Here is a 278642-nt window from a genome sequence, read left to right as displayed (position 1 = left end):
GGCCCCAGTCTCAAGTCTTTTGCAGACTCTAGCAGGTTTGCAGGTTGCCCTATATTTGTCTCCATCCATCTTCCCATCAACTCTGACCAGCTTCCCTGTCCCTCCTAAATAAGAGCATTCCCACAACATGATGCTGCCACGTTTCACAGTGGGGATGGTGTGTTCAGGGTGATCTGCAGTGTTAGTTTTCTGCCACCCATAGCGTTTTGCTTTTAGGCCAAAAGTTAAATTTTGGTCTCATCTGACCGAAACACCTTCTTCCACATGTTTGCTTTGTCCCTCACATGGCTTCTCGCAAACAGGACTTCTTATGGCTTTCTTTCAACAATGGCTTTCTTCTTGCCACTCTTCCATAAAGGCCAGATTTGTGGAGTGCATGACCAATACTGCGTACACACGATCGGACATTCCAACAACAAAATCCATGGATTTTTTTCTGACGGATGTTGGCTCAAACTTGTCTTGCATACACGCGGTCACACAAATCTTGTTGGAAATTCCGAACGTCAAGAACGCGGTGATGTACAACACGTACGACAGCACTAGAAAAGGGAAGTTCAATAGCCAGTGCGCCACCCTTTGGGCTCCTTCTGCTAATCTTGTTTATCTCATGTTAGTAGAAGTTTGGTGAGAGACGATTTGCGTCTTTCAGCATTGTGCTTTTCAGATCGTTACTGCTCTTCAGTTTGTGCTTTTGGGTTCATATCTGGTTTTCAGTGCTTGTAGTCAGTTCGCATTTGTTTCTCAGTGCGTATTTTATAGTATGTATTTGATTATCAGTGCATTCTTGTTCGCTCGCTCTTTTAAGGCCTTTCTGATTTTCAGTGCTTTCTGTTAGTTTGTTCTGACCAGCCGATCATTTTGAAGCCATGTTGCGGTTACGTACTCCTCGTAGAGTTTGTGCTATGCAGGGGCTTGGTGTTGGGGTTCAATGATGTTTTTGAGTCTTTTTTTTCCACATCATTGATGTCTTCCTTGATCTTCTGTAAATCACGATTGCACACCATGATCTCCCCGATGAGGACATGTGCACTTGTGAAGTGAGTTTCTTCTTCCAAAACATCCACATCACCTAAAATTTAAAAACGCACCATGTATTATAAATATGCAGGCATCCATCTATTACCTGAAGCTGGGGTCTCAGACACCTGTTGTGGTCACTATTTCGCCTACTTCATAAACCTCTCCTTCCTCCACATCCTCTGGTTGTTTCGGTGGTATTTCCCCTTTTTTAGGAGGTTGAGGGTCCCTGGTGTCCTCGGATGTCCCGAGTCTTTTCTCCCCAATGTGAATTAAAAAAAAAAAAAAGTATACTTGGCACACACATTTGAGGGCAGAAATAGGAATATGAAACATCGCTTGGAAGTGTTGTGTACAATTGTCTTTTTGGGCAGAGTTCCAAGCTGAAGACCTATGTGTCCCTTTTTAAAGCTGGAGTACTTGCCTGTTTTGTTCAAATTTCACACATGGAGAGACCCTTAGTATCCACTGGAGCACCTGTGGGACACCCTAAAAAGTTTGTTCTGGTGTCCCACACTAGTGCTCCTGCGTCCAGATGTTTGAACAGCTGCTGAGTGTCCTCTCCTTTTACACTGAATCAAGTTTACATTTCATTCTAGTTACAAACCCATCTAGACAATATCATAAACTTTTAATACAAATAGGCCTGAACAAATGTAGTTAACCTGCATCTGCCAAAAACATTGTATTAGTGGGCGAACGTGCAATGTTTACTACAAACGATTAATGTGCCCACGAACCTGAAAGTTGCCATTTTAAACTGTACAACAGTAAAGAAAAGCACATGGAGCAGCATGCAAGTAATAATAATAGGAACACACGACAAAAACGTACTTTTTAGAAGCAGTTTCCTGATCTTTCTGTACTGATCGTGCTCCCTCAATTTCAGGTCTGACCAGCGCTTCCTCAATTGATCATTAGATTGTCGTACTCCAAAATTCCAGTGCAGACTCTTCACAACTTCAGTCATGATCTTGGCTTTTCTCACATTTGTGTTTGGGTAAGGTCCATGCTTCCCATCATAGTCTGCCTTCTTCAAGATGTCCACCATCTCTACAAAGGACATATCTGAGGCCTTAAATCTCCGGGATTGTGACGTTCGTGGCTCCGGGCTTTTGTCGTCGCTGCTGTATGCATGCACTTGCTCTTTCTCTGCCATGTGCTCTCCCACTGCGCCGAAAGACAAGGGGCGGAGAATAGACTAGAATGTCAGGGGCGGGTGGAGTTTCATGCATGCGCAGTGTATATAAAGCGTAACACGCGTGCGTCGTAGGTACGATCTGTGAGCGAAGAAAGGAGTATCGGATGCGCCAATCGTTCTAACGAAGGTACAATTTGAACTTGGTGTATCAGTGGTCTATACTGCTTATAGATTGAGGCCTTTATTGGGACAGAATTGGAAGAGTTTAGCCTGACATTAGGGTTTGTCTTGTTTTGTGTCTTGCAGAGAAAATGGATCCATTCAATGATAGGGAATTTATACCAATATTCATTGACATGTTCAGGGAGCTGCCCTGTCTGTGGCAAGTAAACCACACGTTTTTTAATAAGCTTAGGAAGAGGAAGGCAGCGCTGGAGAAACTGCTTGAATTTGTGAAGCTGATGATCCCTACGGCAGACATCCCCTATTTGAAGGCCAAAATTGGTGGCATGAGGAGTACTTATCTTAGGGAGCGAAAGGAGGTCCAGGATTCCATGAGATCAGGAGCAGCAGATGACGTTTATGTACCCAGGCTGTGGTACTATGACATACTGCATTTTCTGTCAGACCAGAGTGAAATAAGGCTTCCTTCCACCTCAGCTGAGGCTTCCGACATCCAACCTGTGCCTTCCAGGCAGGAAGATATGGAGGAGCCCTGCTTGAGCCAGGTAGAGCATTGTTCAACATATTTCTTGTCTTAAAATGAATTATGTTAACTAGATGTTATTATTGATCACTAATTTCTGATTTAACAAAGTTGTTTACATATCAATAGACAGTAGTGACTAAAAAGTATTGGGACAAGAATGAAAAATGCTGGAGTCAGAATGATAGTCTTTTCTATTTGTTAACATTCAATTTGCAACAGTCATGAGCACAAAATTGTGTGTGATTGATGAACAAAAAAATAAAACTATGTCCCTTTTTCATACACAGGAAAGCCTCAGCCAGGAGGAGGCTGTGGCAAGTGGCAGCCAGGAGGTCGACCATCGTCCTCCTCCTCCACCTCCTGCCACAACTACACCAGAGCCACAGCCTGGAAGGAAGTGTCTAAGGAAGACAAGAGTGTGATGGCCTGGGTTCAGTCTGGTCTGACAAAAAAACGCAGGCTGTTGTAAGACCACAGCCTGGGGACATATATGTCATCTGCCGCTGTGCCTGATCTCTTGGACTCCTGGACCAGATTGTGCTCCCCATTATATGGACTCCTTAGGCCACCAATTGTGGCTGTAAAATAGTTTTGGTGTGTGCCCTGAGGTACAAAGGCTTCGCCAATTTCACCAGTTTCTCTAGTGTTGCCTTCCTCTTTATTTTGTTATGACCCATAATAAATGGCTATTTTTTTCACAAATAACTTCAAATAACTTGTGTTTAACTTCAAAGGACAGTTTGTTTGTGAGTAGGCAGGTACGTTTCTAAAATAAAATGTCAAATTAACAAGGGACACCAACCAACCTCCTTGAGGTTAAAAAATACAAGGTAATAATGGTGTTGTGGTAACACACAAAACGAAAAAAAAAATTATGGAGATCACTAGAAAAAAAAAAAACAGGAGATCTTGATAAAAAAAATAAAAATAAATTCACTATAAAAACAAATGCAAAACTTTATAATGGAGATCTGACGAAAAAAAATAAATATTATTCATGAGATCACAAGAAATAATAAAGAAATCAGTTTGTGAGAACTCTGTGTGAATATCAGCAGCAAAACAACTTAATTATTCTAGCATTATAAAGAAGAAGAGAATGCGCTGCATTAGAAGTTTTAAAAATTTGCAGCGTGACGAATGTGCTTTCTCCATTACGAACGCTAGTTTTACCAGACCGAGTGCTTCCGTCTCATACTTGATTCTGAGCATGTGTGGAACTTTGTGCGTCGGAATCGCGTACACACGATTGGAATTTACGAGAACGGATTTTGTTGTCGGAAAATTTGAGAGCCAGATCTCAAATTTTGTGTGTTGGAAATTCCGATGGAAAATGTCCAATGGAGCCTACACACGGTCGGATTTTCTGATAACAAGTTCCCATCGAACATTTTCAGTCAGAAAATCTGACAGTGTGTACACTACATAATAGTTTCTCCCACCTGAGCTGTGGATCTCTGCAGCTCCTCCAGAGTTAGACCCCATACACACTAGATTTTCTGCAGATTTTTGTCTTCAGATTTACCAAAACCATATAATACGAGGTCAAACCTTTAAGAGTTTTGATTTGTATGCAATCAGGCAGGCCCTGTTTGCTGTTTGTTCACTAAGGTTCTCTAACAAACCTCTGAAGGCTTCACAGAACTGCTGTATTTATACTGAGATTAAATTACACACAGGTGGACTCTATTTACTAATTAGGGGACTTCTGAAGACAGTTGGTTCCACTAGATTTTAGTTAGGGGTATCAGAGTAAAGGGGGCTGAATACAAATGCACACCACACTTTTCAGATATTTTTTTGTAAACTAAATTGAAAATCATTAATCATTTTCCTCCCACTTTACAATTATGTGCCATTTTGTGTTGGTCTATCACATAAAATCACAATAAAATACATTTATGTTTTTGGTTGTAACATGACAAAATGTGGTATGAAAAATTTTTCAAGGCACCGTATGCCAACAACAATCGGTATGATTTATGGCATTAGAATAAGTCCTTGATGTAAACATTGATGCAAATCCTAAAAGAAATTGCAAGGATTTGCAGTGGTGGATTTCATTGGTACTTATTCCTTACTACTAGTGCAGCTGTATATGCAAAGAGAGTAATTTTTAGTACTTGGAAATCTCTGATGGCAAGGAGGTAAACATAGTGGTTTCCGGCTTAAATCCTTAACTGTCATTGAAGTTGGCATACACTGGCTGACTAAATCAAGTCTTGTCTTCAAGGCTCTTGAAGATATCTGTGGCCGACAATTACTAAATGATATACCTCATATTGTCTACTACTGCCATAGTGATGCTATTGAGACATTCCATAGTAGTGTTCGCAAATACAGGGGCAAGCATTATCATTTTCATATTTCAGTAGGGTCAAGGACAAAGCTTGCCATTCTCTCTCACGATAATAATGTTGGATGTCCACAGGCTGAAGATCATAAGTGTTGAAGTTGTTGGAACAAAACATCCCAAGAACATCCACAATCCCAAAAAAAGATGGACTGTTAGAAAAATTTGTGAGCCAGTAAACAATGAACATTTTGTGCACATTATGAATACTAATGTGAGTATTGCTTTAGGAAATTTTGTTAATGAAGAAGTACAGCCAAAACTTGTTTGGCTGTACTTCTCCTGTGGATCACAGGAGTGCAGATTGTATTGCACTCCTGTGACCCGTTTTTTGCAGACAGCAAGCTGAAAACTGCCGTCGGCTGATATTACAGAGCCAGTCCAAGCTTGCGACAATGTAGTCGGAATCCACCCCACATGCCTGGACTGGCAACCAGCTCAGCCTCTCAGCAAGCGGTTGAGAGCCTGAGCTGGCCACCAGGGCCGGGTTAAGTACATCATGGGCCTGGTGCTGAGGATTTTGGTGGGGCTTTTTATATAAATAAAAAATGCAAACAATTTTTTCTTATAACAAATTAAATGGAGAGAGGGGTGATGGGTAAGGGAGGGAGGATGAGCATGCACATGCATGGGAGTGACAGCAACGCAGCCCATCCAAGGCAAGTGACCGATGGCACAGAACCCGGAAGGAAGACCGGGTGAGGATGGAAGCACCTGGGACCCGCCGGATTGATCACAGCACAGCGCTGGAGGGCTCAGTCTGACAGGTGAATATACCCTAATGTGCTGGTATTCTGTGCATACTGTGCATTATGGCATAACCTACCTCAGGGCCTCTAAAAAGTAGTAATGTTAGCGAAGTTTACTACCCCTACTGACCAGGTGGCCCTTGGGCAGTGCCCAAGTGCATAGTTGCCAACATTTGAAAATATTTTCAGGTACACTTTTCTTTTTACCAGTGGTATATTTAGAGTAGCTGACATCCCCTATGTTCCTCTATACATCACAATAGTAATCACAAAATTAAATGAGTACTAATAATGGACAGAACAAATATGAGGACTGAGAAGATTTCCTATAGTTGAACTATCAAAAGTGTGCCCAGTCTAGAGCTGGTAACATTGAGGATATTCAATATCATTTTAAAGGACTGTTTTTGTGGGTAAGAGGCATGGAGAGAAGTATGGATGGTATAAAAGTGGGAAGTATGTGCGGGTGAGGAATGTGTAGGGTATAACAGTGGGCAATATGTACAGGAGAGGAGTGTGGAGGGTATGGCAGTGGGCACCATGTACAGGAGAGGAGTGTGGGGGTATGGCAGTGGGCACCCTGTACAGGAGAGGAATGTGGGGGTTTTACATTGGGCAGTATGCACAGTAGAGGAGTGTGGAGGGTTGACAGTGGGCACTATATACAGGAAAAGAAGTGTGGAGGGTATGACAGTGAGCAGTATGTACAGGAGATGAGTGTGGAGGATATGACAGTGAGCAATATGTACAGGAGAGGAATGTGGAGGCTATGACAGTGGGCACTATGTATAGAAGAGATGTGTATGACAGTCAGGGCTGCCATCAGGGGGGTACAGCCATCACAACTGTGAGGGGCCCCCCCCGGGCCAGAAGAAGGCAGGATGGGTGAAGGGGGGAGCCGTGCTGTGCATTACAGAAATGTTTTCACAGTTTCTGCTGTTCTCGTGTCATTGAGCTCAGACATTGAGCGCTTTATTGCCACCTCTGGCTACTATGTGCATCCCTCATGTGTTCACGTGTGTGTGGGGGCTGATACAGTATATACAGGTGTATCTGTGGGTGGGGGGCTGGCATATATACAGGTGTGTGTGTGTGGGGGGGGGGCTGACGACATATATACAGGGGTGTGTGTGTGGGGGGGGAGGGGGGGCGCTGACATATATACAAGTGTGTGTGGGGGGGCTGAGTGTGGATTCGGGCAAGCCCTGGGGAATGTTGGTGGTCAGGCTTCCTGATGGCTGCCCTGATGACAATGGGCAGTATGTACAGGAGAGGATTGTGTGGGGTATGAGAGGGGGCACTCTGTATACGAGAGAAGTGTATGACAGAGCTCCTGCTGGGCCTGTGCGCTTACATCTTTGCACATTCTTTATTAAGTTTTGTGTCTCTTTGCACACGTGAATGTCCGGTATGCAACGACATCACCATGGCACACAATGGTTGACAAAAATCTTGCATGAGTAGCGTATTTATGATTCGAGTCACATTTTTGATGACAGGGGGACACAGTTGGCTTTTATTTTATAAAAACCCTGCTGTCAGCGGTTTTTACACATCTGATTTAAATACCCCAGTAAATTATTCTGGATCCTTAATTTGAACAAATAAATCATTTTTTTACATAGGTAATGAAATCCAAACTTTTGCTTATTTTTTTGCAGATCATCTGTTACAAATTATCTTTTTTTGGAGACAATACTTCTGCATATATTGGTAATTGTATCAAACTTGTATATTTAATTATAGGTGGAAGTTTGTGAGCATAGTGATTAAAAAGGGATCTACATCTGGTGACATTGTGTGTTGTTTTTTTTTTTTTTTTTCCTTCTTTCTTTCTTAAAGGACTTGTCAAAAACTGTGTTTTTATTTACTTTTTGGTGAATAAGTAGGGGTACAATGTACCCCATACTCATTCTCATTGGGGGGCAGAATCTGGGGGTGGGGGGTGGGCGGGATTCTGATAGGTCAAATCCCACACCCCCACAACCACTGGGCCAGGATTTTGGGAGAGGACATCGTTAGAGGCTTAAGCCTCATACACACGAAATAATTTTTGTCCGGGAATTGTGTGATGACAGACTGCCTAAAATCCGACCGTTAGTACGCTCCATCAGACAATTGTCCAACTTTCCATCAACAAATGTTGGATGGCAGGCTAGTAAATTTTCGGCGGACAATGGTCTGTTGTCAGATTTTCCTATCGTGTGTACACAAGTCCGTCACACAAAAGTCCAAAGTACAAACATGCATGCTCGGAACCAATGCTCACCAAACATGACATTAGCAGAAGGTGCCCAAAGGGTGGCGCTCAAGAGCTGAAACTCCACATAGTACGTCACTACGTTCATGTTTGTTGGCCGACAATTGTGTACCGTTTGTATGCAAGACAAGTTCATGGCACATGCCCTTCGGACAAAAGTCTAGCGCTTTGTCTGCGGAAAATCCCATCATGTGTAGGAGGCTAAAGGATCAGAGGGACTCATTAGTCAAAAAATGCCCTGCCTCTCCACTGCAGTAGCAACTGTAAACAACTCAGCCCCTCAGCTGCACACTTGAACTGCTCACAGTGACAACCCCAAAATAAAGGGCCAAAGTACCTAACATATACCCTTAATCCTACCACAATAGTACACATGTAATACTGTATGTGTGTGTGTGGGGGGGTATATTTTATATATATATATATACCCCCACACACACATATATCTCACAAAAGTGAGTACACTCCTCACATTTTTGTAAATATTTTATTATATCTTTTCATGTGATAACACTGAAGAAATGACACTTTGCTAATGTAAAGTAGTGAGTGTACAGCTTATATAACAGTGTAAATTTGCTGCCCCCTCAAAATAACTCAACACAGCCATTAATGTCTAAACTGCTGGCAACAAAAGTGAGTACACCCTAAGGAAAAATGTCCAAATTGGGCCCAATTAGCCATTTTCCCCTCCTCAGTGTCATGTGACTTATTAGTGTTACAAGGTCTCAGGTGTGAATGGGGAGCAGGTGTGTTAAATTTGGCGTTATCACTCTCACGCTCTCATACTGGTCACTGGAAGTTCAACATGGCACCTGCTGGCAAAGAACTCTAAGGATATGAAAAAAAAGAATCGTTGTTCTACATAAAGATGGCCTAGGGCTATAAGAAGATTGCCAAGACCCTGAAACTGAGCTGCAGCACGGTGCCCAAGACCATACAGCGGTTTAACAGGACAGGTTCCACTCAAAACAGGCCTTGCCATGCTCGACCAAAGAAGTTGAGTGCACGTGCGCAGCGTCATATCCAGAAGTTGTCTTTGGGAAATAGACGTATGAGTGCTGCCAGCATTGCTGCAGAGGTTGAAGGGGGGGGATCAGCCTGTCAGTGCTCAGACCATAAGCCACACTCTGCATAAAATTGTCATCCCAGAAGGAAGCCTCTTGTAAAGATAATGCACAAGAAAGCCCACAAACAGTTTTCTGAAGGCAAGCAGACTAATGACATGGATTACTGGAACCATGTCCTGTGGTCTGATGAGACCAAGCTAAACATTTGGTTCAGATGGTGTCAAGCATGTATGGCAGCAACTAGGTGAGGAGTACAAAGAGAAGTGTGTCTTGCCTACAGTCATGCATGGTGGGAGTGTCATGGTCTGGGGCTGCATGAGTGCTGCCGACACTGGGGAGCTACAGTTCATTGAGGGAACCATGAATGCCAACATGTACTGTGACATACTGAAGCAGAGCATGATCCCCTCCCTTCAGAGACTGGGCCGCAGGGCAGTATTCCAACATGATAATGACCCCAAACACACCTCCAAGATGACCACTGCCTTGCTAAAGAAGCTGAGTGTAAAGGTGATGGACTGGCCAAGCATGTCTCCAGACCTAAACCCTATTAAGCATCTGTGGGGCATCCTCAAACAGAAGGTGGAGGAGCGCAAGGTCTCTAACATCCACCAGCTCTGTGATGTCATGGAGGAGTGGAAGAGGACTCCAGTGGCAACTTGTGAAGCTTTGGTAAACTCCATGCTGAAGAGGGTTAAGACAGTGCTGGAAAATAATGGTGGCCACACAAAATATTGACACTTTGGGCCCAATTTGGACATTTTCACTTAGGGGTGTACTCACTTTTGTTGCCATCGGTTTAGACATTAATGGCTGTGTGTTGAGTTGTGTAAAAAAAAAAAAGAACTAATTACAGAACTAATTACAGACACGTCTCAAAAGTATTTTCATTTAACATTCCAACCTTCTGGCTTTAGGAAACCGTTAAAAAAATTTAAATAGAAAAACTGTAGTCCGTTGCAACTGTTTTTGCTGATCAAGCAGAGGAAAAAAGAATATGGAATCACTCAACTCTGAGGAAAATATTATGGAATCAACATGTACTTTGCAGTTCTAAAACAAATAGCTGCATCAGATTACATCCTCAAAATGATTGTGGAAATTTGCATGTTTTCTTCAGGCAGTTGTCTTCATACATTTTATTGGAATGGCACCAAAAGTTCCAGCATCATCACCGTGCTCAATGCAGATTGATGATTCATCACTAAATCTCACTTTCATCCAGTCATCCACAGTTCATGATTGCTTTTCTTTAGTTTAGCCCACTTAAACCTTGTTTTTTTCTGTTTAGGTGTTAATGATGGTTTTCGTTAGTACAAATCAAGTGGGAAGGTTGTTAAAGGGAAGCGTACTGGTAGACCAAGGAAGACATCAAAATGTCAAGTTAGAAAACAGAAAATGTACAACAAAACAAATGAACAAATGTTCAGAAACTGGAGTCAATGTCTGTGATCGAACTGTAAGACATTGCCTAAAGGAAATGGGATTTACATACAGAAAAGCCAAATGAAAACCATCATTAACATCATGAATCACCAATCTGCATTGGGCAGGGTGATGATGCTGGAACTTTTGTTTGGTGCCGTTCCAATGAAATGTATGAAGACGACTGCTTGAAGAGAACATGCTAATTTCCACAATAATTGATGATATGGGGTTGCATGCCAGGTAAAGTGATGACAGTCATTAGATCTTCAATAAATGCACAAGTTCATTTTGAGATTTTGGACACTTCTCTTATTCCATCAGTTGAAAAGATGTTTGGTGATGATGACATCATTTTTCAGGATGTAATCTGATGCAGATATTTGTTTTAGAACTTCAAACTGGAAAAAAATGAATGAATGAATTAAAAAAAAAAACAAAACCCTAAAGTTAGCCTAATTTTTTTGTATAATGTAAAAGATGAGGTTACGCTGAGTAAATAGATACCTAACATGTCACGCTTTAAAATTGCACGCACTCGTGGAATGGCGCCAAACTTCACTACTTAAAAATCTCTATAGGCAATGCTTTAAATTTTTTTACCGGTTACCTGTTTAGAGTTAGAGGAGATCTTGGACAAGAATTGTTGCTCTCGCTCTAACGTTCGCGAAGATACCTCACATGGGTGGATTGAATGCCTTTTACATATGTGGGCACAACTTACGTATGCGCTCGCTTCTGAGAGCTCGCATGCGGGGATGCTTTAAATTTTTTATTGTTTATTTTATTTTTTTTTTTCTGGTACAATTTTTTTATTGATCATATCATGGCACATGAAAATACACATTGAGAACATGTTTTGTAAGAAGAACTATCAAACAACAATGACCCACTGGCCGAGGCCGGGGTCAACTTAGGGTGACAAAGCTCAATTGTACTGGCTTTGGGGTGTGGAGCAGTCCACGACTTTTGAAAGACAAAACTTGGACTCATACGAACAACCAAAAGTAAAACAAAAAGGGAAAAGGGGGTAGGCCAAATGGCAAGGAGTGAAACAAGAGATGGAAAAGGAAGACAGAGAAGGAAAAGGAGGTGCAGAATAGGAAAGAAAAAGGTTCCCCCAGGCAGAGGAGGTCAGTTAGAGAGGCCCAGGCTAGTCGGGTGCAAAGTTGGAAGAGCGTAGGACTACCACGGGCCCCACACCTTGAGAAACTTATCATGGGAGTCGTGGAGGATACTAGACATCTTCTCATTAATCATGAGAGTCATTAAGATGCTCTTTACCTCTGCAAACGAGACAGCCGGCTTCTTTCAAGCCCTTACTATTGCACGCTTCGCAACGATAAACAAATAAGTGGCCAGTTTCTGCTGATAGGAAAAAAGGCCTGGGATCAGGCAGGGGAGTAAGGCCAACTTGGCATCTCTGCGGGTAGACAAATGGAAGAGTATGCACAGAAGACCGAATACCGAAGGAGCATTTCGCAATATTAGACCAGGCTTTGCTCCAGTCCGCCAAATCGATGGGGGATAACTCCTGCTCCCATTTGGAGACATAAGATAGGGAGGTTTGGGTCCCCCTTGAGTTAAGAGAGGAATAAATTTAGGATATGGTACCGGGGGATCAAGGAGAATGTTGGCATGTATGTTCAAAGGCTGTGTCCTGGTATGGAAAAGTGTCATGGCATCTGAGTGAGAATATCCAGTGTTGCAATTGAAGATAGCGGAAGAATTCCACTGGGGGAGCTTCATGAGTCTCTGGGAGTGAAGCCCACGAGGGGAAGGTATGGATTCCAAGAAAATGCCGGACCTGAGTGAATCCATGGGCTGGCCACCAGGAAAAGACATGAGGTTGTTCTAAGCCGGTGGGGGAGGGGGGGGGACATGGGGTTATTCAGGAGAGGGAGGAGCAGAAGCTTCAAACTATGGACCATTAGAGGGCTGAGAGAGGGGGGATGCAATTTAGGAGGAAGCCATAAGAGGACAGAGATGGGGACTGGTGCACAGTTGGGGATTTCCTCTCAGCCTGTGGACATATAAAGGTAAGACGGGAGACTCTGGGACGCTTGTTAGCCCAAATGAAGGAGAGGAGCCTTTTCTGAAGAAGACACAAGAAGAATGCGGGGACCCGAGCCTGTAGGGTCCAGAAAAAAATACAAGATCTTCGTAAGGACTGTTATCTTGACGGCATGAATGCGGCCAATCCAAGACAAGGTGGGGAACTGCCAAGAGGTCATGAGCGCGTGATGGAACGTAACAAAAGGTAGAAGTTGGCTGAAAAGAGAGAGGTGTAAGAGGGAGTCAGCTTAATACCCAAATATTCCAAAGCGGAGCCGGCCCAGCAATACGGAAAGGTGGATTGGAAATACGTAACCAGGGCACCTGGAAGGGAAATATTCAGTGAAGTGGTTTTGTGTGGGTAATTTGGAGCCCTGAGATGGTAGCAAAACGGGTCAAGAGGGAATGTAGGTTGGGTAAGGAGACAATCGAGTTGGTAAGGGTCAAAAGAGCGTCGTACGCTAACATATTTACCTTATAGCAGTCGCCTGCATATGGAATCCCATTAATATTTGGGTCAGCTCTAAGGGCTATGGCCAGAAGTTCAAGGACAAGAATAAAGAGAACAGGAGACAGGGGGCAGCCCTGCCTAGTTCCTCTGGAGATGGGGAATTAGGGCGATAGGCAGCCCGCATAACGGACTGCGGCCGAGAGGGAAGAGTAGAGTGCGGCCAGCCAGGTGAGAACTGAGTCTCCGAAACCCCATCGTTGAAGCACATAGCGCAGGTAGTCCTACGAGAGGGAGTCAAAAGCCTTGTATATGTCAAGTGAGAGGAGAAATCCTGGAATTTTGCGGTGATGTAACAGAGTAATCAAGTGAACCACCTTCCAAACATTGTCCTCTGCCTGACGACCAGGCACAAAGCCTACCTGGTCTCTGTGAATCAGGGAATGCAGGTATTTATTAATGCGGGTACATAAGATCTTGCCCAATAGCTTCATGTCCTCATTCAGCAGGGAGATGGGGCGGGAGGCTTGGGGTTCATAGGCTTCCTTAGAGATTTTCGGAATCCTGGATATATGCACTTGCAAGGAGTCAGAAGAAGGCAGCACTCCCTGTTTCATGCTATTAAAGTAGGCTGTCAAGTGGGAGAGCTGGAGGGACGAAAGGCCAGAGAAGCCGTCTGGGCCCGGGACCTTTGAAAGCCGAATGCCTTTGATGGCCTGGGCTACCTCCTGCGCAAAAATGTCTGCATTGAGGGCTGTGCGGGCTGCAGTAGAGGGTTGGGGGGGGGGCGGTAGATGGAGGTCACGGAAGAAGGCATCTGCTAAATCTAGGTGGAAGGGGGGTTTACTGTTCAGTTTGTTGCTTGATCATTCCGCCTGGTTTTGTCTTTATTAAAGTGTTGGCCCCGTCTTCGCTCTGCTTCACTGTTAGGGTATCTACATTGTATACTATCTGGACAACTTGCTATTATAAGACCACTCTGTTCGGGCACTCACTGCCAATGTGCAACATCCACTGCAGAGCTTTAAATAGAGCCTCAAATTTCAGAAGTCTGTGTTGGATCCAACTCACCACCTGCATTAGTTAGGTTTTGGTCTTTCTTCCTCCGGAAAAGATTCTGTTCCGTCGCTTTCTAGCGTGGACGCTTCAATCTAGCAGGCTGTTGCAATTAAGCAGTCAGGCTGTGTTGTTATCCAAAGGCAGACTATACCTGGCATTGTAAATTTCTAGCTTGACATTGGAGTCAGGACAGTCATTTCTTCTGATGGCTTGTGAAATGACCTCTACAAATGGCAGCCTGTTTGGCTGGGGAAGGAGGGAATCCCTAAGATGCTGATCATCCAGGGAACCTTTCAGAGTTCAGTCAGACAATGCCATGGCCTACATCAACTATCAAGGGGTACCAGTAGCCACATCGCTCAAGAGAAGCGTACATGACTCTGGATTAGACAGAACAGCACATTCTGGCCCTGACTGCCATACAACAGCCAAACCAGGGGAAGGGGCCCCCTTTACCCAGGGTTTTTTCAAGACCTCTGTCGCAACGTGGGGGTGTTGGATATGGACCTCCTAAGGTCCAGGTTCTACACAAAACTGGACAAATTTGGCCCCATCTTTAGGGATTCCTGGGCCTTCCCCATGAGATGCTATGGCGACTCTTTGGGATCCCTACTTGATCTACACCTTTTTCCTCCAGTCAGGGTCCTTCTTCAACTGCTCCACAGTTTCGATTCCGGTGATCCTTATGGTTCCAAATTGGCCCAGATGAATGGGCCAATTTGGTCCTCCATCCTGCTTTCTTGTCGCTAGCCTTGATCGTTTGGCTGGTAAAGCTCAGGTACTAAAGGAAAGGGGTTCATCAGATTTGGTCATTCCTTTGTTTCTCCATACTTAGAAGTTGCAATCTTACAAGGTCTACCATGGCACCTGTGAAGGGAATCATTTTGGGCGGGGGCCGTGGAACTGTCATATACCAGATAAGACCAGAACTGTGTGGACTGCACCAGAGTGAACCAGACATGAATAGGTAAAAGTAAGTTTATTAAGGTAAATGCATATACATGTGAACACACCACCAATACAGAGTGAACAAACCAAATAACCAAACAGTGATAATACACAACCAGCATATGTAGCAAAAGGGAGTACCAGAATCGTAGTCAAGCCAGGCCAGGGTCATAAACTGGAAATCAGTAGCTGGGAAGGGAACAAAAAACGGGACAAGAGAGGATGGATGGATCACAGGAGGGACGGGTCCGGTACAAGGCTCAGGTTCCAGGGTTCAGGTAACAGACAGGAAACAGGATCAACAAATTCCAGGAATCAGGCTTCAGGTTCAGGAATCAGGATCAGAGTAACAGGCTGCAGGTCAGGGCTCAAGGACAATACCAGGGCAACATGAGTGTGCACTTGCCGGGTATTTATACTGCAGCTGCTAATTAAGGTCAGGTGACACCTGTCTGCAGAGGGGAATACCTGCTCCATACTGCCAGGATTCCTCCGCTGGTGGACGTCAGTACTGTGGCCCAAAGGTGACAGAATACCAGCAGGAAAAAGCTCTTCTGACAGCTCCAAACTGCCAGGGGACACCTGCTGGTGGACCTCAGTACTGCACGCCAAATGATCAATATTACCAGCGGAGGAGACCTTTCCTGACAGTACCCCCCCTCGAAGGAGCGACCTCTGGACGCTCCAAGTAGCCGTTGCTGGGGAAAGTCCATGGTGTCCAGCCGGGCAGCGGGCACGTCAGGCTGGGTAGCGGGCATGAACACATTAGGCTGGGCAGCGGGCAGGAACACATCAGGCTGGGCAGCGGGCAGGAACACATCAGGCTGGGCAGCGGGCAGGACCACATCAGGCTGGGCAGCGGGCAGGAACACATCAGGCTGGGCAGCGGGCAGGAACACATCAGGCTGGGCAGCGGGCAGGAACACACCAGGCTGGGCAGCGGACAGGAACACACCAGGCTGGGCAGCGGACAGGAACACACCAGGCTGGGCAGCGGACAGGAACACACCAGGCTGGGCAGCAGGCACAGGCACTTCAAGCTGGGCAGCAGGCACAGGCACTTCAAGCTGGGCAGCAGGCACGGGCACTTCAAGCTGGGCAGCAGGCACGGGCACTTCAAGCTGGGCAGCAGGCACATCAGGCGGTGCAGCAGGCGCGGGCACTTCAAGCTGGGCAGCAGGCACGGGCACATCAAGCTGGGCAGCAGGCATGGGCACTTCAAGCTGGGCAGCAAGCATGGGCACTTCAAGCTGGGCACTTCAAGCTGGGCAGCACACATGGGCACTACAAGCTGGGCAGCAAGCACATCAAGCGGGGCAGCAGGCACAGGCACTTCAAGCTGGGCAGCAGGCACTTCAAGCTGGGCAGCAGGCATGGGCACTACAAGCTGGGCAGCAGGCACATCAGGCTGGGCAGCAGGCATGGGCACTTCAAGCTGGGCAGCAGGCACATCAGGCGGTGCAGCAGGCGCGGGCACTTCAAGCTGGGCAGCAGGCACGGGCACATCAAGCTGGGCAGCAGGCATGGGCACTTCAAGCTGGGCAGCAAGCATGGGCACTTCAAGCTGGGCACTACAAGCTGGGCAGCACACATGGGCACTACAAGCTGGGCAGCAAGCACATCAAGCGGGGCAGCAGGCACAGGCACTTCAAGCTGGGCAGCAGGCACTTCAAGCTGGGCAGCAGGCATGGGCACTACAAGCTGGGCAGCAGGCACATCAGGCTGGGCAGCAGGCATGGGCACTTCAAGCTGGGCAAGCATGGGCACTTCAAGCTGGGCAGCAGGCGCAGGCACCTTAAGCTGGGCAGCAGGCACATCAGGCTGGGCAGCAGGCACGGGCACTTCAAGCTGGGCAGCAGGCACAGGCACTTCAAGCTGGGCAGCAGGCAGAGGCACAGGCACATCAAGCTGGGCAACAGGCATGGGCACAGGCTGGGCAGCAAGCTCCGGGTCATCAGGCTGGGCAGCAAGCTTTGGGTCATCAGGCTGGGCAGCAAGCTTTGGGTCATCAGGCTGAGCAGCAGACAGTGGCACATCAGGCTGGAAAGCGGGCACATCAGGCTGGAAGGCAGGAACATCAGGCTGCAGAACTGGCACATCAGGCTGGAGAGCGGGTACTGGCACCTCCGGCTGGAACACTGGCACCTCAGGCTGGAACACCGGCCGCTCAGGCTGGAACACAGGCACCTCAGGCTGGAACACTGGCACCTCAGGCTGGAAGGCAGGTACCAGGACATTTACCTATGAGGATTCCAGGAGTGACCAGACCATAGGATGCTGATAGAGGCCTGTTAACCCCCGGGCTCTTGTGAGTTCGAACCCCTTGTGGGGGTGAGTGGAGCACGAGGTGTTAAATTGCATGGTGAATGGTGCACTCATCAAATCTGCTGCACACACTCTACTTATCCACTTAGAGACTCTGTGTCCATTATATTATATCTTGCTTTGCTCGAGTCATCATTTCATTGTACATAGCAGAGACATTTTATTAACTTGTCAGTTGTTATATGCTTGACTAAGAGGAGCGCCGCTCTGATGCCTTTAATTGTTTCTCTTTTTGAGTTATAATTCTACATCTTTTTTTGTATTTGTACCTATGTTAAGTGGCTGCTGAGAGATATCTCATTTTATGTTATCTTCATATCTCACAGATACTAACCCTTTTCTGTGATTCATACCTGATATTACATAGCGCTGAGATTGGAGTGTGGTAGGGCGAGTTCCTTCTTTTTGTTACTATAACTAACTATAGAGGGGATCCCAAAATCCAATACCTCCAATCACATTTTTGGAGGCCTTGAAATGTTAAGACAGTAGCAGCTACAACAAAAATGACCTCATTTTGAAAAGCGGGCACATAAAGAAAATTAAAATTTTTGGCAGGTTTTTGGAAAATTATTATTAATTTTATTTCTTTTATGTAAAGTTGTCCTTTTAGGAAGATAGGTCTGTAATCTGTCACTGGCTGTAATCTGGCAGGGGGCACTGTGATTTGAACATTGCTGGTTATGATGCACAGCCAGCTCTCCCTCTTTCACAACAACTCTGAGTGTGTGAGACAAGAACAGTAAAGCTGGCTGTTCATCATAGCCAGTGTTTACACTTGAAACCACTGTGATTTTTTCATAGTGATCACAAGGTACAAAGCCACTCTGATTGGCTCTGTACCTTTTGCCTGTGATCTGCACTGTTCAATCACAGAACTTTAGGTGGGCACAGGAATGCAGTTCTGAGAGGACATACAGGCATGTCCACTTGGAACAAAAAGTATGCAGACCAACCATTTCAATTACAGCAGCCAGTCCTAAAGTGGTTTAACCACCATGCCATAGCCGTCTGACGGCTACAGCGCGGCTCGATAACTCTGGGAGGACGTACATTGACATCCTCCCAGAATCCCGCTCCCGCGTGCCCCCGGGAATATCCATGATATCACGGTAAATGGGCGTTGACAGCGGCCGTTACCACGTGATCGCTCCGTCAAATGACGGAGCGATCATTTGCAAACAAACCGGTGTCACATCCGGTTCCTCCCTCCCCTCTCTGTACCTATCTGTACAGTGTGAGCGGAGAGTGGAGAGATCGGTGGCAGCAGCACTTTGGGCTGGATGTGTACTGCCCGCAGCGCTGATATGTGCCCATTCCAGCCTCATCCATCCATCCTCAGCCATCTATACTCTGCATACTCATCCATCCATCCATCCTCAGCAATACTCATCCATCCATCCCATCCATCCCCATCCATACTAAGCCGTACCCAGCCATCCCATCCATACTCAGCTGTACCCATCTGTACCCAGCCATACTCAGTCATCCCATCCATACTCAGCCATCCCCATCCACGGCTCATCCATCCCCATTCATGCTCATCCATGCCACTACAGTGCCTCACAAAAGTGTAATAGGTAGTCAAATTAGATTTGAAACGTATGCCCCTAGAACACCTTACGGTGCTCCCTGCATGTTGGGCCTCTCTATGTGGCCAGGCTGTGGAAAAGTCTCACACATGTTGTATCGCCGTACTCAGGAGGAGCAGGAGAATCTATTTTGGGGTGTAATTTTTGGTATGTATATGCTATGTGTTAGAAATATTGTATAAATGGACAACGTTGTGTAAAAGAAGAATGTGTTTTCATTTTCTTTACACATTTTCCAAAAACTTGTAGAAAAAAATGATATGTTCAAAAGACTCATTATGCCTCATAATGAGCCTTCAAAAGTGTAAGAGGTAGTCAAGAAATTATATGTGTAATTTATGCTCCAAGAACGCCTGATGGTGCTCCCTGCATGTTGCGCCTTTGTATGTGGCCACGCTGTGTAAAAGTCTCACACATGCAGTATCGCCATACTCAGGAGGAATTGTAGAATGTGTTTTGGGGTGTAATTTGTGCTATGCATATGCTGTGTGAGAAATAACCTGCTAATGTAACAATTTTGTGAAAAAAAAAAAAAATCTGATTTTGCAAAGAATTGTGGGAAAAAATGACAACTTCAAAAAACTCACCATGCCTCTTACTAAATACCTTGGAATGTCTACTTTCCAAAAAGGGGTCATTTGTACTTTCCTGACACAGCATGACAGCATATAAGTATGGGTAGGCTCCGCCCCCTGCCCTATTACAGGACCGGTTATATTATAAGATTAGGTCTCCTCCCTGCCTGCAACATTCTCTTTTTTTTCCTCACTGCTAACAGCCAGTTATGCTACTGCTGAGCAGGATTTTTATTTTTCCCTCACCTTGTCAGACACTTCTGACCAAGCTGCACAGGTTCAAGCCTCTCCTGTGTTGAAGATCCCCGCTGTACAGGCAGACATGAATGCCTATATGGGGGAGACCTCACCCCGCAAGGATCTTGGAGAGGTCTAGGAGAGCCATCAGAAAACAGCAAACAAACGTGCAGTGGGCTGCCCATTCTCAAAATGGCGGAATCACTACTTCTGGGACTAGCAGCCTCATTGAGTGGAGCAAGATGACGGAAACACAACTTCCGGTAAGCTGGATGTCAGAATACAAGGTATAACTTCCAAGTGCACTAAGATGGCGGCGGAAGTACTTCCGGTATCGGAAATGACTCTAGGAGTGTCTCAGGAAGCCGCAGAAGGGGCTCACCCACCCCAGCACTTAAATAGTTCTAAAGGAGTGGAGAACAGTGCGCAACCGGTGAGGACACAAGTGCATCAGCATGAACTTGTCAGGCGCCACAGATATCGATCTGAGGACACAGGTAGGAGACATGATAATCAAAAGTTTTCTTATTTCCAATGTTGGGACAAGTGACTGAATTTCAGAGTCAAAAGATGAGCTCTCCTAGGGACCAGCCACGTATCCTAAGGTGAGGGCAGGTAGGTATATGTGTCTGTATGACATCCTAAAAAAGAGTGGACACACTGACAGGCTGTAATCTGTTTCAGCCCTCATCAGCCACAACACTGCTCCAAGAGCAGAGAGACACACCAGCAACATGCCTCAAGCTCTGAGAGTTCGGCTACACACTCTAAAGCCTGCGAACAAAGCCGGCACAGAGTAGAATATACACATCAGGAACAAGAGTCTAGAGATGATCTCTGTGTAAGATGTGGACTAAGAGCCTTTACAGGAAAAACTTTATGTAAAGCTTGCCTACTAGAAGCGGCAACAGATAAAGAGGCCGAAAAGACTGGAATGATCCGCATGATCAAACAAATGATCAAGGAGTCTCTACAAGACTTAACGACCACAACAATAAGCCTGGGGAGAGTGGTGTGAGTCTGACGGCAGCCCAGAGACCAAGAGATCCTTCCCCAGGATCCGTTGTATGAGGTCCCTTGGAGAAGGGACACAAGTACCCCCCGGTAAAATGGGACTTTATGGGCGAACAAGAAGAAAATCATATATAAAAAATGTCATTTATTTAGAAAAATATTAAAAAGGCATGTATCAGAAACATGGTCATGGTTGATACAGCACATATGGTATAAAACAAAATTTCACATACAAATACATTATTACAAATTCAAGAATGAATATGAAATTCCTCTATTGGCCTAACATGTTTCGGGAGAGTATCCCTTCTTCACAGGCATTTATTAAAGAGGCTATAAATATATTCTGAAAAGAAGCAAGAGTTTTTGTCAGAAAGTTTTTCAGGCAGCATCGACATTTGCAGTATATGAACATGTCCAGCATACGTACCAGTGTTGAATGTTAAAAAATGTATATAGATTTTATTTAGAAAAATAATTTATAAAGTTTGTTACTGTCTATCCATCAATTTGATCAATCCTAACCGAGCTCGGAACAGCTCCCACAAGGGTCCCCAAAAGGATGACCACCGCAGCACGACCACAAGGAAAAACCCTAAAGAATAATGAAGTATTTAATTTAATGTGTGTCCCCAGGGTCCAGTTCTGGAGAGGAATCCCAGCAAGAGGACAGCATTATAGGATTCAGATACTCCTCAGTACTGCCTTTGGTAAAGGAAGTTAGAGAAAATTAGAGTGGGAGGAAGAAGTAACGCAACCCACTAAAACAAGGAGGTACTATCCCCAGTTGAAAAAAACAAGTCTCCTGTTCCCTCTTATAGAAGAGGTGAAAGACATTATTAAAGAAGTGTGGGAGAAGGTGGACAAGAAGGTTTCCTCAGTCAATGGCAAAAACAATCAGTCCAACAAAGGATTCGACTAACCTTGGAGATGAGAAGGTCCCTAGCATGGTGGAGAAATCCGGCAAATCTCCACAAATACCATCAACTAGTACCAGATCCCCTGCAAGTGATAACATCAGATGCCTCAGCATCGGGATGGGGTGCACACTACAATGGGCTCTTAGCCCAAGGCAGGTGGAAACACAGAGAGAGGTCTCCAATGTGATAGAGTTGAGGGCAGCCCTCTGTGCACTGAAAACATTTCACACACAGGTTCAAGGGACAAGCGTGGTCGTCCAGATGGACAACAGGACAGCAGTCACTTATGTGAAAAGACAGGGCAGAATGCGAAGTCGGTCGCCACTCATCGAGGTAATACCAATAATGGAATGGGCACAACAACATCTAGCCCATCTCTCAGTGATCTATATCCCAGCCCCGCAAAACTTTATCGAGGACACCTTGAGCAAGAGAACCCTAGACACCAACGAGTGGTCCCTGAATCAATCAGTCTTCCATTGGATATGCAGACACTGGGGCTACCCAGACCTGGATCTGATGGCAACTACAGCCAACACAAAGTGCAGGCGTTTTCTTGCCAGGGCAAGGTTCCAGGAAGCGGAAGCAACAGATGCCCTCAACACCAAATGGGTTTGCAGGCTAGCTTATGTATATTGTAAAACAAAAGTAAAGATCAGCTTTTAACATAGTCAGATGTCAGTATAAACGTACAAATTAACATTTCTCTTGATTACACGATCTGTGGGGTAGAAATGGAATCTAACAGTGAGTGAGTCTTATGGAGTAACCATCTCAATACCCATGCATAGTAGTTTCCTGAGAGTGGCCCTTTTCGGTCTATCAGATCGTGTAATTATCATGACCCGACAGATAATAAAATGAAACAGAATAATAAAAATGAAAAAAGAAAAATAAGAAGGAAAACTCTCCACTGACCAGGGATAGAAACATCCTTTGAAGATAAGTGGAGTCCAGCAAAGGGTTACTACCATAATACGATGTAGACCATGATATACAACATATCTGACCAGACCTTCCCTTAGCCAGAGGGATGTAAGGAGATGGATAAAACACAGAGAGGGATGAGGGGGACTAGGGGAGAGCGGGAGAAAAAGAGCGGAAAGGCAGAAATGGGGGAGAAACATAGGTAGAAAAAAAAGGGGGGAGGGAAGGAGGGAGAAGGGCAAAGAGGAAGAACGTCGGTGCGGCCCCCCCGCCAGGCGGGGCCCCTATACCAGGGCATGTTCAAGCTATGTTACCTCTCGGAGGTAAGCTTCGGAATAGATAAAGTGTTGCCAGGGAGGCCAAGTCTCCCGAAAGGCCTCCTCCCTACCGTGCAAGGTAGCCGTAAGGTCTTCCATGTATCGCAGTTCGTTGACCCTGGCATACCACTGGATTTTCGTTGGTGGGGTTTCTGATCTCCAAAATAGAGGGATACAGGCCTTAGCAGCATTTAGTAACTGAATAGTGAGGGAGGCTTTATACTTCTTGATTGGTCGTCTAGAGAGGTGCAGCAGACATGCCCCAGGATCCCCCTCCAAAGTGGCACCTGTCAGATGCTCGATCGTACGTGTCACCTCCTGCCAATAAGGTTTAATCCTGGAACAGTCCCAAAAAATGTGGAACATTGTTCCTTCGCCCGACCCACAGCGCCAACACAGACTTGGAACCTGCGGAAAAAACCGATGTAGGGTGGGATGGCACTCTGTACCATCTAGTCACAATTTTGTAACATGTCTCCTGAACCCTTGTGTCCAGAGAGGATTTTTGGGCAAAATGTAGAATCTTTTCCCTTTGTGATTCATCAAAGCAAACTCCCAAGTCGGTTTCCCACTTAGCGAGGAAGGGGGGGACAAACCCCTCTGCCGGAGCAATCAGAGATGAGTAAATCAAGGATAGAGAGTGGCGTATGGGTTCTCTGCGATGACATATACGTTCCAACTCCGTAAGCGGGCGTGGAGGACCCAGAGTCCGAGCGCATCGGCGTAGAAAGTTACGGAGTTGGAGTCCACTCAAAAAGTCCAATGGTGGGTTAATGTCTTCCAACCCTGCAGCTGCACCAAGCTGGCCATTTGAACCCAGAAAGTCGTGAAGGTGAGGCCATCTATTTTCATCTGACAGGGACCTATAAATTGGACCCTGGCAGCTTGGTGGAAAGTCTGGGTTGCCTAGAATCTGTACCATGGGAGAGGGAATGGGGGATACCAAGGTTTTACGAAAGGTTTCTCTGGGAACATGCAATGTGCTTCCTAGGGTTGGATGGTCGGTAAGGGTCTTAGGGATCGGAGTGGCAAGTCATGGCCAACTCTTGGCTGTACCTCCGGAGTCTTCTAACTCCATTGTAACCCATTGTTTGGCCTCTGCATGACAGTACCAGTCTATCAGTCTGGTGAGATGTGCTGCCCTGTAGTATGCTTTCATGTCCGGGAGTCCCAACCCTCCCCTGCGTTTTGCCATATAGAGTAGTTGCAATTTAATGCGTGGCTGCTTGTGGGACCAGACAAATTCCCGAAATAATGCATCAATTTGCTTGAAGAAAGAGGGTGGGAGACGGATGGGGAGAGTTTGCAACAAATAGAGCACCCTCGGGAGTGCTGTCATCTTGATAGCATTACAGCGTCCAAACCAAGTTAAAGTGAGGGAGTGCCAATGCTGTAAATCGGTTTTAAGTCTGTTAAGTAGAGGGGCAAAGTTTGCTTGGAAGAGGTTGACAGGGTCTGGGGTGATGGCCACTCCCAGGTAGGGGATGGTATCGGATGCCCAGTGGAACTGGTATTCCAAGCGTAGTTGTCGGATAACGTGCGGACCCAATGTAATATTGAGCCTGGAGGATTTAGACATATTTATTTTGAATAGGAAAAGAGCCCCATATTCCTGCAAGGAGTGAAGCAGAGCGGGGAGCGAGGCAATAAGGTCTGCCAAGAAGAAAAGGTCATCCGCAAAAGCGGCGACCTTGTGTGCCCCTGAGGTTTTGCGGAAGCCCTTAATATGCGGGTTTGCCCGTATCTTACATAGCAGAGGTTCCAGGGTAAGTATAAAGATTAAGGGGAATAAAGGACAGCCCTGCCGGGTACCATTCCGGATATTGAAATAACCCGACCTAGTTTCATTAACCTTAACCGCAGCTGTGGGGTTGGAGTAGTATCCAACTGAGCATTGACGCACGGAGACCAATATGCTCTAGAGTAGCCCTCACAAACGTCCAATCCACCCCGTCGAAAGCCTTCTCCGCGTCTGTTGACAGCAGGAGAAGGGGTCGCTGTGAAGTCCTCGCGGCATGTATAAGATTAAGCACCCTAATGGTATTGTCACGGGGTTCTCGTTGGGGAACAAAGCCTGCTTGGTCTTTGTGGATTAGGCTTGGTATGTGTGGGAGCAGTCTGTTCGCCAAAATCTTGGCAAACAGTTTCAAGTCGGTGTTCAGTAAAGCTATCGGTCGGTAGTTCCCACAGCGAAGCAGGTCCTTTCCCTCCTTGGGGATGAGAGATATGTATGCTCTGAGGGAATCTATAGGGAAGGAATTGCCTTTCGTAATCGAATTAAGTGCAGCTACTAGTGGTTTAGAGAGCGTCTCAAAAAAGGTTGTGTAATAGATTGGAGTAAGGCCATCCGGGCCTGGGGCTTTCTTTGGTTTGGAGCTTGCCAATGCAACCCCCAACTCCACCGTAATGGGGTCCTCCAATTCCTCCAAAATATCGACCGATAGGGATGGCATGCCAGAAGAGGCTAGGTATGAGTAAGGGGTGGATCCCCCCGTAGAATTAGGATCATCAAGAGGGGGCTTGTCTAAGTTGTAGAGACCACTGTAGAACGAGCGAAATTCCTCGGCCATGTCAGATGAAGTAAACACTTTCCGACCCGAAGGAGACAGGATGTGGGAAATGTAGGTTTTGGTGCGAGGGCCTCGTAATGCTCTGGCTAAGAGGGAACCAGGTTTATTGGAGAATTCGTACATCGTGCGTCGTGACCAAGCCAACTTCTCTTTTGTTTTATGTAATAGAAGCGAGCGAAGCTCTTCGCGTGCTTTAAGTAACTCCTGATAGACGGAGCGGGCTAGGCTGGCCTTATGTGAACACTCTAAGGTCTTAATCTGGAGAAGAAGCTCCTCAGTTCTGCAAATTCTCTCTCTCTTAAGACGTGCCCCAATGCTTATTAAGATGCCCCTGATAACTGGCTTATGCGCCTCCCACACCATTAGGGGATTGGGGACCGAGGCTTCATTTAAGGAAAAGTATTCCTGTAGTTTGGCCTGAACCTCAGCGTGAGTCTCCGGAGATTGTAGCAGCGACTCGTTTAATCTCCACGAAGGTGGGGATTTAGTCATTGGTCCCAATTGAAGCGTCAGGTGTATTGGAGCATGGTCTGAAAAGGAAATTACATCTATGGAGGAGTCTACTACCCTTGTCAGGTCCTTATGGGTCAGAAGCAAATAGTCTAGTCGTGAGTACGAGTGATGGACTTGTGAGAAGTAGGAGTAGTCTCTATCTTTGGGGTGTAAAAGGCGCCACGGATCTACTAGACGTAAGGAGTGGAGGTCTGATTTCATCCGTTTAAGGCGGGCATATGAAAGATGGGAGGCACCCTGTGAGGTGTCCAAAAGGGGGTCCATCGCAAAGTTCATATTGCCCCCAAAGATGAGCATCCCTTCTGAGAACTCTAGCAGTTTGGGTATTAACCCGCATAGGAATTGTGCATGGTCTGTATTAGGGAAGTAAACGTTGGCAAAGGTGACCTGCACGTCGAACACCTTTCCCTTAATCAGAAGAAAGCGGCCCTGGGGGTCAGCCCGCTGCGCCCCAAACGTCCATGGTACAGATTTTGCCACCAATATGCTTACCCCCTTAGATTTGGAAATGGGTGAGATACTGTGGTATGCCGTCGGGAACAAACTGTTAGCCAGTTTAGGGATACGGTCACCATGGAAATGGGTTTCCTGTAGAAAGGCAATTTGAGTTTTATTTCTGCGTAAGTCAGCTAGGAGCTGAGAACGCTTTTCCGGCGGGACGTTAAGGCCACGTACATTAAGGGAGGTCACCTTTAGGAGTCCCATTATGGCACCTGCAACTCTGAGAACTGTTAATAAGGCGAGGAGGACAATCACTTTTAGTCCACGTCCCCGCCCAGCTGAAGGGCAACAACACCGAGAGAGAGAGGGGAATGGGGGGGAGGGAAACAGGACGAGAAAGAGGGGGAGAGAAGAGGGATTTGGGGAGGAAGAAGAGAGGGGAAGAGGGTGGGAGAAAACTAAGTTAGTAATAAAATTACTCTGTGGTCTCCCGGCTGATACACAAAAATAAAAAAAGTATAGCAACCGGGAGGCCGCCCTAAATGGGGGTGGTCAAAGCAGCGAGGAGCGTTACGTATCAGTTATTTATATAACCTATAATAACAAAGATTACAGGGAAATTTTTGGTGGAGAGGAGATGCACTGGGTGGAAACCTTCAGAATCAAGTAAACTGAATAGAACATAATAACCATCTTAAATAAAATAAGATATAAAACAAAACTAGGCAAAAAACCCAAGAGCGCCACTGTGTTTCAGGTAAGTATGTGCAACCTGGCAAGGCTCAGTTCTCTATGATCATCTGGCGTTGATGCACTGCAGAGGTGACTTAAGGACAGAGGGGCCCTCACGTCAGCTCGCCCTTCTCTGAGGCCGGTCCAAGTAGGGTCCTCAAAATCCCATCTGTCAATGCATCAAGACCGTATTTGTCAAAGGAGAAGCATGGAAACATGCATCCCAACCTCAGCACCACCACACACGTCAAATACATAAGGAGAGAATGCATGAAACCAACCATGGCTCGAGGATACATTTTACATAATGTGTCCCCCCTCCCCCCAGCAATGCCCAAAAATTAAACCACAAAAAGAAAAAATTCCCGAGAAACAATAAAAATGGCAACTGGGAAACATTTTGGGGTCTTGCAGATCAATAAGAGATGGTGAAGGACCCATAAAACAAGTCTCCTAGGCATAGATTGTGCGAGAGCTGTATTGTTCCTGGGAGGATCACCAAAGTAGGGGGAAGGTGGAGGGCGCTTGTTAACAGGGGATGCTGAGAGTCTTACCGGAATCTGTTAATGGAAGAGCATTTAGTCCTCGGAGGAGGTCGGATGTACTCTTGTGGCTTCTCGGTTTGGGGGACGAGATCTTGAGCGCCTGACCCTCTGTTGTCTGGGGGGAGCTGGGCCTTGTGTATTCTGTGAGAGCAAATAGTCAAACCAGTTAGGCACATCAATCACAGGTCTGGTGATGAAATGGAATAGGGCAGGGAGTTGGTCCGGTGTACGGAGGTAGAATTCCGCTCCCTGTTTCTTGACTATGAGATGGAAGGGGGGACCCCATTGGTAGGTGGCATCAGCCTCATGGATTACTTCCAATAAGGGTCGCATTAGTCCGCGCATGACACGAGTTTGTCTTGAGATGTCCGGGAAAATCCTGATGGGAGCCCCATCAAAATCTATCGGGCCCCTTTCCCATGCTAGGCATAGGATGTCCTCCTTGATGGTAAAAAAATGCACCCTGCATAAAACATTACGGGGAAAATCCGGATCGGATAATGACCTCTGTGTGGAGGGGGGGGCTCTGGGGCCTGGGATGCGATGCACCCTGTCCAGTTCCAGGTCTTCGGTCGGTGGTTTGCCCAGAACCTGGTTTAGGATGGCGACGACCGTGGATCGGAGGTCAGGGCCCATAGTGGCCTCCGGGATCCCCCTGAGGCGCAAATTGTTCCGTCTGCTCCTATTTTCACCATCGTCAAGATGCAGCTGGACATCAACAAGATGGCGGCGGAAGGCCTTGCGCTCTGACTCCAGTGTTGTGATGCGAGCTTCTGTGGTTGTTTGGGAGGCCTCAATAGTGGTTACCCTCTCCTCTACAGTGTCCACTTGCTGCTTTAAATCATGTAGTTCTCTGGTAAGGGCATTGACAATAGAGGTGGCCATAGCGTTTAAGTCCTGTTTGGTAGGGAGGCCTGCCACTATGCCCTCAACTAGGCCGCTTAGGTCCCCTGTGTTGTCTAAGGGCAGCGGAGTATCTGTAGGCATGAGAGCCGGGGACAGTATAGGTGAGGGTGCCCTGTGCTGTAGAGGGGGAAAGTCTTCCTCCGATGCGGAGGTTGTTGCTTGTGTGCCCTTCTTACTTGTGGCTGCAGCGCTCGCCGAGCTGACTCGTGGCGGCGCCATCTTGCTCCGACCGGCAGGAGAGGAAATCTGTTGTTGCCTCAGAAAATAGTGGGATATTTCGGGTCCCCTCCGTTCCTCAGTGGCCGGTGGGCGTTTGCGGCCCCCTGGCATGTGAGGATGGCTTGGCTGCTCGGTGCTACGTGTGATTCACGGCCCGTTCCAGTGCAGAGCTCCCGGCGACGCGTCCTCACGCTTCCATAGCTAAGCCACGCCCCTAGCTTATGTATTCCCTCTGATTGCACTAATCTTCAGGCTACTCAACAGAATAAAAACACACTCAGGGATGGTGATAGCAAAAATTCCAATGTGGTCACGCAGACCATGGTTCCATTGCTGCAGTCTTTAGCTGTGGAATCTCCGATACCCCTTCCAAACATACTGGACCTGCTACAACAAGGTCAAGTGGTACATGCAGACCCAAGAGTTTTACACTTAGCAGCCTGGAAGCTGAAAGGAAAAGGCTAAAAGAAACAGGGTGTTCAGCAGCTGTGGTGGAAACACTGTTGAAAGTAAGAACAGCTACCACTAACCAGACCTACTCTCGAATATGGGAAAAGTTCATATCCTTCGCGGAAGAACAAGAGTTCGATCCCCGAGCACCATCAGAACCCCAGGTTCTAAGCTTCCTCCAAACAGGTCTGGACAAAGGCTTTAGTGTTGGTACACTCAGGGTACAAATCTCAGCCCTGACAGCATTCTCAGGAGTGAAGTGGGCATCAAGGTGCCTAATCCGTCAGTAAGGCATGTACGAGAATTCGTCCCGCAGAACGATCATATGTCCCACCATGGGATCTCCAAATAGTTTTGGACTTTTTGTCACAGGCCCTCTGAGTTAGGGCAGACTACATCTCTATGGAGCATCTCTTTACAAACAGTGTTTCTTACAGCAATCACCTCAGGCAGGAGGGCGTCAGCCTTAGGCTATAAGCCACCATACTGTTGCCACCTGGCAGACAGAGATTACGAACACTACCGCACTACAGGCCTAAAGTTAATACCGCATTCCATAGGAATCAGGAAATAGTACTCCCAACCTTCCAGGCAGAAGCATTAGAGACACCACACAGTCTGGACATCGGGTCCATCTTAAAGATCTACATAGAGATGACAGCAGCCTTTTAGGAAGACAGAAAATCTGTTCATCATCCCAGAAGGGAGAAGAAAAGGGCTGGCAGCGTCTGCAAGGACACTGGCATCGTGGCTAGTGAAAGTCATACGGAGAGCTTATACTGCAAAAAACCTAGAACCCCCAGCTTAGGGCTCACTCCACACGAGGGATGGTGGCCTCATGGGCAAATTTCCGAGGCGTCATCCCTGAACTAATCTGTAGGGCAGCAACCTGGGCAAACTTCAATACTTTTCTGAACCACTATAAAGTGGACCCTGCAGCTTTAACTACAGTACAGTTTGGCCGCTTGGTATTGGAGCAATTGACATAAATAAAATATATAAATGTGTATATAGAATAAATAGTACAGCATTACCCACCCATCTGTCTGGTGATTTTTTTTACATCCCATATGTATATGCTGTAATGCTGTGTCAGGAATGAGGAAAATTTTATACTTACCGAACGGTAATTTTCCTTTCCTGATGCAAGCATGACAGCATATAGGTCCCTCCAGCATAATGAAAGAAACAAAAGGCCTCACAGTGATACTAAATTATGAGAATGTTGCAGGCAGGGAGGAGACCTAATCTTATAATATAACCGGTCCTGTGATAGGGCAGGGGGCGGAGCCTACCCATACGTATATGTTGTCATGCTTGCATCAGGAAAGGAAATTACCGTTAGGTAAGTATAACACTTTCCTCATTCTTGGCTTGTTAGGGTCTCAAGAAATGAGATAGGCCCCGCCAGTGCATCAGGTGTAATCAATTTTCAGAGATTGGCACCATAGCTTGTGGACTCTATAACATTCAAAAAAGACCAAATAATACACACCGATTTGGGTTATTTTTACCAAAGATATGTAGCAGTATAAATTTTCGCCAAAATATATGAAGAAAAATTACTAATTTGCAAAATTTTATAACAGAAACTAGGAAAAATGCATTTTTTCGGTATTTTTTCTTTTATAGCGCAAAAAAAAAAAAAAACCCAGCGGTGATTAAATACCACCAAAAGAAAACTATTTGTGTGAAAAAAAAGGACAGAAATTTCATATGGGTACAGTGTTGCATGGCTCAGTAATTGTCATTCAAAATGTGAGAGCACCGAAAGCTGAAAATTGGTCTGGTTAGGAAGGGGGTTTTAAGTGTCCAGTGGGTAGGTGGTTAAAGACTTTTTTTTCCAAGTTGCAATGAGTCATATTGTGGTGGTGGTGCTGCTGTATTTAGGCCAAGCTGAATGTGAAAGGTAAAAAAAATACACATACAAAATATGTGATGCCAGAATATGGTGCCATGCTATTGACTGTGTCCATTGAAATCATATTGCTCGGTTGACACCACATACAGCTTAAAGGCTAGGTTCACCTTTATTAAAAAAAAAAAAAATGGAAGTGCATTCGATTTCATTAGTATCTCTGTATGGGCTGTCAGTCGGAAATTCAGTGGACTATGAATGCAATGACAGACAGGGTTTGTAGTTCATTCAGTCACAGATCCCTGTAAATGGATGACATGTTTATGTGGGTGGAGCCCTGTACAGCGAGGCCAATTTTAAATGACAGTGGCTGCGGTGGACAAGAACCCCTGCAAGCTGTCACAGGGGTAGGGGGCAGCATTTGCACCATGTTACATCCTAAATACAGATGTAACATGGTGCAAAAGGTGAGCTTAGCCTTTAAAGGCATCTTCAAAGCTTGTCAGTTAAAGGATTGTTTTTCCATGTGGATCTCAAAGTCACATTAAAAGAACCTTTTCCGCTTGTACAGTATTATTGCTTTGTTAAATGGCTCCCATTGCAATGCCAAGCTCTCCATCCCCTTTTTCGATAGTTTGTCCATTATCCCCAAAAATGGCCATAATTTAATAACCGGATTTGCCCCTTTTGACTTCAGTGGGATGTACCGAAAAGTTTGGTTTCACCAAATCTAGAACCAGATTTTACCACTCATCACTGTTCCTAACAGGGGCACCAAAATCACATCTTCCCCATTAATTTCAGTGAAAGTTAGGCAGCCTGCCAGCCTTTTGATATAAACACACGGATGTTTTTAAGCCCCATGCACACAGTAGTTTTGCAAACTTTCCTAGAAGTCTTTCCTCTTGGCAGCAGTGTTTTGGCAGAAAAAAAAGGGTCTAAAGTTTTTATAAGCTTTTAGGCGCGTTTACAGACATTAAGCACTTGGGTGTTCATTTAATTGGCCAGAATAATAATTTATTCTGGTCACTGAAATGAATGCCCAAGTGCTAAACGCGCCTAGTGTTACTGCGCGTTTAGACACATTTACAAGCATCCAGCGTCTTTTCTGACAAAACTCTGCTGCTCCTGGACACACTGGCAGTGTTTTGTTTTTTTTTCTGCCAATAAAAAACCCTTGCCACTAAATTCTGCTAAAATGTTGTGTGCATGGACACATAGGCCAACATGCAGAGGAGTTTAGGGCAGGAAAAAAAAAAAAAAAGAAGAAAAAGCAAGACACCCCTATAAGCAGCTGCAAAAGTGTCCAGTGTTCATAAGCCCTAAAGTGATTTAAAAAACAAAATAACAATCATGTTATTCTTACTTGCTCTGTGAAATGGTTTTGCACGGAGCAGCCCAAATCCTCCCCTTCTGGGGTCCCCCATTTGTGCTCTCCACTCTTCCTCCCTGCTGTGTACCCCCCTCCCCATAGCAAGCCACTTGCTATGGGGTCACTCATGCGGCTCATTCCTGCGGCTCATTCCATTTCTGTGTGCACAGCGCAGGATCGAGATTGGGCTCAGGTAACTATAAAGGGGGGGGCTGCTGCACAAAAGTTTTTTTTTTTACTTAACACCTAATGCATAAAGGTAAAAAAAAATGTTACCTCTAGAACCACATTAAGCTGAAACATAACTGACTGAAACCAGACATTGTTTGGAATATGTAAATACTTCAAATAAAACATTATATAACATTTTGTAAGTTTGCTTAAAACACACTTTTTTTTATTTTACACTTTGTCTCTCCTGTAGTAAAACGTATCGATGGGAATAGGCCCTTAATCTTAGATTTTATCTAGCATAAAACGTAACATAAAATGGCACAGCTATTCAGTATTTTACTTAGAATAGTGTATTACTGTAATCCATATGATAAAACAAGCAGAAATCACATAGGTATTGCACAAATATACCATAATGTTTGTGTATGGCATTAGTCTTTCATCCACTACTACTTGATCAGTGATACTAAGAATCTATATACATCCACTTTTCTAATACTGAAAAACAAAATACCCCCATTAATATAAAAGTAAATATGACTTCCAAGTATAATCATAAAATCATTGTACAAAGCAAATTCACATAATTAAAACACCAATGACAAATTACCAGGTAATAGAATTATCATCAATCACTCTTAGCAGCAAAATATTTAAACACTATTTCATTTTACAAAATCCTTTGATGTGATATTCACAAATTATGTCTGGAAATATACAATATGCACAAATCGTGTCTCATACAAAGGATTTCTATCCCATATAAAATAAAACACTGTTTTATAATATATAGCTATAAAAATTGCCCCAAGAGGACTGTATGAAATTAAACTTTACTCTTGTTTATTTTCTGCAGAGAATCCTTGCAAGTCACTAGATGATTCTTGGAAAAATGAAGGTGTTGACCATAACCAAATAAACTGACTATACTAATATGACCAATATATAATAAACTGGCCAAAGTCTTAAGCGTGGTAGTTAAAATGATGGAATTAGAAAGCTATGGTCTCAACTTTCTGTAGAACAGTGAGGTGTACTCAAGTTCTTACATATGGATCAAGCTTCCATAAACATGACTTAATGTAGCAACGTTCAATATAAACTATTTTACCTGAATAAAGTTGGTCATCTAGCCATGGAAACTATAACTTATTGAAAAAAAAAAAAAAATTCACCAGTTTCCAAGCATTATGTGAATTAGTTTGAGCATTTTTGTAATGAGAAGTGTATTGCATTCTATTCTAATAAAAGTAATAAAAAAAGCCTAAAATTACATTATTAGCCTGTCTCGTACAAAGGTCTGATGGTTGGTGGCTCTCCAGATGATAAGCATATTTCCAGTGTGTGCTTTTTTTTTTTTTTTTGGCAGCATCTCTACTTTTCAAAATATACACACACAAGCTCTTGTAAAACCACATTTTCTAACAGAATCACATTTTTTTTCTCCCAGCCTTTTCACAGATTTTCATTTTTTTGAAAATGTCCATTTGTAACACCAAAAACATGTGGGGAAAATTAATGAAAGAAGATACTATTACAAAGTGTTTAACCACCAGCTTAAAAAACAAAAACAAAACTCAATAAGAGAAACCATTACCAATCAACAAGTTGTCAACTCCTACATCTTCAACACTGTGTGGTTGTTTGGGGATGGACACTAAAATTCTTTCAGATATATTCCAACTTTTTAAAAACGTGTATAGGAAGGTAGCACAGATTTATAACAACATGATAGTAGTAAATACATTGTCTAGAGTTGGTCACGTCTAATATTGGTATTAATACCGTCTAGAGCATCGGTTCTCAACCTGGGGGTCGCGACCCCCTGGGGGGTCGATTGCCGATTCTCCAGGGGGTCGCGGATGCTGGCCGAGATGCTGCCTGAGATGCTGGCCGAGACGGACCCGAAGTTACTGCCGGAGTCCGTCCGTCTCGGCCAGCGAGATGTCACTTCCTGCACAGGAGAGACTGCACGGAAGTGACGTTCCGTCGCCGCCATCTTGGTACTCTCGTCCACAGTAATGCTTAGACTTAGAAGTCGGCAAGCGGACATCTTGTTACACCCACCGAAGTCCGCTTGCTGTGGATGAGTGTACCAAGAGGGAGGCAACGACACATCTGAAGAAGAACACCTGTGTCACTGTGACATCTGGTAAGTCAGACACACAGGAGAAGCTGACAAGATAACATTTTTTTCATTATGTTACTTAACATTTATATATATATAAACGTATATATATATATATATATATATATATATATATATATATATATATATATATATATATATATATATATATAAATGTCCCAGTTGGTTCCTCAAAAGTGTTTATTCCGTGCCAGTGCTAGATACATGTTTGGGTGCTATACACTTTGTGTATCTAGCACTGGCACGGAATAACCACTTTTGAGGAACCAACCGGGACGTTTATATATAAATAAGTGGTGGGGGCGCAAACAAACTGAAAAAATCTGAAAATAAAAACCCCCATTAAAACGCTGCAACTGTGCCTTTAAATGCAGCCACTGTGCCCATCAATTGTCGCCACTGTGCCATCAAACGCAGCCACTGTGCCCTTTAATTGTTGCCACTGTGCCAAACACAGCCACTGTGCAGCCACTGTGCCCATTGTCGCCACTGTGCCATCAATTGTCGCCACTGTGCCAAACGTCGCCACTGTGCAGCCACTGTGCCCATTGTCGCCACTGTGCCATCAATTGTCGCCACTGTGCCAGCAAACATCGCCACTGTGCCCATCAATTGTCGCCACTGTGCCCATCAATTGTCGCCACTGTGCCAGCAAACGCCGCCACTGTGCCATCAAATGCAGCCACTGTACTCATCAATTGTCGCCACTGTGCCAGCAAACGCAGCCACTGTGCCCATCAATTGTCGCCACTGTGCCCATCAATTGTCGCCACTGTGCCAGCAAACGCCGCCACTGTGCCATCAAATGCAGCCACTGTGTCCATCAATTGTCGCTACTGTGCCAGCAAACGTCGCCACTGTGCAGCCACTGTGCCCATCAATTGTCGCCACTGGGCCCATCAATTGTCGCCACTCTGCCAGCAAACGCCGCCACTGTGCCATCAAATGCAGCCACTGTGCTCATCAATTGTCGCCACTGTGCCATTAAACGCAGGAACTGTGCCCTTTAATTGTTGCCACTGTGCCAAACGCAGCCACTGTGCCCATCAATTGTCGCCACTGTGCCAGCAAACGTTGCCGCTGTGCAGCCACTGTGCCCATCAATTGTCGCCACTGTGCCATCAAACACAGCCACTGTGCCCATCAATTGTCACCACTGCCAGCAACACCGCCACTGTGCCATCAAATGCAGCCATTGTGCCCATCAATTGTCACCACTGCCAGCAACACCGCCACTGTGCCATCAAATGCAGCCATTGTGCCCATCAATTGTCACCACTGCCAGCAACACCGCCACTGTGCCATCAAATGCAGCCATTGTGCCCATCAATTGTCACCACTGTGCCAGCAAACGCCGCCACTGTGCCATCAAATGCAGCCACTGTGCTCGTCAATTGTCACCACTGTGCCATCAAACGCAGCCACTGTGCCAGCAAACGCAGCCACTGTGCCCTTTAATTGTTGCCACTGTGCCAAACGCAGCCACTGTGCCCATCAATTGTCGCCACTGTGCCAGCAAACGTCCCACTGTGCAGCCACTGTGCCCATCAATTGTCAGCACTGTGCCAGCAAATGCCGCCACTGTGCCAGCAAACGCGACCAACGAAAATAATTTTACTGTTAGGGGTCCCCACAACTTGGGAAATTTTATCAAGGGGTCACGGCACTAGAAAGGTTGAGAACCACTGGTCTAGAGTGAGAAAAATATTACTAGTAACATGACATGGAAAGGAGTATTAACTATAAGGACAGGACTTTAATCATGTTTAGTTTTTGATTAACCACTAAAATGTACTACATGCCTTAAATACTCTGGATTTATAATAAAAAAGAACAGAAACCTACAAAAACACCAATAAGTTGAAATCTGGTTGATGTGGGTTACTTTCTATATCATCATTGCGGTTTCCTGCCTTTAAAAAAAAAACAAAAAAAAACTGATGTCCACAAGTAAACCAGTATACATTGGCTTAAAAAACGTTTCATACTTGTAAATAGTATTTTAAAAATATATACAGGTTTCACATATTGTTAGACTTTTGTCCTCTACAGCTCCAGGAATTATTTTGTTTCCTCTACTTCACGGATATTTTATGTGATTAGCTTATGTAACAAAAACAACAGGGAATATCTGTTTAGGTCAAGTATAACAGGATCTCGTTCTATTACTACCCTTACAGAGGGCTTGGCTAATGGATCAGTTCATGCCAGAAGTCGCAAGAAAAAAAATATCTGGTTCATGAAGGGAAAGTGCTTTTCTTCTGTCGTAGGAAGTAAATCACCTCCATAAGAATAAAATCTTTTAGGACTCAAAAGCACCTGACATCTATAGTACATACAACTACAAGAATTAGCGATGAGTGGTATTCCTTTGGTCATTTAGAAAGAATTATACAGAGATGGCTATATCTTAAGTTCATGAAGGAAAGAGATGGCATACACAACTTCTGTCAAGAGGAACAGTTATCAATATTGAATGTTCTTCTCTAAGGCTGTCAGAAACATGAAGATCTTCAAGTACGATTAATTATGGCTTTCAATAGTACCTTGATATCAGCATCTATTTTTATGCAAACTTCCATAATTAATGTTCCCAGTTACAAAACTCTGAGCCTGTAGATTTTATCAGTTATGATACTGCGTGGCAAAAAAGTGGGGTGTGTCAAGACACCTCATACAAATTGACTGTCCTCTTGATCCTCACATCCACTCATACATTGATGTGTCCTGTGGCATTTTCAGAATATTGATGAAGACATTCTCCAAAGGTGTCCATGCAACTAAGAATTACAAATAGAGGTAAGTCCAGTTCACATATGAAGCATGGGAATTACATGATGGTCAGAACTGTGCCATTCACATGCATGTTTCACTACTGGGGTGTTTCTGGATGTCATTCTCTGTGTAGATAAGTTGATAGGATTTTTCACTCCCCTCTAGAACAGAGTTTCCTAGCTCAGCATCTTGCTTTTGCAGCTCATGTCTAGAAAGATGTTCAACAATGCCAGCTCCTAAAGAATCTCCTAAGACATTGGTGGTTGTGCGGAGGCGATCCCTAGAAAATATAATAGAAATAAGATTTATGGAAGTACAGTGTACACACCAAATTAAATCTGTTACCTTTTTCTAGCATAAACCACCGATCCCACTTTTTTAATATATGTTTTTTATGCATTAGCGTATACACTGATCAGCCATAACATTATGGTCACCCACCGAATATCGAATAGGTCCTCCTTTTGCTACCAAAACAGCCCTGACCCATCAAAGCATGGACTCCACTAGACCCCTGAAGGTATACTGTAGCATCTGGCACCAAACCATCGGTAGCATCACACTGTCCCTGTCATATTGCCTTCTTCACAAACTGCTTCCTGGTGTCACAGCTTCCTCAGGTAAGCAATGCACATGCACCCGGCCATCCATATGTTGTAAAAGAAAATGCGATTCATCAGACCAGGCCACCTTCTTCCATTGCTCCACGGTTCAACTTGGATGCTTACGTGCCTATTGTAGGCACTTTTGTTTTGTGGACACACTGACTGATCTATGTCTACACAGCTTCATACACACCAAAGTGTGATGGACTGTGTTCTGACACCTTTCTCTCAGAACCAGTGGTTTTCTTTTCTTGGACCACTTTTGGCAGGTCCTGACCACTGCAGACTGGAAACAGCTGCTCTGACCCAGCTGTCTAGTCATTACAATTTGGCCCTTGTTAAAGTCATTTAAAACCTTACGCTTGGCATTTTTCTGCCTTTAACACAACTTCAGGGACAACATGTTCACTTGCTGCCTAATATATCCCACCCACCTTTAGGTACCCTTATAATCAACGGTATTCACTTTACCTGTCAGTGGTCATAATGTTATGGCCGATCGGTGTATAATTGAACAAACTTATTTGTTAGACTGAATCTCCACAACTTCCAAATACGTTCTAGTGCATGACTTCTTTGTATTATTTTGGAAAAACCTAATAAATCTTTTGCAAAACAAATATAAATACATTCTAGAATACATAATGACCTACCCTTGAAACCTCAGCCCAAAATGGCACCTTTGACATCTCTATTACAGATCCTCTATTGTTTGATAAAATTGTTAAGGCATTGGATTCCAAAGAGCTTATTTCCAAGATCTATGCACAACTCCTATTGAGAATTTTGTTTAAATTTCCTGCCCCCTGTAGACAAAAATGGGAATGGGACCTAGGATCTATCCCTAATAGCATCTGGGAAGAGATCCTGCGGGTGGTCCCCTCCGTCTCACTCTCTCCCTTGCACAGGCTTACACAATTATTTATCATACATAGAGCATACCAAACTTCAGATTTCCTTCATAGCATAGGTGTCCATCCTAATTCTTGTTGTAAATGCAATCAACCTCAGGGAAACCTAATGCATCTCCTGTGGCCCTGCCCAAAACTCAAATGATACTAGTTCGGGATTATTATGACCCTCAATGTGATGGTGGCCTCACTCAGTGTTGACCCCAAAACCTGCATCCTAGGTAGCTTTAATTCATCTTCCCTAGATGAATATGAAAAATACACCCTATGCAAGGCTACTATAACTAAAAGACAGATTTTAGGACCTGCACAGTCCTGAAACATTGCATTTCTATGTTATCATACAAGGATAAAGAGCTTTGCACTTTGAAACAAGTTTGTTGCTGTGCTGGTGACATCTCTTATCCATTTTGTGTACCGTGACCAGTTGGATGTTGTTGCAGCACCCTTTTAACTACAAGGCTGATTCCTGTATGGTGTGCCAAAGGAAAATACTATATGGCCTAGTAGGTCAGATGCATTGGGTGGTCTAAAATGTTGAGTTGTAATTGCATGAAGTGACCCTGGGTTACATCACTGCCTTGGGGAGGATGCCATCAAGCCCAAGACCCCCATGCAGACATGAAAATGGAACAAAAGGACACAGGCATGAAAGTAGAGGGATAGAGGTTTGTAGAGGTTTGTTCCTGGGAAGGATCCAGTGTCAGGCCTGGGCACTCTAAACAGTGGGCTAAAGGAGGGCAGCGCCAGACCTAGCTGATTCTATGGAGAAATTTTGAACCTGTATTAACAAGTTGAGTTTTAAGATCGAGAATTGACTACTTATCCCTTCCGTTTTGTTTGGAAACTGTAAACAGGTTTGAGTAGAAACCTTGAAACCATTCCTTCCTCGGGACTGGGGCAATGACTTCCTGTGAAAGGAGCTACTGACAGCAGTAAGAAGATCCACCTGTCTTCACGGGGACAGTGGCAAACGTAAGAGCTTAAAAAAAGGAGGAAGTTTTCGAATGCAGGTATAGTAATAAACCTTGAACCACTTTAAATGTTATTCCACTATGTCTATAGGTTTTAATAAAGTAAAAGGATGCTTTGTACTGTATGTATATGCCATTTTCTAACCAAAAGGATACATTTACTTTTTTCTCTTTACACACTTTCATACTTCTTTTAATGGTTTAGAACAAAAGATAATTCTGTTTTTCACTTTCCTTTCTCTACAAGTTGCCAGTCTGATTTATACCACAATAGGTTACTTGTAACTGCACTGCTGAACTGGACTGTTTCCTGCACGTGTTAATGTTTTACTGTAGCAAGTTAATGCTAACCTTTTTTTTTTTAATGAAAATACTTCAAACTAACAGCGCGTTATACAGCCCCCACCCCTTCGGATACCTAAAGGCCCATTCACACCAGAAATATGTCTACTATGCATTTTTTTTCATGCACAATTGCATGCATTTGATGCATGCTTTTATATGCAGCTGACATGCATTTTTTCATCTGCATTTGTCTTGTGAGGGTACTTACTTCTTTAGCTGGGCTTTTATTGGCACTGTGATGCATTGAGGTGCATTTGTGCACGTTTACATGTATTTGTGTGCTTTTTTGTGGTGCAGAAAAATGCAGCTTGCTGTACTTTTTTTTCACTGCACTGTATAAGGCCCCTTTCACATGGGCGGATAGAATTCAGCTTTTCGCTGCGGATAGGTCAAGTTATCTACCGCAGCTAAACTCAGACAATGCAACGGTCTTGTTACATGGGGTTTGGTGCGGTTAGAAAAAATTAATATGACTGCGTCCAGGACCGATTTATTGCAGCTATCTGCACATAACTGCAGGTAATTGCAGTGTACTATTTCTCGTGCAGATAGCAGCGGCAACAAGGAAAGAAAAGCAACAGGAAGCACATCAGAAATGGCAAGAATGTTCCAACGCAGCATGTAAACGCACGTAAACTCAGCTAATCGCAATATACAGCTGCAAGTGAATGCTGTGCCAGGATTCCCTGAATTTCAAAATAACAAAACATGTGCTTTTAACAGCGGCAGAACGGGGCCTAATGGTATGAACTGTGCCCATAGAATTACCTAGATTTTGGGCTGTCTATGCAGTTGGATTGCAGTAAAAAAGGCACCCAACTGCATCTGGTGTAAATGGACCCTCAATATTTTTTTAGACAATGTCCTCTGTTCCCTGGGACACCCTCAAAACTTAGAGAAATATGACTTTCATACCTCATCTTTTTTTCACCAGTGGCTACACTGGCTCCTCCTTCTGCCTCCAAGTCAGCCTATCTAAAACTGAAATAAACGGGGCGTGGCTTGGCTCGCGATGAGGATTGCAGCTTAGCTGAGAAGCTCTGTCAGATACTCGGCCCCAGCCTGTCTTCCTGCTCATAAATTCAGAGGATGCACAAGCAGAGCAGACACCCTCACCACACATGCTCTCGTCGCTCTATGGCTGCAAGCGCAGGGAGAAACATCTCTGATATATTTAAGAACCAGACTGCTGTCTTGAGAGTCACAGCGGGAGGCAAGATGGTGCTGGCTCATGCGGATGGGGATCTCAGTGAGGACTCACAGTCGGCAGCGGAAGAGAACGGTAGGAGAAGCATACGTTCTGATCACCCCTTTACATACAAGGACATGTCAGGCTTTGCAGCTGACATTAAAGCCTCATTTTCCATGGCCATCACAGATCTTAAAACTAGCCTCCTAGTCTTGCAGGAAAAGATGGCCACCGCAGAGACAGCAGGGAAACAAAGAGACACTAAAATTAACAGGCTGGATAAAGTCGCCTCCTCTCATGCTCGCCATTTTATTGAAATGAATAGGCATCTGGAGGACCTGGACAATAGAGGAAGACGCAATAATATTAGAGTCCGCAGCATTCCAGAATCTGTTATGGCCGATCAAATCCCCTCAGTCCAGCAAAGAGTCTTTAACAGTCTCTTAGAAAAACCGGAGGACACTGATATTGAGTTTGTCAGGGCACACAGAGCTCTGAGAGCAAGGGGCCCAGACACCCTGACCCCTAGAGACATTATTTGTTGTTTGCAAAACTTTGCTCTCAAAGAGGAGATAATGTTCAAAGCCCGCAGGAATGATCAAATAGTGTTCAATGGAGAATGCATCAAATTATTTCAAGATCTCTCCTAGATCACCTTGAAAAATCGCAGGGCCCTGCGACCTTTATTAGACAAATTGCGGGAGAAAGACATACGGTACACGTGGCGTTTCCCTTTTGCTTTGTTGATCACGTACGACGGCAGGCAGCACACGCTCCGCAGATGACCTCCCTGACTTCTGCACTGCCCTCCAAATTGGATAGATTGATCTACCGGACTGGTACCAGGAGTTCACCCTGCCACCCCAAGAACGGAGCCTGCCTCGCTCCCCTCTGGCAACACCGGAGAAACACCATTCCAAAAAACAGAAACAACACTGTCACGATACACAGTCGGTGGGTACACCCCGCAGCCATCCACATTTCTCTCGGAACGTGCTGGAGGATTGAGAGTAGTATCCCCATGCTTATTCAAACTTGTTCGTGGTAACAATGGTTTAAAACTGAAATAATCCACTCGACTCCAAAGTCTCTTGTGTGCATTGGGTAACTTCCAAATCTCAGGTATCCTTGACTTGGCTCCATTTCAGGGCTCTATAAAAAACACACTGCTGTCCTTAAGATCCATTTCTTTGTTGCAGTAGACTACAATTAGATTGTTGTTATGCACTGAGCTATGCATTTAGTGTATAAGGGAAAACTAGTATTGTATCCACATGTTAAGTACTGAAATATTGGTAATCTCATAACTCGTCCTCTGCTATAAAAATATCCAGGGAGAGACCCATTAGCCTACACCTGTTTAAAAGCAGGGTGGTTGCAATAAACCCATAGAAGCTGTGTTCTACTGTTATAATAAACCCATATAAGTTCTTCTACTAACATGTGTTCCTTGCGTGCACTACCTATTTAATTGATGTTCATTTACAGATCTGAAGTGACTTCAATTAGCAACAAGATTATTTGATCTTGCAAATAGCCTTAGGCTGCCAATGTGTTTTTTGTTTTTTGTTTTGCTATTAAGTGGTTTCTTAAAAACAAAGAGATTATTGACTGGAAGTTTTCCTGCCAGGCTTCGTGTTTCCCCAAATTGCCTACATGTAAAACAATATAATTTAAAAACATTTTACAAAGATGCATAGTTTTATTGATACATTACGGGTTCCCTTGACTGCATAGATTATTTTCTGGGAAAGGCGATTTTAGACTTTAACCCTGTTGCCAGGTCCGTCGTGCGTACCCCAACAGCAGGGGGGTTTTACACACATTGTGTGTATATCTGACAAGCAGACTCCAGCGATGCCGCTCAATTGCTTCCACACAGTCCCAGTAACGGCTTGCCCATCTGCAGGCCGGAGACCAACATAACGGGTGCTGCCAGGAAGAGGGGAGGGAGAAGAGTGGACACACACCTGCTCTCCTACCCTCCTTGTTGCTGACCCGGAAAGCATAATCTTTTACGTCTCTGCTAGGTCAGCCTCTCGGTGTCCCCGGACAGCTTGGCCGGAAAACAATTTAATGCAATGTGATATGCATTGCATTACATTCAGTGGAGAATAGGGGAGACATCAATGGTCTTTTCGCCAAAACTTTTTGTCCCCTGTGATGAAAAAAAGTTATGTAAAACATTTTTCCCAAGTCATCTTCCAGTACAGCTACCAGAGAGAGAAGCTCCTCCCACCTAGCACAGAAAACACATGATCCACATTATTTAAAGTATGCACCACACAGATGGGGTTTCCCCTGGTCTTCATTGAATGGATCAAGGTCCTGTACCGTGATAATTTACAATATTTTGTTGCGCTAGGGGACGACAGCTATGGATAGGGGTGAGCAATATACAAAGGGATAGTAAGTTATACAAAAAAAAAAAAAAAATTAAAGAATAGCTAATTAAAAGATATCAATTTAAATAACAGTCATGTGTGAGTTACAATACATTTATATGATAAAAATAATGATAATAGAAAATAAAAAATGAAATATAAAAAAATGATAAAAAAAGTCCTGGGATGGTGCTGGGTTGATGAACAAAAGTCCAGGCATAAAAACTGGGATGAAATGAGTGAAGGGGGGGGGGGGGAGGGGGGAATGCAGAGCATAGGTCTATGACCTCAGGGGGAGAGATGCAGATACAAACACAGGAGGCAGCTTGCTTGAAGGGCAGAATTCACCTTTGGAGGGAGATAAAAAGGAAGAAAAGCAGCGCCGACCTAAGTGTAGTACTGTAGCATAAACATTTATTACAGGTTAAAATGCACTCACTCAGAGTAAGGTAGATACAGGCACATCAAGTAAAAAATCCATCCGGGAAGCTGTGTGGTGGGCAGCAGGGCTCCACAGGGGGCGATCCTGAATGATGGAGTGTGTTACACTTGTCTCCTTGTCCCGTCTGACGGCGCAGGTGGTAACCAGTGTCACAGGCTGGGTTGAGACAGGCACAGCGTGGATCGTCTGTTAAGTTGTATTTCCCGGGTATCAGTGACGCTGGGGGCGTGCACGCGTTCGGAGCATGAGTGCTCCTTCATCAGGCATCAGGTACCGTGACCCCACCTCAGCCATTAAACTGGGAGGGGGCCTGTCGCAATCCTTCCATCTTTCCAGGGGCACGCGGCAGGGCTGCCCTCTCTCTCCGGCCTTGTTTGCCATCGCGATGAAGCCACTTGCAGAAGCCCTTCGCACCTCTCCCCAAGTTAGGGGGCAGAGGGTTGGCTGGCTGGAGGAGAGGGTCGCCCTGTACGCAGATGATCTCCTACTTTTCCTAAATGATGCAGGTCCATCGCTTGAGGGAGCCCTACAGATCCTCAACTCCTTTTCCTCTGTCACGGGCCTCAGGGTCAACTGGACAAAATCCCTCCTGTTCCCCATAGACCCTGCGGCCCGTGCCACAGCTCCTACTAACATTCCCCTTCAGTAGGTCGAGACTTTTAAATACCTGGGGGTGGTGGTCTCCAGACAGGCCTCTGACTACTTAGTCCTAAACCTGTCCCCGGTAGTTCAGGAGACACGGCAACGGCTGAGGGCATGGGAATCATTGCCACTTTCACTGATGGGACGTATAAATTTGTTTAAAATGAAAATATTACCCAAATTCTCATATTTATTCCGCCACTCTCCACAGTGGGTTCCCAAATCCTTTTTCATACGTCTACATTGCCTCCTTGCCTCTTTTCTCTGGGGATCCCAATCCCCCAGATACAGCTGGACCACACTGATACGCCCGACCTCTCAGGGTGGCTTGGCATGTCCGGATCTATATAAGTACTATTTAGCCACCCAGCTAGTAACGGCCACCTGGTGGCTCAATCTGGACATCTCCAATCCAGCTACTCAGGTCGAGATGGCAGTGCTTTGATCAACTGAGGCGCTCAAATTTTTACTCTTTCGAGGCCCCCAGGCCCCCTATCCACTGACACCCTCCATGCGCACCACACTGCGTGCATGGGGGGCAGGTCTCAAACTTGAAAAATACCCTAAACAGGTAGTTTCACCCAATGCCCCCCTTTGGCTAAACCCAACCCTAAAGCACATCTACAAATTGCCTGAACCACATGCCTGGACCAAATTTAACATCAAAACGGTGACGCAGATTGTCTCCAACCAATCCCTAGTCCCTCTTTCCAAACTGAACTCTGACTTTAACTTACCACGGTCCTATTTTTTTCGATACCTTAAACTCTCCCATGCCTTCAGTTGCCAATTCTCCAACTCACCTCCTCAACTGATTCAATCTTCACTAGAAGACCTACTTAGATCAGATTGTGCAAAAAAAAACACCTCTCAATTGTATTCGCATTTCATTATCACCTCTCTTCCGACTTTGGAGAAGCTGAGGTCTAAATGGTCCCATGACATTCCTAATTTTAATAACGATGACTGGGATGACATATGGGATTTCCCTTTTAACTCCTTGGTTTCTCTGAGAGACCGCCTGGTCCAATTCAAGATAGTTCACCGGGCATATTTCACACCCCATAGAATGCACAAAATGAACCCCAACTCCCCCCCATGAGTGTTGGAGATGTGGTGGAATTCCTGGTGACTTCACCCATATCTTCTGGACCTGCCCGGCAATTGCAGATTACTGGAAGGAGGTATTAGACTTTATCACGCAAATCACCTCTGTGCCACTACAACTATCAATGGCAATTTGCTTGCTAGGACTGATAGAATAATTAATTCCTACGGTGGCGGGACGCACACTAGTGGGACTGCTACTGTTTTATGCACGCAAAGCCATAGCCCTTAGCTGGCACAAACCAACCCCCCCCCTCCCTCCCTATGGAAAAAACAGCTTACCTCTATATAAAGACACATACGCTAACAGAGGCTGCCCCAATAAATATGACAAAGTCTGGTCTAAATGGCTGACAGACCCCTCCACTGCTTCAGAGGTCTCTTAATAGAATCCGCGCAAAATAGCTCTCAAGTGGATGCCAGCTGTGAACAATGAGCCCATCAGGGGTCATCTCATCATATACAAATGTGAATTACATTACCTAGTGACCCAGTGGACTGTGCTGTTATACATATCACCACATTCCGTGCTTTATGCTTGTTATTGATGTATGATGCAACAAAAGTAAAATTCCCACAAAGACCACATTGACATCATGTAAGACCAATGTATGTATAAATGTTGTTTTTCTTTTTTTGTAGTTGTTCTTATTGCAAATTAATAAAAAGATATTTGAAAAAAAAAAAAAAAAAAAAAAAGTATGCACCACAGTACACCCTGTTCCAAATTATTATGCAAATTCTATTTCAGTGTCACAAAGATTAAACATTTTGTTTTTCAGCTTAACTCATGGATGGCATTGTGTCTCAGGGCTCTTTTGATCACTGAAAACAATCTCGGACACCTGTGATAATTAGATTGCCAGGTGAGCCCAATTAAAGGAAAAACTACTAAAGGAGGGTGTTCCACATTATTAAGCAGAGCACCATTTTCAAGCAATATGGGGAAGAAAAAGGATCTCTCTGCTGCCGAAAAGAGTGAAATAGTTCAATGCCTTGGACGAGGTATGAAAATATTAGATATTTCACAAAAACGTAAGCGTGATCATCGCACTATTAAGAGATTTGTGGCTGCACAGACGGGTTTCGTGCAGGTAAAGGCACATTGAGGAAGATTTCTGCCAGATCCATGCATCGGATCAAGAGAGCAGCTGCTAAAACACCATTACATAGCAGCAAACAGATATTTGAAGCTGCTGGTGCCTCTGGAGTCCCACGGACATCAAGGTGTAGAGTCCTCCAGAGTCTTGCAACTGTGCATAAACCTTCCACCACCAACCAATGCTCACAAGCAGAAACGGCTGCATTGGGCAGAAAAATACATGAAGACTAATTTTCCTTGTCAAAAGAAGTTTATTGAGTATACAATGTTATAAAGATACATAAAGTAAGTTTACAAGGATCTATAAAGTAAGCTCATTGTTTTACAGTAGGGTTTATATAGGTAAATATCATGAAATTTCAAATATTAAACACTGGGTTCACATAAACCTAAATTAAAGATATATATATCATTTCCTTAGTTACTTTTGTAGGTATTTAAATGATTTATACCTACTATACATATTGTTTACAAGTAGAGTGTATATAGGTCAAATAAATTCTGATAATGAGCTTTAATTGTAAGGTGGAGAAAAGGAAAGAGAAAGAAGAAAAAGGGTTGAAAGGTAGAGGTATGGTCCACAAAGTTGTCCCGCTCGTCAGTTTATTATTCTTTTTAGTTCTCTTTGAAGCCTTAGAATGGGTGTCTCTGTAAGTCATTTAATCTGTTACCATGGCAACAGGACAGAGTCATTGAAGTTTGACAGGAACTGTTGTTTTATCCAAGGATGCCAAAGTTTTTCAAATTTTGGAATTTGATTTTGATCGATGGCTACCATCTTAGCATGGGACGTTGTATTATTCATTCTGTGAATTGTTTCTGCTAGTACCAATGTAGGAGATTTCCATGCCTTGGCCACTGTTTGTTTTGCAGCCGTTATTAGTTGGATCATAAGTTTGAATTGAGAGAGTGTTAACCATTCCGGTTTTAGATTAAGTAAAGTTAAATATGGATCTGGTTGTATTATTTTTTAAAATATTTTAGATGCAATCACGAAGACTTCCTTCCAGAAGGTTTGGATTACTGGGCATGTCCACCATATGTGTAAATATGTTCCTATTTCTGGGCATCCTCGAAAACAAAGAGCTGAGGTATTAGGTGAATATTTTGCCACTCTAGCGGGTACAAGGTACCAGCGAGTTAGGACTTTATAATTTGTCTCCAGTGCTAAGATGTTGGGTGAAGATGACTTAGATGTGAGCCATATGTTAGACCAGTCCGTGTCTTCTAAAGTTCGTCCCAGGTCCTCCTCCCACCTCTGAACGTAAGAGGGTCTATTAAGATTTGCTACTCCATATAATTGATTATAAAGTGATGAAATTGTACCTTTAGTAAATGGATCTTTTGTACAGATTGATTCAAAAATGGATAATTGGGATAATGGTGTATCCCCCTTTAGGAATGGTGTATAGAAATTTTTGATTTGGAGATATCTAAATATCTCAGAGTTTGGTAGATCATATTTTTCTCTAAGCGATGGGAATGAAAGGAATGATTTAGATGCTATGAAGTCATTTAGTGTCTGAATGCCTGATGTTGTCCAAGCTTTAAAAGAATTTGGGTAGATCCATGCCGGATAAAAGGCCGGATTTCTGATAAAAGAAAGGAGAGGATTGTGTGGAGATTGTAACTGATATTTGGTTTTTAGTTTATCCCAGAGAGATAAGAAGTGTTTAGTTATGGGATTATGAATTTTAAAGCGGTCTTTAGGATCAAGCCATAATAAATTTGATATTAATAGAGGGTCATTTTCTGAAGCCTCTATAAATACCCATAATGGGATTTCCTGTTTTGCATGGTATTTGGACAGACTGGCCAAATGTGCTGCTCTGTAATAGTTAGTAAAATTAGGGTATCCCAGGCCTCCTTTATTTTTGGGAAGATGTAGTGTGTGTATAGGTATACGTGGTTTAGAAGAGCCCCATATAAACGAAGTTGCTCTTTTTTGTACTATTCTCAAAAAATAGGAAGGAATTGGAATAGGGAGGACTCTGAATAGATAAAGCAATTTGGGTAGAATAGTCATTTTGATTGCATTAATCTTCCCTATCCAGGATAAAGGAAGTTGCGACCATTGTTTTATTAGATTTGTGATCTGTCTTAATACAGGAGGATAATTGGTTGAGAATAAGTCAGAATGAGATGCTGTTAAATTAATTCCAAGATATGGGATTGATTTTTCTGCCCATGTGAATGGGAGTGCAGCCCTAGCCGGGATCAATTCCATGTTTGTGAGTGAAATATTAAGCACTAGGCATTTCTTAGGATTAATCATAAGGCCGGATAGGGCTGCAAATCCATCAAGAGCTGGTATTAAGTTAGGACCAGAGACCTGTGGTGATGATAGAAAAAGTAATATATCGTCTGCAAATATACATAATTTGTGTGTAATACCTCCTACTTCAATGCCAGTTATAGTTTGGTTTGTTCTGATGTATTGGGCCATGGGTTCGAGTATAAGGGCAAATAATAAGGGAGATAATGGGCAACCCTATCGGGTACCTCTTTCGATATTAAAGGCTTCAGATTTGTATCCAGCATATTTTATATAGGCTTTGGGTTTATTATATAATGCTTTGATCCATGTTAAAAAGTGGGGTCCAAAACCCCATTTTTGTAATGAATATTGCATATATTGCCAGGATACTGTGTCAAATGCCCTCTTAATATCGAGAGATAGAAAACAAAGGGATTTTCCGTTTCTTTAGCAATATGTGCCAATAACACTGCCCTGCGTATATTATCGCCTGCCTGTCTATTTGGCATGAAGCCTACTTGATCTCTATGTATTAATTTTCCTATAATGCTATTGAGGCGTTTTGCTATTATTTTTGCTAATAATTTAATATCGAGGTTTAACAGAGAGATAGGCCGATAATTCACACAGGAAGTATCATCAGAAAGGGGTTTTGGGATCATACAAACAATTGCCATTAGTGTTTCTTGCCGAAAAGAATGTCCATCTAGAAGTTTGTTAAAAGTTTCAGTGAGAATGGGAGAGAGTATTTCTGAGAATGTTTTATAGTATAAAGCCGAGTAGCCTTCTGGGCCTGGTCTTTTGTTAAGTTTTAGGTCTTTTATGGCGTTAGCAACTTCATCTATAGTTATAGGCTCATCCAAACTGCTTTTTTGATTCTGAGATAACTCAGGTAAGGTTATTTTTGAGAAGAAGGATTCAGCCTCTGTAGGATTAAATTCATTGTTTGTCTTGTATAAAGTTGCGAGATGTGAGTGAAATTTATGGACTATTTTAACTGGATTACAAGTGTAAACATTTTTTGATAATTTCAAACGTATTGGTTTGAAAGATTTGTTAGTTGAATTTAATGCCCGAGCCAAATATGTACCTGGTTTGTTTGTATTCATGTAGAAATTGTGTTTGGAGCGTTTGAGGGATTTATCAACTGACTCAGTGAGAAATAGATCGTATTCCAATCTAGATTTTTCCAGATGAGATTTTGTACTCTGAGATGGATTATCTTGAAATGATATGTAGGCTGCATTAAAATTGAGTTCTATTTTTTTTGCTAGATTTTTGCGTTCCCGTTTAAATAGTGCCATTTGTCTTTGTATTGTACCACGCAAGACAGGCTTATGAGCTTCCCACAGTGTTATTGGGGAGATGTCTGTTGTATTATTAATTGATATGTATTCCTTTAAAGCTTGTTCAATGGCCATCTGATGTAGTGGGTGTTTGAGCATTATGTCCGGTAAGTACCACGTTGGGTCATGCGCTTTTGGTATGGCTGAGGCTATAGTAGTGTATACTGCATTATGGTCAGACCACGGAATCGGAATTATATCTGATGCAATAATTTCTGGTATCATTCCTATTGTTAGAAAAATATGATCTATTCTGGTGAAGGTTTGATGAGGGTGCGAGAAATAAGTGAATTTCTTTTTCATTGGGTTACTTTCTCTCCACGAATCTACCATATTGTATTTGGAAAGAAGTTGAGAAAAAGGTAATCTAGAGGTTATTTTGGATGGTGTAAAAGGTGATTTATCTAGAAATGGGAGGAGGACCTGGTTCGAATCCCCACACATTATCACTGTTCCTATTTTGTGTGTATTAATCACTTGTAATATATGTGAGAGGAATGGTGTAGGTTGTTTGTTAGGAGCGTAGTAGGAAATCACCGTGATTGCTGTATCCATTATATAACCCATGAGTATCAGGTATCTACCTTCTGGGTCTTTAATTTCTGATGATAAGGTGAATGGTGTGGATCGGTGAAATGCAATTAGAGTTCCCCTTTGCTTGGTACAGGCAGAAGCCGTGTAAATTTGTTGATAAAAAGGAGAAATATATTTTGGAGTAGAATCTTTGGTGAAGTGTGTTTCTTGGAGGCATACTATGTGAGCCTTCTTGTTATGGAAAGTACGGAAGGCTTTGGTCCTTTTTTGAGGGACATTTATTCCCTGAACATTCAGGGAAAGTATATTCAGTGGTGCCATGGCAATAGATCAAATAGTTTTGACTTACTTTTTGTTATGCAGAGCTGACTGCGCAGATCAACCTGTGTGGACTGAAGAGATGAATAGATAGAAAAGAAACCAGTGAATTCTGGAGTAAAGAGTAAACAAAAAACATATGAGATTAGATGATACATTGTATAAATTATTTTTTGCAAGTAATCACAATTTACCCGTGAAAGAGAATAAATATCTCTCTCAGGGGAATAAGTGCCTTCGTCACACCCCCACATAATATGGTTGGGAGAATGAGGAGGGCTAATGGGGGTACACGGATCTTCCGCTTACAGGAGAGAAGTGCTATGTCAAAAGACATCAAAATGATGTTTAATTAATTGGAGTGCAGAATATAGTTTTTGTTGAAATGATTTATTCCAGGGTGGTTGTATATGGTTAGTCTTGCCCTAGGCTAAATAATTCAGTTAGAAAGGTACTGTTAATAACTTTCGTACTGATGAAGATAGTTTGAATTATTTTGGGATTTTAACCCTTTTAGAGTAAACAATTACATATTTTATTCATATGTAACTGTTTAGATATGTTAACTCATAAAATTGAGGTTGTATTGCTTCAGATTAGAATAAACAAAAACATAATTCTAGGAACTAGTTAGGTAATAATATATTTGTTTTAAGAAAAGAAAGAAAAAGCTTCCATTACTTCTGGATTATTGAACATATTTGTCCTAAAAAGTAATAAATCTATTGTTATTACCTGATAATATATAACTGAACAAGAATTTCCTTATTTCACTTATATATTCTAAGGCTATATGAATCAGAAGTAATAAGAAATATAACTGGAATGTAACATGATCCCACACAGTGTGTGACTATCAGAATGCAGTTACATTCAGTTATAAATATAGTTTTTTTTATAGAGAGCCATCTCTTAGTATAATAAATGAAGAGATATCAGGAATTAGGATGTCAGTCCATTGAATCTTCTTGGTCCATGGATGATGTGGCATAACGGCCTCTTTTGTGAGAATGATGATTCCCATTTTGTTCTGAAATTTTCTGGGTGCTGCCTGAAGGTGAAGATGATGCCATTCTTCTGCGTGTGGGGGTGTTGCTGCTTGTGGGTTTTGTCAGATTTAATTTTAAAAGGGTTTGTTGTAGTTCATCTGCTGATCTGCTTCTGTAAATTGTACCTTGGTAGTTAAATCTGACTGAAAAGGGGAAGCCCCATTGATACATAATGTTGTGGCGTTGCAGTTCCATTAGTTGGGGTTTCATGGATCGTCTTTTAGTAATAGTAAGTTGGGATAGGTCAGCAAAAATTTGATAATTGTGTCCTTGAAAATTAAGTTCCTTTTTTTCTGTTGCAGCAATTAGTATTTGTTCTTTCGTTCTGTAATAATGAAATTTTGTGATTATATCACGTGGGGGTCCATCTTTCTTTTTGGCTGTGAGGGCTCTGTGTACTCTGTCCAGTTCTAAACGTTCAATAGGGATATCTGGCTTTAGTTCTTGTAATAGAGCAGTAATAGTAGATTGCAGGTCTGTCACAGTTTCAGGTATTCCCCTTATGCGCAAGTTTGAACGTCTGGCTCTATTTTCGTAATCTTCGAGCTTAGTTTGAAGTATTAAATTCTCTTTTTTTAATTGTTCCAATTCTGTTATATTTTCTTGGGTTGTAATTTCAATTTCATCCATTTTTATTTCTAAGGCTGCGGTGCGGTTTCCCAGCTCTCTTATTTCTTTGGTTAGGCTTTTTGTTATTTGGTCTGAGGTTTGTTTTAAAGCCTTATGAAGCATCTTTTCAAACTGTAATAATATTACTGGGGATGCTGAGGAGGCTTGTGGAGAAGTTTGTGAGAGGATTTGTTCTGTATCTGACTCAAATGGAGAGTCTTGCTGTGACATTTTCTGTCTGTGAGAGCGCCCTGATGCTGTATCTTGTGAGGTGACTGGAGCTGCTTCAGCTGCAGTGAGTGCCTGTGAGCTCTTTGTGAGGTGATTTTTATTTCTGCCACGGTTTCCTCCCAGTAGCATATTTCCTGCCCAAACTTTCACAGTTTGTTCCCTGGGGCAAAAAGGTTCAAATGGATACCTTTAGAGCCTGCAGGCTCCGCTTTGTCCTTCTCTTCTCTCCTCAGCGGTGTGGAGCTCTAACAATGCATGTCTGCTCCGCTAGGCTCCGCCTCCTGCCCCCCTGAAGAGTCCTGTTCACTGATGAGTGCTGTGCAACCATGGATGGTCCAGATGGATGGAGTAGTGGATGGTTGGTGGATGGCCACCCTGTTCCAACAAGGCTGCAACGTCAGCAAGGCGGTGGTGGAGTCATGTTTTTGGCCGGAATCATGGGAAGAGAGCTGGTCGGCCCCTTTAGGGTCCCCGAAGGTGTAAAAATGATCTCTGTAAAGTATGTGGAGTTCCTGACTGACCACTTCCTTCCATGGTACAGAAGGAAGAACTATGCTTTCTGTAATAAAATCATCTTCATGCATGACAATGCACCAGCTCATGCTGCAAAGAATACCTCTGCATCAATGGCTGCTATGGGGATAAAAGGAGAGAAAGTCATGGTGTGGCCTCCATCCTCCCCTGACCTCAATCCTATTGAGAACCTTTGGCGCATCCTCAAGCAAAAGATCTATGAGGGTGGGAGGCAGTTTACATCCAAACAGCAGCTCTGGGAGGCTATTCTGACATCTTGCAAACAAATTCAAGCAGAAACTGTCCAAAACCTCACAAGTTCAATGGATGCAAGACTTGTGAAGCTGCTATCAAATAAGGGGTCGTATGTTAAAATGTAACGTGACCGGTTAAAATGTTTAAAAAGTTAAAATGTTGTTCAAAGTTTGACTGAAATAGCTTTTGATTTCAGGAAATATGCTGCAAACACAACAAATGTCAATTTTCAGTTCTTTACAACCTATAAAGTGTTTTAAAACTTACTGTGCGTAATAATTTGGAACAGTGCATTGTAAGTTTTTTATTTTGAAAAAAAAAAACTGTTATCATTAGGAGGTTTGTTCAATAAAATTTGAATTGTACTCTTAATAGTTGATAACATGAGAAATATGCTGACTGTTGTTTACATCAATTATTTAGGTAAATGATTAAATAATTAGGTAAAATAATTTGGAACAGGGTGTATACCCTCAGTTCTTGTGTTTCCTCTGGCCAGGCAGGAGCACGCTTCACGCTGTGAATTTTTTTCCTGCAGGCCTTCGTGCTAGGTGGCAGGGGCCTCCCTGCTGCGGCATCCTACAAAACCCGGGGAGGCCATCAGTATAGGGTTTTTCATTTTTCTGCCTAAAGATATGAAAAGGGCCTCCCTCCCCTTCTTTTTGTGAGCCACCTGGTCCAGCTACCAAACCTTCATTTAGGCATTACCGGTTGGATCTGCTGTCTAGCATGGATCAGTCCTTCGGGAGAAAGGTGCTGCAGGCCATAGCCCCCCCCCCCCCAAAGCAGGTAGTTCCTTTTTGGTCCTCTCTCGTAGTCGTCCTGGAAGATGACTTGGGAAAACAGTTATTACCTGTTAACTTACTTTCCAGGACAGCGCCTATTCCCACCCTGAGATGTATGTTTTTTTAATGTGTACATGTTATGAGTATTACTGTTACATTTGCATATATTGTCATATGTTATAACTGAGGGTATACTGTGGTGCATGCTTTAAATGATGTGGATCATGTGTTTCCTGTGCTAGGTGGCAGGAGCCTCTCGTAGCCATCCTGGAAAATTCCTGGAAAGTAAGTTAACGGGTAATAACTTTTTTTTAAATTGCAAAAAAATAAAGTTACACGTGTAGCGCTGGTAGATTTTTAATCTACCGCTTATATGTAAATTTAGTGGGTCATCTGTTCTGTACATAGTTCAGACTTAATCTATGGCTAAATTAGCTTCTGTTCCTGCCTTGGTTGCGTGCAGTTCCACCCCGTCGCCTGTAGATGTCGGTGTCACTACAGACCGAAGCTGGAAAGCAACAGACTGATGTGTATTGAGTGCTCTTCTTTCTCAGAAATAACTCGGCAGAGGTTGTCAAATGCGGTGCATTCTGGGAAGGGGTATTTAAGGGACAGACGCCATATTTCTTGGTCATTTTCTTTCCACCTGCTGGCCCTCCTGGCCAACAGGTATGCGCTAGGAGTCCTACCTCGTGGTCCTCCGGGCCGGAGGACTGCGTTGCTGCAGCGTGTGGGTGGGCCCAGAGGTCTGTCTGGGGCCTACTACAACTGCTGCGGAGATGGTCCTGTGCTGTCTGTCCTACGGGAAGAAGCTAGACAATTGAGAAGAATCCAGGGGAGGACCCGTCATGGAAGGATCATGCGGAGCGCTGGTCTAGAGAGGGGCCTGGTGACTCAATTGGAGAACGCATCTTAAGTTAACCTACCACATAGTACTGCCGGGTCGGCTTAAAGGTTCTGGTACTGTGTTGCTGTCCATCGAAAACTACTACATCCTGTGGCAGAGGATCGTACAGTTTTGTTCTATTCAAGTCTGTGGCAGAGACTTTCTGTTCGTGCTGCACTCCGGTTGCTAGGTCAGTGAGAGAGGTCTATCTAGGCGGGCAAAGATTTAATCCTGAACTGAAGATACATTTATCCCTGAGATTTCAATTCCTTAGTGCTACACCGAGAAAAGGTATTTGAACTTCCCTGCAACTCTTCTTGTACCTCTTTCCTGCTACTTCTTCCAGTTATCTCCCATTAAAGCATTTGAAAAATACTAAAGTGACTGGTGCCTACATTGTTAGATAATAAGCTCAATGTGGACTCTAAGTCTGGTATTGGTGAAACTACAGGTAAAAAGGTGACGGAAACAGCCCGCTTTAAATCAGCAGCTCCACCGTGAGTTATTGCTACACACAGAAGCACATAAAATCCCTTCAAAATGTTTTTGAGCCCCCCCACATATATGCACGTATGAATGCCTATGTATGAAAAAGCCAATTGAGATACATGTTACATATCGCTGCGCATGCCGGACTGAGAGCAATATTTCCAGCACCAGACCTTCATCTATAGAGGGCTTTTAATGTGTCATCTATGGAAAATATAGGGTACTGAAGTTTATCACCATTTCATGGGCGCACACAAATTTAAGGTTTGACATATTGAGTATCTATTTACTTTGTGCAACCTCATCTTTTTTTTTTTTTTGTAAATTCTTTATTTACGAAAACATAGGATATCAACATTCAACATACATTGGTACAAAAGACATAACAGTTTTGTTCGTGTTATAGGAACGTCTCGACTGGTCGGACCATGTAAATCTAACAATAAGGCTTTATTATTCTGGGTAGCCAAATTCTAGGTTAAGAAGCTCATTGTGTCTCATGTGAGATTAAATGTATTTTTAGATAATTACTGTGTAGGAAAGCACGACCTATGGGTCGTCAATGCTGTTAAAAAGTAAGGAGAAAATTAGACAAAGTTAGAATAAAGAAAAAGTAAAGAAGAGAGAAGAGAGGAAAAAAAATAGAGGGGGGGGGGGATGAAGGGGATGGGGTGGGAGGGAAGGTATAGGGAGAAAAGTGATGGGGGGGGGGGAGGCCTCCTCCAGCCTTACCATCGGTTTTTACCGTGTTCCTCACGAGTAGACCAGTCTCTAGAATTTTATGCCACCAGCCTTGCAAACTCCTCGGAGCAGAAAAATTCGAGCCAATAGAACCACTTCTTGAGGAAATGCTCCTCTCGGTTGCCATAAGGTCCTCCATGTTGTATACATCAGCTATCCTCTTCAACCACATTGCCGCTCCCAGGGGCTCTGTCCGCTTCCAGAGCAGGGGAATACAACTTTTTGCTACCGTGACCAGCAGGGGCAGGATTGATTTCCTGTATGACTTGCTCAGTATTTCATGGTGGTGTATTAAGAAGAACTCAGGACTCCTGGGCAGCTCTCAATCTGTGAACTTCTGTGTGATGCGATGGACCTCATTCCAGAAAGGTGTCAGGAGCCTACAAGACCAGAAGATGTGGAGAAGAGTGCCTGCCTCCTCCCCACACCTCCAGCACAGCTCTGAACTCTGCGGGAACATCCGGTGCAACCTAACTGGGGTATAGTACCATTGTGACAGCACTTTAAACCCTGCCTCCTGTTGATTGGCACATATCAATGTTTTATACGTGAAGAGAATCATTCTCTCCACCTGTCTCTCGGATAGCACTATACCCAGGTCTCGTTCCCACTTGGCTAAATAAGGAGGTCTGTACCCCTGGGGGGGTGTGATTAGAAGTTGGTACGATAATGAGATAGCATGACGCACTGGCTCTTGTTCTGAGCAAAGAGTCTCAAAAGAAGTCAAGATTCTTAAAAAAGGCGCCGGAGAGGGCTGAGATTTAATGAAGTGAGCTAATTGGAGCTTGTGCCAGAAGGAGAGGCTTACCAATAGATGGTCATTCATGATGTCTTCCCTTGACATCCACTTTCCATTCTTGGTGAAGTGGCGAAGTTGACTTCTGTCGCTCCCCTTCAGCTCTTGAAGTATGGGGTCGCTCAATCCAGGGCTAAAGTCAGGATTCCCAATTACCGGAGTAAGTGGTGAGGGGGTGGGCGCTATCGGATGCTCACCAAAGATTTTTTGGGCCATTCGCCACGTCTCTCCTACCGTGGGATATTTAGTTACACGTTCAGGAAGATTTTTCTGGCACCAAGGCAGTCCATCCAGGTCCATCCCTGACAGGAGCCGCTCTATTTGGATCCATTGTTTTAATGTCCCGTGGCGACACCAATCAACGATTTTCATCAAGTGGCATGCCGCGTGATACAGGGTCACATCCGGGAGAGCCATTTCTCCTAGCATTTTTGGTAAGCGTAAAATCGACTGGGCCAGTCGCGGAGGTTTCCGGGCCCAGACGAACATGACCAATGCTCGGTTAGCTGCTCTCAGAAAGGCATTTGGGATCCTAATAGGGAGGGTCTGAAGATGATACAATATTTGAGGCATAATGTTCATCTTTATTATACTACATCGTTCAAACCAGGAGAACATGCCCGTCTGCCACGTCTGTAAATCTTTTTTGATATCCATCAAAAGGGGGGGGGGAAAGTTTAGGGAAAAGAAATCCTCTATCTTGCTAGTCAGGCGGATGCCCAAATATTTAATGGAGGAATTTGACCATTTAAAGGAAAAGTCTGCTCGTAGCATGGTTATATTTAAAGCTTCCGATTTCTGGAAATTGATTTTAAAAAAAGACAGCGTACCATATTTATGCAATTCTGACAGCAGGTTTGGTATAGAAACCAATGGGTTAGATATGAAAAAAAGTAGGTCATCGGCAAAAGCTGCTATTTTAGGGGCCAGGGAATCACTTAGATGTATTCCCAATATGTTAGGATTGTCTCTCACCGTACGGAGGAATGGTTCCAGGGACAAGATAAATATCAATGGGGATAAGGGGCAGCCCTGCCGTGCCCCATTGGTTATACCAAAGGGGGAGGAAAGCTGGCCATTTACTTTACGTCTACCAGCTGGAAAGCATATAGGTTTTTCTTTAAGCGTTTGAGTGCCGCATAAGAGATCTGGGAAGCATGTCTGGACGTGTCTAAGGATGGGTCCATGGAAAAATTTAGGTCACCTCCAAGGATCACTGCCCCCTCCGCAAAATCCTGCAATTTAGTCAAAGTAGACTCAAGGAATCCAATCTGCCCAGTGTTGGGGAGGTACAGGTTCACCAGGGTCACCAAAGAGCTACCCAGCATTTCTTTCACAAACAGAGCTCTCCCCTCACCATCGCTCCACTGGTCACGCAGCGTCGTGGATCGTATCAGCACGCTAACCCCTTTAGACTTGGAGTCGGAGGAGCACCCATGATAAGCAACCGGGAAGCAGCGGTCATGGAGTCTCGGTATTCTATCAGCTCGAAAATGGGTCTCCTGGAGGAAGCATATGTGGGCTTTTGCATGTCTCAAGTTTGATAGCACCATCGAACGTTTCTCCGGGGTGTTAAGTCCCTTCACATTAATGGACATGAGCCTGATAGGTTCTTTCGGGCTCATAGCCTAAGCCGGGCTGGAGGAAGGGGGAGGAGAGAAGAAGAAAAAAAAAAAAAGGGGGGGGAAGGGGTATGCAAGGGGTGGTAGACGAGAGGGAGAAGAAAAAAAGTGTAAAAGGATATAGAAGGGGGGATAGAAAGGGGATACGGGATAGTAAGGTGAAAAGTGAGATAATGGGTCACTGATATATCAGGGAACCCGTATAGCTAAAACACCTACGGCGTTTGAGAGACTAAGTCTCAGTACACCCTTAGAGCTCCCGCTCAGAGCCCCAGGGGGGTGTAATCCTATTTGGGGTAGTGACTAAACACAACGGGGTCAGGAGCTCCCTATCCAGACGCAAACCTGAAAAATACAAGCACAGGCAACCTAAACCAAAAACAATAAGAACTGTAATGCAAATTAGTAATTGCAAACTGGGATATTCGTGGAGGATCCACTTCCCCCGCCAGACCCCCATCTCGCGGACAGATGATCAAGTTCTGGGGGCGGAATCTCAAAAGGAACCCCCAGGATCTGTCCAAAAAATGGGCGCGCAGCAGGTGGGAGCGGGCTCCCATTAGAGCAACGGTGGAGCAAGTTACTACAGCAACAAGCAAAGCTTCGGGTAATTCAGCATTTTAGGGACCAGAAGAGCAGTTAAACATTATTTCTGCTCGCCCTCCAGAGCTCCCTCTTCTTACAGCCAAATTGGCGATGACTTCATGGTGTACAGCCCAGTACCAGCTGCCTCCTTAAGACGCGCTCCATCCCTCTGGGCGGGTTCCCATTGGGGGGGCTCGTTTACTCTGGCAATGGGAGCGCATAGACCACCCCGATTACAGGGTAGCCTCCTGCACCCCATCAACAGCGCTCTGGGAGCTAAAGCACCAGGCTGCCCAGCCATACTGAGATAACATGCATTAGTTACATTGCCAGGACAATCCCAACATCCCCCCGCCCCCATCCACCCCCCACCCGCATCATCCCTAAAGACACAATGTGCTAACAACATGCTGCAAACATATTCCTCAGTTCCCCGACTAGACTATATCTCCTCCCAATTGCTGGATCACAGTCTGTGGGTGGGTTGCCTTGCATCGCGTACTATAGGCTCCAGGTTAGTTACAAGAGTTCAGAATACAAGCTAGACATATGCAGGTAGGCAGCCATAGGTGATATCCACCTAATCTCTTTCGAGGTCCACACACCCTAGAATGTCAAGCATGGTAATACACCTGGGGGGGGGGGGGCTCCCGTTAACAAGTCCTGGAACGAAGGGGGTAAAACCCTTCCTATTGAGGCATTGTGTCTGCTTCCGGGGATGGGGGCAGTCCATTGTGCATTTTACTCTGTACTGTCAATGAGCAACATGGAGGGAACGGGGGGTGGAGGGGGGGAAAACCCATGGGCCTGAAAGTGACTCGAGGGGGATCGGTCAGCCGGGGGGGAAGGGGGCTTTCTGGAGGGCATATAACAGTCCCTTGGCGCATTCAACCCGAGCTCCTTGTCACTTACGTGTGTGCGTCTTTAGGACTCACGGCTCCGGATCTCCCCTTCCCAGAGGAGTGGGCTCTCTCTGCCTGCGCCTGGAGGATCGACGGGGGAGACCAGACGGGACGCTCTGTGGGGCCAGACGGAGATCTCCGCTTGGTAGGGGACTCAGCCAATCCCTCAACGGAAACGGTTCCATACCTAGGAAAGCAAATAAATCCGGGAGCTTGGCATGGCGCCGTAAAGTAAAGGAAGCGTTCCCTTTCCGAATGGTCAGCTGGATAGGAAATCCCCATCTGTATGTTAGATCCGCTCAACACAGTCTCTCCAGCAAGGGCTTTAGCATCGCTCTCCTCAAGAGGGTCGCTCGGGACACATCTGGATATATTGTGATTTGTGCCCCATCGAAGTCCACAGGACCCTTGAGCCATGCCGCATGCAAGATCTGATCTTTGTGGGTATATCTGTGCAGGCGACAGAGAATATCACGGGGTCGGTCTACATCTGCATGCCTGGGGCCGAGTGCCCTGTGCACCCTGTCGAATTCCAGGGAGGCTGGGAGGTCTCCGTCCAAGATTGTCTGTATGATTGCTCGTACCGTTTCAGTTAGATTTTCCTGGCCCATCGCTTCAGGTATTCCCCGGAGCCGTGGGTTTTGGTGCCTGCTCCGGTTCTCTAAATCCTCGGCATGCAGCTGCACTTCTGCTAGTTGGTCCTGCTGCTTCTGTTGCGTTCTCTCCAACTGTGCCAGTCATGTCTCCAGTGCCCCCACCGAGGCTTCCTGTCTGGTCAGCCGCTCGTCTATTTCTTGAACCTCTGTGCGGATCTCCTGGAGGTCATGGCGTCACATTCCTCAACCCGTAGCACTAGCGCCTCCATGTCCGCCTTAGTGGGTAGAGCTTCCATGTCAGCCTTGGTGGGGAGAGCTCTCAACAGCGCTCGTATGTCTGCGTCTTCACCCATTAGCTGCATAGAAAGACCAGCTCCCGACTGGCTGCCAAGTGAGGGGTTCAAAAGAGCCGGTATCCCCGTCAAGGGCTGTGAGCTTGTTCTCTGGGAGGACGCCATACCTCCTGGGGAAGAAGATATTGTTCGGGCCTCGCCACGTGGACTCACGCTGTGGGCCTCCGGGTCTGTCCTGAGCTTTGCCTTGAGGTATCGATCTATCTGGGCCGCCGGGGATGTCTTAGCAGATCCCTTGTGTTTGCTTTTCTTTCTATAGCTCATGGCCGAATAGCAAAAGGCCGATAAAATAGCATAACAGCCGCTATTGTTGGGTCTGGAGTCGGGAGCTCAGGCACCACTCAACTTTACTCAGCCATGTCCAGGCCATGCCCCCCCGCAACCTCATCTTTTATATTTTACCAAAACATTGGGTAATTTATTGCATTTCTGTTCCTTTACAACTAACTTTAGTGTATTTTTTACTGAAAACTTTGCAGTAATACCGTGACATAAAAAATTGGAACTACCACAATTTTTTTATGTAATCCTAAGGCCTACATTTTTTTTTATGCATGCGTGTAAAAAATGCAAATGCGGCTCTGTCAGCGAAAGGGTTAAAGCCCAGTTATAGGGCTGCTTGGAGGTGGTGTTAAGGGGTTAAGAAATGCTACCCTCTTACACATCCACAGTGCTTTCGAGAACAAGGTACAGGCATAACAGAAAAGGAATATGGGGAACGCATTGGGAGATGTTGTGGAGAACACCTGAGAAAACATAATATCTAGATGACCTTCTAATGAAAAGAAAATTCTGATCACTACAGGATTTTGAGAAGTCTTCTGGTTGGCCACAGTTAGGGATAAAGTGTACCAAAACAAAAACCAAGTAGATATCTCAACTAGGAATGATGGTGGTTGCAAAAGGAGGAAGCGGATTGTTTATGCAGGGCAGACAGACAAAAAAAAAGGAACATTTCCTTTTGTTCTCTTTGATTTTTTTATATTTTTTATGAATGTCTAATAATCCATATTGATACCGGATAATCACCCAACAAGGTTTATACCAGATTATGAGGGTTTTACTATGCCAATGTAAAATAACAAAATATTTGTTGACTCCTCTTCATCAGTGATTTTGATGTGTTACCAAAACATCAGTAAACCAAAAAAGAGTTTGATCTCTTCTGCCTAATAGTTTCTGGTGCCAAGCTAGTTAACAATCCAGTATAATGTCACCCCACTGATAAGACACTTACAGGAACCAGTCCACAGCGATAATGAGCGTTATATCCTCTGTGGGAAGTCCCACTGATGTCAACACAATAACCATAGTAACCAGGCCAGCCTGAGGGATACCTGCTGCTCCTATGCTGGCAGCAGTAGCTGTGATGCTGTGAGGAGAAAAATAAGAGAACATCAGATAACTCACAGACTATAAAGACAGACAATCATCTATAATGTTTTGTAAGTGTAGAAAGTACTCGGTCCCTTTAACCAATTTTTATATTTAAAGGGGAACAGTGTATTATGAGTAGGGCCTATTTTTCAGCAATAAGCAGACCTGAACACATCAATTTAATAGTTTTGTAGAACAAATTTATTCAATGCATTCTGTGTACGATAACTGTCACAAATGTTTGTGCTCCCAACCGAACTGTCAAGCCATCAAATGGCTGGTACCATAACTGATCACATGTGCAGCACCATCGCAACTGCAGATTAAACAGAGGCTAAGATGGCAGCTATCTTGGCTGTAAAGAGTAGGAGGGTTTAGTTCCACTTTAATTACTTGCCTACTGAGCACTTTTACCCCCTTCCTGCCCAGGCCATTTTTCAGCTTTCAGTGCTGTTGCACTTTGAATGATATTCGCATGGTCGTGCAAAGCTGTACCCAAACAACATTTTTATAAATTTTTTTTAAACAGATAAATATATAACAAATATTTTTTTTTTTACATAATTTTGGGACCATTGAAATTTATACAGCGATCAGAGCTAAAAATAGCCATTGATTACTATATAAATGACATTGGCAAGAAAGGGGTTAACGCTAGGGGCGATCAAGGGGTTAACTGTGTTCCCTGGGTGTGTTCTAACTGTAGGGGGGATGGGACTGACTAGGGGAGGAGAGAGATCAGTGTTCATACTTAGTATGAACACACAATCTCTCTCCTCTTCCCTGAGAGAACCGGGATTTGTGTGTTTGCACCCACAGATCCTGGTTCTTGCTCTGTCACAAACGAACGCGGGTGCCCGTGCGTGCGCCTGCTGTCAGTTCTTAAAGGAGCGACGTACAGCTATGGCGATTTGCCCAGCCGAGCCAACCTGCCGCAGTATAACTGTGTCGGCTGGTCGGCTAGTGGTTAAAATGAGCACTTTTGATTTTTCACGTTCGCATCCCATAGACTTTAACGGTGTTCGCACAAATGTTTTGCCTGTTCGCATGTCCTGCTGCAAACCGAACCTGGGGGTGTTTGACTCATCCCTAATTAGCAGGTAATATTTATTGAAATAATGCACATATGTAATACAGGAAGACAAAAGTCTGTACAATTCAGATTCGATATATAAGGGTTAACAGTAAGATGTACAAGACATGATAGAAACAATCTCAGAAGGCATTCAACCACTTCCATACCTGGCCTATTCTGGCTCTCCTACATGTAAAAATCATAATTTTTTTTGCTAGAAAATTACTCAGAGCCCACAAACATTACATATTTTTTTTTAGCAGACACCCTAGGGAATAAAATGGTGGTCGTTGCAACTTTTTATCTCGCACGTTTTTTGTGCAACAATTTTTCAAACGCGTTTTTTTTGGAAAAAAAAAAAAAACAGTTTCATGATTTAAAAAAAATAACAAAACAGTAAAGTTAGCCCAATTTTTTTGTACAATGTGAAAGATGATGTTACGCTGAGTAAATAGATATCCAACATGTCACGCTTTAAAATTGCGCACACTCATGGAATGACGCCAAACTTCGGTACTTAAAAATCTCCATAGGCGATGCTTTAAAATTTTTTACAGGTTACATGTTTAGAGTTACAGAGGAGGTATAGTGCTAGAATTGTTCCTCACACTCTAAAGCATGCGGTGATACCTCACGTTTGGTTTTAAAGACGTTTACATATGTTGGAGGGACTAACGCGTGCGTTCGCTTCTGAGCGCGAGCTACCAGGGACAGGGGCGTTTTAAATGATTTTTTTTAATATTTTATTTTCTTTTACATTTTTATTATCACTTTTATTCCTATTACAAGGAATGTAAACATCCCTTGTAATAGGAATCGTTTGTGACAGGTCCTCTTTATGGAGAGATGCGGGGTCAATAAGATCCCACATCTCTCCTTCAGGCTGGAAAGCATGAGATCATAAAAAAAAAAAAATCCATGATCTCATGCTTACAAGCCGTGATCGTGGCTTTGTTTACATCCGCGGCCCGGATGTGACATCATAACGTCGCACCCGGGCCTCTGACGGTCATAGAGATGACTGGTGACCATTTTGTCACCGGAAATCTCTATGGTCGTCATCCAGCGGCGGACGATTCTTTCTCTGGGTCCCCGACGGCAGGGGAGAGCCTGGAGAAGCACCAGATGGAGGCGGGAGGGGGGATGTCCCCTCCCGTCGCCTGTAAGAATGATCTAGCGGTGGAATTGCCGCTACGATCATTCCTATGGTGCACAGAATCGCCGGCTGAAAACAAGGATATCTGAATGATGCCTGTAGCTGCAGGCATTATTCAGATATTCCCACTGAAAGTCAAGGACGTTCTTGGGCTGGAAGTGGTTAAAGGAGTATGTGAATCGCTGTCCAATCAACTTTGCTCCATTTGGCTGAATCTGGGCTGACAGTATATCTTTAAACACTGCAGAATTCATCCGGCTGCTTCTGTAACATCATCAATAAACACCAATGACCCAGTGCCACTGGAAGCCATGCATGCCCATGCCATCACACTGCCTCCTCCATGATTTAGAGATGAGGTTTTGTGCTTTGGATCATGAGCTGTTCCAAGCTTTCTCCACTCTTCCCGTCATTCTGCTACAGATTAATCTTAGTTTCATCCATCCAAAGAATGCTTTTCCAGAACTGGTCTGGCTTTTTTAGATGGTTTTTGGCAAAGTCTAATCTGGCTTTTCTATGATTCAGTCTTATGAATGGTTTGCACGTTGTGGTGAACCCTCTGTATTTGCTATCCTGAAGTCTTCTCATGGTTGTAGACTTTGACAAGGATACGCTCCCACCTCCTGGAGAGTGACCTTAACTTGTCTGGATGTTGTAAATGGTTTTTTCTTTACCATAGAGAGGATCCTGTGATCATCCACCACTGTTGTCTTCTGTGAATGTCCAGGCCTTTTTATGTTGCTGAGCTCACCAGTGGGTTCTTCTTTCCTCAGAATGTACCAAACTGTTGATTTGGCCACTCCTAATGTTGCTGCTATCTCTCTGATGGATTTGTTTAGTTTTTGAAGCCTTACAATGGCCTGTTTTACTTGCATGGACAGCTCCATTATAAACAGTATCTCACAAAAGTGAGTACACCCCTCACATTTTTGTAAATATTTTATTATATCTTTTCATGTGACAACACTGAAGAAATTACACTTTGCTACAATGTAAAGTAGTGAGTGTACAGCTTGTAAAACAGTGTAAATTTGCTGTCCACTCAAAATAACTCAACACAAAGCCATTAATGTATAACACTGCCCTCTGTACAATCTCTCCTTTCTCTCATTGGTGTAAAGTATACCCCATACTGATTTTGGCGGTTAGTACTACCAAATACAATCTGTTCAGGAGAATCAGCAAATTCACAGCTCTGCACTCTGTACATAGCGCACCCCTGAACCCTGCACTCTGTACGTGGCGCACCCCTGAACCCTGCACTCTGTACGTGGCGCACCCCTGAACCCTGCACTCTGTACGTGGCGCACCCCTGAACCCTGCACTCTGTACGTGGCGCACCCCTGAACCCTGCACTCTGTACGTGGCGCACCCCTGAACCCTGCACTCTGTACGTGGCGCACTCCTGAACCCTGCACTCTGTACGTGGCGCACTCCTGAACCCTGCACTCTGTACGTGGCGCACTCCTGAACCCTGCACTCTGTACGTGGCGCACTCCTGAACCCTGCACTCTGTACGTGGCGCACTCCTGAACCCTGCACTCTGTACGTGGCACACTCCTGAACCCTGCACTCTGTACGTGGCGCACTCCTGAACCCTGCACTCTGTACGTGGCGCACTCCTGAACCCTGCACTCTGTACGTGGCGCATTCCTGAACCCTGCACTCTGTACTTGGCGTACTCCTGAACTCTTCACTCTGTACTTAGCATACCCCTGAACCCTGCACTCTGTAGGTAACACATTTCTAAACCACGCACTCTGTACGTAGCGGACTCCTGAACCATGCACTCTGTACACAGTGCATTCCTGAACTCTGCACGTAGCGCACTCCTGAAAACTGCACTATGTACATAGCGCACTCCTGAACACTGCATTTAGCGCACTTCTGAATGCTCTGAACTATGTAGCACACTTCTGAACTCTGCACTCTATGCATAGCATACTCCTGAACCCCACATTCTGTGCATAGCATACTCCGGAACCCTGTTGTTATTGTGAAATGCTGAAGGCTAATTATTGTGCAATGCTGATGGTTAATTACTGTGCCATACTGAGGGTTAAGTACCGAACTATCCTCTGGTTAACTACTGTGCCTTGCTAAGGGTTTAAAACTGTGTCCTACCAAGGGTTAATTATTGTGGATGCTGGGAGTTAATTTTGCTGTTCTGGGGGTTATTGCTGAACTTTAAACAAGCTGGGGTTTATAATTTCTGGCCCCAGCTGGACTTATTTTATTCACATAGTCTCTTCAGTTTACCTCAGGTCTAATTTGGTCTATACAAAGGGAGAAAATGTCACACTAGAATTTAAAGAAACACCCACTTTTGGCCACTCCCACTTTTTTGGACACACCCACAGCTGTGCAGGAGGTTACATTTGCACCCCCACATGTACTTTCAGCACCAACACGGGACCCCCAAAATAATGTGTCTGGAGCTGCCCCTGTTCCTCCTTTTATCTGTGATGATTGTACATTGTACATATATGTTTTGTATATGAGTTTGCTGTATGTTGCTTTAAAAAAATTAAATAAATTCTTTGTGAAATAAAGCATAGTCTATGAAAAATATAGAGTACCGAAGATTGCATTTCACAGGTGCAGACAATTTTTTAAGTTTGACATTTTGGGTATCTATTTTCTTGGCACAACCACAACTTTTATATTATGTCTAAAAAAATGGGTAATAATGTATTGCATTTTTGTGACCTAAAATTAACTTTAGTATATTTATTATTGACATTTTGAGTTTCCTAAATTGTTGCACTAATATCCTGTGTCATAGAAAAAGGTGTCTTTCAGAATAAAAAAAAATTAAACAAAAAAAAAATTTGCAAAAACATCTCTGGCAGCGAAAAGGTTAATATTACAGCTCAAATGGACATTTTGCTTGTTCCTCATTTTAAGATTGAGAAAGAACACCAGGAAAAAAGGCATGAATCACTTTATAAAACCACATTTGGTATTTGAAGTTTTGAGACATAGCTTAAAACTGTTCAAACACTAAACATATTACACAAAATATAGCTACAGCAATATGAATATATAATATGAACATTCCACCATAATTACCTGATTGTGATTATCTGGCCAAAGTTCAGTTCATAATTATTTACTTGTGCAATAAATATAGCAGCTAGTGCCTCATATAGGGCTGTACCATCCATATTAATCGTGGCGCCCACTGGCAGCACAAATCGAGTGACACGCTTGTCCACACCGTTGTTCTCCTCCAAACATCTGAAAGTGATGGGCAGAGTAGCAGAGCTAATTTAAAAAAAAAAAAAAAAAAATTATTTTTCTCTTAATCATTTTAATGACTACTGTCTTAGGACCATTGCACACAGGGTCATCTAAATTCTAAGAGTCCCACCTGGCACTTTAGTGAAACCAGGATGGACAGGTGGTTGGATGGGGCTGGATGCTGCACCTGTCCCTCTGGGGCACACTAAGGCTGGATTCACACCTATGCATTTTTAGTGCTTTTTGCATTTTGCAGATTTGCACTACAGAACATGTTCCATAGGAAACCATGTTAAATGGACTGTAGTGCAAATCTGCAAAATGCAAAAAGCACTAAAAAAGCATAGGTGTGAATCAAGCCTAAGGCATTATGCTACTACAGAAAGTACTATAGGCTGTAGATTAGCCTGGCATTCAGCGTTTTCAGAAGCTCAGGAATGCAGCTGTCAGATTTTTCTCATGAGGACAGGTTTACCCTAAAGTGAACTTGTCTTGACCTAAAACAATTCTAAGATGACAACAGTGCCGAAGGGTTGGCAACTTGTGATGCCTGCAAATATCTTTGTTAGCCTTCAAATCGATCATTGTCAAGCCCCCTCTTGGATCCTAGGCCCAAACAGTACATGCAACATTTGCTTTTGTTGAAGTTGACATTAAGTCCTGCCTCCTGAAAATCAATAGTCACATAGCAGAGCCTTTACCGCCCACTGAAGTTTTGGTTATCGACAAAGGTTGGGACTTTTTTAAAGTATCTTGTTTTTTTTATAAATTTTACATAGAAAGTATATTTTTTCAACAAAAATCAGTAATGCCGAAAATGAATGTGACAAGCTGTTTCATTTTTGCGTGGCTATAGTATGTGCACTGCCTTGAGCACCTTTGAGGTTCAGGCAGGCGGTTTGGGGGCAATAAAACTGTTACTCAACCACCTGGTTTTACCACCCCCTAGCTGCATCTATTAACAAAGGCTAACACAATGCTTTTCCATAAATTCAAAGGGAGCCGACTGTTCCCTGGATCAATCCTCGGGTCCCAACAATAACATCGCCCTGCTAACCCTAAGGCCACTTTCACACTGAGGCACTTTACAGGCGTTTTAGCGCTAAAAATAGCTCCTGCAAAGCGCCGCTCCTGTCACTCCAGTATGAAAGCCCAAGTGCTTTCACACTGGAGCGGTGCGCTTGCAGGACGCTAAAAAAAGTCTTGCAAGCAGCATCTTCATTGAAATGAATGGGCAGCGCTGCCGAAGTGCCTGCAAAGCGCTTCGGCAGCGGCGCTACATGGGCAGTATTAACCCCTTCTTCGGTCGCTAGCGGGGGTTAAAAGCGCCCCGCTAGCGGCCGAAAAGTGCCGCTAAAACGACGGTGAAGCACTGCCAAAAGTAGCGGCGCTTTACCGCCGATGCTCTCACCATCCCAGTGTGAAAGTAGCCTAAGGTTATGCTAACAACTTATGCACACATTTTTTCTACTGTGTGCGTCACAATGTAGCATTGAAAAGGGAATTATGCTCTCCTATAGTATAACGCATATGTTTACTTTGTGCTTTAGCATTCTACTACGTATTGGTTTTGGGGCCAAATTATGGGGTACACAAATTACGTAAATGCTGTTTTAGGAAAAAAAAAAATTGCAGTAAAATTAATTTTTATTATTTATTCCCAAATAAAACCAAGGAAATAAACTATATCTGACACTGACTTTTTGACTTGACTATGTATTAGGGCATACTACAAATGCTAATATATATTCAAGGAAACCGAAACATCACCAAAAATGTAAATAAAACTTTCTGGGTCTCAAGGGGGGTTAAGGAAAGAGACTGGGCACTCAAGTGGTTAAGTTAGATCCAAGGATATTTCACAGGAATCAATTTGTAAACTATATCACAGGTTCTTTCAGGCACAACACTTTGCCTGCATTTGAGCACTGTTACCTTAGAAACATTTTAGACCAGTTTAATTTTAAGGGCCAGTTCACACCATAGAAATGCAATCCGGATGCGTTACAGGTCCTTTTCTGCATCCTTTGACACATATATATCTATCTATACCTATATCTCTTAATACTGATTTTGTTGCTGGATATTGGTGGGCAGTACATGGGTATTATTTTTGGTTGCCAAAGTACTAATGGGATTCATATGAATAGAATCAATTTTAAAGTGTTACTAAACTCAGTAATATGAAAATAGTTCATCCGTCCCCCCCCACAGTGCCCACAGATTATAAATCTTCTTTTTACATTAAAATACTGCCACTATATACCTTTTTGGATGATCTGTATACCACGGTTACATGATAAACATCAGAGTTTCTCCAGTGCTGATAGTTCAGGTAGGAGGAGATTTCCACTGCAGCCTGTATAAACGCTCACATGTGTGATGTCAATATCATGTGATCTGGCTTTCTCTTAAACAAGTAACTGTTCTCTCCAGCATAAAAGTCACAACTGAGCATGTGCAGGTCGGCTACTCTGCCTGTGTTAGCTGGCCTTCCCCAGATAGACAGAGCAGGAGGGGGAGGATCTATGCATACAGGATAAAACAGCCTTTTTACACAATAGATTAACCCGTTAGGTTCCAAAGTGAGTATAACAAGCATGCTATGCTGCATATACAGACTGAATTTACTGTTGTGGGTTTAGTAACACTTTAAGGTTTTTTTCTAATTTATAGGAAATATGGACATTTCTTATGGACATCCGTTTTTCTTACACATTTGCCTGCTGTTTCTTACCTTGATGATGTCCCCAGGGCAGTGACGAGAGCTTGAAGAAGGCCACCAATAAATGGCCATGGGTTCCTTCTTGTAACAATGAAGAACAACAATGGGAGTACAATCAAAGCATGTATGAGGAGTCCTATTATAACAGTTATGGTGTACATGCCTAGCTGTCCTCCCATAACCAGCAAATCATCCATTTCCAGGATCTTTCCTGAGATCAAGAACATGATACCAATTGGAGCATACCTAGAAAGATAGGTAGGTTACGGGTATGGTCATGACAGAGAGGAGAGCAAAGCTGCTATATATACCTGTTATTGTCAGTATTGAGTGATCTTTTTCTTACCATATGATAATTGCCACTAGTCTCATAATAGCCTCATTAAGGCAATCAAAGAACTCCTTGAGAGCCCTTCCTTTTTCCTTCATGTTTCCAATTACAAGTCCAAAGCATATGGAGAAGACCACCAAACCCAAGGCATTTACTCCATTTGCTGAGCCTGCCACAGGCACTAACTCTTCCAGGTCTATCATCTGCTGCAGTTGTCCAATGGCACGGGTCACATTGTCTACAATGCCACTGATGTTAATAGCTTCTGGGGTCTGCACATTGTCTACAATGCCACTGATGTTAATAGCTTCTGGGGTCTGCTCCGTCACTGCTGTCATGTTTGCATCAGATGGGACAGGCACTTTGTAAACCCTTGTGCTGTACTGTGTTTTGTACTAAAACAAAAAACAAATAACATTTATAAACCAACACTATGTACAATTATTTTTTACCAATTTTTAAACAGTTTGCACCATTTAATATTTAAGAGGCTGCACCATAATTTACCAGTTAACTTTTGCTTGTAACTTGTAGAAAAAAAAAGGATAGTTAGTTGTCTATGTATAGATAGTTCTGGTCACGTGTAGGCATGTTTTTCTGTTTTTGTAATGTCTGCATATTGTTAAATCAATAAACCGAATTTTCCAAAGATGATCGTGTATACCCACCTTTCCCATTGCTCCCACCACCACAAATGCCACGCTGTTTGGTAGAAATGATCCTCCAGGTGCTGCTGGGAAACCAGCATTTTAAGGAGTGTTGATGTCCTGGGTCCCCCACAGATCACATTGGTTCCTCTTAGTGGCCTCCATCTTACCTTCTGTAGTAATGCAGAGGTCAGCAGGAGGAACCAGTGAGCGATTTGGGGGACCTAGGAGATCAACAAGTTTATAGAACCACATGCCTGAAAGTGTTGGTTTGCCAATGGAGTTTGCAGGGCCATTTCTACTGAAAAGAGCGGTGTTTAGTAGTGTGGGCACCAAGAAAGGTGGGTGTACACGCTCTTCTTTTACAGGTAACAAAGTTTTATTGTTTTTTTTGTAACAGGTTAGCTTTAAATACTTGCACTTCCACTGGTCCATATTAAGGTAATTAGTTATCTCCCTAGGTGCAGGTGTTCTACAATGATCAGTACATGGGCACACTAAATATATCTCAAACAAGTGATAAAATAACTACAGGACTCTCTGCAGTCTTTCCTGTACTATAAGAAAATAGTGTTCATAATCAAGAAACCAAATTTGCAAAAGAGTAACTTTATGTTCCACAGCAATACCAGGATAATGTTTTGGTAAATGTCACAGCTTGGCAAGCAGTGTCTAATAACGTGGAGCCATTAAACTATCTTCATTAGCTATTAGATAGCTATTTAGCTATCTAACTAGCCTGGATTGCCTTCAATCATAAGTGGCCAGGGCATTCCCTGCCCTGCAGCCCTACAGATACAAGTTTCTTGTATACACGCAGCTGTGGAGCGGGAAATGCCCTAGCCGCAGATGATTTGCCCAGTATAGGTGACAGCTTTATGGCAAGTTTACTCAGGTGGGTTTGGACTAGGATCTGAACATGCCTGAACTAATGCCAAATTGTATCAGAATTTCTTTTAAAATATTAAAGTATAACTAAAGGCAAACTTTTTTTAGATTTAGGTAGAGTGTAGATGGATAAGAAACACCTATTAGATTTTTATTGCTGTCGGTGTCCCTAATAGGGCTGATTCACCCTCTCCATTTGTCCTGTTTCCCATTATCATTTAGCTTAAAAGAAAATTCCAAATTTTGAGCTTTCCCCAGAAAAGTAATCGAGGGGAAACCTTTCTATGGGGACATTAGTTCTGGTGACCTAGGGAGCCCCAAGGGATTCTCTTAATTTGCAGGGATTTCCTCTCACTTCCTGTTTTGGCTATGGGACAGGAAGAGAAGGAAAATCTCCCCAATGGGACACAGATAGCAAGGTTTTGCATTAAGTACTACGTTAAGCTCAAAAGATGTTTGGTGATGTACACTAGATAAGAAATTTACTTTTGTAAACTTAGTTCTAATGTCTAATACCTGCTATAAGGACCTGACAAGAAGTGTGAACCCTTCCACGCTCTATCCAAAACTTTTAATTTTACAATGAACTTTAAATTGCTCTTTTTACAAGACAATCACTATCCAACAATACAATAAGATAACTGCTGCCGCATAGTAGAAATCACACGTTCATATCCTTTTAACACAGCCACAGACAAACTCCAACCCTGTCTGCTTGCGCAATGACATTCAGCATCAATAATGTGGTCTATACAAAACAAATCCAATATCTAAAAGATTTTATACACTGTATTCAGCTTTTAAAAATAATTTAGTAATCACTATCCTATACATCATTTTTACTCTATATTTTTATGATGGATTTAAATATTTGGTTTTAAAAAAGTGCTTGTTTCCTATAATCATCAGCTCCACTTTCCTGATTCACACTATCCCTTTGAATGGAGAACATTTGACCTGGAGAGAGAATAGCCTAGTAACCTTTAATTGTGCCGGCATTTGCACAGAACCAATGTACATGCAGTTTTGAAAGGCGAATAGCTCTGAAATTTTTGTATAAAATACACCCCAAAGATTTGTCCATTTTCATTTGCCAGCATTCTTAAATTGCCTGATTTCCCACACATTAGACACATCTACAAAAAATAAATAAATTCATAAATAAAATCAACTGGCAATACTCTTGATTTGATCACTGCACTCACACTCTTTTTCAAACAACTAGAGTTAAACATCTTGGCTGACTAGGTTTCTAGGTTCTAGGTTCTAGGTTTGGCTGACTAGGTTTGACAGTTATTTAGGGCATTCCTTGGCAACTGCTTTAGGAAACAGTTAAATAAATAGGTTAAGTTCCACTTTAACTAGACCAAAACTGGTGTCTCACTATGGCCTAATGAAAGTGGAAGATGCTCATAAGGAAGTCTTAAACAACAGTCAAGAAACAGAAAAAAAACAATGTTACTTGGATATAATATATGTTCTATTCAAAGATTTCAAATGAACCTGCTATGCAATATTAAAAAAATAATCTGCTGTTACTCCTTGTAGGCTACAAAAGTAAAATCTAGTTCCCATTATACAGACATTTCAAGGAAAACTATCCCTGAATCTCTAAGAATAAAATGCCATGGCAAAAGCCATTACACTAAAAGGCTTGTGACAGTTCTCAGACATACTGGAGCTTGTGGTGGAGGCATTGACCAGCTGTCATTAGCTCACTGAAAATGCTAAATAGGCTATTTACATCAGAAAATGATAAAGAACTGTATAATGACTTCTGCTTACAAGACAGCTACTTCAAGGGCATGTAAAAAAAAAAATAGAAGGGATTTTACAACTGACACTCAATATAACACATACAGTATTAAAACATTGTGGGGAAAAGTTATTGTGGATCATTCTTGTATCAAACATACTCCATCTGTACTGTTTTTTTGTATTTTATTTTTAATTTTTAATCAATGTCCTTATGATGATTATCTACAACATTTCGTTGTGATTGGGGTCGGAACTCAGGAATGATTGCAAAATATGCAATTTCTCCTGTTAAGGCTAGCTGTTGTTGGTTTTGTCTGCAGATTTGGATTATTACTATTTGTCATGACCAATTTTATTTTGAATTCTAGAAAATGAATGGAATTATCTAGCTAAATCTAGCTATTACATTTTATTTGCTTATTCTTTAGTGACTGCAATCAAACCAGGCCCTGAAGCCATCTCGAGAAAACTTCCTCTTTTACAGATTATCAAGTCCCATAGTGCTGGCTTTATTCATTTTGATTTTTTTTTTTTTTTTTCGCACATTGGAGTTTACACTTATACTTGCCCAAATCATTTCATGACCATTTGTGCATTACTAAAAATGTGGCAGTGATTAATGGCCATTGAGCCGTTCATGGATAATCATAGCTACGGACTAGCCCATGCAGGTGAGCATAGAACATGACAGAAGCAGAATGGATACATGCATTGACCATGATGTGGGACAGAACAGAGGCTGTGAATGTATTTTAGGAACATGCTTTTGCAGAGTATATGGCATCTTAATTATCAAATAGCCCTCTGTTTATCATAGTTTGTTTAGAATGTAGTCAATGTTTACAAAAAGGAAAAATATGGAATAAATGGATTAAATATTTTGCTCCAAGGCTCCCATTAACATACTTTTGAGATTGCAAAGTTCAAAATATACAACCATATATATATATTTTTTATGTTTCATTTGTACTGGTATTAAGTATTTATTAAAGAAAATACAACTTTTCTTATAATACACACATTTTGCATGTTGCATTCATTTATAAGTATTCATACATCAGGGTGTGACTGATCATTTTCCTTAAGAAGTATCCTGTATGAATTAAGATGACACATTGCTGACCATGATGTAACTGAATTACATACTGTATGACAAGTGAGCTATTTTTATTTAGTACGTGTACACACAAAGATGATGCAAGGAGTACCTTTTGCAGTATTCCCAGGGATTAAAAGTCAATCAAAGGTATCTTTGGCTTTTCAAAATCAGATTCTTTGTTTGAATACCTAACCTTCGTTACACTGATTTCTAGATGTGAATATCATAATGGTTGCTGCACTTTTTTTCTTTTTTTCAGTGACATTTATTATTTAAATCAATCTGACCAATTAAAATGCAAGGCTTTTGCTTACGTGTGGACTTTTCCCATGTTTCCCATGCGTTCCACACTTAACCCTGTCTAAAAACCAAGGGTCTTCTTTAAAAAGTTCTTACTGCATTTAATCCTATTTAGAAACCAAGGACTTATTTAAAACCTAAATGATTTTCCTTTTTACTTTGTAAAAATCATTAGGTCAAACTAGAAAATTTTCAGCGCTTTAATGCAATAAAACTCTGCACAATGTTGCAAGAGAACCAAACCCCATAATGCATAACAAAGTAAAAAGGGATTTCATTGTCATATTATACTATGCCCAAGCAGTTTATTCTCACATATGACATGTAGTTTAATTATTATTCACATCTATGCACCAGAATGGAAAGATCCACAAAGGGTCGAATACGAGGCAAAAAGAAATGAATACAGAGATTATATTTAAAAAAGGTATTTTATAGAGTCCTTGGATTCCATTTAAAGTTGAAGCAGGAGCGGATTGTCCCTGTAAAAACCATTAAAGGGAAAACTCCTGGCATGCAGGAAAATGCTCGTTTCCTCTGCAGTCAGCAGAGAAATGTAATGTCATCTCCAGGATTCTAACCTAGACTTATGCTTTACGGCAAAGCTGTCCAACTGTTACTGGAGAATAAAAAATTTGAAGTGCACATATCTTGGAGGCAGTAATATGTTTGTGGTCTGACAGGGACCAGAGTGTAGTGCAATGACATCATAGACATGGGTGAAAGTACAAGTACTTCTGTTAGGATTTCAGGGCTAATGCATCCCTTTCACCAAAGTATGTAGATGCTACATATGTACACTATATAGAGATTTCAAGTGTAAAGAAGTAAACGAATAAATGACTAAAACAGATAATACCTTTATTCAAATATCTGTATATAACAGATACTGAGAGCTTGTCTGGCGGCTTTCAATATGTTAACTGCTCATTCAGTCTAGGGTTGCAGAAATAAGTACAACTTCTTACTCCTTATTCCTTTCTTATTCCGATTTCCAGCAGGGTCCCTCCAGCGGTGCAATTGATCCCACTAAGCCTCATCTCTAAGGCCCCATACACACTATTAGATTTTCTGCAGATTTTTGTCTTCAGATTTACCAAAACCATATAATCTGAAGTCAAACCTTAAGGAGTTTCAATTTGTATGCAGTCAGGCAGGCCCTTGCACTACATGTTTTGGAAAATCTGAAGACAAAAATCTGCAGAAAATCTAATAGTGTGTATGGGGGTACGTCTACCGCTGCCACATACAATTTTGGATTAGCCTAGGTTCACACTGCTGCAGGATTGAAATCACGCGAGTTCAGCTGAACTCGCACAATTTCATACCCACATGTCAGTCCGAATTTGGGGGTGATTTCAGAGACATCTGTGCAGGTTTCCTATTGAAATCGCACCCAAAGTCGCGAAAAGTAGTACAGTAACTACTTTTGGGAATCGGTGTGGTGCTGCAAAGTCGGTGTCGAACCGATTCGGAAGGTTCTATTGCTGACATTAGCTGTCGATTTGGCATGCGATTTGACATGTCAAATTGCATGCCAAATTGCATCAATAGCCCTGCCCCGGTGCGCTGGAGGGAGCAGTTGCAGCCAGCCAGAGCTGGGGTAAGTTAAGCAATGCAGACTCTTCCGCTTCACCTAGATCTAACAGGTATTAAACCCTTGCATTGCAGAAGGGACCCCGATGCATGGGTAGAATTTGTCTAATTCCTGAAGTTAGGCTTTAATATGTTCAAATAAATATCTAAAAAAAATAGGATTTTTATAACAGCTTACCTGTAAAATCCTTTTTTTCTTAGGTACATCACGGGACACAGAGTCTCAGTAATTACTGATGGGTTATAGGGTATCACTAGGTGATTGGACACTGGCACACCCTAGACAGGAAGTTTAACCCCCTATATAACCCCTCTCTTACTGGGAGTGCCTCAGTTTTGTAGCAAAGCAATATAAGTGTTATTAGAAGAGGGGCGGGACCGCTGTGTCCCATGATGCACCTCAAAAGAAAAGGATTTTACAGGTAAGCTGTTATAAAAATCCTATTTTTTTTCTCGTACATCACGGGACACAGAGCCTCATTAATTACTGATGGGATGTCCCAGAGCAATGCCATCTGAGGGGAGGGGAACAACAACAAAGTAGGGTGTAATCAGACCTGAGGACCTCGTACCGCTGCCTGCAGCACACTACGCCCAAAGACGATATCCTCATGCCTTCTTACATCCACCTGATAAAATCTGGTGAATGTATGGACTGAAGACCAGGTTGTGGTCTTAAAGATTTGAGCCATAGAGGCCTGGTGATGCACTGCCCACGAAGCATAATAGCCCTAGTGGAGTGCGCCTTGATTTGAAAAGGCGGAATTTTCTGTTTTAAACCATAAGCTTGAACAATAACTTGCCGAATACATTTAGAAATGGTAGATTTCTATGCTCCTGTCCTCTATTAGGACCTTCTGGCAATACCAACAAAACATCCATTTTGCGAATTTGAGCAGTCGCTTCCAGATAGGCTTTGACTGCTCTCACTATATCCAAAGAATGTAGTGACCTTTCTTCCGTAGAACAGGGATCTGGAAAAAAGGAAGGCAGAACAATATCTTGACATATTGGTTCAAAAGGCTATTTCTGTAAAAGTGACAGAACCAAATTCAAGTCCCAGGGGTTTAGGGGCTCCTTAACCAGAGGATTAAGGCAAGTTACCCCCTGTATAAAGCTTCGGACCAAATAATGCGAAGCAAGCGGCCATTGAAGCAATACTGACAAGGCCGAGACCTGGCCCTTGATGCCGTGATTCGGCTGACCAATTTTTCAACCATAATATTCTACGCATATGCACCAACCCAAGCGTAAGGTGAGAGCTCTGAAAGATAGAATCTCTGATTGCATCAACTGCAAAACACAAAGCCGCTGGTAGGTTTTGGCTTGCTGTTCAGGTAAAACTTTGGGGACCTGTTTAACATGGTCTCTCAAGTATTGACAAACTCCGATTGCTGCCACTGCAGGTTGAGCCACTGAACCTGCCAAGGAGAAAACATTTTTTAACAGGAATTCCAATTTCTTATCAGTTGGATCCCTACGCATCTAAGCGTTGTCAACAGGACAAGTCAGACTTTTATTTACGGAGGAAATGGAGGCATCAATTGCAGTATACCCCACATCTTTGTAAATTTTTCCTCCATAGGATAAAGTGTTGAAAACTTTTTGGGAGGAAAAAAAATTTTATCTGGGTGATCCCACTCAGAATAAATAAGCTTTTCCAGTAAACTATGAGCAGGAAAGGCATGTGTAGTTTGAGGAGGCTTCAGTAAACCCAAACAAGAAAAGGGTTCTTCAGCTGACTCAAATACGGGTAACTTAAATGTGGAGCGGACCAATCCTGCAAGAATTTGCATCAGCAACTTCTCCTCCTGAGACGCTGAAGAGGGCCCTTCTCCACTTTATTCCTCAGAAGAGGAGTCATCAGTTACCTTCCGATCCTCTCCTTTTTCCCCAGAGTTCCTCTGTTTGAGGGTCCTGGGTGGCAGAGGGGGGCCTAGTGCATTTTCTTTCACTGAGTGAAGATGCGAGTAAGGCCACTAGTCTTTCCTCTAATCCATTAATGGTTGAGGAAAAAACCTCCCGAGTAATGTATACAGGGGCTGAAGTGCCAGAAGCAGTTGCAGCCCCTGACCCCGACGGCTCACCCTGGCCAGCTTCCCCAGGTCCTTCAGGGGGGAAGGTGCTGCAGAAGGGGGGTCCTCAGAGCCTGAGGGAGATCCCCTAGAGCCCCTATTTTTTGGGGTATTTGTACCTCTTCTGCCCATAGTGCAAAACAACAAAGGCAGAGGCACTACCAGAATGCACTGACTGCTGAGCAATGTAGTTCAGCAACTGCTACCAAGTCTCAGTCTGGTGCTCAAGTAAATGTTGCCTGGGAATGCTTGTGTCTCCCACCTGACATGCGCCCGTCTGCTCTGTGTCCCTCCATAGGCCGTGTGCATCTGAAAAAAAGTGCACTTTATAGCCTGTGTGCAGCCTGCAATGTGGGGGTCTAACCACGCCGACGTCGGGTTAATGCTCCGCCCCCCTCCCCCGCCCGCCCCTCCCCCCGTCTTTTCAAAAAAGACCAATTTCCTGCGCGAGCCGAGGCTCCAATCCTCGTAACCAGCATGGTGGGGAGGCTGGGGAGGAGGAGAGAGGAGGGCCGGGGATGGGAAGCTGCTGTAATGGCGGTAGCGGCGGGCAGTGCAGCATATTACCACTTCCCTATGCCTTACCTAAGCCATGGGGGAGAATCCCTGCATGAGAAAACCCCCCCCACATCCTACCTGGAGCATGGCTTGGAGGAGCGTACAGCGTGGACACCGAGACAAGACAGATCAGGCATGAAAAGGTATGTGCTCTTGACAGCCCCCAGTGGCGACTATAGGCATACATTTACTTAAAGGAGAAACCTATTAGAACTAGAAAAATTCTTAAGGAGTCTCCCTTACCTTATCCAGCTGCAGGGTTCTGTGTAACAGATCCAATTTTCACCTCTCACGGTGGGCTCCGTTTAGAGAAAAACCTTCAGAGACTGGGACCCCCTATGTATAGGTTGATCCGCAGTTCTGGGCCTGTAAAGCACCCCGCCAGGGATATGGCTGAAAAAAACAAATACTGGATCCCGGGGTCCAGCTCTCTAAAAAGAGAATTGTTACAGGTAAAACCTTGTTTCTTCAGACACGAGGCCTGGGTACTATCAAATTTGGCCTGGTTAAAGACACTTTGAATGGATCCAGTTTCATGGCTTGCCCCAGTATAGGATATTCCAGTGGAGCTCAGCACAGCACATCTTTACTTGTGACCAACACCTAAGACACTGGCGAAAAAACTGAGGCACTCCCAGTAAGGGAGGGGTTATATAGGGGGTTGAACTTCCTGTCTAGGGTGTGCCAGTGTCCAATCACCTAGTGATACCCTATAACCCATCAGTAATTACTGAGGCTCTGTGTCCCGTGATGTACGAGAAAGAAAATTGAATGAATGCTATTTGCTGGTACTTAAGTTTATAATACACATGGTGTGCAAACAAGAAAACACTCATAGGAGTTGATTTATTAAAACTGGAGATGGCAATATCTGGTGCAGCTGTGCATGGTAGCCAATCACCTTCTTATGCCGCGTACACACGATCGGGATTTTGGTCGGAAAAAGATATGATGGCTTTTCCTACGGGATTCCGCTCAAGCTTGCCTTGCATACACATGGTCACACAAAAGTTCTCTAAACTTTCGACCGTCAAGAACGCGGTGACGTACAACACTACGACGAGCCGAGAAAATGAAGTTTAATGCTTCCGAGCATGCGTCGAATTGTTTCTGAGCATGCATGATTTTTTTTTCGCGTCTGAATTGCATACAGACGATCGCTTTTATAGATAGGAACTTTTTCCGACCGAAAAATAGAGAACCTGCTCTCAATCTTTTGCTGTCTGGAATTCCGCCAGCAAAAGTCCGATGGAGCATACACACGGTCGCATTTTCCGACCAAAAGCTCATGTCGGTCTTTTGCTGGCGGCATTTCCGATCGTGTGTATGAGGCATAACTTCAGCTTGTTCAATTAGGCTTTGACAAAAAAAAAAACCTGGAAGTCGACTGGTTTCTGTGCAGAGCTGCACCAGATTTTTCACTCTCCAGTTTTAGTAAATCAACCCCATAGTGCCTCAGACTATTAAACTACATTTTATACTGAATTTGAAAAGAAAACAGCTATTTTTCAGTGTTTAATTTTCTTAACCACTTCACGACCGCTCACTGTATATATACGTCATTTTTTTAAAGATGGATATCTCGGTAACGGCAGCAGCTGCTGCCACAACCGAGATATCCATCTTTACAGCGAGCGGTTCTGTACACGATAATGGTGGTCTCAGCGGCGGGTACGCCGCGAGATCACCGTTATCGGCGGCGGGAGAGGTGCCACCCCCCCTCCCGCCGCTCTCCCGCACCCTCCGCCGCTTACCGGAGCCGTCGGTAACGGCGGAGGAGATCGGGACCTGTCACCGCTGAGGTACTGAGACGAGTGAGGCCAAAATGGCCCCCACCCGTCTCTATACCATGTGACGGCCAGAGCGACGTCATTACGACGGCTCCGCCCACTTCTCTTAAAGGCACAATTTTTTTTGTGTCATATTTTTAAACAACTTTTTTTTTTTTTTTTGCATTTTAGTCTATATATGAGATCTGAGGACTTTTTGACCCCAGATCTCATATTTAAGAGGACCTGTCATGCTTTTTTCTATTACAAGGGATGTTTAAATTTTTTTTAAAACAGTGAAAAAATAAATAAAATAAAGTAAAATAAATAATAAAAAAAAAAAAAAAAAAAAATTTAAAGCGCCTTGTCCCGACGAGCTCGCGCACAGAAGCGAACGCATACGTGAGTAGCGCCCGCATATGAAAACGGTGGTCAAACCACACATGTGAGGTATCGCCGCGACCGGTAGAGCGAGAGCAATAATTCTAGCCCTAGACCTCCTCTGTAACTCCAAACATGCAACCTGTAGAATTTTTTTAAACGTCGCCTATGGAGATTTTTAAGGGTGAAAGTTTGACGCTATTCCACGAGCGGGCGCAATTTTGAAGCATGACATGTTGGGTATCAATTTACTTGGCGTAACATTATCTTTCACAATATAAAAAAAAATTGGGCTAACTTTACTGTTGTCTTATTTTTTTATTCAAAAAAGTGATTTTTTTCCAAAAAAAGTGCGCTTATAAGACCGCTGCGCAAATACGGTGCAAAAAAAAGTATTGCAATGACCGCTATTTTATTCTCTAGGGTGTTAGAAAAAAAACAATATATAATGTTTGGGGGTTCTAAGTAATTTTCTAGCAAAAAAACCTGTTTTAAACATGTAAACACCTAAAATCCAAAACGAGGTTGGTCTTTAAGTGGTTAAAAGTCAGCAGCTACAAAAAATTGTATCTGCTGACTTTTATTAAACACACACTCACCTGTCCCACGGTCCAGCGATGCAGCCGCTGAAGACTTAGTTCCCTCCCTTTCTTCTCCACGGTGCCGACATTGCAAGTGTGGGCACTCGGCTGTGACACCTTGCGGCTTCACAGCTGAGTGCTCACTGCACATGTGCGAGCACAATGGCCGAGCAAACTTCAGGGACCTGTGACATGTCCCAGAAAATTGCAAGGAGGGAGGGGGAGAGGAGGAGCTGGGTATCTGTCAAAACTAGGTACCCCCCGAAAAATGGCATGCCAAATGTGGCATATCAGGGGGTCAGGAATCCTTAAAGCGGAAGTTCCACTTTTGGGAGGAACTCCGCTTTAAGTTGTTGTCAAACCAGAGTAATGAGAAAGGGAGAACCTTCACTTGAAAGGCTGTAGGTTAAGTACATAACAAAAAGTATATTTTAAAACAATTAAAAACTGCCAATGAAGTTGTATTAGGTGGTGCAAATGATGATGATACCGAAGGTAAATCAGTCTTGGCATATCACTGCCAGAAATAGAATGTGGCTGGGGGCTTCTTAACCACTTGACGACCGCCTCACGCCGATGTACGTCGGCAAGGTGGCACGGACAGGCAAAATCACGTACATATACATGATTTGCCTTCTGCGGGTGGGGGGTCCGATCGGACCCCCCCACCCGGTGCCCGAGGCGGTCGTCTTTTGTCCCCCGGCGTTCGGAGGTGAGGGGGAGGCCATCCGTTCGTGGCCCCACCCTCGCGATCGCCGCCGGCCAATGGGAACATTCCTTTGCTGCTGTATGCTAAACAGCAGCAAAGGAAATGATGTCATCTCTCCTCGGCTCGGTAATTTCCGTTCCGGCCCGAGGAGAGAAGACAGGTATGTGAGTGCACAAACACTACACACACAGTAGAACATGCCAGGCACACAAAACACCCCGATCCCCCCCCCCCGATCGCCCCCCGATCCCCCCCCAATCACCCCCCCCCCCCCCGTCACAAACTGACACCAGCAGTTTTTTTTTTTTTTTTTTTCTGATTACTGCATTGGTGTCAGTTTGTGACAGTTACAGTGTTGGAACAGTGAGTGGTAGCCCCCTGTAGGTCTAGGATACCCCCCTAACCCCCCCTAATAAAGTTTTAACCCCTTGATCACCCCCTGTCACCAGTGTCGCTAAGCGATCATTTTTCTGATCGCTGTATTAGTGTCGCTGGTGACGATAGTTAGGGACCTAAATATTTAGGTTCGCCGTCAGTTTTATAGCGTCGGGGACCCCCATATACTACCGAATAAATGTTTTAACCCCTTGATGGCCCCCTAGTTAACCCTTTCACCACTGATCACCGTATAACTGTTACGGGTGACGCTGGTTAGTTTGTTTATTTTTTATAGTGTCAGGGCACCCGCCGTTTATTACCGAATAAAGGTTTAGCCCCCTGATCGCCCGGCGGTGATATGCGTCGCCCCAGGCAGCGTCAGATTAGCGCCTGTACCGCTAACACCCACGTACGCAGCATACGCCTCCCTTAGTGGTATAGTATCTGTACGGATCAATATCTGATCCGATCAGATCTATACTAGCGTCCCCAGCAGTTTAGGGTTCCCAAAAACGCAGTGTTAGCGGGATCAGCCCAGATACCTGCTAGCACCTGCGTTTTGCCCCTCCGCCCAGCCCACCCAAGTGCAGTATCGATCGATCACTGTCACTTACAAAACACTAAACACATAACTGCAGCGTTCGCAGAGTCAGGCCTGCTCCCTGCGATCGCTAACAGTTTTTTTGGTAGCATTTTGGTGAACTGGCAAGCACCAGCCCCAGGCAGCGTCAGGTTAGCGCCAGTAGCGCTAACACCCACGCACGCACCGTACAGCTCCCTTAGTGGTATAGTATCTGAACGGATCAATATCTGGTCCGATCAGATTTATACTAGCGTCCCCAGCAGTTTAGGGTTCCCAAAAACGCAGTGTTAGCGGGATCAGCCCAGATACCTGCTAGCACCTGCGTTTTGCCCCTCCGCCCGGCCCAGCCCAGCCCACCCAAGTGCAGTATCGATCGATCACTGACACTTACAAAACACTAAATGCATAACTGCAGCGTTCGCAGAGTCAGGCCTGATCCCTGCGATCGCTAACAGTTTTTTTGGTAGTATTTTGGTGAACTGGCAAGCACCAGCCCCAAGCAGCGTCAGATTAGCGCCAGTACCGCTAACACCCACGCACGCAGCATACGCCTCCTTTAGTGGTATAGTATCTGAACGGATCAATATCTGATCCGATCAGATCTATACTGGCGTCCCCAGCAGTTTAGGGTTCCCAAAAATGCAGTGTTAGCGGGATCAGCCCAGATACCTGCTAGCACCTGCATTTTGCCCCTCCGCCCGGCCCAGCCCACCCAAGTGCAGTATCGATCGATCACTGTCACTTACAAAACACTTAACGCATAACTGCAGCGTTTGCAGAGTCAGGCCTGATCCCTGCGATCGCTAACAGTTTTTTTGGTAGCGTTTTGGTGAACTGGCAAGCACCAGTGGCCTAGTACACCCCGGTCATAGTCAAACCAGCACTGCAGTAACACTTGGTGACGTGGCGAGTCCCATAAGTGCAGTTCAAGCTGGTGAGGTGGCAAGCACAAGTAGTGTCCCGCTGCCACCAAAAAGACAAACACAGGCCCGTCGTGCCCATAATGCCCTTCCTGCTGCATTCGCCAATCCTAATTGGGAACCCACCACTTCTGCAGCGCCCGTACTTCCCCCATTCACATCCCCAACCAAATGCAGTCGGCTGCATGAGAGGCATTTTCTTTATGTCCTCCCGAGTACCCCTACCCAACGAACCCCCCCCCAAAAAAGATGTTGTGTCTGCAGCAAGCGCGGATATAGGCGTGACACCCGCTATTATTGTCCCTCCTGTCCTGACAATCCTGGTCTTTGCATTGGTGAATGTTTTGAACGCTACCATACACTAGTTGAGTATTAGTGTAGGGTACAGCATTGCACAGACTAGGCACACTTTCACAGGGTCTCCCAAGATGCCATCGCATTTTGAGAGACCCGAACCTGGAACCGGTTACCGTTATAAAAGTTAGTTACAAAAAAAGTGTAAAAAAAAAAAAAAATATATAAAATAAAAAAAAATAGTTGTCGTTTCATTGTTCTCTCTCTCTCTATTCTCTCTCTCTATTGTTCTGCTCTTTTTTACTGTATTCTATTCTGCAATGTTTTATTGTTATTATGTTTTATCATGTTTGCTTTTCAGGTATGCAATTTTTTATACTTTACCGTTTACTGTGCTTTATTGTTAACCATTTTTTTGTCTTCAGGTACGCCATTCACGACTTTGAATGGTTATACCAGAATGATGCCTGCAGGTTTAGGTATCATCTTGGTATCATTCTTTTCAGCCAGCGGTCGGCTTTCATGTAAAAGCAATCCTAGCGGCTAATTAGCCTCTAGACTGCTTTTACAAGCCGTGGGAGGGAATGCCCCCCCCCCACCGTCTTCCGTGTTTTTCTCTGGCTCTCCTGTCTCAACAGGGAACCTGAGAATGCAGCCGGTGATTCAGCCAGCTGACCATAGAGCTGATCAGAGACCAGAGTGGCTCCAAACATCTCTATGGCCTAAGAAACCGGAAGCTACGAGCATTTTATGACTTAGATTTCGCCGGATGTAAATAGCGCCATTGGGAAATTGGGGAAGCATTTTATCACACCGATCTTGGTGTTGTCAGATGCTTTGAGGGCAGAGGAGAGATCTAGGGTCTAATAGACCCCAATTTTTTCAAAAAAGAGTACCTGTCACTACCTATTGCTATCATAGGGGATATTTACATTCCCCGAGATAACAATAAAAATGATTAAAAAAAAAAAAAATGAAAGGAACAGTTTAAAAATAAGATAAAAAAGCAAAAAAAAATAAAGAAAAAAAAAAAAAAAAGCACCCCTGTCGCCCCCTGCTCTCGCGCTAAGGCGAACGCAAGCGGCGGTCTGTCGTCAAACGTAAACAGCAATTGCACCATGCATGTGAGGTATCGCCGCGAAGGTCAGATCGAGGGCAGTAATTTTTGCAGTAGACCTCCTCTGTAAATCTAAAGTGGTAACCTGTAAAGGCTTTTAAAGGCTTTTAAAAATGTATTTATTTTGTTGCCACTGCACGTTTGTGCGCAATTTTAAAGCATGTCATGTTTGGTATCCATGTACTCGGCCTAAGATCATCTTTTTTATTTCATCAAACATTTGGGCAATATAGTGTGTTTTAGTGCATTAAAATTTTAAAAAGTGTGTTTTTTCCCCAAAAAATGCGTTTGAAAAATCGCTGCGCAAATACTGTGTGAAAAAAAAAAAATGAAACACCCACCATTTTAATCTGTAGGGCATTTGCTTTAAAAAAAAATATATAATGTTTGGGGGTTCAAAGTAATATTTTTGCAAAAAAAAATAACTTTTTCATGTAAACAATGAGTGTCAGAAAGGGCTTTGTCTTCAAGTGGTTAGAAGAGTGGGTGATGTGTGACATAAGCTTCTAAATGTTGTGCATTAAATGCCAGGACAGTTCAAAACCCCCCCAAATGACCCCATTTTGGAAAGTAGACACCCCAAGCTATTTGCTGAGAGGCATGTCGAGTCCATGGAATATTTTATATTGCGACACAAGTTGCGGGAAAGAGACAAATTTTTTTTTTGCACAAAGTTGTCACTAAATGATATATTGCTCAAACATGCCATGGGAATATGTGAAATTACACCCCAAAATACATTCTGCTGCTTCTCCTGAGTACGGGGATACCACATGTGTGAGACTTTTTGGGAGCCTAGCCGCGTACGGGACCCCGAAAACCAAGCACCGCCTTCAGGCTTTCTAAGGGCGTGAATTTTTGATTTCACTCTTCACTGCCTATCACAGTTTCGGAGGCCATGGAAAGCCCAGGTGGCACAAACCCCCCCCAAATGACCCCATTTTGGAAAGTAGACACCCAAAGCTATTTGCTGAGAGGTATAGTGAGTATTTTGCAGACCTCACTTTTTGTCACAAAGTTTTGAAAATTAAAAAAAGAAAAAAAAAATGTTTTCTCTTGTCTTTCTTAATTTTCAAAAACAAATGAGAGCTGCAAAATACTCACCATGCCTCTCAGCAAATAGCTTGGGGTGTCTACTTTCCAAAATGGGCTCATTTGGGGGGGGTTTGTGCCACCTGGGCATTCCATGACCTCCGAAACTGTGATAGGCAGTGAAGAGTGAAATCAAAAATTTACACCCTTAGAAATCCTGAAGGCAGTGATTGGTTTTCGGGGCCCCGTACGCGGCTAAGCTCCCAAAAAGTCCCACACATGTAGTATCCCTATACTCAGGAGAAGCAGCTGAATGTATTTTGGGGTGCAATTCCACATAGGCCCATGGCCTGTGTGAGCAATATATCATTTAGTGACAACTTTTTGTAAATATTTTTTTTTTTTTGTCATTATTCAATCACTTGGGACAAAAAAAATAAATATTCAATGGGTTAAACATGCCTCTCAGCAATTTCCTTGGGGTGTCTACTTTCCAAAATGGGGTCATTTGGGGGGGTTTTGTACTGCCCTGCCATTTTAGCACCTCAAGAAATGACATAGGCAGTCATAAACTAAAAGCTGTGTAAATTACAGAAAATGTACCCTAGTTTGTAGACGCTATAACTTTTGCGCAAACCAATAAATATACGCTTATTGACATTTTTTTTACCAAAGACATGTGGCCGAATACATTTTGGCCTAAATGTATGACTAAAATTTAGTTTATTGGATTTTTTTTATAACAAAAAGTAGAAAATATCATTTTTTTTTCAAAATTTTTGGTCTTTTTCCGTTTATAGCGCAAAAAATAAAAACTGCAGAGGTGATCAAATACCATCAAAAGAAAGCTCTATTTGTGGGAAGAAAAGGACGCAAATTTCGTTTGGGTACAGCATTGCATGACCGCGCAATTAGCAGTTAAAGCGACGCAGTGCCAAATTGGAAAAAGACCTCTGGTCCTTAGGCAGCATAATGGTCCGGGGCTCAAGTGGTTAAACAAGATTAAAAAGCTCCCAACCAATAGATAACAATGTCAGTTTCAAAGAAGGAAAATACTTTGTGCACTGGTCCAAACAATTTGGTGGAGGGGGGATTATGGTGTGGGGTTGTTTTTCAGGGGTTGGGCTTGGCCCCTTAGTTCCAGCAAATGGAACTCTTAAGGCTTCAGCATACCAAGACATTTTGGACAATTTAATGCTCCCAACTTTGTGGGAACATTTTGGGGATGGCCCCTTCCTGTTTCAACATGACCGCACACCAGTGCACAAAGCAAGGTCCATAAAGACATAGATGAGCGAGTTTGGGGTGAAGGAACTTGAGTGGCCTGCATAAAGTCCTGACCTCAACCCGATAGAACACCTTTAGGATGATCTAGCGAGGAGACTGCGAGCCAGGCCTTCTCGTCCACATCAGTGACTCACCTCACAAATGCGCTTCTGGAAGAATGGTCAAACATTCCCATAGACACACTGTTAAACCTTGTGGACAGCCTTCCCAGAAGAGTTAAAGCTGGTATAGCTGCAAAGGGTGGGCCATCTCAATACTGAACCCTACGAATTAAAACTGGGATGACATTAAAGTTCATGTGCATGTAAAGGCAGGCATCCTAATACTTTTGGTAATATAATGTATATACTATGCGTGTGTGTGTATATATATATATATATATATATATATATATATATATATATATATATATATATATATATATATATATATATATATATATATATATATATATATATATAGACATGCACTCACACAGTACTTTTTAATATCTGTATGGTCCCAATGAAGGGACAAATTCTGAAGCCAAGTTAAAGATGTATCGAAAAGACTTTCAACTGTATACTTTATATTCTTGGTCCTGATACAGGTTTGTCTAACACCACAAAGGTCCTGCTACCTCTAAGAAGGTGTTCTCAGTTGTTTCTTCTATAGGTATCCTATATTAAGAAAGGTTCATCTAAGGACACATTCGGTCTTTGAGCAAGTTCTATGCATATGACATTACTGACAGCTTTAGGATACCTAGAGGATTATCACCTATTCAAGAACTTTCTTCTCTGGAAATCACTCTGACACTACTCTGATTATTTTGTATCCCCAGCTGAAGTTATCCTGCCTTATCACATTTTAACACATTCTGCTGTATTTCTGAGCCATAGTGAGAGGAACATAAAACATATACTAAAGGCCACCATAAAAATCAAAAGTTGGTTGCATGTGCAGTCAAGAGAAGTCCACCAGGTCCTAAACACAACTGATCATATTTTGGGACTGTTTGTGCTTTGGCCTTAGGAGGGAGATTGGGGAGGTGAACTGCAGACAGATCCAGATATCAAAGATAGAAGAGTAATAATAATGTTTTCTGAACTGTCCAACTGCTTTTTTCCCTGGGAATTCTCTGCATGTGGTGTTTGCTAGTATGCCAGAGACTTGACTTTCTCCTGATCTGCATGTTTACATCCTATGTTATCCAATGCATATGGGCACTTTCAACCAATCCTCACCTAACACTGGCTTTGTGATCATTCTATCTAGTTACGGAGGATAAAAGCCTGTAACAACAACAGCTGGCTCTTTACCTGACTTTTTAAAATCTGAAGGTTTGAAAACAGGTACTCACATAGAGCTACACTACAGACTGAAAAGATGCAGTAGTGGAAAGTACTGCAGGTGTCAGATACACCTATTACAGTGTTCAAATGTGTAATGCTAAACAAATACTAAAGAATGGTGAATTTAAATATTTTAGTCAACTACTTTTTTATAGGCTATGATGTTGTCTTTAAGCCTAAGTTTAGTCTTTTTTAAAAAAAAAATCAGCACAAGGAAAAACACTAATGCCCCATACACACGTTCGGATTTTCCAACAACAAATGTTGGATATGAACTTGTTGGAGGAAAGTCTGACCGTGTGTATGCTCCATCGAACATTGGTTGTGGGACTTTCTGCCAAATGTTGGCTAGCTTGTGCTCAAATTTTCCGCCAACAAATGTTTGTTGTCGGACTTTTATCGTGTGTACACAAGTCCGTCGGACAAAAGTCCATGCATGCTCGGAAACAAGTACGAGACGGAGATAAAACTAGCGTTCGTAATGGAGATATTACGTATGTCTTGTAGGTCACTACGTTCGTAATTGTTGGCCAACATTTGTGTGACCACTTGTATGCAAGACAAATTGGAGCCAACATCCTTCGAACAAAAATCCACGGTTTTGTTGTCGGAAAGTCAAATCGTGTGTACGGGGCCTTACATTCAACGAGAATGGTCCCTTGTGCTGTGCTGGCTGCTCTCTTAGTTGAAATTTGATGACCTCTGCTCCCCCCCCCCTTTTACCCCCACAGCTGTAATCTTATACTGCTGTGGGGATTAATGTGAGCGCTAGACCCATAACAGGCACTTATCAAGAGTACCAACTATGTTCGCCCTTTCCGCCTCCTCCATTCATAGAATCTATATTATAGCTTCCTATATTGAAAAACAATATATTAATGGGCGATGAAGAATCTTAAGCTGGCCATACAATTTTCTTATTCAGTTTCTTTAGATTTACCTTCAACTGTGTAGTGGAAGGGCCTGCCTGATTGCATACAAATTGAAAGTGTTTAGGTTTGACCTCGTATTATATGGTTTTAGTAAATCTAAAGGAAAGTTGTAAAAGATAATTGTATAATGTATGGCTAGCCTAACAGCAGATCTAACCCTTTCTCACACCATTCACCTAAACATATTTGAAGATGATACCATACATAGGTTTTGTACTTGGAAATAATACTATATTTCAATGAAACTGGTCTACAAATACAACTCAAAGCAGATGTAAACCCCGCACCAAAGGTGGTGCTATGAAGTTATAAAGCAATGCTAACTGTGTAACTAATATGTAAAATAAATGTCACCAAATACCTTTTTTTGGAGTGGTTTTGTGACAGTCACATGACCGCTCTCTTCTTTTTCTTATCAGTAGAGCAAAGGCTGTGGGAGGAGACAAGCTTTAGGGACCAGTTTGTCACTTCCGCTAATGATGGGCAAGCTTTTCAGCGGTGACAGTGGATGTACAAGCAGGAACTTTGCTCTGCTGTATTGGAAGCAGTTCAGTGAGCATTGTCACCATAAAGAAAGAAGTGCTATTCTTACAGTAATAACTGTCAGGATCACCAGCAATATTGATTACATAGCATAAAAAATAAAAAAAATTGTGTGAAACACATATTGAACTTTGAGTAAATATGATATTTTTTAGGAATAACTACTAAGCAAGTGAGCAGTAAAAGGCTTACAGGACACATCTTGAACCCTTACCTGTTTGAAGCAGGCTTCTATCAGATTAGGAGGGAACATATTCCTTTAGAGAAGAAAAAACATTTGAGTTCTAAAAAAATGTTAGGGTCGCTGCATATATCACAAACTTCATATATTTGAGTTATAAAAACAAAAAACAAAATCTGCTCTTTCAACAGCATATTTAGTCTCTATGTAAACCTATAAATGCAGGCAAAGAATACAAATGGACTTATATTGTGACCCAACATACAAGCATCAAGTTTATGGCAGCTTGGTAGTAAGAAAGCGGCATATATACTGAATATATGATTGGATTCTCTCAGTAATAAATTTAGTGCTACCCCCGTAGGAGCCGCTTGAGTATTACACCTAATTGGCAGACAGGTCCAAGGTATTTTCTGCAGCCAGGCACACATACAATTATGCCCTGTACACGCGACCGGTTTTGCCGTCGGAATAAACTCTGAAGGTTTTTACGACGGAATTCCGCTCAAGCTGTCTTGCATACACACGGTCACACCAAAGTCCAACCGTCCAGAACGATGTGACGTACAACATGTACGAAGGGACTAGAAAAAGAAAGTTCAATAGCCAGTAGCCAATGGCTTCCGTCTCGTACTTGCTTCAGAGCATGCGTTGTTTTTGGTACGTCGGAACAGCATACAGACGAGCGGGTTTCCCGATAGTAATTAGTTCCGTCGGAAAAATTTAGAACATGTTCTCTATCTAAGTCCGTCAGAATTTTCGACGGAAAAAGTCCGATGGGGCATACACACGGTCGGAATATACGATGAAAAGCTCCCATCGGACTTTTTCTGACGGACTTTCCACTTGTGTGTACACGGCATAATGCTCGATGTAGTCAATGGCCAGTCTAGGGGTGTTTTTGTAGATTTATTTTGTAGGAACTTAGATAGGGTCGAGAATTTTTGTAGCATACTCTGGAATAAAACTATACACAACTCGAGGACTCTAGCTGATCTAGAATTGAGTAGCAGGTTAAGTCCCTTGCTGGGAGCAGATGGCAGACTTCTCCTATGTAGCTATGTAGAAATCAATAGCATGGGCAAAGTCTTTTGTAAGGCAGGACAGGTAGACAGAGCTCTTCAGATACAAGCCAGTTACGGCAGACGGCCCGGCAGTTCAAAAGCTGTAGAACTGAGCAAAGTCCCATGCAGCAATCACAATTGGGCAAGCTCTTCAGATTACTAGCCAACGATCCCTTTAGTTGGACCCTTGGCTGACTGTACTAACACAGAGGGCCAGCCAAAAAGAACAGGCCCCTAGACCATTGGTCTGTACTCACTGGAGTTGCAAACAGATCCTCAGGCACGGTTCCTTTTTAGTCAGCTCGTGTGAAGCACCAGGGTCACTCCTTAATTTATAAGTGCCAGGTGGCACCCCTGGCAAGTGCCAGGGGTGGCACGCCTTCCCCACCCCTGGCTGGTGCACTCCACCATCTGGGAAGGGAAGGAAGCAGAGATCACTTGTTCTCTGTATATATAGGCCAATCCCAGCATGCTCAGGGGCACCTCCCCTGTAATTGGCTGGGACTGCTACATATTCATGCTGCCTAATTGCCTAACTCCCACCCATGTTCCAGAAAGCTCTACTGGTTTCTAGAAAGCGGGAGGAGTCCAGGCAAACTTCAACAGCACCAGAACACAGGAGCAGCCCTAAATAATAAATTGCAGCATTCTGTTAAGCAGACCTGCTGGAAATAGATTTGCCTCTAGCAGCACCGTTAGACAGAGGAACAAACTACACTAATCTAACTATTTACAATCTAGCACCTAAAATAAGGAGGGTGCTACATAAATATGTACAGCAGAGGGAATCCAAGGCTTCAGTATATAAAAGTCCATCTAATTTAACCATTCAGTCACTAAAACTGTAACAGCAGCCAGGAGGTAACCGCTAATATAAAGTCAGCATTTTTGTAAATTCTATTCTTAAAACGGCTGTATACCCAAGCCCCTTCACCTCTCACAGGCAACCCTGTATCCTCTTTGATTCCCTGCAATCAGCCACCCAGATAGCAAGCAATTGAGCTGCAAGTTTGAAAATGACTTGCTAAGCTATTGCTAGACTTGCCAGGCTTCACAAGTTTGTTGCACAATTGCAGCAAGTCCGCATTCCATGACTCCAGATCAACTTTCTTTGCAAACATTCTGCAAGTCTGCTGCAAGTTTTGGTTCAGTTATGTTGTGTAATAGTCATTCCACCACAGGGGCCATTGTGACTTGCAGAGCTCTTGCTGTAGACTAACCACTGAACTTTGCTCTTGCTAGAGACTTGCCACAAATTGGAAAAGTGTCTACTAGAACTTGTGCTTCAAGTGCCCTGCAAGTGTACAACTTGCAGCAAGTTAACAAGACTTACAATTCAACACTGTCACAAATTTGTGACAAGTTATCCTTGCTATCTGGGCAGGTGTCAAGGCCTTGGAGTCTACTCTTTCTTTAATGCAATCCACCATCCAAACAACGGGCCACACACTGAAGACTTTCAACTCCAGCCAGGGTCCAGCCAAGGTTTATTACAATCACAGCATATCTCTCACTGTGCTGTCATTGCAATAAACGTTGGCTGGTGTTGAATGTCTTTGGTGTGTGGCCCATTATTATAGTGTGTTTTAGTGTTAAGGGTCAAGCATATACAGTATCTCACAAAAGTGAGTACACCCCTCACATTTTTGTAAATATTTTATTATATCTTTGACAACAGTGACAACACTGAAGAAATGACACTTTGCTACAATGTAAAGTAGTGAGTGTACAGCTTGTATAACAGTGTAAATTTGCTGTCCCCTCAAAATAACTCAACACACAGCCATTAATGTCTAAACCAATGGCAACAAAAGTGAGTACACCCCTAAGTGAAAACGTCTAAATTGGGCCCAATTAGCCATTTTCCCTCCCCCGATGTCATGTGACTCGTTAGTGTTACAAGGTCTCAGGTGTGAATGGGGATCAGGTGCGTTAAATTTGGTGTTATCGCTGTCACTCTCATATACTGGTCACTGGAAGTTCAACATGGAACCTCATGTTAAAGAACTGTCTGAGGATCTGAAAAAAATAATTGTTGCTCTACATAAAGATGGCCTAGGCTATAAGAAGATTGACAAGACCCTGAAACTGAGCTGCAGCATGGTGACCAAGACCATACAGTTGTTTAACAGGACAGGTTCCACTCAGAACAGGCCTCACCATGGTCGACCAAAGAAGTTGAGTGCACGTGCTCAGCATCATATCCAGAGGTTGGGAAATAGACATATGAGTGCTGCCGGCATTGCTGCAGAGGATGAAGGGGTGGGGGCTCAGCCTGTCAGTGCTCATATCTCTATCTGCAACATTGTTGAAATCTCCTAGCCACATTGCAGGGACGGTAGGGTATTGGGATATAAAGGATATTCCTTCCATTAACACAGTAAATTGAAAGGGAGGAGGTATATAAATTGCCAGGAGCAGGAGCTCCAAACCATTTATTCTGCTATGCAAAAATAAAAACCTACCCTGAGGATCAGATCTAAAAGTCAGCAATGTGAAATGTGCAGTTTTAGCCACCAACACTGCGACTCATCTGGAGTTGGCAGTGTGTGGGGCCTGATACAGCCAGCCCACCCAAGATTTCTTAAGTGTAAGCATAAGTTGACCCTTAAGGTGAGTCTCCACCAGTACCATAACCTCTGCTCGTTGTGCCTTAAGATATGATAGCACTGCATTTCTCTTAGGCTTGGCTCTAATACCTTGTACGTTCCATGTAATACATTTCAGTTTGGACATATTAAAAGTAAACATCGGTCAACGTCCCCTACACCCAGAGCCAGTACGCCAGGTCCGCCTCCCTCCACAATATGAGGAGGGCACGTGACTCCGCCCACAGGGTCCAGAGCAGCAGGGACAGAATATTCAAGTATAAGCCACTGATATATTAGCATCATGTAAACAGGTAGGGTCCCAATATAATTTTTGTGAGACATGTCATCATTCAAATACCAGCAAGTGATGCTCTTCTGTACATTAACGAACAAACAAAACTTAAAGCAACCATAAAACTTTGGTGAGCTATGAACCAGTACACCAACATGTCCGGTCAGGCAACCCGCCAGGTATCCACCAGGCACTGTTCTCCGGGACCGGACAGGTCGGGGAAACATTACTTGTGCTATATAGCAAACGTTACAGTTAGCATTGAAAATAGCGGGGCCCGCAAGGGCTCCCCTATCTAGGGGGACGGTTAGCTGCTGTAGCGCAAACAATAGTGCAAGGACTGAGATCCCCGGTTCCGGACCTGCAGGATAAACATCCATGGGGGGAACTGAAGGATATAGAAACTCAAGTCCATGTCCCAGGCGCCAGGTTGGGTGGTAGCTTGCCATGCAGGTCTAGAATCAGGGGATAGTATTTGTGCATGTCACCGAAAAAAAGAGTGTGGGGGGGGGGGGGGGACTGGGAAAGGACAAAACTGTATAAGCAAAAAGATTGAGGTGGAAGGTATTGGAGGAGAGGCCCGGTGTCGATGTGAGGGAAAGCCAGAGCAATAAATGGCAGTCTAGTGAGTCACAGATAACTCCGGGCATAATGAGCTAGCTACAGTACCTTCCAGAGGGAGCAAATCTTCATGCCCAGAGAAACCGCCAGCACGGGTCTTCCTCCACTGCACAAGCCTCCAGAGACAGGTGGTCACAGCATTAGGTGGAGCCCGATCCGGAGCCGCTCTGTTTTCCAGCCAAGCAAGAATGGCTTCAGGCGTATCGAAAAAATGTGCTCTATTCTCGCCGACAACATGAAGCCTGGCCGGAAAAAGCATGGCGTAGGAGTAATGGCGGATCCTCAATTGCCGCTTGGCTTCGGCAAAGTGAGCCTTTCTCTTCTGGACTTCCGCGGAGAAGTCCGGAAAGACTTTAATTTTGCCGTTCTTAAATGGTATATTGCCCTTCTGTCTGGTAAGACGGAGAACAGCATCCCGGTCACGGAAATTAAGCATTTTAGCTATGAAGGTTCGGGGGGGGGGGCGCCTTGAGGAGGAGGCTTAGCAACCACCCGTGGGCCCTCTCCACCACAAAGGACGTGGAAAATTCAGCACGACCGAACGATGTGATGAGCAGGTTCTCCAGAAAAGAGGGGGGGTCAGAGCCCTCGGCACCCTCAGGCAGACCCACAAACTGGAGGTTACACATTCGGAGGCGGTTTTCCATATCATCTTGCTTAGATAAAACCGCATTAAGCTGGTGTTGTAATCGTTCGGTAGTAACCTGCAGCGGCAGGACCTCAACCTCCACTCGACTGATGCGGCTCTCCGTCTCCTTGACCCGGTCCCTAAGCTTCTGCAGATCTTGGCAGATTAGTGAGACATCAATCTTTACTTCCTCAATCTTGCATGTAAGTGTGCTTTTACAGTCCGAAATAGCCTCCAGCACTCTCGCAGTGTCTTCCGCAGCTGAGTCCACAGGGGAAGAGGAGCCGGTGCCATTTTCCTCCGAGGCCTCCTTCTCCGCGTGGCGATATATAGCCAGTTTTGCGGCTGTATCGGTAACTTTTTTCGGCGGTGACATGATTGCCGTGGGTATACAGTAGTGGTATACCCGTTTATCAGTAATAATGAGTAAAATTATCCCCAGGATTTGATATAGCGGATATTGGGCAAGCGGAGCTAACGTTTAGCACTCCTCACACCATGCCGTTCCAGGCCACGCCCCCCGCCTGTCAGTGTTCAGACCATACGCCGCACACTGCATCAACTGGTCTGCATGGTTGTTGTCCCAGAAGGAAGCCTCTTCTAAAGATTATGCACAAGAAAGCCCGCAAAAAATTTGCTGAAGACAAGAAGACTAAGCACATGGATTACTGGAACCATGTCATGTGGTCTGATGAGACCAGGATAAACGTATTTGGTTCAGATAATGTCAAGCATGTGTGGCAGCAACCAGGTGAGGAGTACAAAGACAAGTGTGTCTTGCCTACAGTCAAGCATGGTGGTGGGAGTGCCATGGTCTGGGGCTGCATGAGTGCTGCCGGAACTGGGAAGCTACAGTTCGTTGAGGGAACCATGAATGTACTGTGACATACTGAAGCAGAGCATGATTACCTCCTTTCGGAGACTGGGCCGCAGGGCAGTATTCCAACATGATAACGACCCCAAAGACACCTCCAAGATGACCACTGCCTTGCTAAAGAAGCTGAGGGAAAAGGTGATGGTCTGGCCAAGCATGTCTCCAGACCTAAAACCTATTGAGCATCTGCGGGGCATCCTCAAACGGAAGGTGGAGGAGCGCAAGGTCTCTAACATCCACCAGCTCCGTGATGTTGTCATGGAGGAGTGGAAGAGGACTCCAGTGGCAACCTGTGAAGCTCTGGTGAACTCCATGCCCAAGAAGGCTAAGGCAATGCTGGAAAATAATGGTGGCCACACAAAATATTGACACTATGGGCCCAATTTAGGGGTGTACTCACTTTTGTTGCCAGCGGTTTAGACATTAATGGCTGTGTGTTGAGTTATTTTGAGGGGACAGGAAATATACACTGTTATACAAACTGTACAATCACTACTTTACATTGTAGCAAAGTGTAATTTCTTCAGTGTTGTCACATTAAAAGATATAATAAAATATTTACAAAAATGTGGGTGGTGTACTCACTTTTGTGAGATACTGTATACTATTTAGCATTATACACCCTCTACAGCATCTAATAAGGATGTAATAAATGATCTCAGATTGTGAGTTGTACCAAGGTACTCAACTTTGAGCTTTAATGCATTCATGTGGTAAAGTTACTGCTAGGGGTCCAAACCCAAGAAATAAAAGAGACAGTGACATTTGTACACAGTCTAGTCTTGATTATCTTTCATGAATTTATACTATTACTATGCCACTCAAATATTGGAAGTAGTCAAATATTTCAAGTGGTACTAAAGGACAAATTAAAAAATTACATAGAGGACGCAGTCTGTCAATAGCATTAACAAAGCAGTCTTTGTCGCGCAACCCCCCCCAACCCCCCCCCCCGTTGAATTTCCCCTGTAACTTTTTTCCTTAGCCTGTTGATCCTGCAATTATATTCATCTTCCAGGTGAGACTCCTCCCCCCCATAAAAAACAATGCAACCACTACATCTAAGGGTTGGTGAGTTGCAATGAAAAAAAAATAGTTTTTGGGTTTGTATACTGTTTATTGCAATATTTTTAGGTTATCACAAGCAGGCAGTTGAAGACATAACATAAACAAGGGTGCCAAGGTATTTACTAGAATTTCTAATTACACTGGTTTATAGGTTACACTACTAAATACACAAAGGGGGTTATTTACTAAAACTGGAGTATGCACAATCTGGTGCAGCTCTGCATAGAAACCAATCAGTTTCCAGGTTTTACTGTCAAAGCCTAATTGAACAAGCTGAAGTTAGAAGCCGATTGGCTACCATCCACAGCTGCACCAAATTCTGAGTGCGCCAGTTTTAGTAAATCTCCCCCACTGTCTTACAGGAACAAGGTTTGCCATGTTATAGTGAAATTAAATCATAACTCAAATATTGTGGGAGCACAGATTTACTTTTTTTGCCTTTTATCAGTAATTTGTATCTTTTACAGTTAATGGTGTTCTGCTAGGCATGGACTGGGTATTCAGTGATAGCTCTTATAAAATCTTATACTTCTTATGCCTCCCATGTTGACCCAAAATAATGCACACTAGAAACTCCAAATGTAAAAAATGTTGGTTTATGTGGGAATTATTTAAAAAATAAGACAACTTGTTTTCACACATTAAATCTATATTTGGCTGCGTGTTTGATATAGTAGGGTAAAGTGTGAGATAAACAAGTATATTGTGGTTATTTTGTTAAAAAAAAAAAAAAAAAAGTGTAATAATGAGAAAAAAAAAGTTTTTGTACAATAATCCTACTCAGTTAAATTCAATCAATGATTCTTTAATTTCCTTGCCATGCAATCAATTACATTTAATTATTTTAGTTACATGCTATATTTATCCAGATATAATTTTACCTGATTAGATCCAAGATGGCATCTGTAGCTTGCACCCTTTCAATTCTCCCATGGGATTCCATATTTTCCTTTGTGCCTTTGCCAGGATGAATGATCATCACCATAACAATTCCGATAAACACAGCAATGAATGTAGTTACAGTGTAATACACCACAGCCCGCATGCCCATCTTGCCTGAAGCTTTGCTATCCAGAGATGCCATCCCTAAAAAAGTGAAAAAAAGTTAACTTTCAAGAAACTGCAAAGCAAAATAAATAATACATTTGGCAGGCACATAGCAAAACAAATAAAAGAGTAATGGCCCGGAGCTAAGTAGCACTGGGAGGAGGGCCAGCATGACTGGGGTGGGGCAGTGAGGCGGAGGCATTGGTTTAGGAGGCAGGACAGTGGGGGGAGTTTAGAGTTAACTTGGGGGGTGGAGTTAGGAGTCGTGGTCAGTGGGAAGAAGAAACGGACAGGATAGGCAATTTCTCCAGCGTGCACCCTGTTAGGCAGAGAAGATAGCATGGGAGACTTAGAGACTTTATTCGAACGGCTTCGGGAAGAGACGGCGGCAAGAGGCACTGGCTGGCTGCAGGCCACGGTTTCCAGCTTGCTCCAGGGCCCCAGCCAGGCCCCTGCCGGCGCGCCCGCCAGCCTCCCTCCTCCGGGGAGGCCATGTGCTAGGAGGTCCAGACCTCCTGAGCGTTTTAGCCCTCCGATGGATAGTGTCTGGGATCGGATTAGCAGCCCTGCACAGGATCTTCCGACGCCACCTGCCAAGAAGAAGCCTGCTGCGGATGGTGCGGCGGTCGGTATGAATCCCCGCCCTCGGCGGACTCAAGGAGGGAGCCTTTCAACTGGGCCCGCTCATGCCCCCCCTGCTGTGGATGCCAGATGTGTGACGGCCACCTCTCTGGGCTCTCTGCCCGATCGGAGGATGGCTCGGCGAGGGAGAAATGCCTCAGCGGGTGACGGCTTTTTGCCAGGAATGGCCAGGGCCTGTAATCCTGAGGGGAGAGGGAGGAGGAGACCGGCGGCAGATACATCGTGGGGACCCTGGCAGTGTGCGGTCCAGATCGGCGGCCAGGCGGGCTTCTCCGGCCTGGCCTGAAGCTAAGCATGGCAGACAGGTGGAGCAGGAGGTGTGGCCTGGTACGGCGCGCAGTGAGGACGTCACTGCAGGGCGCTTGGCAGCGGCGAGGAATCCTACGATGCGGCCTACTGATGCTGCTCAAGGGGAGGCCGGGAGTTCCCAAGACAGTCTGTCGGACGGAGAGTTGGATGATCGGGATGCAAGCATGATCCAGGAGGCGGCGCGTGGAGCAGGAAATACGGCTGGATGTCCGGTGCGGCAGTGGCAGCCAGGTGAGAACCTTCCTGTCCTATCTTTTTCCTCTCCTGTCCTTAGCAAGGGGGCTTCTGGGTGCGGGGATGGGTGTACAGGGGTACCAGTGGGGCAAGGGGTTGGTTCAGGTGGGGTAGGTCAAAATACTGGTTCCTGTCACTTGGAGCACCGGGGGAGCAAGATGTGGGGGTGGTGCAAACATTGTTGGCGGGATTGCGGGAGGTGTTGGCGCACTGTGAGGCCGGTACACGGACGGTAGTGGACGCCTCCCCGGTGGCGGTGTGGGCTGCAGCTCACACTTCCACTGCTCAGGGATCTGCGTTGGTGGTGCTGGGCCCTGTAGTGTCGGCTGGAGTTGCGGGGTTGGTAGGAGGCCCAAATACTGCTGGTGTAGGGGTGGCCAATCCTGTGGCCCCGCCTGCGTCGCCAATGGTGGTGGCGGGTACAACGGCGGCGGCTGAGGATGCCGCGTCACTTGGAAAAGGAGGTGAAAGAGCGCATTTGTAAAGGTGAGTATGTTGAAATTTTCTCTTTGTTGCCCTTGGAGAAGTTTAACTTGGACAAAGTTAAACCTGACGAGAGCAAGAAAGAAGAGGAGGAGAAGCGGCGCTACAGATTGATCCAGCGCACGTTTGCAAATTGGTTGCAGGCGTTTGTGATTTTGGCGAGCGTGCTTGGGGAAAAGGCGCCTGAAAACTGCTCGCCGCTTTTTTGCTACCTTGATTCTATTGGGGAGGCGCAAAGGGTGTATGGGGGGACTGCTTGGTTGCGCTATGATGAGCAGTTCCGGCAGAGAAAGGCGGTCCGCCCTTCTTTACGGTGGGACCATAAGGACATTAGTCTTTGGGTGAAGCTAATGTCCTCTCCGAGAAGTTCTTTGCCTCCCTTTCAGGGTGGAGCCGGGGGTTCGTGCTTTGCAGGACAACTGGCCGGTAGTTGCATGGGTTTCTGCTGGCAATTTAATGCAGGCACCTGTAAATTCGGAGCCAAGTGTTGATTCCGACAAGAGTGTTCCACATGTGGGGGTCTGCAGTCACAGTCTTGGTGCTTTAAACAGGGACGTGGAAAAGGTGGGGATGTTGGAAAAAGGGAAGACACCGGTGATGGTAAAAAAGATGGTCCCCTTTCTAAGGCGCTATCCTAATCGGAAAGCGGCCAAGTTATTGGAGTTAGGGTTTACGGATGGATTCAAATTGAATAGTTGACTCCAGGTGGTTCCACCTATGGCGGAAAATTTGAAGTCGGCTAGAGCACGCTGGCATTGTTACGGAAAAATTGTTCAAAGAAGTTTCGTTGGGTCGTATGGCTGGCCCATTTGAGTTGCCGCCGGTACACGATTTGGTTACATCCCCTTTGGGTGTGGTTCCTAAGAAAGAGCCGAACAAGTTTCGGCTCATTTATCTATTGTCCCACCCGCGTGGGGGATCCGTTAATGATTCCATTGACCCGGGCCTCTGCACCGTGTCTTATACGTCTTTTGATACGGCGGTCGCCTGGGTACAGCGTTTGGGAAAAGGGGCCTTGTTGGCAAAAACGGATATAGAGGCTGCTTTTCGCCTCTTGCCAGTTCATCCTGATTACTGCCATTTGTTGGGATGTCGGTGGCAGGGTAAATATTTCGTTGACAGATGTTTGCCCATGGGGTGTGCTATTTCCTGTTCCTTGTTCGAGCAATTTAGTTTTTTTCTGGAATGGGCGGTGAGGGATGTTTCAGGCTTGTCATCCGTCGTCCATTATTTGGATGATTTTTTGTGTATAGGGCCTGCGGAGAGCATGGTATGTGCATCTCTGTTGGCTACAATTCAACAACTTTTTGAAAATTTTGGGGTGCCGTTGGCTGCGGATAAGACAGAGGGTCCGGCTACTGAGTTGTGTTTCTTGGGGATCGTTATAGATACCATGGCTATAGCGTGCCGTTTGCCCTTGGACAAACTGGAGGGTTTGAGGCAGGAGGTGGCTGGGGCTTTACGGGTGCGGAAGATTCAACTTCGAGCCTTGCAAACCCTGCTGGGCAAATGAAATTTTGCCTGCCGCATCATGCCCATGAGGTGTGTTTTCTGCAGGTGTCTGGCGGCGGCCACGGCCGGTGTCCGGGCTCCGCATCATTATATTCGACTAGGGCTGGATCACAAGGAGGATTTGAAGGTTTGGGACTCTTTCTTGGCAACCTATAATGGCCGCTCTCTTTGGTTGGAAAGGGTTGTTTCAAACTGTGACGTTGGAGTTGTTCATGGACGCAGCCGGTTCTGGGGCTTTTTACCAAGGTAAGTGGAGCGCCGGGGAGTGGACAGTGGCCTGGAGGGAGGATGGATTAGTACGCCATCTGGCGGCATTGGAATTATTCCCCATAGTGCTGGCGGTGGAGCTATGGGGGGAAGAATTTCGGAATCGCCGCGTGCGGTTTCATTGTGATAATCTGGGGGTGGTACAGGCCATCAATAATAATACTGCGTCTTCCCCCCCGTGGTGCGTTTACGGCGGCATCTGGTTTTGACTTGTTTGTGTATTAACTGTTTTGTGACTGCTGTGCATGTTCCGGGAATTGATAATTCAGTGGCTGATGCGTTGTCTCGTTTCCAGTGGGACAGATTTCGTCAACTGGCACCGGAAGCGGATGTGCACGGGATTCCTTGCCCCGAAAGGTTATGGAGCATCGTGTTGCCACTGCCCAATTTTTGATACGTAGATCGGTTTCTGCAGCTACTGCGCAAGCAGTAAGGTTTGGCTGGAATGGGATGCTTTGGTGCGGGAAGTAGGTGAATGTGCTTATGATGAAGGTACAGTACATTTGCTACTTTACTTTATAGGAAGGAATTTTGAGAGCAGGGTATCGGCTTCTTACATGTCATGTAAGTTGGCTGGGCTGGCCTTTATGTTCCAGTTGGCAAGTCAACGAGATGCTACTAAGGCTTTCATGGTCCGGCGTGCTATGCGTGGATATTGCGCTGGTCGATCGGCAGCCGATACAAGACGCCCAGTTTCTTTTAAGGTTTTGGGGGATGTGGTGGAACAGTTGGTAAATGTTTGTGCATCTCAGTTTGAATGGGTTTTGTTTCGGGCCGTGTTTATATTTTTTTGGGGGCTTTTCGGGTGGGCGAGATGGTGAGTAAGAATAAAAAAGGGGATGGTGGTTTGGATGTTCATGATGTGTGGGTACAAGGGGATGCTCTAGGGGTGTTCCTAAGGAGGTCTAAGACAGATCAATTGGGCAAGGGGGCTTGGGTGGAGTTGAGGTCAGTCCGGGGTTTTCCTATATGTCTGGTGGCGGCTGTGGGGGAATATTGCAAAATTAGGCCTGCAGGCGGGGGGGTTTTCTTCCGTCATGAGGATGGGACAGCTGTGTCACGTTTTCAATTTCAAGCGGTGTTCAAAAAATGTTTGGGGGCAGCGGGCTTGAAGGCGGAAAATTATTCTTCTCACTCGTTCCACATCGGAGCGGCCACTGAGGCGGTCCGGTGGGGTTTGGATGATAAGGTGGTTCAGCATATTGGACGTTGGGAATCTGAGAGGTTTAAATTATACGTTCGCCCAACTTTGTTGTATGCATAATATTAAAAAAAAAAAAAGTTACATTATTTCGGGGGGGGGGGGGGATTACTGTTGTGTAAAAATATGTTACCAAGGGTAGTGCCGCTTCCTATAGGGTAATAAATGGGAGGGGTGGTTACCCAGATGATTTCTATCAGTAGATCCCTAATGGAGGTAGCTGGTACCTACCAGGGAGAAAAAACCTTTAATTATCGTGAGGGTATGTATGTCTGTACCTACACACACATATATCCCCATACACCCGTGTATATCAGCAGGTATAAATGAATAAATAGATGAGCAATGTCTTCAGAGGGTCTGGCCTGAGGCCCCTAATAATGTGGTAAATTTACACCATATGCCACCACTAGGTGAAAATATCAATATCATATATACATACTACTGATCTAAAATAATTAAACCATCAAAATAAACCTTTGCTCATCGTGCAGAAAAAACATGTGTAAGTATGAGTAAAAGACATTACATAATATCGAATTAGTGCAAATAAACGTAGTAAAATCACTTATGTCCAAAGAAACAATTATATCCAAATTGGGATTACTGTTGTGGTCCCTCTCTTTCTACCTTTCTTCGGATTCGTGTTAGGCGTTCAAGTGGGTCATTTGTTGTGTGACGGGGTGATGTGTTTTTTTTTTTAACAGAGAAGTTTTTATTTAAAAAAAAAAACAAAAAACAACAAGACAGTACAAACACAGCGAGTATTATACAGAGGGTCTGACAACAGGTGGTTAGTTACATGACATTAGTATTGCATGTGGATGAGTTATTCAGCTCCATCAAGATAATATACAGGATATATAAGGTTTTTATTATAGATATACAGTATTATGAGGCGAGTACTACATTAGGGATGGTCCTGTAGAGATTATAATTATAATTAGATGGGAGCAGGCGAGTTGAACTGGTCTACTGGGGGCAGAGAGGGGCTGGCGGGGGAAGAAACCCCACCCTTGGTCAAAATTGGGCAGGATATAACCCTGAAAACGAGGAGGAGGGGGCAACCCTGATTTCTCTCGCGGATAGGAGTGGGACTCCAGTAAGAAATTCCCCATGAGTCAATCACCTCCAGTCGGGGCTCAGCCACATGCATCAACCCAATTTGACCATATTTTATCATATTTCTGTGGACAATTCCCACTCTCATAGGTGATACGTATAGTGGTAACACATTATTTATCGTTTTTTTCCATGCTTCCCTCGATGGGGCTCCCCTTTGTTTCCATCTAAGGAGTATTTCTCTTCTAGCATAGAATAACGAGTAGGTTAGGCATAGTTTAATATAGCGATCTCCTTCTATACCTTCCAGATGATTCAATAATAGGGTTAGAGGGTCTAGTGGTATCGTAACTCCACAAACCGTTCCTAACGTGTCCGCCACCGAACTCCAGAAGGGGCGAAGTTTGGGACAGGACCAGACCATATGAAAGAAGGTGCCGGTTTCTAGGTTACATCTAGTTCAATTGGGAGGATAGATTTTCGCTAGCCTTTGTGGCGTATAGTAAGCCCTGTGTATGAATTTTAATTGAATAAATCTATCCTTAGCTGCAATCATAGATGGTATAAATGTAGTTAGACATTCCTCCTTTCCCAAGGAGGGGATATCAACCTGCCATTTGGCCATCGAACTATTATTCTTAACCACATGGGCTACTGTTAGGTAGAGGTATAGGGAGGAAAGAGGTTTGTCCAGCATCCCCGAGGTCAGGAGGCGTTCGATTGAATCAGGCTCAAGCGTCATCTGGGAGGGGAATTGGCCCTTAGGGCATGTTGTAACTGCCAGTATCTAAATAGGAAAGTTCTTGGTAGGTTATGAGCTATTTGTAATTCGCGGAACAAGATTATGACACCCCGTGGCATGACCTGTCTTAATGTGCTGATACCCCTCTTGGCCCAGGTTTCCGGATCTGGGATAGGAAAGAGATGAGGGAGCATGGGATTAGCCCAAAGTGGCGTATGGGGGGAAATGTATGACTGTTTTAGGAGGGAGGCCCTGGAGGATTTCCATACCTGAATTGTGGTTTTCATAAGACCTGTCACTGCAGGATCAGCCTTCGGCCCCCTGTATGGTAAATTAGACAGTGCTGCATATGACCCTAGGAGGGCCGCCTCCAGAGTGACTGCTGGATTCTGCCGAGGTTGTGAGAACCACCGCCTCACCGTCACTAGGACGGCCGCCCAATAATACATCAGGAAATTAGGCAGTGCCAGTCCACCTCCAGACAGCGGGAGGTAAAGTATGTTCTTTGCTACCCTTGGGGGTTTCCCTGCCCATATGAAGGAGATCACTACACTTTCCAGTCGGCAAAAGAAGGACCTGGAGATAGGGGTCAGGGTGTTTCTGAAATAGTAGAGGAATTTTGGTAAATAAATTATTTTTAAGAGGTTGGCTCTTCCTACCGGGGTCAAGGGGAGAGATCTCCCGGTGGAGCACCGCTGTTGTAGTTGAGACAGCAGAGGGTATACATTTTTTTCCCAAATAGCCTACCAGTTCATTTCCTATTCTCACTTCCAGGTAAGTAAACTCGTCCACCCATTTCAAAGGGGTTCCTGTATCTGGGGCATTGATTGGCAGAGGGGGAAGAGGACCGATTTATTCCAATTTATTTGGATGCCCGAAAAACGGCCAAATTTGTCAAATACAGCCAGGGCTGCTCTTAGGGAGTCAGAGGCGTCTGCTAAATATAGGATCGAATTGTCAGCATATAAAGAGATCTTCTCTATCACTGGGCCCACCTGTATTCCTTTAATTGATTCATCCGCTCTAAAAAGGATGGCTAGAGGCTCAAGCGCTAAGGCGAACAAGGCCGGGGAGAGCGAGCATCCTTGTCTCGTACTTCTCCCCAGCATAAACACCCCTGAAAGGACCCCCATTAGTGCGCATATGGGATCTGGGTTGGGCATAGAGCAGTTGGAGCCAGTTCAGGAATTTAGGCCCGAATCCAAATTTGGAAAGAACCGCCCAAAGGTAGCCCCACTCGACCGAATTGAAAGCCTTCTCAGCGTCGAGTGAGGCTACAACAATTTATCAGAAGACAACGGTTTATCAGAAGAGGCAACTGCTATATGTGTGTGCAGCCGGCGGATATTTATGTCTGTTCCCCTCCCAGGCATGAATCCTGTCTGGTCTGGATGTATTAGGGCCGTAATTACTGTATTTAGTCTATTAGCGAGAATTTTAGAAAGAATTTTTGTGTCCACATTAAGTAGGGAAATGAGGTGGTAGAAAGAGCATAGAGTTGGGTCCTTTCCTGGCTTGGGGATAACTACTATTACTGCCTCATGCATTGGGTCAGGAAGGTGGCCCTCTTCGAAGGACTTAGCTAATAAGGATTGAAGTCTAGGGGCCAGTTGCTCTGCATACATTTTATAAAATTCCACCGGGAAACCATCCGGTCCCGGTGTCTTACCTGTTTGCATCATTTTAAGTGCCTTCTGGATTTCTTCAATTTTGATAGGGGCATCTAATCAAGTTGGGGTGAGGGTCGGTATATCAATATCTTCAAGATAGGCTAGCAAATCCTCTGTGTCATAGGCAACTTGGGAGCTATATAGTGTTTGGTAGTATGAGGCGAATTCACGGTTGATGCCTTTAGGCGTGGAGATGAAGGAGCCATCAGTAGCCTGAATCTGACCTATGGCCATACCCACTGATTGCTCCTTGGAGAGCCAGGCCAGCAGGTGTCCAGTCCTCTCCCCCTGTTCAAATATACTCTGCGTTTGATGGAGTCTCTTCTGTGTCAGAGTTGTCTTCAACAGAAGAACCTCTCCCAGAAGGGATTGTAGTATGGCGTAAGTCTGTGGGTCTGGGGATCTAACATATAAAGCCTCTTGCCTCTGTGCTTCTACTTCAAGGGTTGTGAGATCTTTTCTACGTATCCGACGAACTTGCCCAATAATGGTCTGATACTGTCCCCTGGAGTAAGCCTTAAAAGCGTCCCAGACTGAGGAGGCCGAGGCTGAGTCAGGATTTATCTTTCAATATGCCTCTAGCTCATCCTTGTATTTTGGTCCCACGTCCGCATCCGAGACCCAGTATTTAGACAATCGCCAGAGCTTATCTGATAGGGCCATTGAGACATCTAGTTCCAAGAGAACTGGAGCATGGTCCGAAATACCCTGGGGAAGGATTGTGATATCCCCAAACCTAGGTAGAACTGATCCTCCCGCATAGACCAGTTCAATGCAGGAGAAGGTTCTGTGAGAGGCGGAGTGGCATGTGTATGCTCTAGCCTGGGGGTATTTTCATCTCCAAATATCATATAGAACGTAGGTGTCTGCCCAGTCTGCAAGCCCCTGTCGGGTCGTACCAGAAGGAAGAAGTCTATCTAGTCCTGCATCAGGAACCAGATTAAAGTCTCCTAGTATTAGTACATTTTAAGTGGAAAATTCAGCTATTTTGGCAGTTATTTGGTTCAATACTTGAAGGGAGGCCGGGGGAGGGAGGTATAGGCCTACAATTACACATGGCACATTGTATAATAATGCATGTATCACCACATACCTACCCTCCGGGTCTAGAGCCAAATCGAGGAATCTGAAGGGAAGAGTTTTTAGAATTAAAATGCTTACCCCTCTTGAAAATGTAGAGTGGGTGGAGTGGTAGTGGTACCCCACCCACGTTTTTTTTAAACTAAAGGTCTTTTTCCCCACTAGGTGGGTCTCCTGGAACACACATACGTGGGGTTGGTAGGCTTTAACAAATTGGAATACCAGGGAACGTTTAATAGGAGAATTTAGGCCTCTCGTGTTCCAGAAAAGTATCTTAAGGGAGGACATTTATACTGTCCAGAAATGATGTAGGATGATGGGTGTGGGTCAGACTTCTCCCATCAGAGCTTCTAGGCCCGGAAGGGGACACAGGAGACATTAGCCACCATATAGTATTAGTCAAAGCAATCACCAGCAGTACTGTCATAAACCATAAAAACGGTAATTCAGGGTCTGCAACGGCAGTCCAACATAACCAACTATCCCCTCCCCCCACCCCACCCATCCCCCAATCCAGCAGGAGGGCTTCCATCCCCAAACATAGGTCGGCCTTCCAGCCTAACATGAGGGCCATGTGCAAGAGGCGCTTAGCCACCCACTTCAGACTTGGCTGAAAAAGAACCAAACATTCTGCAGTCCGGCAAGGATATAGAGTGTAGATCTCCCGGGTCCCCGGGGGCACATGCTTCAGAACACGGGGGTACATAACATATCCATCAACCCTGAAACCGTGAAAATTATTGGCTTATTACAGTTGTATGTCCTGTCCCTTCTGTGAGTGACATATCCAAGTATTTGTGGAGAGAGTAATCTCGTTTTCCATCACCCTTGTTTCTCACCCCTTGGTACAGCTGAGGGGGGAAAAGGGGGGAAGCAGAAAAGAAGGGGTATTCCTTCCAATCATCTCTGTTGCAGCGAGGTGTCTCCAGGGAGGAACAAGATAGGAGAACTGTTGTACGAAACACTAGGAGAGTGTATCCCCAAGAATTACTACCTTCCGCAAGTTATTCAGTTTCTTTAAGGAGTTAACATCATGGGGAAAGGTATGCCTATGCTGGCTGTAAGGACTCCTAGGCAGTGTAATAGTGGGAATAAACACCTCCCATCCCCTCGCTCTGAAATGCCGCTCCGCAGCCCAACCAGGGAAGGAGAGGAGTACTCCCCACGCCATCTTGAGACTTCTCCCGCCCGGGATCCCCCGGGTAGGAACATATAAGGAGAACAAAAAATTCACTTGGGGACAGCCATTACACAAAGGGGTGGGCTACGCACGCCAGCGACTATCAGTTCACAACCCCTTATAGTTCAGCGGTGTTTCTGCTACACTCAACAGTGGTGATCAACAAGGGCAATGTCACAGTTCAGGAGGGTATACATGGGTGTCCAGAAGAACACTGGGCCAATGCGTAAAGGACGGCATACCTGAGAGGATCTAGTTGGGGAGTGTGTCAGCCCATGCCGCAGCCTCTCTGGGTGAGGTGAAAAACTGAATCCTCTCCCCGTCCTGTACTCTCAGCTTGGCTGGGAAGAGCATACTGTACTTTACTCCCTTCTGACGTAGCAGGCCTCTGACATGATCAAAAGCTTCCCGTTGGCGCTGGGTCTCCACCGTGTAGTCCGGGAATATGAGGAGCTTTGCGTTCTCAAATTTAAGATCTCCTTGTTGTCTAGCCGCCCGCAGCACTATGTCACGGTCTCAGTAATGTAACAGTTTAAATATGAAAGTGCGCGGGGGGGGCTCCCTGAGGATACAATGGGCCCTTTCGATAGGGGAGTGGGGAGAGAACTTAGCTCTGGGCAGTAAGGATGGTAGCAGCCCCTCCATGAATTTGACCGGATCGTTACCTTCAGCGCCTTCAGGGAGGCCGAGAACTCGCAGGTTATTACACCTGTTCCGGATCTCGGCATCTTCGCTCTTATTTCCAGGTTTTTAACTTTTAATTTTAGGGCCTGAATGTCTGTATGGTGTTCCCTCTGAACGTCCTCCGTCTCAGAGACCCGTCTTTCTACCTCCGTAACTCGGTCGAGGAATTTGCCCATGTCCCTACGGATAAGAGCCTTTTCAGTCTGTACATTGTCAATTTTTGTGGTTAGTGTGGCCTGGCATGTTGTGATCGCCAGCATTAGGGCATCAAAAGCCACCGAGCCAGCCTGAATGACTCCGTCAGGCGGGGTTCTGTCTGGGTCTCCATGTGATAAACCTCGTGTACTTTAGGCCGCAGCGCGGGATGGGTACTCACAGGGGTCACGGTGTCCTTCTTTTGTCCGGATCTTCTGCCCACTGGCATCGCCCGATCTCCCCGCAGAGACTGTGCTGAAGGATGGCTATGTTTTAGTCCTCTAACACCAGGATAGTGGCAGGATAAAGAGCTGGAGACGGGAGCTCAGCTAACACACGTCTGCTCCCAGTGCCATCTTGGACACGCCCCGGTGATGTGTTTTTTACTTGCCCCCTATCCCTCTTTTTTATCTTTCTTTTATTTCAGATTCAGCAACCTGCTTGGTGTGGATACTTGGGCACTCATATGTGTATTGTGGTGCCAGGAGGGCGGATGTCAGGAAGGATGGCAGGTGTTGGGTTTGTCTGGGAAGGAAGGGATAGTGTGTTGGATTGGATTCCCGGGCATGCTGTGGTCCAGGGCGGTACCTGAGATGCAAAAGTTCGCTCAATTGGACCGCCCCCCCCCTGATGTAGTTCTGCTACATGTGGGGGGTAGGTAATGACCTGGGTTTGCGGTGTGCAAGGGAATTGATCAGGGATATCAAATTTGATTTGTTGCGGCTGCAATCGTTCTTCCCTGATACTATTTTTATCTGGTCTGATATCGTCGCCAGAACGGCGTGGCGTTTGGCTCGCTCTGTCGCAGGTTTGAACAGAGCCCGGATTAAAGTGAACAAAGTGGTGGCTACGTTTTTCGTACGGAACGGGGGTTTGGCGGTTCGACACCGGGATTTGGAGGAGGAAACATGGCGTTTTTTACACTCTGATGGTGTGCACCTGAATGCTATAGGTATTGACCTATGGCAGGTGGGTTTGCAGGATGGTGTGCAGTGGGCGTTTCGGGTTTGGAGGGCGTCACGCACGTAAGGTGTCACGCGTGTGTGCTGTGGCAGTAGGTCTATGGGGTCTTTGAAGGCGGTGCTGAAAAATAACGGAGGTTTGGGAGGGAATTGGGCCAATATGGAGGTATGGGCGACCTTTCCCTCAAAATGGTAACAATGGTGTGTAGTAGGTTGTATCTGGAAGGAAGTAGCTGGTTGTCCCTGAGCTTGCGTAATACACGGCGTGGGGCCTTTCATGGGTGTACCGATACAACTAGTTGGTTGGAATTTATATTTTGCCTTCAAAGACCTCTAGATCAGGAAAGTTTGATAAGGAGGTGTATTTGGTTAATGTTATTAAAAATGTATTATATGCATTAAGTTATTTGTTTGGAAAAATTTTGTAAATTTTATTTTGTTGTAATAAAAAGGCTGCTATGGCCATTCGACTCCAAAAGTATTGTGTCGTCTGGTCATTTGCTAGTAAAGGGGTGGTAGGGAGTGGATTGTTATCTATCGGAGCCTCACGTATATGGCACATCCCTTAGTCAAGTAATGGCCCGGAGCTAAGTAGCACTGGGAGGAGGGCCAGCATGACTGGGGTGGGGCAGTGAGGCGGAGGCATTGGTTTAGGAGGCAGGACAGTGGGGGAAGTTTAGAGTTAACTTGGGGGGTGAAGTTAGGAGTGGTGGTCAGTGGGAAGAAGAAAACGGACAGGATAGGCGATTTCCCACCCTCCTTCCCTTATTTATGGTTATGGTGCCGGATAGATAATGGGTTTGGTGTGGTTTAATTTGGTACTTGGTGCAGTATGGGTCTTTTGGGTGCATAAGAGTGGTTTCCTTGTTTGATGTCATAGCAGCGGTAGGTCTATGGGGTCTTTGAAGGCGGTGCTGAAAAATAATGGAGGTTTAGGAGGGGGTTGGGCCCATATGGAGGTATGGGCGACCTTTCCCTCAAAATGGTAACAATGGTGTGTAGTAGGTTGTATCTGGAAGGAAGTAGCTGGTTGTCCCTGAGCTTGCGTACTACACGGCGTGGGGCCTTTCATGGGTGTACCGATACAACTAGTTGGTTGGAATTTAAATTTTGCCTTCAAAGACCTCTAGATCAGGAAAGTTTGATAAGGATGTGTATTTGGTTAATGTTATTAAAAATATATTTTTTGCTAGAAAATTACTTAGAACCCCAAACATTATATATTTTCTTTTTTTATTCTAACACCCTAGAGAATAAAATGGCGGTCGATTCAATACTTTCTGTCACACCTTATTCGCGCAGCGGTCTTACAAGCACACTTTTTTGGGAAAAAATACATTTTTTTGCATTAAAAAATAAGACAACAGTAAAGTTAGCCCAATGTTTTTTTTTTTATATTGTGAAAGATAATGTTACACCGAGTAAATTTATACCAAACATGTCACGCTTCAAAATTGCGCCCGCTCATGGAATAGCGACAAACTTAAAAATCTCCATAGGCGATGTTTAAAAAATTCTACAGGTTGTATGTTTTTTGAGTTACAGAGGAGGTCTAGGGCTAGAATTATTGCTCTCACTCTAACGATTGTGGCGATACCTCACATGTGTGGTTTGAACACCATTTTCATATGCAGGTGTTACTCACGTAAGCGTTCGCTTCTGCATTTGCTTTCTTTTTACACTGTTCTTTTAAAAAATGTAAACATACCTTGTAATAGAAAAAAAAGCATGACAGGACCTCTTAAATATGATCTCATATTTACAATAAAATGCAAGAAAAAAAGAAAAAAAAATGTTGTTAAAAAAAATAAAATAAAAAGTCCCTTTAAGAGCTATGGGCGGAAGTGACATTTTGACGTTGCTTCCGCCCTGCAATGGCATGAAGCTGGATGGGGGCCATCTTCCCCTCACTCAGCTCCATACCACACACAGAAAAGGACCCGATCGCCTCTGCCGCTGATGGCACCGGAGAGCGCGGCGGGAGGGATGGAGCCCTCTCCCGCCACCAATAAAAGTGATCTTGTTACGAATTCGCTGCAGAGTCCACTTTTATCTGAAACTGGACCACTCACCGAAGAATAGGATACTGGGGTTATGGGCAGCTAGCTGCTGCCATAACAACGATACTCCTCTTCAAAGTGACGACGTATATTGGTGTAAGCCGGTCCAGAAGTGCTTAATTTATAGGTAGTGTGATGGGAGTCACTTTGGGCGGGGGGCCCGTGGAACCCAGAATCCCTTGGAGAGGTTGGGAAATCCTTGTTTCAGCTCCTCATGCACCTCCTATGTCTAAGTCACCCTGTGTCTTTTAGGGGCACAGGGTGACTGAGAAAAATGGTGGACAGCTGTTTAATGGACAATGAAAAGGTGGTTACCTAAAATGGAACAGTAATATTTATCCACAATATCTCCCAGGATATATATAAAAACTATTCCTGGTTTATTTGATTCTGAAATTAACATGTTAATTGAAAGAGCTGATCACAGGCCTCTAGAACTGTGTGCAAATGGGAGAAAAACTGCACAAGGAGAAGACAGCTGAGTTAAGCAAGCTGGTCTGGGCAGAGATGCGGCTGGATAGAAGCTACAGAGCCCTGCCAGAACACTCCAGTCAGCGCTTTAAGCCATTGGCTAAGAGCGCTGATTGGCAACCGATCAGGTCTTTTTCTGTCATGCCCCTACGAAAGGCTGTCAAACCGACTGCAGTACACATGGGCCGAGTGTCGGACGGTTTCTATTAAACCGGCCGATGCCGTCCGACATTCGGCTCGTGTGTGTACTGGGCTTAACAGTGGTTTTCAAACCTCTCCAAGCTAAGTATACATTGAATTATATGCCTCTGCTCTGTAAACTGACAGGACCAAAAGAATTGGAAAACAATCTTATTGATAGGAAATGGGTTCACTTATGACTCTCTTTACCAACAAGCCTTTAATATTTTAATTGCTACCTATCGCTACCTGTCTCTGTCTCCACCATCTTTCATTTACAGAAAACAATCTCTGATTTAATACAATAAACAGCTTAGAATTCTGAGTAATGCTCAGTTTTGCCTAAAATAGTCTAAAGATAGTGGCACAACTTCCCTCTATACTAGAAGCGATGTACAACAATTTATTAGCACAATGACCCAAGACCCCCATATAATCCAACCCTCCCCAAAAAATATTCCTCTTAAAACCAAATAAACTATGTAGGGCAAAAATGCACCTCGTATGACCGAGGGTGCATCTGTGCATCAAATGCTCGGGTTAAAATATCCCTGAAATTGGGTGGCTGAGCCAAGTAGGGAACGGGGGCGTCTGTCCCAGCATTTAGATGTTTACGTGTTTCGTTCCTATACACCCGGAACTTCGTCAGAACAGGTTCTAAAGTGTGGTTCTTATTCTGTGCATCTTTCCATTACGGGATAGTGTGATATATGTTACATGTGTTTTACACAGACACACACTGCACCATTTTAGGAAAGAGCTGCAGGGATCCCATTTTTTTAGCTGGCTTTGAGCCATTATTTAGAAATTAAGGGGTATTCTTGGCATTGGGGAGGGTGGGCTTGTGGAGTTTTTTTTGCAATTTTTTGACCCTCGGTCATACAAAGGGTATTTTTGCCCTACATAATGTGTTCGGTTTTAAGAGGAATATTTTTTTGGGAAGGGTTGGATTATATGGGGGGTCTTGGGTCACTGTGCTAATAAATTGTTGTACATCACTTCTTTAGCAATAAATTATTTTTGTAGATTAGCTCTTTAGGGTGTGTAGAGGTCTTTGTGTTTTTTATTTGTTGGTTTAGTATAATACTGATTACACCCCCCGATATTTGTTAGGGTGAGCTCTACATATTATATATATATATATATATATATATATATATATATATTTTTTTTTTTTATTACGTAGGATTCCCACTTGTTCCATATTTGTTGCATTCCCTCTATACTATGCTGTATATATTTATGTTGTCCCACTTTCATCACTATGCTCCACCCTGGAAGAGCTTTTAATAACAACATACTATTGGAACACCCTTCTGAGGGACATGCTAGTCATTTTGTCAGGGATTTCATACAGCAGAAGCTCATTCTTATGCACATGTACAGGATCGTGGAAGCTAGCACAGAAGCTAGGAATAGAATGCGCACGCAGATGAGCATCGGTGCATACATGCATACACACCTACAGATCATGGTGCCCAGCAGCCCATTAAAACTGAGAGACTGTCTGGCCTCAGTGCTGGATTGTCTTCAGCTCTGGTTCCTGTGTTCCTAGTTCTTGAAAGTCTGCTAACCTTGTTCCTGACCCAGCTACGTCTGAAACCTCTCTTGGATCACCCTTGCCTGTTATGTCTGCAGCTCGATTGTGTTACCGACCTTGGCTTGGATTTCTTCTGCCTTTATTTGCCTCCTGACTTAGTACATGGTGTTGTTTGAAAACCCTGACTTTCCTCCTATTTAAAAACAAAAACCTAATTTTAAATGGACTTAGAAGGGTTAGGCTATTGTCCCAAAACAATTTATCGTTGACTCCATTTTCAGAATCCTTTCACTTAAATTCAGTGTTCCACCTTAGACTATTCACCAAACCAGCTACTACCCTTTTTTGAAACAAATATCCAAGTGGTAAGAATGTATGCCACAGGCCAGGCTCATCCAATGTCCATGCCTGCCAAGATCCATATTACCTATAGATGGAAAAAACTTTACATCTATAGGCTTGAAGCCATTATAAACTAAGTAAATAATGTGATAATCTATGAAAAATAAATGTAATCAGAGCATACACAGTAGACCAATTTGGCAAGATCTGCCAGCCATGGGTCAGTTATATGGGCTCTGCTGTCCATCATTCTCTATTATTGTAACAGACAAGCAGGTTGACTCTTTAGGTTTTTTCCTAATAAAATATTGATCTACTGGGCTGTTATTATTGGAACATTGTTATCATCATGTAGTTACATCATAAACATTCAGTATTTTCTAACCGTTCAGGTCTCTAAACAAATCAAAATTACAGATCCCTGCAATAGAAAGGGTAATATACTTACCTCTCTAGAGGTCCAGGTCTACTTTCTTTCCTACATTTTGTGCTGCAGCCTCCATCAGTCTCTTGCGAAATGGACACTTACAGGAGTGTCAGGTGTATAAAATGGCTGTGTCCCCCATGGTTCATGGTTTTTACTTCCTCCAACCCCTACATTATTACTGTATAATTTATCACAAGTGTGAACATTTTTGTTTGCCAGTTTACTATAAATGTCCTAACTAAAAAAATGCTACATTTAATAAATCAACATTTTTTTTCTGGTTACATTTTGGTAATTCAACACCTTACCGGTCACCAAACTGGACACGATTAGAGGCAGCACTAGCATCTGCAGCATCCTCATCAACAGCTCTCCAGGAAAGGAAAAATATTTGACCTGTCGATAGGACATCTTATAGGGCCTCAAGGCAAATGCCAACCCAATGCCTAGAAAATGATAGCACATTGAATTAGACTAACATGTCCAGGAAGTTTGTGTGAATAAGATTATAACTGTTGTTTTCTAATATGCTGCATCATGACACAACTAAAAGCATACTTCAAATCATGATTCATTTCTTGGTGTAAGAGTCAAAGATGGCCACAAGCTATATTAGGGAAAATTACCCTAAACCCAAATTCTGCATCATGCAGCTATTCAAAGCAAATAATAGTTTGTTAGAGAGGGGACCCCCTTGTGCACTTTGGTGGTCGCAAATGTAAGAACAGGGCAACATTTAAACAATAAATTTGTTGGTTGGTTTTGTGAGATTTCTTGAATGGCACCAACGATGCCAAGGATTGTTATTTTAATCCTTTTATATACTGTACACTAACTTTATGATCAGTGACAGGTTAAGCAAATAACTTTGATTATCTCGTTACAATGGCGACTAAAATTTTATGGGATATATTAGGTGGCAAGTAAACAAATTGTCCATGAAGTTGATGTGTTGAAAGCAGAAAAAAATGGACATCGCAGTTTGTTGTGTATGGGGTTGTGTAGCTGCAGACTGGTCAGGGTGCCCACGCTGACCCGTGTCCACAGCCATAAGTGCCTACAATGGGCACATAAGCATCATAAATGGACCATGAAGCAAGGGAAGAAGGTAGCCTGGTCTGATGAATCACATTTTCTTTAACATAATTTGGATAGGTGAGTATGCGTGCGCTACTTACCTGGAGAAGAGATGGACCTATTATGGGAAGAAGACAAGCTGCTAGAGGCACTATGATGCTTTGGGCAACATTCTGCTGGGAAACCTTGCATCCTGCCATTCATGCAGATGTTACTTTGACATGTACCACCTACCTAAACATGGCTGTTCACCAAGTACACCCCTTAAGGAAAACCTTATTCCCTGATGGCAGTCACAGTGGATAATGCATCCTGCTTGAGAAACACAACAATGAGTTTGAGGTGTTGACTTGGCCTCCAAATTCTACAGATCTCAATCCAATCGAGCATCTGTAGGATGTGCTGGAAAAACAAGTCAGATCCATGGAGACCCCACCTTGCAACTTACAGGACTTAAAGTGGTTGTTAAGCCACTATATTATATTTATCTCTTCTGTTATATAGCGACACGTGTCCCAGTGCCTGTGCTGTATAAAAATAATGCCGATCTCTATCTTATATCGGAGATTATCCTGGCACTCAAGTGATGCCTCGGCTCTCTCCTCTCCTTGGCTGACAGCTATAGCGGATGGGGCCGAGAACTCCCGCTGACATCAGCCGGGAGGAGAGGAGCAGAGAGACGAGTGGTCATGTGAGTGCCGGGAGACGCTCTGATATAAGGTAGAAATCAGCATAGTTTTTATACAGCCCAGGCACTGGGATACATTAATTTATATAAGAGATGGGATCGTACAAATATAATATTGGTTTTTATGGCAGTCAGTGTCTCTGGCTGACAGGCAGGGAGGGGAGGGGGAAGAGGATCGGGGAGAGCAGAGCTGCGGATGACGGAGGAACGTAAACTACTGTTGTCCGGGCTCAGCAGCCATGATAACACGTGGTCAGTTTACAAGGGGGGGGGGCAATACCAGGCAGGATCAGACAGTTTTTTTTAGGTTATACGGGGGGCCAAATTACACAGCACAAGCACTATGCTGTTATCCATGCTTTAAGGGAACAAGATCTATTTTTTTAGGGTAACAAACACTTTAAAGTGTTAGTTCACCTTTACAGAAAATCTGTAAAGGTGATCTAACCCTTTCAAGGATCTGCTACTGATGGCTTGGTACTAGGGTTGCACCGATACCAGTTTTGTAAGTCTGAGTACAAGTACCGATACTTTTCCTCAAATACAGGAAGGGAGGGGGTGGGGGAGGGGGTATTTGGGAACCCTACAGCTGCCAATCACTGCATTACAACACACAGCAGACCCCCCCCTCCAAGAAGTTCAGCAGCAGCTGAGAGACTTAGGTAAGTCATCAGAGGTGGGGAGGGGGAAGCAAAGCCCAGCTCAGTGCAGGACACACTACTCACCAGGCAGATTAGTCACTTGGCAGCCGCCCGCAGAGGAGCCCAGGGAGGAGAAGCACATCACCCGGAGGACACAAAAAACTGAGCTAAGACGGAGGGGCATGGCCAGCAGGGGAGGGGGCAGGCCCACTGCAGGGAAGGGAAATCCCCACTGATAGCTGAAACGTCATCAGTTGTTAAGGATGTGGCGGCCCTGTTCCTTAACAACCGATTGCCCGCATTCTTTTGTACAGGAAATCCCCGGGTTACAAACAAGATAGGGTCTGTAGGTTTGTTCTTAAGTTGAATTTGTATGCAAGTTGGAACAGGTACGTTTTTTAAGTGTAGCTCCAGCCAAAAAACTATTTTTAAGCTTTTGGATAGCATAGGGAAAGGTTAATACCACTGTAACATTTGTTTTGCTGTCTGTGCCTCTGTTCAGAAGATTTCACCTGACTTTCTGTCCCAAGAACAATTGGATTTTGAAAATTTTGGTTTGTTGTGGAAATGATTGGTGATACAGCTTCAGTGGAGATTGAATTTCCCTTCCTAGGGGTAGATTTCCTCTCACTACTTGTCTCCCTCCATTTGTAAGTAGGAGTCATTTGTAAGTCGGATGTTTGTAACTTGGGGACCACCTGTATACATTTCATCTGTCAGCAGGTGAATCCCACCGACAGATGAAAGAACCGAACCTGAAGGTATCGGTTTCAGGTATCGGCGCATTTGCACGAGTACCGATACTCGTGTAAATGCTTAGTATCGGCACTGATACCAGTATCAGTATCGGTGGAACCCTACTTAGTACCAAATACCACAGCATACCTTCAGAGGTTAAGTGGTGACCATGCCTTAATGGCTCAGGGCTGTTTTGGCAGTAAAAAGGGGGCCTACTCAAAGTTGGGTGGTCTTGAAGTTATGGCTTTCAGTTCACTGAAAGAATAGTGTCTTTTCTTCTAGCACAATTTGCATAAGTGAAAATCAAATTTAATACTAGATCTCTTGTACATACTCTGTTGAATACAACAGAATCTGGGAGGAGGTTCTACTGGAAAGTGAGTTAAAACATATTATTACACGGATTATTGGATATAACATACACTTTCTTTAGACATGATCTTTATACAAAGAATATAGATTACAGTAAAAAGAAGTACAAAATACTGTACCCAGCACTACGGCTATGACGGTGAGTATTACAAAGGCATTCCGGTAGAGGAAACCACGGATGCTTCCCACTGTCACTTTACGCATTTGCTTCCCAGCTCGCGATGCCTTCTTCTGTATTGCATGTTGCCAGCTGTGTACATGAACTTCAGATTTTTCACCTTTGGCGGTATCATCTTTAAGAAACAAGCTGTCTGCGTTTCCATCTTTTTCACTCATTCTGAGCTAATAACTCCGGAAGTTACACTGAAAAAAAAGATCAAAATTGTTACATCCATTTTATTGGACCAATAGTGTTCTGCTGTTCCTTGCAATGTATTAAATTGGCAAGTGGAAGTAGTACATTATCCAAAGGGGACAGGTGAGCCACTTGGCATAAAGGGTGTCTGGATGCCCTTGCCTCTCTTCTTTACAAACATTAAAAAAAAAAAAAAAAAAAAAAACACACTGAGTCGTTGCAAGCATGTATGTTAATGGAATAATAAATGATTGTTTAGTGGACAGTTCATGCCTGCCTGCACACCCTACTGCCATCTATTGTCAAAATAATTTGTAGAACGAGATTTATCTATGTAACATATACAATATCCATAGGATTCCAAATAAAAAAAAACCTTTTTAGACATATAAGGTGTGCTGTACAGCAATAAGACTAGTATAATATCAAATCCCACTGCCTCAAATAAGATGTCTATTACAACGAAACGTACGTCAGGCAAGGCATAGGAAATAACGGTGACTGATTGTTTGAAATGCTTGTTTTATCCTCGCTGCTGTAAGTAGAATTTTAATAAATATTTGGTCATTTACACTGGATGTTGCGCAAGGAGTCTTTCCTCTTCTTGTGCAATGCTTCATATACGGTCTGAGTACTGCAAAGGAGAAGTTTTTGTGCTGCTTTCTACCAATACCATTAGAGAGTGGAGTGAGGGGTGAAGCTCATTAAGGCGAATACTTACCTATATTAGGTCTATTACTCTGGTAAGAGACTATATTTTTGGGTTTGAAGGGGGTGCACTGGGTGATTGCCACTGGAAGATTATAGGAGTCATTCATCTGGCACATTTGGATTATCACCATGTGGACATTTTTTTGGATTGTTTATACAATTTTTTTTGCACTTTATTTTCATGCATGATTGCACTTTATTCATATTCTGTCACAGAATTTCACCTATGATACATGATAAAGAACAAAAAGGTTGCACTGACCAACGCTAAGCAGCAGTGGTAAACTGTGTCTGTGGCAAGCTTACATGGTAAATTTAGGCTCACAATACAATCAGTGACACACAAATAGTTCAACACAACACACACTTAAGCAGCTCATAGATGAGTCATTTTTTCTATTTTTATTAACTCTATGTGGAGTTATTGTATTCTGCTAGTGGGGAAAATCCGACAGTTGTACAGAAGTCGATAGGTAAATCAACTTTTGTATAACCAGGCTTCCCATACATGGATCAAAATGTGGCCGGTCCCTGGTAAACCAGCAGAATTTGAATCCATGTATGGCTGGCTTTAGCTTGCACTTATTACACATGCACTAGTATGAAGACCTGAGGTGTCCTGACCGTCAGATGTCAATGCATCTCTGTTCACCTCCATGATGCACAATGGTTTCAGTAGGACATTTTTATTTGCTGATGTGTGGATATGTGCCAATATGTAACACAGTGGGGCTGATTTACTATAGCACGAATATGCAAATGTGTGAATATCCGCAAAATAGCTATATCAAGTAATTAGCGTGAAAATGGAATTCACTATAGCGCTCTGGAAAAAATACTCACAAAATCAAATTCACTATAGGTCACAGACAACAGAGACCGTCCAAATCATTAGTCGTGCTAGAAACATTGGAATTTCACAAGCAAATAATGCTTAGAGCATGATATGAAAGCCTAACTCAGTGGTCCCTAACCTTTTTGGCACCAGGGACTGGCTGCGTAGAGGCATACGGGGTAAGTGATTTTTCGCTGGCAATTTATCAGAGCAATAGCTGGTGTTGGCTCTTCAATCATCCCGGCACCATGGTTGTTGTGGTGTCAGGATGATTGAAGCACATTATTTCTATTATTAGATTGTAATATAGAATGAAAAAGTTCAACTCACCATAATGCAGAATCAGTGGGAGCCCTGAGCATGTCACTTGCCACGCTGCCTGCCACCAGCTGAGGAATGTCACTTGCCATGCTGCCTGCCACCAGATGAATGCCACTTGCCATGCTGCCTGCCACCAGATTAATGCCAATTGCCATGCTGCCTGCCACCAGATGAATGCCAATTGCCATGCTGCCTGCCACCGGATGAGGAATCTCATTTGCCACATTACTTGCCTGACACCAGATGAGTGTCACTTGCCACGCTGCCTGCCATCAGATGAATGTCACTTGCCAAGCTGCCTGCCTCCAGATGAGGAATCTCATTTGCCACATTACTTGCCTGACACCAGATGAGTGTCACTTGCCACGCTGCCTGCCACCAGATGAATGTCACTTGCCAAGCTGCCTGCCTCCAGATGAGGAATGCCACTTGCCACGCTGCCTGCCACCAGATGAATGCCACTTGCCACGCTGCCTGCCACCAGATGAGGAATGCCACGCCGCCTGCCACCAGATGAATGTCACTTGCCACGCTGCCTGCCACCAGATGAGGAATGCCACGTGCCACGCTGCCCGCCACCAGATGAATGCCACTTACCACGCTGCCTGCCACCAGATGAGGAATACCACTTGTCACTCTGCCTGCCACAAGATGAGGAATGTCACTTGCCACATTACTTGCCTGACACCAGATGAGAAATGCCTCTTGCCACGTCGCCTGCCACCAGGTGAATGTCACTTGCCACGCTGCCTGCCACCAGATCAGGAATGTCACTTGCCACACTGCCTGCCACCAGATGAATGTCACTTGCCACGCTGCCTGCCTCCAGAAGAGGAATGCCACTTGCCTTGCTGCCTGCCACCAGATGAATGCCACTTGCCACGCTGCCTGTCACCAGATGAATGCCACTTGCCACGCTGCCTGTCACCAGATGAGGGATGCAACTTGCAAAGCTGCCTGCCAATGCCACCAGATGTGGACTGTCACTGCATTGGTGGCACTGGTTCATTTAGCACAGAGGCAGGCCTCTGTGCAGTGGTCATTCTTAAGTAAGGGCATGGGAGCGGTGATGCGGGGCGGGCGGTGAGAGATGATGTCATCTCTCTGCTCCCTGCCGCACCTCCGACACCAGCACTGTGAAGGCGGAAGAGCTGTGATGTGGGGCGGGCGCAAAGAGATGTCATCTCTGCTTTCAAGCTCCTCTCATCTGCCTGCCTCTGTGATCCACCGGGCTCTCTCACCCACCCGCCTCTGTGATCCACCGGGCTCTCTCACCCTTCTGCCTCTGTGATCCACCGGGCTCTCTCACCCTTCTGCCTCTGTGATCCACTGGGCTCTCTCACCCGCCCGCCTTGCTCTCCCATGCCGCTCGCTGCATCCGCGGCCCGGCTGCAAAGACGCTACGGCCCAGGGGTTGGAGACCCCTGGCCTAAATGGTTCTTTAACCACTTCAATACAGGGAATTTTCACCCCCTTCCTGCCCAGGCCAATTTTCAGCACTGTCGCTTTTTGAATGACAATTGCGCGGTCATGCAACACTATATCCAAATGACATTTTTATCGTTTCTTTTCCCACAAATAGAGCTTTCTTTTGGTGGTATTTGATCACCTCTGCAGTTTTTATTTCTTGTGCTATAAACAAAAGAAGAGTGACATATTTTTTACTTTTTGCTATAATAAATATCCCAATTTTTTTTTTTTTTTAAACTAATTTTTCCCTCAGTTTAGGCCGATATGTATTCTTCTACATATTTTTGGTAAAAAAAAAAAAATCGCAATAAGCATATACTGATTGGTTTGCGCAAAAGTTATAGTGTCTACAAAATAAGGGATAGATTTATGGCTTTTTTTTTTTTTTAACTAGCAATGGCGGCGATCTGTGATTTTTATTGTGACTGTGACAATGTGGCGGGCATATCGGACACTTCTGGACCATTCACATTTATACATTTAAACCATTGAATATAATTGTACAATTGTTACTTCCACAAAAAAATACATTTTAATTTTGAGATGAACTGTTTATTTTTCTAAAATAAATTGTCCTTGCTCAGTTTTTATGTTCCTTTTTCTTAATTTTTTTTAAGAATGCTAGTAATGTGTAATGTTTTCATGTTTTGGTAAAATATATTTTTCACAAAAATCTAATCTGAAACTCCCACAGGTGTCTTCACAAACAATACCATTGCTGATGGAAAATTTTAAATGAGTCACAGTTTTGTCTGTTGTTTAGTATTGCCAAATGATTATAATTTTACTCTATAAAATGTGATAAGTGTACCATCAGAAATCAAAATGTCATTCCCAAAATTCAGAGGGTAACATCACTATTCTACACTCACACACCAAGAACCACCAAATATCACAGAATAAATCAACAAACATAACTCCTGACTGATGTAATTTCACCACCTATAGGTATATGTCCAAAGAAATGCAATATTTGTGTATTTATGTGTAGGAGGGTTTAAAATTAAGCACTAATTGCAGCCTCTTACCAAGCAAAAAGCAACAAAATCAGAGTTGGCTCAGCATGCTGACAGTCTGTTCTCCCTATGTTGTTAAACATAACTCCTGACTCATGTCCTTACCCAAATTATGTCTAAATGTAGTATTTATGTGGAGGAGGGTTCCACCATCATTGCAAATCGTGTCATTTGTTTTCCATGGGCAAGGGCAATAATCGGCCTTAAGATTTCCCCACCAGCACTAATTGCAGCCTCTTACCAAGCAAAAAGCAACAAAATTAGAGATGATTCTCTAGCAGCATGCTGACAGTAATCAGCCATACCCAGCCTTCAAAACAGATGGCATATGCCAGAAACAGGTTGTCCAATGGTCCTCTAGCCTTCCACAGTACATCTGCATTGATTAACTTATTGCACCCCTGGGACTTAGGACTGTTTGACATCACAGAGACGTACCCTACAATTATGTGGCAGCACAGTGGCTAATTGGTTAGCATTTCTGCTTAGCAGCACGTTGTTCGAATCCCAAATTTGCTGCTACCTGGCTAGAGGCTTGTATGTTCTTCCTCTGTTGTGGGTTTTAATTTTTTTTTCACCAGTGATTACATTTTTGATGAGTTTCACATAACGGCATCCCAAGAAATTACATTATAAATCAAGTAAGTGTGTGTTTGCACTAAATCTATACCTGTGTGTTTTGGGGCAGATATGGATGTACAAGTCTGGTATGATCCTGCACACATATTTTTGTATTTTTGGGGCATGGTTTCCAAATTGTGTCTTTGTCCAGTCTGACCATGTGTGATTTTGTATAATTTTGTCTGGTTTTGCTTATGATCATGCAATTTTACTTTTTAGGGGTTTGGGGCGAGGAGTTCTGATCACCAAAAAGGTTTGTCGTGGTTTTATCAGCTTGATTTGTATCCCTGCTTTTCTACCTTGTAGATTGTAAGCAGGGCCCTTCTAACTATATTGTCAAATGCTGGACCATCATTTCCATGCCTTTTATTTTTTTTTTTGCCCCAATACATTAATGTGCCAAATGTTTATACTAATGTTGAAATAAAAAGTTGAACTTTTTTTGCTTTATGTTTGACTTTTTACATATTTTATAAGTGCAAACTATTCATACCCCGTTAAATCTGTATTAAATCTAGTTGGATACAAAAGTATTTGATCCTGCACACATGCAAGTCCTTGAGTAGAAAGTGTAATGGGGGGTGGGGGGGGGAGAAAAAACAAAATTAAAATTAAAAATAAAAAAATCCCTGCTCCAATGCTGAATTTCAGGGCTCTATTAATTCTTTTGTGGACTAAGTAAACCATAAAATATGTCAACTAAATGTGAATTCTCTCCAAGCACCAAATTAACCACTAGCTCACCAGCTCACGCAGATATACTGCGGCAGGTCGGCTCTCCTGCGCGAATTGACGTACCTGTACATCGGTCTATGCAAAGAGTATAGTGGGCGCGCAGACTCGATGTCCGCTGGCAACCTGCGATTGCAGTGAGGAGAGGCAGAACAGGGAATTGCTATGTAAACAAGGCGTTTCCCCATTCTGCCTAGTGACATGACTGTGATCTACTGTTCCCAGTGATCGGGAACAGTGATCTCTGTCATGTTCCTGGCAGCCCATCCCCCCTACAGTTAGAACACACCCAGGGAACACACATAACCCCTTGATCGCCCCTAGCATCAACCCCTTCCCTACCAGTGTCATTTTTACATTGATCAGTGCCATTTTTATAGCGCTGATCAATGTAATAATGTCATAGGTCACCAAAAAGTGTCATTCAGGGTCAGATTTGTCTGCTGCAATGTTGCAGTCCTGCTAAAAATCGCAGATCGCTGCCATTATCAGAAAAAACAATAAAAAAATAAAAGTCCCTAAATCTATCCCATAGTTTGTAGACGCGATAACTTTTGCGCAAGCCAATCAATATACGCCTTTTTTTAATCAAAAATACGTAGAAGAATATATATCGGCCTAAACTTATCAATAAATTTGTTTTATTATATTTATTTTTGATAGGTATTATAGCAGAAAGTAAAAAAAATATATATATTTTTTTAATTGTCGTTTTTTTTTGTTTATAAACGCAAAAAAAAAAACGCAGAGGTGATCAAATACCACCAAAAGAAAGCTCTATTTGTGGGTAAAAAAAAGGCATTAATTTTGTTTGGGTACAATGTCGCATGACTGCGCAATTGTCAGTTAAAGCAATGCAGTGCCGTATCGCAAAAAAAAGGCTTGGTCATTAAGGGGGCAAATCCTTCCAGGGCTGAAGTGGTTAAACCCCCCAATTTTTTTTAAAAATTGGCGTGGGGTCCCCCTCCAAAATCCATACCAAGTCCTTTGTGTCTGGCATAGATTTTAAGGGAACTCCACACCAAAATAAAAAAAATGGCGTGGGGTCCCCCTCAAAATCCATACCAGACCATTAGGCAGGTAAGGATGGGGGGGATAAGCGAGTGCCCCCCATCCTGAATCATACCAGGCCACATGCCTTCAACGGGATAGGCTCTGTGCCCCCCACCCCAAAGCATCTTCTCCCCATGTTGATAGGGACAAGGGCCTCTTCCCGACAACCCTGGTCGGTGGTTGCCAGGTATGCGGGCGGGGGGCTTATCAGAATCTGGAAGCTCCCTTTAACAAGGGGGCCCCCAGATCCCAGCCTCCTCCCTACGTGAATGGGTAGAGGTACACTGTACCCTTAACCATTCACCAAAAAAGTGTCAAGTAAAAACCACAAGAGACAGTTTTTGACAATTATTAAAAAAGAAAACAAAAAAGTGTCCATCACTCCACCCAACGGACCTGAAAAACAGAAAAAAAAAAAAGAACAAAGCTCCGCCTCTATGGGAGGACCCCCGCCGTCTGAATTCTCTTTGCTTTGACAGTGGTTATATTAGCAAGGGCGAGGCCACCCGGTGATGTAACGGGTGACCCTGCCCCCTTCTGACATCATGTGCCGTCCGAAGGGGGCAGGGTCATCCAGTTACGTCATCGGGTGGCCCCGCCCTTGCCTAAATAACTGTCAAATCAAAAAGACAGCAGTCGGCAGGAGGCCTACCATCGAGGTGGTGCTTTGTTCGTTTTTTCCATTTTTCGGGTCCATCTGGCGACGTGATGCACATCGCAGGACACTTTTTCTTTTTTTACATTTTGACACTTTTTGGAGAATGGGTAGGGGTATGATGTACCCGATACACATTCCCATAGGGGGGCAGGATCTGGGGGCCCCCTTGTTAAAGGCGGCTTCCAGATTTAGATAAGCCACCCGCCCGCAGACCCTGACAACCACCGGCCGGGGTTGTCAGGACGAGGCCCTTGTCCACATGGCCGAGGAGGAGAAATAATAAACACGTGATCTACCCTCTTGACTGCAGTCTGATTCATGGAAAGATTATCCGATTAAAGATCTACTGTGTATGCCTATGCCTATGATCTAGCAAGATCTGGTAAGAATTTAATCTAGAGGGGACGTTTTTCACTCGCGGAGGTGTTGGTGGCAGCTTTCCTTCATATGCATGAAACTGAACCCACTTCAGACTGGTTTTCACTCACAGCAGTGTTATACATTGCAGGACTGCGGCATTGAGACTTTATTATGCACCATTGGTTCCATCAATGCACACTTGCTATTTCATATTGTTTGATCCTTTTAGTGCTGCTTTTGTGTGTTTTAACATGTGTTTAAGATTACTCTGGAATACTTATTTATAACAGCATTCGTTAGCAAAAGAAGAAAACAAACTAGGAATACTTGAATAAATCAAGTGATCTTGCGCAGTTTTTCCAGTGTCACTCTGTGTATGACCTCGTGGTTAAATAATATAAAATCAATCAATAATCAGTGAACCAAAACAAATAATACAATAAATTGTCTGAGCTCAGTGCTCACAGAACTCTCACCTCAATATTGTGAATAAAAAGCCTTATGGACAAATGTATGGGCTGATGGGATCCAAGCTCCAGGCTCTTGAAGTATCGCTAATAACTCCAGACCACATGTGGGAATGAAATAAATATAATGCCTCCCATAGTGTAAATCGATTAAAAAATATGTGGTTTATTAAAAGACAAATGGATGCTTACATCAATAAGAATTAAAAAGCACAAAAAGGTTAAAACAGCGGCGTTAATAAGCCTCTCACATTACTTCCAGTCTGCGATTCACTCCCGCCACGCCCTATTTATCATTTAAACTAGGAATACTAATTGGAATATACATAAATACATGCACACGAGGTAGAGCACATCTCACATAAAAATGTTTTATTGATGTGATCATGGCTGCAATGCAGTTCCAAACTCGGTAGCAATTGACACTTTCAAATTCGCGGATATGCCAATCTGACATTTACAAAGGCATGGTCGGCGGTAATAGCGTGCTTTTTCATTCACATGTTTGCCTAGTTGAAGTCTTAATTGGCTTAAATGGGAGTAACTAAATATAGAGGGACCATTGCTTCCCATTGTTCTTAGTAAATCAACCCTAGTATGTTCTGCAGTAATCTCCATTCTCCACTCACCATAGAAATAAATGGATTTGAGCTGTAAAAAATACACTAAAAGGTCATTTTAGGGCACACAAAAGCAAATAGCAAAAATATAAAAGATGAGGTTGCGCCAAGTAAATAGATTCATGAAATGTCAAACTTTAAAATTGTGCGTGCCCATAAAACTACAGCAATCCTAAAAGCTCTGGTTTTAAAAAGTGATAAAAAACAATTGTAAAATAAGCACAGTGGCTAAGTGGTCGGCACTTCTGCCTGGCACCGCTAGTGTTGGTCAGTTCAAACCTCAACCTCGACACTATCTGCCTGGAGTTTGCATGTTCTCCCTGTGCTTGCGTGGGTTTACTCTCACGCTCCGAAGACATGCTGGTAGGCTAACTGGCTCCTGTCTAAATTGGCCCTAGTATGTGTATGTATGAACATGAGTCAGGGACCTTAGATTGTAAGTTCTTTGAGGGTAAGGACTGATGTGAATGTACAATATACTGTATATGTAAAGTGCTGCGTAAATTGTTGGCACTATATAAATACCCAAAATAAACACTTTCAACAATTCAAGTCAACATTCCCTGAGAAGCAGAAATTGAAGGGTGGCTAAAGATACACATATTAAAAGAGAAGTATGGGAATCAGGGTTTTTTGTATATTCACACTTACCTAGGTGGATGCAGCATCAGTCTGATGCTGCATCTGTCCCCCATCAGCTCTAAGACTGAGAACCAAGCGATGAAACACTGCCGATCGCTTGGTTCTCAGAGCTCCCTGAGCAGAGAGCTGATGACTGTCAGTCACCTCTGTCTGCTCTGATCCCCCCCCACCACGCTCTTACTGGAGTGCTGGGCTTTGGAGGGGGCGAGAGTGGCCAACTCAGGCTCTCAGTGGTTTGCTGAGGGGCTGAGCCGGGTGCTGGTCCAGGCATGTGGGCGGATCTCGAGCATATGGTCGTGATCTTTCCAGAGCCTGGACCAGCTCTGTGACGTCTGCTGAAAATGGGTCACAGGAGTGCAAAACTTAATCCACAGGAGAAGTACAGCAAATGAGCTTTGGCAGTACTTCTCTATCAAGTAACAAACTATACAATATATCCTGGAATTATAAAAAGAAAAAAAAAAAAAAGAGGCTAGCAAGTATGCACACCTTAAAGGGGACCTTCACTCTATCACTTGCCATTATTTAGATCTTCTTCCCCTCTCTTATGCAAATGGATAACAATTTTTTTTTCATTGGGGGATTAAGTGGCTCTTCTGCAGGACCCAGTCCCCCACTTCCTACTTTCTTTGACTTTACTCATAACAACTTGCTATCAAATAATTGTTCTTTAGCAAGGAACATGCATTCAGCATTCATGGTTATACTATCAAAATAAGTGCGTGCTGCAAATGCCTCCAGCATTGTTCCTGTTTTTTTCTTGTGTGAGGCTGCCATTTTACTGAAGCCCATAGTCCCTGAGCAGCAGTAAATGTTTAGGCTCTCAGCAGATCTGCCCCTGGTGACTCTGATTTGTGGCGCAGTGCCTAAAAATAGAGAGCAACTGAGTATGTGCAGAGCAGGGAGAGACAGTATATTACTGGATTTTAAACAGTATAGGCACTTATTTTTAATGTTTTACATAGTTATACCTGCAAAAGGGGCCAGCCTGAAGTGATCTAGCAGGGCTGACTAAAGTTCCACTTTAACCTCCCTCCTGAAAGCCTCCTGGGTAGGGATGAGCCGAACACCCCCCTGTTCGGTTCGCACCAGAACTTGCGAACAGGCAAAAAATTTGTTCGAACACGCGAACACCGTTAAAGTCTATGGGACACGAACATGAATAATCAAAAGTGCTAATTTTAAAGGTTTATATGCAAGTTATTGTCATAAAAAGTGTTTGGGGACCTGGGTCCTGCCCCAGGGGACATGGATCAATGCAAAAAAAAGTTTTAAAAACGGCCGTTTTTACGGGAGCAGTGATTTTAATAATGCTTAAAGTGAAACAATAAAAGTATAATATTCCTTTAAATTTCGTACCTGGGGTGTGTCTATAGTATGCCTGTAAAGGGGCGCGTGTTTCCCGTGTTTAGAACAGTCTGACAGCAAAATGACATTTCAAAGGAAAAAAGTCATTTAAAAGTACTTGCGGCTATTAATGAATTGCAAGTCCGACAATACACATAAAAGTTCATTGATAAAAACGGCATGGGAATTCCCCACAGGGGAAGCCCGAACCACAATTTAAAGAAAAAAATTACGTGCAGGGTCCCTCTAAATTCCATAACAGGCCCTTCAGGTCTGGTATGGATATTAAGGGGAACCCCGGCCAAAATTAAAAAAAAAAAAAAATGGCGTGGGGTCCCCCTAAAAATCCATACCAGACCCTTATCCGAGCACGCAACCTGGCAGGCCGCAGGAAAAGAGGGGGGGACGAGAGAGCGCCCCCCCTCTTGAACCATACCAGGCCACATGCCCTCAACATTGGGAGGGTGCTTTGGGGTAGCCCCCCAAAACTCCTTGTCCCCATGTTGATGGGGACAAGGGGCTCATCCCCACAACCCTTGCCCGGTGGTTGTGGGGGTCTGCGGGCGGGGGGCTTATCGGAATCTGGTAGCCCCCTTTAACAAGGGGACCCCCAGATCCCGGCCCTCCCCCCTGTGTGAAATGGTAAGGGGGTTCAAAAGGACCCCTACCATTTCACAAAAAAACTAAAAAAACTGTCAAAATGTTAAAAATGACAAGAGACAGTTTTTGACAATTCCTTTATTTAAATGCTTCTTCTATCTTCCTTCGGTTTCTTCCTCCAACTTCTTCTGGTTCTTCCTCCAGTGTTCTTGTCCTGCATCTTCATCCGTGGCGTCTTCTTATCTTCTTCTCCTCGGGCCGATCCGCATCCATGATGGCATGGAGGGAGGCTCCCACTGTGACGTTTCTCCTCTTCTGACGGTTCTTAAATAACGGGGGGGTGGAGCCACCTGGTGACCCTGCCCCCTCTGACGCACAGGGACTTGATGGGACTTCCCTGTGGCATTCCCCGTGACGTCAGAAGGTCGCGGGGTCACCCGTTACGTAACCCCGCCCCCTTCTGACGTCACGGGGAACGCCACAGGGAAGAACACCGGAGGAAGAACCAGCAGAAGAAGATGGAGGAAGAAACCGAAGGAAGAGAGAAGAGAGAAGAAAGAAGAAAGAAGAAGCATTTAAATAAAGGAATTGTCAAAAACTGTCTCTTGTCATTTTTAAAATTTTTGACATTTTTTGTGTGAAATGGTTGGGGTACTTTTGTACCCCCCTTACCATTTCACACAGGGGGAGGGCCGGGATCTGGGGGTCCCCTTGTTAAAGGGGGCTTCCAGATTCCGATAAGCCCCCCGCCCGCAGACCCCCACAACCACCGGGCAAGGGTTGTGGGGATGAGGCCCTTGTCCCCATCAACATGGGGACAAGGTGTTTTGGGGGGCTACCCCAAAGCACCCTCCCAATGTTGAGGGCATGTGGCCTGGTACGGTTCAGGAGGGGGGGCGCTCTCTCATCCCCCCCTCTTTTCCCGCGGCCTGTCAGGTTGCGTGCTCGGATAAGGGTCTGGTATGGATTTTTAGGGGGACCCCACGCCATTTTTTTTTTAAATTTTGGCGCAGGGTTCCCCTTAAAATCCATACCAGACCATACAAAATTCTAATTTTAGAAGCCATCTTCCAAAATTCGAATTTCGCATAGAATTAATTCAAATTCGAATAAAAAAGTTTAGAATAGAATAGAAAAGAATAGCATAGAAAAACAATGGAACATAATAGAAAAAAAATATAATATATATATAACCATCTTCCGAAATTGGAATTTGGTACAGAATGAATTCGAATTCGAATAGAAAAGATTAGAATACAATATATTATATTTTTTTCTATTCTGTTCTATTGTTTTTCTATACTATTCTTTTATATTTTCTATTCTATCCTAATCTTTTCTATTGGAATTCGATTTCATTCTATACGAATTTCAAATTTCGCAAAATGGTTATATATAGTTTACTTTTTCAAATTCAGTTAATGTTTTTTTTGAATGTGGTAGAATTTTTTCGAATTTTATAGCTTTTTCGAATGTGGTAGAATTTTTTCGAATTTGATAGTTTTTTTTGAATACGGTCAAATTTTTTCGAATGCGGTAGAATTTTTTTCTAATTCGAATACGAAACGAATTCCGAAAACGAATGTAACGAATGCAACGAATTTAACTAAACAAATTTAGTTAAATAACGAATTGAAACGAAACTAAACTAAACAAATTTTTTCATCCTGCACATGTCTAATTTAAAGGAATATTACACTTTTATTGTTTCACTTTAAGCATTATTAAAATCACTGCTCCCGAAAAAACGACCGTTTTTAAAACTTTTTTTTGCATTGATCCTTGTCCCCTGGGGCAGGACCCAGGTCCCCAAACACTTTTTATGACAATACCTTGCATATAAGGCTTTAAAATTAGCACTTTTGATTTCTCCCATAGACTTTTAAAGGGTGTTCCGCGGCTTTCGAATTTGCCGCGAACACCCCAAATTGTTCGGTGTTCGGCGAACGGGCGAACAGCCAATGTTCGAGTCAAACATGAGTTGGACTCGAACTCAAAGCTCATCCCTACTCCTGGGATAGCGATGTCACAAATTCCAGGAGGCATGCACTAGGAACTCTGTCACACTGCGCATGCACTGCTGTGCATCTTCAGGGAGCCAGCTTCAAGAAACTGGAAGAGACAGTTGGCACTCTGATGATGTCAGATGAGAAGATGGCAGTGCAGGACCTGGAAGTGCTGCAATGGCTTATACCAGCCAGCACTGGATTTGCTGGGTGGGTGGGTATATTTTTTGTGGACAACCCAGTATTTAGGCAAGAGGGTTAAAAAAAAATATTGTAAAGGGGGAAAGGAACCAGAAAATCAGCCTGGTTTCTAATAGGCCTGGAAATCCAGAAAATCCATATCCACTAAATCCAGGCATTAGTCACATTAGTTAAAAATTGCCTGCAGAATGGACAGCATCAGACACACAATGCACAGCACACAGACACCTGGTTTGTACAGTTGTGCATCCAAATACCATCATGGACAGAATAAGGATGTTTTCTATTTATACATACTGTTAGAACAAACTGTTCATGGCAAGACTCTGAATTATTTAGAAGCAGTCACTGTGCCGTGTTATAAACCTCCCTGGAAAAAGCAACCTTCAACTTTCCATATAAAAAATTGACTCATTTTACCCCCCATAGGGAAACCAGAGGCTTTTCTTGCTTAAGCAGTCAATTATTTTATGCTGTGTACTAAATACTTATTTTACCTTTTATAAACATTTGATAATTTCAAAGAACTGTGAATTAATGAGTAAATTGTAGAATATCGTACCAGCACATTCATGTTAATACATTAAGGTCATGTCTAGTCACTTTTTTCCTGTCTACAAAATAGAGGGTAGATTTATGGCATTTTTATTATTCATTTTTGTTATTAGTAATGGCAGCGATCTGCGATTTTTATGGTGATTTCGACATTAAGGCGGACACATTGGACACTATTTTGGGACCATTGTCATTTACACAGTGATCAGTGCAATAAAAATGCACTGATTACTGTGTAAATGACACTGGCAGGGAAGGGGTTAACACTATGGGGGCGATCAAGAGGTTAAGTGTGTCCTATGGAGTGATTCTAACTGTAGGGGAGATGGGTTCACTACATGACAGAGATCACTGCTCCCGATCACAGGGAGCAGTAGATCTCTGTCATGTTGCTAGGCAGAACAGGGAAATGCCTTGTTTACATATTCATCTGCCTGTTCTGCCGCTCCGTGACATGATCACGGGACTCCGGCGGACACGGTCACAGAGGACGCAGCGAGCGCGTGGGCGCCCCACCGGCGGCGCGTGCGCACCCACAATGCCGAGTCTTAAAGGGGATGTACAGGTATGCCCATTTGCGCAGCCATGCCATTGTGCTGACGTACATCGTCGTGCGCTGGTCGACAAGTGGTTAAAAAGCACAGGGCTGCCATTTTTTTCTCAAAGGAACCCTCATGCATCTAAAAACATAGAGCTGGGAAATCGCACCATGCGATTTGCCTGCTGCTGCATTTTAAAAATGGTGCAGGAACCTTTTTCCTGCATGAAGCGCAGCCACAGCATCCCATTCAAATAAACAAGCTGCGGTCCTGTGCAAACGTGGTTTGCGGAGTCGCAATAGTGTAAACCAGGCCTCAGAAGACATGTATATTGGTTGCTTCAGCTATCTAGCTATGTATCTGTTTGGGTTAAAATTATTAATGTGTGTGTGTTTCTCCAAAATTGCAAGTACATCATGTTAAAGTGGTTGTAAAGGTTGAAGGTTTTTTTACCTTAATGCATTGTACATGAAGGTAAAAAAACTTTCTGTGTGCTGCTCCTCCCTCAGCCCCTCGAATATTCACCTGAGCCCCCTCATGATCCAGCAATGTGCACAAGAGCCTCGGCTGTCCTGGGTCTCCTTGTCACAGCCAGTGAGCCAATGAGGAGAGAGCAGGGGCAGGGATGAGACGCGGCTCTGTGTGTCTTATAGTGAGGGAAAAAAGTATTTGATCCCCTGCTGATTTTGGACATTTGCCCACTGACAAAGAAATGATCAGTCTATCATTTTAATGGTCGGTTTATTTTACCAGTGAGAGACAGAACAACAACAAAAATTTACAGAAAAACACATTTCAAAAAAGTTAAAAAATTGATTTGCATTTTAATGAGTGAAATAAGTATTTGATCCCCTATCAATCAGCAAGATTTCTGGCTCCCAGGTGTCTTCTATACAGGTAACAAGCTAAGATTAGGAGCACCCTCTTAAAGGGAGTGCTTCTAATCTCAGCTTGTTACCTGTATAAAAGACACCTATCCACAGAAGCAGTCAATCAGATTCCAATCTCTCCACCATGGCCAAGACCAAAAAGAGCCATCCAAGGATGTCAGGGACAATAGTGTAGACCTAGCCAAGGCTGGAATGGGCTACAAGACAATTGCCAAGCAGCTTGGTGAGAGGGTGACAACAGTTGGTGTGATTACTCGCAAATGGAAGAAACACAATACAACTGTCAATCTCCCTCGGTCTGGGGCTCCATGCAAGATCTCACCTTGTGGAGTTTCAATGATCATGAGAATGGTGAGGAGGCAGCCCAGAACTACATGGGAGAATCTTGTCAATGATCTCAAGGCAGCTGGGACCATAGTCACCAAGAAAACAATTGGTAACACAGTACGCCATGAAGGACTGAAATCCTGCAGCGTCTGTAAGGTCCCCCTGCTCAAGAAAGCACATGTACATCTGAAGTTTGCTAATGAACATCTGAATGATTCAGAGGAGAACTGGGTGAAGGGGTTGTGGTCAGATGAGACCAAAATAGAGGTCTTTGGCATTAACTCAACTCGCCATGTTCGGAGCAGGAGGAATGCTGCCTATGACCCCAAGAACACCATCCCCCACCATCAAACATGGAGGTGGGAACATTATGCTTTGGGGGTGTTTTTCTGCTAAGGGGACAGGACAACTTCACCGCATCAGGGACGATGAACGGGCCATGCACCATTAAATCTTGGGTGAGAACCTCCTTCCCTCAGCCAGGGCATTGGAAATGGGTTGTGGATGGGTATTCCAGCATGACGATGACCTAAAACATACAGCCCAGGCAACAAAGGAATGGCTCAAGAAAAAGTACATTAAGGCCCTGGAGTGGCCTAGCCAGTCTCCAGACCTTAATCCCATAGAAAAAAAATGTGTGGAGGGAGCTGAAGGTTCAAGTTACCAAGCGTCAGCCTCGAAACCCTAATGATTTGAAGAGGATCTGCAAAGAGGAGTGGGACAAAATCCCTCCTGTGATGTGTGCCAACCTTGTGGCCAACTACAGGAAACATCTGACCTCTGTGATTGCCAACCAGGGTTTCTCCATCAAGTACTAAGTCATGTTTTGCGAAGGGGTCAGATACTTATTTCACTCACTAAAATGCTAATCATTTTATAACTTTTTTGAAATGCGTTTTTCTGGATATTTTTGTTGTTATTCTGTCTCTCACTGTTAAAATAAATCTACCATTAAAATTATAAACTGATTGTTTCTTTGTCAGTGGGTAAACGTACGAAATCAGCAGGGGATCAAATACTTTTTTCCCTCATTGTATGGATGCACAGAGCAGGGCTCGCGAACAAGCATGCACCAGTGCCCCCATAGCAAGTAGTTTGCTATTGGGGGCACTGGTCAAGGGGGAGGAGGCAGAAGCGCCGTTAGGGGACCCAAGAAAAGGAGGATCATGAAGTGAAATATTTGAATCTTTCCACCTTCATTATATTTAAAGTGACATTAAAGGTTCAATTTTTTTTCTTTTAAATAACAAACATGTTACTTACCTACTCTGTGCAGTGGTCCACTGCACAGAGTAGGCAAGTAACATGTTTGTTATTTTTAAAAAAACGTTGAACCTTTAATATCACTTTAAATATAATGCAAGTGGAAAGATTCAAATATTTTACGTCACCATTTCAAGACGTAGTCTCTAAAGTCACACAAATATGTAGGTTTTCAATATGAACAGATTACTACTTCTAAAAATAGTGTCTGCATAGAATACCAAATGGTTCATTTAAGTGTCCCTGTGCAATGTGAACATAGAGACACTACAGTAAGAAAAAGATGGCACAGGGTTGCCATGACATTGCTATAGGAACCCTACTAGTTGCTACGTGGGAGTCCTTCTGTTGCTATAAGTGACAAAAATAATCATTGAAACTATTGCACATATTTTAAAGTTCATCAGGAATAAACATGATATTACTGTATTTTTCAATATGTGTGTTAGTATGTTTACAACATTTTTCAGTTTATCAAGACAGATCATGAATTATTCACTTTACTGCAGATTGTGAGTTTCTTGAACCACTTGCAATTATTTTAATGTTGTTTGTTTCTGATAGTCATATATAATTATATATGTTCACAAATAATGTTATGAAGTGAAGAAAAAGCAGCACTAAACATTTTTTTTTCAATATTTATGAACAGTATTTATTAACTTATCTACAGGTAATTAAAAGGTAAAAAAACCTAAAGGGAGACAGAGCTACAGGATCAATAACTGGACCAGAGTGGACTGAAAAAAAAGTAAGTGTAGCGCACCCCACGTAGGAGCCGCTAGTGAAAAGTGTTCCCCCCACCCTGCACAGCCAGGCACATCAAATGTTCACAGGCTCCCAAAATCAAGAAACAGTCCGGTGCTCAGTCCTCAAGCTTTTTTGAGAGGTGGCTGCCAACAGTGGGCTGATACTTCTGGATGCCCACCAACCCCATGTTCCAAGCCCTGTGCCATAGTGTAGTGTTGACTAACTGGCTGCAAGCCCAGATGTTCACTGCTGATCATCATCACAAAGAAGAATTATAGCCGGAGATTGAAAACAGTCCATCATTGGAAGGGAGGCCCACCTAAAATGGGCAGCGGGCCATCCTCCTGTGAGGGGCATCTTGTTGGCAGCAAATAATGAGGGGTCCAGGCTATCAGCTTCAAGGTTGACCAAGATATTGAAAAAATATAAACGTTAAAAAAGAAAAAATATAACAAAAAAAAGGAGAAACAAGATAACATAATACGTAACCAGAAGGACATTTTGGCACATAGTGTACCAGAACTGCGATCACCCACACCAATCCAGGAGTCTGAAAAAGTTAAAAGGGCATTAACAAATGTAGGCTGCCATAAAAAGTATGAGAACAGAACTCAGGTAATGGCTGCAAAGTTCAAGTAAGTACTTTCAAAGAAAGCTGTGCTAACTCCAACAATGTCTAGACTAGGCAAAATCCGAGCAGGGTCCAAGGTGTGGTCTCGCCAGCTCGCCCAGATACTAGAGAAGCGCTCACGTCTATCCCTACATGTCATCACCCACTCCTCGGTTTCCATGATCTCATTCACCTTCTTGATCCATTCCCCCCTATTAGGAGCCTGAGCCCTGAGACCACGACCGGGGCCTGTGCGGTCCCCTCTACATATGGCAGGTGACAGCATAGGCGGCCAGTGTACCATAAGCACGGGTGGCTGGAGGTGGGGGGTGACTAGCAGAGCTCCATGCGCGATTATCGCACTGGCTGCTCTTTAGTTGTGCATTCCCCGCATGACCTGTGTCCTCAGCCGGCTCCTCAGGGTCCCCCTCTCCTGCTCCATGCAGTGCCGCTCAGTCCGGTGTCTTTCCTCCCCAGCCAGAGTCCCGCCCCCTGAGTCCTGCTCACACTGCACTGCATGCTTCTCCCGGGTAAACAAACTTTAAGCACACAGATGCAGTGCAGCCCTATGAGAGCACGCTTCCCGGAGGACACCGCAGGCTTGTCTGCCAGCCCCCCCTCCTCCCCATCATACACAGATGATGACAGGTCTTTCTGGGAGATATGCTGATCGCCCGTCTAGCACGCTGGATGGAGCCCAGGCCAACATGGATGAGTGCCGGCCTGCAGCTTGGTCATGATGAGTGAGATGACCCCATCCCCCACACACCGTCACATACCCCCCTCCATCTCACCCTGGGGACAGGGACCACTTCTCACGTGGGGACAGGGACCTCCATCTCCCCCAAGGACAGCTACCCCATCTACCCCGAGGACAGGAACACCTTCTCCCCTGGGGAGAGGGGCCCCTTCTCATCTGGGAACAGGGACGCCTTTTCACCTGGGGGCAGGGACCCCTTTTCACCTGGGGGCAGGAACTTCATCTGCCCTGGAGAAAAGGACCCCATCTCTCCTGGGGATGGGGACCCCATCTTGCCTAGGGACAGGAACCCCATCTCCCCTGGCAACGGGGACTCCATCTTACCTAGGGACCCCATCTTCCCTGGGGACCAGGACCCCACCTTCCGTAAGAAAAGGAACCCCATCTACAGACCATGCTGACCGGCAGGGCTGGCGTCAGCCACCCTAGGATGCCAGGATAGAGGAGGGGGCAGAACACATAGAGGAAATCTGAATCTCCAGCCACTTGGGGGGTGTACCAGCATGGGTCACTGGACACCAGGGGATGGGGGAAGGTACAGCAGTACCAGCGTGGGGAGGTTGGAGGACAGACGATGGTCTAGCAGTACCAGTGTGGGGATGGCTGGAGGATGGGGCGCTATGTAGCGGAGGCTGCAGAGAAGGAGATTGGGGGCTGTTTCCTCAAAAGGTGGAACATCAGAGGTCTGTTTAGACCTCTGATATCCCACAAAAGTCCCTCAATGGGGCTCCTAAAAATTTGTAAAAAATAATAAAGAAACTACTGTTACCAGCGGCGGAACTACAGGGATCACAAAGATCATACCTGTCACCACGCCCTGGAGTTCCACCACCGGACTCGGAGGGAAGGGCCCTGGCTGGGGTTCAGGGGGGCCCTTCATGGTTTCTTGAACTGGGGCCCTAAAGGTTCTAGTTACGCCACTGAGTATGTATAAGTGAAGTGGAGAATGTCATGTGAGGAGGCCATCGTGTTATATATAAAAAAAATATATATATATATATATATAACAGAAAGCATTCAGACCCCCTTACATTTTTCACTCTCTTATATTGCAGCCATTTGCTAAAATCATTTAAGTTCATTTTTTTTCCTCATTAATGTACACACAGCACCCCATATTGAAGGAAAAACACAGAATTGTTGACATTTTTGCAGATTTATTAAAAAAGAAAAACTGAAATATCACATGGTCCTAAGTATTCAGACCCTTTGCTCTGACACTCATATATTTAACTCAGGTGCTGTCCATTTCTTCTGATCATCCTTGAGATGGTTCTACACCTTCATTTGAGTCCAGCTGTGTTTGATTATACTGATTGGACTTGATTAGGAAAGCCACACACCTGTCTATATAAGACCTTGGAGCTAACAGTGCATGTCAGAGCAAATGAGAATCATGAGATCAAAGGAACTGCCTGAAGCGCTCAGAGACAGAACTGTGGCAAGGCACAGATCTGGCCAAGGTTACAACAAAAATTCCTGCTGCACTTAAGGTTCCTAAGAGCACAGTGGCCTCCATAATCCTTAAATGGAAGACGTTTGGGACGACCAGAACCCTTCCTAGAGCTGGCCGTCTGGCCAAACTGAGCTATCGGGTGGAGAAGAGCCTTGGTGAGAGAGGTAAAGAAGAACCCAAAGATCACTGTGGCTGAGCTTCAGAGATGCAGTCGGGAGATGGGAGAAAGTTGTAGAAAGTCAACCTTCACTGCAGACCTCTACCAGTCGGGGCTTTATGGCAGAGTGGCCCGACAGAAGCCTCTCCTCAGTGCAAGACACATGAAAGCCCGCATGGAGTTTGCTAAAAAACACCTGAAGGACTCCAAGATGGTGAGAAATAAGATTCTCTGGTCTGACGAGACCAAGATAGAACTTTTTGGCCTTAATGCTAAGCGATGTGTGGAGAAAACCAGGCACTGCTCATCACCTGTCCAACAGTGAAGCATGGTGGTGGCAGCATCATGCTGTGGGGGTGTTTTACAGCTGCAGGGACAGGACAACTGGTTGCAATCGAGGGAAAGATGAATGCGGCCAAGTACAGGGATATCCTGGACGAAAAACCTTCCCCAGAGTGCTCAGGACCTCAGACTTGGCCGAAGGTTTACCTTCCAACAAGACAATGACCCTAAGCACACAGCTAAAATAACGAAGGAGTGGCTTCACAACAACTCCGTGACTGTTCTTAAATGGCCCAGCCAGAGCCCTGATTTAAACCTAATTGAGCATCTCTGGAGAGACCTAAAAATGGCTGTCCAACAACGTTTACCATCCAACCTGACAGAACTGGAGAGGATCTGCAAGGAGGAATGGCAGAGGATCCCCAAATCCAGGTGTGAAAAACTTGTTGCATCTTTCCCAAAAAAACTCATGGTTGTATTAGATTAAAAGCGTGCTTCTACTAAATACTGAGCAAAGGGTCTGAATACTTAGGACCATGTGATATTTCAGTTTTTCTTTTTTAATAAATCTGCAAAAATGTCAACAATTCTTTGTTTTCCTGTCAATATGGGGTGCTGTGTGTACATTTATGAGGAAAAAAATGAACTTAAAATGATTTTAGCAAATGGCTGCAATATAACAAAGAGTGAAAAATTTAAGGGGGTCTGAATATTTCCGTCCCCACTGTATGTATATATATATATATATTACACACATACATACATACATACATACATACACACACACACACACACATATATATATACACACACACACACACACACACACACACACACTACCTGTTAGTTTAAGCAGGAACCCAAATTATAATCTTTTATTGTGCAGCACTGACTCCTTCCCATGTCAGTAGGGTCATAGCCTTTGTAAAACTATTACAGATGGCTCACATGCTGTTATAAAATCATCAATCCAAGAATTATCTTGTCCTTATTCTCTGCATTTTATTTGTAGATCTCTATCCTTCTCACTAATCCTTGTCTAATCTGTCACAGAGCTTTCTATGTTGACTCTTATTCCATCCAAGACATCCAATTTCTTTGTCTCGATTTAAGGGGTTATTTATAAGAAAAAAGCTGCAGTGCTACAGAAGGCAAGATAGTATATTTGTTTAGAAATCTGACTAAAAATGTCAAGAAAATGAGGTTTAGCAAACCACGCAACAAAATGTTGAACAAAACATGTGCTGAATATAAGGGTTTTCAAGTGTAACTTATTTAATTGTTTAAAAAAAAGAATTATGAAGTTACATGGATGGATACTTCCTTATGCAATTAACCAAAGCTTCTACACTAAAATTTATTTTGTTCTTTCAGTTGTTGACTCATTTTCATTGCATGATAATTGCTTAAGTGTATTAGAAGTAAAGATGGTGTGGCTCATTAAAGAAAATTAATGCATGAATCAAGATACAAAAAAATATTAAAAAACAAACACTGAGTTTAGCTGTAATTTTTTTAGTGTAGATTAAAAAGTGAAAATAACATCTGGTATCTGTAGGTGGCAAAATTGTTCAACCTTATTTGTATTCATATTGTCTCTTCAACGCACTATTAATAATTAGAGAGTTCAAAGCAATTCCATATTTCACCAAAAGGGGTTATTCGTTAATGCTTATACATTGCACCTGGAAAGAATTCACAGCGTGTCACTTTTTCCACATTTTGTTATGTTACAGCCTTATTCCAAAATTGATTAAATTAAAAATTTAATTATTATTTAATTATTATTAATTATATTAATTATTTTCCTCAAAATTCTACAAACAATGCCCCATAATGACAACGTAAAAGAAGTTTGTTTGAAATCTTTGCCAATTTACAATTTTTTTATTTAATCAAAGGGAGAGGTCCATGGACCTTTGACATAGAATAAACATTGTTTCAATGTGTACAGAACTTATAAGAAGCAATACAATAATGAAGAAGAAATGAAATAGTTGGCGAGACAACAATATGCCCAGCTCTCAACATGAATGGCATTGTTCAGTACATTACTCCCATGTGGCCTTCTCCACTCATTTTATTTACTAATAATAAGCAAGTGCAGCTGTGGAATCACAGGAGCACGAGAGAAAGGAAAGAAGCAGAATAGAGAAACTAGAAAAGTAAGAATCAGTATAGGTAGGAGGGAATTGCAGTTAGGATGAAGGGGGAGAAAAAAACAAAAAAACAAAAAAAAACAAAGAGGGGGGGGGGAAGCTACTGTGGGGAAGGGGATTCAGGTCTTTAGGGCCTCATTTTCGGACCGTTGCTTTTAGTTTGAGCTCAAGTATAAATTGCGCCCCTCTTCAGACAAACATTTTCCAAAGTGACCACATTTTGGAATATCGTTCTTGTTGGTGCCGTGCTGTTAGGATTAGGTCTTCAAATTTATTGATTTGTTCTACTCTCCTGAGCCACATCCCGATAGTCGGCGATTGCGGGGTCTTCCATTTTAGTGGAATGCATGATTTGGCCGCGTCCAGGAGGTGACGAATAATTGATTTTTTGTAGGTTCTCATCGAGACAGCCGAGACGTGGAGGAGGAAGAAGGCAGGGTCATCTGGAATTTGCCGGTCTGAGAATTTCTGAATAATCTTTTTGACCTCTGACCAGAATTGTGCTATGATAGGACATGTCCAAAAGACGTGTAGTAAATTTTAATTTTTAGAGTGATGAACTGCCAAGTAATGAGTATAAATGTAGGTTTATACCCCCTTCACCTCATCCCGACAATTTATTAAAGAGCTTAAAAAGAAAGACCCTGGGATTGTACGGGTGAGGGGGGAAGAAATGAATGAGAATAGTAAAAGTAAATAGGCAAAAAGAGTGGGGGAAAAGGGTGGTAATGAGTAGTATGATTGGTATGACAAGTATCCAAGAAGTAATAAAAAATATATACTTTATTTGAAATGTACAAAAAATAGGATCTTTAAAACAATGAACAGTACATACAAAATGCCTAGACCATATAGATGAACGTTCTGGGTTAAAGAAGCATACATATACGTGGTACATAGGAACCCAACATGTTTCAGATTACAAATGCAATTCCTTCTTCAGGGGTTTCCTGTAAGGATTATTGTATGATCTGGGGGGGTACATAGGTAAAGTATACCAATCATTAGTACATGTATACAATAGACATATATCATGAGTATAAATGGCAAAAAATAGGAGCTTGGGAAGATAAAAGCTATATGAAAAATGGAAAGTGAGGACTTACTCGTTCACAGACTTATTTGCATATCATAGCTGGACTGTGACTTGATAGCTTATCAGATGGAATTCCCAATCCCAGTCACCACAGCATCAGTTACACACCATATTTGGATATGCAAGACCAATATGCTTGTATATTGGAAGCCAAAAATTGAGGGTTATGTAGAAACCCTGTGGTATGTAAAGGCGGGAGATCTTAGAGCCCCACAGATGCGTCAAACACGATAAATCACCAGCGTCCACAAGGAACAGCAGAGAAGGAAGAGGGGAATGTGCATCCCTAAATATAAATATATAATGTGGTATGAGTATCGGAAGGTAAAATGATGGACAGAATACATCAAAACAAAGGTAAAGCAAACAATGTGCAGTGAGTATAGTTATATCCACCTAGACCCTGCTGTCATGCTGAAATTGTTAATCATAGAAGTGTGATATCAACGTGTATGTGTAAAATGATGTAGTAAACAGGAGGGTATAAAGAAGTAGCAGATGAGCTGCCCTGGAAAGAATGGGCTATCATATATCAAGTATATTTTGCAGTCCAGCCAATACAATTAAAGGGCTGTGTTTGCAAGGTAGATAAATAGTATTAACCCCAATATATATAAGAAATATCTGTTGGTATGGTATATAGTAAGAGTGTGAAACTGCATGAAAAAGTATTACATCATCTTAGTATGGTAGAGGCTAGTACTTACTTTGAATTTTAAATGTATCAGGGAAATCACCCTCCTCCTAGATGTGCAGTCTAGGTGTGCAGCAAAAGTGTGTCTGCACCTGGGGGTTTAAAAATCAGCTGAATGAGAATAAATCCGCCTATAATGGGCGGGGAATGTGTGGTCCTAGCCATAGCATGTAACACTCTAGGGGGCGGACCGGATCCGGCATCACTAGCTCCCCAGCTGATCAGTGTCAGCAGAGGAGGTACTGTGCGCCGGAAACTGTTCCCGTTTCATCGTCCAGCACTCACCGCGTCATAAGGCGCGATGACGTCAGACGTCGCCGTGCCGCCGACACGGGAGAGGAGAGTTCACTAAGGGCCGGTCCAGAGAGCAGCTGTATCGCACATGTGCGAACGGCGCATCAGATGGACCGCCGAGAACTCTAAGGAAGGCCCCACTATCAGAGGATGTGGGGCCTACCCGTGTCGGGGGACATACTACCGATAATTAAAGTGAATAGACTCACCCTGGGGCGCTCAGTACTTGATAGAGAAAATAATGAAATGGCTTGCCATATGTGTGAACAAACTGGTGCTGCAGGCTGGAAAGTCCAACCATAAGTATGTCATATATGAGTACCTGAGACATACATAATTAGATAATTACAATTTATATCGATACATGCAGATAATACATATGAGACGTTCAAAAGACATACATAATTGAATAGCTGAAATGTATGGCAATAACTGCAAATAATACTGCAGGCTGGAGAAGGGAACAACCACATGTCGAGTAAGGGCAAACTGTAAATATGCCATACATAAATACATGAGACATCCATCATTGAATAATAAACGTGTATAGCAATACATACAAATAATGCATATATATGATTTAACATATTTATAAAGATAAAAATGGTAATGTTAGCATCTTTGTTATAGTATATGTCTAATATAGTAATCATAATAATGCTTAGATACAATATCGTAAGTTTATACAACCTATTTTTAGAGAAAAGGTCAACTTGCGACATCATATACTATAAGTTACATGTGAGAGGCATGTCTGTAATTGTATCTGTAAGGCATTTTATTGGACAATATATCGATAGAGTCTATCTAGGTGGTTATAGGTCCCTCTCGTAGCCCCCTGACGTAAAGCCTGTAGGAGCGGTTTAAAACTTAATATTTCGTTTAGGCCTGGAGGTGAGGTGGCATTCAAGTTTGAAATCCACCTCATTTCTCGTTGAAGAAGTAATTTATTTAGGTCTCCACCTCTAGAAGTTTGGTGGAGACGGTCCAATGCTAGGACTGAGATCTTTGGAAAGCGTTCATTATGAACTAGTGCTATGTGGCGACCCCATGGGAAAACTGGATCTTTTGTTTTCATGGCCGCTATGTGTCGGTATAGGCGCTTACTCAGTTTCTGGATAGTTTTGCCAACATAATAGCAACCACACTCGCACTGTATTAAATACACTACGAGTGTGGTCTGACAGTTGGCGTAATGTTTCGGGGAAAAAATCCACCCATTGGGAAGGCGTGGATTTTTATTGGTGTTGATATACCTACAGTAGCCACATGAGCCACATGGAAAGGTGCCAAGAGTGTTACAGGGGTCACTGCGAGTCAGTCCTTTGAATTCGCTCTTAACTAAACTATCTCCAACAGAAGTGTTACGTCTGAACGTGACTAGAGGATTGGGGGAAACAAAGGGGCCCACCACTGGGTCATTGGTCAAGACATGCCAATATTTAGCGAGAATATGTCTTATCTCTGTGTGTTCGTTCGAAAACGTGGTAATTATCCTGGTGTAAGAATTGGTGTTGCGAATAGGTCTGTTCTGTGGTTGTAGCAAGTCCTGTCTATCCTGGCTGTTGGCCTTGTTAAAAGCACGTTTTAAACATCTGTGGCTATAGCCTCTATCTAAGAGACGATTTTTCAGAGCTCTAGCTTCTCGAAAGAAGTCGTCATTATTAGAGCAGTTACGTTTTATCCTGAGGAATTGGCTGAATGGAATAGAATTAATTAATGGTCTCGGATGAAAACTATCCAAATGTAGAATGGTATTCCCCGAAGTGGGTTTGCGGTGGAGTTTGCAAGCTAAAGAATTGTCTGTGTCCTTGAATATCTCAACGTCCAAGAAGGTTATGGATGTATAGTCGTAAATCATTGTAAAGTTTAAATTGAATTCGTTACAGTTTAATGTGATTAAGAAGTTGTGGAGTAAGTCAGTTGGTCCCTCCCATAAGATGAGGATGTCATCGATGTACCTGCGCCACATAGTGATATGGCGCAGGTACATCGAGAGACCCCCATCACTAAATAGGGTCTTCTCCCATTCCCCCAGGTACAGATTGGCGTAGCCAGGGGCACAACAAGTGCCCCTGGCTACGCCCTGTACCTGGAGGAAGTATTGTCCATGAAAACTAAAGACGTTATATGTTGCAGTATATAGTCCAATGCCTGTAGTATGAACTCATTAAATGGTTTTTCCGAGGGAGTAGTTTGTGATAGAATTTTTTGAATGCACGCTAATCCCTTACTATGCGGTATAAAGCTATATAGTGTTTCAACATCGATAGAGACCAGAATAGTATGGTCAGATACTTGGATTCCATTGATAATTTGAAGTAGGTGGATCGTGTCTCTTATATAGGACGGTAAAGAGGACACTAATGGTCTAAAGTGTTCGTCCACCACTTTTGAAAGGTTTTCAGTAATGGACCCATTGACCGACACAATGGGTCTACCTGGGGGATCCTTCTGATTCTTGTGAATCTTGGGGAGGGAATAAAATGTGGGGATGACTGGAAATGTAGTACGGATAAATTTCCACATTTGGTTGGAAATGATATTATTGTTAAATGGACGTGTAGTAGTGTACCCCGTTCCTCCTGGCACCTCCAGCATCTATCTGAAGTTGTTGGGAAAACTGTGTTTAGTTTCGCTGGTGTTCTGTACCATCTGGTTAAAATTTTAAAATTGATTTCCTGCGTTTTTGTACAAATTGACGATTTGTATGTGAAATGGAGGATGCGTTGTTTTTGTTGTGTGTTAAATGTACGTTTCAAGTCGCGTTTCCAGTCAGTTAAGCAGCTTAGTAAGTGGGAGTCCGGGGGAGTGATCAGAAGGTTGTACATGCACGAGAGCGAATGTGGAAGTGCTCCTTCCGTTGAGCATATTTCCTCTAAGGTGGTAAGGGGTTGTTCGAAATTGCTTGGTGAGGGGAGAGCCTTAAGGAAATGGGAAAGTTGTAAAGCATTCCAAAACTTCAGGTGAAATGATCCTAAAGGGTCCATTAGGTTATGTAACGAGGGCCATCTACCCTGTGTTAGAAAGTGTGATGCCTGTGAATAACCTGAAACTTGTAGACGTTTAAAGGATTCATCCTGATAGCCCGGTGAAAAACTTGGGTTCCCCAATATCGGGAATATCGGCGAAGTCTCAGTTGAGAGGGAACCTTTTTTGAAAAGAAAGGAGCACACCCTCGCAGTCTGGCCCACCAGTGGGTGTGACTTCACCCTATTGGGTAAGGAGTCATAACACCATGGAGCTCTATTCAGAGGAACAGGGCTTTGATTTTGTTCAAGCTGGGTCCACAGTTTTAAGGATCTGTGTCTGCACCAATCGACCAGTCTGCCAAGGTGAACCGCCCTATAGTATTTCTTTGCCAATTTATTAAAAATAAAAAAACGAAGAACTCACATGTACATAAGTATTCACAGGCCTTGTCACAACACTCAAAAATTAGCTCAGACACATTCTGTTTCCACGGATCATCCTTGAGGTGTTTCTGCAACTTGATTGGAGTCCACCTGTGGTAAATTCAGTTGATTGGACATGATTTGGAAAAGCACACACCTGTCTATATAAGGTCCTCAGTTAACCGTGCATGTCAGAACACAAACCAAGCCATGAAGTCCAAGGAATTGTCTCTAGACCTCCGAGATAGGATTGTATCGAGGCACAGATCTGGGGAAGGGTTCAGAAAAATGTCTGTAGCATTGAAGGTCCCAATGAGCACAGTAGCCTCCATTATCCATAAATGTAAGAAGTTTGGGACCACCAGGACTCTTCCAAGAGCGGGCTGCCTGGCCAAATTGAGCGATCAGGGCAGAAGGGCCTTAGTCAGGGAGGTAGCCAAGAACCCAATGGTCACTCTGACAAAGCTCCAGCGTTTCTCTATGGATAGAGGAGAACCTTCCAAAAGAACAACCATCTCTGCAGCACTCCACCAATCAGGCCTGTATGGTAGAGTGGCCAGACGAAAGCCACTCCCCAATAAAAGGCACATGACAGCCCACCTGGAGTTTGCCAAAAGGCATCTGAAGGACTCTCAGACCATGAGAACAAAATTCTCTGGTCTGATGAAACAAAGATTGAACTCTTTTGCCTGATTGGCAAGCATCATGTCTGGAGGATACCAGGCACCACTCATCACCTGGCTAATACCCTCCCTACAGTAAAGCACAGTGGTGGCAGCATCATGCTGTGGGGATGTTTTTCAGCGCCAAAAGCTAGGAGACTAGTCAGGGTCGAGGGAAAGATGAATGCAGCAATGTACAGGAACATCCTTGATGAAAACCAGCTCCAGAGCGCTCTGTACCTCAGACTGGGTCGAAGGTTCATCTTCCAACAGGACAGCGAACCTAAACACACAGCCAGCATAAGAGAGTCTACAAGACAACTCTGTGGCTGTCTTTGAGTTGCCCAACCAGAGCCAAGACTTGAACCCGATTGAACATCTCTGGAGAGATCTGAAAATGGCTGTGCACCGACGCTCCCCATCCAACCTGATGAAGCTTGAGAGGTCCTACAAAGAAGAATGGGAGAAACTGCCCAAAATAGGTGTGCCAAGCTTGTAGCATCATACTCAAAAAGACTTGAAGATGTAATTGGTGCCAAAGGTGCTTCAACAAAGTATTGAGGAAAGGCTGTGTACTTATGTACATGTGATATTTTTTTCGTTTGTTATCTTTAATAAATTTGGAAAGATTTCAAACAAACTTCTTTCACGTTGTCGTTATGGGGTATTGTTTGTAGAATTTTGAGGAAAATAATTAATTAAATCAATTTGGAATAAGGCTGTAACATAACAAAATGTGGAAAAAGTGAAGCGCCATGAATACTTTCCGGATGCACTGTACATATGCATATTTGTGTTTTTTCGGAAATAACACATGGGATAATAAAAGTCAATTTATCAAAGTAAAATATCGAATTTGCGGTAAATGGCACAATAAAATTGAGATACATCATTAGAGGAGTTGAAAAAATATAAAATATAAATAAAAATAAAATAACAAAAAATATGTAAGTGTGGCAATGTTATGCTCTTAGTTCAGTGATGTGAATAATGTGTAACAATGCACTAGAGGGAGATTGTTCTGTGAATGAAGGCAAGCTAGAATGTTTTCATAGATTAACAATATTTCTGTGTGCCTTTATTCAACGAACAATATCCTTCCGGTGTAGTGTTAAATGGTAAAAAACAAAACAAAATTGAGATAGAAAAAACATTAAACAAAAAAATAACACAATTTAAGAGCTAAATTTTGCAAAACTTAAATATCAAACAAATTCATTAAATAAGGCATGTTTTTAGTGACATGACTACTTTTGAAATGATTACCGCATGAATTGTTTTAAGGCAAAAAGTCATGCGATAACAGTCATGAATTGACCCCACAATGTTGAATGAACAGAGGCCTGAAGACTACTAGACAGATACAAAAAATAAAATATGAAAACAGCAAAATCACTTTTGTGTTCACCTTTTAAGCAATATTTTACCAGTCTTCAGGGGAATATGCAGTCGTCCTTACCATTCATCATTTGCATTCGTCAGTTAATCCCTGACGGGATCTCAACGGGCGAGATGTTGATTTAAACAATGATTCTACATAGAAATCCACTGAGCTTACTTATCCTACTCCGCATTTGCAGCACAGCAAATCAAGATTTTAGCTTCAATTTGCAAAAGCTCTCATTTGGCCTCTGCAGTCGCTGCGAAAAATTATTAAATACTATAAAAAGACTTCTGCATATTTATTGTGTTTATGAATGTGTCTTCACCTTTAAACTGACCCCTTGGTTGTTTGAATTAAAGAGGAAGTAAACTTCCATCACTATAGGTAGTGTAAATATCTCCTAAACGTGCACCGTTTAGGAGATATTTACTGTACATGTACCCAGTGACATCACTGGTGCATGCGCTCTGAAGGAACAGCCACCCGTGCCGTTCCTTCAGAGCCCTGTGCTGTGACCGGCGCCTCCTGGGTGCATGAGCAGGAGTGACTTCATCGCTGCTCCAGCCGGTCACAGAGCCGAAGTCTGTGAACCCGGAAGCAAAGCGGTGAAGATGGAAGCGGCCTCCAGTGATGACATCGCATCGCTAGAAGGGGCTTTGTTTTCAGGTACGTTTCACATGATGTGCTAGTATGTGATGTCCATTATGCCTTTACCTTGCAGGTAAGAAAAAAAAAATGTCCAGCGGTTTACTACCGCTTTAGGAAAATTGTACCTAAGTTGCATTTCAGTTTAGGCCCAAGTAATAATTCCTTCATTGGAACCAATTAGATTTCAACCTGCCCATGAAAATGAGAGTTGAGACAAACGCTCAACCTTATTGGCTGCTGCAGTATATTAGGGTGTCCATAGATGTGAATGCTGAAAGATCTTCTTGTCCTTTTCTGAATCTCATATTATGGGGACGAACTACAACAAATTAACTTCATGTCTTGGCCAATGTACAGATATGGCATATGCATGGCTTGTTCTTTATACCACCTGTGCAACACAGAGGTGCAATCTTGGGTCTTTTAGATCTGGCTGGAGTTCAGCTTTAAATACCTGTATCTGTTAAAAAAAATTAAATTTAACCAGCTCCATAGAAATAAAGTTAGATTAGCTATGCATTGTTTTGTAATGTCTTTGTTAAATTAAAGTAATTATAAGGCCTCATGCCCACGGACATTTTTACAGCCGCTTTTATGAGCGTTTTTTGCAGCTTAAAAACGCCACTCCATGTTAGCCTATGGCTTCATGCCCACCATCGCGTTTTTGAGCTGTAAATGGCATAGGCATTTTTAAGCTGCATAACAAACCCCAGGGCCAGGGCGTTCTGAGGCGCGGCGCTAGAGCTGTAAAAATGCCAAAAGCAAAAAAACAGCGATGCAGCGTTTTTGAGCTCCAGCGTTTTTTTTTTTGTTTCTGTGGCATTGTGGGTAATTTGGGAGTGTAATATAGCCGAGAGATGTATTTTTCTTAAGGAACGCTACTTAACGCTAATGCGCAAAAACGTGGTAAAAATGCTGCTTTTTCCAGGCGTCGGTACTAGCTTTACAGCTCTTTTTAAAAATGTCCGTGGGCATGAGACCTTAAAGGATTTTTTTTTACATTGTTAACAAAAATAGCAAACATGTCATATACTTACCTGCTCTGTGCAGCGGTTTTGCACAGAGTAACCCCGATCCGCCTCTTCTTGGGTCCGGGTGTGGAAGCACTCATGTGCGCTCGCTCCATAAGACACAGAGACCCCAGCTGAGCTCCTCCTCTGTCTCACTGGCTGTGATTGACCGCAGCGGGAGCCAATGGCTCCTGCATCTCAGCCAATCAGGAGGGAGAGACCCAGGAGAGCCTCAGGTCTCGTGCACATCACTGGACTGCAATCGGGTACTAGGGGGGTTGAGGGGGGAGCTGCACATTAAAGGTTTTTTTTCTTCATGCATGAAATGCATGAAGGTAAAAAACCTTCAGCCTTTACAACCACTTTAAAGCGAAAAAAAAAAAAATTAAAGTCAGCAGCTACAAACACTGTAGCTGCTGACTTTAAATAAGTAGACTTACCTGTCCTGGGTGCCCGCGATGTCGGCCGCCCGAGGCCGTCCCGTTCCTCGGCTCTCGGGTCCCGGCACCACCATCCTAACTAAGGGAAACAAGCAGTGGAGCCTTGCGGCTTCACTGCCAGTTGCCTACTGCGCACGCGCGAGCGGCGCATCGCTCTGTGAAAGGCCCTGTGGTTTTCTGGGAACACACACAGTTCCCAGAAGGCAACGGGGCCGCTCACAGAGGAGCAGGACGCACAGCGGAATAGGAAGAGGCAGATTAGGAAGACTGTCTAGCAACAAGGGTTTCAGGTAAGTAATTTTTTTAGGGTGGCCCTCCACTTTAATATACTATATATACAGTAGATCTTAGACACATAGTAAGTTCAATTAACAAAGGATACTTTAATTCTCCTATAGTGTGACACAAAACAGTGTAATTTGTTATTATAAAGCCGTACAAACAGTGTAGATATAACATCAGGTTAATTATATGTGCCTAAGGAGAAATCACATGATCATTAAAAAAAAAATATTTGATAGATATATATATCTAAATGTTCTTTTCTTTTAATAATGAGTTATACAGAAGGCAATCTGCAGAATGTATTATCTTTACAGCTATAGCTTTGAATATTAGTTGCAGACATGAGAATATGTGAAGTTACTCTGCTAGGTGCCCAAAGTCCTGCATGCTAAGATAGCATTAAACTCTCTGTGCTTTTTGGCCTAATACATTTACCACAATAAAATAAACATTCCCCAACTATCTGTGAAAATTCTTACCCCAGCACTTGCAGTGTACAACTTTCGCTGCTGCTGGCTCCTGCTCTCTCAATGCTGCTTCCCTGAATCGCTGGGCCTCACAGGAAAGAGTTAATAGTGGACAGTGCAGTCTCTAGCCAGTCTGCTAGCTTGGAGAAGGGAGGGGGAGCAGGGGGAAGGAGGAGCAGAGGAGTGCTGTGAATAAGCTGCTGACAATATCTAAGAAAACTAAGGGTTCAAAATTACTTTAAATTAGTTGTAAAGCATCAAGTACTATACTATGCATTATACTACATACTATGCATTAAGGTGAAAAAACTTCTGTGCTGCAGCACCCCCCCCCCCCCCAGACACCCCCCCCCCTTTTTCTTACCCAAGCTTGATTTGATCCAGTGATGTGCACGAGCACATCGGCTCCAGCCGCTGTCTCTCCTAATTGGACAGATTGATAGCAGCAAGAGCCATTGGCTTAGGCTGCTGTCAATCAAATCCTGTGACATGGGAGGGGGGGCCTAGTCCCGCTGTCTGTGTCAATGGACGCAGCAGCAGGACTAGGGAGCGAGCCCGCACAGGTGCCCCCCGGGAAAACGGCTTTGAAGAACGGCTTATGAAGAAGAGGGGCCTGGAGCGCTGGCGGGGCACCCTATAAGAAGAAGAGGATTGGGGCTGCTCTGTGAAAAATGATTACACAGAGCAGGTAAGTATGACACGTTTGTTGTTTTTTCATTAAAAAAAAACAAACAAAAAACACAAAGGTTTTCAACCCCTTTAAAGTATAACTAAAGGCAAAAAACTTTATTTTTAAGTTTCGAATAGAATGGAGAGGGTTTAGAAAACCTGTCAGGCATAGGTGTGTGCAGCCTATTGAATTAGGGTGTGCACCCTAAACGTGCGTGTGTCTACATATACAGTGGGGCAAAAAAGTATTTAGTCAGCCACCATTTGTGCAAGTTCTCCCGCTTAAAAAGATGAGAGGCCTGTAATTGTCATCATAGGTATACCTCAACTATGAGAGACAAAATGTGGAAACAAATCCAGACAATCACATTGTCTGATTTTTGAAAGAATTTATTTGCAAATTATGGTGGAAAATAAGTATTTGGTCAATATGAAAAGTTCATCTCAATACTTTGTTATATATCCTTTGTTGGCAATGACAGAGGTCAAACGTTTTCTGTAAGTCTTCACAAGGTTGTCACACACTGTTGCTGGTATGTTGGCCCATTCCTCCATGCAAATCTCCTCTAGAGCAGTGATGTTTTGGGGCTGTTGCTGGGCAACACGGACTTTCAACTCCCTCCAAAGGTTTTCTATGGGGTTGAGATCTGGAGACTGGCTAGGCCACTCCAGGACCTTGAAATGCTTCTTACGAAGCCACTCCTTCGTTGCCCGGGTGGTGTGTTTGGGATCATTGTCATGCTGAAAGACCCAGCCACGTTTCATCTTCAATGCCCTTGCTGATGGGAGGAGGTTTGCACTCAAAATCTCACGATACATGGCCCCATTCATTCTTTCATGTACACGGATTAGTCGTCCTGTTCCCTTTGCAGAGAAACAGCCCCAAAGCATGATGTTGCCACCCCAATGCTTCACAGTAGGTATGGTGTTCTTTGGTTACAACTCAGCATTCTCTCTCCTCCAAACACGACGAGTTGCGTTTCTACCAAACAGTTCTACTTTGGTTTCATCTGACCATATGACATTCTCCCAATCCTCTTCTGGATCATCCAAATGCTCTCTAGCAAACCTCAGACGGTCCCGGACATGTACTGGCTTAAGCAGTGGGGACACGTCTGGCACTGCAGGATCTGAGTCCCTGGCAGGGTAGTGTGTTACTGATGGTAGCCTTTGTTACGTTGGTCCCAGCTCTCTGCAGGTCATTCACTAGGTCCCCCCCCGTGTGGTTCTGGGATTTTTGCCCACTGTTCTTGTGATAATTTTGACCCCACGGGGTGAGATCTTGCGTAGAGCCCCAGATCGACGGAGATTATCAGTGGTCTTGTATGTCTTCCATTTTCTAATTATTGCTCCCACAGTTGATTTCTTCACACCAAGCTGCTTGCCTATTGCAGATTCAGTCTTCCCAGCCTGGTGCAGGTCTACAATTTTGTTTCTGGTGTCCTTCAACAGCTCTTTGGTCTTCACCATAGTGGAGTTTGGAGTGTGACTGTTTGAGGTTGTGGACAGGTGTCTTTTATACTGATAAAAGTTCAAACAGGTACCATTAATACAGGTAATGAGTGGAGGACAGAGGAACCTCTTAAAGAAGAAGATACAGATCTGTGAGAGCCAGAAATCTTGCTTGTTTGTAGGTGACCAAATACTTATTTTCCACCATAATTTGCAAATAAATTCTTTCAAAAATCAGACAATGTGATTGTCTGGATTTGTTTCCACATTTTGTCTCTCGTAGTTGGCGTATACCCATGATGACAATTACAGGCCTCGCCCATTTTTAAGTGGGAGAACTTGCACAATTGGTGGCTGACTAAATACTTTTTTGCCCCACTGTATATGACCTTGGGACATTGATCACCCTGCCGGCACATTGAAGGAGAAGAGCTTAAATACTTCTCTTATGACAGAGCCAGTAGGCTGGAGATCTTTCCCATCTTCCTGCAGACACAAAGGGCCATAATAATAATGCACATGGGGCGATTAGGGTGTGCCCAGGCACAACTGGCACACACTGTGTGCATGCCTATGCCCTTTTTCCTTCTTTCTGTTGTACTTTATAACATGTCCCAATGCACAGTACATACAATTTAAAATGTATACAATATAGAAAACTATCATGTAAAGCATACCAATCCACATCAGCAAATCTCTACCGCCTAAAGTGTTTAACAGGCACTTTTATGCAGGCACCTCCATATTAGGGTTAACTTTGTCATAGAACATCATAAAGACCTGGAACAAGAAGCATTCTATTATAAAATTGTAATTTTACCTGAAGGTTGGTGTTTGCCCTATCCTTCATCCACATAGCCATCACTATTATATGTAGCCTCTCTATCTAACCAATAGATAGGCAGCAGAGGCAAACTGACTTTCCTAGGCGATGTTATAATAGAATACCCTAGATTATGGAGCTCCTAGCCTTTTTAAAGCTGACCTTCCATGAAAATAAAAGAACTGCTCTACTCACAACTCCACCCACCCCCCTTCCCCAAATACAAATGGCATAAAAAAAAAAAAAAAAAAAGTTACCTCACCTGTACCTCTCGGGAGATTTATATGCTCTTCTTGTACTTTAACCACTTGCTTACTGGGCACTTTCACCCCCTTCCTGCCCTGACCAATTTTCAGCTTTCAGCGCTGTCACACTATGCATGACAATTGTGCGGTCATGCTACAGTGTACCCAAATTACATTTTTATCATTTTTTTTCCACACAGATAGGGCTTTCTTTTGGTGGTATTTAATTGCTGCTGGGTTTTTTAATTTTTGCTAAGTAAAACAAAAAAGGACCGAAAATTTGGAAAAAACAAAACTGTTTCATAGTTTGCTATAACATTTTGAAAACAGGTAATTTTTCTCTTTCACTGATGTGCGCTGATAAGGCTGCACTGATGGGTACTGATAGGCTGTGCTGATGGGCACTGATAGGCGGCACTAATGGGCACTTGATAGGTGGCACTAATGGGCACTTATGAGGCAGCACTGAGAGGTGGCACTGAAGTGCACTAATGACATTGATAGGCAGCACTGATCTGTGGCACTGATGAGACACTGATGGGCATTGTTTGGCAGCACTGGTGGGCATTGATGGGTGGCACTGTGGGCACTGGTAGCTGACACTGGTGGGCACAGAAGATGCAGCCGCGGCTTTCTGTGTGAGGGACCGACGTTTCTCTGACAGAAGCCGTGATCAACGTGAGGAAAAAAAAATACTGATTACTGAGCTTCTGTTTAGATCACGTGATCAGCCATCATTGGCTGACATCTGATCATGTGGTAAGGGGCTGGGATCGACCCCTTACTCGGATCTGTGATCAGCTGAGTCTCATAGATTCGGTGATCACTGAGCGCGCTGTACGTGACCTACAGGGTCACGCAGACATCGCTTGGTCAGGAGGACGTCCATGAACACCCACCCAGCAATTAAGGCCTGTGCTGTAGCCGTTTTTCGGCTATAGCGTGGGCAGCAAGTAGTTAAGCACAGTAGTGGGGACAAAGTACAAAAGCTAAAAAGCTGTGTTATCCATACAGTATAGGCCTGGAGCTGAAGCGCAGCATAAGAGTAGGACCAGCATGATGGGGTTTTCCCTATAAGGCTATAGCAAGGTGGGTGTTGTTAAGAAAGTGATACAGTTGGTAGGAGGGTTAAGTATCAGGAGAGATATGATAAGAGGTACCCATTGGAGGATAATAGGGTGGGGCAGGGTGTAGTTGGGTGGTCCTAATAGGTTGCAAGGTGGGTGTTGGTCTGTCAGTATCACTTGGAATTTGGACAGCAACCGAGTAGATTCTCCCACCCTCCCTCCCTAATTTTTCGTATGCTATTGGGGGAATGTGATGTTTATTTGTGTGGGTAATTTTTGCGGGGATTGTATAGTGTCATAGCAGATGGCAGAGGTCGTAGGGTTTTTGAAGGCGGGGATAGTGAATTTCTTTGGAAAAAGATGGGTTGGGCCCATCTCTGGTAGGGATGTACCTGCCCTAATAAGGGCGGGAGTAATAGTTGGCTGTATTGGCTGGTGAATTTGCCTAAATTTGTCCCAGAGCTGGCATAAAGCACGGCTGGGGGCCGTAATAGACGAGGTAGTGCCAGATACAGAAATTTGAGCCGTCAAGGGTGCCTTCAAAAATCCTATGCAGTTTTTTCAAGTCAGTTATTTCTTTTATTAAAGTTTTGTTATGGTTTGTTTTTTGTGTAATAAAATAGGCTGCTATGGCCATTTTAACCCAAAAACAAGTGGTCTGGCTTAATTATTGTCATTTGGTAAGGTGGTAATTGGGTATTTGGTGATGGCATACAGCCGATAATGTGGGCAATACCCCAGTCATGAATTGTTATTTAAATGCTAAAATAATGATCCACACACAGCTGTCTTTATGAATTGTTCAAACTGCTGTGTTTAGGCGAGTACCTATGGTGTGTACTTGTAAGCAGGTTGAAATGCTAGATAGTGAGACAACTGATGCCCCAGCCCAGAGGGAAACAGTTAACCTGTTTCCTGTACTCTCTACTGCCTCTCTCCCTCTCCCATGCTGATAATAAAAGGGGGGGAGGGCTCTGCCCAGATTGCTGAAGTATAAACCTCAATGAGAGCCTTTTGCTACCTAATTGGGATCCATTTCTATAATGTGACTTACAATATGGGCTCCTTATTTCTGTTTCACGCCATTGTTTTAACAGAGCAGCCTGTTCTGACATCCCTGCATCAGAGCAGATATTATCTATACAGTTTTGTGTCATCTGCAAAGCCCAGACAAAATCTTTGTTATTATTATAAAAACACTAAGGAAAATTGCTGTAAATTCAAAATCTTCAAGTACAGTAGTGGTGGATAGAGTAGTGAATCAATTTGCCTGGTTTGAGATTCAGCTTTGATGGTGCTAATGAACACAAGGTGGGGATTAGCTCACTTTTGGCATTTGGCAACTTCTTGAAGCAATGGTGACATTCTGGTATTTCCATGTGTTCCTGTCCTGTGCCATAGAAATTAATGAAGAACTTTGTCATTGGTACTGCAAGAATACCTATTCTTCAGTTTCTGGTTGCGCATCTGGACAACTTTCTAAGCAAGCTTTCAGTCGATAAGGCACGTGATAAGTGAAAACTCAAAGGGGAACATTTTTTCTCAGATCACTTTTTGGAAATATAGTTAATCTTGCAAAAACCCATAGAAGGAACATTTGAAAGTCTGAGCGGATATTTTTCTTATTTTTCTACTAAAAAATGGATTCTAAGTGGCAGGTGAAGCTTTTTAATCAAAGTACTAAGCTGGTCTTGGATGGATCAAAATCTGAGTGGTTCAACAGGGACTATCAGAATTTCAATCAGTGTGTGATCCTCCCTGTCCAACAGAAGACAATGGTTAGATTGATTTCTGTCAAACGGACAAGCTGAAAATGTTTCTTCATCCAATTCAAAAATCCCAAAAAACTATACCCTCAGCCACCTCAGAGAAATAAAATGTGCTTGAAAACTTTGGATCTTTAGAACATTATGTTATCAGTCCTACATCGATTCAGTCAAATCCAGTGAGGAAGAAAACAGGGGAAGGAGCCGAGCTGCTCACTGTGTGTCTATGGACGCACACAGCCCATCTCAGGAGCACACCAGCACATGTGCCACCAAAGGAAGCGGCTTCCTATGGGGCACACAGAGAAGAGGCAGAGCAGAGAGCGTCAATGAGAGACCCCAGAAGAGGTTCAGACCACACTGTGCAATGCCCTTGTAATAACCTTGTATAAGGCAGGTAAGTGTAACATTGTTTTTATTTTAGTAAAATAATTTTTTTTTTTACCTTGCAACCACTTTAAAGGACTTGTAAAGGCAGAAGGGGTTTTTTATCTTAATGCATTCTATGCATTAAGATAAAAAGTCTTCTGTGTGCAGCAGCCTCCCCAGAACCCCCTAATACTTACCTGAGCCCCATCTTTGTCCAACGATGTCCACGAGTCCCTTGGCCTTCCCTGACTCTCCCTCCGGATTGGCTGAGACACAGCAGTGTCACCATTTTTTTCCTGGGGCACTCAATAGTAGGGAGGGGCCAGGAGTCGTGAAGAGACACCCGAGTAGAGGAGGATCCAGGCTGCTCTGTGCAAAAACCACTGCACAGAGGAGGCAAGTATAACATGTTTATTATTTTTTTTTAAAACAAAAGCGATACTTTACAATCACTTTAACTTCCTTTTTTTTTTGCTTTTCAGATCAAAGAGATGAGCCTTATTACAATGTCAACTAAAGCAACCTTAAAAAAAAAAAAATCATCCTATTTACCAACCACTTAGCCTTTAGTTTACCCTAATCAGCCCCGTATTCCCTTTCTCACCTTAGCTAATATTTTCTTGCAGTTTTTTTGTTTCTATTTTTCTAAGCAATAATATTTAATTTTTTCACTTTTTTTCATTGTGATCATTGTGTGTGTTTCAGGGTTGCACTAAAAAGCATAAATTTAGAAAAAAATAACTTTATTTATGTACTTTATTTATGTAATTATCTTTGCAATACTTTTATCAGAATCATAATTTTAGTCTCATTTTAAATAGGACAAATAATAAAAAATATATTTTATCTACAGTAAGTTGTTTTTAAACTAAAATAAATCAGAATAAGTGCAGCGCTAAATAAAATCTAAGAATATCCCTTGAGGGATATAAAGTGCACCAATACTAATACAAAAACTAAAGTGTAAATAGTGCTAAATAAATAAAGTGCAATATGCAGATTTTACAAAGTGTCCTTAAATAAATAAAGCAATATAATTTTATAACAAAGTGCAGTGTGCAAATATTTTGTGGTCAATGTGATTGGAGTTCACAGGCAGCAGTAAGGAGGCTCAATACTTAAAGTGGTTGTAAATCCTGTACAACCACTTTTACCTACAGGTAAGCCTATATTAAGCCTATATACAGGCTTACCTGTAGGTACTGGAAATATCTCCTAAACCTGTACTGTTTAGGAGATATTTACGTTAAGGACATTATATGAAAAATATTTGCACACTGCACTTTATTATATTGCTTGATTTATTTAAGGACACTTTGTAAAATCTGCATATTGCACTTTATTTAATTAGTATTGTTTACATTGATGCACTTAATATCCCTCAAGGGATATTCTTAGATTTTATTTAGCGCTGCACTTATTCTGATTCATTTTTGTTCATTTCACACGTTTAGGAAGTTTGGTTAGTGCTGGCAGCTCCACTAGATTAATATAGCGACTCACACGGTTTTATATATTTTTGTTTTTAAACTAACACTGATAAAAGTTTTTTTTGTTTTGTTATTTTTTTTTGTCTTTGGGCTGTATCAAAAAATAAATTCATTTTTACAAGATGGATATCACCAAAATTAAGTCTTGTTAGTTCTACTGTACTTTTTGTACCTGTCCAATAAATCATGATAAACAGAATACACTTCAGAATTCGCAAGCATTGCCAGATATAGCATTGAGATTGTTTAAATACCGGTAGTTACTTGCACAGCTCTGCATACATTTTCAATAACCATTGATAAGAAAGCAAATAATGACATTCAGTCAAAATAGCCAAATAAAAATGTATGGATGTAACATTACACGACTTTCCACTCTTTGGTAGCAATTCTTTATAGTTCACAGCGAATATACCTTACATAAATGGTATTGGAATCCACACACTTGAAGCAGAAACGTGTAATACAGACTGGTATTCTTTCAAAAGGTCTGTTAATTTTCTAACAGAGTAAATGTGTTAGGCATTTGTCACAAGCACTAATTAAGCTGCATTAGCAGCTTAATTGGCACCCGTCAAAGTTGGAATTAATGTAGGTCAGTGAAAGATGATTAAACAAAACAAAACAGCAGTAGTACAGGGTTGTATGTGAACAAAGAGGAGGTGCAATGTAAACAGCTATATATATATATATATATATATATATATATATATATATATATATATATATATATATAATTGTATGGAGTGATCAGACTTAGAGGTGGCGAGTGTTTTTAACATCAGACAGGAACTATAGTTAGGTATAAGTAAGGGGTGTCTAAGGTAAGTAGGGGTGTCAAACTCAAAATTCATCACAGGCCACCAAAGGCCCAGTTATATCTCTAAGACTAGATGTCCAGAGCACCCCCCTCCCCTTACATCACAGTGAACCCCCCTTACCTTGTGCTGCTGCCGGGAATAAACTGGGTGGTGGAGCTGGGACGCAGAAAGTGCAGGGTCTGGAGGACCAGAGGAGCACTGGAGTTAGCTGCTGGAGTCCGCTGAATGCGGAGACCAGGGGAGACAGAGGCGAGAGGTGCCGGGTCTATAGGAGGAGTTCTGTCGTCCTCTCGGCTGCTGACTACTGAGACTGGGGGAGAGATGAGCCTCTCACAGCTGCACAGAGAAGCACAGGATCTGGCGGGGGAGTTCTGCCCTCCCCTCTCTTGGTGACTGCTGAGAAAAGGTGAGGGCAGAGACAAGGGGGTGCTACAGCTGCAGGAGAGGTGTGAGAACCACATGAAATGGCCTGGCAGGTCGGATTCAGCCCACGGGCCTTGTGTTTGACACATGTGAGTTAGGGTTTTGCAGCCCACTTTTATTGCAACACAAAGTTTATTCAAAACTGGCTGCCCATGCAGGGGTTCTTCTCCAGCAAACATACATAGTGAAAAATGCTAGCCCATCTGGCTACACTGCTACTATTAGCACTGGTCTCCCAGACCACAGGTTCTGCAGGCTCATTTAGTTTTTTTTTGTCACAGAGCCTCCCTGCACTGGTCCACTACTGGCCTCTAAAAAGGGGTCTCTAGCCAACTCAAGCTTGCTTACTCCTCCAGAGACTTTGGGACTCCCTCCAGCCCCCTGGACCTGCTAGCTATCTTGGCTTCCTCAGTCTCTCTGACCCTTTCCTGGTCTACCAGACTCTTGTAGCTGTCCTGGCTTTCCCAGTCCTTTGGCAAGGAATCCCCCTCACAAGGGATGCAGTCTCTAGCAGAAATAACCATCTCTCCTGGACAGGGCTCTGCCTGCAAATGGCAACAACTGCCCTGAGCTTTTCTCAGACTTTTTATAAAAGCTCACACAGGGTGCAGACATCCAGCAAATCCCAGACACAGGATTGAAGGTTCCTTCCTGCCCAAGACACTTTGAAACCTTCAAGTTTCAGGCCCCGATCCAAAATGACCAAACCCAGAGAAAACCTAAAACACAGCTTTCTCTGCTCATAAACGATAGTGTGAAACTTCACATTAAACCTTAAAGCAGATTCTGTGTCATTTGTACCTTCATTTCCGAATCTCACATTGTGGCAGGGCGAAGATTGTGACATCATCAGCCCGCCTCTCTGGCCAATCAGAGGAAGTTTTGTATTCATTTATAGAATACAAAGCTTTCTATGAATGGCTGAGCAGTGCCGCTCAGACCAACACCATTTTGTTTAGGATGCGAGACAAGAAGGTCTCCTCTCACACCCAAAACAGTGCTGTATACTGTATGTAGCCTCAGCTACATACAGTTTATATAGCACATCCGGCAGCCAATAACGTTAGTGAGGGAAATAGTTTGTTTGGGCCAGCTTGGCCGAATGATCTTTAAACTGAAGCTAAAGCTGGAATCATCACATAATAAGAGCCTATAGGTGAAAACTTGCACAATGCATATGCTTGACTTTTTTATGTTTTATATGCTTGACTTGCCACATAGTTTTTAATACTGAATGAGAATCAACAAGTAATGTTTAGGTAGGCCAGCACCCAGATGTCCTCACACAAAATCAGGTAGCTTTGTGAACATTCGGAACAAGAGTTAATTCAGACTGGAGGAGAGTTCAGTCTTAACTATGAGTGGTATTTATTCCAGAGGACTGCTGTACATATCTTGATTAATATCCATGTACAGGCAGGCCTTAGCCTCAATGACAGGCCTGTGCTTTGTAGCAAAGGATAAGGGGCAGCTTTTCCTCCAACAGCTGGTATGTTATTTTTCTTTGTTCATTCACTTATAAAGTTACAGAAAATATGACTCCTAAAAAGGTTTGTATAATATATATATATATATAACCAAATTCTGTGGCTGTAAAATTTGAACTAAACTTCAGAAGTACCTTCTGAATGGGAAATAATGAGATTATCAATAGCTGTACATCCACAAGCTCCAGCCAAACACAGCTAATGTTCACGTTTTAGTCTCATTATTTTTCATTATATTATTTCAGGTACTTACGGTATATAGCACCGTCAATTTACACAGCACTTTACAGAATTATTGTGAATTCACAATTTAAGCTTACAATCTCAGATCCCTCTCACATTCAAACATACACATACTAGGATCATTTTGAATAGGATTCAATTAACCTACCAGCATGTCTTTGGAGTGAGGGAGGAAACCGGAGTCCTTTCAGCAGAATGGTCCCATTTAGCCTCCCCTTTAAGCTACTACTAAAGGGTAGATTTTATTTCTATTCCCAGAGTTGGGTTTTAATGCCACGTGATGTCAGAGGAAGGCGCCCGTTTACGTCACCGAGTGGTCCCCCAGCTGTCACCGATTAGAAGTGTCACTAGGCGGGAGCCTCCCATGGAGGTGGAGCTGTTGCGTCTTTCTTTTTCGGCTTGTCGGGCGGCGCGAGATGGATCTACATCCCACAATATTTATTTTTGTATCTTTTAATAAACGACTTGTCCCAAAGTGTCTCTTGTCTTTTTCTACCATTTTTTACACTTTTTTCTGTGAAATGGTAGGGGTACAATGTACCCGTTACCAATTAACATGGGGGGGAGGCCGGGATCTGGGGGGCCCCCGCTCGTAGACCCCCACAACCACTGGGCAAGGGTTGTGGGGATGAGGCCCTTGTCCCCATCAACATGGGGACAAGGTGCTTTGGGGGTGACTCCAAAAGCATCCCCCCCATGTTGAGGGCATGTGGCCTGGTACAGTTCAGGAGGGGGGGCGCTCTCTCGTCCCCCCCCTTTTCCTGTGGCCTGCCAGGTTGCGTTCTCGGATAAGGGTCTGGTATGGATATTGGGGAGGACCCCTACGCCATTTTTAAAAAAATTTTGGCGCAGGGTTCCCCTTAAAATACCAGAATTGAGCCCCTACGCCATTTTTTTTTATTTGGCGCAGTATTCCCCTTAATATCCATACCAGACCCAAAGGGCCTGGTAATGGACAGGGGGGGGGACGACACCCATGCCTTTTTTTCAATGAGTTTTAGCTATATTGCCGAGACCCGACAATTCATTACAGCCGCGATCAGATTTAAACTACTTTTTTTCCTTTAGAAATGTCATTTTGCTGTGGTACTGTTCTAAACACTGGAAAACGACGCCACTTTAAAGGCATATTATAGACACCCTCCAGGCACGATATTTAAAGGAATATTTAATTTTTATTTTTTCACTTTAAGCATTATTAAGATCACTGCTCCTGAAAAAACTGCCGTTTTTAAAACTTTTTTTTGCATTGATACATGTCCCCTTGGGCAGGACCCGGGTCCCCAAACACTTATGGCAATAAATTGCATATAAGCCTTTAGATTGAGCACTTTTGTTTTTTCATGTTAGTGTCCCAAAGACTTTAGCGGTGTTCCGCAGCTTTCAAATTTGCCGCGACCACCGCATAATGTTCGCTGTTCGGCGAACACCAGATGTTCAAGTCAAACTTACGTTCGACTCGAACATCGGGCTCATCCTTATAGGTCAGCATTTCCAGCTTTCTTATTTCTCTCACTACAGATTTTTATTATTTTTTTATTTCATTTTTTAACAAAAACCATCAAACATAAAATAAATAAAACCAGCACACGACCAGTAATGCCATATTATACCTTCACTAGTACTTATTCAACAGTCCAGCTATATATAGAATAATTTGTTGTGTAATTCGTTTTTAAATCCACATTTGTCAGCAAGACTTGCATATATACTTTTACATCCATCTCACTAGTCCCAGCCATACACTCCATACAGAAATCCTGAGCATATTCGGTGTCACTACTACTGCCAGCTATGTCTTCCATATACTTCTGAAGCCTGACACAGATCATAAACAGATGTCCGTCTTTGCCAGCAGTAGATTGCAAAAATATCCCTAGTACCAGCTGTCTACTACAAAGAAATACCTCCTGCACAAATATGAAGTTCCAGACGTTTGTACAGCACTGTGTTATAGTTCCATCTAACGGTGGCAGGCAAGAGCCTACAGGTGATGTGCCTTTCAAAAAAATCCTCCTGCTACCATAGTGGCATAGAGACTCTCATTGCTAGTATCATGTTGCACGGACAGATTCCACACCTTCCTCAACCCCAGCACCTCATTTAGAGCCTCCTCCTAATATCAGCTACTCATCCAAGAAGTAGATTCTAATGAGATTCTCAAATAATCTAGATCACTAACTGAATACAAATTCTATTTCTGAAAGACATTGACCTTTAGAGGTCTGATGGCTTGCTAAAGCTGGCCATAGATGGGTTGAAATTTGGCCAGTTCAGCAGGGCCTGGCTGAATTTGAATCCATGTATGGACAGGCTGGTTTTACAAAAGTCAGTCTTTTGATCAACTTCTGTACAACCAGCCTGTTGGAAAACGTTCACTTAATCAGTGCTGTCAGCTATAGCCAGCGGTGCTGATCTATTAGACTGTAAGCTCGCAGGAGCAGGGCCCTCCTAACCCTCTTGTATTGAATTGTATTGTTGCTGTATAGTCTCCTTTTAAATTGTAAAGCGATGTGCAAACTGTGGGCACGATATAAATCCTGAATAATAATAATAATAATAATAATAATGAGTGTATTGTGATGCCAGGGAAGCCTCACCACTGTCAGAATACAATAGCTCCGTGGAGGCCTTGAATATGTGGATGGGAGAATTGATTCATTTTCTTTCATTCATTCGTTGGTTGAACGAAAGAAAAGGAATCATGCACGGCCTGCCTTAGGCATCTGAAAACGCATCCGTTTCCTAGACTAATCAAACCAAGCAGCACATAAAGCCTCAGCAACCCAGTGACATCTAGCACACATTTACTCTTATTAGCCACTATTTACAAAGTGCCAACAAATTATGCAGCCTACACTTCTTCACCAACACGTGATAGCAGCCAGTGTTTTTCTCTCAAAAAAAAAATGTATATATATATATAATCATTATAAGAAGGGGGTCTAGGGTATATATCGATACCGTATTTAAAATTAACTTCTATAACTGTACAAGAAGATCACAAATATTGATAAAGAACAGATGCCCAGAAGAAGGATATAGGTTCTTTGGAGGTTATCAGAGAGTGCAAAATCTGGTGCAGCTGTGCATGGTAGCCAATCAGCTTCTAACTTCAGCTTCTTCAATTAAGCTTAAACAAAAAAGGGTGGAGGTTGATTGGTTTCTATTTAGAGCTGTAGCAGATTTTGAACTCTCCAGTTTTATCAAATCAACCCCATAGTCTTTGAAGAAGTAGTAGAAAGCAGTATGGGTTCCGCACCTCAAGAATTAAGCTGGCTACACATAATTAGATTTTTGTTTAAATATTCGCACAGAAATTTAAAAAAAAATCATTCATCAGAACATTCTTTCTTCTTCTTATTATGATTATGGAGTCAACTAAATTTCATTCAAAAGCCCTTTAAAATTTCGTGTAGACCTGCTATTTGAATTGAATCCTAAAAGTATTAAACAGGTTTTCATTACAATATTTACAATTTTATCCAAACTAAAACACATTTGAAGTTTAATTTGTTTGAGGAAAAAACTTTCCATCCTGCTTCTTCAAATTTTTTCGCCACTATGGTCAAAAAATACCGATAAGAACCCACTAACCATTAGAAAATGGAACGAACATCCGAAAACAAAGATTTCCATCTAAAATTCTACTGGTGTATTGGCCAACTTTAGGCTATGTGAGTTGACAATGTACTTAGAGGACGTGAGCGCCATAATTTCATGCATAGCAAAACAGAAGAGACATGCCTGATATTTATGTGATAGGATATTGGATAGGTCATTTTGTACATGTATCAGAAGATGACAGGTAGGTAACCTGATGTATGGTAGGAAGTAGGTGAGAGATCTGTAGTTTCAAAAGCGTTTAGCAGATTTACATACCTGTGGAAAAGATCTTGTTGCTGTTGTTCTCTGCACGTGTTTTCTGAAGGGTCTGCTACTTTCTAAAGCTGAAAGAGAAGAAATACAGAGATGTATGAAGGAGGGAGAGCAAGGGCTGCCTACGTGGGAGGGGGTGTTGCAGAGCGAGAGTTAGAGTGAAGGCAAGGAATTAAGTGTGTGGGTGATAGAAAAAAAAAAACAGAAAGCATTTGAATGAGGGAAAAAAATAAGGAATGAACAGAAATTTCAAATATAAAACAGAAGAATAATGAAGACAATAAAATAAAATTCAATGCATACGTTTTCAGTGATGAAAAAAAAAGCCTGTGCAAGATTTGTGGATAAGTAAATGGAATGTCCACAGAATAATAATAAACAGCTCACATTAATTCCAAAATGCACTTCAACGCATCCTGAACAAAATTCACTATGCGAATATATTCGCATTTGCACAAACGTCTCAAATAGTACCCTTGCAAATGTTAATATATGCAAAGTATAATTTTTAATAAGTTGCCATTTGCAGGAAGAATGGAACATTTATTTGGCTAATTACGTTTTGTTTCCAATGTTGTCAAACTGAATGTAATTTGAAAGTGTTAACTTTCTTTTTTATATGGGTATCTCTGTTAAAAATAATGCCGCGTACACATGAGCGGACTTTATGGCAGACTTTGCCCGGCGGACAGGATTTCGTCGGACAATTCGATCGTGTGTGGGCTCCAGCGGACTTTGTTTTCTCAAAAGTTGGACGGACTTAGATTTGAAACATGTTTCAAATCTATCCGACAGACTCGAGTCCGGTCGAAAAGTCCGCTCGTCTGTATGCTAGTTCGACGGACAAAAAGCCACGCTAGGGCAGCTATTGGCTACTGGCTATGAACTTCCTTATTTTAGTCCGGTCGTACGTCATCACGTACGAATTCGACGGACTTTGGTTGATTGTGTGTAGGCAAGTCCGTTCATTCAGAAAGTCCGTCGTAAAGTCCGTTGAAAAGTCCGCCGGGCAAAGTCTGCCGTAAAGTCCGCTCGTGTGTACGCAGCATTAGAAGTACTGAATGCAACATATTATTGAATTTATGGATTGCATATAGTCTGGCTGCAGCACGTGGATGCCTGTGCTGAAGACTACAATGACCAAGCTGCAGTGCACCCGATTGAAAAGTGTGCTGGGAGGTGGGGGGGCAGAGACTGGAGTGAAGCTGCTACTAAGGAGCTGGCAGAGAAAGCTGCAGCCAGCCCTGACCTAGTCGTTAGAGTTTTTTTTTTTTTTTTTTATGAGCCACCATGGTAATCTTGCAACCAGGAATTGTCCAGCCTTGTCCTATGATTATTTGATCCTAAAACGAAATATCCAAAAAATAGTCACTCCTAAAGGCCCGTACACACGATACAAAAATCAGAAGTAATATTTCGTCCGACGAACGTTCTGCCGATATAGTGCTTTCAACAGCCAATTCCAATTTTTCGTACGACAATAGCTGGATGTGCAGACTATAAAATTTTTGTCGTACGTGAACTCAACGTCCGATTTTCGTTTAATTAGTATGATTTTCGTCTGAAAAAAATCGTAAAAGCAAAAACGGACAAACTGTTGTCCAAGAATCTGATCGTGTGTACGAGGCCTTAGAGAAAATACCCTTGGAACATATGACGATACAAGAAAATACCCTAAGCGCATTTGTTTGCAAGAGAAAATGCCTTAAGAACATTCAATCCTAAAACAAAATACCCAAGGAATAGTCATTCCTAATAGAAAATACACTAGGAACATACGGTCATAAAAGAAAATAATGTATGCTAATTCGATTCTAAGAGAAAATGCCTTAAAGTAGAACTTTTTTTTTTCATTTTGGATAGAATAAGGGAGGAGATTTCCCTTCACTTCCTGTCCCAAAGCCAAACAGGAAGTGGGAGAAAATCCCTGCAAATTAAGGGATTTCTTTGGGGACCCCCAGGTCACCAGAACTAGAGTCCACATTGGAAGATTTCTCCTCTATTACTTTTTTGGGGACAACCCAAAATTTGGGATTTTCTTTTACTTTTACTTACAATGATAATGGTAAACAGGACAAATAGAGAGCGTGAATCTCCCTAACAGAGGCACAGACAGCAATAAAAACTGACAGGTGTTCTATTTTGCCTTTAGTTATACTTTAACCCCTTTACCCCCTTAATGACCAGGCCATTTTTTGCGATACGGCACTGCGTTGCTTTAACTGACAATTGCGCAGTCGTGCGATGCTGTACCCAAACAAAACTGAGGTCCTTCCATTGTCCCCCGGTCTTCCTTCCAGCTTTATTGGCGTATGCGCACGGGAGTCACAGTTTACGGCACAGCTCTGAAGGGACGGGTATGCTGTTCCTTCAGAGCGCATGCGCTGGTGACGTCACCGGTGAATATCTCCTAATCAATGCAAGTTTAGGAGATATTCACTGTACTTACAGGTAAGCCTTATTATAGGCTTACCTGTAGGTACAAGTTCAAAAGCAGATTTTACTACCGCTTAAGGCAGGGTATACACATTTATTATTTTTTTTCAACTAGCAGGTTAAATGAAAAAAAAAATAAGAAGGACAGATCCCTGCATTAGGGGACTCCTCAAGGCAGAATACACTTATCAGCTATTGCAGAGAATGCAGGTTTTCCAGCAAGACCATTCAACAAAAGCTGGTCATTCCTGATAAACTGGCTGACTATGAGTCTACCAGCATTTAGGCTTTTAAGAACGCATTAAGTTAGAAAATATTTAGGTTTAAAACCAAAAGTTTCAAAAAGAAAAATCCATGAAAAAAAAGGCTAGCAAAAAATGTTGACTTTTGTCAGCGGAACTGAGGAAAAGGCATCCAACCTCTTAAAGTGTTTGTTAACCTAAAAAAATAAATCCTGTGCCCTTGAAGCATGTTATACAGCACAGTGCTTTTGCTGTGTCATTTGGCCCCCTGTAACACCTAAAATACCTGGCTGATCCTGCCTGGCTATACCCTCCCTTCTGTAAACTGACCATGGTGTATCATGGCTGCTGAGTCCTGATACCGTGGTCAGTTTACATGCCTCCATCATCCGCAGCTCTCCTCTCTGCACTTCTCTGTGCTCCCGTGTCCTCCTCCCCTCCCTGCCAGCTCGTACCAGTGCCCCCGCTGGTATCATTAGCTTTTGTTGCTGTTACAATCCCCTCTGTTATAATAAATGCTGTGCGCCACTGTATGTGTTTTGTAAAAACATCCATTGACAAATACCTTATTTTAAAGTGCCGCTCGGTGGTCAAGTGACCAGCCATCTCTTTCCTCCTCTCCTCCTGGCTGACGTCAGTGGGGGTTTCTCGGCTCCGCCCGCTTTGTTGTCAGGCCTGGAGAGGAGAGAGACAGCCAGTCACGTGAGCGCCAATCAGGGCTATAAAATAAGGTGTTTATCAGCGGATTTTTTACAAAACACATACATTGGGGCACAGCATTTATTATAACATAGGGGATGGTAGCAACAACCCTAAGTGGGTTAACAACCACTTTAATACACTAGTAAAAAAACTGAGGCATACTGGGTAGAAGAGGGATTATACTGAGGCATGCTTACAATTTTTCTGTTTGCCAGTGTCCAAAACTTATGTTAGTGGTAGCATAACCCAACTGTACTGTATTTGAATTCCTGTGAACCCTGAAGAATTTTCTTTTTTTTTTACTTTTTGTCGCTTTTTATATGGTTCAGCTAATGTTGTTATATAAATGTATTTATAGCCCTGATAAAGGGGATAAAGAAAAACCCTGAAATGGGTTGCCTAAGATTACAACATATAAATCTATGAATAAAAAAAAAAAAACATTAGCCATTTTTTTTTCTGTTGTAGGACTATTTGCTATACCAAGTTCACTTTTTTTATTCTAAAATTGGCACTACACTAAAGCAAGAGACACGATTCCTTTAGCAGCTTCAAACCAAAATCCTTTCCATGATGTTCCAAGCACGATTCAACTATACACATATGTAGACCCCAACCCTGACTAAACAAAAAGCACTTAGGCAGGCCATACATGGTGCAAATTTCTTTATTGCAACCACAGGTTGGAGGAAAGAAATTTGCACGATTTCCCAGTCAACACAGGACAGAGTTGACAAGGGAATCCCTCCTTCCAAGCAATTGTTGAAGACAGTGATAATCGCAAGAGAATCCAGCAGGCTGGTTGTACCCAAGTTGATCAAATCGATTGACTTGGTACATTCAGCCTGCCCATTAACGGTTTGGCTGGTTCTTGCTGAACCATGCATGACCATGTATGGCCAGCCTTAAGTCTCCTGCTTCAAAGTTGCAAAGCAGGCATCACCTATTAGGCTCGATTCACACTGGTTCGACATACGCTCCGACTTTGGGAGCACATGTTGCATGATGTGTACAAATCAATGGCTCCTTATGAGAGCCGTCTTAACTGGTTCGACACAAGTCAGTCCGACTTTAGAAAAGGTTCCTGCGCAACTTTGGTCCGTTTTCAGCCCATTCACCATCATTCAAGTCGGATCCTCGCCCTAACCATCCGACTTGCGACATCCAACATGGTGATTACGGCTGGGTTCACATTGGTTACGACATACGCTCCGACATTGGGAGCTCATGTCACATGACATAATGACGTATGCAAATCAATGATTCCCTATGAGAGCCATCTTAACTGGTTCGACACAAGTTGATCCGACTTTGAAAAAGGTTCCTGCATTACTTTGGTCCAACTTTGATCCTACTTCAGCCCATTGAATATCACTGAAGTCAGATCAAAGTTGGATCATCGTCTTAACTGATCCGACTTTGGCATGCGACTTGTGCTCTTAGGATCTTGAAGAGGAACTCCACGACAAATTAAAAAAAAAAAAAAAAAAAACCCGGCATGGGGTTCCCAAGACCATACCAGGTCCTTCGGTCTGGTATAGATTTTAAGGGGAACCCCCACGCCCAAAAAATTCATACCAGACCCTTATCCGAGAACAGGGCCGATCCTAGATGGGTGCGCGGGGTGCACCGCGCCCCGGCGCTGTAAGAGAAAGGTCGCCGAAGCTGTGGCATGCCACACGCCGCTCACTCGACTGCACTGGTTGCTAGAATCGTCGGCCGGCCGGCGCCTAGCAACCAGTGACGTCAGAGGCCGCAGCCGCCCCAGCATTCAGAGCGCGCCGTGGCAGCCCCAGCATTCAGAGCGCGTCGCGGCCGCCCCAGCATTCAGAGCGTGCCGCGGCCGCCCCAGCATTCAGAGCGCACCGCGGCCGCCCCAGCATTCAGAGCCATTCTGTCCCAAACGCAGCCACTGTTCCCATCAAACGCAGCCACTGTGCCATTCAAAAGCAGCCACTGTGCCATTCAAACGCAGCCACTGTGCCTGTCAAACGCAGCCAATGTGTCATCAAATGCAGCCACTGTGCCCATCAAACGCAGCCACTGTGCCCATCAAACGCTGCCACTGTGCCCATCAAATGCTGCCACTGCGGCCATCAAACGCAACCACTGCCAATTAAACGCAGCCACTGTGTCCAAACGCAGCCACTGTGTCCATCAAACGCAGCCACTGTGCCAAAGGCTACCACTGTGCCCGCCAAAGGCTACCACTGTGCCCATCAAACGCTGCCACTGTGCCCTAACGCTGCCACTGTGCCCTAACGCTGCCACTGTGCCCTAACGCTGCCACTGCACCCATCAAACGCAACCACTGCGCCCGTCAAACGCAGCCGCTGCGTCCGTCAAACGCAGCCGCTGTGCCCAAGCGCAGTGTCAGGGCTGGGCTCAGCCCTTCCTTCTCTGAGCTGGCCGCTCAGCTGTCGGCCAATTGCCAGCTCCCATCTCTCTCCACAGTTACCCAGCTGTTGTTGATTCTGCTCGTCAGTCCTGCCTACTTAAAGCCATCCAGCTCACTTGATCTCTGCCTTCGCCTTTGTCAACATCACAGAGACTTTCTCCTGCGTTCCCGTTGAAGACTTGCTTGGTTGACGTTCCTTCTGGCTCCTGATCCTGCTTGCTGTACTGCTACATTTATCTTTGGCTCTCTGACATTTGCTTGGCTGACTACCCGATCCGGTTACTGAACTCTGGCTTGTTTTGACTACGCTTTCTCTGTTTATCTTAGTATTATTATTATTATTATTATTATTATTAAACAAGTGTGATTTAACTTTACTTCTGTCTCGGTCTGATTCATGGTTCCTGATACGCAGCCAATGTGCCCATTAAACGCATCCACTGTGCCCATCAAACGCAGCCACTGTGCCCAAACACAGCCACTGTGCCCATCAAACGCAGCCACTGTGCCCAAACGCAGCCACTGTGCCCATCAATTGCAGCCACTGTATCCATTAAACGCAGCCACTGTGCCCATTAAACGCAGCCACTGTGCCCATTAAACGCAGCCACTGTGCCCATCAAATGCAGCCACTGTGCCCATCAAATGCAGCCACTGTGCCCAAACACTGCCACTGTGCCCATCAAATGCTGTCACTGTGCCCATCAAATAGTGCTACTGTGACTCCCCCCGTCTGCTCGTCATCTGCCCGGCACTGTCTCGGTGGTCAAATCTGTTATTTGCACTTTAGTGATTGTATTTATTGAAAATGTAAATAGTACAGAATCAATCTATCTTGCATATTTTGCATCTGTAGTTATAGATTTTCTGCTACCTCATTTTCTGTTCAAAATTTTATTATTGTTTAGTTCATATTTATATTCCAAGTTTTGTTTTTTGCTACACTATTTGATTTACAAGCACTTGACACAGAATTGTCTATAAATACAACATTTATTTTGACTTGTCGTTGACTAAGTTATTGTCAAAGCAAAGTGGTGGGGCTTACAGATGGAGTTGTTGCCATAGAAACATTTGTAAAGGGGAGGAGTTAGTAAGATGACAACACCCATGTGGGAGCACCAGAAATATTTCTGCACCCAGGTGCCTTTGACCCTAGGATCGGCCCTGTCCGAGCACGCAGCCCGGCAGGTCAGGAAAGGGGGTGGGGACGGGCAAGCACCCCCCCTGAACCATACCAAGCCACATGCCCTCAACATGGGGGTGTGGGTGCTTTGGGGCAGGGGGGCCCTGCGCCCCCACCACAAAGCACCTTGTCCCCATGTTAATGAGGACAAGGGCCTCTTCCTGACAACCCTGGTCAGTGGTTGTCAGAGTCTGCGGGTGGGGGGTCTTATCGGAATCTGGAAGCCCCCTTTAACAAGGGGGCCCCCAGATCCAGCCCCCACCCTATGTGAATGATTATGGGGTATGTTGTACTCCTACCCATTCACCCAAAAAAAGTGTCAAGAATGAAAACGCTACACAGGTTTTTAACCACTTCAATACCGGGCACTTATACACCTTCCTGCCCAGACAAACTTTCAGCGCTGTCACACTTTATATGACAATTGCACAGTCATGCTACACTGTACCCAAACTAAATTTTTATACTTTTGTTCCCACAAATAGAGCTTTCTTTTGGTGGTATTTGATCAGTTCTGGGATTTTTATTTTCTGCTAAACAAATAAAAATAAGACCGAAAATTTTGAAAAAAAAATGTTTTTTTTTTTCTGTTTCTGTTACAAAACTTTGTAAATAAGTAAGTTTTCTCCTTCACTGATGGGCACTGATAAGGCGGCACTGATGAGCACCAATGAGGTGGCACTGATAGGCACTGAAAGGTGGCACGGATGGGCACCGATAGGCAGCACGGATGGGCACTGATAGGCGGCACTGATGTACACTAATGGATGGTACTGATGGATGCCAATCCGTGCCAAACAATAATGCCTGCCAATCAGTGATGCCTATTGTGGGGACTGATTGGCATCCATTGTGGGCAATGATTGGCATCCCTGGTGGTCTAGGGTGGCATACCTGGTGGTGATAATCAATCAGCACAGACCCCCCTGTCAGAGGAACAGGTGAGGTAAAGCCGATCAATGGCTCTTCCTGTTTACAGCGTGATCAGCCGTGATTGGACACAGCTGATCACATGGTAAAGAGTCTCTGTCGGAGACTATTTACCCAGATCGGAGTTGCGGTGTATCAGACTGACACACCGCAACAACGATCGCCGCGATGCGCGCAGCGGCTTGATATCCTGGCAACTTCATATGATGTCCGGTCAGGATATCGCAACCACTTTGCCGACGTCATATTGCTGTGTCTCTTCCGATTTCTTCTCCTTCTTCCGCTGATGTCTCTCTCTTCCTCCGATATTCTCTTGACGCTCTCTCCCGGTGTAATACTGGGGCCGCCGTGTGCTATTACTTATATAGGCATGGGGCATGGCCACCCGGTGATATCATCCGGAAGCCCTGCCTCTTCTGACGTCACCACCTGGGGCATGATTGGGTGGTGATGTCACAAGGGTCGGGCCTCCGGATGACATCACTGGGTGGTTTATTTTCTGATTATGCACACCCAGTTTTAGGATATTTTGCCTATCCACATGTGTTACAGGTCAATCTAGACCACACACTTGTTTCCAATTTACCTATTGTATTCACAATGAGCAACATTATTGTGCATTATATTTTATACCACTGTGGGTTTTCGCACCCATTACATAGAATCAGCGCAACTTTACACTATCAATCACTTTTCATTCCTGGCATTCAGGGTTTTTCAGGTGCAGCAGTCTTAATTGAATTGTCAGTGCTTCCCTTCACCTACACACACAATGCAGGACTTCTGCAGACTGTCAGTGTAAGCTGTCAACAGCGCCGTGGTAGTTCATTGAGAACTACGAGCCAAGATCTGCAAAGGATGTCAGTACTTGTAGTTGACTCATTCACAGAGCTCTGTGAATGAATGATGTGGCCATGTGGGCGGAGCTTCTCTCCGTACTGCAGTGACACAGAGGGCTCGGATTCCCGAGCCACTGCAGGAGCAGAAACATGTTACATTTTCTACCCTAAAAACAGGTAGAACACGTTCCCAAAAGTGAACTTATCCTTTAACCAGAGGTTTCGTGCTAGAATGAAGGGAAAAGGGGGGAAACCAGTTTCTAATCCCCCCTTCCCTTATAGGACTGTGACAGCAGTGTTTCAAATATCCCCTTATCTAAAAATAAGGGAAGGTGTTCTATTGGTCACCTTTCCCTGGATAGGTCAGGTCACCTAGTATCCAGGCAGTTTGAAAAAAGAGCGGGAAGGTGTTTTATTGGTCACCTTTCCCTGGGTAGATCATGTGATCTAGTATACAGGCAGTTTGGAAAAAGAGTGGGAAGAATTTGAAATAAAAAAGGGGTTCTGAGCCCCTGAGGTCCAGTGGCCCCAGTAAGCACAAGCTGTGGTGTTCTAGGAGCTTGCTCCATTATGTAAACAGCTCTTAGCGAGGCTGAAGAGGATGTCCTTCCTGAGGTAGCTGATAGAGAGAGCCGGAGAAGAAGCGGTTATAAACTGGATACGGTGGTGTCTGAATCTGCCGAAGGCATTGGGTCAGGAACCGGCTGGAAGATCCGGCAGCACCCCCAGATGTTGGTCCCCTCAGTTGCAGACATCATCTCTGCCAGCCCCACCGCCACTTCTGCTGCCACGTCAGCTTCCCTGCCGCTGGAGAAAGAGGACTGGACCCCCCTGGTGTTTTCGGAGGAAGAGGAGCAGCTCGCACAAGAGGAGGATCTGATTCACCAAGAAGCCTGGCGTGTCACTTCCCGTTCGGCCGGTGGGGTGGCTGCAAGTAAGTAGGGGAAGCAGGGCAGGTAAGTTGCCCACCAAAAAAAAAAAAAAAAGCCCCGTTGTAGTTGGCACCGCCCGGGAGGCAAGGGGCGCCAGAAGAGGACAGTATCATCCCAGCCGGAGGACCCCCTGCTGCGAGGCATGCCCCTCAAGTCCGCAGACAGCAGCTGACAGGCAGTTCCATACCAGTAGTCTGTCAATCAAGAGAACAACAGGTGGGACCTTCCCCTTCAGTACCTGGGGCCGGCGAGTTCTCCCTGCAATTGTTAGAACTGTTTTCATCTATATTAATTAAGACAGTCAGAGAGCTTAGTAGTGCCAAAGATAGTAGTTTCTCAGAATTTACCTGCTGTTGTGAATGTGTCTCTTCCTACAGATGTGAGTTTAACCACTTCCCGCCAGCCCACCGTCAAATGACAATTAAAGGTGGTTAAATAGCTCTACTTCATCTGCTTTAGAGGATTCTGTGGCTACAGTGTGGGCGCCATCTAATGGCAAAAATACTGTTTAGATATTACGAGAATGAGAACAGGGCAAACCTCAAAACATACCAGAAACACATAGGAAAGAGTCTTTGCCATGTGTTCTGTCTCTGTTGGGCTTTCATCTTTCTGTGTCAATTAAGGAAAAAATTTGAAGGGGGGTTGTTTTTGGACCTATTGTCATTACTCCACCCATAAAAGGAATTCATACACAAAAATTGTAATAAAGGCGAGAGAACGGACGAGGATAGGAGAAGGCCTGTAACCAAATCTTTAACAATTGGTTACAGGCGTTCTGCATACTGCGAGTGTTTTATCTGAAAAACAGCCGGAAAAGAGTTCCGGGCTATTTCAACACATAGACATAGTACTAGAAGCTTACAAATTTTGGAGGTGTTGCTTGGTTTGCATACGACAAAGCTTTTCATCAAAAGATGGCGGTTCACCCATCTTTACTATGTTGTACAAAGGATGTTGGCTTATGGCTGAATCTTTTTCTTCCCCAGCGACAATTTGTCAGACAAGCGGCACCCCCAAATCAATCGGCACACACTGCAGGTTATAAAAAAGGGGGTGTGCTTTAACTTTAATGACTCACAATGTGGATGGCCTAACACATGCAAATACAGTGCAATAGTACCATGGCTTCAGGATTTACCAGACAAGGGGAGGGCCCTTCTACTACTTAAGGGGTTCTCTTCAGGTTTTAGGTTACCTAAGTTCAAGGGTAAGGGGTGCGTTATCCGAAGAAAGTTACATCCAACAGTGGGGATGGACAGTGTTGAGGAAAAAATATTTAACCGCTTCAGCCCCGGAAGATTTTACCCCCTTCCAGACCAAAGCGTTTTTTTGCGATTCGGCACTGCGTCGCTTTAATTGACAATTGCGCGGTTGTGCGACATGGCTCCCAAACAAAATTGATGTCCTTTTTTCCCCACAAATAGAGCTTTCTTTTGGTGGTATTTGATCACCTCTGCGACCATTTTGAAAAAAAAACGCATTATTTTTTGCATTTTGCTATAATAGATATCCCCCAAAAATATATAAAAAAACATTTTTTTTCCTCAATTTAGGCTGATCGTATTCTTCTACATATTTTTGGTAAGAAAAAAAAAAAAAAAATCGCAATAAGCGTTTATTGATTGGTTTGCGCAAAAGTTATAGCGTTTACAAAATAGGGAATAGTTTTATGGCATATTTATTAATAATTTTTTTTTTTTTACTAGTAATGGTGGCGATCAGCGATTTTTATTGTGACCGCGACGTTATGGCGGACATGTCGGACATTTTTGACACATTTGGGACCATTGTCATTTATACATCGATCAGTGCGATTAAAAATGCACTGATTACTGTGTAAATGACACTGGCAGTGAAGGGGTTAACCAATAGGGGGCGGGGAGGGGTTAAGTATGTCCTAGGGGAGTGATTACTAACTGTAGGGGGATGGGCTAGCAGTGTCATTACTCTGATCACTGCTCCCGATGACAGGGAGCTGTGATCAGTGGACACTTGTCACTAGGCAGAACAGGGAGATGCTGTTTACATCAGCATCTCCCTGTTCGTCCTCTCCGTGAGGCGATTGCCGGTATTCCAGCGGCGATCGAGTCCGCGGGACCCGCGACACAACTCACAGAGCTCCCGGCCGGCGGCGCGCACGCAATGGCACGGCGGGGAATTCAAATGGACGTACCTGTAAGGCCATTTGCCCAGCCGTGCCGTTCTGCCGACGTACATCGGCGTGCACCGGTCGGGAAAGGGGTTAAAGAAATCAAATTGGGTAGAGTGAAGGGCCCTTTCAAGGACCCTCCATTCCAGGATTTCAGGATTTCCCAAAAAAGAACCAAATGCTTTTCGATTGATCCACCATTTATCTTATCCAGCAGGTAGCTCCCTCAATGACCAAATTTTGGTAGAATTGTCTTCTTCGTCTTATGCATCATTTGAGGACACATTGGAAGTTCTGAGAAGTGTGGGGCAGGGAGCTTTACTGGCTAAAGCAGACATAAAAGCCGCCTTTAGGCTCTTACTAATGAATCCTGAGTCTTTCAATTCACTAGGTTTTTTCTTTAAAGGTAATTTTTATTTTGACAAGTGTTTGCCTATGGGCTGCCCACTGTCCTGTTTTTTTTTTCTTTTGCGCCATTTTTAGTAAAAAATGGGTTACCTGCCAAGTGGTAGGTTCCAGTCTCATGATTCACTATTTAGATGACTTTTTGTTTTTAGGCCCAGCTTATTCCCCCACATGCAAAAAAATTTTACATGCATTTTTTGATATCCCATTAGCTCAAGAGAAAACGGTCTATCCAACCATCTGTCTTGACTTCCTGGGGATTACAATAGACACTCTGAATATGGAGTTCAGGTTGCCTTTGGAAAAGATTGTTAAACTTCAAGGTTGTCTGTGAATCCTAATCAGAAAGAAAAAGGTTACATTTACGCAAGTACAATCACTTTTTAGGTCAATTAGTATTCGCCACCAGGATAATGCCCTTTGGGTACGTTTTCTCACATAGACTTTATCTGGCCATTTCTGGGCTGAAATCCCCTTACTCACACACTCACATTTCTCATGATATCAGAGATTTATTGGCTTGGCTGAGATTTCTAGAGTACTTTAATGAGAGGGTGGTTTGGCAGCAAGACTTTATAGCCGATCAGGATTTTTTGCTTTCAGACAGATGCGGCAGGTTCACTGGGTTTCGCTGCCATATGGAAAACACATTGGTGTTCGGAACACTGGGACCTGGCATGGAAATATAAGGTTTACTTAAGGAATAGTGCTCTTTTGGAATAATTCCCAATAGTTGTGGCTATTGAAATTTGGGGGGGATCAATTTAAAAACAAACGTATTCTGTTCAGCACGGATAATAAAGGTGTAATGTACGCTTTGAACTATCTAACTTCAAGGTCTCCGCCAGTCATTGCTTTACTAAGGTATTTCATTTTCAAATGCCTGAGTTTAAACTTTTAGGTTAAAGTGATTGTAAGGCTTCGTGTTTTATTTTTTTAAAATAACAAACATGTCATACTTACCTCTACTCTGCAGCTCGTTTTGCATAGAGTGGCCCCGATCATCCTCTTCTGGGGTCCCTTGGTGGCTCTCTTGACTCCTCCCCACATCAGATAACCCCCTAGGAGAAGCATTCTCCCAGGGGGGTCACCTTGCGGACGCGGTCCCGAGTCCAGCATTTGCATCCATAGACACGAATGCCGGACTTGGCCCCGCTCCCGTGTCATTGGATTTGATTGACAGCAGAAGGAGCCAATGGCTGTGCTGCTATCTATCCAGGAGTCGGGACCCGGTGCAGAGAGGGCGAGCACGTCTCCGCCGAGGAAAGTAAGTAAAACAGTGGGGGGGCGGTCAGTCACTGCCAGAAAAACACGAGTGTTTACAACCCCTCTAAGGCCAGGTAAAGCAAATGACTTGGCGGATGCTTTATCTCATTTTCAGATGGAGCGTTTCACCTGCCTTTTACCAAACGCGGATCCAGTGGGATTAGCCTGCCCGAAATGTTTATGGAAGCTCATTTGACAGGTTTTGACAAATGTACAAAATTCAATTGCCCCCACCACCATGGCGGGATAGCTGTCAGTCTGGTGGTTTTTGATTTCTAAATATGTATGGGATTGACCGCAGTTTGGTTTCAGAAGGTTTGGTTCTGTTATTTCTAGATTTGTTGTTTAGCAATGGTTATTCATGGTCACACATTAATAAAATGGTGTCGGGTATTTCCTTTTTCATGAAATTAAACAATCTCCCATAACTATTTAGTTTTTCACTATAAAAGCAAGCATTAAAAGGGTATAGGAAAGTGAGAAAGGTTAAAGACACTAAGAAAAAGATTTCTCCGGAGATCTTAGAGAGTTTTGGCAAGGCTACAGAGTCTGTGTGCTGGTCTGATTTTAAGGCAATGTTGTTCAAAGCAGCATTTTCAGTGGCCTTTTTTCAGCGCTCTCAGAATCTCCGAATTGGTTCCGAACACAAAGAAGCAACACGGGGGTCTTTAGATGATGGGGAGGTTACAAGAATTTTGAAACAGTCAAAAATGGACCAGATGGGGAAAGGTGCTTGGATTGTTTTGAAAGCTTGTAAACAGAAGTCAATATACCAAGTGGCATCACTACAAGCTTATCTCAAGGTAAGGCCAGATATTACAGGTCTTCTCTTCCTGTATTGTGACGGAACACCTCGGAGTAAATTTCAATTCATTAGTGTTCTCAACAAATGCAGTGGTGAGTGGTTAATTTAGTTAATTCACACACTACCTCACACTCATTCAGAATAGGGGCTGCCAGAGAAGCAGCTACAGTAGATTAGGTCTTTCTGAAGGTTTAATTAAAGTTTAATTAAAAATATAGGTAGATGGATGTCAGACAGTTTCCATATTATGTTCGCCTTAACTCACTTATTTAAATTATTGCAGGTTCACAGAAAATAGTGTGGATTGTTGGACACTCCTTCAATCCATTAGGCCAGCCAGAGAGCAGGTCATCGAATCTACACTGAGAATCCAGGTTTAGAGCATAAGTTTAGAGTATTTTGGGCATGGGAAGCGGGGTAGCATTTGGGCAGATTTATTTTGGTTTTGGGTAAGTTATACCAGATATTTTACATTTAGGAGGTAATGATATGGGCAAGGTCAAAACTCTTGATTTGATTTTCTCTATGCGTGATGATATTGTGATGTTTCATTTGTCCTCCCCTAATACGATTTTAGTCTTCTCAGAAATAATTCCTAGACTGAAGTGGTTAAACTCTGTTTCTTTACGCCCACTCGAAAAGGTTAAGTTAAGGTTAAATGGATCAGTAAAAATAGAGCCCAAAGGCTAACATTGCGCTCAAAATATAAATGCACAATGTAAAATACAGCTACTAGCACCCTCAAGTCAAATACAAACTCAAATAAATATAAAATACAAAATAAGTGCAGCGCTTAAAATTACATAATTGAAAAGAGGCTTAAAAAGGAAAACTAACAAATGTACAGTCCTTGGGGACAGGAGAAAAACAAAGCCAAAATCCGTGCTTCTTATAGGTGAAAAAGCTGTAGATAAGGGGAAAGGGAAAGTGATAGTCCTCCACATTAGGTAGATCCTGTTCCACACCCAGGTGAGAGTAAGTAATCCTGCTTACCAGCTTTCCATGACCACTATAAAGCGGTCTTCACCAAGCACAGGGTAATAGGTCTTCCCAGGAACCTCAACGATGGCTGCGATCCCCGTTTTACAGATGGAGCTCGGAAATGTAAGACAAAAGAAATGCTCCCAATACTTCAATACTACATACTACAATACAAAACTTTGAGTTTAATGGTATAAAAAGTTTGCACTTACAGGATAAAAGCATCACAATGGCTTATCTTTAAGTTGGAACCGCGACGTCCCTACGAGCTTCGCTTCACTTCCTGGTTCGCTTGTCTGTCAATCTCCTTAGAGGTGTAGCGTAATGATGTCACCGTTGTATGCCCCATCCTACGCGTTTCATCACAAAAGATCATCGTCTAGGGATTGGCCAGGTGATCGTGTCATCACGCATGCCATTTATATAGTCCCGCGGTGCCATTTTGACTATTGGCCGCTGGACAATAGACAACATTAACTGATAGGAGGCCGCGCTATTATAACTACTGGCCACTCATTTAGTCAATGGGGAGTAGAGAAACAGGGAAGCCATTGAAAAGGGAATAATATGGTCAGATCAATTTCCCGGTTAGAAACTCAATGGATATTTGACATGAAATCTTATGTCCCTTTTGGCTTGAATGTCGATGGGGACATTAATTGCTTTATAAACAATGCTTAAACAACTAATTCCATAATCGTTCTTATTCTGTATTCTTGATGTTCACTGTTGTGGGAATCCATGTCCCTTTTGACATGGTCAAGTAGTGACATGGAGTATTAGAATGTTATTTGATTTTAGTTTTCTATTCTGATTAATGTCTGAGTAAATTTTATTGAATTTTGTTGTTATAACTAATTGTAATATACCTACAGTGTTCACATGTATTTTCGCTTCCTTCCTGAATTTTGCTGACTGAGAATAATTTAATTTGGCTAATATATGTTTCTGCCACTAGATGGCTGTGTTCACTGCTCTATACGTGGTTCCCTGGCTTCCCTGTTTCTCTACTCCCCATTGACTGAATGAGCGGCCAGTAATTATAATGGCACGGCCACCTATCAGTTAATGTTGTCTATTGTCCAGCGGCCAGTCAAAATGGCACCGCGGAACTATATAAATGGCATGCGTGATGACACGATCACCTGGCCAAACAATCCCCAAACTACGTTATTTTGTGATGAAGCAATTAGGGTGGGGCCTATGACGGTAATGTCATCACGCTACACCTCTCAGGAGGTTGACAGACAAGTGAACCGGGAAGTGAAGCGAAGCACGTAGGGATGCCGCGGTTCCAACTTAAAGACAAGCCATTGTAATGCTTTTATCCTGTAAGTGCAAACTTTTTATACCATTAAACTCAAAGTTTTGAAGTATTGCATTTCTTTTGTCTTACATTTCCAAGCTCCATCTGTAAAACAGGGATCCTGGCCATCATTGAGGTTCCTGGGGAGACCCATTTCCCTGTGCTTGGTGAGACCGCTTTATAGTGGTCATGGAAAGCTGGTAAGCAAGATTACTTACTCTCACCTGGGTGTGGAACAGGATCTACCTAATGTGGAGGACTATCACTTTCCTTTTCCCCTTATCTACAGCTTTTTCACCTATAAGAAGCACGGATTTTGGCTTTGTTTTTCTCCTCTCCCTAGGGACTGTACGTTTGGGACTCTGCATTAGTTTTCTTTTTTAAGCCTCTTTTCATTTATGTAATTTTAACCACTGCACTTCTTTTGTATTTTAAATAGATGAGCGCAAAAGTTTTTAGGTCCCTTTACAGGGTTTTCATACCGCCACACAGAATTGGTGGGTGGGCTTCCTGGGCTATATAGGCCCGACAGGGTCCACTTATCCGATATTGGATTGGATATTCTCAATGCAGGTTTCCATACCTGCATTGAAATGGCCGCGTTGTGGGGGTCTGGGTGACAGGCGGTTTATGCCTGTCTTCTGGGTATTTACCCCATTTTAAAATATTCCAGCTTGAGCCGTAGTGGCTGAGCTGATGGCAGGTGTTTTAAAATAAAATGTACAGATATTTATTTATTGTTAAAGCCAATAATAATAAAAGCCGTGGCCAATCTTTTATCCAACAAAAAAGGTTTGTGGTGTTTTCCTCTTTTTATTGTTTAATTATTCATTTGTGCGTTTACGTTTGTACGTGCATATATTGGGGGGGGGGTCTTTATGTGCTTGGGTGTAACTTACATTTTTTACAATTAAAAATTTAAGTTAGACTTACCGGTAACTTGTTTTCCAATAGTCTTTCAGGGCAGCACCCGAGAGATCATGGCTCCTCCTCCCACAGGAAACACCTCATCAATCAAATCTTTATAAGGAGGCCTCCAGGTTACTTCCATCAGTTGTTTCTAGAGAACAACACGTAAGCGACAGTTATATCATAGTATTACAGCAACAGAATAAAAGAGCGGGTTACTGCTGTCCTGAAAGACTATTGGAAAACAAGTTACCGGTAAATCTAACTTGAATGTTCCCAAAACGTCTTTAAGGACAGCACCTGAGAGGATAATCAAGACTTACCCCATTTAGGATGGGACAACAGCCTGCAAGACTTTCCTTCCGAAAGCCTGGTCCCCATCCGTCAGCAGGTCCAACCTATAATGACGGGCAAAGGTCATCAGACTCGTCCATGTAGCTGCCTTACAGATTTGTTTGGGAAGGGCACCAGCTTTTTCTGCCCAACTTGCCGCCAAAGCTCTTGTAGAATGAGCCCGAACACCAACTAGACTCTCCTGGCCTGTAAGGGAATAGGCCTCTGAGATAGCCACTCTCAACCATCTGGCAATGGTTTTTCTGGTAGCTTGTCTTCCTTTTTTACTACCAGCAAATGAAACAAATAATGCGTCTGAACGCCTAAAGTCCTTAGTGGCTTCCAGGTAACTTAAGACTGCTCTTTTAACATCCAAGGTATGGAATTCTTCCTTCTTACCCAATGGATTAGAGCAAAAAGTAGGAAGAATCATCTCCTGGGCTCGATTTTGGACCGAAGCGACCTCCGGCAAAAAATTAGGATCCGTCTTCAGAACAATTCGGTCTGAAAAAAATAGAAAAAAATGGTTCCCTGATTGACAAGGCTTGCAGCTCACTAATTCTTTCAGCTGTCATTATAGCCACTAAAAAACTGTTTTCAAAGTAAACAGGTTTCGGGGAGGTGAAATTAATGGGTTTGAAAGGTTCCCTGGTCAGGGCCTGTAGAACAACTGATAAAACCCACTTTGGACAGCTCTGATCACTACCGGTCTGGACTGGGTGAGGGCTTTAAAGAATCTGATCACTAGGGGTTCTGATCAGATAGATTTTTCCAAAAATACCCCCAGTGGGCAGCTTGAACTTTGAGGGTACTGACAGCTAGGCCCTTGTCTGCTCCTTCTTGCAGGAACTCCAGGATAGAAGAAATCTCTTTTAAGGATCCGCCGGATGCTGTGCACCAGGAGTTGAAAACTTTCCAGACTTTGGAATAATTTGCTCTGCTAATACTTTCTGCTAGATAGGAGGGTAGCAACTAACCTATCCGAAAATCCTTATCTCCTCAAAAGCTGCTCCTCAGAAGCCAAGCTGTGAGTTTTAGCTTTGCTACGTCCTGGTGAAGCAGGGGACCTTGTATCAGCAGGTCTTGTCTCAACGGAAGGTGCCAATATGGTTTGAGTTGCATCTGTAGAAGGGATGAAAACCAAGCCCTCTTGGGCCAGAAGGGAGTGATGAGGATTAGTGTCGTATCCTCTTTCCAGATTTTTGTTATGACCTGAGGGATAATCTGAAAAGGGGGAAAGGCATAGCAGAGGTAAAATTTCCACATGTCACTTGCTCAATGCAGCGAAGACATGTATACCACTCTGTTGGAAACAACCCCCTCCACCAGCCCTTTCATTGTGGTTGCGGAGAGTGGAGGATATAAAGAAAATGGAAGACCTGATCCTTACTGCACAACATAAACAAGAAGCCCATAAAAAAACTTGGGACATCTGGAACACGTTTATTTATTCCGAGGAAGGACAACGCTTACTCGGCTCATAACTTTTCTTCCACACGTTTGGAGTAGATACTGTTGAGGTCGGTATACTGGTTCAACTACCGCCATGTCTCCCTTTCCTCCCATCTCCCGCTACTCTTTTCCTACTTCTTTTCCCCCTCTAAATCCTCTCCCTTATTCTTCCCACCCCTTCTTCAGTCTAGGGACTTCGGTCCCCATTTTCTATAGAAACATGGAAAAAGTTGGGGAGGGGATACCCCAGTGCAGTAGTTACTAGCACGTGGTCTCGGGTTAACCTGAACTATACCAGAAATATCCACATACACGGAAGTTTCACGCCTAAGTATGTACTGTATAATACTTTGTACTTATTTGACCCCTGTTTAATGTTTGCAACAAAGTGCTTTTTGTTTATGTCTCTGTATCGGGGCCCCCACCCCTGTTTGGAGTTGAATAAACTTGATATTTGAAAAAAAAAAAAAAAGAAATTTCCAACTGTGCGCCAGAGAATCTACCCCCAGGGATGACTCGTTTCTGTTCAGGTAGAAGAGAGACACCTGTGTATTTGCCTGAGTAAGTAAAGCCATTTTTATTGCCTTTAGTTCCCTCCAATTTGAGGACCTTGCTGCTTCTCTTGTGGACCACAAGCCCTGAGCCCACCGACCGCTCAACCCCAGGAGCTGGCATCCTTTGTTAATCTTACTTGGATTGGGAAGGACCATAAAATATCTGCTGAATACCTTATCTGGTTTTTCCACCAGCAAAGACTCCTTTTCACCATGGTGGGGACCTTCATTAGTGAGTCCAGTGAATCTTGCTGGTGATCCCAGGTTTTCAACAATAAACCTGGAAGATGTCTGAAATGGAGCCTTGTCCACTGAATTGCCGGTATGGAAGAGGTCAGGGTTCCCAATGCTAATATGATCTTCCTGATAGACAGGAGCTGACTGGACTGTAACAACACCACCACTTCCACCAACTTTTTCTGTTTTTCTTCTGGAAGAAAAATATTTAGCTCCACTGAGTTGATACGGAAACCCAAGAATACCACCTCCTGCGAGGGAATCAGATTGGACTTTTGGATGTTTAAGATCCATCCTACGGATTCTAGGCGAGCACAAGCTCTGAGGAAGTTCTTCTGAAGCACTTCTCTGGTTTGAGCGAAAAACAGCGGGTCGTCCAGATAAGGAATCACTGAGATTCCTTCTAGACGCAAAAGGTGCCAACGCTTCGGCCATTACCTTCGTGAACACTCTTGGGGATGATGACAGGCCAAATGGGAGTGCTCTGAACTGCAGGTGTACCACCTTCTTCTTCACTTCTTTCAATGCCAACCTCATATTTATGGGACCTGATGTCAATGGGTATGTGGAGGTAGGCATCCTGTACATCTATTGATGCCATGTAGAACCCTTGGTACAGGTTTTTTATTGAGAAAATTGAATCTATCCAAAATCTTCTGTACTCTACCAATCGATTTAGCATCTTGAGATTTAGGATGAGATGGAACTTTCCTGAGGGTTTCTGAACGAGGAATACATGCAAGTAGAAACCCAGGAAGAACTACCCTGTAGGGGCCTGAACAATGACTCTCTGGAATTTCAGTTCCTGGATTAGGGACTTCATGGTGAAAGCCTTGGCTGGATCCCTTGTGGCGTTTGTCACCAAGAATCTTTTTGGAGGTTCTTTCGTGAATTCGATCATGTATCCCTGGGAGAGCATGTTTACAATAAACTGGTTTGATGTAATGCCTCTCCACTGTGGAAGAAACTCCTGGAGTCTTCCCCCGACCGAGAGGGAGGAGTCACTGCGGCTTTCCAGAAGTCGCAGGAGAATTGAAGAGCACTCCACTCCTACCTTTGGGTTTCTGTAAAGACCATGGTTTCCTTTTGCTCTGCGTTTTTCCTTCATGCTGTCCTTTTTGAGGCCGAAAAAAACATTTACGGGTCAGCACCTGCTTCTTCTTGACCAGAGAAGATTTCTTTTTATCAGCCGTTCGGTCAAGAATGGATTCTAGTTCAGAACCAAAACAACAAATCCCCTGCAAAGGGAATGCTACACAGCCTGTTTTTTGAGGCCACGTCCCCGGGCCAGGTTTTAAGCCATAAGGCCCTACTAGCAGAGTTTAACACTGCGGACCTGGCCGACATGCATATAGATTCTGCCGATATGACACTGCTGCAGATAAAGTTGTAAAGGAGTCCAAAATCTCCTGTTTTGGGGAATCTGCAGTAACATGGGCCTTAATCTGGTTAATCCAGTGTTCTAAATTCCTAGCAACACATGTCGTTGCCATTGCTGGCTTTAGATTGTTCATCACTGATTGCCAGGCTCTTTTAAGAAGCAGGTCCATCCTCTTATCCATGGGCTCCTTTAGTGTGGCCATATCTTCAAAGGCGAGGTCAGTTGATCTCAAGACCTGTGAAAAAGCGGAATCAAGTTTTGGAATCTTGTTCCAGATAGAACCAGGATTTTCCTCAAACGGGAATCTTCTCTTGTGAGCCAGAGAAAAAAAAATGGCTTCTTCTCTGAATTCAGCCATTCTTTTTTTTGTCTGTGATTATTGAATGGACTGGAAAAGTACGGCCTTTTGAGTCTCCCAAACCTGCATACATGCGGTCATGCAGGGAGAGCTCCTTCTTTTCCTCCTCTATCCCCAAGGTAGCATGGATTACTTTCAGGAGTCCTCCAACCTCTTCTAGTGACATCTTGTACTTAGCGGCGGCATCTGCTTCATTTTCCTCCTCCTCTGAATCTGTTCCATCTAGAGCGAGGGAAGCAGGTTCTTGGGAAGTGTCCTGGGAGATCTGACCCCCTGCCAATATTAGGGAGCCCCCTTGGGATTCTGAAGATGGCTGCGGAGCCCTAGGTTCCCAAAGGATTTTTGAAGAGGGTGAATGAGGTGGTAGATTGCTGGTCCGGCTGGTACGCGAACAGTCGCCCTCTATGAGTGTTCCCTCGTTGATTGAAAAAGACGGGATTAGACAGACTTCGCCTAGAGCAATTACGGACTGCTTTGCTTCCTACTACTCGGAACTCTACCCGGGTAGACTACTCTATGGAAGACCTCCACATATCTCTCTCTGACATTGATTTGCCTGTTCTGATTACGACCTATAGGGATCAACTCGACTCCCCTATTACCCCTCAAGGAGGTTCGGCAGGCCATATCTTCTCTTCAGGCTGGGAAGACACTGGACCCTGATGGTTTCCCCACTGAATTTTATAGCACATATGCTGAAGATCTGGCACCCAGATTTCACTCTATGCTGTTGTTTTCCTTGCGAGACAGGTCCTTGCCAGCTTCCATGTCAGAAGATGTGATATTGATGATTCCCAAGCCTGGAAAGGACCCGGAGCTTTGCAAATCTTACCGCCCGGTCTCCCTGATCAATGTGGATGCCAAGCTGTTAGCAAAAATACTGGCCACCCGGTTAAACACAGTGATTACAGCTCTGGTGCATCTGGATCAGTCTTCTGGTTCATGCCAGGCAGGGGGACAGATATAAACATCCGTAGGCTGTTTACCCATGTAGATATGGCCAGGGAGGGAGACACGGGAGTGATAGCGGCATTAGACACTGAAAAGGCGTTCGACTCTGTGGAATGGCTTTTTCATCTGGAAGGTGCTGGAATGTTATGGATTTGGGCTCAGGTTTATCTCCTGGATACAACTCCTATATAGAGACCCGACTCCTAGAGTCCAAGTGAATGTCCTGTCATCTGCCCCCTTTGGCCTGAGTAGGGGCACCAGGCAGGGGCTCTTCGTCCTGGCGTTTCTAATATGTCAGGACCACAGGATGAAGGGTACAAAAGTCAGGGTGCTTCGGGAGAAAATATCACTCTACGCAGATGACACCCTGCTGTATCTAGCCAATGCAGGTGTCTCCCTACAGTCTGCCTTGGACATTATAGACCGATTTGGGGGATATTCGGGGATCCACACTAATTGGGACAAGTTGGTCCTTTTTTCCCCTCACCCCTCAGGTTCGGGGATAGACACTGGGACCCCACTCTTCAGTGGGTAGAGGAGTTTAAATACCTGGGGATAAGTATCCGAGGATCCTTGCAGGCTTATATGGCAGACAACCTTGCTCCCCTAATGGTTCAATTTGGTAAGAAATGTCAGCTATGGAAAACTCTGCCTCTGTCACCGGTGGGTAGGGTGAATTTACTGAAGATGGTCTACCTCCCTAAATTTTTATATGTTTTCAGGAATACCCCGATCCCCATTCCCAAATCATTTTTTTGCAAGTTGGATAGCATCATAACAGCTTTTGTTTGGGCAGGAAAAACCCAGAGACTGGCGAGGCGGAAGCTCCAACTCCCCCACTCTCAGGGGAGTTTAGCAATGCCTCATTTTCAGCTCTACTACTGGGTCGCAGTACTAGTGACGGTCCCGTGGTGTTTATTCAGCCCAAACAGAACCCTGCAGTACTTTTAGAGGCGGCCATTCTGGGGTCCTATGCGGCCCTGAGCAACCTGGTCTACAGAGGGCCTAGGGCCCATCTTCAAGCGACAACCACAATGCGAACTACCACCCGGGTGTGGCAACAGGCAGGGGCCATTTACAAAACCGACTCAACAATTTCCCCTCATACCCCCCTCTGGGGTAACCCAAGACTCCCACACTTCTATACGCTACCGGACCTCCAACTATGAGCATCTAAGGGGATAATGGCCCTCAAACACATTTTTGTAGATGGCTCTCTTTCCTCCTTTTCGGTACTAAGGGACAAATATCCCGCCTCAATGACCTTCTGGTACTACCAGCTTCGACACGCGACGCAGGCCCAATTCCCTTGCCCTCTAACTCTCCAGACTGACTCAGCTGCTGATCTCCAGAATCCTCTCTCTCCTCAAGCCTCTCTCCTCCCTTTACTTTTACCTCTCCTTGGCCCACATGACATCCCTGACAAAAGCGTATGACAAATGGAAGGCTGACATCCCAGAATTGACTGAGGAGGAATGGGAGGACTCGGTGACTATATTAATACTATGATTTCTGCAAAGGACCACTTCATCCAACTTAAATTAATCCACCGAGCCTACTATACCCCTGTGAGACTAGCCAGTATTTATTCTGACGTAAGCCCCCTCTGCTCAAGTTGCAGGTCTTTCCCAGGTACATTCTTCCACATGGTATGGACATGCCCTTTGATCCGACCCTTTGGGGAGAGTGTAATTGAAGCCCTGGGGACCTTCAGAGATTGGTCCCTCGGCCTGGACCCGGCCTTGGCGCTACTCGGCAGTATGGAGAATGTTGTGGCCTCTAGGCACATGAAACTATTTCTCTTTTATGCCTTATATTAAGCTAGAAGAGAGATTCTTCTTAGGTGGAAGCAACCTACCCCGCCTACGCTTAATATGTGGGAAACAACCCTTATCTGAGCATGCAACCTGAGATTGATTTGATCTGTTTCTTTCACAAGCCGGTAATGGCTTGTAGACAACAGACTGAAACCGGAAATGACAAAATCCTCATCACTTCTGGTCTCATAGACCATAGAGACGATCAGAGAATGTAAGTTCCTCCCTCATGTCTATGGTCAGCCGGTGGAACTGTCAGTTTCAATCCAGGTCTCCCTGGCGGAACAGGAGAGGCTGGGAAGGCAGGGGACCACCTTCCACCACATGTAAAAGCAATCCAGCGACTGTATAGCTGCTCGGATCACTTTTACATTACACAGCATCGCTGTCTGAAAAAATAAAATACCGGAATCATGACCACAGCTGCAGCCATGCCCCTGGAAAAACCACTGAAACAAGAGGACTTATGGGTCCCTCCCAACGGCAGCAAGTGGTTAATAATTTAGTGCTAGGCCTTATTTTGAACAGCATTTATTGTAAAATCTACTGTAGCTGCCTGTGCATAAAATCTGCCTCCTGCGCATTACACACGCAATATTGAATCATCTGTACTAGACCGCATTTTCTGTTTCAATGTTTTCTATTGGAAGTTAACATACAAATAGGTAACAATACAGCCATAAGCCTTTGCTTGAGACTGAAAATGGAACTTTGCAAGGGAGACACAAATACAAAATGCATACAGTAACAAGGTATACGGTGGGTGCAGCAAAACCAAATATCTAAGTTTACCTTCAAAAGGTAGACATTAGAGAAAATCAAGAACAGGAACAAGGGACTGTGTACGCTAACTCTGTGAGAGCAGCTCACGTAAACCAGAGCCTGATATCAGCTCCATTTTATTTCAGTGGATAACATAAAAGAACAGGGTGCTACACGGCCTTTCATTGAGTCATAATAGGACATTAATCCATCAAATGGCAAAGTGAGGAGAGAGCATTTGAAGGGGGGGGGGGAGTAAAGTCTACTACACACCACTAAACTTTTCTTTTTCATTTAACCAAGCATGCTTGGTTTATGATTCAGGTTGGTGTGTGTAACGACACCCCGAAAATGAAAGGGGTTAAAGTCGTTTAGGACATTCCATACCCAAACACAAAGGCAGCTACCGAACACTTCAATCAGCCGAACAAGGAACCCATTCAAATTATTCTTCCCCAAGTACGAGACGAGGTTCTGTCTTGAGGTTCAAGCAGGAATGACCCTATATTCAAACACATGTTATACAGATCCCACTTCAAAACACTTCCCCCTACCCTTGGAAAACAGGGCGGGTTAAACTGTCCAATGACAATGGACACACAGGTCAGGTGTGTTTAACTTCTCATCAGTAAACAGTCTTAACAGGGAACTGCTGGAGGAATCCCCCCTCGCTCTTTCCTCACAGCAAGACACTTAGACATCCCATAATAGTTGAGGCAGACAGCCACAATAGACAATAGAATACAGTCACACCCCAACCATCACAGCAAATAGTACACAACATAATGAGACAGCATACATTATATATACAGCATTGAGTCTGACTAGCACAGATAATAGTGGGGTTCTCATTCACCTTGTGCCCTTATTAGTGACTCCCGTCACAATGGCATATCCAGGGTCCTCAGAGTCTGTGTGTCTTGGGGGACATGGACCTGAATCTAAAGTAACACTACCTCCAGGGTCCCCAGGCATACAGCTCACAAAAAGCACCGTTCCCCCAAATGCCAGGGCCCATAACCATTAGGCAAGAGGCTGACATTCTGTCCCCTCCAAAAGCCTCTGTCCTGGCTAGGTCTGTCACATTTCCCCCCTTTCAGCAGGAGGGGGGAACTCCGAAGTTAGTCAGTAGTTCCAGTCCTCTAATGCTGGTATCCACACAGTACCCCAAACAAGTTGTTCCAAACAGAGTATTACTCACCCAGCCAAACTCTGCCTCTCTCAGAGAATAGGCCCGCCGCTGGGGAGAGGCCTGGACTGGCCCTTCTCCCTGGAGTCCTTTCAGCCGCTGGAGAGAAGACAGGGTGACCGAGCTCCATCTATCATGCTGTTGGGGATCTGGGCCGACTGCCCAGCATCCCTGGAGTGTACAGGTGGGGACTGAGGCCCCATCCGCCTTTACAGGAAATTCATCCTCTGTTAGTTGAGGGCAGAGGCCAGCAGCACTCTGCCCTGTTGCCAGCCCTTCTGCTGGAAACCCCACACCATCTGCTCCGGCTAACTGTTGGGGAGGGAGGCTGACTGCCCCTGCTCCCTAGAACTCTGTAGTTGTTGCCGGTGCTGGGCAGAGGTTGGTAGCACTCCGCCCGGTTGCCAGCGCTTCAGCTGAGTTGGTGTCATCATTCTGGGGCGTCGTTTGCTGTTGAAACTCCCTTTCACTGGTATGGTCTCCCAGGTGCACGAACCCTTGTTGGGGAGGGGAAATGGCTGCTTCTCCTCCCTGCATCTCTGAAATCCACTGGGAAATGATTGCCCCCTTCTCACCATGAGCCTCCGGAACTGCCACAGGTGTGGGGCAGAGGTCTTGGACCCTCTGTCCGGTGACCAGCACCTCAGCTGGGGAAGTTCCTTGCAACTCCACAGATACTGCTGTTGTTGCTGGGCAGAGCACACTGAAGTTTGGCCCTGATACCAGCTCTTCTGCTGGAGGCTCATCAGGTTCTTCCTCAGCAGAAAAGTCTATAAAATCCCATCTCTGCAACTGGTGTCTGGGGATAGAAGTTCACAATCTCATGTCCGTGGAACCCAGAAGATGTTATCAGTGCTGGGCAGAGGTTAGCAGAACTCTGCCCTGTTGTCAGCACTTCAGCTTTGGGGATGGCAATCTCCAGATTTTCCACTGCCGATTCTTCAGCCAGGATTTCGGAGTTGTCAACTGCTATTTCTTGATAGTCCCAGGCAAAGGGAGCCCCACCCTGCTGCTGAGCAGAGTCCAGCAGCTGTAGGCGATCTCCAGCTCCCATTCCTGAACAGCCAGAAACTCCAACTCTTCCTGTGCCCAGTGCCCTTCCGAGACATTCAGTCTTCGCTCTCTGTGCTCTATTTCCTCCAAAACACCACTGCCAATCACTCCCAAAGTCAGGGTCCCTGGACAGCCTCCAATACAACAATCCCAGGCCATCATAGTCAAAGCCTTCCGTGGGGCTGTCATCCGCGGACCACGGGCACTCTTGGGCTACATACCACTGGAGGGCTCTGTAGCTCTCGTCCAACCGCATCTCTGCCCGGATCAGCCTGCTTAACTCAGCTGTCCACTCCTGCTTCGATTGTTCCCCCAATAAAAGCATTCGTACTTCATACTGTGACCAGTACCTTACATGGATGGATGGAGGGGAGAACTTTTCCCTGGTATTTCTGCTCAAGAGCTAGCGCTTTCTTCCAAAGTTCGCAGCGAATAGAATCAGACCATCCCAGCAGGACCTGCTCTGTTACTGGTTCTCTATGCTGTATCTGCATCTCTCGCAACCTCCTTCTGAATTCCTCTTCCATGGCGGCTGGTATCTGTACCTCTCCTCTCCATTCAGTTGGTGCTGCTGTGACTTCTGCTGCTGCAGCACCTCTTTGCTGTAGCCAATTTGCATCCACAGACGCTATAACTAGGTCTATGATCTCCGCTGTAGGGTTAGGACCATAATGTGCCAGCCATATGTTAACAGCCGATCCAAACTTGCCTCTTCGGGAGTCCTGTCTGTTACGCTGGGCCTTTCGGTTATGTAGGGTTTTTAGGCTCTATCCATTTCGACTAGTTCTGCGATAGTGTCCCTCTTCTTACGGTTGTTGGCCGGTCGGCCCCGGTTCTCAAATAAGTCCTTGAAGGAAGAGCGCTTTAGCCGTTCATACTGTGCTTCCATTGTCCTGTGTCCTCTTGTAGCTGTCCTTCTGGGCTGTGGGAATGATCCCGCTGCTTGCCACCAGTTGTAACGACACCCCGAGTATGAAAGGGGTTAAAGTCGTTAAGGACATTCCATACCCAAACACAAAGGCAGCTACCGAACACTTCAATCAGCTGAACATGGAACCCATACAAATAATTCTCCCCCAAGTAGAGCTGGGCGATTTTCTCAAAAAAAAAAAAAAAAAAAAAATCAACGATTTTGTTTAAAAAAAACTCGATTCACATCAAGTTTTTTTTTTTTTGATGGACACCGCACCAGTCCATAGGAGCTGCGGGCAGGAGTTTTTAGGCGAGGCCACAGCTTCGGCCTAGTCCGCAGCGTCCGGTCTCACAGACTAGGCCGAAGCCACGGCCTCACCTAAAAACTCCTGCCCGCAGCTCCTCAGGACCGGCACAGTGTCAGCGCCAGTCCTGGTGAAAAAAAAAAAAACTCTAATAAAATCGATTTGCTGAAATTTTTAATCGATTTGACCTCGATTCAAAGCGATTTTTTTCCCCAGCCCTAGCCCCAAGTACGAGACGAAGCTCTGTCTTGAGGTTCAAGCAGGAATGAATCTTTATTCAAACACATGTTATACAGATCCCACTTTAAAACACTTCCCCCCACCCTTGGAAAACAGGACGGTTAAACTGTCTAATGACAATGGACACACAGGTCAGGTGTGTTTAACTTCTCATTAGTAAACAGTCTGAACAGGGGGCTGCTGGAGGAATCCCCCCTCCCTCTTTCCTCACAGCAAGACACTTAGACAGCCACAATAGACAATAGAACACAGTCACACCCCAACCATCACAGCAAATAGTACACAACATAATGAGACAGCACACATTATATATACATATATACAGCATTGAGTCTGACTAGCACAGATCATAGTGGGGTTCTCATTCACCTTGTGCCCCTATTAGTGACTCCCATCACAATGGCATATCCAGGGTCCCCAGAGTCTGTGTGTCTTGGGAGACATGGACCTGAATCTAAAGTAACACCACCTCCAGGGTCCCCAGGCATACAGCTCACAAGAAACACCGTTCCCCCAAATGCCAGGGCCCATAATCCGTAGGCAAGAGGCTGGCATTCAGTCCCCTCCAAAAGCCTCTGTCCCGGCTAGGTCTGTCACAGTGTGAATCATAGCGGCAGGAATTATAGATTGCAGCTGTGTCTCTGAGGGGCTAGGTGCGGCCGCCAGCTCCATTCACTATCATGACAGGTGCCCATTGGCCGCAGCTGTTCGCTGCTGTCCGCACAGCCAGCAATTAACTGTGGTGATTGCTGCTGGGTGCACACAAAGTGCATCCAGCAGCGATCACCGCAGGCAATTGTTGGCTGTGCAAAGAGCAGGAAATACATTATTACAAATACGCTGACCTGTCATTATAGTGAAGGAAGCTGATGGTAGCACCTAACCTAACCACAGCAGGAAGCCTAAATCGCCAGTGAGAATGTAGCCATACAGCCTTTAAAAACAATATCTAAGCTACTTTGTTACCAGGACTAACACCAGCCACTACTGGAAGTACGTGCATAGTTTTTAAGCATTTTTTTATTTTATGTTTAGTGAATGAAAAAACAAATAAAAAATGCCACAATAATACAGGGTGAGTAACAAGTCAAATAGCAACTGAAGTTGTTGCTTTGACACACAAAATGGTATATCGGCTTAAAAAAAAAAAAAAAAACTCTGGGATGTCTCCAAAATCTTCTACAGGAGGTGTACAAAACACACTGCTTCGCTATAAATATGTATATTTTCAGCAATGACCAACAACAACTGTCCCTGATAACACTGATCATATTTCCCTTTGGGCAATGACAGGGTATGTTTTCCCTATCATCATAGCTCCCAACCATCCCTGATTTCGAGGGACTGTCCCTCATTCGGAACAAAGTCCCTCTTTCCACCTCATTTGTCCCTCATTTTGGTTTGATCTATATGGCTGTATATAAAATTCACTACTTATCTATCAAAAAGTGTTGCGCAGTGCTAAACCTTTCATGCAATTTCTATATTGCTGCATCTGTAAATTTCAAAGGCCAGTATAAAGGAATAGTAGTGGTAAAAAAAAAAGCACTCGTGGGTTTAAGCAATCATTTTTTTTATACAAGTCTCCTTTAAAGGGGGCGTGGCAGGGGGTGTGTCCTATGCTTACATACTTTTGCCAATAGGTGTCCCTCATTCCCATCTCAGAAAGTTGGGAGGTATGCTCTCATTAATGCAGCATCTTGTGGCTGTTGAGTTGAATTGTATGCTCTGCAATTCTGCTAATAACTTGCACATGATAAATTGGTCTATGAAAAACTTTTCTGACGTGCTTTACCTTAACGTTCCTACCTGCATGCAGTCGTTGACAGGGCTGTAAGCATGCAGGTAGGAGACACTTGAATGAGAACAAAAGTAAGTTTTTATAGGAGTGTTGCTGCTCAACTATACAATGTTTCCCATCTACTAGAAAACAGCCCTGGCACTATGTCGTCACCCCTTTGCTACTGAGAAGTACAGGGAAAAAACTTGAAAGCTGGGCTGAAGAGAAAGAGATTGCATCATACTGCTCTAAGCGTGTGGTGCTGTTCAGCCAAAAGTGTGTGGCAACCTAATCAGGCTGACAATAGCTCAGGGCCCTGCTATGAGATATGGAATAAAGTTTAAAGTTTTTTTTTCCACTTTTGCAGACAAATTGGGAATAAACCTACTTTATATTTGTTTAATTTTCCCATTAACATAGCATACTTTAAAAAAATAGAATCCTTCCATGCTCACCCTGTTGTGTATAATTTAGGAGGGGGGATGTGGAGTAATGTTTAAAGCTGGACATGGATGATTGCTTGAATCCCCCATCATCACAATCAGTGTTGTTGGGGACAACCCTCCTACTGAGCTATTGTGTTCTTCCGGTGGGGGGAGCAGGGAGCCATCCTTGCCGGGAGAACACACAGTGATTATTGATATCAGTTATAATAGCATGAAAAACCCAACATGCTGGTTGTACCCAAGTCGATCAATCAACTTGGGTACATTCAGCCTGCTCATACATTTTTCAAATCTTGGCTGGTCCCTGCTGAACTGGCCAAGATTTGAACCGTCTATGGCGAACTTACATAATCAGCTGTAAACTAAAGTTAAACACTGTCTGTTTTAACAAAGGGTTAAAATTGTAGAACCTGCCTTCCTACATGGTATGTTAAGAGATAGCTTAGTCTGTGTGGGGACACACACAGTATAAGTATATATTTAACAAATGAAACCACCAAGCTCCTCATTCACTTCCTCATTATCTCATGCCTTGACTATTGCAACTCCCTTCTCATTGGCCTGCCTCTCCATAGGCTATCCCCTCTTCAGTCTATCATGAATGCTGCTGCCAGACTTATCCACCTTACCAACCCTCTCCTCCAGTCCCTACACTGACTCCCAATCACCCACTGAATTAAATTCAAAATACTAACAACAACAAAGCCATTTACAACTGTGCCCCGAGCTACATCACCAATATTGTCTCCAAATATCACCCAAATCGTCCTCTCCACTCTTCTCAAGACCTCCTACTCTCAAGCTCTCTCGTCTCCTCCTCCAATGCTTGTCTCCAGGATTTCTCCAGAGCCTCTCCTATCCTCTGGAACTTGCTACCTCCACCTGTCCGGCTATCCCCTACTCTTGCTACCTTCAGGCGATCCCTGAAAACTCATCTCTTCAGGAAAGCCTATCAGGTCTCCAACTAATCTCCTACCACTTCCACCAGCTCATTCCCCACAGTTACAACCTTTTGTACCACCTGCCCCACCCTATTAGATTGTAAGCTCTTCTGAGCAGGGCCCTCTTAATCCTCTTGTATTTTATTGTATTATAACTGTATTGTCTCCTTTTTATATTGTAAAGCGGCACGTAAACTGTTGGCGCTATAAAAAATTCTGTATAATAATAAATTATATATTTAATTATTATTTTTTACGGTATGCTGTGTGAATGAGAACACATACAGTATCTCACAAAAGTGAGTACACCCTCACATTTTTGTAAATATTTTATTATATCTTTTCATATGACAACACTGAAGAAATTACACTTTGCTACAATGTAAAGTAGCTTGTATAACAGTGTAAATTTGCTGTCCCCTCAAAATAACTCAACACACAGCCATGTCTAAACTCCTAAGTGAAAATGTCCAAATTGGGCACAAAGTGTCAATATTTTGTGTGGCCACCATTATTTTCCAGCACTGCCTTAACCCTCTTGTGCATGGAGTTCACCAGAGCATCACAGGTTGCCACTGGAGTGCTCTTCCACTCCTCCATGACGACATCACGGAGCTGGTGGATGTTAGAGACCTTGTGCTCCTCCACCTTCCGTTTGAGGATGTCCCACAGATACTCAATAGGGTTTAGGTCTGGAGACATGCTTGGCCAGTCCATCACCTTTACCCTCAGCTTTTTTAGCAAGGCAGTGGTCGTATTGGAGGTTGTTATGTTGAAATACTGCCCCAGTATGTCACAGTATGTCACAGTACATGTTGGCATTCATGGTTCCCTCAATGAACTGTAGTTCCCCAGTGCCGGCAGCACTCATGCAACTCCCGGACCATGACAATCCCACCACCATGCTTGACTATAGGCAAGACACACTTGTCTTTGTAGTCCTCATCTGGTTGCTGCCACACACACTTAACACCAACTGAGCCAAATAAGTTTATCTTGGTCTCATCAGACCACAGGACATGGTTCCAGTAATCCATGTCCTTAGTCTGCTTGTCTTCAGCAAACTGTTTCCCTTCAACCTCTGCAGAAATGTTGGCAGCAGTCATACATCTATTTTCCAAAGACAACCTCTGGATATGACGCTGAGCACGTGCACTCAACCTCTTTGGTCGACCATGACGAGGCCTGTTCTGAGTGGAACCTGTCTTGTTAAACCGATTGGCCACAATGTTGCAGCTCAGTTTCAGGGTTTTGGCAATCTTCTTATGGCCTAGGCCTTCTTTATGTAGAGCAACAATTCTTTTTTCCAGATCCTGAGAGAGTTCTTTGCCATGAGGTGCCATGTTGAACTTCCAGTGACCAGTATGAAAGAGTTATGCCCCGTACACACGGTCGGATTTTCCGATGGACAATGTCCGATCGGAGCGTGTTGTCGGAAATTCCGACCGTGTGTGGGCGCCATCGGACATTTTCCATCGGATTTTCCGACACACAAAGTTGGACAGCAGGAGATAAAATTTTCCGACAACAAAATCCGATCGCGTCAATTCCGACCGTGTGTGGCCTGTTCCGACGCACAAAGTGCCACGCATGCTCAGAAGAAATTCCGACACGGGACAGCTCGTTCTGGTAAACTTAGCGTTCGCAATGGATACAGCACTTTCGTCACGCTGCAATGTAAAAAATGGTTTAATACAGCGCACTCTCTTCTTCTTTATAATGTGACAAGAATTAAGTAGTTTTGCTGCTCATATTCACACACACTTCTCACAAACTTTTATTTGTGTTTTTTTAGTGGGATTCCCTCAATATATTGTTATTAGTTGTCACATCTGACAGTTTTATATTTTTTATGTTTTTTTTTTTTTGTTTTTAAGCCTTTTTTTTTCTTTAATGTTTGGATTTTTTCCAAGGCTGATCTTTGTTCAATGTTATTTTTATTTTTCCTCCAGAATATTTTTGTGTGTGTTTTGTGTGGCAAGTTACCCCAACACCATTGACATCTTTTATTATTTAATCTCAAGGAGATTGTTTGTTGTTGGTGTCCCTTGTTCATTTCACATTTTATATTTGAAATGTACCTGAATCCTCACAAACCAACTGTCATTTTTGAAGTAAAACACATAGGAGAGTATAATTCAAAACAAAAATCCTTTATTAAGGGATCAGAACCAAACAAAGAGGAAGGCAACACTGGATCAACAGGAGAAATTAGCGAAGCCTGGGACCCCCACGGCAGACATCAATTCTTAAACATCAAAATTGGTGGCCTGAGGAGTCCATATGTAAGGGAGGGCAGTCTGGTCCGGAATTCACAGAGACTTGGATAGCAGCAGATGACATCTGTGTCCCCAGGCTGTGGTACCACAAGAGGCTGCATTTTTTGGCCGACCAGACTGGACCCAGGGTCCTCACTTTCTGGTCTTCCTTTCACACTTCCTTCCGGGCTGTGGCTGTGCAGTTGGAGATGTGGCAGGAGGAGGAGTAGGACCTGGAGGAGGAGGAGGACTGGGGGGGACCTGGAGGAGGACTGGGAGGACCTGGAGGAGAGGGAGGAGGAGGAGGACCATCCCAAAGCTGTGTGTGAGGTGTAATTTGGCCCCTCATACCTTTCTCCAGAGCCTCCGATATGAGGGCCTCACACATGGCTTTTTGGCCCTTCTCCATCCTCTGCATTTTATATGCTATGAAGGCAGCAATGTTCTCCTGCCTGGTCTGTGGTGCTCCCAGGACCTCTGTATCCCTCCAAAAGAATCTGATAGCCGCCTCCTCTAGGGCACTCGTCCTACTGCCACTTTCTCTTTTCAGGTGTGGTGGAGGGACCTGCAGATCAGCCAGCCGGCTCGGCCCGGCCACCTCCTGGCTGAGACTTCCCTGTGTATGAAAAAGGGACATAGTTGTAATGTTTTGCATCATCAATCACAATCCTAAATTAGTACTCCAAACTAACATCTAGTTAACATCATTGATTGGACAAGCAGAAATATTTAGAGGAATGCTATACCTGGCTCAATCTGGGCTCCTCCACATGTGGCCTGGAAGGCCCAGGTTGGGCGTCAGAAGCCTCAGCCAGGGGGGAAGGAAGCGTGGAAGGAAGACTGGAGAGGGATGGCCTGGGTTCAGTCTGGCCTGCCAGAAAGTGCAGCCTGTCGTAGCACAGCATCCTGGGGACATAGATGTCATCTGCTGCTCCGGATCTCTGTGAATCCTGGACTTTCTTGCGCTCCCTCAGATATGTGCTCCTCAGGCCACCAATGAAAATCTTTAAATAGGTGATGTCTGCCGTGGGGATCACCTGCTTCACAATTTCACACAATTGCTCCAGTGCTGCCTTCCTCTTTGCTTGGTTCTTGAAATGGGGGTGGGTAATCTCCCACAGACAGGGCAGCTCACTTAGCATATCAATGAATAGTGACATGAAGTCAGTATCTCTCATTAAGATATCCATGTTCACTGCAAGACACAACACAAGACAAAGCCTAATGTCAGACAAAACTCTCCTAATCTTGTTACAATATAGGCCTCAATCTAGAAGCAGTATAGGCACAAGTTTGTCTCTTACCTTCGTTCTTACAATCGGCGCGTCCAATGCTCCTTCCTCCGCTCACAGATCGTACGTAATACGCACGCGTGTTAAGCTTTATACACACTGCGCATGCGTGTAACTCCGCCCGCCCCTGACGTTCTTTCTAGTGTATTCCCCGCCCCTTTTCGTTCGGCGCAGTGGGTGAAGAGCATGATGGCAGAGTTACAGCAGGTGCGGGCTAATTATAGCAACGAGGAGGAGGAGGAGGAAAGGCCGGATCCAGGCACGTCCCGATCCAGAAGGAGACGTTTTAAGGCCACAAATATGTCGTTTGGGGAGATGTTGGAGATGGTACACATCATGAGGAAGTCCGACTATGACGGAAAATATGGGCCTTACCCCAACCCCAACATCCGAAAGGCAAAAATCATTGGTAAAGTGGTCAGGAGTCTAGAGCGGAATTTCGGGGTACGAAGGTCTAAAGATCAGCTCAGGAAGCGGTGGTCGGACCTGAAGTTGAGAGAGCCAGAGCAGTACCGAAAGATCCGGAGAGTGCTGCAAAAAAGTAAGTAGTTGTGCTGTGTTCCTATTCTTTCTGTCTTTATTACGTTCGTTCTGCTCCATATGCTTTTATTAATTGTAACGTTTAAAAGGGCAACTTTAATGTTCATGGGCCCATTATTCGTTCGTATCAAACATTTTTATTTCGGCCTCTAGAACACCATTGTTTAGGCCATATGCATTTTCACACATTTTTTGGGGCCTACTTGGATGCCAAAGATTTGTTTGTGTAGATGGGTTTGTTACTAGAATGAAATGACAACTAGATTGTGTGTAAAGAGAGGACACTGAGCAGCTGTTTTCACATCTGGACACTGGAGCACTAGTGTGGGACCCCAGAACACCATTTTTATTAGGGGGGCACACAGGTGCTCCAGTGTATACTATAGGGGGGGCTACATCTGTGAAGCTTGTACCAAACATGTAAAGTATTGCAGCTTGACAAAGGGCAATAAAAAAAATATACATCTTGGAACTCTGCTAAAATAGACAATTGTACCCCACTTCCAAGCAATGTTTCCTATTTCTAGTTCTGCCATCAAATATCTGTGTGCTAATTATACCATTTTTGTTTTACATAGGGGAGAAAAGACTCGGAGGACAGCCCTCATCCGAGGAGACCACAGACCCCCCACCTATGGAAGAAGGTGAAATACCCCCAAACGAAGAAGAAGAGCAGGAGGAAGAAGAAGACGTGGTGGAGATTGGCACCCCAACAGGTGAGTGTCTGCAACCACAGGCTCAGGTAAAAGAGATGGATGGTGGCAGATTTTTGAGACCTTTTTTTTGTTCTTTATCTCTTTTTAGGTGATCGTGATGTGAGGGATCCTGAACGCTTTACTTCAGAAAGTGCCCAGATACTTATCGGGGAGATCAAGGGGTGTAATCTCCAATTGCAAAACATCCAGAACCAAATCAGTGATGTTATTAAAAAAAATAATAACATCATTGATGTTTTGGGGCGAATTTAAACCCCACAAAATCACCTGTTTTATTAATGTGGTCCAATCTTCAAAAAATTTTTAAAATGTTTAGAAAAGCCAAATTTGGAGGATGCACACAGTGTGCCAACATGTGCTATCTGCCATCACGGGAGATCAATGGACGCGTTTTGGGGGTGCAACACCTTCCTCAATTATAAAGTCGCATTGAGGAAGGGCTTTCTCCCCCAAAACACGTCCCTTGATCCCCCCTGATGGCAGATAGCACATGTTGCCATTCGTAAATTGGTGTGCATCTTCCAAATTTGGCTTTTCCAGGGGTGATTTCCCCCCATCTGAACGCTAGATCAAACCCAGTTCCTAAATACTGATGTCTGATCTAGCCTCCAGGTTTTACCTAATGTGAACTTTGTAAGTTCAAGTTTTTTGGCTTTCTTGTTGGTTTTACACAGGCCTGTTTTATCTGAAATGGATATTTTGATTTTTCATAATGCTACTGCAAACATTGTTATACAACAAACATGTTGGTTTGTTTTAAAAACCTTTGGTAAATGCGCATGTGATTGTGCAGGTATAAAAAAGTGCCTTACTCAAGAATGTGTGGATTATTGTCTCAACACTACAACACTTTTGGGGTGATGTAATTGTTGTTTTATGCACAAATGGGGGTTATTTCCTAAGGGCAAATCCTCTTTGCACTACAAGTGCAGGTTCAGTGCAGTTGCAAGTGCACTTGTAGTGAAATGTGTTTTTGCATTTAGGAAGTACCAGCCAACACTGTTTTTTCTAAGGTTACCCAATCACGACATTTTCTGCACTCAACACATTTCTGTCAGGGTCAGCTAAAACAAACACAAGCAGTAAATGTCCACCAAGAATTTCTTTTGGTTGTTTTTTATTTGAAAAAGGTGTCACAGATTGTCTGGCATATTGATAGCCCCCCTACCCGCAAAGAACTCCAGGTATTGTAACCGGACATCACGGGCATTCAGGGAGGGCAAGCCAGGACGGCCGCTTTCAAGTGCCGTCATTGTTGATGTATTTGGGATTCCGGCCTCAGGCCCACTTGAGCCAGCATAGTTGGCTGAATGTTTTTGTAGAAAATTATGGAGAACACAGCAGGCAAGTATTATATGGTTCAGTTTATACTCCGCCATATGGATGGGTGTCATAAATAATCGGAACCGGCTGGCCAGGATTCCAAATGTGTTCTCCACCACTCTTCGGGCTCTGGCCAGCCGGTAATTAAAAACCCTCTGTTCCGGGGTGAGGGTCCTCATCGGGAATGGCCGCATCAGGTGGTCCCCCAGCGCAAATGCTTCATCAGCAACGAACACAAATGGGAGACCTTCAACATTGTCCTCTGGAGGTGGCAAGTCCAAGCTGCCATTCTGGAGACGCCTGTAGAACTCCGTCTGGGCGATGACTCCACCATCGGACATCCGGCCTTTCTTCCCCACGTCCACATACAAGAAGTCGTAATTAGCCGACACCACCGCCAACATCACTATACTATTAAACCCCTTGTAATTATAATAGTACGACCCCGAGTTGGGTGGTGGGACGATGTGGACGTGTTTCCCATCAATTGCCCCTCCGCAGTTAGGAAAGTCCCACCGCTGGGCAAAGTGGGAGGCCACAGTCTGCCATTCCTGTGGCGTGGAAGGAAACTGTTGAGGAAAAAACAATAAACATTACTATTTTTTCACAGAAACCTGGCAAGCAGATTAGACACAAACATTATGGGTCAACCTCCAGATAGCATTTATTAAGGGGAATTTAACAACAACAAAGTATAAGGTACACCTATCATATTCCCCCTCCCCCCCTCATGGGCCATTTCTAACATTATAGGGGGGGGGGGGACTCTTGGACAGGTAACCCTCTTCACTTCATTGAGAGATGAATGCCTAAATACAGGGTATTACTTGGAACAGCCCCTCCTTAGTTACACTATTGGCAGCCCACTGGACAGGTAAGAAGTGTCATAATACAAAGATATAAATACACACTGTACACATTTGAGGACATTTGGACATTCTGCTATGACCTATCAAGATCATAATAGGATACAAGAACTTTAAACAGTACCATTGGAAAGTATACAGGCAGGCCCTTGCACTACATGCTTTGGGGAATTAATCCATAAATCTGAGCACTAAAGAGATGGGTATAGTGTGTATGGGTTTGGCAAAGTCAGCAGATAGATGATTGAAGATAGAGAATTGGGATCAGCTGACTTAGCAGTTGGGGGAGGGAGGGTTACAAAAAATTTGGGGACACCACAAAAAAAAGCCTCTGCCACTCTGCCTGAATTTAAATCAAAAATAACATTTCCAAACATTTTAGGGGGTGTTTGGGGTAAAGCACTACTATGGAGCTGATAAAATACATTGTTAAGTGACCACATGAGGTGAATATAGGGCCAGGAGACACCATGCTGGGGAGGTTATTGAAGGGCAAATATGTATGACCTAAAATAATAATTACATAAAAATCCAGCATGCATGAGGACAAAGGGGACATTCACAGCATATTACAATCATGGTAATTATGGAATGAGGGAAGAAATACAATATATTATCAAACATTCAATACAATAAAATGTGATATAAAAGGATAAAAATCTTACCTTCATATACTCCTTCTGTAGGACCTGGATGATGGCAGAACAGGTCTCTGGGATGATGATCCCCAGAGCCTGGGGGGAGATGCCTGTCGAGAACTTCAAGTCCTGCAGACTTCTCCCTGTGGCCAAATACCGCAAGGTAGCGACCAACCTCTGCTCCGGAGTGATGTCTTGCCTCATGCAGGTATCCTGCCTGCTGATATAGGGGGTCAGCGAAGCCAACAAACGGTGAAATACGGGGTCCGTCATCCGGAGAAAGTTCCTGAAATCATCAGGATTATTCTCACGGATCTCACGGAGCAAAGGCATATGACAGAACTGGTCACGCTGAAGCAACCAATTCTTGGTCCATGAACTCCTCCCCACCCTGTTCATGGACTGGACTTGTGTCAAGGTCAGGACCCCAACACCAAGCCCCCGCACAGCACGAACTCTACGAGGAGTACGCATACGAAACATGGCTAGAAAACGGTCGGCTGCTCAGAACGAAGTAACAGAACGCACTGAAGAACAGCAAGGCCTGTGAAGAGCGACCTGAAAAACAGCAACGAGCGGACAAGATCGCACAGAAAACTCCAATACGAACTGACTGCACGCACTGAAGAGCAGATACAAACCCACAAGCACAAACTGAACGTCAGAAAACGATCTGAAAGCCACGAGTCTGAAAAAGCGCGAATCGTCTCTCACCAAACTTTTACTAACACGAGATTAGCAAAAGGAGCCCAAAGGGTGCCGCGCTTGGTTCTGAACTGGCCTTTTCTAGTCTCGTTGTACGTGCTTGACGTCACCGCGTTCTTGGCGATCGGAAATTCCGACAACTTTGTGCGACCGTGTGTAGGCAAAACAAGTTTGAGCCAACATCCGTCGGAAACAATCCGAGGATTTTGTTGTCGGAATGTCCGAACAAAGTCCGACCGTGTGTACGGGGCATAAGAGTGATAACACTACTCAGCATCTAATTTTGGAAATTTTCACTTAGGGGTGTACTCATTTTTGTTGCCAGCGGTTTAGACATTAATGGCTGTGTGTTGAGTTATTTTGAGGGGACAGCAAATTTACACTGTTATACAAGTACACTCACTACTTTACATTGTAGCAAAGTGTCATTTCTTCAGTGTTGTCACATGAAAAGATATAATAAAAATATTTACAAAAATGAGGGGTGTACTCACTTTTGTGAGATACTGTAACAAATACAGTGGGGGTTTTCTGAAATTTGACCGCAAAAGTGGAAATACGCTTAAAGGCAAATATGACACAAAAGAGCGGACAGTAGGTCCTACACTTTTACAGGTACAGAAAAAAATAAATAACCTGGAGTTTATTTGCAGCAGTTGCCAAAAACAACTATAATTTTTGTTTCATCGAAAAGGATGAAACATTGATTCATATCTCTAATTGTACTTAATTATATTCAACTTTCTGGCTAATTAACTGTTTACTGTATTAAGTCAAACCTTTTAACAGAGGAGGCATTTAAAAATTGTATATAAAACCCATCTGGTCTACATTTAATTTCTGCTTTCTATTCATCAGTTTGGTATGACAAACAACAACTCTGCAATTCTACCAATGTTTTAAGCCATTGGGCAACATACAATTCTCATCGACTATGAACAAATAATTGAATGCCTCTCACACCAGTTTAGGTTAAACACATACTGTAGTAAGCATCTATTTACCCTTAAGCCGAATGTCGGGTGGCATCGGCCCATGTGTACTGCAGCCGGGCCCGGCTTCTGTCGGAAGGGCATGACTGAAAGAGGTCTGCCGACCGGCTACCAGCCAATTGGCTGAGAGTGCTGACTGGAGTGTTCTGGCGGGGGGCCGTCTCCCCCTGTCAGAACACAATAGAACAGCAGGGGAGATCGCTGTACTAACATCGGATTATTAGTACAGCTGCTCTGACCTGAGCTGACAGTTATTTTTATTCAGCCTGTTGAATACTAGGCTTTAAAGCGGAGTTCCACCCATTTAAGAGTCAGCAGCTATAAAAAGTGTAGCTGCTGACTTTCAATAAACAGGCACTCACCTGTCCCACGGTCCAGTGATGCGGGCGCGCAAAGCCTCACTCCTCTCCGTGGCGCCTACACTCTAACTGTGGGCGACCGGTTGTGGCTTCACAGCCGGGCGTGTACTGCCCATGGGCAAGCCGCGCTGCTCGCTGTGAATAGCCGCGCAATCTTCTGGGACCTGTGATGTCCCAGAAGATTGCACGGAGGGAGGAGAGGTGAACTTCCTTCTGGTGCCGCAGAGCCCCATCAGGAAGTGGGAGCTGGGTGCCTGTCAAAATTGGGTAACCGCTCCCCCCCAAAGAAAATGACATGCCAAATGTGGCATGTCAGGGGGTCACCATCACTTAAAGTGGAAGTTCCATTTTTTGGGTGGAACTCTGCTCTAAAGGGCAACACGTATGGACTTATTTATTAGCACTGTCCAAACAGCAGAGGTGTACACTGTCTTACAGCATGCAATCAGTAATACATTTTTATCAGTCTATCTCTATTGCACTGACGCCTGTGGCAATGGATAAGAAACTTGGCTGTGAGAGGTGACAAGCTGTTAATATTGTATTGGCAAAACGGAAGAAAAAATACACGGTCGATAATGTCACAGAAAGGCAGTTGTTTCTGTTTTAAATAATTAATGATGCACTTCGGTCAAAACTGAAAATTAAACCTGTAGATACAGAGAGCAAAGCTCCTCTGGTATGCTCTTCAGTTTTTCACTCAGATGTTACTGTACAGTCCAACCAATCCCTTTTGTTGGTGATCTGAGAACTCCAGCATCTGATGCAGGAGACAAATTCCCAAAACACACTAACTACAGATTCCTTGTTGTCGCTCACCTACAGAAAGCCTAATGTGAAAAATAAATTGTGATTGCTATTATGTTTCTAACAAACACCAATTTGATTGCAGTTAGTGATACAGGAAGCAGAAAGGAATACCAAAGCACGTGCTTCAGCAAGCACAATCCTACTGAACATGTAAGGTACTTTCTGGAATCTGGTTGAGGTCTACCACTCAGATTAAAATGTATGAATAGGCTTTTTTTTTTGGACAGTGTAATGAAGAGTTAAAGCATTTGTATGGCCAAAACTTTTTAAATTTTGTATAGAGTAGGGAGCAGTTTAAATCGCTATCAGGTTATTTTCCCTTCACTTCCTGACTCAATGACACAACAGGAAATTAGAAAAAAAAATCTCCCAGAAGTGAATGGTGTTCCCCTGGTAGACAGTAAGTTCGACTCAAACATAGGGTGTTTGCTCATTCGCCATACAGCGAATATTATGGGGCATTCAATTCAAGCGCCACGGAATGTCCCATAATACACTCTGAGATCGAAGTGCATTGCTGTATGATGATTGGCCAAAGCATGCACCTGACCTGCATGCTTTGGCCAATCACAGCGCGCTCTGCTGAGAAAGCCATAATTGGCCAATGGCAGGGTGCCTTTGGCCAATCATGTCTTAGGGGGACTAAGTCCACGCCCCACATTATATGAGGCTGCTTACATAGCGGCCGTGTATAGTGTGTGGACGGAGATAGATTAAGCTAGATTAGGCAGGCAGGTTAGTTAGTGGCAGTGTATTTGAGATCATATATAATCACACACACACGTACATTTTATATATATATATATATATATATATATATATATATATATATATATATACACAAAATCCATACCAGGCCCTTCAGGTCTGGTATGGATTTTAAGGAGAACCCTGTGCCAAAATAAAAAATAAATAAAAAAATGGCGTGGAGGTCCCCCCCAAAATCCATACCAGACCCTTATGCAACCTGGCAGGCCGCAGGAAAGGGGGGGCGGGAACCGTACCAGGCCACATGCCCTCAACATGGGGAGGGTGCTTTGGGGTCCCCCCCAAAGCACCTTGTCCATGGGGGTATTCGGCTCCTACCTAGTAGACAGTTGTTACCAGAACAAATGTTCGCTTTATATCGGAGGTCTCATCTGTCACTCGCTTGTGCCTGCGTTTCACCTGCAGCTAGTTTACCCGCGCTGAGGAGAGACTGACAGCAGTGACTGACAGTACCTACAAGTACTCTGCAATGCTGGGGGGGGGGGGGGGGGGGCTTGAGTTTACATGTGAATTAATTAGTGACAAACTGATATTTTTTGGGTGGCAGCCAGATAACTGTGGCACTGTGGCAATCCCCATTCTGTTCTGCAGGCAGGCAGTGTGGCAAGCGACATCCCCATCTGGAAGCAGGCAGTGTGGCAAGTGACATCCTCATCTGATAGCAGGCGGTGTGACAAGTGACATCCCCATCTGGTGGCAGGCAGCGTGGCAAGTGACATCCCCATCTGGTGGCAGGCAGCGTGGCAAGTAACATCCCCATCTGGTGGCAGGCAGCGTGGCAAGTGACATCCCCATCTGGTGGCAGGCAGCGTGGCAAGTGACATCCCCATCTGGTGGCAGGCAGCGTGGCAAGTGACATCCCCATCTGGTAGCAGGCAGTGTGGCAGGGCAGTGTGGCAAGTGACATCCTCATCTGGTGGCGGGCATAGTGGCAAGTGACCTCCCCATCTGGGGGCGGGCATAGTGGCAAGTGACATCCTCATCTAGTGGAAGGTGACGTGGCAAGTGACACGCTCAGTGCTCCCACTGATTCTGCATTATGGTGAGTTGAATTATTTTATTTTATATTACAATGTAATGATAGAAATAACGCGCTTCCATCATCCTGATACCATACCAACCATGGTGCCGGGATTATTGAAGCACTAACACCAGCCATTGCCCTGACAAATTGCCCGCGAAAAATCACTTACCCCCCACGGGCCTTGGCATAATTTTCTTGCACACAGCCGGTCCCCGCTGCCAAAAGCGTTGGGGACCGCTGCCTTAGATGATTTGCCCTCACCTTTGGTGACAACGATCAGTGGGGCCTCAGACAGCAATAAAAACCTTCAGAAGGTCTACCTTTTACTATTCCATTCAAATCTAAGAAGAAAATGTTCTTCTTCAAGATGCACTTTACAGTATATCTCCTGTCAATTTAATACTTTCTTTCTGTGTCTCCTTTTTTCCGTTATAGAATAAGTATCACCAGATATTTAAAAAGCCACCTTCTATGTGCACTGGGTCTTGTTAAAAATTGTGCAGTGGTTTTTAATTAAATTTACATTTTTAGCTCTGTCATTGTGGGTTGTAGCTCCACTCCTGGCTGAAGCCCAATTTATGGGCGTTCCTATGGCTGGAGTACAGCCAGCATTGAAGCCAACCCTCACCCCCTTCATTCTGCAGCTTTCCCGTGTAAATGTGAAGCCCTGTGCCTTCTCTGCAATTTCCATTTTTTACTGTAAAGAAAGCTAGTCAGCCCAGACCCATCCACCAGCAGCAGAGGCAGCCTGGTGGTATATCTGATCCAAGGAGAGTACAGTTATAACTGTCAGCTTGTGTGGTGAACAGTGCTGTCATCTACAAAAACACAAGCCCACAACACACACTGGCAGCTAGTCTTTTTCAGACAAGTGTTGTAGCTGCTGTGCCCTTGTGTTTTTGTGAAGGACAGCGCTGACTTTGTGAACTGGGACCCCTGTCTTCAAGACTTCTTTACTTGCTGTCCTGGTATGCAAAAGCAGGCGAGAGGAAATAGAGGGCAATTCTCTTGGTAGAACAGGCATGCGCACAGGGTGTGCTGGGTGTGCCTGGGCACACCCCAATTTCCCTGTGCGGTGTAGATTGCTCTTGCTGCCCAGCCCCCCACCCCCCATGTCCCCCCTGCAGCGGTGCTGGCTTCCGCCTCTCCCACAGAATGCTGCAGCGGATCGTTTCAGTATGGAGAGCGGGGAAGGGGCAAATAAATGTCATTTAGCAGCCCATTTCTTTTCTAAATAAGCACAATGAGTGATTGGTAACAATCACTCCTGTGTCCATTCATAAATGAAGCATAGTAAACAGTGTTTACTATGCTTCCATTTGTAAATGAACAGGAAGCCGCTCAGCACAGGGCACTTCCCATTCATTCACTGTCCAGTGCATCCGAGGCTGCAGAGAAATGGATTGTGGGATCTCTGTCCTCAGTCCCTTTCTTTGTCTTAAACGTGAGAAGGTTTGAGCTTTGGGTGCACACCCTAATGCAATAGGCTGCCCACACCTATGCTTGTTAGACAGTTGTTAACGAAACAAATGTCACCATTGGAAGATTTCCTCTTACGTGCTCTTTTGGTGACAGCTTCTGAGCGCTGAAGACAAACAAGGCTGACAGCGCTCAGGGGCTGAGATGATCAATAGTACGTTTACTAGGCATACATTGTGGATTATTGCAGCCACCATTTACTATTGATCAGTTCAGCCCCTGAGCGCTGTCAGCCTTGTTTGTCTTCAGCACAAATCCCCCATTGGGTGACCTCACAGCCAGTAGCGCCTGGAACCCAGTTTTTATCACTTCTACCTCTGTACACCAGCTTAGAGCTGATCTACTGGAATTTGGGACACGTGTTGATAATGTTACCAAAACTGGCACAAATGCTCGCCTGAATTAGGTACAGGTAGATCCACAGGGAACCACCACTAGAAAACTTTCGTTAGAGCTTCTTTATTGAAAGCCCTGTATTTTTGGCAAGATAAACAGGTATTTTCTGTACTTGCAGAAAATGTTCTTCGCTTCAAATAAAAAAACAAAAAAAAAAAAAAAGAAAAACAAATGCACACTTTTGGTTTTGGGTTAAGATAGTAGTCAAGCATGCTAACATAGGCAGTATTCTGAACGTAAAATAATATTAAACTCTCAGTTTTTAAGTACTTTCAGCAGCTGATTTAATCACATACTAAATAAGCAGCTTCTTCATCTTTTAAATCCTTGCTTCTGTTCCAGGTTAAGTTGGTGCCGTGATCACTGCCCGATGTTTCCTGTTTCAAGGTGGCTCCTTTCTCTTGCAGCATCCTATGGTGTAACCCTTGCATGCAGAGACTAGAGTTGTTGTGTTAAGCTGAAAACACTGAGGCTTTAAAGAGGAAGTAAACCCCAGACGATTTTCCTATTTTTTCCAGTTTTACATACTATATATTATTGCAACTTTGAATACAGCAAAATTGGCAAAAAACAAGTCAGGAAAATACCTTTTTTATCATATTTTGTATCTCTTCACGGTATCGGCCGCGCCATGCCTCCTGCAGTTTCTTGAATCTAGTATCAACGTAATTTCTGCCCTTACTAGGTTTCTCCATACAAATCTCGCGCATGCGCCGTATCGACTAAACCAAGCCTCTATCTCGATTGCCGTTACTACGGCAACCAAGCTAAACCATAGCTGAAGCTACACAACTTCCAAGGTGGTATCATGAGACTTCTCTCTGTGCTGTTCAGAGAGGAAGTTAATGAAGGATAATGACCGGCATGCAGAGGGGGACAGAAACGGCACACACAGTGTGCCGTTAAAGAATTAACCTACTGCCCAATTGCACCTGACGTCACCCACTTTGCTGGGCGATTGCTATGTACACTACAACAGCGAGTACACTTTCACAGGCAGCGATCAGCTGCCTGTGCTATCTAGATTTGAAAAAGCACAAGTTGTATTGGAGGGTTTACAACCACTTTAAAGCAGCCATTCTCAACCAGGGTTCCTCCAGAGGTGGCTAGGGGTTCCTTAAGCTATGGCTGATTTACCTCCTGTTTGATGGTGCCTACATAGTTCTGAGCCAATGCCACTTGGAGGAGCCAGTGGTATGACACCAATGATCTTTATAGCTAAACGTGGGCTTAGGCTCGGTTCACACTGCTGCGACATGGAATCCGACTTGTGAGACCCCAAATCGCATGACATTTTAAATTCAATGTTTCCCTATGAGAGCTGTCTTAAAGGGGTTGTAAACCCTCGTTTTAAAAAAAAACAAAAAACAAAAATGTCATACTCACCTCCACTGTGCAGTTCATTTTGCACAGAGTGGCCCGATTGTCCTCTCCTGGGGTCCCTCAGCGGCATTGGTGGCTCCTCCCTGCATTGAGTGTCCACGCTGGAGAAACGCTCTCCTTGGTGGACACCCATGCGGACGTGCTCCCGAGTCCATTTACACAGAATGCAGGACTCGGCCCCGCCCCCCGGCGCCGCGTCATTGGATTTGATTGACAGCAGTGTGGGCCAATGGCTGCGCTGCTATCAATCTATCCACTCAGGGCACGAGACACCAGGTAGAGCTGGTGTGCTCGTTCTCGGCCGGAGGAAGATCGGAGTCAGGTAAGTAAAACGGAGGGGCTCGGGGGGGCTGCAGCACCACAGAAGGTTTTTCACCTTAATGCATAGAGTGCATTAGGGTGAAAAACCATGAGGGTTTACAACCCCTTTAACTGATACTACACAAGTTGCTCCCACTTTAGAAAAGGTTCCTACCCTACTAGGTCTAACTTGTACAAGCTCCTAAATAGCATCCAAGTTGCATAAAGTTGAAAGGAAGCCATCACAGTAGAGCCTAAACCATATCCTTATGTTTCAAAAATAATTCATACACATCCACTACTTAATTTCCCTATCTATTTTACATAAAATGTTTTTTATTGTGTTTTTCTGTCTCCTTTTAAACATCTGCTTACCCCCCCCTCACTTCCTTTTTGTTTGACACTAGCAGTGTACATTAGTTGTGGTCATGTGCACTGCTCTGTGCACACTACACATCCCATAGTCTATAATTCATAAAGGGGGATATACTAAAACTGGTGCATCTGAGCATAGTAACCAATCAGCTTCTAGGTTTTATTGCACTGGCTGAAGTTAGAAGTCGATTGGTTACTATGCACAGCTGCACCAGATTCTGTAAATCTCCCCAATATTCTCATCTAATTTAGAAGTGAAAAAGTGAGAGTGGCTATGCTCTTACATACAGTGGGACCACGGAGAAGGAAGTCAAATCACAGCAGGTTAACCACTTGCCGACCAGCCGTCATTATACTGAGGCAGGTCGGCACAATCCCGCAAACCGTCGTAGCTATACGTTGGTGCCTTAAAGCGGGATTGCAGGGGGGTGCTGATGCTTGTGACTGGCGGTCGTAATGACTGCCGGCCACGAGAGGCAGAACAGGGACAGAGAGAGAGAGATCCTACGAGCTGGGAACCACAATCTCTCATCTCCCACCCCCCCCCCCCCCTAGTTATAACACACACATAGGGAACACAGTTAACACCTTGATCGCCCTCAAGTGTTAATCTCTTCCCTGCCAGTGACATTTATACAGTAATCAGTGCATTTTTATATCATTGATCGCTGTATAATTGTCAATGGTTTCAAAAATTTCAAAAGTGTCCGATGTGTCCACCATAATGTCGCAGTCTTGATAAAAATTGCAGATTGCCGCCATTACTAGTCAAAAAAATAAATAAAAATGCCATAAAGCTATCCCCTATTTTGTAGACGCTATAACTATTGCGCAATCCAATCAATATACGCTTATTGAGATTTTTATTACCAAAAACATGTAAAAGAATACATATTGGCCTAAACTGAGGAAAAAAATTGCTTTTATAAGCAAATTGGGGCTATTTATTACAGCAAAAAAGTACAAAATGTGTTTTTTTTTCAAAATTGGCGCTCTTTTTTTGTTTATAGCGCAAAAAATAAAACCCGCACAGATTATCAAATACCACCAAAAGAAAGCTCTATTTCTGGGGGAAAAAGTCAATTTTGTTTGGGTACAGTGTCGCACGACCGCGCAATTGTTAAAGTGGCGCAGTGCCGTATCGCAAAAAATGGCCTGGTCATTGAGCAGCCAATTCTTTCGGGGCTGAAGTGGTTAAAAAAAAAAAAAAAGGGGGGGGGGAATTTGGGAGGTGGCTGAGGTACTTTTTAAGCTAAGAATACATACTTGCATAGAATATATATATTTTTTAAAACACAGTTTAGTGTTAGTACGGTTTATATACAGTGTGCATAAAAGATTTTATACTACAACACTGTGCATCCCACTAATTGCCCTTACACACAATCATACGAAAAATACCACTTTCGAAGTCAGGTAATCTGATCCTTGGTACACAGCTTTCGAGAGCCAATCACGACAGTTCATCCGATATTGTCCGATGGGACAAGCACACAAAAAAAATTTCTTGTACGATATCAGAATGTACAATTTTCATTCAATCGGTACAGTTGTTGTTCGAAAATACAATACAAATACATAAGGATGAGCTCTGGCGTGTTTGCACACCCCATGTGCAGAGCCCGCCAGGAAGTCGGCACTACGCTGCGCTAATCACAGGCAGTGAGACATTGTCCCAGTGAGAAATGTCTCACTGCCTGTGATTAGCGCAGCGAACACGCTGGAGCTCATCCTTACAAATACACTACAACACGACATTACTTCCGAATTTTTAGAATTCTCGTACCTTTAGTAAACTTTTTTCTTTTTCGATAGGAGATCAGAAAAAAAAAAAAAAGGATGATCATTCAACCGATAATCTCATTGTGTGTACCAAGCATAAGCATATCACCACTCTTTTATCTCCCTTATCTGGTCATTAGGTTTATAAAATAGCTTGAAGACCTAATTGATTAGTTGTAAAAGAAACTCATGAATGTTTTACAACTTTGGCAAACTAGTGAGGCCATCAAGCAGGATATAAACCACAATGCACACGTATTCAGGAAGATGCATGCCAAATCAGCAGCCTAGTTTTGCTAATTACCCACAAAGGCCACGCATATGGGTTCATTCACTAATGTGCAAGTATGAAAGCTGTGCTATAGCATCCAATCAGTAATCAATTCCCATCTGCCTGGCCATTTTTCACTATTCTATGCACTGCGGTATAGATAGAATCCCAATAATTAGGAAATTATATTTACAATCGGTGCAAGGATCACAATATGTAACTATTATTAGATAGCAAATATAGGGATCTGCAATAAGTCCAGAATATATAATCGTGCAAAATGTTCAAGAGGAGTATTTCTGTAAGCTCAAAGCACTACTGGGAGTAAAAAAAAACAAATGTATGTTACTGATAAAATATGCAAAAATACATCATCTCCACTTTTTTTCATTAAACAAAATCTCTGTAAATGTGTATATAGATTCCTGTAAAGGAATGCAATGAAGGAAATGCCTTTAAATAGGAAAAAAAATGCAGCTGTATACTTACATTGTAAGTGGAACGCAGACCATATGGATTAAGAAAAAAGGAAGAGAACATGTGTAGCTGGAAGCAAAAGGGTGGAGAAGTGTGGCAGTGGGTGGGAAGTAACCCTTTTACCGCCAAATGTATCTAAGCTTGTTTGCATATTAGTAGCTGTATTCTCTACTACACTTTCCTTGCAATGTCTTGCCTGCAGCATACACTCCTTAGATCTCTGTGCTCCAGTGAGGCCTAACAAAAGTAATATATTTGGTTTGCTATGTTCTAATATAAAAAAAGTTTAGCTGTTGTGCAAGTTCATCCCATAGCAGAAGTCTACCAAACAGGTCATACCGGTGTTCCTGATTGATGACAGCGACATGACAACTAGGCAGCTGGGCAGCCACTCATTTTGGCTCAGCCCCCGATTCACACTTGTACACTGCGAATTTGCAGCGAGTTCATTCTGTGGATTCTGCACCACATGCAAATTGCACCCCTTTCATGCGTATTGATGCGGGTGTGAATGCTAAGTTAACGACACCCTGAAATCAGTTTGCAAAACGCAGTGCGATTACACGGATGTGAACACCCATGTGATCCGATTCTGGTGCGGCCAAAAAAAAAAAAAAAAAAAGGATCCTGTTCGTTTATGGTGCGAATTCAGTGCGATTTAAGCCATACAGAATAATGGCTCCAATCGCACTATTGAAGATTCGCATGTGATTTGAACAGGAATGCGGTGCAATTCCCATTCAAAATCATATGCCGTTTTCCGCATGGCATAGCGTGAACCGGAGCTGAAAGTTCGGTCCACCAAAAAGCGTTATTTTAATTTTAGGGCGGGTTAACACTGCTGCAAATTCTATTGCGAATTTGAGCCGTTGAGATCGCTCAAATTCACAAGTCATTTTAATAACATTGTTTTCCATGAGTGCCATTCGCATCAATGCGTTGCGTATCTAAGCTGCGTAAAAAATAGGTCCTGTCCGAGTTTGATCCGTGTGCGATGCGAATTCAGCTCCATAGAGTGCAAAATTTGCAGTAGAATCGCAAGAACACATAAAGAATTCGCAATGCAAATTCGCAATGCAGTCAGATCAAAGTTTGCGCTAAATTCGCACTGCAGCAGTGTAAACCGGCCCTTAAGTCGGCTTTTTGATACGACAACAGAAAGATATTCTCGTTATAAATTTTTTATATAGCGCCAACAGTTTGCGCAGCATTTACAACATGATGGTAGACAGTACTGTATAGCAGGGACGTGCAGTCAGGGGAGGCAGGGCCTCACCTGCCATAAACATTAACCACTTCAGCCCCGAACCATTTTGCTGCCCAAAGACCAGAGCACTTTTTGCGATCCGGCACTGCGTCGCTTTAACTGACAATTGCGCGGGCGTGCGACGTGGCTCCCAAACAAAATTGACGTCCTTTTTTTTCCACAAATAGAGCTTTCTTTTGGTGGTATTTGATCACCTCTGCGGTTTTAGTTTTTGCGCTATAAACAAAAATAGAGCGTCAATTTTTTTAAAAACGCATTATTTTTTACTTTTTGCTATAATAAATATCCCCCAAAAATATATAAAAAAAAACATTTTTTTTTCCTCAGTTTAGGCCGATACGTATTCCTCTACATATTTTTGGTAAAAATAAATCGCAATAAGCGTTTATTGATTAGTTTGCGCAAAAGTTATAGCGTCTACAAAATAGGGGATAGTTTTATGGCATTTTTGTTAAACATTTTTTTTTTTAATAGTAATGGCGGCGATCTGTGATTTTTATCGTGACTGCGACATTATGGTGGACACATCGGACAATTTTGACACATTTTTGGGATCATTGTCATTTTTACAGCGATCAATGCTATAAAATTGCACTGATTCTTTTAAAAATGACACTGGCAGTGAATGGGTTAACCACTAGGGGGCTAGGGAGGGGTTAAGTGTATCCTAGGGAACGATTCTAACTGTGAGGGGGAGGGGCTGTGTGTGACACATCACTGATCATAGCTCCCGATCACAGGGCGATATGATCAGTGACAATGTCACTAGACAGAACGGGGAGATGCTTGTTTACATTAGCATCTTCCTGTTCTTCCTCTCCGTGAGACGATCGCGAGTATTCCCGCGGACATCTAGTCCACAAGACCCATAATCCTTGAGATGGTTCGTCTCAAACGTCTTCCATTTAAGGATTATGGAAGCCACTGTGCTCTTAGGAGCAGAAATTTTTTTGTAACCTTGACCAGATCTGTGCCTTGCCCAGGGGCGGATCCAGAGTCTAGTCTCGGGAGGGGCACTGCCAGAAAATACGTTTTTTTTGGGGGGGAATTTATCAGGGAAATGGCTGGTGTTGGCGCTTCAATCATCACAGCACCATGGTTGTTATGGTGTCAGGATGATTGAAGCGCATTTTTTCTATTATTACATTGTTATATAAAATGAAATAGTTCAACTCACCATAATGCAGAATCAGTGGGAGCCCCAAGCGTGTCACTTGCCACGTTGCCTGCCACCAGATGCGGATTGTCACTTGCCACTTCACCTGCCACACATTGCAGATTGTCACTTGCCACTTCACCTGCCACACGTTGCAGATTGTCACTTGCCACTTCACCTGCCACACGTTGCAGATTGTCACTTGCCACTTCACCTGCCACACGTTGCAGATTGTCACTTGCCACTTCACCTGCCACACGTTGCAGATTGTCACTTGCCACTTCACCTGCCACACGTTGCAGATTGTCACTTGCCACTTCACCTACCACACGTTGCAGATTGTCACTTCACCTGCCACACGTTGCAGATTGTCACTTCACCTGCCACACATTGCAGATTGTCACTTGCCACTTCACCTGCCACACGTTGCAGATTGTCACTTGCCACTTCACCTGCCACACGTTGCAGATTGTCACTTCACCTGCCACACGTTGCAGATTGTCACTTGCCACTTCACCTGCCACACGTTGCAGATTGTCACTTCACCTGCCACACGTTGTAGATTGTCACTTGCCACTTCACCTGCCACACGTTGCAGATTGTCACTTCACCTGCCACACGTTGCAGATTGTCACTTGCCACTTCACCTGCCACACGTTGCAGATTGTCACTTGCCACTTCACCTGCCACACGTTGCAGATTGTCATTTGCCACTTCACCTGCCCCCAGATGTGGATGGTCACTTTCCTGCTACAATTGTCACTTGCCACATCGCCTGCCACCAGATGCAGATTGTCACCTTGCCACGTCACCTGCCACACATTGCGGATTGTCACTTGCCACATCCCCTGTCACACATTGCGGATTGTCACTTTCCACGTCACCTGCCCCCAGATGCAGATTGTCACTTGCCTGCTACAATTGTCACTTGCTTCATCACCTGCCACCAGATGCGGTTTGTCACTTGCCACGTCACCTGCCACCAGATGCGGTTTGTCACTTGCCACGTCACCTGTCACCAGATGCGGTTTGTCACTTGCCACGTCACCTGCCACCAGATGCGGTTTGTCACTTGCCACGTCACCTGCCTCCAGATGCGGTTTGTCACTTGCCACGTCACCTGCCTCCAGATGCGGATTGTCACTTGCCACGTCACCTGCCACCAGATGCGGATTGTCACTTGCCACGTCACCTTGCCACCAGATGCGGATTGTCACGTTGCCTGCCACACATTGCGGATTGTCACTTGCCACGTCGCCTGCCACCAGATGAAGATTGTCACTTGCCACGTCACCTGCCACCAGATGCGGATTGTCACTTGCCACGTCACCTTGCCACCAGATGCGGATTGTCATGTCACATGCCACACATTGCGGATTGTCACTTGCCATGTCGCCTGCCACCAGATGAAGATTGTCACTTGCCTGCTACAGCTACAATTGTCACTTTCTGTATCCCAGAGGGTGAGGCAGCAGATTACCAGTCAGGCAGCAGAGAGATGATGTAATCTCTCTGCTGCCCGTAGCTACCTGCACAGTGAGGGCAGAACTGCAGGGATGCAGGGCGGGCGGTGAGAGATGATGTCATCTCTCTGCTCCCCCGCCCGCCGGCTCCCTGATTGGCCAGTAGCCCGTCACCAGCGGCCAGCCCGGCCGTCCGCTCTCATCCGCCCACCCCACTGTCAGGCTTAGACTGTCACCAGCCCCCCCTGCCGTCCACTCTCTCACCCGCCCACTGTCAGTGACTGACAGTGGGTGGGTGAGAGAGCGGACAGCCGGGGGGGCTGGTGATAGTCTGAGACTGACAGTCAGTCTCAGACTGTCACCCGCCCGGCCGTCCGCTCTCTCTCTCCCACGGACCCAGCTGCCTGCCCTCTCCCCAGCATTCTTGGAGGGGGCAATTGACCCGTTGCCCACCCGCATCCGCCCCTGGCCTTGCCACAATTCTGTCTCTGAGCTCTTCAAGCAGTTCCTTTGTCCTCATGATTCTCATTTGCTCTGACATGCACTGTGAGCTGTAAGGTCTTATATAGACAGGTGTGTGGCTTTCCTAATCAAGTCCAATCAGTATAATCAAACACAGCTGGACTCAAATGAAGGTGTAGAACCATCTCAAGGATGATCAGAAGAAATGGACAGCACCTGAGTTAAATATATGAGTGTCACAGCAAAGGGTCTAAATACTTAGGACCATGGGATATTTCAGTTTTTCTTTTTTAATAAATCTGCAAAAATGTCAACAATTCTGTGTTTTTCTGTCAATATGGGGTGCTGTGTGTACATTAATGAGGAAAAAAAATGAACGTAAATGATTTTAGCAAATGGCTGCAATATAACAAAGAGTGAAAAATTTAAGGGGGTCTGAATACTTTCCGTCCCCACTGTATATTGTTTTAGCAGACACCTGGAGAATAAAATGGTGGTCGTTGCAACTTTTTATGTCACACAGTTTAAACGCGTTTTTTTTGGAAAAAAACTGTTTCATGAAAAAAAAAAAAAAAACTAGCCTGATTTTTTTAGTTTAATGTGAAAGATGATGTTACACTGAGTAAATAGATACCTAACGTGTCACACTTTAAAATTGTGCACACATGTGGAATGGAACCAAACTTCAGTACTTATAAATCTCCATAGGTGACGCTTTAAACATTTTTACAGGTTACATGTTTAGAGTTCCTGGCGTATTTAACCTGTGTGTATCTGGCTCTGGTACCAGCCAGTGCCTCACCAGTCACTGACCTCACTGCACGTTCCTGCTGTATAGTTACAATACAATGCAATACAGGAGGAATCAGTGGGCCCTGCTCCTTAGAGCTCACAATCCCAATGATTTTCCTTTTCACCTGGGAACTTTGGGTGTTCCTACACACCTTCATGTGAATCAGGTCCTTCAGTTGCATTCTGCATTAGATAAAATAAATATGTCATTCTATGGGTAGAGTGGGACTCCTTGTCAGGATGTCAAGCTCAGAGATCTCACCTGCCCCAGTATGTCCGATCAGCCCCTACCCTGTCCACCTTTAGGAGATCCCTGAAAACTCATTTATTCAGGGAAGCTTATCCCACACCCACATAACTGTCCCTGAGCCACCCCCATCAAATCATTCTTTGCAGCTATTACCTTTTGTACCACCACCCCCTCCCTTTAGAATGTAAGCTCTACAAGCAGGGCCCTCCTGTACCTTTTGTATTGAACTGTACTGTAATTGTGTTGTCCCCCTTATACATTGTAAAGCGCTGAGTAAACTGTTGGCGCTATATAAATCTCGTATAATAATAATAAATCTCGTATAATCTCACCAACAGAGTTCCCAAGAGATATAAGAAACTGTCAGCTTCAAGCAGTATTAAAAGGTTATTAAACCCAAAAGAAAACATTTATTATATTTCAGCTTATCAATTCTTAGATGTTATGTGATGGATGTGATGGCTGCATTCATTTTCCTTTTTTAGGCTTTCTTTCCCTTATTTTCACCTAAAGGTCTGGCCAGTAAGTCTTGCTGAAAGCTCTGCAAATGCTTTGTCAAAGCTTGCTGTTCACAGAGTTCTTGTACAAGCTAAAGCAGTGGCGGCTGGTGCTCAAAATTTTTTGGGGGGGCGGAAATGAACTGAAAAATTCTGAAAAATACTGAAACAAAAACATCAAATGCAGCCTCACTGTGCCATCATATGCAGCCACTGTGCTTATCAAATGCAGCCAACTGTGCCCCATCATATGCAGCCAACTGTGCCCAGCAAATGCAGCCACTGTGCCCATTATATGCAGCCAACTGTGCCCATCATATGCAAACAACTGTGCCCATCATATGCAAACAACTGTGCCCCATCATATGCAGCCAACTGTGCCCATCATATGCAGCCACTGTGCTCCATCATATGCAGCCCACTGTGCCCATCATATGCAGCCCACTGTGCCCATCATATGCAGCCAACTGTGCCCAGCAAATGCAGACACTGTGCCCATCATATGCAGCCAACTGTGCCCCATCATATGCAGCCAACTGTGCCCCATCATATGCAGCCCACTGTGACACATCATATGCAGCTCACTGTGCCCCATCATATGCAGCCAACTGTGCCCATCATATGTAGCCACTGTGCCCATCATATGCAGTCAACTGCGCCCATCATATACAGCCACTGTGCCCATCATATACAGCCACTGTGCCCATAATATGCAGCCAACTGTGCCCATAATATGCAGCCAACTGTGCCCATCATAAACAGCCACTGTTCCCATCATATGCAGCCAACTGTACCCCATCATATGCAACCACTGTGACACCCCCCACCCGCCTGCCCGCTCGCTGTTTGCCCGACACTTACCCCATCATGGTGGCGGGTCAGGCAGCGGGTGATGGCGGCGAGCTGTGGGATGGGTAGTGCGGGTCAGGGGGCGGCTCCTGCGTCCTCTGTGCATCTCTTTTTGCCTTCTGCTAGGTGGCCAATGGGATTGCTTGTGCCTTCAGCCAATCAGGTGACGGTATTAGACCCACGCCTCCTGATTTGCTGAGAGGCGGTTCAGTGTTAGAAAAGCGAATATTCATTCGCTTTTCTAACACATCTGGATGGACTCTGAGCGCAATGCTCTGTGCCACGAGTCCACCTTTTTTGAAGCGTATTAGAGGGTGCTTTAAAAAAAAACACTGTAATTCAGGCACCCGGCGTCCAAAAAGAGGTCGGACGCCTGAATAGGGAGTGGCAGCGGCGGCCATGGATATCCATGATACATATAGGGGGGAGGCTGGAGGGGGGGGGGCGGTGCCTGTGCGCCTGTGCGCCTGTGCGCCCTTAATGGATGCACCGCCACTGAGGTAAAGCCTATGTTAAACATGCCTTGGTGAATCTAAATCTGCTAGTTCATCGAACACTCCCCTACAAAAAAAAACGCTTTCGAAGTAATCGTACAGTAATCTGATCGTTGGTACACAGCTTTCGAGAGCCAATCATGACAGTTCATCTAATATTATCTCTTACGATATCAGAATGTACAATTTTCATTTAATCAGTATTGTTGTTGTTCGAAAATACAATACAAATACACTACAACACATGACATCACTTTTATTTTTATTCTGACATATGAGAATTTTCGTAACTTTAGTAAACTTTTCTTTTTTAAAAGGAGATTAGCATGCAAAAAAAAATGGATGATCATTCATCCGATAATCTTATTGTGTGTACCAAGCATAAGCATATCACCATTATTCTTTTATCTCCCCTATCTGGTCATTAGGTTTATAAAATAGCTTAAAAATTGATTAGTTGTCCTGGAAAAGAAACTCATGAATGTTTTACAATTCTAGCGCCCTCAGAATTCTGGCAAACTAGTGAGGCCATCAAGCAGGATATAAACAACAATGCACACGTATTCAGGAAGATGCATGCCAAATCAGCAGCCTAGTTTTGCTAATTACCCACAAAGGCCACCCATATGGGTTCATTCAATACTGTGCAAGTATGAAAGCTGTGCTATAGCATCCAATCAGTAATCAATTCCCATCTGCCCAGCCATTTTTCACTATTCTATGCACTGCGGTATATATAGAAACACAATAATCAGGAAATTATATTTACAATGGGTGCAAGGATCACAATATATAACTATTATTAGACATATATTCTGGCGGATACTGCATCCTACCCTACGGGTTTACACATTTTACTCACACGCTCATGACTCATACCCTAGGATTGACCTTTTCATGTTGCCCCAGTCCCTCCTGGAGGGTGATATCGGCCTCCATTGGTATGATTACCTTCTCGGACCATGCTCCAGTCTTTATAGACATAGATCTGTTACCCCCTACACCCAAACAGTGGAGGTGGAAGCTAAACGACTCTTTGATCCAAACCCCGGAGGTCCGGGAAGAGATATCCAGGGAATTAAGCAACTTCTTTTCATCCAACGTTAGCTCGTGTAGTGCTTCAATGATGGTGTGAGAGGCACATAAGAGCTATATCCCAAGGCGTCCTGATTAAGCTTGGGTCTCATGTCAAGAAGGCCAGAGCACAGCAAACGATAAACATTCTGAACAAAATTAGGGCACGGAGGTCATCCATAAGCAATCACTAGCTGACAAGACCTTGGCGGAACTCATGGCTCTGCAAAACCAATTGCTTTAGTCGGCATTAGATCCAAATAGAGCCAAAGCCACTATTGCTAAATGCAGACGCACATTCTATGAACATAGTGACAAATGTGGGAAGTTACTGGCGCGGACTTTGAAAGCCCAGTAAGCCAGCACATTTGTGCCTGAGCTTCTTAAAGAAGACCACACTAAGGCCCATACCAGAGAAGACATTGCAGAAATCTTTAGGACATATTATACTTTGCTTTACAACCTTCCACGTCCAGTGTCTGAACTGGAAAAATCCTCCAAACGGACGGCCATTCAAGAATATATACAGAGGTCGGGGCTTCCTCGCCACTCGAACGAGGATCTGGCTGCTCTCAGCTGAGGAGGTGGCGTTGGCAACGGCCCAAATGAAAATGGGCAAGGCTTCGGGCCTGGACAGATACTCCCTCCTATACTACAAGAACTTTGGAAATCTCCTGACCCCTCACTTTCTGTCCACATATAATGCAGTGGGGGAGGGGACTACCCCCCCAGTTGATACACTTAGGGCACATATCACTGTGCTCCCAAAGGAGGGGAAGGACCCCTTACACTGTCAGAACTATCGGCTGATTTATCTCGTAAATGTGGATCTCAAGATATTCACCAAAATACTTTTGATGCGCTTGATTGCGTTGATTCCACAATTAGTCCACTCCGACCAAGTGGGGTTTGTCCCAACGGGAGAGACCAGGGACAATACCACTAAGGCACTGAATCTGATCTACGCTGCGCAGGCCCGAAAGATCCCCCTGTTGCTCCTTTGGACCGATGCCAAAAAGGCATTTGACTGGGTGGATTGGACCTTTTTGACTGAGACTCTTAGGTTTCTGGGCTTGGGGCAACGGATGATGCATTGGGTCCGGGCTATTTATTCCTGCCCATCTGCTCAAGTAAAAGTGAATGGACATTTCTCCCAATCATTTGGGATATCTAATAGGATGCGTCAGGGATGTCCCCCCTAATATTTATTCTGACGCTGGAACCCTTTCTATGTACCATCAGAAACAACCCGGACATAACTGGCTTGCCCTTGAATGCAATTCTGTCTCCAAAGATTGCAGCGTTCGCAGATGACTTACTTTTCTTCATGACTAAACGTCTGGTCTCTGTTCCTAACTTGCTCCTGGAGCTGAAGACTTACATGGCACTCTCATCTTTCCGTATAAACTATCTGAAATCGGAGGCGCTGAACATTTCTATGTCGACCTCAATGTCCACAGTGCTTAGGGTGGACTTCCCCTTCAAATGGGCCACAGCATATATAATATACTTAGGCATACTTTTACCCAATAGGGTGGAAGATGCGTTCTTGATAAATTTCCCTCCCTTGTTGACAACTATTAAAAAAGATCTTCAGTCTTGGCAGAAAGGACTGTTTTCCTGGTTCGGAAGGTGTAGTATAGTGAAAATGAATGTTATGCCAAGATTGCTGTATCACTTTCAGGCCCTCCCGAGTTTCTTTCTTAGGGCGGTGAATCGAGCTTTCATCACTTTCCTATGGGGCCTGAAACCTCCTCGGTTGACACAGTCCATTCTACATCTTCCAAAGCTGAGGGTGGGTACGTAATTTCATTGTCAATGGACGATGGATGACTAGACAGGTCTTTGAGGAGAATCTAGAGGGCCTGTCTTTTTGGCAAAAGATACAACTAGCCCACTCCCTGTGTTCTTTACCTCCACCTGAGCCCTTTCAAAGAAGCCTTACTATTTTTGAAATACTGTGTATGGAACAATCTCGTATACAGCATGCAGTTTCCATGGCCTACCAACTGCTGATAGCTCCTCCTCGAGACTACAAACTTCCATATATCACTAAATGGGAACGGGAGCTGGAGATCCAATTTACAAAGAAAAAGTGGACAGAATGCTTCTGTTCACATATAGAACCTCAATCTGTGCGAAACATTAGGAAGCTGGGTTCAAGGTGTTGACCTGTTGGTATCATACATCGGGGAAGATTCATAGAATGATCCCCCAGTGCTAGGATCTTTGCTGGAGATGTGGGGAGGAGGTTGGTTCTCTTCTCCACGTCTTCTGGTCATGCTATTGCAGTCCTACTGGACAGAGGTCCACTGCGTCGTTCAAAAGTTCACTGATAGGGAGTTGGGAGGGATCCTGCGTTCTTCCTTATGCACCACCACGAGATTCCAAGCAAGGTGTATAGGAAATCTATCCTGCCGCTCCTGCTCACAGCTGCGAAAAGCTGCTTCCAACTGTTCTGGAAGCAGACAAAACTGCTGTCGGTTGCCAGCTGGCTGAAAAAAATTGCAGAAATTAATGTGATGGAGGACTTGGTAGCCACAGAGAAGGGCCCAAGGGAGAAATTTCTCAAAAAATTGTTTTATTGGCACAAGTTTGTCTACTCTGAAGAATATACGGAACTGGTGACTTTACTGCTGGTTCCCAAGGCTTGGAAAGAGTGTCTGGGTGGTGGTACCTTGCCCATACAACCCTCCCCCCATCCCCTTTTCTTTTTGTTCTCCCACCCCCTCCCCCTTCCTTCTCTTTTGCTCCTCCTTCTTCTTTTAGTTTTTTTTTTTTTCTGGTTGCTGAAGGACCCGTAGGGTCCTTTCTGGCTTCATGCTAATCGGTGTAAACCGAGTAAAGTGTCATGCGGGATACAGATACTGTGTAGATCCTGACGCCCAATGTACACTTCTCATTTCAGTGTTTACATTGTTACGCAAAGAGGTGTTTTTGTACTGCAGACCTATTGTTGGCAAGTTTCCTTGTGTTAGGTAACATGAATGTGGTACCTGTATTTCCGTATGCTTTCCTTAAATAAAGTATTGACAAAAAAACAAATGTATTCATCAGTTTAGGCCAATATGTATTCTTCTACATATTTTTGGTAAAAAAAATCGCAATAAGCGTATATTGATTGGTTAGTTATAGCGTCTACAAAATAGGGGATAGATTTATGGCATTTGTATTATTTTTTTTTACTAGTAATGGCGATGATCAGCGATTTTTAGTGGGACTGCAACATTGTAGCGGACAGATCAGACACTTTTGACACTTTTTTGGGACCAGTGACATTATTACAGTGATCAGAGCTAAAAATATCCACTGATCACTGTATAAATGACACTGGCAGGGAAGGGGGCGATCAAGGGGTTAAGTGTTCCCTGAGAGGTGTTTCTAACTGTGGGGGAAGTGGACTGACTGGGAGTACAGAGCGATCGCTGTTCCTGATCACTAGAAAAAAGACAATCTCACTGTACTCTCACTGTACTCTCCCTGTCAGAACAGGGATCTGCTTTGTTTACAGATTCCCGTTCTGCCTCTCTGAGGAGCAATCACAGGTGGCCGGCGGACATCATGGTCCTCGGACCTGGGCATCGGCTCCCTCGATGTGCAGCAGGCGCGCGCGGCCACAGTGTCTCATGCACGAAACATCGGTATGTCGTTTTGCGCAGTAGGGCTACCCTGCCGCAGTATATATGCAGTGGGTGGTCCTTAAATGGTCAAAGTCCAAGCTGTCCAGTAAAAGTGTCAGTAAAGGGTTAAGACAAACCATTTAATACTGACAGGGGTGCTTACAATGATCCGCTCTTATTCATTTAAAATGGCTCTAAAGACTGAAGGTTTTTACCCTAATGCATTCTCTGCATTCAATTAAGGAACTTTCTGAGTGCAGCTCCCCAGCCCCCCCCCCCCCCCCCATACTTGCCTGAGACTGATCTCGATCCAGCAATGTGCATGAGAGCGATGGCTCTCTTGGCTCTCTCACTCCTCAGAGACAGCAGCGGGAGCCATTGGTTCCCGCTACTGTCAATCACAGCCAGTGAGGAAGGGTGCAGGGGCAGGGTCAAGCCATGCTCTGTGTGTCTATGGACATACAGAGCTTGCTTGAGAGCGAGCCCACACGAGTGCCCCCCATAGCAATCGGCTTGCTATGGGGGCACTTGGAAAGAGAGGGAGGAGCCAGGAGCACCTGTTGGTGACCCAAGAAGAGGAGGATTGGGGCTGTTCTGTGCAAAATCATTACACAAAACAGGGCAAGTATGGCATGTTTGTTATTAAAAAAAATAAGGGTTTACAATCACTTTAAGTAAAGCCTTTATCCCAAAAGGAAAAAAAAACTGTTGCTGTAACTGCTTAAAAAGTGTAAGCTGGAGTTCAGCTTTAATTTGTTAGTTAAGTCCATCTAAAGTCTGCTAATGCATCTGTGTGGAGACACCCTAAAGCAGGGCATAGAAAGTTGGTTCAGCAGCAGGCCAAGTTTTGATCAGCGTGTGGCCCTCTGTATGTGGCCCTCCCTGTTCGACAGAAGTTGATTGTTAGATTTCTGTTGAGCAGACGTGCTGAAAACTTTTGATGATCTGCGGGTGCAGCCTCTGATCACTGTTTTCTGACAGCAGCAGGAGCCGCTATCAGAATACAATGTCCTAACTGGAGCTATTTCTCCATCTCACCATGAGGTGAGGTGAAAATAACATATGCTGCCATTAATGACCTTCTAAAAATTCTACTTGCCTGGCTGCCATGATGATCCAATGATTTCTAAGTCATTGACCCTGAACAAGTATGATGCAAGTGAAAGAACTTACAATCTGCATTTTCCAGTTTATTAACTCAGAGAATTTTAAAGCAACTCAATCAGCATACAGTCATGCAACAAACAGTTTTAGAATAACAGGGTAAAGGGTATGTAAATCCCAACTTTTATTTTTCAGTATGCTTGGCATCATTTTCCACTGTATGGAACTTTCATAGGTAAAACCTTCTTCCCATAGTGATCTTTATTGGATTTCCACCAGACATATCGTTTGGTGTTGTGGTCAAATAATTAAATTTTAGTCTTATCTGACCATAACATCCTTTTCCATGCGGCCTCAGAATCTTCGGGGTGCGTTTAAAGTGATCAGATGAGACTAAAATTGGATTATTTGGCCTCAACACCAAACCATATGTCTGGCGGAAGTCCATACAGCTCAACACCATTCCTACAGTAAAGCATGGAGGTGGTCTGGACAACTTGTCAGGATAGAAGAAAAATGGAGGGGGCAAAATATTGTCAAATTCTCAAGGAAAATCTGTTGCCCATTGCCAGAAAGTTGTCAATGGCAAGAAGGTTTACCTTTCAACATGACAATGACTCAAAGCACACCGCAAAAATGTTCTTGTATGGCTTAGTCAGAGACCAGACTTAAACCCATTGAAAATCTGTGGAATGAGTTGAAGACTGCAGTCCACAAATGGTCACCATCAAATTTAACTGAACTTGAGCAGTTCTGCAAAGAAGAGCGGGCAAATATTGCAAAGTCTAGATGTGCAAAGTTAGACTAAAGACTAAAGGCTGGAATTAAAGCAAGGTGGTTCAACAAAATACTGACATAAGGGGGTGATCCTTTTTCAGCGATTCTGTTTTTTTTTTGTTTGTTTTTTTGACATGTTGGTGTTATATCTTTTACTTGGATGTTATAAGTTACACTAGTAAATACAGCTGGAACAAACAAAAACTGTGTCTGTCTTCATTTTAGGCTGCAAAGCAACAAAATGTTAATGTTATTTTAAAGGGGGTGATTCTTTTCTATACCCACTGTACGTTACCTTTAATTGTGATGTATATGTGGCTAAATCTGGTAATGTCAAGTACATATTGGCTTGAATACACCAAGCGCTTACAAGGCATTTGCCATCAGCATTCCTAATATTATTCATATTGGTTCATTTTTATGCTGCAAAACTCATGTATTTTGTTGCATTTAAAGGTAAGTTCACCTAAAAAAAAATTGCAGGTAAAAATTTTTTGTTTTTCAAAAACGTTACTCGCTAGATATCAAATAAACAACAAAACTCAGAATCAAATCAATCTAACTGTATGTGCCACAAAAAAATGGATGTAAACATAAAGTTCAATAGTCAATACATTTCATTTAAATGTGCCAGTAGTGATAAAGTGATGCTCCATGCTCCACACTCCTTGCATCAATAAAGTGCTCGACTGTGCTCCTCTATGATCCCAATCCTATCCCTTTCCACACTGAGACTCGCCAGATGGTAAGATCCATAGAGAAAGTGGGTCTGACAACGCTTGGTTAAAAATATGGATTCTTGTTTGCACCTGCTCCTCCTATTAGATCTTCAATGAGTGAACTCATACAAAGGATAGAAAACCACAAAAGACAGGATCATTGTGCAAACCTATTTATTAAAATCCCACAGGCACACAGAGGATTCTAAAACGTATGCACTTACAGTACATGTTATGGTGCCTAGAACCTGGCACCCAGTAGAATCCAACAGTGTATTCCTTCAGCCTGGCCGCCGATGCAGCGACTTCCGCTACTGGCGTATAATACACTGATCAGAACTGACGTAACAGGAAGTAACGTTTCTCATTACGTAAACCCACCTCAACGTGTTTCGCCGCCATCAGCGTTTCCAGGAAGAAAAATTATTTTGCCACTTTGTGGTTTTTATAATAAATATTGGTTTAGCAGCAGGGATATCATACATTTTCTATACTAAAATTTTTGGGGGGGTTTATGATTCACTGTGGCGCAGTGATTTATTGACAAGGAAAAAAAAAATGTGCATTTATTATAATTTTCTTAGGAGTCTGCAGAGCATTGCACCCACAATCAGCAGATAATGGGTACAATGCCAGGCACCTGCACACTCTCAGTATAGTTGTCTACCCGTACCTCCCATACTGGCAGGCAGTTACTGGAGAGCAGAGAGATCAATGAACTACAAGAGCGCTCATCAGCACCCTCACAGTTCTTTCAGAACTACAGGCTGTCTGCATGGGTGTCCGCAGAACTTTTTTCATTGGGGGGGCATCATTTTAAGGTCACCCATGCTCTGACCGTTTTTAACATTGTTAATGTCACATTATCATGGTCAGATACTGCAGACATACTACAGGAGATGGTCAGAGACTGCGGACATAGTACAGGAGATGGCCAGAGCCTGTGGACATGGTTCAGGAGACGGTCAGAGACTGCATACATGGAACAAGAGACTGTAAGAGACTGCGGACATGGCACAAGAGCTGATAAGAGACTGCATACATGGCCCAAGAGACTGTCAGTGACTGCATACATGGCTCAAGAGACTGTAAGGGACTGCGGACATGTGGGGGGGTGACAGAGAGATAGGGGGGTGAGAGAGAGGGGGGTGACAGAGAGAGACAGAGGGGGTTACGGAGAGAGAGGGGGGTGACAGAGACAGAGGGGATGACAGAGAGAGGTGGTGACAGAGAGAGGGGTGACAGAGAGAGAGACGGGGGGTGACTGGGAGAGAGGGGGTGACAGAGAGAGACAGGGGGGTGACAGAGAGAGACAGGGGGGTGACAGAGAGAAAGGGAAGTGACAGAGAGAGACATGGGGGGGGGTGACAGAGAGAGAGGAGTGTGACAGAGAGAGACAGAGAGGGGGTGAGAAAGACAGAGGGGTGACAGAGAGAGAGAGAGGGGGGTGACAGAGAGAGAGAGGGTGACAGAGAGAGAGGGGGTCGAAAGAGAGAGGGGGTGACAGAGAGAGAGAGGGGGTGACAGAGAGAGACGGAGGGGGTGACAGAGAGAGATGAGTGTGACAGAGAGAGATGGGGGGATGAGAAAGACAGATGGGGTGACAGTGAGAGAGAGGGGTGGCAGAGAGGGGTGATGGGGGGGGTGAGAGAAAGAAGTGGATCAGAGAGAGAGACCCCTACCCCTGTCTGCATTCCCTCTAGTGCCCCTATGTCCCAGTGGTGTGTGTAATGCTCAGTACGGCACCTTGCATGCCAGTAGGATGTCCATAATGACCAGCAGCTGACAAGACCCATTTTCATTCTAGGAGAGGACAGGAGGTGCTCTGTTCCTTCCATCGGATCTATGATGTGACATGGAGCCGTCCCTGACTGCTTGCATTGCCTGCCTCTCCTTGTTCTCTGAACCCCCGGTCTGTCTGTCCTCCAGGCCTAGGAGTGGTGAGGAGGTTTAGGGAGTCCAGGGGTTCCAGGCTCTGGGAGGCACTGGGGACGCTGTGCCTGCTGTTCCTGGCGTCTTGCTGCTCTCCTTTCCTCCATCTTCTGGGCCACTCGCTCACACTATGTAAACTGGGTGATGTCATCCTGCCCACTCCTTGAGTCCTTCGCTGCCCTGCTCCTAGCACCAGCTGTCACTGGCCCTGCTAAACCGTGTACAGGTGCGAGCAGAGCCGTCCGCCGGCCCTAGGATAAGGACCGAGTGGGGAACCCTCAATCTGATCCCTGATTCCAGGGGGGGGCACTTGCCCCCCCTTGCCCCTACCTGCGGATGCCCTTGGCTGTCTGCCGCAATGGCTGATTGTAGTTGTAGTTCAAGCATTCACAGAACGTGAATGAATGAAGTGGTTGTGTGGGCAGAGCCCCACATGGCCGTGCTGTTTTCAAATTGTGACAGCAGGTGCGGGGAGAGGATTCCCTCGTCTGCAGTCACAGTGAGGAGAGTGATTGGCTGTGTGGTGGGAAGTTGCTGAACATGTTACATCTGATACCCTAAATATGGGTGCATGTAAGCTGTTCAGAAAGGTGAACATATCCTTTAAAATGCATTTCAAGTAGGAATCTACCTTATGGAGCTGGTTTTCATCTGTGAACTGCAGAAGTGACTCATACAGCTAACAGAGGAATGGAACAGCAGACAGAAATGACACTTATTGCTCTGGATTGGAACAACCATTACTTAGCTCTCTCATCTTGTCAACATGTTGACTGTCAGCATACGTGTGAACATTGTATCAAAGCAATTTTAGTGTATTGTTTTTTTCTTATCTCCCCGCAGTATTTTTTCTCCAATGTGATATTGTGGCCATTGTCTTGTGTACTGTGGACAGTTCTCCTTTTCTGGCCCGCTATAGTTACTTTTGTGATTTATTGTATGATAGAAACTCAGCACACCTTCAGTAACAAAGCATATAGTGAGATGTCAATTGCTAATGATACTATAATTAGTGTACAACATAAATCTTATATTTGCCTCAGAGAAAGAGGAAATTATTTCCAAAAGACCTGTTCATGCAGCACATTTTGGCGATTCTGCTACTTTTCCCCACACCCACCCCCAAGGCATAAGACATTAATCTGTCTACTTGCCAAAATTCCACACTATCTAATAGCATGAACAGTAATTGAAAACTTCACCCCAAGCTCTGATCTCATGTAATCTCGCTCTGATAGGAAACTACGGTTTTTATTAAATAAAAGTAATAATATTCAAACCAAGGTTGGACAAATCACCTGTGTGGCATGTATTATCTCAATTGTTTATACACTGTATTCTATATAAAGTATGTGCTTCACTCATAAATAACCCAGGCATTGTTTCCTTTTTTTTTATTTTACATTGTTAGTTAGTGGTATTTTTATTCTTCCTTTACAGTTATGATGTTTTAATTAAATAATAGGGTGGAGGCAAAGGAATTTTTGAACGGGGGACACTTGTTGACTATTTCTGCCTCTTATGCAAAAAGCAGTGGAGCAATGACCAATTAGAATTTACATTTCAAAATCTTTTTTTAATAGGTGGCCAGACTTAAAGAAACCTAACAATTCATACTCCTATTTTGTGCCTGTTGTACCATGTACTTGTCTGAAAAAGTATCCTGTTCTCTTTGTATTGCTTCCTTTGTGTGAAAGCAATGGTGTTCCTGCCAGACTGTCTGCTTTCCTATCAAAAACTGACCACACTAAGCAGGAGAACAATTATCAGATTTGTACTGACACCCCCCCACCCACACAGCCATTCACTGGGAAGACCAGTGTGCTGCTGTTTCTCCTCCAACAGCTCTAAACTCCTTATGCAGCTGAGAACAAGAGAACAGAGAGTATGTGATCACTTATAAAAAGGGAAAAAAACTGTATTTAGAATTTTATATGAATATAACTATAACTCCTTTTTCCTGTTATCGGCTCTCTTTTCTTCACACAGAGACAGCGTGTGAGGAAAGGAGAGCTGATCTGTAAGGGGTACAGTGAGTGCAGAATTTACACTGATTCACAGTGCCCTGATCATAAGTGCAGGCCCATCAGTGCAGCCTCATCAGTGCCCATGAGTGCAGCCTCATCAGTGCCCATGAGTGCAGCCTCATCAGTGTCCATCAGTGCAGCCTCATCAGTGCCCATGATAGCAGCCTCATCAGTGTCCATCAGAGCAGCCTCATCAGTGTCCATCAGTGCAGCCTCATCAGTGCAGCTTATCAGGGCCACCTCATCAGTGCAGCCTTATCAGTGACCATCAGTGAAGAAAAATTACTTATTTGCAAAAGTTTATAACAGAAACTAAAACATTTATGAGAATTTTATATATGGGTAAGATTGGCGCTGCTAAGTGTTACCAATGTGACAGAGTATGTTAATAAAAATCCTTGTAAGATTAAATGAAAAATAGAATGAAAAAATGAAAGAATAAATGAGAAAATGAGAAAAAATAAAAAAAGTTGTACTGTCGCTTTAAGACATCATCATATAAGCTGCAAATTTGTTAAATGTGCAAACACACTTAATAAAGTGTTCAAAAAAACTGATCAATGAGTATGTGTCTGTAGCCAAGTCCCGAGCCTCTCCAGGCCTAATGGTGACACCCAGAGTTAGGGACAGCTGACATCCTTCTGTATAGAGTGGGTTACGAGGCATGGTGGGTGCAATGCAAGGTGGATTAATGGGCGCCAGACACTTCTTGAATGCAAAGAGAATTATTGTCTCTTAAACATAACTGTGGGAAAGAGGTTTAGGGCCAGGACACCCTTTAATAGTTGCAATGTTAATTTAGCAGACTCCGAGACTTCTATAGGCATCCAGCAAGACACCACAACTGCATGAGTAGGACTGCTGTCTCCTATGGCAACAATCTTGAAACAGTTTCTAACAAAGGTTGTAATGAACATATTCACTTCTTCTACAATCTCCTATTGTAGATCTTCACTCAACTGAGCTCCCGGTCTTTCACTAGACTTGCTGATCCACTGCCACTGGATCCCCTGAGCCTTTCCAATCTCATTCAGTATCTTCCTCAAGCATCACCCCCCCACGTCCTTGCTGGGTCCCTAGCTTGGCACTCACAGATATTCCTCAAGCGTCACCCCGCTAGCATGCGTGGTCCCTGGCTTGGCACACAATATTGCTCTGCAAGCGTCACCTCCACTGGCTGGGTCCCTGGCTTGACATCTACTGAAGTTTCCCAATTTTTCACCATCCACGGTTGGTGAGAATACTGCTCTGGTACTTGCTTCAGCTACTCACAGTGGTCCCTGGTAGTAAGGTGTATGAAGGCGACAGCTTCCCCTCTAACTCCGACCATAACAGGTTTTCCGTCCAGCAGAACCGTACTTCTGGTTGGAATGCAAGCCACAATCCCAACCCTATGCTGCTCTCTTGCTTCTGGATAGGCCCTCAGACAGCCTAGCAGCCAGACGTCACTGGTATAGGCCTCAGGCTCTGGCCTAGCAGCCTTGGACAGCACAACGCAAACGTCCACAAAGACAGCCGTCCAGGTGGCACAGAACCCCCGATCACCTGACTCCACCCAAACAAATAGGCTCTCCCAGCAGACCAAGGGACTCAAGAAAATTTCTGCCCATTGGTTGAGATACCCCATATACTCCTAATCTGTCCTTGCAATGCCCTTGTCTTATCTAATGCCACCAGGTACCCAGCCACTTAGCGACAGAAGAGAGAAGTGCAGCAATTCCAGAATTAGGGGGAAGTCAGTCGACCTGCTAGAAATTGGCCAAGGCAACTATCACTTCACAAATAAATTTAAGAGCAACCGGGAGCGTGGCCTGGACATGGCTGGATAGAGACACGTTGTAGCTGAGCTCCCGGCCGCCTCTCCCCTATCCCAGCGAATCCAGCTGAAATAACCAAACTATGCACTCATCCAGAAGGAAGGCAGTGAAGAAGGGCAACAAAACGACTAAATCAATCCCTCAGCCGCCAACTTCGAGTGAGCTTAGACGGCGATTCCAGCTTTCTCTCCTCGGCTCTCCGGATCTCAAGATGTCGTCGCCGCATGGTGAACACTCAGAGAGACGGGCGGATCGCGGCTCCCCATCTCCCCGCGGAGACACGCTGTCAGCGGACTCATATGCCGGCTTCCCTTCGGATCTCCACTCTGAATACGGTGAGCAGTCGCAACCCCCCTCACAGGCTCCCAGAGTAGCTGAGCTGCGCTCTCTCTTGAAGGCATTACCAACCAAAGCAGACATTACAGCCCTCATATCCACAGTAGAAGCCGTTCACCGCAAGGAAATAGATGCGGTGAGGGCAGATGTGAGCGCACTGACCTCTAGAATAGAGATAGGGGAGACCTCACTGGCAGGCCTGGAACGCCGAGTGGCGATGGTGGAGGAGGGTCAGGTCACACATGCAGAGGCCTTACAGGAGCAGCGGCTGCATTTAGAGGAGATGGAGGACCGGAGTCGCAGGAATAATCTGCAACTCTGAGGACTTCCAGAAGCCACCGAATCGGAAGATTTGGCAGACAGTAGTCGCTATTTTCCGCAGCTTGCCAGATATTGATCTACCAGACCGCATAGGGATTGACAGGATCCACCGTGCACTGGGCCCCAGACCAACAGATGCCTTGAGACCAAGAGATATCATTTGCAGGCTGCATCACTATGTACATAAAGAGCGAATCCTGCACAAAGCCTGGGAAACAGGAGACCCGGAATTCGATGGAGTCACTGTAAAAATACTTCCAGACCTATCTCGTGCTACTCTGCAGAGACGAGCGATACTGAAGCCACTACTAGAACTGGCTCGGCGAAAAGGAGCTACGTACCGCTGGGGATACCCCCTCTCTGCCATTTTCAGGAAAGACCAAAGATTTTTCACCCTGTGCAGACCAGACTCTCTGCCAGCCCTTTTTAACTTCCTGGAGACTGATCCTATAGACATACCTAACTGGCTTGGTCCTCTTCCGCGGACAGAAGGACGCCCGAATGTACCGAATTTGGGGAGTAACTTGCTACCGAGACAACAACGAAATTGCTGTCGACCCAGAACGTCTTCTCAAGAAGACGCACGTGAGTCCTAAGACACTTGCTTCTTAATTCGTGTACACTGTATGCTGAACAACGCCTGAAATGTTATGTTTGGCATTGGTTTGATTATAAGGTGATTATCGATCGCCAGATGTTACTAGTTCCTCTCTGCGGCACGAGGGTAAGAGATCTACCTGAGACCCTTTAAGTAATGGGACGATATCACCGTTGACAACGATGGTCCAAGCCGACTCCCCTGCCTCTGCAGTTGCTATCCTTGAGCAGCCCATACAACGTGCTTGGAGCTTCTTCCATAAATACGAGCAATTGGACTGTGCGGAAGACATGACCCCTTGGGAGGACTGATATGATCAGAGAAACTCTCGGAGGGGGTAAGCCCAGCCTCATGCCTCTCTCTTTTTAGGAACTGTCTCAAACCTTTGCAGTCGTTCCAATTGTCGGTCTTGACTTTTACAGAGGAGACCTTACCATCTGAACAAAAGCAGAAGAAAGGTCTTCCCAAAAGAGGGGAACTGATAGACATTCCCTCATAAATGATTAAGTGAAGTCATAGACTGCGGAGCCGGACCTTGGTGGCTCTGTGGGTGGAAATATCAGCTCCTGCATAGTGGAGACCTGGTGGGACCACCCTGCAGCCATGACACGATGCTCTGAGAGGCAAGACATCTTCCAGAAACAAATCCTAGGATAATGCACAGTTTATTTAAGTGCCTTATGCAGTTACTTATATATGGTTTTAAGTTGCAAGAATGGTTATATGGTGGGAAATAGGAAATGGGTCAGTTCCCTGGACATGTTTTGATGTTGCGGTGCAGTCACCCGCCCCATTGAGTGTCCACCTGACTAGTCGGGTGGACGCGTGGAGTCTGTGGGGTAGGGGACTGTGACAGGGATTAGAGGCGTTTACAGCTGCTACCCGATTCGTTGGAATCAGTTGGTTAGATAATCTGTTTATAAGGGTGCATAGTATACTTATGGTTTTATGTTCAAGATGTGCTGGGGGGGTAGAGTATGGACGGGAGACTCTTCTTTAGAGCCTTGTCCTACCCCTCTCCCGATTAGGTCAGCATATCTCCCTGGGGGACATACTATTGTCTTCGGGGAGTTATATGCAAAAAACACATTCCCTGAAGTGAAAAGGGACTGAAACAGGCAAGACACTAGGCCTTGTCTGCAGCTCATATTTTTCTATTCACTATCTCTCTATTCGTGTTATCCTTACTTCCCTCTATATCTTCACCTCCACCCCTCTCTTCCTTACCTCATATCTAAACCTACCTCCCCCCCACCCCACTGTAAAATGGCGGCCAGTAAGATTAAAGTGATGTCCCTCAATGCAAAAGGGCTTAATATGCCAGAGAAGAGACGTATACTGATAGATGACCTAAAGCGAACTCATACAGATATAGCCTTTATCCAAGAGACACACTTTAAAACCTACAGAACAGATCTTTCCCGGTGACCTATCACTCCACAAATCCAAAGTTTAAGTCCAAAGGGGTTTCTATATTAATATCCAGTAAAATTCCCTGGCAGCATCAGAACTCTTTAATAGACCCGACAGGAAGATATGTTTTTTTAAAGGTCTAATCGGAACCGTAATGGTAACGCTAGCAGCAATATATGCCCCTAACGAACAATAAGCCACATTTCTGAGAGATACTTTAGAAAGATTGAATGAATTTAGAGAAGGACAACTGATTATGGGAGGAGACTTCAATTCACCATTAATTCCATCGGTTGACACTTCGACGGGTAGATCTTCGATCCCACCAAATCAACTCAAAAGAATAGCTAAAACGATACACAAATCGCAACTAATAGACGTCTGGCGCTTACAACACTCAGGAGAACGGGATTATACATACTACTCACACATACATCAGATATACACCAGAATTGACTACTTCCTGATTCCACACACTCAGTTACATGCTGTAGAGCAGACCTCCATTGGAAACAGGACGTGGTGAGACCATGCACCTATATTTATGACCTATCATCTCTCGGACACTTCCTCTCCCAGACACCATTTTTGGCGTCTCAATGAAAGCCTCTTGCAAACTCCAGAGGTGTTGACAGATGTAACTAGAGCGCTAAATTTGTATTTTCAAGAAAATGACCAACAGTACTGTGACCCTGGGATACTATGGGAAGCCCACAAAGTCGTTATTAGAGGGATCCTCATCTCCCACGGTGCCCGTATCAAAAGATAGAGAAATAAACAACTTCTCCAACTCTTACAGGAACTTGCCATCTCCGAAGCCAGACACAAGCATGCCCCCACACAATCCTCAGAGACTGTTCTGACATCACTTAGACGACAAATTAATGACCTTCTACAATATAGGCCAAAGCAGCCTTACAGTTTTGTCGCAAAAGGACGTATGAGTCAGGGGATAAATGTGGGAAATTGTTAGCGAGACTGGTTAGAGATCACAAATCAATGACATATATCCCACATATCACAACGACAGGAGGCAAGAAAGAAGCCTTACCCACACGAATCACTGAAGAGTTTAAAAGGTTTTACTCTAATCTATACAATTTGCCCCAAGTGACACCCCCCACTACTGAAATAGAAAATTATATCACGTCCTCTCAAATGCCATCCCTCCCTCAAGCAAGTAAGGAAGATCTAGATTCACCTATAACCTTGACAGAAGTCCAAAAAGCCATAGGGACAATGAAACCAGGTAAAGCCCCAGGTCCGGTTGGTTATACACTATAATATTATAAAACTCTTTTTCGAATATTGGGTCCCCGTATGGTCATATTGTTTAACATGATAGGGAATGGTAAAGCCTTTGCTAGAGATACATTAGGAGCCCATATATCTGTGATCCACAAGGAAGGAAAGGATCCGGCGGCATGTGGTAGCTATAGACCCATATCGCTGCTGAATCTCGACCTCAAACTATTTACTAAAATTCTGGCTGCTCGGCTGGCGCAGCATCTCCAGCAACTTATTCACCTGGATCAAGTTGGCTTCATCCCTTCTAGGGAAGCCAGGGACAGTACTACAAAAGTACTAAATCTACTATATGTCACCAGATCTAGGAAAACCCCCAGTGTTTTTCTTAATACTGACACCGAAAAGGCGTTCGACCGAGTAAGTTGGCCATTTATGCTTGCGGTACTCAGGCACATAGGCCTGGGGGAGGTGATGCTTAGCCAAATAGCCGGAATATACTCTAACCCGACAGCCCAAGTAAAGGCAAATGGAGTCCTATCAGATCCCTTCCCAATAACAAATGGAACGAGACAGGGGTGCCCTCTGTCCCCTCTCCTCTTTGCTCTTTCCTTAGAACCCTTCCTTTCCAAAATTAGATTAAATCCAGACATCCAAGGAATATCAATTGGCCCCCTGCAACATAAAATATCAGCATATGCAGACGATCTGCTTTTCTCGCTAGCCAATCCGGGAATATCTCTACCAAATCTCCTCAAAGAATTTGAAACTTATTGGAAGCTGTCAAATTTAAGAATGAATTTCTCCAAATCGGAGCGATGGGCTATCAATACCAACAAATATCCTCCCAAGTTTGCAATCCAGCTTTAGATTTAGATGGACATCCTCTGCCCTGACCTATCTAGGCACGAGAATACCGCAAGACCCGGCTTTACTATACGAAAGCAACTTCCCCCCTTTGTTAACTAAGACCAGAATATTATTAGACAACTGGAATAAAGGACTACACTCTTGGTTTGGGCAGTGTAATCTACTCAAAATGAGTATACTTCCCAAATTTTTATACCTTTTCCAGGCCCTGCCAATTAAGATACCCCACACATACTTTAAACAAGTACAAAGTCTCTTTATTCGTTTCGTTTGGGCACATAAAAAACCCCGCATCCCAGGATCTCAACTATCCTCACCAAAACAATACGGTGGCTTAGCGTTACCAGACATCAGGAAATATTACCAAGCAACCCACTTGGGCAGGGTTATGGATTGGAGCCGACATAAGGACATTAAACTATGGGCACAAATAAAATAACACCAAACAAATATACCCTTACAGACCACGATATGGTGCAATGACTCCCTTCCGTTAGAACTGAGATCCCATCCTTTCATAGGAAATACTATAAAGCAATGCATGCAGGCTACATTATTAACCTCATTAACGACAAAAACATCTCCCTTGACCCCGATTCTGGGTAACCCCAAATTTCCCCCTGGGATCTCATCTGTGCAGTTTCAGACGTTAAGAAGTTCCAATTGCACTACAGCATCACATTTTGTGAAACAGGATAAATGGCCCTCCATCTCAGAATTAATGGACCCGACAGGTCCGTTCAAACTTTTATTTTGGAACGCAGCACAAATACATCATTTCCTTCAGACTCTTCCGAACCCACAAAACTACATTAGACCCCCGACCACGTTTTAAGAAATGCTTATAAACACGGAACCTCTGCCACATTAAGATGTACGCCCTATTGAATACACCTCCCCAACCACCCAGTCTACCATGCATCACAAAGTGGGAAACAGACCTTCAAAGCTCTTTCACAGCAGTCTAGAAACAAAACATGATTAATCTCTCCCTTAAATCCTCAGTGTGCACTAAAATACAGGAGATGAACTATAAGATCCTGACGAGGTGGTATTTAACACATAGTCGATTACATATCATGTTTCCGGACACGTCAAAATACTGCTGGCGATGTCATGAGGAGGAAGGAACGATATTGCACATGTTTTGGTCATGTCCTAAATTGAGAACTTTCCGGACTGCAGTTCGTACCATATCCCAAAAATTTACTGATTTTCAGATCCCGAACGACCCGGCATTCTTTCTACTCCACATATCTTCCATACCGATCAAAAATTATAAAAAATCTTTATTGCGCCACTTAACAAACGCAGCCAAGTCTTGCATTCCCATGCTCTGGAAGCAACAATCTCCGCCAACCACATCGCTGTGGCTACGGAAAGTAGAAGACATAAACAGAATAGAGGATCTTATAATGACAGCCCAAAATAGGCAAGAAACCTACAGGAAACTTTAGTAATGATTCAGATTATAGCGTCTAATTTTCCTGTTTTTAAACAGTCCTCACATTTTGTTTGTTTAATCATGCAGAAGGGAAGAAGGCAGAACAAGATCCATTCATTTGGATTATTTGAAAGGCAAACACACCTACACTGCCATCCTTTATATCAAAAATTCTATGTTAAAAGAGAAGTATCTTTTCTTATTTTTTTTGCAGAATCATACTTAGCTAGGTGGATGCAGCATTCGTCTGATGCTGCATCTGTTCCCAGCCGGCTCTAAGACTGAGAACCGAGTGATCAAAGACCGCTGATCACTCAGTTCTCAGAGCTCCCTGAGCAGAGAGCTGGTGACTGTTAGTCACCGGTTCTCTGCTCTGTCCCCCCCTCACTGGAGCGCTTTGCTGTGGATTGCGCAGGAGGAGGCGACTTAGGCTCTCAGCGGCTCACTGAGAGGCTGAGCTGGGTGCCAGTCTAGGCATGTGGGCGGATTCCGACTTCTTTGTCTTGATCTTGCCCCAGTCTGGACCATCTCTGTGACATCAGTCGACAGCAGGCTTCAGCCCATTGTTTGGTGAAAACGTGTCACAGGAGTTCAGAATTAACTGCACTCCTGTGATCCACAGAGCTTTGGCTGTACTTCTCCTTTAATGATCTTCAAACCAATTGAGTGATTAATTACTTACCAGATTTTATTTTACTTCATCATTTATGCAGAAATCTCTGTGGTTGCATGCCTTGACAGACTATTACTATGTATTCAATCCAAGCACTTTTTTACATGCAAGAAAATGCTTGTAGATAACTGTCTTGCTGGCAAGGAAGAACCCTGTACTACTTGCCACTGCAAAACATCAAACAACACATTAATAAGGATGTCTAATGGAAATGTAAGATATGAGGTAATATTCTGTTGTTTAAACAAGAAAATACACACTACTCAGTGTGCCTTGAGGGTAGATTCACACCATATGCGGTGGGACGGCACTTGGTGACTATTCCAACGCAGTCCCAAAATGTCTTGTCACCTGTGTACCCAGTTTACAGCACCTCACACCATGCAGCAGCCAATTGAACTTTGTGAAATGTCTGTGTGACATGTAGCCAGGTGCTAGGTTAGAGACAGAAAGCAATTAAAGACACTGTACTGCAGTTCTTTCTGAACTTCAGGATGAATGGGTTAACATTACCTCATCTCCATCCACCAGGGGGAGCTGACAAGCAGAAGAAGCTCAATAAACTTTAATGTTGGCAGCAGGGAACCATAGGTGATGTAGTTTGTCAAAGAAACTCGGCTATGACTGTTATTGGACTGTTTGACTACAATTCCCAATGTGAGCTTAAGGAGAGCTGTATTTTCCCAGGTTGAATACAGAGTGACTTCCTCTTTGCTGAGAAGAGACTGAGACTAAGGTGTGCAGATCGCTACCTCTGAGGTGCTGAGGACCGGAGTCGCCACAGGCAAACCAGGAAGCGATCTGACACCTGAACAGCACAGTATGTATCCCAGCTGTATCTCTAGGATTGGTGGGAGGACGCTTCTGCCATTAACCTGTTTCTGCTAGCAGAGACTGATCACATAGGGCAGTGATGGCAAACCTTGGCACCCCAGATGTTTTAGAACTACATTTCCAATGATGCCCCACTACACTGCAGAGTGCATGAGCATCATGGGAAATGTAGTTCTAAAACATCTGGGGTGCCAAGGTTCGCCATCACTGACATAGGGACTTAGGGACATAGGGACATTTGTTGCATGCAGACTTTACTGGGACTGTACTCATGTGCACCACCGTAAAGACTGGGCCCCAAAGTTAGCTGGCTAAAGAACTAGGGCTAAGGACTGCTCACTCAGATAGCTGCTTCACAAGAACTTTGCCTGTTGTCCATTGTAAGAGGTACCTCTTTAGGGAGTTCTAAATGTCATCACTTCCATTTGATTCCCATTCATATTCCCATTTGCAGTATTGATTATCATTGCTGTTACTGTTTTCTAATGTCATTACTTTTTGCTGATTTTGTGGATTACAAGGTTTACTTTAATCTAGCTGCCCAAAACTCCATTCTATGAGGCTATAGCCTAGTTATCATATTGTCTAGTGAATGGCGATTGACCTAATCCTTTACTGGCAACTGGCAAACTTCCTGGTGTTCTGCAGTACACCGAGGTTGTATCAGCTGACCTCCGGGTTTTGGTGAGGTCATGTCTGGTGACGCAAGTCCCTCCACTGTTCTCTGGCGGTCTCCCATCAAGGATGTCTCTCACATCTGGGTCCCCCGGCATATCCCTCCTGCCGCTAGCCTGTGTCTGATCAATCGCTGGTAATACTGCACAACTCCTGGTCATGTTTTTTATGCATTTGGAATAAAATTTGACCTTTTCACTGGACACCTGGTCTTTGGTGTAATTGGGCTCCGAAATCCATCCTGCTATCAGCCCCTTGTACACTTTTTATTTACAGACGGTATTCATGTGTTTTTTCAGGATCGCCTGCTGGAAATTTGTTTTTATGTTTCTTTCCACCATCCCAGTGGTCACTTTGAGGCTGCCATGCCTTGTGTTATTTCTTGGCATTACATCTTGGTGCAGCTGTAGATATCTCATTCAGATGGGGAAGTAGCAGTCTAGCACCCAATATGCTTGTATATCCAACCTGAATGTCTGACCATTTGTTGTCAATAAATAAATCTGTATAATTTTTATGACCGGCTTTGTTTCAGCTACTCATAATCAAAGAACGATCATATGATACTGGAGAAACCTCTTTCTTATAGGATCAGACACATGTCTATATTTCAATCTTCAAGATTTAAAAGTGAAAAAGTAACTTTTAACACTCAAGAAAGATCGATGCAGTTTCTGAATCATGAACGATTTGGGTTTAGTCTGATTTGTAGTTTTGACTCAACACAGCTATTTACACAGTTAGCTGGCTATCAAATTCTTTAACTAGAAAACTCCTTTTCAAATATTTTATTGAGAATAATACAATAAAAGAAATCATACAATGAGTTTGTAGTTAAACAATGTGTACAAGTATGTGAAATTAGGCTTCTCAATATCTTAACAGAGGGTAAATACTTTCATAAGAGTATGTAGCTTGAAGTATAATTTTAAAAACATTCCTTAAGTAAAGATAAACATGTATAATATAATGAACTAAATTGAATCCATGGTAAGAATAATAACCTTAAGACTTAAGCCGCGTACACACGAGCGGAATGTCCGACAGAAAAAGTCCGATGGAAGCTTTTCATCGTCTATTCCGATCGTGTGTATGCCTCATCAGACTTTTTTTCCTGAAAATTCTGACGGACCTAGAAATAGAACATGCTCTAAATATTTCCGTCGGAACCAATTCCTATTGGGAAAACCGCTCGTCTGTATGCTGTTCTGACGGACCAAAAACAGCGCTTGCTTTGAAGCAAGTACGAGACGGAAGCTATTGGCTACTGGCTATTGAACTTCCTTTTTCTAGTCCTGTCGTACGTGCTGTACGTCACCGCGTTCTGGACGGTCAGAGTTTGGTCGGACTTTGGATTGACCGTGTGTAGGCAAGACCGCTTGAATAGAATTCCGTCAGAGTTCCGTCGGAGAAACCTTCGGAATTTAATCTGACGGCTAAACTGGTCGTGTGTTCAGGGCATTAGGGTTGGAGGAGATCCAGTGTCTTATAGAGTAAACGAATGGTTATCGTCGGGATAGCATGAGGAAGTAAGTAAACAATCCAGGACCAAGATCCATCTATGTGGTTCGGTTATTCCTGGGAAGAAGGATAATTAATCAGACCACCCCAAGAATCTCCTTTGTAGTGGTATCATTAGGAAATATATAGCTGATTAATTTATAAAGTATAAAGGTAGTGGGGGGGGGGGGGGGGGGAGACAACTCCAGAAGAGAACGGTAAGTTAGTAAATTCAAAATGATACACAGGTGGTAAGATGTGGGATTGGTAAGTAACCTCAGGAAAATATAAGAGATTGATCAAGACCAGGTGGTAGGTGGTGTTCAATCCAAGGAGGCCATAATGATTCAAACATGGGAACTTTATCTAGTAAGATCGCCTCTGTTTTAGCGTGAATCATAGCTTGTGTTACTCGGTGTTTGACTGATACCATGCATAATGTGGGTGAATTCCAGGCTTTTGCAATAGTTTGTTTTGCAGCCGTAGTTATCAATAGTAGGAGTTTGAATTGGCGGTGAGTTAAGGTTTGCGGTTTGTTATTCAGGATCGCTACCGTTGGGTCAGGTAGTATTGTGGTTTTGAATATGGTAGTGAGAATTTTGAATATTTCGGACCAAAAAGTACTGACTATGGGACAATCCCACCAAATGTGTAAGTGTGTACCTAAATCAGCACATCCTCAGAAGCAGTTAGCAGGGTACTGAGGGAGGAATTTTGAAATCCTGGCTGGTACTAGGTACCATCTGGTAAGCACCTTGTAGTAGGTCTATAGAGCTACTATATTCGGTGTAGCCGATTTAGTAGCCTGCCATATGTGAGACCAGTTTAGTGTGTCTGGTTGAAGGTTTAGATCAGTTTCCCATTAAGTTGTATAGGATGGAGGGGAAGAGGTTGTATGTGATAATAGTTGGTTGTACAGATTTGAAATGAGTCCTCGCTTATGAGGGTCAGATTTGCAGGCTTGTTCAAAGATCGTGAAGCTTGGGGTGGATGAATTTAGAGGAGTGTTTTGGATTAGAAATTGCTTTATTTGTAAGTATCTGAAAGTTTCTTTTTGAGGTAGAGCATGTGTTTCTCGTAATGTAGCAAAAGGTGTAATAGTAGTGGATTTGTAAAAGTGATGAGAACGTATTAGTTCTGCATTTGACCAAACAAAGAAGGAGGATGGAGAAGTCCAGGCTGGATAGAAGGAGGGGTTATTGAGGAAGGAAAGAAGGGGATCATGTTTAGATTGGAGACCAAAATGAGCTCTTAGTCTTTTCCAAATTGAAAGGCTGTGTTGTGCTGGTAGGAGCCAAAAAAGATTTGCCACGCACATGCGCCTCCCTCTTAACTAGAAAACTCACAACCATGTTCTGCTTATTATTTTCAGACTTCTCTCTCTTCACCCTCCTTATTTTTATATGTTAAGTATAAGTACATGTACCTTTTTTCATCTTATCTCTTGCCTTTAATATAAAAATATGACAGCTGAACCTTAAGCAGATAAAAGACACACATTAATGCAGTTCTGTATTCATTAATACACAGTTGAATGTATTTTAAATGCAAGCAGTGTAAGTACCTGAATTCTAACTTGCTGTCACCTGCAACAAATCTCAGAATGGGGAGAGGGAGAAGCAGCACAAATTACCAGTTAGTTCTGCTGCAGTGCTCACTATGTCGATCATGCCGATAGGAGGAAAGAGCAGAGCAACAAAGCAAAATCAGCAGACCGATTACCTAATTTCTCTAACTGTCCAGCCACAGGCTGGGAGAGGGACAAAAATATTAAGGGGTCTTTGAAAAAAAAAATAATAATAATAAAATCGCTGGAGGCATGTCACACACATTTGTGCAGGCTGGACGAATGTTCCCTGTATTTTCTGTAATAGAATAATTTCTATGATCGTCAGCTCCATCTAGTGGCCAAAACGTGGTAGATTTTTTCATTGAGGTAGTTCTAAAAACAATACCACATTTTGACCACTGGATGGAGCTGACGGTCATGGGAATTAATCTGCTACAAAAAATATAGAGACATTGTCTACAGGGGTGGGACAAGGGGTGGGCAGGAGGGATGGCTGCCCTGGGCACTGTTGTATCTTGAGAGGTGGGGGGGGGGTGTTGCAAGGAGATGGGGGGTTTAGGTGGTATGAATTATTCTAGGGGAGGGGAGATTTGTGCTAGTAGGGATGATTAATGGGGGATATTTGTGCTAGGAGGGGAAATTTGGGGAGGGGGATTTATGCTGCTAGGAGGGTGGATGGGGGAATTTGGAGTGGGGGGGTGTATGTATTGGGAGGGGAAATTTGAGGGGCAGATGACTTGTGTTAGGAGGAGTGATTTTTTGGGGGAGTCGATTTGTGCGGGGGGAGGGGGGAATTGTGGAAAGGGAGGATTTGAGCTGGAAGGAGGGATGGAGGGGTAAGCATGCAGATTATTGCTCTTTTTTATTGAGGGGGGGAGTTTTGCTGGCACATAATGCTCATAGATCTTGGAAGGGGGGGGCGCAGTTTGCCATGTTTGCCCTGGACTTTAGATGACCTTGTCCCGGCACTGATTGTCTGTGCCTGGTTTTCGCTAGGGATTCACACAAAGAAGTTTATGTTTTACTGCGTGATACTGCTAGGTGATAACCTTTAGGTGGCATCTCACGTGTTGAAGGGCAAGGGAAATGAAATATGAAATCAGGGAATAGTATGAACAGGCAGGGAAATCATCATACAAGTAGAAACAGATATCAAAGTGCAAATTTGAATAAACCTTTTGCTCATGTACTGCCACAGTGCACCTAGCAGGGTTTGTACTAGCAACCCAGTGATGACACAAGCACCAGAAACATGCCTGTCTTGGGGATCCCTGTTTCATATGGCATGGGTTATGTATAGTAACTACATAAATGGGAAATAGCATCATGGTAGCTGACAAATTTCAAAGAGCAACAGTTGCTGCCCACAAGAAGCAAATGAAAGCCACCAGTTCGTTACTAGTCTTAGGAAGACACTGAAATTATTGGTTTTTAGATTGCTTCAGTTAGAAAATGAAACATGACTTCTCCATTAGCTTTTAACGTAAACATGATAGTACAAGCCCTAGTAAGGAGACAACAGAGGACCTTGAGCTAATACAGTAGATATGACTTTTAAGTACTGAATATATGGAAGAGCCTGGCATGCTTAGCATTCAGCAATGGCTAGTTTCCACTCAACGCTACATTTTTGAGTGCGTAGCATTATAATAATTCATTTATTAGATGTAATTACCCTGTCTTGTATGGTGCCAAAATCAGAAATCTGTATCGTGATCTAACTCTATGGGTCTAGCACCAACAAAGTCAGCTGCAACTTTAGCAGCTCCTAATCTTAAGTTTAGGAGCTTTTGGCGTTTTTTATATATAATCTGCTCTGAAATAAAGTAAAAAACATAACAAACAGTGTGTATGTGTATGTATATATATATATATACATACACACATTTTTTGTCCTATACTGTAAGGAGGTGTTTTTCTTAGGAAAATGGCTGGAGACTGAGATTCTCCCATTAAAATCAATGCAATTTGGTCCACCACAAAATGGCCACCAGCCGGAGCCCTAATTACAAGGACAGATTGTATAGTGTTAATGGGGATGCTAGGAGCGGAAGCTGTTTGTCCCCGCAGACGTCTCAGCAGAGTCTGTCTACACAGCTGTTCCCCGCCGCACCGATCATTCCCAGGAGATCGGGAGGCACTTGCGGGTGTGCGGGAGCCACCGCAGAAATGCGTGAGATGTCTGTATATATATATATATATATATATATATATATATATATATATATATATGTGTATGTATATATACAGTCAGGTCCATAAATATTGGGACATCATCACAATTCTAATCTTTTTGGCTCTATACACCCCACCACAATGGATTTGAAATGAAATGAACAAGATGTGCTTTGTATATGTGCCTCACACTTTTTAAGGGACCAAAAGTAATGGGACAATTGGCTGCTCAGTTGTTCCATGGCCAGGTGTGTGTTATTCCCTCATTATCCCATTTACAAGGAGCAGATAAAAGGTCCAGAGTTCATTTCAAGTGTGCTATTTGCATTTGGAATCTGTTGCTGTCAACTCTCAATATGAGATCCAAAGAGCTGTCACTATCAGTGAAGCAAGCCATCATTAGGCTTAAAAAACAAAACAAACCCATCAGAGAGATAGCAAAAACATTAGGTGTGGCCAAATCAACTGTTTGGAACATCCTTAAAAAGAAGGAACGCACTGGTGAGCTCAGCAACACCAAAAGACCCGGAAGACCACGGAAAACATCTGTGGTGGATGACCGAAGAATTCTTTCCCTGGTGAAGAAAACACCCTTCACAACAGTTAGCCAGATCAAGAACACTCTCAAGGAGATAGGTGTATGTGTGTCAAAGTCAACAATCAAGAGAAGACTTCATCAGAGTGAATACAGAGGGTTCACCACAAGATGTAAACCATTGGTGAGCCTCAAAAACAGGAAGGCCAGATTAGAGTTTGCCAAACATATAAAAAAGCCTTCACAGTTCTTGAACAACATCCTATGGACAGATGAGACCAAGATCAACTTGTACCAGAATGATGGAAAGAGAAGAGTATGGAGAAGGAAAGAAACTGCTCATGATCCAAAGCATACCACCTCATCAGTGAAGCATGGTGGTGGTAGTGTCATGGCGTGGGCATGTATGGTTGCCAATGGAACTGGTTCTCTTGTATTTATTGATGATGTGACTGCTGACAAAAGCAGCAGGATGAATTCTGAAGTGTTTTGGGCAATATTATCTGCTCATATTCAGCAAAATGCTTCAGAACTCATTGGACAGCGCTTCACAGTGCAGATGGACAATGAAACGAAGCCTACTGCGAAAGCAACCAAAGAGTTTTTTAAGGGAAAGAAGTGGAATGTTATGCAATGGCCAAGTCAATCACTCGACCCGAATCCGATTGAGCATGCATTTCACTTGCTGAAGACAAAACTGAAGGGAAATGCCCCAAGAACAAGCAGGAACTGAAGACAGTTGCAGTAGAGGCCTGGCAGAGCATCACCAGGGATGAAACCCAGTGTCTGGTGATGTCTATGCATTTCAGACTTCAGGCTGCAATTGACTGCAAAGAATTTGCAACCAAGTATTAAAAAGTGAAAGTTTGATGGATGATTGTTATAGGGCGTACACACGGTCGGACTTTGTTCGGACATTCCGACAACAAAATCCTAGGATTTTTTCCGACGGATGTTGGCTCAAACTTGTCTTGCATACACACGGTCACATAAAGTTGTCGGAAAATCTGATTGTTCTGAACGCGGTGGCGTAAAACACGTACGTCGGGACTATAAACGGGGCAGTGGCCAATAGCTTTCATCTCTTTATTTATTCTGAGCATGCGTGGCACTTTTTCCGTCGGATTTGTGTACAGACGATCGGAATTTCCGACAACGGATTTTGTTGTCGGAAAATTTTATCTCCTGCTCTCCAACTTTGTGTGTCGGAAAATCCGATGGAAAATGTCCGATGGAGCCCACACATGGTTGGAATTTCCGACAACACGCTCCGATCGGACATTTTCCATCGGAAAATCCGACCGTGTGTACGGGGCATTAATCTGTCCCATTACTTTTGGTCCCTTAAAAAGTGGGAGGCACATATAAACTGTTGTAATTCCTACACCTTTCATCTGATTTGGATGTAAATACCCTCAAATTAAAACTGAAAGTCTGCAGTTAAAGCTCATCTTGTTTGTTTCATTTCAAATTCATTGTGGTTGTGTATAGAGCCAAAAAGATTAGAATTGTGTCAGTGTACCAATATTTATGGACCTGACTGTGTATATATATATATATATATATATATATATATATATATATATATATATATGGCTCTCACTTGCAGAACTGCTGCTCTGGCCTTACACTCCAGGCCCTTGTCTGTCTCATACAGACTGTTTCACCGACCACCTTGGTGTATATAGCTAGCAGCCTATTGCTGCACTGGCTCCCACGTGGCACCCTCCTGACTCCGGGTACTCAGACTTCCTATCTGCCGGGGTGGAGCCCAGAACCATAGTCAGGCTAATACTAAAAGCCCAGCACACACCTGACCCATCAGTATGCTGGCTGTTCTGAATACCTGGATCCAGGATCGGAGATTTCATCCCACCTGGATCGCTTTGAAATCTCCAGGCTCAAGGTCCCAAAACAAACTTAAGAGAACACTGAGGAAACTGAAAAGCCAGTTTCCTCTTCATGTCACAAGCTCCCTGGAGCCCCTCAACCCCTCTGGTTGGGAATTCTGGGTCACAACCTCATTTTAGACCCTGGCAGGGCAACTGTCAGGAAAGGTTCCATCTGCTGGTAATATCTATCATTTGGCATGCAGTACTGAGGCCCACCAGCAGGTGTCTCTTGGCAGTTTGGAACTGTCAGGAGAGCTTTTCCCTGCTGGTGTTATGTCATCTTTGGGCCGCAGTACTGGCATCCACCAGCAGATGGATCCTGGCAGTGTGGAGCAGACAGCACCTCCTGCGTTCAGGTGTCACTTGAAGCTAATTACAGGCATTCATATAAATACCCGGCTGATGATTGCTCTTATTGGCCTGGTATCTTCCTTGTGCCCTGATCCGTACCTGCGAACCTGATTTTGTTACCTGTGTACCTGATCCTGTTACCCTGTGCATCTGATCCTGATACTGTCCTTCCTGTTACCTTGCATCCCTGCCCTGTAGCCTGATCCCTTTGCCCCTTCCTCCATCTGCTGTTCCCCTGTGTATGACCCCAGCCTGCCTTACGTTTGTGATTCTGGAACTGCCCTTGTTTATTTGCTGATCTCCTATGAATGACCCTGGCCTGGCTACATTTAGATTGCGGTACTTCCCTTATATTGTATAAAGTTATTGTTGTTTGTGGTTCACTGTTTGGTTGGTTGTTCACTGTTTATATTGGAGGTGTTTATATATTGTTATCACTTATCTTTAAATAAACTTAATTATTCACTTACATGCGTTTTGGTTCTCTCTGTGCAATCCACACAGTCTGCTCTTACCAATTCATGACAGTATACCAGGGCCATCTCTGACCAGAAGTGGCTGCACAGGGGAACCATCTTGGTTATGTTTACGTTGCTGGGATGAATTCAGATGTAATTGTGTATTATGTGCTGCTGGCATCAGAGAGTTCTGAATATCTCCGTCAGGCATTGAAAGGGTGGTCCAGTGATCAGCTGCTGGAGATTATTCGTTTAGCTCACTCTGTAATTGATCAGGGCAGAATACTGTTTGAGGATGTTCGGCCTTTGATTAAGATATGTACAGAGCTGGCTCTTCCCTGTATTCCAAAGGAGCCATGATGACTTCTCTCCTCTCTTCAGCATTAATCAGGTAGCGTCCCTAGTGTGGCTGTTGGAGGATGACTCTGCATCCTTTTTGGAGCACTATTCGGTTTGTTCCAAACAGTTGTTGAAGGATTGTATAGATGAAGTGCAGTCCCTGGTCAGACAGAGGGTATGTAAGCCCACTTTTGTTCTACCTGTACTTCAGGCATGGTCAGACCCCTTATGCCCAGCTTCTGTCAGCTCTCCACAACCCAGAGCTGCTACTAAACACCTGCCTGCTCAGACATCATTTCTTCCATCACCTATGGCAACCTTGGCTATAGGCCAATCTACGCTGCTTCCCACCAAGTACCTATACCCAGTCTCTACCCACTGCACCTATCCTGCCTTCAATCCACCTGCCTCTTCCCTTCCACCTGTAACAATCCCACAAAAACCTCCTCCAGCCACTGTTCCCTTGTTTCCACTGCATTCCAGCCCTTCCTTTTACCCAGTTCCATCCCTTTCTTACAGCCGATGCAGTTACCTACAAAACTGCGGTGACTAAGCCAAAAAAGAAACAGAATTTTCTTTCCAACCCACACGATCCTGCCAGTAACCCAACCTGCCTCCATACCAACCAACCTGCTCCAGCCAGCTGAACCTGATGACCCACTTGATCCTGCCAAATCTCTGCCTGCTATCCAGCTTGAAGTTCCTGTGCCCCAGTCTGATGTTCCTGTATCCACGTTCCAGTCTGATGTTCCAGTACCTGCTGACCAGTTTGATGTACCTGCTACCCGGTCCGACATTCCAGTGCAAGCTGCCCGGTCTGTTCCAGTGTCCATGCTCCAGTCTGACGTTCCAGTGACTGCGATCCAGTCTGACGTGCCTGCTGTTCCACCTGTCGTGCCAATGCCTGTGCCCGCTGTCCATTCTGACGTCTCAGTGCCTGTTGTTCCATCTGACATCCCAGTGCCTGCTGATCAGCCTGACATCCCAGTGCCTGCTGCCCAGTCTGACATCCTGGTGCCCATGTTCTAGTATGATGTTCCAGTGCCCGCTGTTCAATCTGACGTTCCAGTGCCTCTTGCCCAGTCTGACATCCCGGTGCCTATGTTCCAGTCTGATGTTCCAGTGCCCGCTATTCAATCTGACGTTCCAGTGCCTGCTTTCCGGTCTGATGTCTCAGTGCCCACTTTCCAGTCCGATGTCTCGGTGCACGCTTTCCAGTGTGATGTCTCGGTGCCCGCTTTCCAGTCTGATGTCCTGGTGCCCGCCTTCCAGTCTGATGTCCTGGTGCCTGCTTTCCAGTCTAATGTCCTGGTGCCCGCCTTCCAGTGTGATGTCTTAGTGCCTTTCAGTCTGATGTCTTGGTGCCTGTCTCCCAGCTTGACGTTCCGGTGCCTGTGTCCCCGCTTGAAGTTCCGGTGTCCCCACTTGAAGTCCCAGTGTCCTGGTCTGGGCTCCCGGTGTCCTGGTCTGGGGTCCCGGTGTCCCGGTCTGAAGATCCGGTGTTCCAGCCTGAAGATCCGGTGTCCCAGCCTCAGCCTGAAGTTTCAGTGCCCGTGTCTCAGCCTGTCATGCCAGTGCCCGTCATCCGGCTTTCTGGGCCAGTGCCCGGCGTCTGGCTCGCTGATCCAGGACCCATTACCCAGCCCACTGGGCCAGGGCCCATTACTCAGCTAGCTGAGCCGGTGCCTGTTACCCAGCCTGCCGTTACAATGCTCGCTACTCGGCCCTATGACCCAGATCCTGACGCCCAGCTCGAAGACCCACAGCCTGCCGTCCAGCCCGATGACCTGGAGCCTGCTGTCCAGCTCGATGACCCGGAGCCTGCCTTCCAGCTCGATGACCCGGAGCCTGCCTTCCAGCTCGATGACCCGGAGCCTGCCTTCCAGCTCGATGACCCGGAGCCTGCCTTCCAGCTCGATGACCCGGAGCCTGCCTTCCAGCTCGATGACCCGGAGCCTGCCTTCCAGCTCGATGACCCGGAGCCTGCCGCTCAGCTCGATGACCCGGAGCCTGCCGCTCAGCTCGATGACCCGGAGCCTGCCGCTCAGCTCGATGACCCGGAGCCTGCCGCCCAGCTCGATGACCCGGAGCCTGCCGCCCAGCTCGATGACCCGGAGCCTGCCGCCCAGCTCGATGACCCGGAGCCTGCCGCCCAGCTCGATGACCCGGAGCCTGCCGCCCAGCTCGATGACCCGGAGCCTGCCGCCCAGCTCGATGACCCGGAGCCTGCCGCCCAGCTCGATGACCCGCAACCTGCCGCCCAGCTCGATTATCCGGAACCTGCCGCCCAGCTCGATGACTCGGAGCCTGCCGCCCAGCTCGATAAGCCTGCTGCCCAGCTCGATGACCCGGAGCCTGCTGCCCAGCTCGATGACCCAGAGCCCGCTGTCTGCCCTGATGTGCCCGCTGTCTGCCCAGTTTGACATACCCATTGCTGAGTTTGGAACTGTCAGGAGAGCTTTTCCCTGCTGGTGTTGTCATCTTTGGGCCACATTACTGGCGTCCACCAGCAGATGGATCCTGGCAGTGTAGAGCAGACAGCACCTCCTGCATTCAGGTGTCACTTGAAGCTAATTACAGGCATTCATATAAATATCTGGCTGATGATTGCTCTCATCGCCCTGGTATCTTCCTTATGCCCTGATCCGTACCTGTGAACCTGATTCTGTTACCCTGTGCATCAGATCCTAATCCTGTTCCTCCTGTTACCTTGCATCCCTGCCCCGCAGCCTGATCCCTTGCACCTTCCTCCATCTGCTGTTTCCCTGTGTATGACCCCGGCCTGCCTTATGTTTGTGATTCTAGAACTGCCTTTGTTTATCTGCTGATCTCCTGTGAATGACCCTGGCCTGGCTACATTTAGATTGCAGTACTTCCCTTATATTGTATATAGTTTGGTTGGTTGTTCACTGTTTGTATTGGAGGTGTTTATATATTGTTATCACTTATCTATAAATAAACTAAATTATTCACTTACATGCATTTTGGTTCCCTCTGTGCAATCCACACAGTCTGGTCTTACCAATTCATGACAGCAACGCTATACCACAATATATATATATACTTTGCATCCAGTGTAGCCTATATCTACAGTGCACTCTGTGGTGTACTGTTTCTAATACACTTCAAGCGGTGTACACAGTATCTAGTACAGTGTGTACAGTTTCTACTACACTTCTGGTGGTGTACACAGTATCTAATACAGTGTAGTGTGGTGTTGCAAAACAAAATATACATCATGTCCAGAAGGCCACCAAGGAGAGGCAAACACTCACAGGCCACTAAAAGAGGGCAAGCAACCTCTGTGTCTACAGTTCAACAGTGCTGGTCGTGTACATGGTGCATACTCTGCAGGTGGCCTTGGGGCACGCTTGTCCTTTTTTTCTCCTGCTGGCCATGTTATTGAGCCAGAACATGCAGAAGAGTTGGTGGAGTGGATAACAAAGCCATCAACCAACATTCTCTGTCACCCAGACTCAGAGTAGTTTGCCTTCCAATGCAGCTGCCAAAGTGGCCTATTCTGCCGGCTCCTTGTCCACAGTCACTCCTTCCGTAGCCCCACCATCATTTACGGAGGAGTCCCTAGAATTATTCAACCACAGTGTTGGGTACATGCTGCTGGAGGATGCGCAGCGATTTGAAGGATCTGATGTTGGTTCTCAGGTTGAGGAACGGAGTAACGTGAGCCTAGAGAGAGGGGGTGCCCAAGAAGGACAAGAAACTGGCAGTCATGTTCCTCCAGCTGCAGCATACTGTCAAGTTTGCTCCAGTGACGAGGAGGGAGGGGATGATAAGGTCACTGACTGTACTTGGGTGCCTGAGAGAAGAGAGGAGGAGGAGGCACAACTCCAACGAGGCAGGATGTCCTCTAGGGTGCACCTTAAGGGCAGCCATCCTATTGCATCACACCGCAGAGCTCCGCAGGTGCAGGGCACTGCTGACTCCCTGCTGACTTTTAAAAGTTCTTTAGTGTGGGCCTTTTTTGACACATGTGCAGCAGATCGCACCGTTGCTGTTTGCAACCTATGTCTGAAGCGGATCAAGCGTGGCCAGAACAGCAGCCACTTGGGCATCACATGCTTGACCAGACATATGACGATGCCCGCCATGCAGTCCGATGGCAACAGCACTTGAAAGACCCACATCAAAGAATAAGGCGGACTTCTCCTTGCTCCTCATCTGGGATCTCCAACCCTACTATACCTCCAATCCTCTTAAAAACCTGCACTGAGAGGAATGAAGGTATAGCAATAGGTGTCCCAAGTACTTGCAGCCAATCTGCTAGCAGTAGACTATCATGCGATTTTAGCAGGCAAATTTCCCTACCCCAGTTGCTGAACCGTAAAAAGAAATTCGGTCCCAGCCATCCACATGCTCAGTGTCTAAATGCTAGCTTGGTCAAATTGCTAGCACTGCAACTGCTGCCTTTTCAGCTGGTAGACTCTGCCCCCTTTCGTGAATTTGTGGAATGTACTGTACCACAGTGGCAGGTTCCAAAACGCCATTTCTTTTCACGGAAGGCCATTCCGGCTCTCTACTGGCATGTGGAAGGCAATGTTTTGGCCTCGTTGGACAGGGGGGGTCAGCAGTAGGGTGCATATTACCGCTGACTCATGGTCCAGCAGGCATGGGCAGGGATGTTACCTTTCCTTCACAGCGCACTGGGTAACTCTGCTGGCAGCTGGGAAGGATGCAGGACAGGTGAACCAGCGGTGCTCTGTAAGCGTTCAAGGGGCTACGCAAGCAGTCAGGCTAAAAGATGCCATGTGGTGCTTGAGTTGATTTGCCTAGGGGACAGGAGCCACACTGGGGCAGAGATTCTGTCAGCTCTGCAGGGGCAGGCTCAGAGGTGGTTGAAGCCATGCCAGCTTCAGCCAAGAATGGTTGCGACAATGGCACCAACCTTCTCTCCACCCTCCGACAGGGACACTTGACCCATATTCCATGTTTGGCACACGTCCTGAATTTGGTGGTGCAGCGGTTCCCAGGCTTACAGGATCTCCTGAGGCGGGCCAGAAAAGTCTGTGGTCATTTCCGCCGGTTATACAATGCCAGTGCTCGGCTGGCTGACATTCAAAGGGAATGCAACCTGCCCACCAACCGCCTCATTTGTGACATGTCCAACCAGGTGGAAGAAGAGTGTCTGTGAGGGGTGAAAGTGTTCTAGTACCACCATCAAAGGCCCAATTTTCTGCCCCTGTTTAACAGGGGCATGTAATTACAATTTTTGATATAGTATTTCACAGCAGGGCCCATTCCTGGGCCCACCAATAGTAACTGTGAGGGCTTACAGTGTTCTGGTACCACCAACACCTAAGGCCCAATTTTCTGCAGAGTATATAAGGTAGACCGTATATTATATATACTGCTGTTCAGAGTATAAAGTGATTATATAAATGATTTAATGTAGTTTTTTTCAATGATTTTCATCTATATTGCCAGGACCTGACAATACATTACAGCCATGAGTAGTTTTAAATTACATTTTTTCCTTTAGAAATGTCAGTTTGCTGTGGTATTGTTCTAAACACGGGAAAAATGTGCTACTTTACAGGCATACTAAGGACACCCCCCAGGCACAATATTTAAAGGAATATTTCATTTTTATTGTTTCACTTTAAGCATTATTAAAATCACTGCTCCCGAAAAAATGGCCGTTTTTATAACTTTTTTTTGCATTGATACATGTCCCCTGGGGCAGGACCCGGGTCCCCAAACACTTTTTATGGCAATACCTTGCATATAAGCCTTTAAAATGAGCACTTTTGATTTTTCACGTTCGTGTCCCATAGACTTTAACGGTGTTTGCGTGTTCGAACAAATTTTTTGCCTGTTCGAATGTTCTGCTGCGAACCGAACCGGGGGGTGTTCAGCTCATCCCTAGTTATCACTGAATTGCTGGAGGAAACAGAGAGCCATGGGAAATGCATGTGAACTGTCAGCCACTGATGATGGAGGCGTGGTTAAGCCTCCGGAACTCTCTGATTGGTCACAGCGTCTCAGGCTGCTCACTGCAATTTCCCCGCGGCTCTGTATCCTTGGCTTCCTCAAGCGATTCAGTGAAACAGCAGCTTGGATCAGGAGAATGGGGCAGCGGACTTTACAGACTGACATGCTTACAGCTCTGACGTGGAGAGTGAGTGGATTGTTTTTAAACATTTCATTCATTAAAAACTACCGCACCAGCAACTGCCTGTTGCCTCTTTCTCACCCTTATGTTTTGACTCCTCTGTAATTGCCCCCCCCCACCCGTCGCCAGGGCAGCCATCAGAAATTTTGGGGCCCCTTACACACATTTAGGCCTGGCCCCCCCCCCCCCCCCCGGGTCTGACCACCAACATTCCCTAGGGCCCGCCCATTGACCATCCCACGAGTCCCCATCCACGACCAGCCTCATGCATCCCTCTCCACAATGTTTCCCCATCCACGCCCAGCACCATCCATCCCTCTCCACAATGTATGCATTGTGGAGAGGGATGGATGAGGATGCATTGTGGAGAGGGATGGATGGATGGTGCTGGGAAGGGATAGGGAGGCATTGTGGAGAGGGATGGATGATGCTGGGTGGGGATGAAGATGATGGAGCTGCATTGTGGAAAATTGATGAGAATGTCTCTATGTGGGGATGAGAGTTACATAGTGAATAGGGGCTCTCCACCCAGAGCCATTCTCATAAACTTTCCACAACGCAGCTCCATCATGCCACTGATGCCAGCTTGTCAGGCTCAGCCCTCAGGTGTCCCATCCAAGGAGAAGGATATTAAATAAATTCTAAATATACAGGCAGCATATGGGGCATAGCAGCACACACTAAACTTTTGTGACGTACCCTTCAGGCTGCTCTCTGGTATTTATCTGCATGCACCTGATAGGGCTGGGTGCATGCAGATAGATGCTGACGAGCTGACCACACCCCCTGCCCGTGTCCCAGCCAATCACATTGTAAACCAACCTAGCAGCAGCCAGCAGGCTCCGCCTCAGCAGGGAAGAAAGAGGAGTGAGTGCTGGCCGCGATCACCTGCTGGGCAGGTGGGGTGTTGTTAGTCAGAAAGGCAGCAGTGGCTGGCGGAGTCTCGGGCTTCATGTAAAGCTTCTTTCCACTTCTCTACCAGCGGGGGGGGGGCGCCAGTGAAAGGAGGCTATATAGCGGCCGGGCGCCGTGCAGGCTAGCGGCGGCGCAGTTGATCGATTTATTTCATGTGCTGCTGTATGGGGAGCGGGCCCTGGCCAGCCGGGCTCCTTTGGATGCTCGGGCCCCTTACTTGAGTACTGCCTGTACCTCCCGATGGCGGCCCTGCCCGCCGCTCCGATTCCCCCTGTGTGCTGGGGCCCCTACAGGAGGCCCCATGGTACCCCCTGTCAGCGGCACTGGTGTCTGGGTCTCAGGCAGAGGGAAACCCGGGCACAGCATTCTAAACCCGTACTGTCCGGGTCAAAACCGGACAGGTGGCAACCCTAAGCTGACCCCCTGTCCCTTAACCCCTCAAAACCAAACAACCAACATCACTTATTTCAAGTTATGTATAAGAACTGTTAAAAATGTAGTTATTAATATTATTCGTAACTATTTTACATAATTTTAATTTTGTAGTTAACGACTTACCCACTGGGCACTTAAACCCCCTTCCTAACCAGACCAATTTTCAGCTTTCGGTGCTCTCACATTTTGAATGACAATTACTCAGTCATGCAACACTGTACCCATATGACATTTTTACCTTTTTTTCACACAAATAGAGCTTTCTTTTGGTGGTATTTGATCACCTCTGGGTTTTTCAAATGAAAAAAACGCATTTTTCTTGGTTTCTGTTATAAAATTTTGCAAATTAGTAATTTTTCTTCATAAATTTTGGCCAAAATTTATACTGCTACATATCTTTGGTAAACATAACCCAAATCAGTGTAAATTATTTGTTCTTTGTGAAAGTTATAGTCTACGAACTATGGTGCCAATCATTGAAAATTGATCACACCTGATGTACTGAAGGCCTCTCATTTTGTGAGACACTAACAAGCCAGGAAAGTATAAATTCCCCCCAAATTGCCCCTTTTTAGACATTCCAAGGTATTTAGTAAGAGGCATGGTTAGTTTTTTTAAGTTGTCATTTTTTCCCACAAGTCTTTGCAAAATGACGATTTTTTTTTTTCACAAAATTGTCATTATAACAGGTTATTTTTCTCACGTGGCATGTGCATACCACAAATTACACCTATCCCTCCCGAGTATGGCAATACCACATGTGTGAGACTTTTACACAGCATTGTCACATACACACATACACATAGTATTGAAGTAGCATCTTTAGGTGTTCTAGGAGCATAAATTACACATCTCATTTCTCCACCAGCTAATACACTTTTGAAGGCCCTGGAGCACCAGAACAATAGAAAAATGCCCACAAAATGACCCCATTTTAAAAAGTAAACACCCCAACTTAAAATCTATGAGGCATAATGAGTCTTTTGAATGGTTCATTTTTTCCAGAAGTTTTTGGAAAATGTGGGAAAAAAATAAAAACGCATTTTTTTTACACAAAGTTGTCCATTTATAAGATGTTTCCAACACATAGCATGTACATAGCAAAAATGACACCCCAAAATACATTCCGCTACTCCTCTTGAGTATGGCGATACCACATGTGTGAGACTTTTACACAGCCTGGCCACATACAGAGGCCCAATATTGAAGTAGCACCTTCAGGCGTTCTAGAAGCATAAATTACATATCTCATTTCTCAACCACCTATTACACTTTTGAAGGCCCTGGAGCACCAGGACAATGGAAATGCCCACAGAATGACTCCATTTTGGAAAGCAAACCCCCCAACGTATAATCTATGAGGCATAATGAGTCTTTTGAATGGTTCATTTTTTTCCAGAAGTTTTTAGAAAATGTGGGGAAAAAATGAAAACACATTTTTTTACACAAAGTTGTCCATTTATAAGATATTTCCAACACATAGCAAAAATGACACCCCAAAATACATTCTGCTACTCCTCCTGAGTATGGCGATAGCACGTTTGAGACTTTTGCACAGCCTGGCCACATACAGAGGCCTAACATCCAAGGAGCACCATCAGGTGTTCTAGGGACATAAATTACGCATCTAATTTCCTGACAACCTATCACATTTTTGAAGGCCCTTCATATTTCTAACACATATTGCTTTTTTTTCAAAATTCTCGTTCTTTTCTTGTTTATAGTGCAAAAAAAAAATGCAGAGGTGATCAAATACCACCAAGAGAAAACTCTATTTCTGGAGAAAAAAAGGACGTCAATTTTGTTTGGGTACAACATTGCACGACCGGGCAATTGTCAGTTAAAGCGACGCAGTGCCGTATTGCAAAAGAGGGCTTGGTCAGGAAGGGGGTAAATCCTTCCGGGCTGAAGTGGTTAACTATTAACATAATCAGGAATGAGTTCAGATAATTTTCTACTCTTTTACACATGTATGTTTTAATAGTCTGTGTCTCCCTGTTGTTTTGTTAACTGGTTTGTTGTTTTCATGCAGTTACCTTCATATAGCTGTTCTATGTTGGCTGTTCGTGTCATACGCTCGTCATATTTCTGTGATTTTTCTTCAGGATTCTGTTTGGAGTGTGTGTGCGTTCAGCCTAATCTGTTTCAGTTTCAGTGTGCTCAGTAAGTAATGCATTTAAGTTTCACAGTCTGGTTGTCACAAGTTCCACTCACATGGTGTATCCACGGTATGCACATACTTGCCATGGTAACAGTAGCATAGGGGTGTAAATAAGCAGGACATCAGGGTAAGGTTGGTTAGGTGGGGGTAGGTCTGGGTTGGGGATGGTGTCCATTAGAACCTCTGGGGTCTTGCGGTACACTGGGTCACCCAGGGTGGGAGTTGGTGCTGCAGCATGTGCCAGCAAACGTCATGGGGTAACGTCAATTGGAACATTACCACATCATATGGGGTTGGCCAGTGGAGGGCACCAGCCAGGGGTATCTAGGCATCTCACAGGTCGGTGGCCAGGTCATTTATTTTTCATCTTGTCTGGCCCTCCTCCATTCAAGGGGTCACTCACTGTATTACATGTTTAGTCATGCGATATGTTGTCGCGAGGATGTTTCATTTTCTACCTGAGTTTCATACAGCCATGCGTCATTCCGAGTGTTAGCTTTTGTATGTTCCTTTTTTCCTGTAGTAGTTGTTTCTGCTTAGCAACTAATGCTGCGTACACACAAGCGGACTTTTCGACCGGACTGGTCCAACGGACCGAGTCTGGCGGACAATTCGACCGCGTGTAGGCTTCATCGGCCCTGCAGCGGACTTTTTCGGTTGAAAATCTGACGGACTTTAGATTTGGAACATGTTTCAAATCTTTACATCAGAACTCTGCTGGACCCAGTTCCTATCGAAAAGTCCGCTCGTATGTGTGCTAGTCCGACGGACAAAAACCGACGCTAGGGCAGCTATTGGCTACTGGCTATCAACTTCCTCATTTTAGTCCGGTCGTACGTCATCATGTACGAATCCGTCGGACTTTGATGTGATCATGTGTAGGCAAATCCGTTCGTTGGGAAAGTCCGTTGGACGTCCGCCGAAAGTCCGTCGGATAGTCCATCGGACCAGTCCGATCGAAAAGTCCGCTCGTGTGTATGCGGTCACGAGGTATCTTTCTTCCAGTTTCAGTCCAGCTCGGGTAGGTGTTTTGTTGGTTCATCTTTTATCGGTTGCCAAGCACATACAGGGGTTATGGTCCTTTTAGGCCTTACAGTTCATACCACTGCGGGGTCACCCATCACGTTTATGGTTGTCAACGGATTGAGATGTTTTGTTTCTAATTGACTTGGGCAGTGGCAAGTCTCTTCATCCGTTTCTTGCACATTCATGTCACGTTCATGCATCATGACTTTTCAAACACTCGTTTCAGTTGCCTGACACGTCTTCAGCTTTTTCGTAGGTTTTGGGTTACGTTAAGTTGCCTGCTATGCTTCAGGTTACTTGGTCTCTGTTTCAGGGGTCTGACAAGTTTTCAGTCCCGCTCATACATGGTATTTCAGGGTGGGCATCGGTCGCCAGGCACATGCCTCGTACGTTTAGTGAGGGGAATTCAAGGTCGAAGGTAAGTCATGATTGCTTGTGTATTATTCTTGCTTCATCGTGCTTTGCCTTTATGCTTTAGCTCACGTTTCACCTCTGCAGTATTTACCTATCACGTCATAGGTGACCCGTTTCTCATTCAGCTTACGTTAGGCCAGTTCATTCCTTATGATTCGTTACACTATAAGTCACGTTGAACCTGACACGTTTTTAGGTGCTGTAGGCCTGAGTGGACGTTTTTAATTGGCCTGTTGCACCGCAGGTTACTCGGCCTCCACATTTTGGTATGGTGTACGCTTTCTTAGGTGCATGACGGCATGTTTCTTGAAGGAATAGAAGGCAGGTGGAGGGGTCAAAGAGGGTTGTTAAGGGACGGTATAGATTCAGTTGGTATGTGATGTTTGCTTATGATGGTTTGTTTGGTTATTTAGGTCATGTCACAGGCAGCGGACATTGAAGACTAGACTTGTGCACAACGGGAAATTTTGTTTAGTTTCGGTTCGTTGTCATTCGTAAAATACATAATTTCGTTCTGTTATATTCGTTATGTTACGTTAATTTGTTTTCGGATAATTCGTTATTATTCGTAGAGTGTCGATATTCATTATACTGAATCTCGAATCATGTCGAATTCATTCGCTATATCCGCTATAATTTCTTTCGTATTAGTTGAAATTCGATATTTATGTATGTATATTGATTCGTGATAATGATTCGTAGTTTGGAAAGTCGTTTGTTTATTGAATCTATTAACAAACACAATGACAATATCTCTTCTCCTCTGCTCAAATACAATACAACACCCTTCTCACTCAGTTCTCAGGAATGCACTTTGCCAGTAATCCAACCTCCAGCACAAAATTAATCAGCTGATTGGACTGTAAGATTTACTTTGAGTTGACCTTTTGTTTCATTAGATCTTTAACTAATTACCGAATCATGTTGAATTCATTCGTTATAGTCACTATAATTTCTTTCGTATTAGTTGAAATTCATTATTTTTTTATTCAGACATTCGGATGCATCCGAATGTCTGAAATATGCAAAATTCGGCTGAATTTCGATTCGTTACGAAACGAATTGCACATGTCTATTGAAGACGTTGCCTCCATCCCTCCCTCTACGCTAGGGTTTCAGAACATGACAGCACGCCCTCTCTGAGGTCCCGGACCGTCCTGAGACTGATGGTGGAGTTGCGTCTCAGGGGTATTTTATACCCAGCGTCAGCTTGCAAGGCGGAACTTTTTAGATTGTTGTTTCGCAGGACTTTAGGCTCCAGTGTTGAGCAGGTCACCCTGCGAACTGTCGATACGTCTCTTATGCAGATTCACTCCACCCTGAGCTCTCTGGCAAACTCATTTCAGGAGTTATGGGCCAGGGTTGAGGTTTTGGAGATCCATCCGAGTCTGGCCCCGGTGGATCTTGCGATTTCAGGGGTTGCAGCAGGCTCTGGAGCCCCCGTGGTTCCAAGCTCTATGCCATTAGCTTCAGGTACAAGCACTGGGGTTCCCTCCGTTACCCCGGCACATTTTATTCCCGGGAATATTAGGAAAGGCATCAATTTGGCATCTTTGTTGTTTGCTGCCTACGATGTGGCTGATAAAAAGTCTTATGCCTGTGGTGATGTTTCGGTGATTGTTAAGACCAGGGACCACAGGCTTAACCGCAAGCTCTCTATTCCCGAATTTGTCTTGGCTTTTAGAATGTTCAGGGATATTGTTTGCTCAGTAAGCCCCCATAGGAGGGAGGAGCTGGATCATTACCTTTATGCAGTGGTAGAGTTGGGACATAAGTTTGGGGGTACGGCATTTTACAATTATCATCGATCGTTTTCCGCCAAAGCTCCTGCCATGTTTTCCCAACATCAGGTAGTCACAGTTTGGAGTAGGGTGGATACTGAGCTGTTTTGCCGACATTTTGCTGGGCTCAGGTCACCGTTTGTGCAACATGCCAGTCATCCTCGCATACCGCATACTGGTGCCCCAATACTGAACTTCCTGTTCTACCAGGCACTTCCAGGGCTTTCCCTAGTTCCCTAGTTCCCTTCCGGCCCTGGCTCAAGCTGCTGCATTCGATAATTTAAGTCGACCTATTCAGTATTTGAGGAAATGTCAAATTTGTAATAACTTTAATCATGGCGTGTGCAACTATAGTCAGGGCCGTCTTTTGCACGTATGCGCCAGGGGTCAGGGCTCACCCAAAGCCAGCCTGTTCGCTTAGGCAGGGTAAGAACAGTTGACTAAGCTGTATCAATGTGGCATATTTACAGGCTTGTTTGACCTCTCACCCTTCATCCACTTTGTGTCAGTTTTTGGTGGAGGGTTTCACAAGGGGTTTCCACACAGGGTTTTATTGCTTTGCTGTTAGGCACGTTCGAAAGTCCAAATCTAAGGTCATCAGCTGCAGACATGGAGGCAGCGGACTCGCTGCTCCAGTCTAAACTGGATAAGGGTTTTGTCATTGGTCCTTTTTCGTCACCACCTTTCCAGAGTTGGAGGGTCAACCCTCTTGTATTGGTAAAAGGGACGTTTTCTAATAAACTGCGTTTTATAATTTGTCCGCCCTTGCTCTGACATACCTAGCTAAAACTCCTTAATTCCTTCTGAGGAATTTTTATTAAAATATGCATCTGTGGATCAGGCGATTCAACAAATCACAAATCGCTTGGCTGTCCAAAGCTGACATAGTGGATGATTTTAAACTCCTTCTGATCATGCCATCACTCTGGCAGTGGCATGGGGTGAAGTGGAGGGGGCTGTATTATTTTGCCACCAAGCTCACCTTTGGTTCTAAAAGCAGCCCCTGGCTGTTTGATACCTTTACGCAGGCTCTCAGTTGGATACTTACCCATGTGGAATGCTGTCATAAAGTGATCCACTATTTGGATGATTTCCTCCTCATAGAGAGTTCCAAGCAAGCCCCTGCTGATTTATGGAAGTTGATGTCAGTTTTCTCAGCGTTCAACATCCCGTTGGCAATTAAGAAGATGAAAGGCACGGTGACGGTGCTCACGTTTTTGGGGATCGCTCTGGACACGCAAGCCATACAGGCCAGTCTGCCTGCTGATAAGCTTGATAGGATCAGAGATTGTATACATGCTTTTACTATCTCTCAAGCTTGTTCTATAGTGGTGTTGCAATCTTTAATGGGCATGTTAAATTTTGCCATGAGAATCATTCCCCAGGGCAGGTCATTTATCTCACGTTTATTGGCTTTATTACCACCAGCTCCTGACGCAAACTCTAGGGTCAAGCTGGATGCCGCAGCACTGGCCGATTTGCATATGTGGGACGAGTACCTCCAGCATTGGAACAGGATTGCTATGTTTATCCCCACTGAGTCCTTTTCCTCTCCACAGGTTGTGACGGATGCGGCGGCCACTGTAGGCTATGCTGCTATTTTTGGCACCCACTAGCTAGCAGGGCCATGGCCAGAGGAAACCTTGGCTATCCCAGGTTTTACAGAGTCTTCAGCTTTGTTTGAGATCTATCCTATAGTGTCAGCGGCTTAGGTGTGGGGTGGTTTTTGGTCGGGTAAAACCGTTGTTTTCTCCACGGACAATCAAGCTGCCGTGGAGATTATTAACAAAGGCAGATCTAGGTCATTGCTCATCATGCCCTTCGTATGCAGGTTGATTTGGCTGACCCTTCAGTTTCATTTTCACATGCATTTTAGGTTTATCAGTGGGGTAGAAAATATAACAGCAGATGCTCTGTCGCAGCTCAATTACGCGTTGTTCTTCCAACAGGTCAGAGAAGCAGACACCTGCACCACACTGTCCCCACATGTCTTGCTACTGACAATGGACTAGTTTCCTATTGGGTTAACGTGGCAAAAATAGAAAGAGAAAAGAAACCTGCGCTTCAGAGCAAAAAGGATTACAAGACTGCAGCTGCACCAAAAAACACCAATATCTGTGTAGTAAACTGCAATAAATAAAAATAAGTGCACTTACAATCAAAAATTCATATGTTACTTATAAGTGAATATAAATAATGAATACTTAATAAGGTTAAATATCCTTAAATAAAATGGTTAAATAAAATGAAATAAAAAACTAAATAAATCAATGGTAAATAAATCAAGTGCTCAATGTGTAATCAAACATGTGAATAGAAGAACATGATCAGGAATCAAACCATATTATGATTATAAGTGAAGTCCATTTCAAAAGAAAAAAAGTTCAGTAAAAGTGCATCAGATCCATGAAGGCAGGAATACAAATCCACAATTCACCAAAAACAGCCCATATGAGCGGAAGGAGGAGAGGAAGATGTAAAGATGTATCCCATGGAAACAGTGAATCCGGAGGACATTAAGGATGGACCCTTACCTAAAGTGGTGGACCTCCCTGTTAGCGAGGTCTTGTGCGCGTGCAGATACAGCCCTCTGTGGGGACAGTTGAATGGTGGCATCTGACTCGGCTGGTGAGTGGAGCGTTCCCAAACGAGACTGTTCCAATCTGTCTGCCTGAAGGGGGACACCCACTCGACCCGAAGGTGGTAGGTGAAAAAAAGCAGAAGAGGGCTCCAATGGTGTAGTAAATTAAAAGTAAATTTATTGGTAAAAACAGGACCGGGGAACCAAACTCCGTATTGCAATGTTAAAAACATTATAAAAAGCCGGCATATAAAAAAGCGAACACACGTGCATAACATGGGGCGAACGGCGTGATGGTGTACAGTGCGTGGCCACGCCCTATATGTTTCATCATAAATTACGTCTTCAAAGGGGCACGGGCGACGCACTGAGCCATCACCTATATAGCGCTGGACGAAAACCAGACCTCGTTTTCGTCTGGGTGTCGTTCAGCGCTTAGCAACAAAAAGGAAGTAGGGAGGAGAGACCAAGCCTCTATCTGGTGCTCACCAAGGAACGAACGCTCCATACTAGAATCTCATCAAAGAGAAACAAAAAGGAGACTAACAGTATAAGGCGAAAAACAAAAATAAACTGATCTAGAAATGGGCCTTATGTGTATAATTCTGAGTCCGGAACCGCAGAGTAAACCAAAATGACATTTGCTGAGCTGATTCAAAATATCATTAAATGTGGTTTATAGTGTTAGGGTTTAAACCACTTGTAAGTGGAAAAAATAATAAGAATTGACAATACAACATGTACTTATTACTAAAAGATAGGTATATGAATAGATTACCCATTATTCCCCCATTCTACCTATTATCTGAGCAAAGTGAAAGATGGTGCTTTCATCTGTATGGGGAACACCAGATAGTGTAAAATTACACAGTCAGATAAATAATTAGGGGAAGAAGCCACTGTAAAAAATTATTAACAGAATAATACCTATGAAAAATGTAAATACCGATAAGTGAAAATATGAAAAGTAACATATGAAGTTACAATAAAAAATATTAAAATAAATACAAATGAAAGCTTATTAGTGAATATGATGCAGAGAAATCATATCTTAGGAATTGTCGATAAACGCATTTATCTCGATATCCACATTTAATCCTAGAGGCCTAAGAGAGCGAATTTTATAGATCCACTCCATTTGAAGCTTGGAAATGGCATGCCTCTTAGATCCTCCTCTCCACGGTAGTTTAAGTCTATCTATCCCCACTAGGGATGAGCTTCGTGTTCGAGTCGAACCCATGTTCGACTCGAACATCGGCTGTTCGATCGTTCGTCGAATTGCGAACGTTATGGGCTGTTCGCGCCAAATTCGTGTGGCGCGTCGCGGCCCATAATTCACTGCGGCATCGCAGTGCATTGCTGGCTGATGATTGGCCAAGCATGCACTATGACCCGCATGCTTGGCCAATCACAGCGCCGTCAGTAGAGAGAGCCGTAATTGGCCAAAGCCAAGGAGGCTTTGGCCAATTATGGCTCAGGGGATTTAGTACACGCCCCACACTATATAAGGCCGCCTGCACGGCGGCCCTGTGTAGTGTGTGTTCCGGCGTTCATTGAGAGAGAGAGAGAGAGACAGACAGTGACATTTGATTTGAGTTAGATAGATTAGGCAGAACAGTCAGTCAGTTAGCTGCACTTACAGTGTATTGTGTATATATATGCATCCCAGGTGTTGCATATATATATATATACACTGTATTCAGTTTAGCTAGATCCGTTCTTGTTATCTTCCTACTGACAGGCAGGCTTGTCTTGTTACAGTATTTACAGCTACCTGAAGAAAATTACTGGTGTTCCTTTGATCCTATTAGTACCACAGTCAGGCAGCTAGACTATTTAAAGTTAGTGCAGTGCGTCCTGCTCACAGTGTTCAGCTAGATCCGTTCCTGTTATCTTCTTACTGACAGGCAGGCTTGTCTTGTTACAGTATTTACAGCTACCTGAAGAAAATTACTGGTGTTCCTTTGATCCTATTAGTACCACAGTCAGGCAGCTAGACTATTTACAGTAAGTGCAGTGCATCCTGCTCACAGTGTTCAGCTAGATCCGTTCCTGTTATCTTCTTACTGACAGGCAGGCTTGTCTTGTTACAGTATATACAGCTACCTGAAGAAAATTACTGGTGTTCTTTTGATCCTATTAGTACCACAGTCAGGCAGCTAGACTATTTACAGTTAGTGCAGTGCGTCCTGCTCACAGTGTTCAGCTAAACCTACAAGTTAGTGGGGTGCGTCCTGCTCACAGTGTTCAGCTAAACCTACAAGTTAGTGTGGTGCGTCCACCTCACAGTGTTCAGGTAAACCTACAAGTTAGTGCAGTGCGTCCTGCTCACAGTGTTCAGCTAGATCCGTTCCTGTTATCTTCTTACTGACAGGCAGGCTTGTCTTGTTACAGTATATACAGCTACCTGAAGAAAATTAATGGTGTTCTTTTGATCCTATTAGTACCACAGTCAGGCAGCTAGACTATTTACAGTTAGTGCAGTGCGTCCTGCTCACAGTGTTCAGCTAAACCTACAAGTTAGTGGGGTGCGTCCTGCTCACAGTGTTCAGCTAAACCTACAAGTTAGTGCGGTGCGTCCTGCTCACAGTGTTCAGCTAAACCTACAAGTTAGTGGGGTGCGTCCTGCTCACAGTGTTCAGCTAAACCTACAAGTTAGTGGGGTGCGTCCTGCTCACAGTGTTCAGCTAAACCTACAAGTTAGTGTGGTGCGTCCACCTCACAGTGTTCAGCTAAACCTACAAGTTAGTGGGGTGCGTCCACCTCACAGTGTTCAGCTAAAGCTACCTGTAGAAGGTTGGTGGTGTTCTCATACTACAGGCAGGCAGTTGATTTTGCTAGCTGCAGTATCAGTACATATATATATATATATATATACACACATATCCCAGCTTAGTGCAGCTACAGGCCATTAGTATGTCTGGAAGGCCAAGAAGGAGAGGCAGACAGTCACAAGCCAATAAGAGAGGGCAAGCAGGCTCTGTGTCTAGTGCTGGTCGTGGAGACGGTGCATCCTCATCAGCACGTGGCCGTGGGACACGCTTGGGCTTTTTTTCAGCAGCTGGCCATGTTGAGCCGCAACATGCGGAAGACTTGGTCGAGTGGATGACCAAGCCGTCCTCATCCTCCTCATCCTCTCTCACCCATGCCCAGGGTACTTTGTCTGGCAAAGCAGCGGCCTCTTCCCTCGGCTCAATGTCATCAGTGACTCCTTCCCTAGCCCCACCATGTCCTCCTGAGGAGTCCCTTGAACCGTTTGACCACAGTGTTGGGTACATGCTCCAGGAGGATGCCCAGCGTTTGGAAGGCTCTGATGATGATACTGAGCTCGATGAAGGCAGTAACATGAGCACGGACAGAGGGGGTGCCCAAGAAGGACAGCAATCTGGCAGTCATGCTCCCGCTGCTGCAGCATACTGCCAGGTTTGCTCCAGTGATGAGGAGGAAGGGGATGATGAGGTCTCTGACTCAATGTGGGTGCCTGATAGGAGAGAGGAGGAGGAGGAGGAGGAGGTGGCACATCATAAGGGCAGCACATTGACTGCATCACACCCCAAAGCTCCACATGTGCAGGGTGCTGCAGTCTCTGCGCGTTATTCAAAAAGTTCTTTGGTG

The 278642-nt window shown here is 44.2% G+C and overlaps 1 protein-coding gene across 2 annotated transcripts; it reads right to left on the bottom strand.

Moving 5' to 3' along the window:
* Nucleotides 1-36766: 36766 nt before the first annotated feature.
* LOC141107931 (excitatory amino acid transporter 1-like) lies at nt 36767-222279 on the bottom strand. Of its 2 annotated transcripts, XM_073599013.1 has the most exons (12): nt 222068-222279; nt 174345-174454; nt 171105-171172; nt 122349-122592; nt 119022-119159; nt 101305-101509; nt 93319-93361; nt 72339-72718; nt 72005-72238; nt 69097-69291; nt 63654-63788; nt 36767-38128 (listed from the first exon to the last, which is right to left on the bottom strand). In XM_073599013.1, exons 4-12 carry the CDS (start codon nt 122563-122565, stop codon nt 37930-37932), a joined length of 1746 nt encoding a protein of 581 aa, XP_073455114.1. In that variant the 5' UTR covers nt 122566-122592; nt 171105-171172; nt 174345-174454; nt 222068-222279; the 3' UTR covers nt 36767-37929. The 2 variants fall into 2 exon arrangements, with proteins under 2 accessions (XP_073455114.1, XP_073455105.1); XM_073599004.1 differs by lacking the exon at nt 174345-174454.
* Between the last annotated feature and the right edge of the window lie 56363 nt (nt 222280-278642).

This window comes from Aquarana catesbeiana, linkage group LG01, assembly GCF_042186555.1.
Source record: "Aquarana catesbeiana isolate 2022-GZ linkage group LG01, ASM4218655v1, whole genome shotgun sequence".
Lineage (NCBI taxonomy): Eukaryota > Metazoa > Chordata > Amphibia > Anura > Ranidae > Aquarana > Aquarana catesbeiana.
The sequence above is the reverse complement of the archived record's forward strand: the minus strand, read 5'-3'. Positions and strand labels throughout refer to the sequence as shown.

What these genes read in the sequence shown, in the direction of transcription:
- LOC141107931 (XM_073599013.1), bottom strand. Translation starts at nt 122,565, where the DNA reads ATGAGTGAAAAAGATGGAAACGCAGACAGCTTGTTTCTTAAAGATGAT. An exon ending in GGCCAGATAATCACAATCAG is followed by an intron (nt 63,789 to 69,096) that starts GTAATTATGGTG and finishes TTCTCCTCACAG; the next exon opens with CATCACAGCTACTGCTGCCA. An exon ending in ATCGCTGTGGACTGGTTCCT is followed by an intron (nt 38,129 to 63,653) that starts GTAAGTGTCTTA and finishes TATATTTTCTAG; the next exon opens with GGATCGCCTCCGCACAACCA.